The sequence below is a fragment of the Arachis ipaensis genome, chromosome B3 (assembly GCF_059453495.1).
Source record: "Arachis ipaensis isolate K30076 ecotype BB chromosome B3, ASM5945349v1, whole genome shotgun sequence".
Classification (NCBI taxonomy): Eukaryota; Viridiplantae; Streptophyta; class Magnoliopsida; order Fabales; family Fabaceae; genus Arachis; species Arachis ipaensis.
Window position 1 is genome coordinate 987,549 of NC_142438.1, and position 288,358 is coordinate 1,275,906.

Here is a 288,358-nt window from a genome sequence, read left to right on the forward strand (position 1 = left end):
TATAAAAATTATGTGTATAAATATATAGATGTTATATAATAAATAAAAAATATACTTTTGTTATTATAATATAAATTAAAAACCATAAATATAAATTATGTATATTCATTTAATAAGAATATAAATTGATAAGGTATGTATTTATAATATATTATATATTTAATATATATAATTAATGTTTTTATATATAGTAAATATTACAATAAAAACGGTAAGCGCATGAAAGAATACTAATTAAATTTAGTTCATCTAATTAAATAAAGTTAAAAATAAAAAATTTTGGCTGATTTTGTTTCCTTTGGTTGCTAAACTTTTTCCTTCTATTATATTAACAAGCATATGTTCCATTACCACCAATTGATGTATTAATAAAAAAGGCTTAGGTAATTACACATATCTTTAAGTAATGTCTTTGTAGCCAAATGCTGGCAGCGTAATGTTGAATAAGCACTAACATAATTTGGCTAATAAGATGTCTCTCATTGTTAAGCAGAGAATCATTTTCAATTACCTTTGTTTTGATTTGAAAAGGAATATTATTTTTACTTCATGTTATTTTATTTTTTTTAATTCTTTGTTAACCGTCTTTTCATTTATGTTTTGTTTGTTGAAACATGTGAGATGCTTGTACCTCAAAAGTACAATGGAGAGTGTAATCTGCGTATTTTAGATTGTTTAGATGTGGATAATTTGCATTAGCTAAGCTTCATGAGTTGTGGACATATTAGTGGGATGTTATGAAAATTATAGTTATGCTCCCGCTGGACAAGACCCCAACATGTATGAAAGCTATTCAGGATATGCAAATTACCGACCTCCTCAGCAGCAACAGCAACAAAGGGGATATAGTTAAGAAGCTAAACCCGGCTTCTATTTTTTTGTTGTCATTCTGTATTCTTATGATACTTATTTTCAGTTGCTTTTATGCTCATGAAAAATTAGTTAATTCTATTCCTTTTTTATTTTTCCTTTTTTTTTTCTTCTAGTTAGTTATCTATGGTTGCTATATTAATATTTATAGTTGTAAATATTTGTAAAATTTAAGAGAAGAAGACAAGTTAGAATACACAGGAATAGAGAAAAGACTAGTATCTTCACAATTATGTACTCTTCATCGCATTTATTGCTGCATCTTCTCAACCATCTCTCGTAGTTATTTTAGATTTTTAGACTCTAACCATAACTACTACTGATGCTGCAGATTCTGAGACTCTTATTATAACATTTCTTAGATTTTCACAAGTTGTATAAGAAAAAAGTAAAAAAAAAAGTAGAAAAGGTACTGAGAAGAGAGAAATTTTAGAGAAATATGAATCTATTATAGATAGAAAACAAGAATATATAAGTACTTTTACAATTCATTACGTTTTTTGACGTTTAACATTAAAGAGGACTAAATTAAAAAAAAATTATAGTATAAATATCTAATTCGATGAAATTATTGAGACTTACAAAATAATTAAACCTTGTTAGTATTTTGATTTAGTTACGAAGTGATCTATAATACCAATACCCATTTCATTTGTCAGGAAAAATATGCATTTTATAGAATAATACAAGTAAGTAACTAGCATTTATTCAAATATTTGATTTTTATTTTTTATGTTTTTGGGACTGGGGTATTTAATTTTCTGGTTCTTTATTATTATGTTGGTCTGACATATTTTTGTTAATATCCAAAATGTCCATAGCAGCCCAACAAACTATGATGAATTCAACTAGTAACAGCCTCACAGGAGACAGAAAATATTCCCACCAAATAGGAAAGAAACAAAAATTCTGAGGGGCCCAGTATTTTGAAGAAACAACTGAGTCTATTATCTAATATATATTACACTAACGGAAGAGTTTTAAGTATACCGAGAACATCGATATTCTAATTGTTTTAACCGTGGATCTGAATTATAAAAAATATATATAATATATATTAATTGAAATCAACGGTTAAAATAACTGGAACACCGGTGTTTCTCGATACACTTGAAATTTTTCTTACATTATATAAAAGGGCATTGAAAAAGCCCAACCTATTTCAGCCTAATCCAAGCAAAAGCAAGCAATACATGTTCACAGAAGAAAGTTTTCAGTACAAGACCCAAAAACCAAAAAAAAAGATAGATGTGATAAACAATTCAAATCAAGTCCAAAAAAAATCAATATAATCGTCATCACAAAAACCACCGCAACTTAATTGAAACCTGTAACTTTGTTATACGCACGAGACACTATGCTTCTTGAAATGTACGTTCTAATGTCATAAATAATATAAGGCAAGATCAAGATTCTACGATATCTACCATAGTTATCAGAACCGAACCGATAATCAATTCGGTCATATGATCGAATCACTAAATTATTGGTTCAACCGATAAATCACTAATTTATTCGGTTAATCTGATCATAACTAAAATAAAATTATATTAATAAAATTAAAATAATGCCTTAAAACTTAAAATACGAGTCTTACAAACATTAATAATCAAATATCAAGTTTTAAACATAACCAATAATCTAAAAAAAGAGTTAATAAACTAGCTTCTAATATAAAATATGTTCTCAATTTAAATCAACAAGAGCAAGTTAAAGATAACACAATCATTAAATCAAGTCTAAGGGGTGAGCTCAAAGTCGGCATTAACATCTTCATAGGACAAATTAGGAGCTTAATCAACATTTTTCTCATTTTGATTTGCATCCATATCTTCCATAGCATTGTTATTTGGTCCATCATTATCTTGGTCATCTTTCAAATTTAATTGATGTATATTTGTGTATTTTTGACAAATCAATATCAAGAATAATTCGTAATAGCAACTGACAATTAAAATATTTGAAAAATTTATCAAGATCATCCAAAATTGGTTGAATGGACATATTTGCCAAATCATTTCGTAGAGCATCAACCTCTTCAGGAGTTAAAAACGGCGGTGAATCTTCCAATATCCAATCTGAATAGTCATCAAATGTATCAAGACAAATTGGATCATAGCTTTGCTTTCTCATTAGATTCCTATGTTATCAAGTTATGTAATTACTAAACTAAAGATTAAATTTTAATGAACAATACTTTTTAAAATTAGATAAATAATTATAGAAGATACCTTAGTTGTAGCTTCAAAGATTTGCTTAAATCAGTTTTTAAGCAACACAGCAACCACCACTATTTCACCAAAGTTCATTGATTCAACTAACATCAACTCTAAACAAACCAGCAATAAAGTGAATAAACAACAACAGCACTAAAAAACCACAGTAAATACAATAATAGCAACCAGCAACAACTCTATACCGATTACCAAATACCAACACAGCAACCAGCAATAAACAACCCTAAAAAACTAAATACAACAGCAGCAACTACCAAATTCAAGAACAATTTTAACTAAAATTCGCCCAACTTCAACAACTACTCTAAAAAATCAAATTTATCCACCAGATTCCATAACAATAGCAACTAAAATATGCTCAGGTTCAACAAGTCTAAAAATCAAATACAACAGCAACTGACCTGAGGGAGCAGAGGCACTGAGGCAGAAGATGAATGCTTTCTGAGCTTTCTGACAACCACCACTTCCACCCAAATGACCCGAGGGAGCAGAGACTGAGAGTGACAGAGAGGTGAGGCCGCAGAATATGAACGCTTTCTGAGCTTTTTGATGAACACTTTCTGCCGCTGACGAGGTGAGGCCGAGACTGAGAGTGACGACGAAGTGAGGCCGAGACTGGGTGATGACAAAGTGACGAGGGTGAGGTCGTGAGGGTGAGGGTGAGGCCGTGAGGGACTGCCGATTGTATAGCTCGAACAACGGAGAGCCAACGGAGAGACGAGGTTCGCTGGGGCTTGGGGGGTATCGGCGGTTACATTGGCTCAAAGAGTCTCAGCCTCTCAGATGCCATTAGGGATTTGGAGGCAATGGGGGGAAGGGGGGATTAGCCTAGGGTCTTTCACAGTTGCAACGAGGGGGGGATGAATTGGAACGACGCCGTTTTCAACATTTAAAAAAAAAATTTCACCACCCGGATCGGGTCAAATCATCCGGTTGGGTCACCGATTTTCATAAAAACCCGTCGGGTCAAACCGGGTTCATTGTATTGCCGGTTCAACGAGTGGCTCGGTCCGATCAGGTGACCGGGTGATCGGATTTTCGGTCGAACCGGTCGGATCGAGCCGGGTTTGATAACTATGATGAGTAAATTCCCATAATAGTCCCTGAGATTTGCGTGAATACTCAATGTAGTCCTCAAGATCCCAATTTTCTCATTGTAGTCCTCCAGATAGAGCTCCGAGCACTCATAATGGTCCCTGGGCATATTTCTGGTGATGAGTCATCACCGGAGCGCTGACGTGGCCATATTTTGTCACGCTGGATGACTCCAACGGCTAGCTGAGCTGGCTCATTTCTAATTTATACCCATATTGGTCCCTCCTACTAAATTTAACCCTAAATCCCTAAATTTTCATAAAGTTTATCTCTTCTTCTTGTTCATCGCTCTCTTCTAGGCTCTTGCTCATTTCTTCTTCTCACCTTCCAATATGCAGAAAATATGTATTGGCCATTTACAATGTAATATGTATTTGTCTTCTCAGAGTAGTTTAGATCATCAATAGATGATATTATTGTTAACAACAGCAATGACATGAATGACAATTTAGTAACAGTGTTATATATAAAGAGAAATGTTATTAACAAGGAGGAAAGGATATTGCAATAGGCCTCGAGTTCTCAATAAAAAAGAAAAGCATAGCTCAACAATATTAGAAATATCCAAAAACAAATAAAACCAGTTGACAAAAGTTTTCTAGCCTAAAATCAGAATCTTGATGTAATTGAGCATGTCATTTCAGTAACGCCAAAGGTTATTGATAGTGACATGTGAATATTCAATTCTTTCTCCCTATCTTAATTATAATAAATAAATAAATAAATTCTATATGTTCTCAAATTTATTCAGTATACCAATTCTGAATTGCTTTTACAAACTTACTCTTCAAATATTTACTCTCTTTTTCTTTTTCTCTTTTAGCGTTAATATATTAAATATGTACCATTCACATCAAACTATCACGCTTCTTGTTTTAACATCAAAATTCATTGTTAATACATTAAATTCACAAATAGAGCAACTGTGCCGGATCAAGTAGCTACATAAAGTAAATATACCTTAATTTGGTTTAAGGCCGAGAACTTCAGACCAATCATATCCAAACCTTTACATATGTGGTGATAGGTTGCCTATGTTTCTTTGATGAAGAAGGCTATAGACAAATATAGTTAAAAACTCAGAATGAAATGACAGAAGCTAAACTACCAAATTAATCTTAGAAGAATCCAAAGAATAATACTTACAAGACCACACGATCACGATATTCATTGATTTGAATGTGAGATTGAACATAATAATGAACCTGCGGATCATACAAGATCAGGATACATAGTTAGAAGTCAAATAATGCCCCCAATAGACCAATGTTTCTCTTCCTTTCTCTAATAAATTTAACTTATAGATGCTTTGTCAAATGTGCTAAGCTCAACACCAATTGCAAAGACAGGAAGAATAACCAAATAAAAATTCATAGCCATTTGTTAAAGAATAATCCTTCAAGCATTGATTGAAACTTCAAAACTTGAAAATCAGATCTCAATTCATTCCTTTCCTACTAAATCAATACAAATTATAAATCTCACCAAAAAGCATGCAGGAGAATAATAGCATTAATTAGTTAACAACATGAATGAAACATTCAAAATTACTTTAATCATCATGACTCCAAATGGCTACACTAGACACAATCCACCGAAAAGGAACTAATAGAGAATAATTTACACAGTCACACAGTATAAAATGAATAATTCAAAATGTTAAAATCAGATCAGAATAAGTATCTAGAAACAATAGATAAAAAAAGATAAAAAAAATGGATTATCTAAAAGGTTCTCTGCAATGGCTCCTCAATTAAGCATAATTATAAAAAGCGAAAAAAAGCAATTTTTTAACATGAGCATAAAAAAAAGGGGGAAAAAGGTGAGACCCAGATGAGAAAAAAGAGCAAGGATTAAGTGAGAGATGAAAAAGGTGAGACCTTGATCCATGAGAGATTTGAGGTTGTTGAAGGCATTCTGGGAAACATCCCCATCCTGGAAAAATGAGAAAACCTCAACCACACTAACAACTTGCATATCATGAAGAATCAACACTATATTGAAAACCCAAAGTAAAAAGAAAATATTACTTTGAGTCTAATCACAAAGTCGAAACCTCGTGCTTCTAGTAGAGGAGGGGAAGAACGAAAAGAGTTTTCAGTTGGATTACTTCTTCTCTCAACTTTTTCAACCCAACAAATAGAATATTACGGTAGCGCCATTGATGAAGAGATGAAGATGAAATGAGAGGGTAGAAGAAGAAGTGACGAAGATGAAGTGTTTGTATTGGAGACAACTGTTTTTCTAAATAACATCTAAACGGCGTCGTTATTTGTACTCAAGGGCGCCAAACTAAAACAACGACGTTTTGGAGCCCTCCAGCATGGCAAAATGTCGCCACGTCAGCGCTCCGGTGATGAGTCATTACCAGAAATATGCTCAGGGACCATTATGAATACTCGGAGCTCTATCTGAAGGACTACAATAGAAAAATCAGGATCTTGAGAACTATATTGAGTATTCACGCGAATCTCAAAGACTATTATGGAGATTTACTCTAACTATGATATCTACTACCGAATATTTGTGCATGATTACTCAAAGTTAATTAACTAATAAGAATAAGAATAAACTATTAAATAGAGTATAGGGATTAGGGAACATAAAGCTGCATGCATTATATGCTCCCTGCTCCCTTTCCGATCCGATCGCCGCTTACAACACACACATCGTCAATTGAACAGACCAAGGTCCATCTTTCCAGTATTGATTTCTTATTTTATTTTATTTACTTTAAAACAAAGTTATTTGGCTTAAAAAATTGTTAGTCACCCAAGCCTTTTTATAAAGTATTCGAATTCAAAAATTTAGGAGAAAATGATTTTTTTATTTTATTTTTTCACATGATCTAACTACAGAGAACTAATGACAATTGGACGGAAGCAATCAGAGAAAGAAAAGGCATTATTGTTCAGCCGCAATACCGACCTAAGAAATTGTGATCACAATACACACTGTGATTAAAACGTGGCAAATTAAAATGCTCACTGCTGCACCACCCACGTAGCTCGTACCGTACTAGTTACTTTCAACTTTCAATATGAAGCTCGTGCATGATGAAGTGTTCGTACATATAAGGTAAGTTGTGCACTCGATCATATGTTAAAAGGTGCTTGTGTGTGTGTGGTGAATCCCAGTATAGTCCTCTTTAATCTTTATTGTGGCTGAGATCTGAGAATATCAATAACACTATTGACACCACAACTACTATATTATTTTGGCGTAGGTCCTCTCGTACTATTTTGTGATGAGTAGTGGTTTAGTACGAGGAAGAATGATAGGAGTGAGTAGATTTTGTGATTTGTAATTATTATTTAATTATTATTAATTTTTTAATAGTATAAGATTATATTTAATGGTATGAAATTATTTATTTTTTTTTGTTAGTTAAATACTAGCTAAATTTTAATAAAAGTACTGATTTTTAGACTTTTTCTTATTTTGAATATTGATGTTAACTAAATCTAAATGTATTTGTCAAAAATAATAAATTTTACTAGTTTTTAAATATTTTTTATATTAAAATCATGCATGATGCATGGTATGGAGATTTAACGAACGAGGTAGCATGGCTAGGTTAGGTTAGTTCTTTAATAATATTTAGAAGATAATAAAAATCAGTTTAAAATTATCTTATTTAGTATTCATTAATTATTGTTAGAATAATTATGTAATTTTAGATATAATAAATATATAATTATATATGTTATATGTATAAAATTATAGATATTATGTTATATAAGATAGAGAACTTTAAATATTGTCTCTTAATATATTATCGATTTTTTAATATCATTTATGTGGATGTCTAGTCTAATTATATTATGTATATAATAAAATCAGTCATTGAAATTAGTCACTAATATAAAATAATTTTAAAATATAAATTATACGTTAAAAATGAATTAAAAATATATATATTTATACATAAATATATAATATCTAATTTTAATATATAAATAATATTTTTGTGTCTAATTCTGCGACTTTTTTTTGTGGCATATATCTTATTGGATAAATAAGTATAAAAGTCTGATTTTTAATTACTTAATATTAGTTATTTTTAGAATTGAGGCTTATAATTTAAAATTTAAAATTAATTTTTTTTATAATTTAAAATCTAAAATTTAAAATAAATAAAATAATATAAAAAAACTTAGTTGATCTTAATTAAAAAAAATTTCCTAGCCTTACTCTTATCCTATGAAATAAGGACACTTTGTTGAGTTGTGGTGTTCACGTGTCAGACACATTTTAGATACGACACTCGTCCGATACACGTGTCTGCCGTGTCTTAATGCCACAACACAACATGGGCGTTCTTCTTAGCAATAATTATTGCAGTAGGATAATGGCTAGGAGGATTTGAAAGGTATTATGGCCTTAAAATTTTCGATAAAAAATAAAAATATTTTTTTCGGACACATTTAGACACATCTAAATACCATCACGTGTCAGTGTGTTCAGCTTTATTATTTATATGTATTCTTAAAATGAGTTTAGAAATAATATATATTATTATTTATTAAAAATAAATATTTTAAATATTTTATATAATTAAAAATACATTCAAAAATTATTTTATATTTTAATATTAATAAAATATTAAAAAATATATCATTATAATTTATTTAAAAAATATTTTATACTTTGTATATGTCATATACCCATATTGTATAAGATTTTAAAATTTGTGTGTCATATATCTGTATCAGTATCAGTATTCATACATATAGTTGTTATCAGAATCGAAATATTAACCATCAATGAGACTAATATCTTGCTTACTATATATCTTGTTTCTCTCTTTTGATTTTTTTCTTTTTAATCGACTGTATTTACACAAACTCTATATAAATTGAATTAATTTAAAAAATTAATTTACACTAATATAAAAAAATTACTACTATACATATACTACAGAAGTAATAATTCAAATAAACTATATTCGATTTATTACTATTACTCTAATTAAATCGAATTTAATTAATTCAATTTACATGTGTTTAGTATACTAGAATAATAAATTGATTCAATTTATATATAAATAACATAAATTTAATTAAATTAATATATATATATATATATATAGAATTTAAAATATTTGCGTAATTTTAAATCTCATACTATTTGACATGAATTACCCTGATATATATTGGATTATTTTCTTCTAATATCACGGACTAGTAATATATTTGGAACCGTCAAAACATAATTACATATGTGAGAAATGAGAAGATAGTTATTAAAAAAGTAACTATGATTAAATTAACTAAAATTGTGTCCAACTCTACCATGCTTAGGAACCTCTAGCGCCTGGCCTCCTTCTCTTTGAATGGCACCATGCGTGCCCATGCATGTTATCCTATTTTATATTACTTTTTTACTCATCTGTTTCTCCTTCAGTGTTGCTAGTGAATCCTTTGATTTCATTTTGGATTTCGTTGTTGCTGCTATATCCTTCTTCAATATCACAACTCATCATCCGTGACCTCATCTAGCAGTGATGGATCGGAGGCTTTAGCAGTTGGCACCAATATGAGCTATAGTCTTTGAACAATTTTCCATGGTTGGAGAAGAAAGAAAGGGTACAGTAGTTCTGAATTTTGTAGCATCACACTTAAAAACACAACTTATCTCAGACGGAATTAATTGTGTTAATTGTTTTCCCTTTTTTTTTTTTTTGAAAAAAGGACAAATAAGTCCCTGACTTTTTGCTCCGCGGATATTTTTATCCCCGACTATATTAAAAAATACTTTTAAGTCTCTATCCTTCACAAAACTTGGACGGATCAGTCCCTCCGTCCAAATGCTTCCGTCAGGGACTGATCCGTCCAAATGCCTCCGTCAGGGACTGATCCGTCCAAATTTTGTAAAGGCTAGGGACTTAAAAATATTTTTCAATGGTCAAGAACAAAAATGTCCACAGGACAAAAGGTTAGGGACTTATTTGTCTTTTTTTTTTTTTTTTTTTACCTTCAGATGAGTTAATTTGTTGTTGTATAGGGTTTTTTTTTTTAAAAATATACGAAAATAACTTTTCAATCATTCTTTTATACAACACAAGAGAATATGAGGCTTTGAAGTTTGTATAATTAACGCCCCCAGATGCTCACAAGAGGATGAAAAATCTCTGTGTGCCTAGAGACCCCGGCGGTGGTTAAAAGATTTGAGGGAAAGAGATCCAAATAAAAGTAAGGTTTACTAGATATATATTTTGATTTTTATTTGAGTTAGTCGAGTATTAATAAAAAATTATAAAATTTGTTGGTCATGTAATATTTTTTTTTTGAAAAAATTATATGTCGCAAAAACACAATCATCAACTCATGTGCTTACATATTTAGAAATAATTAACAGAAAGGAACATACTACTATGAGTATTTATATAAAGATAATAGTTAAAATATTTGCTTGCATATTAAAAATTAGTGGTTAAAATCGGTTATTATATATTTATATATAAATATATTTACAGTTTATTAATTTATTTTTAGTGTATATTTTTTTATATTTTATATATATTTTATATTAGTAACTGATTTTAATTATTAATTTTAGTATACATCTAATATAATTATAAAAAATGTAACTAAATATCTTTTAAATATTATTTTTTATTTAATTTAAAAAAAAAAAAACAAATTTTTTTTAATTTTTTAAACAATTAATACGTAAAAGTGAATATTCAAATTAATGAAATAATAATAAATTGTTAAAACAAATTGACCAAAAATTAAATTTTAAAAGATAAATCGTATTTTTTAATTTTAAAATATCAAATATTTTCAACTATTAATTTTACATATATAATAAATAAATAAATAAATATAATATTTCTACTAAATTATATAATCTTACAATTATAATCTATAATATAAAAGGTTACACACATAAATTAAACAACATCTTGCCACATAGGACTGCACATGGATCGGATAATATTCGCATATCCGTGTTAATTATCCGCATCCGATCCAAATTTTGCGGATATTATTCGATCCGCAGAGCCATCGGATCGGATCTGCAATATGGTCGGATCGGATTGTGGATTCGGCAGTGATATCCGCGAATCATATCCGCATATCCGCACATCACATATAAATAGTATAGTTTAAGAAAGTAAACCCTAATGTGATATGAATTTTAGTGTGTTATTTTATGAATTTTATGATATTTTGTTTTTAATTTTTTATGTTGTACTTCAACTTAGAATAAGTAAACTTAAATCTTATGTTATTATTTTGTTTTTGTTATTCAAGAGAACTATTATTGATAATATTTTATGAGTAAATAGGATTAAACAAATAAAAAATAAATTTTTTGGATATTTTTTTGTAAAAACAGCCAAATAAAATCTTAAAATAGTTGTTTTTTTAATTATACAGATATACCTGATATCCGATCCGCAAGTATGCAGATCTGCGAATATCGTATCCGATCCGATCCGATCCGATAAGTACAGTGCAGATCGGATAGAATTTTAGACTATATCCGATCTGATCCGATCCGTGTGCAGCCCTATTGCCGCAAATAAACAGATGGCTAATAAGCTAGCCTAACCAGTAGCACCTTGCCACACACCTTATTTATTTATTTATTCTTTTTATATATATTTTCAATAACCTCTAAAGAGGCCTTAAAATAAAATTAACTAATTACGGGATGCAATATATCATTCTCCCAAAGGAAATAAACTAACCCAAAACGGAAACCAGTCAAGTTCAGAAATTAAAAACCTAGTATAATTTATAAGAGTCGATTCAACTACTTTTAGCCATCCACATGCATAAACTGTCCAACACCATTCACAAAAGCCTTTAGGTTCGTATCTGAGGGACCACCTTCTTTGGCTGCTTCTCTACTCAACATCTTCCATCTCTCCGCATTCTTTCTCACTTCTTTTGCTTTCTCTCCACTTCCCATCACAATATCCAAACACCTCCTTATTTCTTCAGCTTCCACTATCCCTTCCTCATTTATCACTTTAGGCTTCACTCTAACCCCTATCTTCCACACATCTTCCATCAGCTTAGCATTTGTGTTTTGATCCGACCACTGTGGAAACGCCACCACTGGAACCCCTGAAATTAGGGTTTCCATGGTGGAGTTCCAACCGCAATGCGTCACAAAACAACCCAGTGAAGTATGGGACAGCACTTGAACCTGTGAACACCACTTCACTATCTTCCCCTTCATTTTCAGTTCCTCCATATAACTCCACTCTTCCTCTTCTTTCCTTCCTTCAACTTTAATTAAATTTTCTCTAACAACCCACAGGAATGGATGTTCACACCCTAATAAAGCACGTGCAATTTCCTCTGTCTGTTTCTTAGGCAGTTCGTGGTAACTACCAAATGACACGTAAACAACGGAAGACTCCGCCTGTGAGTCCAACCATTTGACATAATCATTACTTGCATGCAAAATGTCACCACCAAATGAAGTATCACGGGGGTTGCTGCCGTCCAAGAAAGCGGATGGAATCAACGGTCCGATAGGAATCATGTTGATTCCATCAAGGGCTCTCAGGGCCTCCGGCTCGAGAGCTTCAAAAGTATTGACGAGGACGGTAGGGTTAGTTTCTTTGTGAAGAACTCGAAACTGCTCCTCGAAAAGGGGGAAGATGAAAGACAAGGGGTTTGTGGTTGATACCAACAAGAAAGTTGGAACGTCACATGATGATAGCAACAAGGGCAAACCCGGGATTGTAAATGGCTCATCTTTGCTTTTAATCTTATCGGCGATGTAAGTTTCGCAGCCATGGAAGTATGGATGGACAATACTCATCACCGTGGCGGCTTGAATCCACAGCAGCGCGGTTGGGAGTTGAAAAGCACGCGCCACCTCATGTGCCCAAGGAACAAGCAAAGTGTAAATTAAACAAGTGAAATGTTCGCCTTCCATAGCACGAGAGGTTATGAGGTGGGCAATGAAGTCGGAGCCGCGTTGCTTGAGCTCCGAGGAGTAGAGCCTGTAGTCATCATCCCCTCCGGAAAAGACGCTGAAACCAGCGTCGTAGCCATCGGAGAAAGTGACGAGGGAGAGACCAGGGATGGAGGGTTTGTTGGCCATGCGGCGGTACACGTGGAGGGTGATGAGAAGGGTGACATGTGCGCCCATAGAGATGAGTCGCTTGGCGAGTTGAAGAGCAGGGTTTATGTGGCTTTGTGCGGGGTAGATTGCGAGGAGGAAGCGGTGGTGACGGTGGTTCTGGTTTACCATGGTGGAAGTGAAAGTAGCAAGCCGTGAAGCTGAAAATAGCAAGAGAAGAATAGAATAGATAATGATAATTGAAGGTTTACCCTCTCTTGCTAGTGTCGGGTATTTATAGATCAATTCCGTTAGAGAGGCATGAGAAATCTAAATAATATGAATGATAGATTTTGAATTTGGTCTAATACCACCAAAAAAAAATTTTAATTATTTAAATCAAAAAATATAAATAATTATTTTAAAAATTAATTATTTCGATCTTAATTTATTAAAAAAATTCACTTAAATATCCTTTTCTTCCTCTAAACGGTTTCCAATCTATTCTCGTTAATCATTCTACTTTTCTGGTGTTAGAAATTTTTTTTACTGGATATCCTCGTCCACCTCTGTAGTCCCTCTCTATCACCGTCGTAGAATCGTTATCAAACAATCATCTACGTAGTTATTAAAATAATTATTTAGTTATCTAGTAAAATGATTATCTAACATTTGTTAATTGTATATAATTAAACTGAATCGAACAAAATAATCATCCAATTAAAAATTAAAATAATCATCTACATATCTAGTGAATTGAACATCCCGCATATTTGCGAAGTGGATAGAGAGTCAACGGCAACGCATGGAGGCAGAGAAAGAGATCTGGCAACGGAACAACCACGTAACGACAACTTCAGCTAGGCGAGATTGTGAATCTGCTCCGTGGACTTCGAACCCGAACGCATAGCGGTCAAAGATGGAAGAGAAGGAGGAGTCGAATCGGTGGGAGGAAGGGTGGTGTCGATGAGGAGCCAGCAGCAACAACGGCATAACGGGAAGGATAGATGACAGGAATAACGTGCGTCTCGAACGGTGCAACGTGAGACGACGGCCTGCGGTGGAGCCTGCACGGCCGGCGATGGGCGAGCAGCGGTAACGAGGATGCATGGGGCTGCAGCGGCGCGATCTCTCATTGCTACGGCACGCAAGCGGAACACGGAGAAGCTGAGCATCGTTGGCAAGAGGCTGAGCGGCGGCGGCGGGAAGATGGGCGGCGGCGGATGGGCAGTGTCGGACAGGACAGCGAAAAAGTGCAGTAGCGCTGGAATGACTCTGTGGACTGGAGATCGCAAATAGAGAATGGGAGGTTAGCGTGATATTGGGAGTAACTGTACCAAATCACCTTTCGGTAGTGCTAGGGGGACAAAAGAGGCCAGAACTTACCTTATTTAACATGCATTAAATATCGCAACAATTAATGAATGCTAAATAAGACAAGTTATGGCCAATGAGTTATAACTCAAATAGCATAATCTCCCCATACTCAATTAAGAGGTTGCGAGTTCGAGTCTCATATCTTTGGTAAAAAAAAAAATAAGGCAAGTTATGGTTGTTTTTTGCTAATTTTCTTTGGTTACCAAATATTTTTTCGATAATACTAGAGAGAGAAAAAAAAGCTAAAACTTGTCTTATTTAACATTCATTAATTATCACAATAATTAATGAATACTAAATAAAGTAAATTATAACTGTTTTTACTTAAAAAAACTCAATATTGAATTGAATACAGTTGTGGCTGGTCATTTAAGAACACGTGTAAGGACTACATTGATTTATCTTGGCTTCAGTATGAATTCGGTCCCATATACACTATGTGGTGGTTGTGTATCAATTTCTGTCTATTTTTTTAAGGAATGTGTGATGTTTAATTTTGTAATATTTTTTTATTTCATTTATAAAATATATGATGTGAAAATAAATTTTATTTTTTTAAATAAAAAACGGAAAGAATCTAATTTCGTACGTTTCCTAGATAATTATATCATTAGACAATTTGATTAATTTACATTTTTTAAAATGGCCGATATTATAATATAAGGATTTTTTATATAAAATAAAAAAACTTTATTTTTAAAAATAAATTATTCCAATTTTAATTTTCGAAAATTTTTTTCTTTTCGTCGGGACAAGTTTGTCATTTTTCTTAGTGAACCTTGTCGCCACTCTCGTCAACGAATTTAATATTTTATGTGAAGTTTGCCGTTTTTTTTTTCTTGGCAAACTTTAAGTTGTTTTCTCAATAAAATTCTAACAAGATGGATTGGAACCAAAATCACTACTAATAGCTTATTCTTTTTTTTTTATTTTGATTTTCTGTTTACTCGATCTGTATAATGTTTGAAATTTTATTACTATCCATTTATTATGATAGTAAAATAGTATATGTTGAAGAGGAATTTATCGTGTTCAGTTCTGCTGAACCAATATTTACATAAATGTCACTGAAATCGAAAATCTAACAGTATTAAAGAATTTAATGATATTATATGCCATTAGTCAACAACACACGAAAAGAGTAAAAAAAAATCACTACAGATATTCATCCGAAGTAGATAATACTTTATTTTACAAAAGGTATATTATAGATTATAATTGTTATCATTATTTTGTTATTTTTTTATTTGATGACAGTTTTGATTAGATTTTATGTTTTTGTAAATTAGGTATCGATTACGTGATGACGAGTACACAAGTCTTATTAGGGTCTGGCACAACCGTTGGATAAATATTCATCTGTTGAAATTATTTATTTTTCTAGTTGACTTGGGTGGAGGAATTTCTGCGAATATTGTTGATAATATTCCTTTAAATGGGGGTGGCTAGAAAAGTATTAAAAGAACAATGATTGACCTAAATATGTCACTTGAAAGTAGTTAAGAGGGGTTAAATGTCGAAAATTCTAATGATGGTATGATGCAAGTTAATGTTAAAAGTCATGAGGGTTATGCTCTTAATTAGAGACTCGACGATGGATTACTATCAAGTTAATCCTGATGGCGATGATGATGCAGAGGCTAACCAACTGAAATTTTAAATGAGAAAGAGGAAGAGATTAACTACTACAAGGACACACAAATTGCACTGACACAGTCTGCTATTTCTCAACCATCTGATTGGCCGGATCACTTTTTCTTATAGAATCTCGAGGCAATGACTTCAGATTGTTTATTTAGTCAAGGAGGCCCCGAGGTTGATCCCACCAATGAGTTTGAGATTGAACAACAGTATAAAAACTAGAAGAAAGATATTATGACAGTTAAGATGTATAACATTAGGAGAGGTGTAGAGTATAAAATACTAAAGAATAACCAATTTAAGTATGCTGTAAAGTGTTCCCAATTTAAGATTGGTTGTCAATGAAACATATGCATAGCTTATTGCCGAAAGCAGAAAAAATTGGAGATGAGGAGATATAGTGGTCTTCATACTTGCATGCAAACAGTAATGGGGCAAGACCATGGAAAGTTGGATTCAAAGGTGATTGCTCAACGCATATTCGCAATGGTCAAAGCAAATCCAACCATTAATATAAGAGTTCTGCAAGGAGATGTGGAGAATCACTTTGGTTACAAGACGTCATCGTACAGAAATATTTTGCTTGTAAAGCAGAGAGTCATTGCTTGAAAAGTGTGGGACTCAAGTCACTATCTCTCGATCAAAGTAGAGACCAATGCCCAGTCATAGTTCCACTCCAGCATATATGCCACATACTCAAATCATGCTCGTCTAAAATGTGACCTAATATGTTCGGATAGTCGCCGTATTAAATTCCTTCTTGTACGCAAGACTTGAGGAGCCTACAAAAAAATCCATCAATCAAACAAAACAGAGTCCACAGATAATAAGACAAATTTTAAACATATAAAATAGATAAATTATAAAGTATATCATTCGGTCTAGTGTATTAATAATATATGATCGATCTGATATCGTCTATAAAAAATATCCTCGTATCCTAACATGTTTTGCGACATAAAATTACAATACGATAAAATAAGTTAAAATATCATAATTTTAAATAACTCACTATTTATCAAACATATTTAAACTTAATCTAACTACCAAAACCATAATATATATTAAAAAAAAAATTATGCTATATGTGTACACTAAAATTAGTTACTAAAGTCAGCCATCAGTATAAAATACATGTTAGAATATAAATAGATATTAAAAATAAATTAAATTACATATATATTTATACACAAATATATTAGTAATTGATTTTGGTGTATAAATAACATTTTTAACAGGGGTTAATTTATAGAAACAAACTCAATACTGAATACCACTGTGGCTGGTCATTTTCGAACACGTGTGAGGTTTATCGTGGCTTATTGGCTTCAGTATAATTCGGTCCCTTATACACTCTGGTCGTTATGTATCAATTCCTATGAATTTCTTTTAAGGGAATGTGTGATGTTTAATTTTTTAATATTTTTTATTTTATTTATAAAATGTATAATGTGAAATTATAATTTATTTTTTCAAGTGAAAAAAATTAAGAGAATTTAATTTTTTATGTCTCTTAGATAATCATATCATTAGACATATGACTAATTTAAAATTTTAAAATGATTGTAATATAATATTAAAATTTTTATAACTAAAAAATTTAGATTTTGACAGTTGTTAATTTTTGAAATTTATAAAATAAAAATAAAAAAATTATACAAAATCTACGCACATCTAAAAGTTCTTTTATTACAAGCTGGAGATAAAAATAAAAATAGGCTAAAGCCTACCATGTGATATGTGTTTAGTCTAATGACTCTAATATGATCTGTCACAATTAAATACGTCCAAGTCTAAATTGTTTTACAAGTTTAATTTTTTTAATTTTTATTTGTCAAATCCAAACTCATAAATTAATCTGAATTTGATAAAATATATATAAATGTATAAATATTTTTAAATTTAAAAATGATTAAAATTTTAAATTTATTATAAATACTACTTTTATATATTTTGGTTACTTTAAGAAAATAGATATAATAAATATTGAATTTAATATAGTGTATATAAATCATTTTTATTAAAAAATAATTTTAAACCATATAATAAATTATGTATTTTATCTATATGCATATATCTGTAAATGAATATAATTTTTGTTAGTCAAATACTAACAAAAAATATAATAATATTTGTTGATCATATAATATTATTGGATCATTAAAGAATATATGTAAATATTATACTGATTTATCTTGACTTCAGTATAATTCAATCTCTTAAATTGTGTTTGTTTATAGGTATGAAACACTAAAATAAAAATACAAAAACATAAAATTATATTTAACAAATAAGGTAAAAATATAAATATTATATTCTAAATACAAATTTAATGTATTTTATATCTCTTCTAATAAAAAAAGACACAAAAATACTAACAAAAACTTTAACTATTTTTTATTTTTTATTATTTTTATTAATTTATCATAATTATATTTTTATTATTATATTTTCATAATATGTGTAAAAAAAGGTGAGAGTAAATTAGCTAGACTTTATAATTTATTATTAAATAAAATAAAAAAATAATTATATTTGTATTCTTTATATTTTATTTTAAGTGTCTTATTTTATTTTTAATTTTTTTTACCGAAGACGGAAAGACTCGAATTCGCGACCTCTTATAAGAGTATGAGAATATTATACCATTTAAACTATAACTCATTGGCTTATTTTATTCTATTTTCAAAACCAAATATAACTTTAATTACATTAATTATACTATGTGGTTACGCGTTTCCCTGAATAGTTAAGTGGCTAGACATATAACTCATTTATAGTATTTTTTATCAATTTAAATTTTTAAAATAAAAAATATTATTTATAATATTAAAATTTTTATAATTAAAATTTTAGAATTTGAAAATTATTACTCTTAAAAAAATTATAAAGTAAATAAAAACAGAACAAAGGTTTGTATAAAATTTACACGCATCTAAAAGAAGATTTTTTTTTTTCTAATACAAGTGTGTTGGAGATAGAAATGGAAATAGGCCAAAGCCTACAGGGTAGGGGTGTAAGTTACCGAACCAAACCGAAATTTATCGCAAAACCGAACCGAAATTTACAACAACTGAATAAAAATCGAAAAAAATCGGTTTTTTTGGTTTTTTTTCGAAGTAAACCGATCGGTTCGGTTCGATTTTTGGTTGGTTCAGCAGAAACCAAACTGAACCGAATCGAACCGCATAAATGGTTTAGTAATACATTAAAATGGAAATTTTAGACTTAACAAATGTGTTTGTTTTATGTTTAGTTGTTGAAATGAGTTGAAATTGTGTTGAATTTGAATGTAATGTAATATTATTTCAGTTTATTGATTGTTTTGAACATCATTTTACTAAGATTAATTTTCTATTAATTAGAATTTAAAAACCAAAAAAACCGACCGAACCAAACCGCTTTTGGTTCGATTCGGTTCGGTTTGGTTGTTGCGCAAACAACAAACCGATTGGTTGGTATCATGTAAAAGCCGAATAAATCGGTTCGGTTGGTTTTTGGTCTAAAACCGAACCAAACCGAACCAATAACACCCCTACTACAGGGTGACATGCGTTCGGTCTAGCCTAATAACCCATCACAAATTACTTATGCCCAAATCCAAGTTATTTAAAAAATTTAATTTTGTTGGTTGTTAAATCTAAATTTACAAATAAATTAGTCTATTTTATAATTAAATGTATAAATTTTTTTAGATTAAAACATTATTAAAATTTTTAAATTTATTATACTGTATTATTATAAATACTTTTACATGTTTTAATTACTTTAAAAATTTATATATAATAAACATTGAACAAATTGGTACCTAAAAAATTTTAAGTTAGACGTATTAATTTCCAACAAATTTCAATAGTTTTATGAATTTCTAACAACTAATAACATCTGTTAAAATAGTCTTTCTGTCAACTCGATCTGTTAAACTCTAATAGCATTGTCTCACATGACACGTTAACCAATTAAGTCAGACGTTAATTGACACGTGAAATCAATCAAAGACAAATTAGTTTCTGTCTTACAAAACACAAAAATATATTCATTTTTTAGAGATTAATTTAACTGATAATATTATTTATTGGAGACCAATATCTTTCACTATGTTCATTTTTTGCTATATTCTGTCCTGTTTTATATGATTGATGAGTATAATTGTGTTTTATTCTTGGATATGATAAAAATTGCTGCCTGCACGCTAAAAATTTGTTGTTATTTTTTTTGGTTTTTAGTTTTTAAACTTTATGTTGTGTAATCGCTGTTTATGATGTGATACCAAATATTTATTTTGATTCTCTATTGTTGACAGATAGTTACTATGGTTTTGATGCCAAACACTGGTGTTGGTTTTAATATAGAAGTTATGATTTATTTTTAGTTTACTTTGACATAGTCTTCCTTTAACATTGTTCTTACTTTTTTAAGAGGTTGAATATATACTCATAATGACATTTAATAAGCGCAATGTTTTGCATGTATTAGGATCAACGTTATAACATTCATTTCTGACATCATGTTGTTAATGCACCTTCTAAATACCCAAAAGTCACCTAAATAGCTTATTAAGCAACCTACATCCTAGAGACAAGATAAATCCCAAATCTTATAGGAAGAAAAAAAAAATTTCATGCTTGTACAACCTCTGGACTAACCTCTCTTCATAATTATAGCATCATTCTTATTCTCTAGTGCATCAACGAATTCTCTTAACTTCTTGATTCTGCCTTCAATTGCAGCATTGGGCTCACTAACTAGCACCAACTTGGTAATAAAAAATCTTATCAAATCGTACAAAGAAATTGCAATGTTAGAGCTTTTCTTGCAAATATAAATTAAAACTCTTATTAGAGTAACATTACGAAGAGACCATATTATATATAATAAAATCCTAAATTTACACACCTTAAAATTAGGACAACTAAGAAAAGATCTCTTTGAATTTTTCTCCATGGCAAACTCTACAATTATAGCGTAGGCTTCACAATGACATAAAATTTTGGCCTTCGTTCAGGCCAATTTTTCACCCTGCTTGACACATTGCTAACAGTCCCATTATCACCCAACAAACTCCTGGAGTGCAGGCAATTGTCCTTACCATATATCCAGAAACAAGACACTATCGTATTCATCAATTACATAGAATAAGATAGAATATAATAACAAATAAAAATAGTCAGATATATCAGTCCTTAACAAATTATATTATCAGTTAGATAAATCTTTATAAAATAATTATATTTTTATATTTTGCAAGATAGGAACTAATTTGTCTTTAATTTTACGTGTCAGTTAACTTCTGAATCAACTGATTAATATGCCACATAAGATAATGCTGTTAAGGTTTGACGGATCAAGTAGATAGGAGGATCAATTTGACGAATGTCAATAATTATTGGGAACTCACGAAATTATTAAAATTTATCAAAAATTAATACTATACGTCTAATTTAAAATTTTTTAGAGATTAATTTAAGTAAATATTCTGATTGGTTGTGCAAACCAAAGAGAATCATGACTTTTAATATATTATATATAAAAAAGTATTTTAAAAATATTTTATGTAAAAATATGTTAGATCATACTAACACACTAGTATATCATTCCAGATTAAATAATAAATCAGGTTTATTAATATTTAAAAAATAACTTATAGCAAATTACAAGTTAAATCTCAGTTAATTAACTACATTATAAATCTGTTTTATCAAAAATAAAATATAACTTTATCGAATCTATTTCCACCTCTGATGGTGCTTTTTCCGTTAAACTTAAGCTTTATGAAATAAATAATTTTATATATATTTAATTTAGTTTGGATGATAGAGACCTGACATTTGACATTATTTATATTTAGGTGATTGTTATAATACTTAAAAGATAATATTTAATTTATTAAAAATAATAAAAATTAATATTTAATTTAAAATATAAAAATAAATAATTTTTAAAATTTAAAATTTATTATAAAAAATAAATTAGATAAACATCAATTTATAGATAGATAGAAGTGGCCCTGGCCTTATTTATCAATTTATGTGTCTCTTGGGTGTAATGGATAGACATACAAACATACGCGGCATCAGTGGCGGAGCTTAGTTCAGACAAGGGGGGGCGATGGCCCCCCCAAACTTTTTATAAAAAAATTAGTAGTACTTTTTTAAAAGATAAAAAATAATTCAATTGGTTTAAATACTTTATTATGACTTAAAGTACCCAATAAATTCAATAAGCAACACTCTTTTTACTTTTAAGTTCAAATATAAAAAAATAAATATTTTTTATTTATTTAATTTAATATTATTTTATATTTTATTATTTATTTAATTTAATTTTTTATATGATAAAAAATAATAAAATATTCAATAAGTATTAATATTATTGTATTTGTATAAATTGATAAAAAAATTTTAATAAATATTATAAATTTTAATATTTGTCCTTCTAACTTCTTCTTTACATATTCTACAGGATATATATTCAAATTCTTATATAAAATAATAATAAAAAATCAAAAAATTGATACATTTTTTAAGAGGAAGGCTAATATTTAAGAAGAAGAACATATAACTTTTATAATATTAACACTTTACACTTGTAGTTCTTCTACTTTAATGAATCACGAAAAATGTGAGATACAACTTTCAAAAGTTTAAAAAATTACATCTGATGAGTTTGACCTTAATTTTTTGGAACGAGACCCTAAAAAATGGCTTTAAATTTGGCAATATCACCCAAATTAGAGAGATGAAATTAGACGAACTTATCTTAAATGGGGTCTATATCAAAAATATTTTGACAATTATCTTCTATGTGGCCCCTCCAAAATTTTGTTTCAAGTTCCGCCACTGCGCGGCATACTGAATAATTTAACTTATTATAGATAGATTTTAGATGTTTGATAAAGCACCTTTTATGTATTGCATTTTTTTATATGTTTTTCTTTCTCTGTTACGAAAAAGAATAAATGCAGTCCAGCATTTTTATGGTCCAATTTCTGCTAGGGATAGGTGTGTGGTTTAGAGCCTTAGCTAGGTGAACGAGGGTGGCATATATATATATATATATATATATATATATATATATATATATATATATATATATATATATATATATATATATATATATATATAATAACAGTAACATTAAATTACACATGTGATTAAATATATTATTAAAAATATAATTATTAATTTTTTTATTTTTATTAATTTAAATTTTTAGAATAAATAATTTTATGATATATATATATAAAATTCTTCCATCACAACCCATAAACATAATATTTACAAAAACTTTCAACTACGACGCGAACTCTTTTTAAAAAAGATATAGCCACAATCTTCTCTCACCCAACAAAAGAAAGGAAAGGAATAGAAGGAAGAAAGAACAAATTGGATACATGTTAATTAGAAAAAAGAATATATTTATTTATTTATTAAAAAAATAAATATAACAAATATTTAAAAAATACATCCGAAAGTCATTGAATGAATTTTCTTTGTAAAATTAAGTAAATGAATGAGAGGAGCAGAGGAACACATCTGTTCATATGGAATATATAAGAATTTGGTAAGATTTGGATCTAAGTTTTTATTGTTTAGGATTTTGGATATAAAATTTAAAAAAATTTTATTTTTTTTAATTTGATTCTGATAGTTTTGTAATTTTGAATTTGTTTAAATTATAATTTTGATTCTTAAATTTAGTTTTAAACAAACTGATTTTGAATTTGAATTTAAATATTAGAAAGAGATTTAAATTTTGTTTTTAAATATTATAGACAAAATAAAGTATATAGTAATAAATCTATGTGTTGGAGGCTGTTTTTTATTTAAAATTTTTGTAAAAAATGGCGGTAAAATATTGTTTCGAATAATGATATATGCACTGCAAAAAAATGCTGAGTATTGTCGAATTTATTGTCGGACGTTAGTGGCGAGTTTTTCGTCGAATTTACCATTAGAATTGACAATAAATTTGTCACCTTAAAATAATACCGTCGGAATTGATATTCCGACGGTAACGTCAACGCCTCCACGGTAATACTTAGAGCAAAAAAAAAAAGAAATTTTGGCGCGCTCATTACCGGCGGTAGATACGACGGTAACGTTGTTTAGTAAAACGTTGCATTTTAATTTGGGCACACGGAAAACGTTATCGTCGGATTAATTTGACTGTAAAATTGGGGCTAAATTCAAATGCGAAGTCCTTCTCCCTTACTTGTCCGATGCCGTCCTCTCTCTCTCTCTCTCTCTACTGTAAGGGGTTCAAAGATGGGTATTGGATGTGGACGAGTAGAAAATTAACCGGTCTGCCTCTAATTTGAATAGGTCTGATTGTCAATCAATGAGATTTCAAGTGATGAGAGACCTAAACATGGATGAAATAACTTGGGAGGCTAACCAAGAGAGATACAACGAGATGGTGTGTGATGCAACAGGTGTTATGGAATTGCAAGAGGCTAAAGAAAAGCCTAACCCAGAAGCAAAGAGATTTTATCATCTGTTAATTAGAAGCTGCTGTGAAACCTTTGTACGAGTGGTCCATTCATTCAGAGTTGTCTGCATGTGTTAGAATGATGAGTATTAAGTCAGGGTCAAATCATACCCAATAGTTTTTTGATAAGTGGGCCACCCTTCAACAAACTGGTACTTATAGGGTCATCTGGCGTCCCCCGAGACCACTACGAAACAAAGAAGATAATTTCAAAATTGGGTCTAAAAGTGGTGAAAATTTATTATTATTTGAATAGTTGTATGATGTACTACAACACGGACACAGACCTTAATGAATGTAGATTTTGTAGATCATCGAGGTTCCAAGTCGAGAGAGAATAGATTGGTAAATGTCGATTAAAGAGAATTCTAATAAAATGGATGCACTACTTGTCCTTAATCCTTAGGTTGAAATGATTGTATGCATCAATGAGCTTGACCCCTCACATGACCTAGCATAGTAACAACAAAAGATTTAATGGAATCATGATGCATCGGTCACACAGACAAGCTTGAAAGCATTTTAATCGGGTCCATCCTATATTTGCGAGCGAGCCCAGGAACGTTAGACTAGCTTTGTGCTATAACAGGTTCGCATTGAATTTTAATTTCGGTAACGCGTACTCTTGTTGGTCCGTAGTCATGACACCTTATAACCTGAGTCCCAAAATGTGCATGAAGGACCCATACATGTTCCTAACTTGCATCATACCTGGTCCCAGCAATCTAAAGGCCAAAATAGATGTCTTCTTGCAGCTTTTGGTGGACAGGTTATAGGAGTTATAGATACATGGTGTACAAATGTATGATATCTCGACGAAGACAAATTTTCAACTGCGGACTGCATTAATGTGGACCATTAACGACTTTCCTACATACGGCATTTTGTCAAGTTGGTCCACTTAGGGTAAAATGGCATGTCCCATTTGTACGGAAGATATGATGGCATTTTGGTTGACGATTGCCAGCAAGAATTCGTGGTTTGATTGTCATCGAAGATTTCTCGACATGGATCATGTGTTTCGGCGCAATAAGGATTCATTTAAAAAGAATAAAACTAAACAAGAAGAGGCACCTGTGAAATTGTTTGGTAGGTAAGTTTGGCAGCGTGTCAGAAGAATCCCACAAATCGTCGATAACAGGGCAGGTCTGAGACCTCTGGGTTATGGCAGAGAACATAATTAGACTAAGCAGAGTATATTCTTGGAGTTGTCGTATTGGAAAGACAACTTGGTTCGAAATTGTCTTGATGTGATGCACATTGAAAAAAATGTGTTTGATAACATCATGCACACAGTAATAGACGATAAGTGAACAAAGGACAATGATAAGGCTAGGTTAGACTTGATGAAAATTTACAGGCGGGCAAATCTAAATTTAAAAAGACTTAATACCGAGTGGTGGGTTAAACCAAAGGCAGTGTTCTCTCTAACGAATGAGCAGAGGCAAAATGTTTGTAAGCGGATTAAAGGATTAAGATTTTCTGATAGGTATGCTTCTAACTTAGGCAGGTATGCAAACGTATCACATGGTAGGCTTGCTAAGTTAAAGGGTCATGATTGTCACGTCTTCATGGAGTATTTGTTTCCTGTCGCATTCAGAGATCTTCCAACCAACATCTTGAAACCCCTCACAGAAATAAGTGAGTTCTTTAGGGAGTATGTGCTACGAAACTTAGCGAACATGACCTCACAGTCATGGACAAGATCATTTCCATCATATTTTGTAAGTTAGAAAGGATATTCCCTCCATCCTTTTTTGATGTTATAGAACACTTAGCAGTTCACCTACCGTACGAAGCAATACTATGTGGATCGGTCCAATTTAGGTGGATATACACATTTGAGAGGATGATTGATTCATTCAAGCGCACCGTGAAGAACAAAGCTCAGATTGAGGACAACATCTATGAAGCATTCATAGCAAAAGAAACATCTGCATTTTGTTCATTCTACGTTCAGTCTCATGTTGAGTCACAAAATAAGGATTGCAAGAAACGATGAGAGGGGAGAATCATCATCAAGTGGAACAACATATCCAATCTTTTTGCCTAAAGGAGCTACAATAGGTACGGGCAGTGACTACGGGTTAGAGCAGACAAAATCGATTATGCACATCTACATGTGTTGCTTAACTATGACCAAATTTTACCCTATCATTCCAGATTAAATAATAAATCAGGTTTATTAATATTTAAAAAATAACTTATAGCAAATTACAAGTTAAATCTCAGTTAATTAACTACATTATAAATCTGTTTTATCAAAAATAAAGTATAACCTTATCGAATCTATTTTCACCTCTGATTGTGCTTTTTCCATTAAACTTAAGCTTTATGAAATAAATAATTTTACATATATTTAATTAGTTTGGACGATAGAGACCTGACATTTGACATTATTTATATTCAGTAGGTGGTTGTTATAATATCTAAAAAATAATATTTAATTTATTAAAAATATTAAAATTAATATTTAATTTAAAATATAAAAATAAATAATTTTTAAAATTTAAAATTTATTAGAAAAAATAAATTAGATAAAATTTATAGATAGAAGTGGCCTTATTTATCAATTTATGTGTCTCTTGGGTGTAATGGATAGACATATACAAACATACGCGGCATACTGAATAATTTAACTTATTATAGATAGATTTTCGATGTTTGATAAAACACCTTTTATGTGTATTGCACACGTTTTTTTTATATGTTTTTCTTTCTCTGTTACGAAAAAGAATAAATGCAGTCCAGCATTTTTATGGTCCAATTTCTGCTAGGGATAGGTGTGTGGTTTAGAGCTTTATATATAACAGTAACGTTAAATTACACATGTGATTAAATATATTATTAAAAATATAATTATTAATATTTTTATTTTTATTAGTTTAAATTTTTAAAATAAATAATTTTATGATATATATTTATATATATATAATTCTTCCATCACAACCCATAAACATAATATTTACAAAAGCTTTCAACTACGAACTTTTTTTAAAAAAATATAGCCACAATCTTCTCTCACCTAACAAAAGAAAGGAAAGGAAAAGAAGGAAGAAAGAACAAATTGGATACATGTTAATTAGAAAAAGAATATATTTATTTATTAAATAAATAAATATAACAAATAACAAATATTTTAAAAATACATCCGAAAGTCATTGAATGAATTTTCTTTGTAAAATAAGTAAATGAATGAGAGGATCGAGGAGAGGAACACATCTGTTCATATGGAATAAGAATTTGGTAAGATTTAGATCTAAGTTTTTATTGTTTAACGTTTAGGATATAAAATTTAGAAATTTTTTTTTAAATTTGATTATGATGGTTTGGTAATTTTGAATTTTTTTCAATTATAATTTTGATTCTTAAATTTAGTTTTAAACAAACTAATTTTGAATTTGAATTTAAATATTAGAAAGAGATTTAAATTTTGTTTTTAAATAATATAGAAAAAATAAAGTATATAGCAATAAATCTATGTGTTGGAGGCTGTTTTTTATTTAAAATTTTTGTAAAAAATGGCGGTAAAATATTGTTTCAAATAATGATATATGCACTACAAAAAAATGCTGAATATCGTCGGATTTACTGTCGAACGTTAGCGGTGAATTTTCCGTCGAATCTACTATCAGAATTGACAATAAATTTTGTCACCTTAAAGTATTACTGTCGGAATTGATTTTCCGACGGTAATACTTAGAGGGAAAAAAAAAAGAAATTTTGGCGCGTTTATTACCCGTGGTAGATACAACGGTAGCGTTGTTTAGTAAAACGTTGCATTTTGGGCATACGAAAAACGTTACCGTCGGATTAATTCGACTGTAAATTTGGGGCTAAATCCAAAGGCGAAGTCCTTCCCCCTTACTTGTCCAATGCCTCTCTCTCTCCTGCTTACACCTTCGAGGGCAACAGTCAATGTGACCATTGCTGGAGCTTGCCGTCGACGTCGTCACCGTGCCTGCAGCATCCACTGTCACCGCGCTGTACATGCTCGTCGAATCTGCTGCTGCTGCTATTCCTGTCACATCCTCCGGAGCGGTTGCTGTTTACGTCACCTTCACCACCGCTTCTGTCACCACGATATTAACGAGACTGCAGCCATTATCATTATTGATTTATTAGTATGGTTATTATGTTTTTCTTCATATTATTTTGTGAGTTTAATATTTTGTTAGGGTTGTTGTTAAATTAGTGGTTCAATTTGCTAATGAAATATGTTATTATGAGTTGTTGTGTTAATTTAATGTAAGTAAAAACTAAATTTGTCATGCCTCTTGTTAGTTTGGTTGAATTAAGAATTAGACTTTAATTAATTAGAATAATAAGTTTTACCTATTCTTTTAATAGTTTTCGAATTAGTTTTACCTTGTGAATTTAATAAGTAATCCTTTTTATTAGGACACTGGTATTTTCTCTGAACTCAATTGGAGTTTCATTCTTTTATTGTCTGTGTAGTAATATTCCAGATTGATTTTCTATCTCTGAATATAATGAAATATTTAAATTTTATGTTGGACTTACTTTTCCTAGGATAGAGTTTTAGAATGAAAGTGGAAGAATGTGTGTAGTAGCACCTTCTTGAAACCCTTGTTTGCTGGAAAATTGTGGAGTTATAAGAGGTTGCGCACAAAAACGATTAGGATTTGATGTTTTGTTGAATGCCTGTATGTTAATGATTTATGCCTGCAGCTATTTCATACGTGAAAATTGTTGTTTTTATTTTATGGATGTTGCTGAATTAAGGAGAAGGTCTTTGAATTATCGTTTAAATTGTTTACTATGTGTTTGGTTTGTCAAAAACTGATAATAATATCCGGCGGGAGATTCTAATTATAGGAGACACTCCGTCGAATTTTCTAAGAATTTAAATAATTTCATTTGTTCGTTGAATTCTAGGGTGTGTGGTTTAATATGATTCCAAATCATCGTCTATGGATGTATAAGAGGAATAACGATGGGTGGAGGGGTTTAAAACCTGAATTCTTTGAAGGGGTTGATGCGTTTATCACGCATGTTTTCAACATGGAACCGTTTATATTTGAAGGGGTTTCTAGGTGTCCGTGTCAAAAATATCGGCTACCTAAGTGGTTAAAACCTGCGAAAATAATGCTTCACCTCTACTATAAGGGGTTCAAAGATGGGTATTGGATGTGAACGGAACACGGAGAAGTGGACGAGTAGGGAATTAATTGGTCTGCCTCTAATTTGAATAGGTCTGATTGTCAATCAATGAGGTTTTGAGTGATGAGAGACCTAAACATGGATGAAATAAATTGGGAGGCTAACCAAGAGAGATACAACAGGATGGTGTGTGATGCAACAGCTATTATGGAATTGCAAGAGGCTAAAGAAATGCCTAACCCAGAAGCAAAGAGATTTTATCATCTGTTAGAAGCTGTTGTGAAACCTTTGTACGAGTGGTTCGTTCATTCGGAGTTGTCTGTGTGTGTTAGAATGATGAGTATTAGGTCGGAATCAAACCATATCCAATAGATTTTTTATAAGTGGGCCACCCTTTGCAACAAACTAGTACTTATAGGGTCATCTGGAATCCCCCGAAACCACTACGAAGCAAAGAAGATAGTTTTGAAATTGGGTCTAAAAGTGGTGAAAATTTATTGTTGTTTGAATGGTTGTATGCTGTACTACAACACGGATGCAGACCTTAATGAATGCAGATTTGTAGATCATCGAGGTTCCAAGTCGAGAGAGAATAGATTAGTAAATATCGGTTAAAGATAATTCCAATAAAATGGATGCACTACTTGCCCTTAATCTATAGGTTGAAACGATTGTCTGCATCGATGAGTTTGGCCCTCACATGACCTAGCATATATAGTAACAACAAGAGATTATGGAATCATGACGCATTCGCCACACGGACAAGCTTAGAAGCATTTTAATTGGGTCCATCCTATATTTGCGAGCGGGCCCAGGAATGTTAGACTAGTTTTGTGCTCTAACGGGTTCACATTTAATTTCAATTTCGGTAACGCATACTCTTGTTGGCCCGTAGTCATGACACCTTATAACCTGAGTCTCGAAATGTGCATGAAGGACCCATACATGTTCCTAACTTGCATCATATCTGGTCCCAACAATCCAAATGCCAAAATAGATGTCTTCTTAGGCCTTTAGTGGATGGGTTATAGGAGTTATAGATACATGGTGTATAAATGTATGATATCTCGACAAAGACAAATTTCTAACTACTGACTACATTAATGTTGACCATTAACGACTTTTCTACATACGGCATTTTGTCAGGTTAGTCCATTCAGGGTAGAATGGCATGTCCCATTTATACGGAGGATGCAAATGCATTTTAGTTGATGACTGGCAGCAAGAATTCGTGGTTTGATTGTCATCGAAGATTCCTCGACATGGATCATGTGTTTCAGTGCAATAAGGACTCGTTTAAAAAGTATAAAACTAAACAAGAAGAGGCACCTATGAAGTTGTTTGGTAGGCATGTTTGGCAGCGTGTCAGAAGAATCCCATGAATTATCGATAACAGAGCAAGTCTGAGACCTCTGAGTTATAGCAGAAAGCATAATTGGACTAAGTAGAGTATATTTTAGGAGTTGCTGTATTGGAAAGACAACTTGTTTCGAAATTGTCTTGATGCGATGCACATTGAAAAAATGTGTTTGATAACATCATGCACACAGTAATAGACGATAAGTGAACAAAGGACAACGATAAGGTTAGGTTAGACTTGATGGACATTTGCAGGCGAGTAAATCTAAATTTAAAAAGACTTAATAACGAGTGGTGGGCTAAACCAAAGGCGGTGTTCTCTATAACGAATGAGCAGAGGCAAAATATTTATTGTAAGTGGATTAGAGGATTAAGATTTTCTAATAATTATGCTTCTAACTTAGGCAGGCATGCAAACGTATCACATGATAGACTTGCTGGGTTAAAGGGTCATGATTGTCACGTCTTCATAGAGTCTTTGTTTCCTGTCGCATTCAGAGATCTTCCAACCAACTTCTTGAAATCCCTCACAGAAATAAGTGAGTTTTTTAGGGAGTTATGTGCTACAAAACTTAGCAAACATGACCTCACAGTCATGGATAGAAACATTTTCATCATATACTTTGTAAGCTAGAAAGGATATTTCCTCCATCCTTTTTTAACGTTATAGAACACTTAGCAATCCACCTACCATACGGAGTAATACTATGAGGGTCAGTCCAATTTAGGTGGATATACCCATTTGAGAGGATGATTGATTCATTATATTCAAGCATACCGTGAAGAACAAAGCTTAGATTGAGCACAACATCTACGAAGCATTCATAGCAAAAGAAACATCTACATTCTGTTCATTCTATTTTCAATCTCAAGTTGAGTCACAGCGAACAGGGATTACAAGAAACGATGAGAGGGGAGAATCATCGTCAAGTGAAATAACATATCTAATATTTTTGCCAAAAGGAGCTACAATGGGTATGGGCAGTGACTATGAGTTAGAGCAGGCAAAAATCGATACTGCACATCTGCATGTGTTACTTAACTATGACCAAAATTTACCTTATCTCATGTGAGTTTTTTAAGTCTTGGTAAATACTGCAATAAGATACTGACTTCTTAATATGACTAAAACTTTTTTATCCTACGCTGAATCATATAAGTTATTCCAAGAGGAAAATCTTGATACCTCATTGAACAATTTTTCACGTTAGTTCAGAGAATACGTCAATGTGCAGCTAACTGACGCAATAGATTCAAAACTAGTTTCACTAAGTTGGGGCCCAATGAATAAGGACATTAGCACCCAATGTACACTATTAATGGATATCGGTTTCATACCTTACAATGGTCGATTGGGAAGAAAATAGATAACACTAGAGTTTGGGTTTGTGGAGATTCAGGCAGAGGTCATTCTGATTGGTTTGGTGTGTTGCACAATATAATTGAAGTAAAGTATTTCTAACACACTACGTACAAGGTGCGTTTGTTTGAATGTGAATGGTATGATCCAGTTCGCGACAGGAAACACGAAAGCACAAGGATTATGATATCACTGAAGTTAATGTAACCAGAAAATATAGGCACTATACGGTCCTTTTATTCTACCTCAAAATGCACGGCAGGTATATTATATGCCTTATTCAGGTTCATGAAAGTCTAGTTGGGTGGTTATGGTTAAAACTAAGTCAAGAGGTCGTATCGAGTCTGATAATATATAGGACAGAGGGTCAAGAACCTTACCAGATTGACAACCCAATTCCTATGAAAATAGTGGTTAATACTGGTGAGCCGATCACCCTTAGGTCTACTGTTATGGATGATGGCATCATTAATATTGGAATAGATGCCGATGCACTTCCACCAGAGGACGATGGTCTTCAAGAAGAAGACGGGGTCGATGGTGACGAAGAAGAGGAAGATGAGTTCGATGAAAATTAGAAAACTATACCTTAAAAGATGAAGATGGTGAACCAGAGTCACAAGATGATAAATCTGAATAGAATTAATGTAAATATAGTTTTGTGATATGTATTTCTTTAAGAAAATTTGCAGAGAATGTAATATAGTTAGCTTTGTTTTAGATATTTCATTCAATTCCAAGTCATTCCTTATCTTTAAGTTAAATTTTTTATATTTCACATTAGGTTTCATGCATTATTTCAATTATTAATTATCGGGGGTATACTATAGATGGATGAAAAAAGATTATTTTAGAAAAATAAAACACTATCGTCACAACTATGGTCGAAAAATTCCGACAGTAATAATATAACCATTTTTAAACAAAAATTTAAAAATAATTTCCGTCGAATTAAACCAACGATAAGTTGGCGGATAACGTATGCCTTGGCAGTTGGCACCATTGTTACCATCCAAAAAAATCCGCCAATAACACTCATCGGATTTAGTTTTCGTAGTGACGATATTCCATCGCAGAATCCAAAAGAAAATCCGACATAACCATTTACCAACGAGGTTTATACCATTTGATTTATTCCGACGATAAATCCAACAGTAATTTAGTTACCGTCGAATTTTAATTATTTTTTCAACGGTAAATCCGACGTTACTCAACATTTTTTTTATAGTGTAGTATTCTTGTATGCTAGGATTTAATTTTTTGTGTATGTGATTGTGATCAACTGACTCTGATGCATTGGATAAATAGATAATAGTAACGATGTTGTTTGTTAGTAAAAAAAAAAATATGAGACTTGTTGCTGGCATTTTTTTTTTATTTTCGTGTTTGGGAGAAATTAGAATTAATGAAAGATTTAATCTTTTTGTTTTTGAATGGAGATTCATTATTCTTGATTTAAAATAGACTGTAGTAATTATAAATGTTAACTATTTTCTATAACCACACTATTGTGGAACCTTCTCATCTCTGCCATGTAGGTTTCTCACTTAACTACTGTTCATACCCTGGCCCAATAAATAGGACCCAGGATCCAAGCAAAGAAGCCCAACCCAAAGGGGTTGGCCCTCCCCCAGTACCGGCCTTCATCCCCAGAAGTCGGTACTGAACACGACCTACTCCAAAGAAGTCGGATACGAGGGTTAGCTGGCAGATAACACTTATTCGAATGAGTAACCGCCCCTAGAAACTCTCTAACCACTTCATAGAGCCATATCTTAACCTCCCTAAGATATGGGAACGGTTATCCACCTAAAAAGGTGGCACTACTTCAGCGGTGGTTATTGGTTCACCACTATAAATACCCTGACATCCCTCAGGTATCACTAAGCCCCAATACTTTCTCAACTTGCTCACACTCTTGCTAACTTAGGCATTGGAGTGTCATTGCAGGTACCACCCCCCATTCTTCCAGACGCACAAGTCGAACGGAGGAACACCGAGTTTCAGGTGCACCAGCTGGCCACCTCCCTCACACGTTTGGGTCAACCAACGTCATCCGGCCCACTAATCTCCGGTTACCCACCGTAACATTGGCGCCGTTGCCGGGGACCCGAGAGATTGACCAGTGATGGCGGAAAGATCCCCTGAAGAAGGTCATGTGGAGACAGATTCTGATCAAGAGAATTTGAACACCGGAAACAATGAAGCAGATCAGAACCTCCACCAGGAAGCTAATGATCAAAATAAGGAAGGTACTTCCGGAATCAAAAATCCGAAGGCAAACTCCTCGGAGGGGCGCGAGTCAGAAAAAGAAGGACCCCCTCTCGCTAGTGAGCTTATGGGGCTAATTCATAGCCGCCTCGAGCAGCTAGAGCAGGAGCGGGAACGACAAAGGGAAGCTGAAAAGAACCTAAAAGAGGAGATGGAGCGACGAAAAGAGTTAGAAAGAAAACTCTTAAAGTTAGAATCCTCCCTCAAGGGTCGGAATTCCCAAGGCGATAGAGAAGATTCTCCCTTAGGAGAGAAAGATCCGTTTAGCGAGGACATAATGAGGGCAAAAGTTCCGAGAAACTTTAGAAGCCCCGATATGGACCTCTACGATGGAACCACCGATCCAAAGCATCATCTGAGCAACTTTAAAAGTCGGATGTATCTGACCGACGCTTCAGACGCTACGCGATGCAAAGCTTTCCCGACAACCTTGTCCAAAGCAGCGATGAAGTGGTTCGACAGTCTCCCTCCGAGGTCAATTACCAGTTTTGAAGACCTCTCAAGAAAATTCTTGATGAGGTTCTCCATCCAGAAGGACAAAGTAAAACATGCACCAAGTCTCCTGGGAATAAAACAGGAGGTCGGGGAGTCCTTACGGGCCTATATGGAAAGATTCAACAAAGCATGTTTGGAGATTCAAGACCTGCCCACCGAAGCGATCATCATGGGGCTAGTCAATGGTCTTAGAGAAGGTCCCTTCTCACAGTCCATATCAAAAAGACACCCCGCCTCTCTAAATGATGTACAGGAAAGAGCTGAAAAGTACATCAATATGGAAGAAAACGCTAGGCTAAGAGACCCGAGTTTGCGAATCGGGCCCCCTCCCTCAACGAAAGAAAGGGAGAGGGAAGCGAAGAAGAAGGAAGAGCTCGGCCTTGATAGGCCAAGAAAATATCACTCTTATACTCCATTGAAAGTTCCTGTAGTGGACGTATACAGAGAAATTTGCAATACTGAAAGGCTGCCTCCCCCCAGACCCATCAAGAATAAAAAAGGGGGGAGCCGCAGTGATTACTGCGAGTACCATAAGATATATGGACACTCCACAAACGACTGTTACGACCTTAAAAATGTGATAGAAAAGCTAGCCAGAGAAGGTTGGCTTGACAGATATCTCATAGAAAGGTCGGACGGTCATGGAAAAAGAAAGCGAGAAGATGCGGATAGAAGAGATCCACCACCACAAACTCCGGAGAGACATATCCATATGATCTCAGGAGGATTTGCGGGAGGGGGACTCACAAAATCCTCCCGAAAAAGACATCTCAAGAGAGTCTAACAGGTCGAAGAGGGGTCCCCCGATCTTCCGACCATTTCATTCACAAAGGAAGACGGGCGAGGAGTAATCCCTGGGCACGATGACCCAGTGGTAATTACTATGATCCTGGCAAATGCCCATCTACACAGAACCCTAGTAGACCAAGGAAGCTCAGCAGACATCCTCTTTAAGCCCGCTTTCGACAAGCTAGGTTTAGATGAGAAAGAGTTAAGAGCCTACCCCGACACCTTATACGGATTAGGTGACACGCCGATAAAGCCACTAGGATTTTTACCCCTCCACACCACCTTTGGAAAGGGGGAAAAATTAAAGACTCTGAGTATAGACTTCATAGTCATCGACGTGGGGTCGGCTTATAATGCTTTAATCGGCAGGGCTACCCTTAATCGACTTGGAGCGGTGGTATCGACACCCCACCTATGCATGAAGTTCCCGACCTCGTCGGGAATAGCGACGGTGAGGGGAGATCAGAAGCTGGCAAGGAAGTGCTACAATGAAAGCCTAAACCTGAGAGGAAAAGGCAGAGAAGTCCACACAATAGAACTCGGGGGAGCAAGGGTTAAAGAAGAGCTACGACCACAGCCCGGGGGAAAAACTGAGGAAATTCAGGTCGGCGAAGAGGAAGGAAAAAACACTCACATAGGAGCCAACCTAGGGGAAACCCTAAGACAAGGGTTGACTAGGCTCCTAAGAGATAACTCCGATCTCTTCGCCTGGAAGGCCTCCGACATGCCTGGGATAGATCCCGAGCTCATGTCTCACAAGCTCTCGGTCTACTCAGGGTCTCGACCTGTACAACAAAGAAGACGCAAGCTCGGCCCAGAGCGAGCCCTAGTAGTAGAAGAACAAGTGCAGGCGCTCCTAGAAGCCGGCTTCATCAGAGAAGTCAAATACCCAACATGGCTAGCCAATGTAGTGCTAGTCAAAAAACAAAATGGTAAATGGAGAATGTGCGTCGACTACACCGACTTAAATAAGGCATGTCCCAAGGACCCCTATCCACTACCAAGCATTGACGCCCTAGTGGACTCTAGCTCGGGGTATCAATACCTGTCATTCATGGACGCCTACTCAGGGTATAACCAAATCCCGATGTACGAACCAGACCAGGAAAAAACATCATTCATCACGCCCAGAGCCAACTATTGCTACGTGGTCATGCCATTTGGATTGAAAAATGCAGGGGCCACATATCAGAGGCTGATGAATAAGGTGTTTGCCCCCCACTTAGGGAGCTTAATGGAAGCCTATGTTGACGATATGCTGGTAAAAACCAAGGAAGAAGTGGACCTCCTATCCGACCTCTCACAAGTCTTTGACACCATAAGGTTGCACGGGATGAGACTAAACCCTGCAAAGTGCGCCTTCGCAGTGGAGGCAGGAAAATTTCTAGGATTCATGCTAACACAAAGAGGGATCGAAGCCAATCCCGACAAGTGTAGAGCTATCTTAGAGATGAAAAGCCCGACTTGTTTGAGAGAAGTCCAACAGCTGAATGGCCGACTAGCAGCTCTCTCCAGATTTTTGGCAAGATCAGCATTAAGATCCCTTCCACTATTCTCCCTACTAAAAAAGGGGCACCAGTTTGAGTGGACCCCCGAATGCGAGGAGGCGTTCCAGGAGTTCAAAAAGTTTTTGAGCCAGCCTCCTATCTTGACCCGACCTATAGCCGGAAAAGACCTCATCCTATACCTCTCCGTGGCAGACAGGGCTGTCTCAGCAGCCTTGATAAGAGAAGAGGAGGTCAGGCAACACCCAATCTACTTCATCAGTAAAGTTCTACAGGGCCCTGAGCTAAGGTACCACAAATTAGAAAAGTTTGCCTACTCCTTAGTAATAGCCTCTCGAAGGCTACGGCCTTACTTTCAGGCTCACACAATAAGAGTCCGCACGAACCAACCCATGAAGCAGATCCTCCAAAAAACGGATATTGCAGGAAGAATGGTACAATGGGCAATAGAGCTCTCCGAGTTCGACTTAAAGTATGAAACTCGGACGGCGATTAAAGCCCAGTGCCTCGCCGACTTCGTTGCTGAATATGCAGGGGATCAAGAGGACAAACCGACTACCTGGGAACTCTACGTGGATGGATCCTCCAATAAAACAGGAAGCGGCGCAGGCATAATATTGGTAGATGAAAGGGGAACCCAGATAGAAGTTTCCCTCAAGTTCGAATTCCCAGCTTCAAATAATCAGGCAGAATACGAAGCCTTGATCGCAGGATTGAAGCTGGCTGAAGAAGTCGGTGCCATGAAAGTGATGGTATACAGCGACTCCCAGGTGGCGACCTCTCAAATAAGTGGGGAGTACCAGGCAAAAGACCCAACTATGAAAAGGTACTTGGAGAAAGCCTCGGAGCTCTTGGGGCGCTTTGCAGAAACCGAGGTGAAGCACATAACTCGGGATCTAAACAGCAGAGCAGACGCCCTATTCAAGCTAGCAAGTACCAAGCCAAGAGGAAATAACAGAAGCTTGATTCAAGAGACCCTCCAGGAACCCTCAGTGGTAAAAAAGGAAGACACACTAGAAGTCTTTGAAGTGGTCGGATTAAACCTCGGATGGATGAACCCCTTAGTCGAATACCTAAAATTCGACATCCTCCCTAAGGAGGAAAAAGAAGCCCAGAAAATCCGAAGGGAAGCACAACATTATACTTTGGTGAAAAATGTTCTCTACAGAAGGGGGATATCAACACCATTGTTAAAGTGTGTACCGACCTTAAAAACCACCGAGGTGTTGGAGGAGGTACATAGCGGAATCTGCGGGAACCATCTCGGAGCCAGGTCATTGGCCAGGAAAGTAATCCGAGCTGGATTTTACTGGCCAACCTTACAGAAAGATGCCACAGAATTTGTGAAAAAGTGCCAGCCATGCCAAATGCATGCAAATTTCCACGTGGCTCCCCCAGAAGAGCTCATTAGTATCACTTCTCCATGGCCCTTTGCAAAATGGGGAATGGATTTGTTAGGTCCTTTTCCCCAAGCGCCAGGACAAGTTAAATACCTAATAGTGGGAATAGATTACTTCACAAAGTGGATAGAAGCAGAACCACTGGCCACCATCACTGCACAGAGGAGTCGGAGGTTCCTCTACAAAAATATAATCACAAGGTATGGGATACCTTATTCCATTACCACAGATAACGGAACCTAGTTCACCGACTCCACCTTTAGAAGCCTGGTAGCCAGTATGAAAATTAAACACCAGTTCACCTCGGTGGAACACCCACAAGCCAATGGGCAAGCCGAAGCAGCCAACAAAGTCATTCTGGCAGGGCTGAAGAAAAGGTTACAAGACGCGAAAGGGGCTTGGGCTGAAGAGCTCCAACAAGTACTATGGGCTCACAGAACAACTCCCCAATCCGCCACTGGAGAAACACCCTTCCGACTAGTCTATGGCGTAGAAGCCATGATCCCAATAGAGGTCAATAAGCAAAGCCCAAGAGTGATTTTCCACGATGAGATCAGGAATATACAGGGACATAAAGAAGAACTCGACTTGCTCCCTGAAGTCCGAGAAGAAGCTCAGATAAGAGAAGCAGCATTGAAACAAAGGATGACTACAAGGTACAACAAAAAAGTCATTCGAAGGAGTTTCACCCCAGATGACTTAGTCTTAATCAGAAACGACATTGGGGTCAACAAATCTGGGGAGGGAAAGCTCGCCGCCAATTGGAAAGGACCATACAAAATCAAGGAGGTCTTAGGAAAAGGCTATTATAAGGTGACCGACTTAGGCGGCACCGAGTTACCAAGGTCATGGCATGCTTGTAATATGAAAAGGTACTACAGTTAAAAGCAAACCCTACTCCCTGATGTACTATTTTCCCAGCTTCATGATTTTTTCCCAGAATCAAAGGGTTTTTTCTGAAGAAGGGTTTTTAACGAGGCATCACAGTAGGGGCTAAGGGAAATAAATTAGCAAAAGCCCTTAGTAGCAATAAGGTACCTCCTCAATTAATAAAGAACTCTTTCATTTTAAATATCTCTTTCAAAATTCCCTTTTAAATTTTCTTTCTATGAAACGCGCCGATTTAAGCTCGACAAAACGTAAAAATCCCATGAACCGACCTAGATGGTCGTCAGGATAAAACGACGAGGTACAAGTCGGTGTAAAGAGGCTATAGAAGTCGATCATGATAAACTCGGGAGCAGTCCGACCCACAGGGCGGAATGCGAAACCGAGTAAAATTAAAAATGAATCGCAAAAGTAGCCTAAGTCACGAAAAACTCAATAAAACAAAATTGAGTACTAGGAATAACAAAAAGAGATAAGGAAAAACTAAGAAAAAGGCTGCCTTGAGAATCAAGGAAATTCAGAAAAGCAGGCAAATCCCAAAGAAAAGATTTTTTCCAGAAAAGATCAAAGAGTCAAAGGAACCACGAAAAGCATGCGCGCATAAGGTAACTCAAAACCCTTATCCAAAAAGGGTATTTATCTAACGATAAATTAAACCCTTATTAAAAAGGGGCATTACTGTTTTGTTTACGACCTTAAAAGGCCAAAAAATTGTTCAAAACACCAACAAATAAATATAAAGAGTTTAAAAAGAGGGGCCCACAGGCCGGTCCCCAATAGCCAAAATCACTTTTTTAGAAGATCACCACCAGCAGAGTCAGGGGGAACGCCAGGAGCAGGAGTTGAAGAGGAAGTCGGAGGAACGGTAGAAGAACTCGGGGCGTCCTTAGAGCGAGGAGGGGACTCTACGATCCTCTGCCCCCGAGTCTTTAAATCAGACTCAGATTCCACTATGGGGGCAGGAGGATCCACGATGGCACCATCAATAACAATCTTATCAGGGTCCAAAGGAGAAAGGTCCAAGTCAGGAGCAATAACTCCGACCTGTTCCTTGAAAATCCTCCAGGCCTCATCAGCACCATCCGCAATAGAGTCCTCCAACTCGGTGTAGGCCTTCCGAGCATTCAGTAAGTCGTTCTTTACAGACACAAGATCAGCAAATAAACTATTGTAGCTGGCTTGCGCTGCCTTCCTCAACTCCACCTCCATGTTGCATTGGGCTTGCAACTTCTGCCCCTTCTCTCGGAGGTTGTTCCTCTCCCCCTCCAGTTTGGCGACTTTCCCCTCCAACTCCTTCTCATGCTCTTGATATATACGAAGCCTACCCTCCAGCTCCTCGACCCTCGAGGTCGTCCCTAAAGAGCTGATGGGAGTCTTCTCAAATATATCCAAGAGTTTGCCACAAACCCCCGCCGTCTTGAGACTCTCCTCAACCACAGTAGTGAGGTAGTGCCGAACAGAAACATCATCCATACTCATACGAGCATGAGGATAGATGTTCTTTCGGACGAACGCAAGAGCGTCCGCCTCACCAGAAGCGCCAGACTCTAAGGTCTTGCGCTTCTTTGGCTCTGGTTCGGGAGTAGGTCGGATGGAAGGGGGTGGCAGAGAAGAAGCAGAGGAAGAAATTACAATAGGTTGAGAAGGAGTCCCAACGTTCCGAGGAGGAGGAGGGGGAGAGACAACCGTCCTAACACCTCCAGACCTGGCTCGAGACTTTGCCTTGGCTTCCTGAACCCTCTGGTAAGACTCTTGAGCATTTTTCTTTGCCATCTCTACAAAAAACAAATTGGTAGCCAAAATCAGACAAAGTCGGTAAAAGAAATTGCAAGTCGGAAACAAGCAAGAAACACAAAAAGCTACCTAATTGTGACTGAACAAAGGTCGGCGACCCCTGGAGAAATTTTTTAGTATCCAAGTATGGGGCCCTCCCCCACGCTTCTCGGAGGAACCCCACAATGGCTGCCTCTACCTCATTTAAGTCATCCAGACCATATTTCTCGCAAGGGGAGGCCTCCAGCCAATATAAAGGAAATCGGGGAGAAGAATGATCATCCAGGAAAAAGGGGTGGTGACCCTCTACAGCTTGCACTTTGAAAAAGTAGTTCTTGAAGTCATGAAAGGACTCGTCAAAAAGGGTAAAAAGTCTCCGACCTTGTATGGCTCGGAACGACACCCACTGTTGTTTATTGTTTAGCCCACTGAAGGGTTTTGTCATATGGAAAAGATGGAAGAAAATCTTTAAAGAAGTCGGGAACTCTAAAGCCTGGCTGACAAATTGATAAATTTTCAAAAAACCCCAAGAGTTGGGGTGAAGCTGGGTGGGAGCGACTCGACAGTGACGCAAAACAGATATCTCAAAATTCGAAAAAGGAAGAAAAACACCCAAACGGGTGATCATGCACTCATACATAAAGAAAAAATGAGGGGCCGCCTCATCGACTCTTCCAAAACAAACCCGGTCTTCAGGACCCGGGACTACCAATTCGTATTTTGGTTCGTCATCCTCAGAAGTACAAATTCTGTGATGAGTGCGAAGGTTGGTAATGAACTCAGAATCGACTGAGGGCTCCTCCCCTAAAACCGTGACATCAACCCAGTGAGAGAGAGCATCTACAGAAGCCATTTCTTTTTATAAAAAAGGGGGGTAACAAACCTACAAGGGGAAAAGAAATGTCACCAACACGGTCTCTAAAGGGAGGAGGATGCGAAACTAAAGTCTACAAATCAAATTTATCTACAAAGGCATATTAAAGAACTAACCTTTATCCGGAAATAAGGGTTGGAAGCAAAAAGCCTTTGAAGACGCAAGAACGCAGCACGAACGAAGGCAAGGAAAATTTGAAAGATCGCAGAAACGAAACAACGAAAGAGAGGGAAAATATTTATAAGAACGTTAGGGGCATAACGGTAAAATCGGGGCAATCATTAATGAGGATGCACCGTTACCAAGGCTATTAAATCCCTACGCACACCCCTAACGGACACGACGCTTGATTAGACGTAACTGTCAGAACCAAAAGGTCACAAAAAATCACGTCGGTTCTCAAACCATCACGTCGGTCCTCTCACAAATCGGCTACGACCCCGAGTTGAATACTCGAACCCAACTCTTAAAAATAAATTGGGCTCGAGTAGGGGCACTGTTCATACCCTGGCCCAATAAATAGGACCCAGGATCCAAGCAAAGAAGCCCAACCCAAAGGGGTTGGCCCTCCCCCAGTACCGGCCTTCATCCCCAGAAGTCGGTACTGAACACGACCTACTCCAAAGAAGTCGGATACGAGGGTTAGCTGGCAGATAACACTCATTCGAATGAGTAACCGCCCCTAGAAACTCTCTAACCACTTCATAGAGCCATATCTTAACCTCCCTAAGATATGGGAACGGTTATCCACCTAAAAAGGTGGCACTACTTCAGCGGTGGTTATTGGTTCACCACTATAAATACCCTGACATCCCTCAGGTATCACTAAGCCCCAATACTTTCTCAACTTGCTCACACTCTTGCTAACTTAGGCATTGGAGTGTCATTGCAGGTGCCACCCCCCATTCTTCCAGACGCACAAGTCGAACGGAGGAACACCGAGTTTCAGGTGCACCAGCTGGCCACCTCCTTCACACGTTTGGGTCAACCAACGTCATCCGGCCCACTAATCTCCGATTACCCACCGTAACAACTACCATGTAAATGTGATCTACTTGAGTTTTTGGAAGTTTCACTTTTGCTACTCAACATCCTCTCCAACTCACCAAAAATAACTTTAATTTTGGATATTTGGGGTACAATCTAATTAAGTTTTTGTGTTCAAATTCCTAGAAGTTAAATTAATGTTTATAAGATTTTTGCTACGTCATATAACCGTTAACAGTGCCAAATATTAATTAAAATTGTCACGTCAATTTTTTTTGTGACGAAAATGAATAGAAAAACCAAATTGAATCATAACTCAAAATTTTAGGATACAAATTAAATTAATTAAAAATTTAAAGATTAAATTAAATTAGAAATCAAATTTTAAAGATAATTTTGAGTATTAATTCACACTTCGTGTTTATGAAATCACATTCATGTGTGTTTGGATTTTTTTTTTCTACTATTATTTAACCTTACTATATCTTTAACTCAATACACCAAAGTCAACAGGAAAAAAGAACAGAAGAATAAGACAAAAGATTTCCAAAAACAATCCATTAAACAATTAATCATCAATAACCACAAACATCACCCATAATTTCAAATAAACAAGTATTATCACCATGATCACAAATAATTATGACTAGTCCAAACCTTAACAATTACACACACACAAAAGTGGTTCGGTTCTTTTGCTATATTGGTTGATAATAACTTTATCGGATATAATTTTTGAATGCAGAGAGGTGCATCTTTCTTCTTATGAGATCTAATCAGAATACACAATTATGGGTGAGATGAGAGATTATTCGTGTTCTTTATATATGAATTATCATTTTGTTTTGCAACGGTCGTGGTCAATCATTCATTGTTGATAAAAGCGTAGCGTTGAGGAAAGCCTTTAAGTTGGTGTCGGAAGGACCACCTTCCTTGGAAGCATCCTTGGCCATAATCTTCCATTTCTCTCCATTCGTTCTCACTTCCTTCGCTTTCTCTCCATCACTCTCCATCACCACCTCCACACACCTCTTTATTTCACCACCCGTCACTATCCCTTCTTCCTCATCCTCCACCACCCTCACACCAATCTTCCACACTTGTTCAATTAACTTCGCATTCGTCTTTTGATCCGACCACTGAGGAAACGCCACCACCGGAACCCCACACACCAGGCTTTCCATGGTGGAGTTCCAACCACAGTGTGTCACGAAACAACCCACTGAAGCGTGGGACAACACTTGTACCTGTGAACACCACTTCACTATCTTCCCCTTCTTTCTCAGTTCCTCCATGCAACTCAACTCTTCCTCGTCTCTAATCACCCACAAGAATGGAAGTCTACAATCCAATAACGCACGTGCTATTTCCTCTTTCTGTCTCTTAGATAGCGGAAAGTAGCTACCGAATGAGACATAAACCACTGACATCTCTGCCTTCGAGTCCAACCATTGAATGTAGCCATCATTTGAGTCTTGAATTAGGTCACCTCCGAATGAAGTATCGTTGGGGTTTTTCCCGTCCAGGAACGCCGACGGAATCAACGGCCCGATGGGGATCATGTTGACTCTATCAACGGCTTTCAGGGCCTCTGCTTCAAGAGCTTCAAAGGTGTTCACGAGAACTGTAGGGTTAGTCTCTTTGTCAAGCTCCTGAAACTGCTCTTCAAACGATTCAAGAAGAAAAGACAAGAAACTTGGTCTTCCTACCAGCAAGAAACTGGGTACTTCACGCGCCGAAAACAACAACGGCAAACCAGGCAGTGCTATGGAATAAGATGAAGATGCCTTTTCTTCCTTGCTTTTCTCATTGATGTAGTTATCGTATCCATGGAAGTAGTGATATAAGATTGTGAAAACCGTGGCTGGCTCGATCCACAGAAGCGCCGAAGGGAGGTGAAAGCCACGCGCCACCTCTTGTGCCCATTGAACGAGCAAAGTGTAGGTTACGCAGGTGAAAGGGTGACCTTGTTTTGCACTAGAGCTTATGAGGTCTGCCACGAAATCTGAGCCCCGGCGCTTCAACTCGGAAGCGTAGAGCTTGTAATCTTCGTCTCGGCCGGCTATGGCGTTGAAACCGGTGTCGTGACCGTCGGAGAAGGTTACGATGGATAGGCCGGGGAAGGAGGGTTTATTAACCATGCGACTGTGCAGGTAGATGGTGATAGCGAGGGTGACGTGTGAGTCTAAAGAGACGAGTCGCTTGGCGAATTCGAGTGCAGGGTTTATGTGGCCTTGTGCCGGGTAGATTACGAGGAGAAAGCGGTGGCGGACCATGGTGCCGTAGCTGAATTATTGAGCGTATGTGTGTAAAGATAAGTACTGGGCGGTTGGAGCTATTGCTAATCAAAAATAGAGTAGTGAAGTGCTATGATTTTGTTGCCAGTGTGTCCTCCGCGAAAAAAAAATCTAGTAATCAGTATTTTTATTAAAATTTAATTAATATTTAATTAATAAAAAATAAGTAAATAATTTTATATTATTAAATATAATTTTATATTATTAAAAATATTAATGATGATTAAATAATAATTATAAATTATAAAATTTATTGACCTTCTAAAGCTCTTTTTATAAAGAAAAAGTATAGGTAACTAATAATATTTTTGAACAATGTGTGAATAATATAAATTAATAAAATTAAAAGAATAAATTAATCTTAAATTTAATTAATAGTATTAAATTAAAATGTAGTATATTTTTATTTAATTAATAATTGTTTATATTATTTAAGATAGTCATAACACTCTCTGTTTATAAAAATTCTAAATGATGAGTAATGATTGATGTTTCCTCAAAAGGAAAAAAATATAATAATAAAAGTATAAAACAACTAATATTTGGAAACGTCACTATTTAAGCTATAGCTAATGATGAAACAGCTAATATTTGGAAATTGGAAAAGTTACTATTTAAACTATAGCTAATAATCTTTTTGGTGACTAACTAAGCTAATAAATAGTAAAAATAATATTTATACATTAAAATTAATTATTAATATATTTATATATAAATATATATAATTTAATATATTTTTAATATATATATATATATATATATATATATATTATACTAATAAAAATAATTTTAATGTATACAAAAGCATAATTGAATAAAGAGAATAGTAAAATATTGCTATTTTGTGGTCTGTATATTCAATTTCCAAATGATGAGTTATGACCGAAATTTTGGTGCTCATATGAGCCATGATTGATGGAGAGTGGTTCATTCGATAAAAATAATCAAAATCTACTTAATATACTAAAACTGGATTTTCCCCCGGCTACTAAAGGTGACGTGTCGATCTCTCATGCCTCCGTTTTCCCTCCAAAACGAATAAATTTTTTTTCTATTCTAAATTATTTTATTGTAATTATATTATAATTAATACTAAATGAATAATATATAATTATACTAATTTAGCAACATATCTTCATTATAATTAATACTAAATGCACTATTAAACTACTTATCAATTATCAATTAAAAATACTTTTAATAATTTTAATGATAATAATAATATCAATAATAGTAATAATAATAATAAAAAATCTTTGTTACCCGATTCACGTATATCAAATAATTTTTCTAAATTATTTTATAAAAAATATCTTTAATATAATTATATTGTAATTAATATTTAATAAATAATATATAATTATACTAATTTAGAAACATATCTTCATTATAATTGTATCAAATCAAAATTTAATGCATTATTAAAAAATTACCTTAATAATAGGTAATTTACATATTTATTTTTGTTTTACTAAAGTCTATATATAGTGTTTTCCTGTGATACATGAATCTAAATTTGAGAACATATATTTTATTCGTGGCAAGTTGTTAACCCATTTATATTGATAATAATAATAACTTTATTAGAATAAATATCAAATTTTATTCCTAATATAAAAATATAAAATTTAATTCCTTCCATCTTCATTTTACCACTATAAAAGACCATGTATACTAGAAGAAAATATCATTCGTTTACCAATAAATCTTTCATTTGATAGCTTTTACAACAATTTTTTTTCTTCCTATGAGGCGTCGTTGCAAGAAGGCAACTATCGTGGACACAAACTACCACATTCTCCAACTTTCGTGCTCATCATTCGGAGCTATATAAGATATGTTATCTATGAAGTATTTATAGACCATGGTGTTATCATGTATGCATAAATAAAAAATGTTTCGTATTTAAATTTAAGTCATTTACCTGTTTGTAGTATATTATAGTGTGAAATTACTTTCAATATGTGTTGTGTAACAATATTATTATGTTCTAATTTAAACTTTTACTTTAGAATTGTATTATGATTTTATCTCATCATTTTTTCTTAGATATCAAGTTGACGTATTTTTATTTATTATTATTATTGAAACGGATGTGATATGAAATATACCAAAAAAAAAAAAACTCTCACATTCAATTTATTTTATTGTAGTCTTCTATCTATTCTATTTATTTTTATTTTCTTCTTATTCATTTTATTTTCTTTTTAAATGTTATATAATTTATTATAATTTATACCAATCTATCTACTTAATATACTAAAACTGAATTTTTTCCAACTTATGATGGTGAGGTGTCATTTTCTCGTGAATTTATTTTTCCTCCAAAATGATTGCACTATTTCTCTCTTTCAAATTTATTTTTAAAAATTATCTTTAATTGATATAATTGTACTATAATTAATATTTAATCAATGATACATAATTATACTAATTTAAGATAATCTCTTTATTATAATTATACTAATCTCTTTTAAATTTATTTCAGAAAATTATCTTAATTATAATTATATAACAATATTATACTTAGTATTTAATGAATAATTCATAATTATACTAATTTAGAAAAATATCTCTACTATAATTATATAAAATTAATAATTAATGCATTATTAACCTAATTATCAATCAGAAATATTTTTAATTATTTTAATTATATTGATATAATTCTATTTTTTATTCATTATCCTAAAATTTTATTAGTGACAAGTTATTATCTTAATGGTGACCTATATTATAATAATAATAATAATAATAATAATAATAATAATAATAATAATAATAATAATAATAATAATAATAATAATAATAAAGATAGAAAATAATATTTTAGAAAAATATAAATTGGTTATTAATAATGATAATTATATGATTAATTTTTAGTAATCATTAAATATATTTAATATAAATAACTAAGTTTAATTAGTTAACAAATAAAAAGAAATATTATTGCACGATTGTAGAAGTAACAATATATATATATATATATAACCAATTTAATATTAATAACAATAATTATCGTTATTATTCAATAATAATAATAATAATAATAATAATAATAATAATAATAATAATAATAATAATAATCTTTTCTTTAATTAAAACACTCATCTAATTGAATTAATATAAATATTTAATGAAAATAAAGGATAAATTTTTTAGTTTGAAGGATAATACAATCAAATATTCTTGAAGATTTTAAAGTTGTGAGTATATATTCTTTCTATATTAATATACGCATGCATATTACCTCCTTTTTTCCATAAATGGAAAATAACATTTACCCGTTAAATTTGTTAGTTACTCAATCGATTCATCTTATTTATTGTGATTGAGATTGATATATAAACAAAGATTTTTTTTCTTCCATTAATTTTAGTAAAGAAATCCATGACGTAAAATAAAATAAAATAAAGTTAGTATCTACTTTTTTTCTCAATATTTTTTATATTTACGGTAAATATTAAATATAGAAAAGAAAAAAAATAATATTAATTATTATTACTTTTATTTATTTACATTCATAATTAAATTTAATATAATTATAGCTATGATTATAACAATTTATATCTGTTACATATATAGCAAGTATATTATATATAATTATATATCTCCTCTTTTATATATACGTAGCAAGTATTTCTATTTATATAATCTACTTAATATATTAAAATTAGGTTTTTTCTCAACTAATGAGAGTGAGATATGAATTTCTCATGAATTCATTTTTCCTCCAAAATGAATGCATTTAATGAATAATGCATAATTATACTAATTTAGGAAAATATCCTTATTATAATTATATAAAATCTATATTTAATACATTATTAAACTACTTATCAATTATCAATCGAAAATATTTTTAATAATAATAATAATAATAATAATAATAATATACTTCTACTTAATATACTAAAATTGTATTTTTTCCTAATTAATTGAAGTGATGTGTCAATTTTTCATAAATTCATTTTTCTTCTAAAATGAAAGCATTATTCTCTCTTCTAAATTTATTTTAGAAAAACATCTTTATTATATTTATATTACAATTAACATTTAATGAATAATGTATGATTATATAAAATTAATATTTAATGCATTATCAACTAATGAAAGCGAGGTGTCAATTTTTAATGAATTTATTTTCTCTCCAAAATAAAAGTACTATTCTCTCTTCTAAATTTATTTTAGAAAAATAAAAATTTCATGCTGAATATAGGTGGCAAGTTAAAAAAAATAAGCAAGTTAATGAAATCAAATCATATTTCTATAACATATATAAGAATGTATATTTTTATTATATAAAAATTGAATTTTTGTACTTCATGATGGGCGTGGGATACTTCTTAGCGTGTTTCTTAATTTATTTTTTATAACTCATTGAATACAATTTACTACAGTAAATTAATTATATCAACTAATTGATTTGATTAGGTATTTAAATATCATACGATTTATTATAATTTATATCAATCAAATAATTGTAATTTATTATATCAATTATTTTAATTCATTAATTTATAAGGTACATAATAACATAAGTAATTTGTTACTTATACTGATTAAATACAATAAATACATATTAATTTAGTTAAAAAAATTATTTTCTCCTATGTTTTCTATTTATTTTTTTTAATTCATTAAATCCAATCAATTATAATAAATTAATTATATCAACTAATTAATTCAATCAATTATTTTCTAATTTATTTTTTTGAATTCAATAAATCAAATAAAATTAATTATACTAATTATTTGTATCGACTAATTGATTTGGTTAATTCTTAAAAATATTTTTATTTAATTTATTTTATTTATTTAAATATAGCTAATTAGTTATTTAATTTTATTAGGATAAATATCAAATTCTATTTCTAATATAAAAATACAAAATTTTATTCCTTCTGTTTTTATTTTACCACTATAAAAATACTAGAAGAAAATATTATTCATTTACCAATTACTCTTTCGTTGGGTAGCTTTTACAACAATTTTTTTTCTTCCTATGAGGCGTCGTCACAAGGCAACTATCATGGACACAAATCAGCACACACTCTTCAACTCATGTGCTCATCATTCAGAGCAATATATGATATATTATCCATTAAGCATTTATAGACTATGGTGTTATCATGTATACGTAAATAAAAAAAATCCGTAAAAAATCCGTAATTAAGCTTAAGTTATTTACCTATTTGTGTAGTATATTGTAGTGTGAAATTACTTTTAATTTGTGTTGTGCAATGATATTATGGTTTAATTTAAGCTTTTATTTTAGAATTGTGTTATGATTTTATCTCATCATTTTCTCTTAGATATTAAGTTGATGTATTTTTATTTATTATTATTGAAACGGATGTGATATAAAATTTGTAAAAAGAAAAAAAAAAACTCATATTCAATTTATTTTATTGTAGTCTTCTATTCTTCTATTTCTTTTTTATTTTTTATTCATTTTATTTTTTTAATATCATATAATTTATTATAATTTATACCAATTAATTAATTATAATTCATTATATCAGTTAGTTTAATTAATTAATTTATAATATAAATGATAAAATAGATCATTTAGTTACTTATACGTTTATTTTTCTAAAATCTAAATCTGAATAATTATATTTTCAGTTTTTGTTATGAACAAAATATTATTAATAATGAATAATAATTAACCACTCATACTTTTGATCAAAGTATTTGGATAATTTTTATATTTATTAATATTAATTATTGATTATTTTTTCATAAATAAATTATATTATAATTTTATGTTAAAGTCATTCTTCTATTTGCTTTTACTAATTTATTATCTAACTATTATATAAAATTAAAACCGTATTAATAAATTTAATATTAAAATTAATTTGGCTTTTTATTATTTAGAGTGTTTTTCAATCAATAATTTTATACTCTTTATTTTTTTTTCAGTTTCATTTTGAATTTTAATTTAGTACACAAAGGTAGTGAAATTTCATTGATACTGAAATAAAGTTTCAAAAGGGTCCATAAGGTAGAATAAGTAAAATAATGTGATACCCACATTGCAACATCTAAATAAAACAACTTAGAATCTAAAATATTTATCTTTCTCTTTCTCACCGTCTATTATATTATCTATTCTATCTATTCTATTATATAAAAATCGAATTTTTACCTTTAATGATAGAATCAACATAGCATGCTTCTACTTTATTTTGTTTAACACATTAAAGACAATTCATTATGATGAATTAATTATATCAACTAATTGATTTGAATAGATATTTAAGTATCACACAATTTAAAATTAGGTATATTAATTATTTGATTTAATTTTTATGATATATAAATTTAAGAAATAAATTAAAATAAGATAATTTATTACTTATTTAAATTGAATACAACAAATATAAATTAATTTAGTTAAAAATTTACTATTTTCTAATCTTCACATAAAAATGACAAAACAAAATTATAAAAATAATATTTTTATCACTTTTGCTATTTTAATTTTTTTTTTTGCTTTTTTATGTATAATTTTATTTTATATTAACTTTGTTTATTTAATAATAAAATATACTCATATTAATTCTATCATATAATAATATATTTTTCTCCTATATTAATCGAAGAATTTAAATAGTTATCAACTACATCTAATAGAATAACTAAGAAGTGAGAACTATGAGAAGTTAAACCTAGGTTCAAAATGTTGAAACAAAGAAAAGAAAACGATGGATATATGATTAGAGAAAAATGTATAATAATGACAAAATATACTAAAACTGGATTTTTTCTCCAACTAATAAAAGTGAGGTGTTAATTTCTCATGAATTCATTTTTTTCTCTAAAATGAAATCATTATTTTCTTTTCTAAATTTATTTTAGAAAAATATATTTATTATAATTATATTACAATTAACATTTAACGAATAATGCATGATTATACTAATTTAGAGAAATATTTTTATTATAATTATATAAAATCAATATTTAATACATTATCAACTAATAAAAGTGAGGTACAATTCCTCATGAATTCATTTTTCCTCCAAAATGAAAGCACTATTCTCTCTTCTAAATTATTTTAGAAAAATATCTTTATTATAATTTTATTACAATATTATAATTAGCATTTAATGAATAATACATAATTATAATAATTTAGAAAAATAAAGTCCAGTAATTTATCTTCCGACTGCACACGTGTGTAGAATAACTTTTAAGAAGGAGTCATGTATAGTAAATACGGTCGATGATTGTAAAACTGTATGCTAATATTGATATAATATTATTTTAAGTATATGTTTTGCAGGCATCAAAGAAAAGTGTTGAGTTGTTTTTTAGTAGATTTAAATTATTTATTGTTTATTAGAGAATTTTGTGCATTAGAATTCTCTAATAATTTATTATTTATTTTGAGTTAATTTTGATATGTTCTTACTTGACAATAAAACAACATATAAAAATTTGTTGGTGGGTCTAAGTATTATTAAGTTATTTATGGTCACATTGAGTATATATATTTGATTTATTGATGAAAGTAGATTACTAAAACCAATTAATAACTATTTTAGGATTAATATATTTAACACTAGATTAATAAAAAACAAATAAATCATAACATTATATTTTTATTAATCAAATTATTATAATTTAAATTAATCTTAACAAAATAATTTAAAATTATAATTTTAATCTTATCACATGCATGACACGGGTTAATACAAGTTTAAATAACAACTTTAATCTTATCACGTGCATGGCATGGTACGGATTAATTGTTCTTCATTTTGAGCTGATTTTGATATTTTCTTACTTCACAGTAAACCAACATATAAAACTTTGTTGGTAGATTTAAGTATTACTAGATTATTTATGGTCATATTGAGTATATATGCCTGATTTATTGAAAAAAGTAGATTAAATAACTATTTTATAGTTAATACAATTAACACTATATTAAGAAAAGAAAAACAACGCATACAAGTTATTCTTTTATTAATTAAATTATTATAATTAAAATAAAATTTAACATAACAATTTAAAATTATAATTTCAATCTTATCACGTGCATGGCACGGGTGATTAAACTTGTATTATAATAAAATAGAGATATAGAGATAGTAGAGTATGTAATTTAATATGTTTGATAAAATTATTATTTAATAATTTTTAATTAGTAATTTTCACGCAAACTAATTGCATACGAATTTTTATTTTATAATAATAATATAAAATAACAAATGAATTATATTAAATATATATTAAAATTAATTATTAAAATCAATCTTTAATATATTTGTATATAAATAAATATATAGTTTAATTTATTTTTTTAATTTTTATATTATATTAATAACTGATTTTAATGATTAATTTTATAATATATATAATATAATTATATAAATATATATTATTTAATTTATTTTTAATATATAAATGACATTTTTAAAAAGAAATAGACAAACCAGAACAAAAAGACATTGTCCATTTACATTATTTGAGATGCCGCACGGGGATACATGTGCTGAATATTTTAAGAAAAATGGAAAATCAATAAAAATGAATCGAAATTAATTTAAAATATTTTATTTTATATATTTTAATTATTATTAAAATAAATGAATAACTTTAAATATAATAAATATGTAATCATAAATATTATTGTTCATACCTTAACCCACGTAATGGTCAGGTTCAGTTAGGTCAAAAAGGTCCAATTCAAAGATTTGACTTTCACTGTTCATCTGATCTTTTTAAAGAGGTCAGATTCGACATAAGTTAGCAGATGACACTTATTTAAATAAGTAACAGCCTCCTAAAATCTTTCACTCACTTCTAGAAGAGATATCTCAACAACACTAAGATAAAGGGGCGGTTATCCATCATCAGAAGTGGAACTACACCAACAGTGATTATTGGATCATCACTTATAAATACACGACACGGCTGCTTAACCCCTTGCTGATTTAGACATCGGAGTATCTTTGCAGCTACCAAACCTCATTCCTTCAAACATACACACAACTTGAACGGCGGTCCCAAACGTGAATCAAAATCGGAGACCACTTCTCTCTAACATTTGGGCCTCTCATTCGAGCCCAACCCTCCGATTCTAGGTAAGTCCCGAAACAATTATATATATGAAATTATAAATATTAAATTAAATAAAATTACTTTAAACTATTATCTTTTTAATATTATTTAGTTCTTTTTCTATACTACGTTATATATCGATCTTTTTGAAACAACTATTTTATTTAATATTTTTTCGTATCTAAGTTAATATTAATTAAACTTTAATTTATTATTTGAACAAATAATAAAAAATATCTTAAATTTAATAAATTGCTGAGAAAAAGTTTTCTAATTTTGTGAACAAAAAATCAACAATTAAATATTTTAAAACATTATAAACAAAACAAATATTCTCCTATAATTTTTTATTGATTTCCAATTGGCAAAGAAACCCATGAAGGTTGTAAAACAAACAAAAAAAACCCAAAACATCATATAAAACACAAAGGCATATTTATAACCAAAAAAATCCAAAGGACCAATTATAATATAAATTAATTAAATTAATTTTTTATTTTTAATTTTTAAATTTAAAAAATTAGAATAACAAAAAATTATATTTTTTTCGTATTTAATTTTTTTTTTAACTATTTAGTTAGAGTTAACCTCCTTTCTAGTAGATTCATAGTAGATTTTGACTTATTATAAGACTATTAAAAGAAGGAAAAAGTCAAGAATGAGAAGAAAAATCTGATACAAGATAAGGGTTGATCTCATCTACTTTGAGGCAGTAAGTCATGCACTTGATGAAGAAAAGTCCTGAGATTCTGCTCCGAAGAGCCACCTTCCTTCACAGCTTCCCTCGCCAACCTCTTCCACTTTTCTGCATTCTCTCTCAGTTCCTTCGCCTTCTCTCCACTTCCCATCACCACATCCAGACACCTCTTTATTTCACCAGCTTCCACCACCCCTTCTTCCTCCTCCTCCTCACGATCCACCCTCACCCCTGTCTTCCACACATCTTCTACTAGCTTCGCATTCGTCTTCTGGTCCACCCACTGCGGAAACGCCACCATTGGTACCCCAGATGCTAAGCTTTCCATCGTCGAATTCCAACCACAGTGTGTCACAAAACATCCCAACGATCCATGCGACAAAACCTCCACCTGCGAGCACCACTCCACTATCTTCCCCCTTGCTTCTAATTCCTCTCTGCAGCTTAACTCTTCCTCTTCCTCTTCCTCTTTCTCTTTCTCTTTCTCTTTCTTTACTTTCTCCCTAATAACCCACAAGAATGGATGCCTTGAATCCAACAACGCACGCGCCATTTCCTCCATCTGCTTCTTCGCCAACACACAGAAGCTACCAAACGACACATAAACCACCGATTTCTCCGCCTGTGAGTCCAACCACTCTACATAATCATTCGAGTGTTTGAAAATATTACCGCCATACGAACTATCACCATCGCCATCTTTTTCAACGTCCAAGAACGCCGACGGAATCAACGGCCCGATTGGTATCACGTCCAATTTATCATCAACGGCCCTCAGGGCATCAGGTTCCAACGCTTCAAAGGTGTTGGCTAATATTCTTGGTTTGACTTCTTGATCAAGGTGTCGAAACTGTTTTTCAATCAGCGAAGCAATGAAAGAGTTCCGATACTTACTTGTCGAATTATTTGATTCCAAATAAAACGAAGGTAGGTCACATGAGGGTTTCAACGGCGGCAACCCTGGAAGCTCCAAGGAACACGACGAGGGCTCTTTGGTAATTTTCTCGTTGATGTAGTCACGGTAGCCGTGAAAGTAGAAGTAGTGGATGTCCAAGAGCACCGCTGGTTGAGGCCAGAGCACAACCGAGGGAAGGTGAAACGCACGCGCCGCCTCTGCCACCCAGTTTTGTAGGAAGGTGTAGATTACACAAGTGAAAGGGTGCTGGCCTTCTTCGGCGGCGGAGTTTATGAGATCGGTGACGAACTCTGTGCCGCGGCGCTGGTACTCGGTCATGTAGTGGTCATAGTTGGAGTCATCGGAGGTGGTGAAACCATCGTCGTAGCCATCGGAGAAGGGGACGAAGGAGAGGCCGCGGATGGAGGGTTTGTCGGACATACGGCGGTGCACGTGGACGGTGGTGGAAACGGTAACACGTGCGCCTAAATTAATGAGCCTCTTTGCTAACTGGAGGGAAGGGTTTATGTGGCCTTGTGCGGGGTATGTGATGAGAAGGACGTGGTGATGGTGCATGATGACGGTGGTGGCAGCAGCTGAGTGGTAACTGAAAATAGAATCTGTGTAATAAAGTATGGCACGCACCTTCTTCTTTGGACTAATGAATTAGTAACGAGGTGACAACTGACACGTTGAAATAATATATAGGGGTTTGAAGTTTGAACAATAAAAATCAATCGAGGAAAGTACGAGGAATCAATAAAATATTTGTATAATGTGTACAATAAAGATTTAGGAAATATTAGAGATATAATTATTAGTGTTATTTTTTATCATCAGTTGAAGCTTTTGGAATGAGTGATATCATAACATGGTATTAGAGTTTTAGATCTGAATCCTTGGTGAATCCAAAAATCAATGGTAAACCCGAAAATCAATTTAAACTTTTGGGAAGATGTTTATTATTCCTAGTATTCGGACGATTATTCTAAATAATATAAGAGATGTTCATTTTGTAATTCATATAACCTATTATACATATTGTATAAATAAGTCATTGTCTCCCTAGTAGCACTCATCATTAAATCAATAGTTTGTTAAAAATACGTATTGAAATCAAAACTATATATTCAAATAAGTAAAATAAAATAATATATGTAGCATTTTTAAATTCCAAACCATGTATGTGTCTTTTCTTGTTTTGTACATTACTACTATATTCAATATAAACGTGTTGTTTTTATGTAAAATGGAATTTGAATCCAGAGAGATTACCCTTCTTAACTTAATTAGTTGAGCTAATCTCACTATGCTATATAATATTACACCTTCAGAAATGGATTCATTTAGGCATTTAAAATAATAAAAAAATATAAAAATATTATGTGAACATACAAAATTAATTTTTAAAATAGTTATTATATATTTATATATAAATATATGTATTATTTAATATATTTTTAATATATATACATGTTTATTTTATATAAATAATTAATTTTTTATATATACATGATATAGTTACAAAAAATAAAACAAAAATAAAAAATCAAAATATTACATATGAAAAAATAATATGATTTTTTTAAATATTCCAACTTTATTGTTTAAGTAAAATTGGTTTTATATTTAAAGAACGAGAACGGTAATTAAGTGTATATGTAAATATTTATTTTGGATATAAGATATAATTTTTGGTTGTCTTTGTCCTACCTTGTGACGTTTGAGCTTACGAAATTGTTTGGGACCTAGTGGATCATCTGATCAACTTTGCTTGTGGAAATTCTGATACATATCAACTTTGAAACGGAAGGAAATCTCAGTTTTCGGAAGTAATTCCAAGTGGAATGAATGTATAAGTGTACATTATTAATAGAGGAATGTTAAGGGTAGCAATTTTGTGATTTGTAGCTATCAAATAGCCATCAATGATAGTTTTAATGGTGTGAAATTTCATCCAATTACTCACTTTTCTTTACTGGTTATATGCTGGCCAGAATTTAACAAAATTGCTGGTTTGTAGACTTTTCCTTATTATTATTAGAGCACCAGGTAATAACATCTTTTATACGATGAATAGTTTATTCATTTGTTAATGTATGTTTTCTATGACAGGTTAAGAAATTAGAACAGAACAATTGATATTAAAAAAAATAATTAACGTTTATAGAAAATTCCAAATTTTAAAAAAGAGTTAAACTTTAAAATAATTTCTGAAATTTTGCATTTAAGGTTTAAAGTGGTCTCTGAAATTAATAGTTACTCAATTTTGTTTTCAAAGTTACACTCCAGAATTCATAGTAGTTCTTCAGACAATTTTCGTCCATTACCGGCTGTTCATACTCTGACCCAACGCTAAGACTCAGGTCCAAACGAAAAGCCCAACCCAAAGGATTGAGCCTCATCCTACACCGACCTTCCCCTAGAGAAGTTGGTTCTTGACACGACTTGCTGTAAAGAAGTCGGGAACTAAGATTAGCTGGCAGATAGGCACTCATTCAAACTAGTAACTGTCCCTAAAATCTCTCAACCCACTTCCATGAGCCATTTCTCAACTTCCCTAATATAAAGGGACGGTTATCCTCCTTAAAAGGTGGAACTACTCCAACGGTGGTTATTGGCTCACCATTATAAATACAATGACACTCCTCAGGTATCTCTAAGTCCCAATACTTTCTAAACCTGCTTAACCCCATGCTGACTTAGGCATCGGAGTGTCTTTGCAGGTACCACCCCTCGCTCATTTATATTCACAAGTCGGACGGAGGCCCAGAAGCGTGATCCATTGCGAAGGCTTCCCTCCTCAGACGATCGGGCCAACCTAACGAGTCCAGCCCATTAATCTCCGGTTACCCATTGTAACATTGGCGCCGTTGCCGGGGATCCGAGAGATTGACCAGTGATGGCGGACAAGTCACCAGAAGATGGTCATACCGCGTCCGATTCCGAATAGGGAGACCTGGATACCGGAAACAACGACGCAGACCCAACCCTTCACCAGGGAACCGACGACCAACATAAAGAGGGCACCTCTGGGTTAAAAAACCCAGAGGTAAACTCCTCGGAGGGACGAGAATCAGGAAAGGAAGGGCCACCCCATGCAGCCGAGCTAATGGGGTTGGTCCATGGTCACCAAGGTCGTTTGGAACAGGAATTAGAGCGACAACGAGAGGCGGAACAAAATCTCAGGGAGGAGATAGAGCGACGAAAAGAGTTAGAAGAAAAACTCTTGAGGCTAGAATCTTCCCTTAGAAGCCGGAACTCTCATGGCGACCGAGAGGAGTCTCCCCTGGGAGGAGATGACCCTTTCAGTGAGGACATCATGAGGGCAAAAGTTCTAAGAAACTTCAAAAGCCCTAATATGAACCTCTATGACGGAACCACGGACCCGAAGCATCATCTAAGCAATTTTAAAAGTTGGATGTATATGGCTGATGCTTCTGATGCAACTCGCTGCAAGGCTTTTCCAACCACTCTATCAAAAACGGCGATGAAGTGGTTTGATAGCCTCCCTCCAAGATCGGTTACCAGCTTTGAGGACCTCTCAAGAAAGTTCTTAATGAGGTTCTCCATCCAGAAGGATAAAGTAAAGCATGCACCGAGCCTCCTGGGAATAAAGTGGGAGGTCGGAGAACCTCTACAGGACTATATAAAAAGGTTCAACAAAGCATGCTTGGAGATTCAAGACCTGCCCACTGAAGCGGTCATCATGGAGCTAGTAAATGGACTTAGAGAAGGTCCATTTTCACAGTTGCATTGTGAGGTTGTTAAGGATTCTGATTCTAGTTCTGGTGAAAAAAATTATTGATAGGATGAAGGTTTCCATTGGTGATTTTGGGTTTGTGGATTGAATGTTGAGAGGAATTTCTGAAAGTAAGTTGGAATTGTGGAGGTACTTACAAGTGTTAGTGAGATAGAGATTTAGCTTGAGGCAGCAAAGAAGAAGAAAGTATGATAGCTCGTACACTTGAAATGAACCCAAAGTTATCATTTTTTTTTTTCTCTAAGACTGAAGAAAGGAATTAGATGGCGAAAAAGAAGTTCGAATTCTTAGAGTCGAAGAGCAAAGAGGTGTGTTGGGGTTGCACGCGGCAGACACGATGGAGGAGTAGTGGCGGAGAATCTTGTTTTGCATTTTTTTTCCTTTTTGTTTTGGGTTTTGAGTTGAAAGAGAGAAGGCTTTTTTTATTATTATTAAAAGTTTTATTTTAAAACATTTTTTTAACAGAGTTAATAGTATAATAATATTAGTATACATTTCAAACGTTAGAAATATAAATATAACGATTAAAACGTTAAGTATAAGTTTAGGAGTTATTTTAAATGTTATGAACAAAAATAATACTTTATCTTAAAATATTTTAAAATTTTATAAAATTATTCAACTATAAATATATAAAAAATTATTAATATTAATTTAAATATAAGATAAAAACAAAAATATTCACCTATAATTTCTTATTGATTTCCAATTGGCAAAGAAACCCATGACGGTAAAACAAAGAAAAAGAACAAAACATCATAAACACAAGCCATGTTTGGACAAATATTACGTGATGAATCGAGGGAAAAAATAGCAGGTTTTGACTTATTATAAGACTATTAAAAGAAAGGAAAGAGTCAAGAATGAGAAGAAAAATCTGATATAAGGATTGACCTCAACTTTGGGGCATTAAGTCATGCACGTGATGAAGAAAAGTCTTGAGATTGTTGTCCGAAGAGCCACCTTCCTTCACAGCTTCCCTCGCCAACCTCTTCCACTTGTCTGCATTCTCTCTCAGTTCCTTCGCTTTCTCTCCACTTCCCATTACCATATCCAAACACCTCTTTATTTCACCAGCTTCCACCACCCCTTCTTCCTTCTCTTCCTTACGATCCACCCTCACTCCTGTCTTCCACACATCTTCTACTAGCTTCGCATTCGTATTCTGGTCCAACCATTGTGGAAACGCCACCATTGGTACCCCAGATGCTAAGCTTTCCATCGTCGAATTCCAACCACAGTGTGTCACAAAACATCCCAATGAGCCATGCGACAAAACCTCCACCTGCGAGCACCACTCCACTATCTTCCCCCTAGAAGGGGAAAAACAAAATTCCCGTTTTTGCCCAAAGCAGTAAATTTCAAATATCAGTTTCTCAGTTGTTCACCGTTGGATCGGCTTGAAATTTAAACTGCATGTTCTTATCATCTTGTTCTTCATTCTGGTCGGTGGAGATGTTGATTGGAGATTTGCAGTGAGAGAAATTGGCTTCGCAAGAGAGAAATTAGGTTTCCCGTTTTTACACAGAGCAGCAATTTTGGAACGGCAGTTTCTTATTCTTTCACCGTTGGATCGACGTGAAATTTGAACTGTAGATTCTTCACATCTTGTTCTTCATTCTGGACGGTGGAGATTTTAATTGGAGGTCTACAGAGGGAGAAATTGGCTTCGACAGCAGCTCTGTTTTTTGGGTATATTTCATCTTCTTGCTTTTCATTTGTGAGCTTTGGTGCTTTGATGTTTTGGCTGGTTATATGCACATTTTTGTGCTTTGTTTGAGACTCTCTTGTACCTCATTTGATTATAGTGGAGCTATTTCATTGGTCTGGACGACTCGTGGTTTTTACCTCTTACCTTGAGGGGGTTTTCCACGTTAAAATCTCGGTGTGTTCTTATTATTGCTTTACTTGCTATATTTGCTTGTTATAGTTGCTGCCATATTGTGTTGTGAGTGCTTCCATATTGTTTTTGTGTTGGACATTTGTGTCGTTTCCGCTGCTAGGCTCTTTCATACTGGTATCAGAGCTTGTTGGTATTTTTCTGGGCTTGTGAGTTTGTGAACAATGGAAGCTAATACTAATACTAGTAGGATGATCACTCTTAATGGTCCTAATTATGATTTGTGGAAGTCAAAAATGGAAGATTTGCTTTATGTCAAGAATTTTTATCAACCAGTTTTTGGTACAGAGAAGCCTAATGATAAATCTGATGATGATTGGACTTTGTTGCATAGACAAGTCTGTGGATATATTAGGCAGTGGGTTGACGATAATGTGTTGAACCATATTATTGGAGAGACACATGCTCGGACTCTTTGGATTAAACTTGAACAGTTGTATGCTCGAAAAACTGGGAATAACAAGATGTTTTTGATCAAGCAGTTGTTGGCTTTGAAGTATACAGATGGGACATCAATGACAGATCACTTGAATAATTTCCAAGGAATTATGAATCAGTTATCTTCCATGGGTATCAAGTTTGATGAAGAGGTTCAAGGATTGTTACTTCTTGGCTCCTTACCAGACTCGTGGGAAATTCTCAGAATGTCATTGTCCAATTCTGCTCCTGATGGTGTAATCTCTATGGATCTTGCCAAGAGCAGTGTTTTGAATGAAGAGATGAGAAGAAAGTCACAAGGTACATCGACTACACATTCAGATGTTCTTGTTTCTGAGTCTAGGGGGAGAAGCAAAAGTCGAGGTCCTAAAGGTAGAGATCAAAGTAGAAGCAAGTCTCGAGGAAAGTATAAGAATATTGAGTGTCATCATTGTGGTCAAAAGGGACATGTGAAGAAATTTTGTTGGCAGCTAAAGAAGGAGAAAGCCAAGGCAAGTAAAGATAAGAGCACAAATAAAGATGATGGTAGCAAGGAAGACAAGGTTAATGTAACTCATGATGATTTTCTTGTTGTTGAAGAGTTTGAATCTGTTAACCTTGTTGATAATAGCACTAGTTGGGTGATTGATAGCGGTGCTTCTATTCATGTTACATCTAGGAGGGATTTGTTTACGTCCTATACTCCTGGTGATTTTGGTGATGTAAAAATGGCTCATCAAGGTGTTGCAAAATGTGCCGGTGTTGGACAGGTTTGCTTGGAAACCTCCAACGGTACCAAGTTGACTTTGAAGCGTGTGAAGCATGTTCCAGATATTCGGTTGAACTTACTTTCTGTTGGTAAGTTGTGTGATGAAGACTTGGATAGCTCATTCTCTCGTGATAGTTGGAAGCTCACCAAGGGTTCCATGGTTGTTGCTAGAGGTACTCGACACTCTACTCTTTATTTAACTCAAGCAAAGATTGTGAAAGATGTTGTTAATGCTGCTGAGTTTGTTGACGAAACTGATTTATGGCATAAGAGATTATGTCATATGAGTGAGAAGGGTATGAATATGTTATCCAAGAGAAATCTTTTATCTGGTTGTAAGGTTGCTTTGCAAAAGTGCAACCATTGCTTTGCTGGGAAACAAAACAGGGTTTTTTTTAAGAGCCATCCACCTTCAAGGAAGCCGGAGATACTTGACTTGGTACATTCTGATGTATGTGGGCCGATGAAGACAAGAACACTTGGAGGGTCTATCTATTTTGTAACCTTTATTGATGATCATTCTAGAAAATTATGGGTTTACACTTTGAAGACCAAAGATCAAGTTTTGAATGTGTTCAAGCAATTTCAAGCTTCTGTTGAAAGAGAAACTGGGAAGAAGTTGAAATGCATTCGTACTGACAATGGTGGTGAGTACTCAGGTCCATTTGATGCTTATTGTAAAGAGCATGGTATAAGACATCAGAAGACTCCTCCGAAGACTCCTCAGTTGAATGGCTTGGCTGAAAGAATGAACAGAACACTGGTTGAAAGAGTTAGGTGCTTATTGTCGCAGTCTGGATTGGCAAAATCCTTTTGGGGTGAAGCTTTGAGCACTGTTGTTCATGTCTTGAACCGGACACCATGTGTTCCTTTGCAATTTGAAGTGCCAGAGAAGGTATGGTCAGGTAAAGATGTTTTTTATGATCATTTAAGAGTCTTTGGATGTAAAGCTTTTGTTCATATTCCTAAAGATGAGAGATCTAAGCTTGATGTAAAGACTAGGCAATGTATTTTTATTGGCTATGGCATGGATGAGTTTGGTTACAGGTTTTATGATCCTGTTAACAAGAAGGTGATTCGGAGTAGAGATGTTGTCTTTGTTGAAGACCAAACATTGAAGGATGTTGATAATGCGGAAAAGCCAATGGTTCAGCCTAGTGATGATTTTTCTGACTTGGATATTACTCCCTCTATGCCTATGGTAGAAGATGGTAGAGTTGAAGCTCAAAATAATGAGCATGATACAAGTGCAGGTGAAGATGGAACAGTTGATCCAATACTTGATGAAGTTGGTGATGATGATCAAGATGAAGAACCAGCTTTAGAAATTCCTGCAAATGCACTTAGAAGGTCTACAAGAGAGAGAAAGCCTTCGTCAAGGTATTCTCCACATGAGTTTGTTTTGTTGACTGATGGGGGAGAACCTGAATGCTTTGGAGAGGCTGTTGAAGATGAAAGCAAAGCTCAATGGCTTGAAGCTATGCAAGAAGAAATGAAGTCCTTGCTTGAGAATGATACCTATGAGTTGGTGAAGCTATCGAAGGGTATGCGAGTTTTGAAGAACAAATGGGTATTCAGAATCAAGAATGAAGAACACAATTCTAAGCCTCGGTATAAGGCTAGATTGGTTGTTAGAGGCTTTAGCCAGAGAAAAGGTGTTGATTATGAGGAGATCTTTTCTCCTGTTGTGAGGATGTCATCCATTCGTGCTGTGCTTGGATTAGCAGCGTCTCTTGATTTGGAGATTGAGCAAATGGATGTGAAGACAGTTTTTCTTCATGGTGATTTAGACAAGGAGATCTACATGGAGCAACCGGAGGGCTTTGTTGTTAAAGGAAAGGAAGATTTTGTGTGCAAGCTTAAGAAGAGTCTTTATGGGTTGAAGCAAGCTCCAAGACAGTGGTACAAGAAGTTTGAATCTGTTATGGGGAAGCATGGTTACCGTAAGACAACTTCAGATCATTGTGTATTTGTGCAAAAATTTTCTGATGATGATTTTATCATTCTTTTGCTTTATGTGGATGATATTTTGATTGTGGGCAAGAATGCTTTGAGGATTAATGAGTTGAAGAAACAGTTGAGTAAGTTCTTTGCTATGAAGGACTTGGGTCCTGCCAAACAAATTTTGGGCATGACTATTACTCGTTATAGAGATTCCAAGAAGCTTTATTTGTCACAGGAGAAGTACATAAAGAAGGTGCTTCAAAGGTTTGGCATGAATGATGCCAAATGTGTTGCTAGTTCTTTTGCTCCTCATTTTAAGTTAAGTACCAAGCAGTGTCCAACCACTGATGAGGAGAAACAAGCAATGGATGAAATTCCTTATGCCTCAGCTGTTGGAAGCTTGATGTATGCTATGGTGTGTACTAGACCAGACATTGCTCATGCAGTTGGTACTGTGAGTCGTTTTCTCTCTAATCCAGGTAAAGAACATTGGAATGCTGTTAAATGGATTATGAGATATCTCAAAGGTACAACTAACTTGAGTTTGAGTTTTGGTGGTGAGAAACCTTTGCTAGTTGGCTTTACTGATGCAGACATGGCAGGAGATATTGATTCTCGAAAGTCTACTTCAGGTTATTTGGTCAAGTTTGCAGGGGGAGCTATTTCATGGCAGTCAAGGCTACAAAAGTGTGTTGCACTTTCTACCACAGAGGCAGAGTTTATTGCAGCAACTGAAGCATGTAAAGAGTTGTTGTGGATGAAGAAGTTTCTTGCAGCACTTGGTTTCAAGCAAGACCGTTATGTGTTGTTGTGTGATAGCCAAAGTGCTATTCATCTTGCCAAGAATTCTACTTTTCATCCAAGATCTAAACACATTGATGTTAGGTATCACTGGATACGGGATGTGTTAGATTCAAAGTTGTTGGAACTTGAGAAAGTTCACACTGATGACAATGGTGCTGATATGATGACAAAAGCATTGTCAAGAGAAAAGTTTGAAACATGTTGTTTGATCGCCGGAATGGCGAGAGCCTCCACCTAGTCGAGAAGGGGGAGATTTGTTGGGTTTTTCTCTCCTTTGTGAGGCCCAAGCCCAACATTTTGAGGGTGTCTCTTGCACCCATTGTGCCACAACCCTAGTTCAGATTTTTGGGGTCATTGAGAGTGAGTGAGAGTAGCCACCAAGTGAGAGAGAAGGGGAAAAACAAAATTCCCGTTTTTGCCCAAAGCAGTAAATTTCAAATATCAGTTTCTCAGTTGTTCACCGTTGGATCGGCTTGAAATTTAAACTGCATGTTCTTATCATCTTGTTCTTCATTCTGGTCGGTGGAGATGTTGATTGGAGATTTGCAGTGAGAGAAATTGGCTTCGCAAGAGAGAAATTAGGTTTCCCGTTTTTACACAGAGCAGCAATTTTGGAACGGCAGTTTCTTATTCTTTCACCGTTGGATCGACGTGAAATTTGAACTGTAGATTCTTCACATCTTGTTCTTCATTCTGGACGGTGGAGATTTTAATTGGAGGTCTACAGAGGGAGAAATTGGCTTCGACAGCAGCTCTGTTTTTTGGGTATATTTCATCTTCTTGCTTTTCATTTGTGAGCTTTGGTGCTTTGATGTTTTGGCTGGTTATATGCACATTTTTGTGCTTTGTTTGAGACTCTCTTGTACCTCATTTGATTATAGTGGAGCTATTTCATTGGTCTGGACGACTCGTGGTTTTTACCTCTTACCTTGAGGGGGTTTTCCACGTTAAAATCTCGGTGTGTTCTTATTATTGCTTTACTTGCTATATTTGCTTGTTATAGTTGCTGCCATATTGTGTTGTGAGTGCTTCCATATTGTTTTTGTGTTGGACATTTGTGTCGTTTCCGCTGCTAGGCTCTTTCACCCCTCGCTTCTAATTCCTCTCTGCAGCTTAATTCTTCCTCTTCCTCTTCCTCTCTCTCTTTCTCTTTCTTTACTTTCTCCCTAATAACCCACAAGAATGGATGTCCTAAATCCAACAACGCACGCGCCATTTCCTCCATCTGCTTCTTCGCCAACACACAGAAGCTACCAAACGACACATAAACCACCGATTTCTCTGCCTGCGAATCCAACCACTCTACGTAATCATCTGATCGTTTGAAGATATTACCGCCATACGAACTATCACCACCTCCATCTTTATCATCGTCCAAGAACGCCGAAGGAATCAACGGCCCGATTGGTATCACGTCCAACTTATCATCAACGGCCCTCAGGGCATCAGGTTCCAACGCTTCAACGGTGTTGGCTAATATTCTTGGTTTGACTTCTTTGTCAAGATCTCGAAACTGTTTTTCAATGCGTGAAACAATGAAAGAGTTCCGAAACTTAGTCGAACTATTCGATTCCAAGTAAAATGAAGGTAGGTCACGTGAGGGTTGCAACGGCGGCAACCCTGGAAGCTCCAAGGAACACGACGAAGGCTCTTGGGTAATTTTCTCGTTGACGTAGTCACGGTAGCCGTGAAAGTAGAAGTAGTGGATGTCCAAGAGCACCGCTGGTTGAGTCCAGAGGACAACCGCAGGAAGGTGAAACGCACGCGCCACCTCTGCCACCCAGTTTTGTAGGAAGGTGTAGACTACACAACTGAAAGGGTGCTGGCCTTCTTCGGCGGCGGAGTTTATGAGATCGGTGACGAACTCGGTTCCGCGGCGCTTGTACTCAGCGGCGTAGTGGTCGTAGTTGGAGTCATCGGAGGGGGTGAAACCGTCGTCGTAGCCGTCGGAGAAGGGGGCGAAGGAGAGGCCGGGGATGGAGGGTTTGTCGGACATGCGGCGGTGCACGTGGACGGTGGTGGAAACAGTGACGCGTGCGCCTAAATTAATGAGCCGCTTTGCTAACTGGAGGGAAGGGTTTATGTGGCCCTGTGCGGGGTATGTGATGAGGAGGAAGTGGTGGTGGTGCATGATGGCGGTGGTGACAGTGGCGGAGCGGTAACTAAAACTATAATCTCCGTGTGAAATAAGTATAGCGTGCAATGCACCTTATCTGGACTAATGAATGAGTAATGAGACAAGTTGAAACAATATATATACATAGGGGTTTGAACAATTTGGTGGTGCTAAAATTCACAACATTACAGTATTTTTTGGTGACTACAACATTACAGTATGAGAAAGTTTAGGCGGACTTAATTATTAAAAGGAAAATGATTAATTTTATATTATTAAAAATATAGTGGATATTTTTATATAAAGACGCGTAAAACGTCTTTTTATAAAGACGCTTATCTGTTACATTATTATTTGAGGCATTAATGAACTGATTATTTTTAAAATTTTTAGCAAATTAGAATAAAATCGATTTTTTTATAACAATATTAATAAATTCTTTTTTTTTCAAAAATCTAGTTGTATTTTTAAATTTTTAAAAATTTAAATGTCTACAAAACAAAAAGTTAGAGATATATTTGTCTTTTTATCAAAAAATTTAAAGATATTCGATTTAGATTGTGTAATTCGATCGGATCAAATCGGGTTTAATAATTATAATGCAGACAATTGGGTTTATTATCGTTGCTATAATAAATCGATTTTATTCTAGTTTATTAAAAAATAAATTATTAATCAATTTAATAAAAATGTCCAATAATAACATAACACATATAAATATCTTTAAAAAAATATTTTTAATATATTTATTAAAATAATCTCTTAAAAATATTAATGATGATTAATTAATGATTAAACATCACAAATTATGCTGCCGCTACCACTTCTCTTACTTTATTTAACACAAACATTTTTTCTCATGTACAATGGAATTTGAATACACGATCTAGAAAAAGAAAAAAGATTAAACTTTTTAACTTAATTAATTGAGCTAATCTCACTAAGCCATGTAAAACTAAATAAAAATGTTATTCGTATATTAAAATTAATTACTAAAATTAATTAGTAATTTATTTATGTATAAATACATATGTGATTTATTTTATTTTTAATATATATTTGTATTTTAATATTTATTTTAAACTGATGATTAATTTTGATAACAAATTTTAGTATACACATAATATAGTCGAATACTAAACATTAAAAGAGAATTGATTTAAACATTTAAAATAATAAAAAAAATAGGTGTCAAGAATAAAAATATAATATTAAAAAGTATTAAAATATATTTTTAATAAATATCTATCTTTTTTAAAATTTTATTAATTTTTTCTTTTAAAATAAATTTTTGTCTTTTTTTTTATCCACTATTTTTCTTAGTAAAATTGATTTTATATTTAAGAATGGGAATGGTAATTAAGTGTAGATGTAGAGATTTATTTTGGACATAAAATATATGGAGGCCACTCACATAAAGACGCCTAAAACGTCTTTTTTTAAAGATGTTTCTATGTTGTGTTTTAATTGGTTTCTGTATAATTTATTCGGTGTTCCTTATCACATATTATTAAATTCCTCAAAAGATTTTCTTTCCAAAAACAATAAAAAATATTTAATTTGGACTAAAACAAAAAAGGTAATAAATTAACTATTAAATTTTTTTTAAAAGATTATTTACATAAAAAAATATATCACATTCATCAATATATATATATATATATATATAACAAGCTTAAGCCTTTTAAAATTTTTATAAATAAAAAAATAATTAATTTATATTCGTACAATATATAAAATAATTACTATATTATTATTATATTATAGATTAAGATTCACTAATTTAAATTTTCTTTTTATTTTTAATATAAGTATTAGAAATAAATAAAATTAGTTCTTAAAAAATTCTAAAAAAATAGTTTCTTTCATTTTAGTAAAATAACTATTTATTAAAATAAACAAATTAATTATTTTTTTTCATATACAGTTTTTTTAAGAAATAAAAGTAATTAATTAGGACATTGGTTAAGATAATTAAAGTCACTATTTCATTAAATTTTTAATTTAAAGACAAATTCTAGTTAATTTTTGTATAGAAATTTCGAATTTGAAAACATTGATAAAAATTATGTTGAATTTTGATTTATTTGATTCTCATTTAAATTAATCACTACATAAGTTAAAGTTCTGTTTTGAAATTATATTCGAACTTTAATCTGATTTTTAAAGTTTCAATTTACTTAGTTTGATTTTTTAACTTAGGTATCCGTGACTCATATTAGGGTTTTAAGTGTTTAGTTGAAAAAAAAATAAAGTAAAAAAAATTTCAATTGTCACATCAAATAGTCGCTAGAATGTATAATGTAGCATTAGTCCATCTCAGCATGTCGTTAACAATTTTGTGAGACAGTGACAAAAATAAGATTAGGAACCAATGTGAGTCATAACTATTAAGTTGGGAGACTAAATTAAGTAAATCGAAATTTTTGAAATTAGATTGAAACATAGTTGTTAGAACCGAACCAGTGATCGAACCGGTCAAGTTACTGGTTCACTGGTTTATTGGTTCAACCGATAAATCACTAATTGAACTGATAAAACCGATCTCACGTAAATATAAAATATAAAATAGTTAAAAACTTAAAATTAAAATTTGAAATACATATCTTCACTAACATTTTATGAAGAATCAAGTCTCAACTTCTAAAAATAACTAATATAAAAAAATCATAAAATTTTAATACTACAATAGTATCTTATTTTGACACAATAAAAAAATAATTAATTCACAAAGCCTATCATCTAACTATAATATCAGTAGATTTTAACACTAACACCAAAACAAATAACTTTAATCACAATACTAGCAATAAAATAGATCAAGTAAATTAATAAATTTTTAGTGAAATTTATATTTATATTAATAATGGTATATAATTAAAATATAATTAATTTTAAAAATAGAAAAAACAAAAATTAAATTAAATTAGATATTTATGTATACTATATAATTAGTATTTGTCAAATATAATACTTAGAAGTGCAATGGCTAAGTGGCAAGTAGAGGTTGTTTTTGCTCCAAGGTTCTTTGTTCGAGACTTTGTGGAGACATTTTAAAAAATTTTTCAAACAGACCAGTTTGGTTAGACCGGTTTGCACCAATTTTTATCGGTTCACACCGATTTTATTCCTTAAACGGTCCAAAGAGTAAACCTAGTCTGGTTCCAATTCTAGTACGGTTCACTAGTTTTTCGGTCGAACCAGCCGATCCAGTTCAGTTTTTACAACTATGGATTGAAATATAAACATAATTTCAGAAACCAATAAGTATTATAAGATGATCAGATTGGATCGAATCGGATCCACACTCTAATCAGATAGAAGTAAATATGTTTAAAAAAGTAAACAAAAAAATTATTGACTTTTTTTATAAAAATAAAATTTTTTAATATTTTTTATTTTATGGATATATTTGATATCTGATCCAAACATAAAAAGTGTGAATATCGAATTTGATCTAATAAGTTTAGTGCGGATTGGATCGAAATTTCAGCCATATCCCACTATAAACACCCCTAGCAATAATAACTAAAAAATTATAATGATTATATTTTTAACTAAGAGAAAGTGCAAAAAAAAAAGTACTAAATACAAGAACATTTAATTAAATATTAAAAAAAAATTTACTTTAAAACAGTTGGACTTTTTTTGCTTATATATATATAATGTAATAATAATAATAATAATATGATAATTGTTTTATATATCACACAAATATAAACATTTTTTTCTATAATCTTAAGAAAGGTTTTGTAAATCCCTAACCTTGTTATCGATTTTTGTAGTGTTAGCCCTCATATTATCAATTTGATTCATGTATAATTCGGATGATAAATTATTTGGTGACATACTTCCTTTTCTACTGTGATATACTTGTTTTTATTATTATTATTATTATTATTATTATTATTATTATTATTATTATTATTATGTACATTAAAAAATAACAGGCCAAATTATTGCCATAACATAATAGAAGTATGGAAGTTTATCATTCTTCTCTAATAGAGAAAACAAAATTCTTTTCAATAGTTTATTTAACGTTTAGTAGAATAAAAATAAATTTTATTAGAATAAATTTTAGTACGAGTTTAATATTTTTATTCATCATAAAATATTTATAGAATTACTCGTAGATAAATTTTAGAAAAAAGAAAAAAAACCTGATTTTTAATTTTATTTTAAATAAACTTTATTTTTAATTTTAAAATAAATTTTATTTTTATTTTTTAATAATATTAATTTTTTATCGAATATATTTATTTAATTATTTTTTAATCATATATAATTAAAAATAAACGGTGTTTTCATGGTTTAAAATAATTATATATGATTAAAATAATTTTCATGGTGTTTACCGTATATAATTATTTATAGAATTACCATATATAATGAATGTGATATTTTTTTTATGTAAATAATCTTTTAAAAAAAATCTAATAGTTAATCTATTACCTTTTTTGTTTTAGTCTAAATTAAATATTTTTTATTGTTTTTGGAAAGAAAATCTTTTGAGGAATTTAATAATATGTGATGAGGAACACCGAATAAATTATACAGAAACCAATTAAAACACAACATAAAAACATCTTTAAAAAAAGACGTTTTACGCGTCTTTATCTGAGTGGCCTCCAAAATATATTTGTCTTGTCTTGCCTTGTGACGTTTGAGCTTACGAAACTGTTTGGAGCCTAGCCGATGATGATCCGATCAACTTTGCTTGTGGAAATTGTGATAAAGTCACCTATGAAACGAGAGGAAATCTCAGTTTTCAGAAGTAACTAGTGTATGCTTTGGTACCCTTTGCGTGGGATAATACATAAAATTAAGGACGGATATATCAAGGACGAGTGGAGATTTTTTTTTTAAAGTTAATAGTAATAAGTTATTAAATATGATTTAAATTTTTTTAATTTATTTAATATTTAATTTAATATAAATAAAAATTTAGTCTAATCTAAATATTAATGATTTCTAATATCTAAAAATTAAATAATAATATTAAAAAAATTTGAAAAATATATTATTACTAATACTTTTTATTTAAATAAAAAATTTTAAATCTCATAAAGTGAATTTTTTTCTTCTTGTAACCGTGCTTATTCTTGATTTATTTGGTATTAATTTTTTCTGTTTTAACAACTACAACGGAGAGATTTAGAGATTTTTTCAGTTATGAATATTGTGAATAATAACTCAGAGACAAAATGAATGATGAATTTCTAACTAATTATCTTTTAATTATATTTAAAAAATTACTAAAAAATTTGACAAAGATTCTATTATCGATGAATTTTATGATACAAAGAATCAATCAATTCGTTAGTAAAAAGTACACACATATTTTTTATACTTTAAAATATATTATCTATTGGTATATTTTTGTAATAATACATTTTACATTATATAATTTTTTGTATAATTTTTAATATTATATATGTTATTGGTCCATAATAATATTTTTGGATCCGTCCTACATAAAATTATATAAAAAAATTTATTAAAAAATTAAATAAAATATATATAGTAATTATTATTATAAATATTTTACAAAATTATAATTAAACTCAAACGCTCAGAATTTTTAATATTAAAATATTAAAAATAATTAGTATTTATCTTAATCAATTTGAGTTTGTTGAGTGATCATCTCATTGGTCCGCTTAAACAACTATTAGGAGTTAGAATATCGTCTTGTGTGTGTAGCAATTCATTGGCTAGCAGTAAACCTTTAATAAATAGAGTATCATTACATAGTTAGACTTGGTAGGAGTACCAGAATACGCGGGTACCCGATCCGTCCATACCTGGTTGGGAAGGGTAATAACTTCACCCGAGTCGGGGCAGATTTTGCTCAGGACAGGACATGATCGGGTTTAGGGTGTACTCGCCCCGAATATATACATATAAACACTTTTTAGGAAGAGTAAAGTATCGATTTTGTCCCACTATAACATTTTGGGTCTATGGCCACGGTTTTTTTGGTCACGGCAAAAAAACGTGACCATAGAGGGTCTATGGTCACGGTTTTTTGCCGTGACAAAAAAAAAAAGCTATGGTCACGGTTTTTACAAAAAGGGTGACCATAGGGTACCTATTATCACGGTTTTCTAAAAAAGGGTGGCCTAAAAGGGTCTATAGTCACAGTTTTTTACAATGACCAAAAAGGGTCTATGGTCACGGTTTTCACAAAAAGGGTGACCATAGAGTACCTATGGTCACGGTTTTGGGGGGTGACCTAAAGTGGTCTATGGTCACGGTTTTGGGGGGTGGCCTAAAAGAGTCTATGGTCACGGTTTTAAGAGTGACCTAAAAAGGTCTATGGTCACGATTTTTTACAGTGACAAAAAAGAATCTATGGTCACAGTTTTTCGAAAGGGTGACCTAAAAGAATCTATCGTCACGGTTTTAAAAAGTGACCTAAAGATATCTATGGTCACGGTTTTTGAAAGTGACCATAAATACTTTATGATCACGGTTATTAGAGGTGGCCTAAGGTGATCTATGGTCACAGTTTTTTTTAATTTATTTTTAATTTTTTTAACTATTCCCCCCTCCCTCTCCCAATCCCAAAATTCCCCCTCCCTCCCAACAAAATTCCCATTCCCTCTTAATTAATAAGTTAGAAAAAAAAACCCTATCACTTCGTCACAGCCCCCATTCTCACCGTGTTCCTTCGAGCCAGCCCCCACCATCGCCGAGCTCCTCCCAACCCCTCCATCGTACGTCGTTTCCCTTCCTCCCAGCCCCTACCATTGTCCCATTGTCGTTCACCTTCTTCCCAACCCCTACTTTGTCACAGCCCCCAAGATTGACGAAGGCAGAAACCCTAGCGTCGCACTCCTCCGCTATCCAGCCACCGTCGAACTTCGAAGAGAGAGAAAGAAAGCGCATGAAGATGAGAGAGAGAGGGGTCAAAAGCTGAGCTGGTGTCTGTCACCGCCTCCACTGCCTTCACGCCGCTGTTGAAGCTCTGCTGCGGCTGTTGCTGCCGTCTGAGCCGCCGCCAGGGGAAGCCGCTGCCGCCGTTTCCATTATCTGAAAGGGAATGAAGTGTAAGTTTATAATTTAAAAGGAAAAAAGAAACAACTAGAGTTTCCATTATTCTAATTTTGCAATATATTACAAGAACTATATATGTAATTATATAACTTCTTAAGTAAAATTATATTATTTTTCTTCTCTTTGGATTCAATCTGATTATCTGTAACACTCAACCTAAAATACAGTACTTAGCATATGTAAGTAGGGATATACATGTTATACATGGTTAAGGTTAATCGAAAAACAAAACTTAATTTTAGTTAACTCAAAATTTGGTTTAAACTCCATGTTAGTGTTAGTTGATTAGGTTGCTGTTTGATTAGGTTAGCTTAGTTGAATTTGGTGGTTAGGTAGTCAATTGATTTTGTAGTGGATTTAGGTTTGAACTCTGATGTTTATTCTATCTGAAATTGGTTTCCTGGGCTGGTAATAACTTGTCCTATTCTAATTTAGTTTCCTGCTGCTGCTTCATTGATCTGCCTGTGCTAAATTAGTTTGCTTGGTGCTGTTGATTAGGTTTAAACTGATATTGATCCTTTGTTGCTGTCTCATTGATTTACTTTTGTGCTAAACTGGTTTATATGATGCTGCTGCATAGTATTATTGCTGCCTTATTCTTGTGTTGGCTGCTATTGGAATAAACAAATTCTGAATTATTTGTGCAGTAGTGATAACTTATTGCTGTCTTTTCATGCTCTGTCTTTTCCATGCCTAGAACAACTGATGGGTATGCAACAGTGACAAATAAATGAGTTTAAAAAAAAAAAGAAGCTACAACTTTTAGCCCTTCTAAAAATAGCAGTAACTATAGTATTTATTTATTCTACAGTGAAAGTGAAAAGAATTGTAATTCCATGTTTTTAATGTTTTGTCTCAGGAGTAACATCATTCAGTATAGATGTAGAGAGCAAAAGGGTGGCAGTGATGGGCTACATTTCTCCATTGAAAGTCCTTGAGAGCATTTCAAAGGTGAAAAGAGCAGAGTTCTGGAATTGTTAAATGTTAATTAGCACTGTGAATAAGCACATAGCAAAAATTACTCTTTTAATTAATCTGCATTGGGTTAATTAGCTACATGGGAAGAAGGATCAATTCTGAGGCTTTAGAAGAAATTTCAAAATGTGAACACAAAAGAAAAAAGTTGAAGTAGCTTGACTCTACAGTTTACTTTACTAAGGAGGTGTTAGAGTGGAGACAGAAAGGTGGGCTAAGTCATATAGTTGAAAGTTGATTTTATTTTGTGGTGGCATGAGCCTTAATCTTTCATGTATGTACAACCCTCACATGCTCATGGTGTGGCATCTTTTAGTGGCATCATAAACAAGTAAGCACAAGCATTGAATTTTCTTGTGCCTTTTTCCAATTTTCCACAAAATTCTTAGATTGTTGCTTTTTTTTTTTACCCCTGATAGCATGAACAAACTTGGTAATTTGGAGCAAGTAATGTTGAAAGCTACGCTGAGTGGCTGATATAATGATCTCAAAACAATGTTCCTCAACTCAAGGAAGAAATGAATTCTGAGGCATGTCTTTGAGTAAGTTTTAAGTTTTGACTAGTATTACTATTATTTTATTATTTGTTGTTGTTTAAACCCATAATTATGCATGAAGCAGTCCTGAACATGTGGCATTGCTTATAAGCAGAAACAAATGGCCATCTATTTTTTTTTTTTTTAATTTTTTTTTGTCAAAGTGAGAGATTAGAGATTTTGGCCATAATATTATATATAAACTACATACAGCATAGACGTGCTTTGTTCTAATTCTAAGTGCAAATGCAATGTTTATTAGAAGGTTACAATTTTGTTAATTCAAATATAATGCCTCATTAGTTTTGGTATTCCATTTATTATCTTAGTATTAGTTTTTGTTGAATAAAGAAACTAACTGTGATGGCGAAAACATTTATGGTTTAGAGTTATCTTAATTCAGATTATTTATTATTTTAGTATTATCTTAATTCATATTGTTTATTTCTATTTGACAACTCTTCCATCTCTCTGGTTTGCCTGTAATCCACATAGAAAAGGATTAACATGATCAAGCCAAAGAACAGATCAAGTAAGTCACTTTGGCTCAAAATATGACATTGATTAATCAATCCAATTTTTATTTTCCTAGTTTGATGAACATATAAATCTTGACTAAATAAATAATCTGAATTCTTATTTATGTAATGCTGAAAAGGTAGAAAAATCTCATTGCTTTACTAATATTTCATGAATTTGAGTTAAAGTTAAGGTTTTAGGATTGTGAATCATTTATAATTATGCATGGATATTGGCTGTATATATGTTGCTCTCTATTCTATGTTAATGAAAGAATATGTTAAGAAAAACAAAGTTCATATTATGTTGTATCTTTACTTTTTTACCCATGATGTCTCAATTGCTTGTCACTTGGTATTTTTTTTTTGAGAACTTAATTGTCGGTTATTATAACAATTGTCTATATATGAATATTTGTCAAGGTTTACTTGTTGGTGATTTGTAACATTATTTAAAAATGAATCCCACCTTTTATGTGCCAATTAATTATTAAAATAATAGTATTTAGTGAATAATGGTTGTGAATAATTCTTGAGTGTTGCTGTGGATAAATGTTTTCCTTCTTTTGTTGCATATGTATTGCATCATCAAAAGCATTTTTGCAAGATATCTAATATGTTTATTTCTTTTACGTGCAGGAAGACATGATGTGATGAAGAAAATATGTTCCATACAAATATCACATGGGATAGTCTTACAATGGCTTTAGTTATGAAAATGTATTTGATGTATGTGTTATGTACTTTTTGAGGTATTACATGTAATTGGAAAAAATTCCACTCTATTTGGATTTGTGTTGTTTAGACTAAAGATTAAACATATCTATCTTATAATGAAACTTTTATGATTTAGATTTCTTGAATTTTTTATTTTTAGATTTATTTTGTGATTATTATCATTTTGGGATGTGATTATAATTTAAAAAAATTGAATCTCATAAACAACAACAGGCTATAGTCACCGTTTTAAAAAAACCATGACCATAGAAGTTATGGCCATGGTGAAAAACCGTGACCATAGATAGGACTATGGTCACGGTTTTAAGGAGGGGTGACCATAGAGGCTATGGCCACGGTGAAAAACCGTGATCATAGATAGGATTATGGTCACGGTTTTAAGGAGGGTGGCCATAGAGTTTATGGCCATGGTGAAAAATCGTGACCATAGATAGGGCTATGGTCACGGTTTTAAGGAGGGTGGCTATAGAGTCTATGGCCACGGTGAAAAACCGTGACCATAGATAGGCTATGGTCACGGTTTTAGGTGGGGTGACCATAGAGTCTATGGCCACGGTGAAAACCGTGACCATAGATAGGGTTATGGTCACGGTTTTAAGGAGGGGTGACCATAGCCTTATCTATGGTCACGGTTTTAAGGTGGGGTGACCATAGAGGCTATGGTCACGGTTTTAGATAAGGCTATACCGTGACCATAGATTAACCTATGGTCACGGTAAAAAAACGTGGCCTAAAGTGTCAGATTTTGAAAATTGAAACCGTGACCATAGACCTATGGCCACGAGAGAATAGGCCACGGTAAAAAACCGTGACCATAGGTCCAAAACCGTGACCATAGATCTATGGTCACCCTTTTTACTATCTATGGTCACGGTTTTTTACCGTGACCATAGGCTTTTTTTTTTGTAGTGTCCCCAACGTTTGGGGTAAATCCTATTTGTGTCCCTAACGTTTAAATCGTCCTATTTGTACCCCTAACGTTTGTAAAAGTGATTCAATATTATCCTGCCGTCAATTACACATCATGAGTGCTTTAGTTTGAGTTTTAAAAATCTCTAATTGAAGTTAGAATACAAATGTCTAAGATAGAATCGATGATCTACTCCGAAAAATAGCTCATCAAATGTTGAAACTAATTCCTACAACATTTACATAATTCACTTTTCTATGGATATAATTGAATCTAAACATAAATAGTGGGTATAATATTAAAATCGACCACATCCAAGTAAGACCTAATTGAGAATGAATACATCCAAGTGAGAATAATTGAAAAATATAATCTGATTTGTTAGTATACTTGATAGTAGGATAACATTGAATCACTTTTATAAACATTAAGGATACAAATAGGACGATTTAAACGTTAGGGACACAAATAAGACTTACCCCAAACGTTGAGACAAAAACAATACTTTACTCCTTTTTAGGAATTAGGATTTGCCTCACATCACAGATTCAGTGATTCACAATATCAGTTCATACTCTGTAGCCATACAAGAGAAACCCAATCATCCTCATCCAGAGTCTTCTTTTTCTTCTCAACTTCTTCACAAAAAACATCATAACTCCCGTCATTGTTGTTGTTGAGCCCATTGCCGCCAACCCCTTCACAGCTCCCATCTTCCTTCACAGCTCATGTCGCCATCGTTGCTTATCCAGTTATTGTCACTGTTGAGCCCGTCGCCACCTTTCTCCTGTCGAGTCCATTCTCTCTCGCTGTCACTATTGAGCTCATAGAATTTTTATTCAAATTGGACCAGTTGAAAATAGGCATGCATGAGATCATTTTTGCATGTAATTTCTGAATTTTCTTATTCAAATTTGATCTATGTGGTTGAGTATTTTAGTATGGCGATCATCGTGATTTCGTTGCGACACTATAATGTGATAAAAGTTGTGGTAATTTTCTAACTAATATATGAGACAAACCAGATTATTAAAGTAATCAGGGAAATAACATTCAGATGTGCGCATAAAATTTATAAAATGTGATTATTTCAGGAAAATATATACGTATAGCCCAAGTGAAAGATTGTTAGGAAATTATTATTTCTTAATATATTTATGGGCAATACATATATTAATTATAATCACAAATTAAGTAATTTCACATTAAATGACTTATATAACGGTGATTTCATTTATTGTCATAAATGTTAAATTAAATAAGTTATTATTACTTTTAATTTGGATAAATTGGATTAAAACCATAGATACTATTTTATTTGAGTTTTAGGGTTTAATGAGTGTCACACTCAAATATAAATAATGACTTTAGGATTTTGGTCTCCAACACATCAAACTCGTCTCCGTAGCTCTTTTCCCATAGTGGAGTTATAATTCTGTCCTATCAGAGATATAGAAGGTTTTGGTTGACGAAGATTAAAGAACTACAAGAGCCAAACTATCTGATCTCAATCATACTCTCGAATGAAGGAACGCTTCCACGCTCTCAGACATGGATGATCTTGAGGTTGAGAAATCCTAAAATTTTCAAATAAAATAAAATTTTTATTCAATCAAATGATAATAAATAATTTTATTGAATTAAAATATATTAATGTGATCATTGGATGATAAAAAATGCTAGAAAAATAAATAAATAATATTTTAAGAGTATAAAAATATTAAATTATCATTTTAATTTACTTTTTTAATCAACAACAATAAATATATTGAATTAATTAAATTTTTACAAAAATTTATATACCTAAAATTATGTGATACTTAAATATCTAATCAAATCAATTAACTGATATAATTAATTTATCGTAATGAATTGTATTTAATGAGTTAAAAAAAATAAATCAGAAAACACTCTAAAAAACATGCCACGTCAGCTTTATCATTAAGTGTAAAAACTCGATTTTTATATAATAAAATAGATAGAATAGATATAATAGAATAGATTCGAAGTGGAATGAGTATAAAAGTGTACATTATTACTTTTTTAATGCATCATGAAACATTTTAGTTTCTATTTTGGTACCATAATAAATTCATAAATATTAATAAGATAAAATATGAATAAATTAAAATATAAATATGTAAATTATATTTTGTACGTTAGTATTTAATTTTTTTAAAATATATATCATATTATTACTTTTATTAAAATATTTTATCATTTAATTTTATAAAAAACTTAAAATTTTTTTATATTAGACAAAAATTACTCTTTTAAATTATTCAAATTTAAAATTCAATTAACTTTAATTTTATAGTTTTAAATTTTAAATAATTTAAAAAATAAAATAAAAACAAATCTAAAAAATAAAAAAAATGTTCATCTTCTTTAGGATTTTAGTGTTTTTCGTCTCCTCTATTCTCTTTCTTCTTTTTTTTTCTGTCAATTCTTACCACAACCGGAATGTTTGCTGTTGAAGAGTTGAAATCTGGAAAAGATCGAAACCTCGCCAAAAGTGGTTATTTTCTAGATGTAATTTTTCGTGGAGTTTGTTACGAAGGCATTACCCTTGTAGTTGATAGCAACGTCGTTTGCGATAGTGAGGGACGTGTCTTCAGAGGAAGAAAGGAGCAATGAGAGGAATATTCGGTGGCAGGAGCAAGCGTCGTAGGCCGCGAGGGCGTTGAATGAAGGTTAATTGTTGTTGTGATTCTGGTGAAAGAAAGAAGAATAAAAAGAAGGAAAAAATGCAGATAGATCTTTTTGTATTTTTGTAGCAAAATTTTGATGTTAAAATTTATAAATCTATGTGTTATTGTTAGGAAATTTTGATTTTTTTATTCTGATAAATTCTGTATAATTAAAAACTTTTTCTCTTCCTTCTCCATATCTTCTGTTGCTTTTTCTTCTTCTTCTTCTTCATCTTTTTTTTTTCTTTATCTTCTTTTTTTTATTTTATTTTCTTATAATTTTTCTTATTTTCGTTTCTTAAAAGGAATAAAACAAACAAAAAATTAAACAAAAAAGAATAAATAACTTAAATATCAGATAAAATAGAGAAAAAAAAAAATAAAATGTAACAATAATAGTATCAATAAATAAGGAAAAAAAGGCGCACAAAAAATGGTATTGTATGAGTGAGTTTTTTTAGTTCGAACTAATTTGATTGTCAACAAAATTTAAATATGTAACAAGAGTATAGGACTGTTAATGCATTATTTAATTTGGTTAACTAGAGATAATTTTCATAAAAAAACTCCAATAACTTTATTTACAATTTTTTATTAAATTTTTTTAATAAATTTAATTTTAATACATTAATTATATAAATAATTTTATATTGTTATTTATTAAAATTTATATGTTTAGATAATTTTGTAAATAATTAATTTAAAAATTAGTTATTCTCGCTGGCTAACAATATACAATTGTTAATTGTTCTCTCTAAACAAGTTTTACATTAACGTACATAAAAGAAGTTTGTTTCTATTAATTTTATTTTAACTACAGCTCTGTACATAAAATGATGGATTATCTTTTTAGATATTTAATAAGAATTGGTGTAATCTTTTAATGTTAGAAGCTATGGTATTTTATAAAATTTTGGAACCAGTAGAATTTATCCAAGACAGATTGTTAAATCAGATTTTTTTTAAATTTATAAAGATAATACATAAATTATGTATTGTATTATTTTAATATTAAATTATAATATACAAATTACGTATTATATTATTTTAATATTATATTATAATATATAAACTGCATATTGTACAAATTACATATTATCAGTGCAATATATTTTTTGTGTATTGTGTTTACATAGAACAATATTTACAGAATATTGTAAAATTTTATTTTTTATAATATTAACGTAAAATTTTATTTACTCTTTAATATTAAAATAAAAAATCCAAAATGATGACAAGGCATTACAAATATTTCAATGAAATAATATGAGATATTTTATCTATCTAGATTCTAGGCTACTCATTGATTGACAAGTCGTACATTGCAAAAAAATTAAAGATAATTTTCATCAACAAAGACACCAATCAGATTCGACTGAACGTCACCGAACAAGAAGAAACACTCCAATGAAGAAAGCAAAATATCAGACACAAGTCCCATTCATCTTGCACTTAAGCATGGGGTTTTACTTTGGTGATGTTTTTGGTGGCATGAAAAATGATGACTAAGAGTGAATAGAAGTTGACATAGTGTTAAATACTTGGCATTTGATAAAAAGATATGAAGGAAGGATACCGTAATTTACATAATGTTACTGTGAGAATATAAATTGAATTACACCAAAATGTTAGACCTGTACAGGCCTTGGATTTGGACAAAAAAAATGAATAAGCCAACATCAACAGGCCGAAAAAATTTGTAGAATCCATAAATTTTGATAGTAAGTTGTTTTTTTTTACTCCAAATACTAAAATAAGTAATATTAGTCCGTAAAAAGAGAAAGCAAGCTTATAATTCATGAGTCGAAAAAAGAAAAGAAAATTAAAGAATAAAATTATTCGAGTAAACTGTAAAAACAAATTTGTTAAATAGATGTTTGAGATGAATTTTTTTTTTAAATGAAGTGGTTTATATTGAGATATAAATTTAGAATAACTTTTTATCAATTATATATTAATATTGGGGTTTAGATTTTAGGTTTTACTTGTATAATTTGTTTATTCTAAAAATTATAAAAAAAATAACAAACAAAATTATACTTTACAATTTTTAAAATAAACAAAAAATAAGACAATAAATAATTATACGTTGCAATTTTAATTCTTAAATTAAAAAATTCGGATATCATTCTGATTATATCTACAGTATAATAATTTTATTTCTCCAACTTATCAAGGGGTTACAAACTAACGCAAATTATTTAAATTAAATTCATGTCATTTGATAATAAAAAATGTTAGGCAAAAAAAATCATTTTTTAGAAAAAAAGTTGTTTTAAGCAAATAAATCTAAAATAATTTTATTGTGAATTCATATTATATTATTTAATTTTTAACAATTCAATTTTAGTACATTAGGAAAAAAAACTTTCAATTGACACTATTGAAAAAATAAATTTAATCAAAATTGGAACTAAATCCAAATAATTGAGGTCTGCTAAACTCAAATTAAATTTTAAATTATAAACTCAAATTTTTTATATGATAATAAAAAAAATCATACAAGTAAAACCTAAAATCTAAACCCCAATATTAATATATAATTAATAAAAAGTTATTCAAAGTTTATGTCTCAGTATAAACTACATTTTAAAAAAATTTATCTCAAACATCTATTTAACATTTTTTTATTTTTACTATTTATTCGAATAAATTTGTTTTAGTTTTTTTTTCACTCAAAAATTGTAAACTTATTATCTTATTTTCACTAATTGATGTTATTTATTTAATATTTGGGATAAAAAAAATTATCATCAATATTTATGAATTTTATGAAATTTTTAGGTCTATTAATATTGTTTTATTTATTTATTTATTTTTTACCTAAGTCCAGGTTCCATAACTGTAGCCAAAAAAGATTCTACCCGACTCGGATCTATTTATTTAGCCATGAGCTAGGATAAAAAATATTTTTGGTGTCTAAATTTCATTTATATCTTTACAGTAATACTCTAATGAATTTTCATACTTTACTCGATTTTTACGCTAATTAACTATTCTTTTATCATAATTCTCTTATCAAACGTCAAGTATCCAATAAGTATTAATAAATCAATCTCTATCTACCCTAAGGCACTCTTTTCTATGCCGCTACAGACCTCACCTTTTACTTTTATTAAGTAAGAAGTTTATTTCATCGATCTACATCGGGGCCAAAAGCCAATCGTATCTTTATTATTAATAAACGGCAATAATTAAATATAATTTATTAAAAAAAATAACATTTGTTGATAGAATAACTTTTTGAGGAATGTCAAAGGATTAATAATTTTTGTGATTTATAGTCATTAAATAGTCATTAATAATAGTTTTAATAGTGTGAGATTGGTATAAAATTTCATCTAATAGTTCACTTTTCTTTGCTAATTACATGCTGACCAAAATTTAACAAAGTTGTTTGCCTAAACTTTTCCTAACTTTTTTATAAGGTATTTGCTACGGTACGATGATAAATTTATACGTATCGATACGTTTAAAATATGGACAAGTAGTAACAAGCTACGTGAAATTTATTTTCCACATCAGCATTTAATTTTTTTTTAAATATATATTATATCACCACTTTTACTAATATACCCTTTTAATTAAATAAAAATAAAATTATATTTTTTATTTAATTTTATAAAAAGTCTTAAACATATTTACTTTATTTAATTAGACAAAAATACCCTTTTAAATCAATCAAATTTTAGAATTCAATTAATCCTAATTTTATAGTTTCAATTAATTTAAACAACAAAACAAAAACATATTAAAAAAAAAAAAATCAATCATTCTTCGTCTTCTCCAGTTCTCCTAATCATTCATCCCCCTCTGAAGCAAAGGAAAACATATCAAAAAAAGAAAAAATCAATATGTTCTTCATCTTCTCCTAATATCATTCGTGCCCCCTCCCCTCTGAAGCACACCAAAACGTCAAAATTCTAACAATAATTGACTGCATTGATTTCGGTTGCTAGCCACCCACAAAATTTAAAGAACCTAAAGGAGAAGGAAGGCTAAACCATTCAACTGGGTAAACGCTGCGTCTTTCTCCTCTATGGAACCTATAGAAGATTCAAGCAAGGACCTATTCTTATGGTGTCTCTCCTCTTTGATGACTCTGATTTTATCAATCTTAGGAATGGCCTTAAACACATTTTCAATAAGGTTCCTGTCATATCTCTCCAATTTGTTCCGCATCCTCTCGAATTCAAACGTTGAATCCTGAAACAATAGCACAATAACTCTAAAACCCTAAGCATACCACAATAAATAAAATTACAAGATATATAAAAAAAAATAAATCAAAGATAAATTTTGATAATAAATAGTAATAATTGACCTGAGTCATATCCTTTCTATGCACTCTTCGATATGCCTTGGTCCATTTGACCTTACGAGGGTTCCTCTTCATTTTAAAGTTCTTATGGCATTTAGACCTACAAAATCGAAAATTTTGCGCAACAAAAACGAGGAGTTAACTTATGATTTTTCTAGTGAATTGATTGTATAAGAAATTCATAGAATTGAAACTTTGACTTGCACCTTGGCATCATTATGAACGAACTGGATTCCATGACCAAGATATAAGGTTGAGGAACAAAATCAACACTTTTCCAACAACTTCTATAGAGGAGAAAGACGTAGCGTTTACTCACTTGAGTGGTTTAGTCTTCCTTCTCTTTAGGTTCTTTAAATTTCGTGGGTGGCTAGCTATCGAGATCAATGCAGTCAATTATTATTAGGGTTTTGCCGTTTTGGCGTGCTTCAGAGGGGAGGGGAACACGAATGATATTAGGAGAAGATGAAGAACAGATTGATTTTTTATTTTTTTAATATGTTTTCCTTTGCTTCGATGAATAATTAGGGGAATTAAAGAAGACAAAAAACGATTGATTTTTATTTTTTTTAATATGTTTTTGTTTTGTTGTTTAAATTAATTGAAACTATAAAATTAGGATTAATTGAATTTTAAAATTTGATTGATTTAAAAAGGTATTTTTGTCTAATCAAATAAAGTAAGGATGTTTAAGACTTTTTATAAAATTAAATAAAAAATATAATTTTATTTTTATTTAATTAAAGGGGTATATTAATAAAAGTGGTGATATAATATATATTTAAAAAAGAAAAAAATTAAATGCTGACGTGGAAAATAAATTTCACTAACTTGTTATTACTGATTCATATTTTAAACGTATCGGTACGTATAAATTTATCATCGTATCGTAGCAAACATCTTTTTATAAAAAAACACCCTCATTCAGAAGACATTCTTCTCCCACATCATCAAGAAAATTCCTCAGATTCTTTTCCGAAGATCCACCTTCCTTAACAGCTTCTCTACCCAAACACTTCCATTTCTTTGCGTTCTTTCTCAGTTCATTTCCTTTCTCTCCATTCCCCATCACAATATCCAAACACCTCCCAATTTCATCAGCTTCCACCATCCCTTCCTCATTCACACGATGATCCACTCTCACCCCCGTCTTCCACACATCTTCTATTAGCTTCGCATTCGTCCTCTGCTCTACACCCTGTGGAAACGCCACCATTGGTACCCCTGAAACCAAGCTTTCCATCACGGAATTCCAGCCAGAGTGTGTCACAAAACAACCCAACGATCGATGCGACAAAACTTCAACCTGTGAACACCACTTCACTATCTTCCCCTTCATTTTCACCTCCTCCATGCAACTCAACTCTTCCTCTTCCGCTTCTTCTCTTCCTTCAACTTTAACCTTTTCTCTGATCACCCACAAGAATGGACCCCCACAATCTAATAGCGCACGTGCAATTTCCTCCATCTGCTTCTTGGGCACAACACACACGCTCCCAAACGACACGTAAACCACTGACATCTCTGCCTTTGACTCCAACCATTCAATGTAGTCGTCATCATCGGAGGAATGAAACACATCACCGCCAAATGAAGCGTCATTGAGATCTCTGCCGTCCAAATAAGCTGAAGAAATCAACGGTCCAATTGGCATCATGTTCAAATTCAACTTATCATCAACGGCCTTCAAAGCCTTTGCCTCCAATTCTTCAAAGGTGTTGAGAAGAACCATTGCTGGTTTCGTTTCCATGTCAAGGTAACGAAACTGTTCTTCAAACAACGTAAACATCACGGGGGTAAATTTGGAACTCAACGGCAATAAAAACGCCGGCATGTCACGGGGTGCTAGCACTAGCGACGGTGCCAACCCTGGTAGTTCTATGATGGCTTCGTTGTAACTCGAAGGGTCACTTGTTTTGCCGTCGATGTAACCGCCGTACCCGTGAAAGTAATGGTAGAAGATGTCGAACACTGTGGCCGGTTGAATCCAGAGAAGCGCCGTGGGCAGGTGGAACCCACGCGCCACCTCTGCGGCCCATGTTTGTAGGAGTGTGTAGACTACGCATGTGAAAGGATGACCTTGTTGGGCGTTTGAGAGAATGAGATCGGTTACGAAGTCGGTGCCGCGGCGCCTGAGTTCCGATAAGTAGAGGGAGTATTCGGAGCTGGCGGAGGCAGTGAAGCCAGCGTCGTGGCCGTCGGAGAAGGGAAGAATGGAGAGGCCGAGGGTGGAGGAGTTGGTGCTTGACATGCGGCGGTGCATGTAGAGGGTTGTTAAGAGAGTGACATCGCCGAAAGAGAGTAAGCGCTTTGAGAATTGGAGAGCGGGGTTTATGTGACCCTGTATAGGGTAAGGCACCACCAGGAAATGGTGGTGGCGATGGCGGCGTACCATGTTCATGTGGTAGTGGTAGATTTATGTGGACAAACAATAATGATTCACTTGTATTCACTCCTTGAATGGGATTAGATGCAATCATTCTTGTGAAAAAGTGGTCCAAGATGCACAATCATGATGATGGGTCGGCCACCAGGCCATGCCTAGACAAAGTCTAGTCGGGTAAATTTTTACTTTTTAAAAATATAATCTTTATATTTGATAAATTAAATTAAACACAAGTTTTAATAACCACGATCAATGATAATTATATTTAAAAAAAATAAATTTTAAAATTTAAATAATATATAAATATATAGATATAATAATTAAATTTAAAACTATAATTAATATATAAAATTATATTAAAATTTTTAAATAATTATTTTGTTTTTAGCACAAATAATTAGAATAAAACTGTTTTATAATTTTTGCTCTTCTAAACTTTTTCAATAATGATTTATTCAAAAGTATTACATGACATATAAGTGATTTTCTTCCACAAGTCCTCTAATTTATGTTACGCTCAAACGCGTCTACTATGTACGTATGTTTCACGCGCTTCTAATAAATTTTAACTCAATCAACGCGCAAATATATAACTTCCTTTTTTGAAAGGATTTCGTTTTTTTTTTTTTTTCAAATTTTTTGTCTTCTCTCTTCGATCTCTTTCGTACGTTTCTCTTTGCCTTCTCCTTCATCTTTTACGTCCGTTTCTCTCTACTTTCTCCTTCTTCATTTACGTACTTCAGATTTTTCATTATGCGTTTATTCATTTTTTTTACATCAAGCTGTGAAATCGTTTTTGAAGATAATTGATGATTCAACTTCAGATTGTCAACTAAACTAGAGTAAAGTGGATTTTGAAACTGAATCCAATGAAGTTCCTGAGGTGTGATTTAGTTTTAGTTAGTAATTGAATCTGAATTTGAATCCAATTAGTAGTTTTTGATTGTGTAGCTGAATAATGCGTGAACCTTGCCTGTGATATTTGCTGTTTATTCTTCCTTGTTTGAATTGAATCTAGTGTACTAGTTGTCATTAGAATTAAAATAATTTTGTCCATTTCAGACATTCGCGTGTAGATCAGTAATAATTGAGTGCATTTCAGGAATGTTTGGGTGTATTTACAGTTTATGACTTTTCATCTGATGGAGGGTGAATTGTCTTATTATTTTAGTTGAATTGTTTTAGTTTCTGTTTAGTTGTGATTCATGAATCTGGTTTTCTTATTTTTGATGATAGTTTTATAGTTGTATTTGCATTCTATAGTTTATGCTTGTTTTAATATGGTGTATTTTGAGTGTATTTTACAGACCTTCTGTAGTGTTGATGACCAGTTTATTCCCAAGGACGGGATGACTTTTAACACCCTTGAAGATGCTGCAAAATTCTACAAGGATTATTCGAAGGTTGCAGGTTTTTCTACAAGAGTTTGGAGCACAAATAAGAAGAGAAACAAAATTAAGAATCAATTGATTACATGTAACAGAGAGAGAAAATGGAAATAAAAAATATCTCTGACCGAGAAGACAAATCCCTCAGCTGGTTTAAATTGTCCTACAAGAATTTATATATACGTGTTGAATGATATTGGTGTTTGGATCATTTCAAAGGTCGTGTTGCGTCATTCACATCCTTGCTGTTCAGATCAAGCACAGATGCTCAAACAATACAGGAAACTAAGCATGTCCATGCGTCGTACAATAGAGAATAACGAGGAAGCCGGTATCAGACCTAGCAAAACTTTCCAATCATTTGTTGCAGCAGCCGGGGTCACCGCGAGTTAAATTTTATCGAAAAAGACGTGAGGAATTACATCACTAGAGAAGTGTGGAATGTTTCGAAACAAGAGGATGCAAAAGAATTAGGGAAATGCTTATTAAGAATGAAAGAGAAGAATCATAATTTCTTTTTCGAGCTTGAACTCGAGGACGATCAGTCCATTAAGCTTGCTTTTTGGGCGAATGCAAGGAGCAGAGCTGCCTGTGAGTATTTCAGATATGTTATTTCATTTGACACCACCTACAATACAAAAAGGTAACATGCTGTTCTGGTTTATGATGTTGAATTAATGTTGTTTTATGAATCTGCTGCAGAGGTGTATATTGGAAGTTTTTTGGTGTATAAGATCATTATTTGGGTGTATTTGTTGATTTTAATTCTATTTTGTCGTAATCTGTTTCAGGTATAATCTGGTTTGTAGTTCTTTTGTCGGGGTGAATCACCACGGTCAGTCAACACTTCTTGGATGCGCTTTGATGAAAAACGAAGATATTAAATCATTCAAAAGGTTATTTCAATGTTGGCTTCGTTGCATGGGAGGAAATGCTCTAAAAGGGATTCTCATCGATCAATGTGCATCGATGCAAAGGGATATCGAGGCTTGTATGCCCACAACAATTCACCGTAGGTGTATTTGGCACATCATAAAGAAGATTCCAAGCAAATTAAATGGATACAAGGGACACACAAAAATCGAACAAGAAATGAGCCAAGTTATTTGGAACTCTCATACCAAATAATCATTTGATAGGAATTGGGATGATTTTATGCTGAAGTATGGTATTGTGGACAACAAATGCCTTTTAGGTAATGACGTTTAAAATTAGCAGGGGTGTAAATTGTATATTTTTGGGTGTATTATAGTCTAATTTTGGTGTATTTTGCAGATCTTTATGAATACCGTTATATATGGGTTCCAATTTATCTGGATCACCACTTATGGGCCGGGATGAGAAGCACCCAAAGGAGCGAGAGCATGCATTCATTTTTTAATAAGTTCATTACCCAGAACAGCTCACTTATCCAATTTGTCAAACAATACGATAATTGCCTCGGAAGTAGGGAGCAAACAGAAAGAGAATCGGATGCTGCAGAGATTTTCACACAATCATACCGTATGCAACAAAATCCTCCATAAAAGTTCAGTTTCAACATGTGTACACTCACCAAAAGTTTAGGGAAGTCCAAGCACAATTCAGAGGGAAAATGAATTGCATCACAAGATTAATGAGCTCCGCTTTAGGCTATTTAGTATACGAAGTTGGAGAACAAGTTTCCAACTCAATATTCAACAAGTTTGCGGTTACTTACGACTCAGTAGCAGCCAAGTGAAATGCCAGTGCTTATTATTTGAGTCAAAAATTTTGTTAAACTAACAATATAAAATTTTAAATAAATAGATAGTTTTCAATAAGTGATGGTGAGAAGTATACCCAGATTCAGAAAAATTTTTTTTTTTCCGAAGACGAATGCAGGATGACAAATTTCTTTTTTTCTTTCTTTCTTCTTTTTCTTCGTTTTCTCCTTCTTTTCTTCTTTCTCTCTCCCCTCAATTCTGCTCTTTTCACAATTCCCTAAAATAGAAATTTATTTAGTTAGCAGAATAATTTAGAAACACTTGAACCGAAATTTCAAGAAAAATAATTTTTTTTATTTACTATTTTATTATTTGTCTTAAATGCAATCTGGTCGACCAGTCTCTTCCGTGTCCAGTACGCCACCTATGATGGTCCGGAAGCATCATCTACTTTTGGATCAGGGAACTTCGTTTCATGGAAATATATTATCATTAAGAGAAAGACGCAGCCATCAATTGAAAATTTGTCTCCTGTTCTCTGGAGTTTGATCTCTTTGATCAGGAAGCTCAGCACATGAGATGTCTAATTACATTGTCGGACTGCCTCCACATGAAGGAGAAGTGGCTTATAGACTCGAGATTGTGCTTATTATGTCAGCAACAAGAAGCATTTTTGGACGAAGAGGACGGCGGTCGTCTTGAATTTTAGCAAGTTCTCATCCCCTCCAACACTCATATCCGTCACAGATTTTGTCAAAGACACCAAAGTAGCACATTTGAAGCTGTCAATAATCTTCTTCTGTTGCTCATTCAGTTTTCTGTACACAACTTTTTAAGAAAAATTATACCCTACAATATTTTAATATAAATAAATCAGTTCAGATTTAAACAAGTAGTAAAAAAGGCTCAATTATCAACAAAAATACATCGAATTCATTTTCTGTATCCAAATAAATTTCAAATAAACTAAGGAATGAAATAAAATTAAAATGTCTATTTTATAAATAAAATTAAAAAGTAACAACCTAAACAAAAAATAATTTATAATTTTTTAAAATTTCTAATAACAACACCTAAACAAATAATTAGTTCAACAATATTAAAAACTAAATACCTAACAATTTAAGAAAATTTATTTAAAAATAAAAAAAATAACAACCTAAGTAAATAATAATTTATAAATAAAATTTAAAATTTTTTTAATAACAATACCTAAATAAATAAATTTTCAAACTCAATTTATGAGCGCTATGTCAATATACCTATTTGTATTACTATAAAGATAACTAATTATTATGTATATAAATACTAAAATTATACATATATTCATATATAATCAACCTCTATCTTTTCCTTTTTGTCTTCCCACCCAAATCCACATCAAGATTCGGTCAAAAAAAGGAAGTGCAAAATTTGGAAGAAAAACAAAAACAAAAAGAGGAAAAGAAAATTTCCCGCCAAAAGAGAGCCCTCGTTTCCCGCCATGTAGCTCCGCCTATATATACACTAAACTCAGAAAATGGCGCCATTTTTCTCCCACGCTGCAAGCTCGTCTTCCACCATGAAGGCGATCCCTGCAACTCGCAAGCGTAACCATCCATCTCCTTCCTCACGTTCTGATACATTCACCCGCAGCAGATCCCAGCTCTTCCTTCACCGCAGCCGCTCCGGTTTCCTCCGCCCTGATCCCCAAAGCACCCGATCCCGTTTCCTCTGCCCTGATCCCCAAAGCACCCACTTCCGTTACCAGGCCACACTTCCTCCTTCCCAGTGCCCTACTTCAAGGATTCGACTATCGGAGAGCGTCGATGACAACAACGGCGGCGACGACATGGTTTTCCTTAAGGATCTTAAGAAAAAAACGAAACTAAGACACGAAGCTTCTTCCACAGGTGGCGACAGTGAGCTGTCTCGGGTTCTGATGAAGGACCTTCGAACAAGACGAGTTTATTCTCCGCAATCGAGCGTTGGCGCCTGCTCCAGTCTGGTGGCGGCGGATATGTTTGCCAACGGGAGTGGTGTTGATTCCGACAGCAGTCGTGGGGGAATGGCTGATTTAGGGTCTGGGGCGAAACCGAGTTTGGAGAAAAGCTGTTCTGAGAGAGAGGGTTCGAAGTTGGTGGGAGAGAATGGTAATTTGGAGAAGGCGTTTTGGTCCGAGGGTCAGAAGAAGGATGAGGTGAACTCAATTTTAAGTTTAGTCTTAAACGAGTATAGATCTGATAAGGATAGTAACATGTATGTCGACGACGCGAGCGAGAGTTCTGATTTGGGGAAAACTGAATCGCAAGATGAGAAGCGAAGTGAAGGAATTTCTTCGGAGAAAATTGAAGAATCCAAGGAAGAATTGCTACAAATGATTCCACCCGAAACTGAGATACGCGCCAGCACAGAGGTTAAAGGAAAGCAACGGAAACAAGTCGAGGATATGCCTTTAGCTGGAAATGCTTTGAAAAATGCAGGCGAGGGTTCTTGCGAAAACGATAGCCGGAGGAATGGTTCTGTTCTCAAGAGCAAATCAGTAAGGACCTACCATGTTTTACATTTTCATTTTAAATGTATCTTGTGTGTTGGGCATTTTGTTGTTGGTGTAAATTATTGTGAGATTACTGTTCAAAACTATACTTTTGTTAATTTTAATTTGTAGCTAAACCTATGTCACCGTGGAATTGATTTATGATTTATGCAGGCGCTTAGACCACGCTTCCAGGGGAGGTTGTTCAAAGCCCCTGGTTCGGTCAGTTTCAAAAGATTGTTTCCATATCTAATGGACATAATGAAAGATGATTCTGGTAACTCCTTTGTGCCAATGTTTTACGAGTCATTTTAACTGAATTAGATCATGATTTAGTTGATGACTAATTTGGCTAAAAAATTTTGTAGCTAAGGAAGAATTGGGTCATTGCCCGAAAGATGAGAGGGCTATGGATGGAAACAATTCAAGACTTTCTTTGTCATATCAAAGTCAAGGACCGTCTAAACTTGAACGTATGATCGATAGTTGCTCCGTGCTTGGATCTACGCCATCTATTGTTTCTGAAGATGATGCTGTGGTAGCTCCTGTTAATGAGTTATCTCATGGTAATGGGTCAGAATTAACATCATCACCAGACTCACTTGAATTGGATATGCAATTCCATAGCAAAGGCTTGACTAGCGAGTGTTTATTTGTGCCGTCCGTAAAAGAAGTTGGAAATGCTCCGTGCAATGATAAGGAAGACTCAAAGCAGCAGGGCAGTAAACCTGATTATGTCATCGCTGCTAATGATGGTAGTTGTACCGTGGAGCAGTTTGCCGTGTTTGATGAAGAATGTGTACTAACAACTCCACCTGATGCAGATACATTTGACAAGCAAGAGATCAATAAATTAGGCCAATTAGAGAGCAATGCTCAGAATATGTATAATGTCGAAGCTATGGATATGAGCAAAAGTAATCAGGAAAATGCTGTTGAAGGTTTTTCTCAGAAGGCCGACATGAGAAAAGATTCTATTATTAAGAGTAAATCTGTAAGAATCTATCTTGCTTTCAATTTTCAAATATTGTTACAGCTTTTTACTAAATTCAAATTCTGCTGTTCAATTGAATTAGATCAGAACCTTAGCTGTTGAAATACTTTGACGATTTTGTGTATCGAGATGTTTAGAAATTTTATTTTGGTAGTTGGTTGGGTTTGTAGCACCTCCTACGCATGTTTTTCCTTTTTTCCCTATCTGTGTCATTTTAATAACTAAGCTTGGGATGTCTATGCAGGTACCTAGATCAAATTTGCACAGGAAACTTTTCATAAACCCACGTTCATTTGGCTACAAAAGGTTGCTTCCTTTTCTAATGGATTTCACTAAAGACGAACGTGGTAATTGTTGTGTTTTCGACTACTCGTATCATTTAATTTATAATGCATTAAATAAATCAATTACAGATTATGAGTGCTAATTGAGCTATTGATTTTATGTTGCACATAAATATTAGATCACCAGACGCATCCTAAAGAAGATGAGGTGGATACTGCCAGGAAAATACAATTTCCTCTCTTATCTCAAAATCAAGGAGCATCTATCAGCAAACACAATATAGACGATAGCTCCAGGCATGATACAATTGAATCTAACAAAGTGGTGAGCAATATATTAGTAGATTCTACCAATGAGTTATGTCATGGTAACCAGCCGAAGTTGACATCTTCCCAAGAGTTGCCTGAATTGCCGATGCAGCTCGATGCAAGAGAAATGGTTCATGAATGTTTATCTTTTCCCTCTGCAAATGAACATATTGAAAAAGTTGAGATAGTTCCTAAAGACGAATGCTTGAGTGTCTCAAAGTTTGATCCGCATTCAGTAATGGGCTTACACTGTGAAGGTGTTAATCACGTGCAAAATATATCCTGCGAACAACACAATAGTGAGTCACCACCCAAAGCTCAAAATGTGCTTGGTATTGACTGTAATGTCTCTAATCTTACATTTGAGCATCATTCTAGTAAAGAAAAAGGACCATCTGTTGCTTATGATGAAGGTAAACCGTCTGAAAGTCTGGAGAATTGCAAGACTGTTTGTGGATATTTTCTTGAAGGTCAGAGTGTAAAAAAATTGGATCGTAATAAGCCAGATGTGCAAGATAAAGAAAAAACAAATCACAAAATTTGCAGTAGTGACAACGCTGTAGTTTTGAATCATGTCAGTCTTTTAGGTGAAGGGCCCAGATCGTCACCGGAGAAAGTTATATTAGGAAAATCAGACATGGAGGGGCATGGTGCTGGGAGCCAGAAAGCAGGAAGTGTTCTGAAAGGCATAGTTTATGGTGCAAGGATGCCTTCAAAAGGAAAAAACGATAAACATGCTAATCAAGTTCATGAAGCCAGAAATAGCTCTGAAATTAAGACGAGATTGGTGAGTGTCATTTCATTTGTATTTGTTTTTCCCTGCAGAGTGTTAGTCCCTAGACTATATGAAACTGATTACAAAACCTTTTCCCCTATCCCATGTGTGAATATAAATTTTATTTTTCAATTACGTGGTTTCAAAAACAGGTTATAAATCGTTGCTCACATATGGAGTTGTTGAAGCAAACAGCAAGTTACAGCTACAAAAGATTGCTTCCTTATCTCTCGAATACCATGAAAGATAGTTCATGTAAGTGTTGGGTCTAATTCTTTATACTCAGTCAGCTGATATGAAAATATCTCTCTTGGCAAAATTGGCTACTGCATTATGAGTTAGAAACTAACTTTTTGATGATCTTAATATTTTAGGTGCTACTGAGAGTGATCATTGCCCAAAAGTTCAGAAGCTCTTGGATCAAACAAGCTCATATTCAAACATGCAAGCAACTCCGGTATGTGATCCAACTGGTTGTGCTCCATTAAAACGTTGCAGGGGCAGTCCTTGTGAATTAAATAATGATAGTTCAAGCCCAATACTTGAAGTTCCTGAATATAAGCCATCACGCAATTCATGCAAAGTGATTCAACTGCACGATGAACAGGTTGTATCAAATGGACACTGCAAGCCGGAAAGCTCTCCTTGTCCACGGATTTCTGATAACAACATAGATTCACCAATCATACCCTATGGCCCTATGGCTATCACCAGAGATGAAGAGGCTGCGTCTGTGTTACCTGCACCATCGGTTTACTCTGAAGTTAAAGGAAATAGTTCTTTCCCGACATCTCTTAATGAGGAGGAGAAGCCTTTGGAAACATGTAGATGTCAGAGTTTGTCTCAAGCAACGTTCTTGGATCAACCTAGAGTCTCTACCACTAGCTTCAAAAGGGGAATTTTGAAAAGAAGTCCAAGAGGATGCAGAGGGCTTTGCTCATGCTTGAATTGTGCCTCTTTTCACCTTCATGCAGAAAGAGCATTTGAATTCTCTAGAAATCAGTTTCTAGATGCCGAAGAGGTTGCCCATGACCTTATAAAGGAACTATCTCATTTAAGAAAGATATTAGAAAGATCCACGGAGAGTGTCAACGGCAATCCTATCCTTGACAGAAGCCAGGTGAGTGCTACAATATTGATATCTTATATCTCTACTTTACTCACTTGATCACTATCTTCCCCATGACATGCAGTTTCTGATGCCTTTACATATTTATCCATCTACATATTTCAGGTGAAAGAAGCCTGCAGGGAAGCATTAGTTGCAGAGCAACTTGCAAAAGACAGGTTTAGCCAGATGAATGATGATCTTAACATTCATTGTAGAATCTCGGTATGTGCATATTTATAACCAAATCCCAAATTGGATACTCCAGTTGAACATCTCGTTTATATCAGCTATATTTGTGCAGAACTTGCAGCGCCCAAGGGTTAGATTTTCAGATCATGTTGAGCAAAAGGTAATTGAGGCACGCAGATAAACAGGTGTCTCATTACATCTGAGCTTGGAACTCTGTTTCTGCATGTGTGAGGCTAATCTTGGAAAATCAAACTGCAGGGGAAGTGTTCTGTTGGTATGCAGTAGAGAAATTAGTTAGTATCGTCGTGTAATTTTTTTATTTAGTCCTATTGTTCTTTTTTATTGTTTGAAGTTGTGAATATATTTTGATTTGCAACTTGGAACTTTTCAATCTTACTGGTTCTGTTATATAGCGATTTTGACAAGAAGACACTGGCCAAGTTTCAAATGTTAATCTTTAGAGGTTAGAAAGACGTTTAGGTTTGACGTGTAGATAAATATTGTACGTGATACTACCAAATTATGCTTATAATTAATGGGTTACCTATAATTAATTATATGGATATGGGTTGTATTGTTTGAGCTTAATTTTTTGGATTTAATCTTTTAAATTTTAAATTTTATTTTAGAAAATAAAGCGTAATTTCTCATTATTTATTTTATAGATGGAATCAAGAAAAAATATAAGAAAAATAACATTCAAAAATGAGAGATCACACTTTATTCTCTAAAATAATTCTCTAAAATAAAAATTGAAAATTTAGAGGATCAAAATCCTAATTTTTCATATATCAATTATAGTATAATATATATTACGTAAAATGAGTTGATCATACGTGTATGTAGGCTAATTTTTTTTGTTATGGAAGTAGAAGTGGTGATATACCTTAACATTGTAATTTTTGGTGTTTTTTAAAACTGTGTAAGTACTAAGTACTGAAATCGGAGGGTTCGATTTCTGTACCTAAATTTTTTTTTTACCACAAATCGGACGGTCCGATTTGTGTACCTCGAGAAATTGGACGGTCTGATTTCTGTACCTCTAATAAATCGGATGGTTCGATTTTTGCTTCTCTAATTAAACGATCTCACATTTGAGTATAATACCCCAACAATCCATATTTTAAAAAAACACCACTACCACTCCAATATTAAAAATAAAAAATTCGTGTATGTATTGATAAGTCTTGAGAGAGGTATAACCCGATTTGTCTAAAGTTGATGGATGATGTATATGTGGACTTTAAGAGAAATAGTAGTGACGGGCACTTGCAAAGGCGTTTCAACGCTCAAGTTAGTCCGAGTAAGAGATGGGTATAATGTTATTCAAAGTGAATAGCGTATATTTTTTACGTTGTTAGGGTTTTATATTTATAGAGTGTTGTCTTTTCGGAGTGGTTGAGCTATTTTCCTGATATTTTGGTAACCGACCTTAATTTGTTTCGGAGTGGTTCTATTAAGGACAAGATCATCTCTAATTGAAAAATAAATCACGTTTTATTTCACTTGGATTCTGATTTATAGGTATAATTGGGTGGAGTTATAATTAACGGATCACAATTCTTAAATTTGACCTGTGTATTTTTTAATAAGACAAGTTGAGTTTTTGAGCTATAAATTGGAATCGTAGTAATAGTAGTAGCTCCCAAATTCAATTTGATACGTTTAGAAAATAATAACCATGTTAGAGAGGAAAGCTTGAGGTAAATAAATAATAAATAAGGTAAAAAAAATTTGAGAGTTATAATAAATAATAGAATCGTGAAAATTAGGCTCCAATATGTAATATTCGGAAAAAAAGTTTGATAGTAAAAATCTTTAGAGTAATGGTTAGAAGTAAAATAAAGTAGAAAATAAAATAAAATAAAAATAAAAATAGTAAATGATGGATATGTAATGAATATCTTTTTCTTTCAAACATTATAGTTACCAAGGTCATAATGGCTGGTTGTAACGGCTGAGTTATAGATATAATAACTGAGTTGTGTGTAGGTAAGTTATGAGTCATGAAAACCTAACATTTTTTTTACGTAATCTCTGAATTATAACTTGTAGTCGCCTTAGTTATAGTGACTATATCACAATCTTAAACTTGACTTGTTTATTTTTAAAAGAAGCAGGTTGAGATTTTATGAAAATCGAGTTATAACTCGACAAGATATAGAATAGATGGGGTTGTGTTATAATTCAGGGATACGAGGATTAGTTCCCAAGATCAACTTGATAATCTTAAAAATATAATTGGACAAGCTTGTCATTGAAAAATGTGTTGCTTATACCTATATCTTTTTTAATGAGTTTATAGTTGATTGTTTGTTGGACTGATGCCGACTTATAGGTGTAGTTCGCTTTGACTGACTCCGACTTATAATTATCGGTTTGTTTGAAGTGCTTCCGATTTATAAGTGTCGGTTTGTTGAATTGATACTGTAATGACTCAATTTCTAGTATGTCATTATCACACTAGAAGTTAAGTGTTACTAACTTACTTCCCTATTTATTAGCTAATATTTATTATATGAGCCTGCTTTGTTGTTAAAACGTAGTCGTTTCCGCGGGATATCTCTTTTTTTTTTCGCGTTCGATTTAATAAGCAGAAACATTTATAGATACCATCACAGGTAATAATAGATAAAGCAGTTCAAAACTATTCCACATATATATATATATATATGTATGTTGCACGTCGGTTAATACCATTTAGGGTTGACATCCCTAGGAGTAGATAGTTATTAACTATCTACACACACATATATCCCAGGCCTTGATGTAAATCTCGTAAAATTAACGAATAATTAGTCAATAAATTAATTTTTAATAAAAGAAGTTAGAACTGTAAATTTTATAGTTTAATAAGGTAGAGCTAATTAAAATAAGAATTTTGACACTAATTTTAAAGAATTTGGCTCAAGATTAGGTCGAACGGACCGAACCGATGGAACAGAGTACGAACCGGACCCGTGGGCCCAACCAATCCATCAAATTTAATGAGCTTAAACTCATTCTTTCTCCCCATTCATGCAAACACGGTGAGGTTCAACAAGAGAGGGCGAAAAACACTTTCCATTTGCAAATCCTCACTTAAACCTTTGATTCTACATAACTTCTCGCTCTGAGTTCCGATCGCCACATCGTTTGCAGCCATGCGTCCACAGTGACGAGCTCTACAAAGCCCAGTATATTGTAAGGTAAAGTTCAGTTTCAATTCTCTCTTCTCAAATCCAAAAATTTCATGATTTGGGGGGTGTTGAGATTTTAGTTAATTTGATATTTTAGGATCAAATTGACTTGAGGAATTAGTGGGCTTTTGCTAAATTGAGGCATATACACGTACACGTGGCTCACGTGTACACGTGATAAATTAGGAATAGTGATAAATGAAACTAATGAAAAAAAATTGGAGTAAAAGAGTAAAGATATTTTATTAATGAAGGAGAGTACATCACCGTATTTCGACTTATGAACTTAGTTGTAATACACTTTTAAGGAAAAGATATTCTCTATCCTTGTTATAGTGTTGTCGCAAAATGTATGCATCTCGTCTGATGAGCTTTGGGGTGACTATCACCGCAGTTTTAGCTTTCGAGGTAGGTTGTCATCATTACCAGGATTTTTTTGCTCTCCTCATTATCTCGGTTGTTCTGTTTCTGATTTAATAATTTGGCTATCCGCTGAACTTCTGTTCGCAACGACTCATTAATAGCTGACAGCTTGGCTTCGGTGTAAGGGGGAGGAGGAGGATTGTTTTACTCTTCTGCCATTGATTATGACATGTAAAAAAGGGTAAAATCAAAGCAAAAGAGATAATGGTGGGATTAAGTAAAATCATCCTGTCCAAGGTTGAGCTTATCTTCGTTTGGAACGGATGAGGTATACGTCAGTTTTTTTTTGTCTAGGATGAATGAGGTATACGTCGGCTCCAAAAGAAACAGCGGCGGCGGACACCTGTAAAGACATTCTGACACTTAAGTTAATAAGAGTAAGATATGGGTATAATATTAGGGCAGGATAGGGTACGCGTTTAGGGTGTACCCTACCCTACCATATCCGCACCCTATATATAACACACATTTTATATAAGAAAAAGTCTAGGGGCCAGCAACTTTTTTCAAATTCTGGTCAGCATGTAACCAGCAAGGAAAAGTGAGCTATTGGATGAAATCTCACACCATTAAAATCATCATTAATGGCTATTTGATGGCTACAAATCACAAAAATTGCTGGCCCCCTAGCACTCCTCTTTTATAAAAATTAAGTATATAATGAAAAAGGTGAGAGTTGAACCCACAACTTCTCTCATGTAGTAATTTGTAATAAATGAGTAACCACTAAACTAATTAGTAGGGATGGCAAAAATTTCCGACAGGGCGGGTATCCGCGGGGATTTATCCGCCGGGGAGCAGGTTTGGGGGGAATTTTTTCCCCATGGGGGGCGGGGACGGGTACCCGTATAATAAACGGGGTGGGGGCAGGGGGAGAGGTCTCCGCCCTGTGGGTATCCGTTTATTACCCGTGATTGTAAAATTACAAAAATGCCTTCGTATATATATATATAAGTTTCTTGAAACCCTATCCCTCAAACCACACACTTTGTGCCTCTCTCTCACCCACTTCACTCTCACTGTCTCACACACGAGCCTCTCTCTCACAGTCGTCTCACTCAATCTCTAATCTCCAACACCTCCCACCTCCTCCTTCTTCCTTCGAACTGCGTCGCCGGCGTCTTCACTCTCAGTCCCTCACCTTCTTCTGTCTCTGCCGCCGCTCACCTTCCTCCGTCGCTGCCGTCGCTCACCTTCTTCCATCACTGCCGCCGCTCATCACTCTTCCTCCGTTGCTGCCGTCGCTCACCTTCTTCCATCACTACTGCCGCTCACTCTTCCTCTCACTACTTTGCTCATTGCTTGCTGCTAGCTTCACCGCCGCCTCCACCTCTGCTTCGCAACGAAGCCTCAGATCTGCGACGATGATGACAAGCTTCCTCCAACAACGCCTCTGCTCCACGATGCCGATGACGCTTCTCCCACCACGACTCTAGGTCGCTCTACTCAACGACGATGACGACGACTATGCTCTGTCGCTGTGGCCGGCCACCTTACAATAAGTTGGATGTTTCTGTTAATTGATTAAATTGGTTTTAATGTATGTTTTGATTTTTGATTGATGAAATTGCTATGAAATTGGGACATTGGAGTTAGGGTTTAAATTCTGTTTATGTGATCTGATTTTAGATTTAGGGTTTTGATTCTGTTAATGTGAAATTAGGTTTATGTTTAGGGTTTGGATTTTGTTGATTGATAAATTTGGATTAGAGTTAGATTCTATTGCTATAAAATTGGAATTAGAGTTTGGATTCTTAACTTTTTACTGTAAAATTGGATCATAATACTGAGATTTTTGTGAAATTGTTGTTATTTACTGGATTTTGTTCTTTTTAAATTTTTTCTTATTTGTTTCCTCAATTTCTCCAAACCCCGCGGATATCCGCAGATATCCTAATATCCAGCGAGGACGGGGCCCCCGGTACCGTCACGGGGACGGGGCGGGGACGGGGAGGGTTTCTGGAGGCGGGGGACATGTCTTCGCCCCATGGGACCCGTTGCCATCCCTACTAATTAGTTAATTTAGTTATTTAAAACATTTGTATATTTATAATATGTATGTTTGTAATTTTATGTTGGATTTTTTTAAGGTTTTATTATTTTTAATTGTAATTTTAATTTTGTTTTTTATTTTTATTTTATTAATATGTATGAAATATGAAATGATTGAATTTTATATTTACTTTGAAAAAATTTGATATTTCTGCGAGCAAGGTAGGGTAAGGTAGGATTTAGAACTTTAGGATACGGATAGAGTTAGAATTGAGAGATTCTCAACTCAGATAAAATAGGATAGTGTTTTAATAAAATTTTCAACCCATAAATAGGCTTAAATTAAAATAGAATTCATACCCTACTAGTTACCAACTCTAGTCATTAAACGTTCTGGTGTTGTGTTATCTAGTACTTAAAAGTTTTACTTTAAACTTATATGTCTAAACGCTCGTGAATAATGAATTCATGATAGATGTTCTACTATTTTAAAATCTCCCCAATACTTTAAATTAGATTTTAATCTCTCAACTACATACGGAGTCTACTGTATTAAGGTTTTTCTTTTTCTTTCTTTTTTTTTAAGGTGATGTTACTATTGAAGTCCAACCGATGAATCAAATGATCAAGTAAAGAAGATTAGTTTCTATGAACAACTACTTTTATAAGTATACAACACAAATGACAACGCAACCAGTACTAACCTGTTAAAAAATATACATATTTTCTATGGCTTTAAAATTTTATAGTGATAATACTTTTGGAATTTTTAATACAAGAGATTTTTAAACCATTTATATAAGGCTATATACTAATATCAATTCATTCAAAACTAAAACGTTTGTCCTTCGATGAAAACTTCCTAATTCCCTTAATAGACAGTTGTATTTTGGTGAATTTAGCGTCATTTTGGATTGATTTTAAAAAGATATATTTAAATAGACTTTTTAAAAATATTTTTTGTTTTTACTTTTTTAAAGTTAAAGTATTATTAATTTTTTTAAAATAACTTTTTTTTAAAAAATATATTTAAGTATATAAAAATATTTTTCTTACTCAAATAAGTTTAGACACTAGCTACTTGTGTTAATAAAATGCAATTTATAAAAATACGGATTTTAGTTAAAAGATATTTTAAGAGCGTTGATTAAAAGAAAATAAAATATAAAAAATTGATCTTTCAAATACTCTTTAACAAGTATTTTACTTAGCAAAATTCTAAAATTATTTTATTGAAAACCCATAGGCTTTTTTATGACAACTTTAGAAACAATGATGTCACGTAAATCAAATTTGAGGCACGGACAACTTTGGTCGGAGTGCTTCTTTCCATAATTGTCTTTTCCCCCTTTTTCGCCGCTTGATTTTTTGTCTGTTTTGAATATTATCAAAGACATAGTAAAAAGTAAAAAATTTAATTTGTTAATAATTGGTCTATCAGAGAATTTTTTATTTTTAATATTGGAGTAGTAATGGTGTTTTTCTTAAATGTAGATTGTTGGGGTGTTATATTTAAATGTGGGATCGTTTAACTAGAGGTACAGAAATCGGACCGACCGATTTGTGAGAGATACACAAATCGGTCCCAGGAATTTCTTAGAGGTACACAAATCGATTCCAGGGATTTATGTTTAAAAAAATTAAAAAATTTTAAGTACAGAAATCAGTCCCAAGAATTTGTATACTTCCACAGATTTAAAAAACACCAAAAATTACCATGTTAAAGTATATTATCACTTTTACTTCCATAACAAAAAAAAATTAGCCTCTATCAAAAACCTGAATTCTTCGTAGTAATTCAGTATATTTTTTTAAATAAATTAGATATTTTTAATTTTAGACATTACAAATTTATTCATACTATATTTACATATACAATACTTAAAGATTTTATTTACTATTTCACCTAACTAAATTTGGACAATTTATATAAGTAAAACATTAGAGATTAAATTTACATAAATATAATTTTTTAAAATAGATTACATTCGTGTCCTGATTTAATTTTATGTAAACTGTGACAACTTCTCACAATTTACAATTTTCATGTAATTCGCTACATTCTATCGCGAATTACGAGTAACAGCCGCTTTCTAATCCGTTATATCCTGCCGCAATTTACGTTGAAACTCACACAAAACATAAATCTACATCCCTACCATAGTTTATGTTCAACAAAATTGAAGCATAAATTATTACAAAATGTAACGGTTTATAAACAAACAGAATAAAATTGTCGTTTTTTATTTTTCGTGTGGGAGAGAAAAACGTGTATGACAATATGGTGTGAGGAGAGAAGTGTTTTATTTGGCTATGGGATGACACAAATCGGAGGTACCGATTTATTTACATTGTTTTGTCTTTTAAAAAATACAAATCGGACCATCCGATTTGGAGTTTAATTTTTTCTTTAAGCAAATCGGACCCTCCGATTTGTAATTTATTTTTTTCATCAAACAAATCGGACCGTTTGATTTAAATAAAATACCATGTAAAAAAAACACCTAATTTTTCAATAACAATGCATTACACATATATTTAATCAATATAAAAAAAATTAGCCTAAAATTATAAACAGTGTCAAGAAACAGAAATTTATAAAAAAATAAATAAATAATTTACAATTAAAATATCATTGATAAGACCTTTTTAAACATTGTGGGACCATTACCTCTTAGCCTGCCTCTTCTTTCACTCTTAATTTAAAAAAAAATATATTTATATATATATATGCAAGAGGTATAAAACTTTTGAAAAATTAGCGCCAATGGTATATTTGGTGCAAATCGAAAACTTTTAGGACAAAATTAAAACAAAATAAAACTTAAGAGTATTTTTGAAACTTTTGTTAAACTTCAAGAACAAAAAGTATATTTTATCTATATTTTAATTATAAATTTCTGTTTTCTGATGCGGTTTATTATTTTATTCTACTTATTCATAATTCACTATATTCCATAGCAATTTATGCTTCGATTTCGTTGAGCATAAACCGTAATAAGAGTGTAACGGTTTATATTTTATGTGATTTTGAACATAAACTAAGTAGAATATAGCAGATTAAATTTAAGTGGGTGTTTGCTCATAATTCGCAATAGAGTACATCGAATTATATAAAAATTATAAATCATGGTAGGCGATAATAATTTACATAAGAGTTAAAATGTAACTTGTTTTCGAAAATTATATTTTGTGTAAATTTGACCCGCAAAGATTTTATTTATGTAAATTATCCAATAAATTTTGAACCGAAATGCACTTATTACAAAGTATATATAATGACTACTAAACTAAGATTTTGCGTGTATAATAATAACTTCAACACGATTTTTGCATGAAGAATATGAGTACAATAATTAAGACAATAATAGACCCAAAAAACAGAGAGTCACAAATTATATAGCTGAAAAGACATCACTTATCACTATGTTCAAAAAATGATAAATGAATCACTTCACCCGAAGATAACATTATGTTGTCCTTCTTATTTACGAAATTTCAATAATTAAGAAGTTAAAACTACTAAAGTCCTGATAGATTTCACAGTGAGCGTAATTAAATTAAACAAAAATCTAATAACCTTAGTTACAATGATAATTATAGTTTGCTTGAATTTGAGGGGTAAAATTCTCTCTGGAGAATCAATATGTATGATTGATCAATAACATACAAATAGAGGACATAATTTTGATTTTGATTTTTAAATGGCCCACATTTGAAAATTGGAATCCTCTCATAGGAACCACACCTTATGGCCAATCGCATTGGCATTATAAACTGTTGGCATTCAATTATTCTATGACTTGGGAATTGGGATAGTAAAGAATTTTTATTTTCACTTAGCTGGATATACATTAACAAACTAGTATATAGTACAAAAAAACAAAGAAAAGTGGCAGGGAATCATAAAAGAATCTAAAATGAAACATAGTAAACATAGTACAAAGAGCATTTGGCATTTGACTTGATGAAATTCATAATCATCAGAACCTTGATCTACATTCAGCAGGAAGGCCCTGTGGGAATCGCTTGAAATCATTGCAGTAGTTATAGATCATGAAATACTTCTGAACCCACCTCAGCCTTCTCCTTCCAACTGCGTCAATGTCACTTGTTTCCCACTCAGAGGAGCGCGTGTTGGGCCTCAGAGAGGCTGATGAGAGCTGCGTGGCCCTAAAGTTTCTGTAGTATGCAGTGAACGGTGCTTTGGCCCAATCAGTCTTCACAAGCCCACCTCTCGTGGCCCAATCATCTGCGTTCCACAGACTCGAATAGATTCTCATTGGTTGTTTCTTTGGGAAAGGAACACCCATAGATTCTGCGTTCTTGAAAACCCTTATTGGGATGTTATCAACCAAGAATCTGCATCATTATTATTATTATTAATAAGTTGATTAAACCCCAATTTTATATATATATATATATATATTAGGAAGAGTTTCAAGTGTACTGGAAATATCGGTGTCCCAATTATTTTAACCGTTGATTTGAATTATAAAAAATATATATAATATATATTAATTAAAATCAACGATTAAAACAATTGAAATAACAACCGGTGTTACTGGTACATTTGAAATTTTTCCAATATATTATTCAATGTTGTTACAAAATTAAAATAAGTATAACTTATAGTATTGAAGAACTTACATGATATGTTGGGGCTTCCAAATGACAGAGTAAGTGTGGAAGTTCTTGGTGGGATCAAACCAAAGGTGGAACTGTTGCTCTCTGTCACCTTTGCCTTGGGTGAAGATGTTTGTGTGCAGTGTGTAAGGGTCACCGCTTAAGTTTCCCAAGAACTCGAAATCAATTTCATCGTGTGTTGGACCTTGTGATGATAACTGCACCAACACGTACAAGCACTCTTGTTATGCATGCTAATTACTAGTTAATTAATTAATATATGCTTTTATTAATTCGAAGCCACAAAAACAACTATGGTTTTGTATGTCACGAGCATTTTAAGCACCGCTTAGTAGAGTTACCAAATCGGTTAATACTTTAAGGTTATTTTTTGAACTTTGAAAGCAACACATATACATGGGAATGAGAAAAACAAACGAATAAAGCAATAGTTGTTGAGAAATTAAAGCAAAATTCTGTAGCCCATGATAATAGAATAGCACTTCTCGTGAATGTACAGTTAGAGTTGGAAAACGATTGATGTGTCAAGTGTTCTAAAAAAGCTGGTCAATCATATATGCTCTTATTCAACACAAACAGAATAAATCATTTTACTTCACCAAGAATCAATACTTTAACAATTAAGTAGCTTCTTTCAAAACAATATGTACGAAAAAAAGGGTTCAAAATTTATGTCATGTATGTAGTTTTGGTATTAATTAATTAAGGAAATTAAAATTGAAGAGGTAATTGATTATTATTAGTAGTAACATACGTAGTAAGCAGTGACAGTGCCAGCAGAGTTGCCAGCAACAAGCTTGAGCTGCATATCAATTCTACCAAAGAGGTATTCTCTCTTTGATTGAAAGCCAGAGCCAGAGACTCTGTCTAGGGAAAGAGATAGAAGCTGGCCACCGCCAAATATCTTGGCACGGTTACCACCCCATGTTAGATCAAACTCTTGGTTGAAGTTACCTTCACATGAACCCACCATGGTGCTGACCACCACTAACCCAATCACCATAATACCCACATAGAACCCATTATGATTAGTACAAGTAGAACCCATTTTGGAAACAGAGAGAGAAAAGAAAGATACAGAGAGGGAAATCTTGCTTCTTGTGACGAAATAATGTGTTACAAAGAGGTGTATTTATATGTGTGGGCAAAGGAAGTTTTGCATTGGCTGTGTATTTTTTTTTATTTTATATAGAAAAGTTTAGACAAGGGGAAAAAACTTGGCTAAAAAATTTTGATATGAAAATAAAATAAGTGATATACTTTAACATGGTAATTTTTGGTGTTTTTTAAAATTGTGGGAGTACACAAATCGGACCATCCGATTTGTGTTTAAAAAAAGTAGAAAAAATTCAGAGTACACAAATCGAACCATACGAGTTGTTTGATTTTAAAATTTTGCTTAAGAAATCGCATGGTCCGATTTGTGGTTGGGCAAATATAAATTTCGAAAGCCAGAAAACGGACCCTCCGAGTTGTTTGTTGTTGTCAAGTTTTCATCGCTGTGAAGCACCTGTATTCCCCATGTTCGAGTCTAACACCACTTTTACTTCCATATTCAAATTAAAAAGTGAAAAAACTTTCATAGGTTTAATATTCATCATTTTAAAAATAAAAAATCTATTTTATTTCTATATTTTTAAATAAAAATCAATGGTTAATAATCGATTTTGTAAAAATTACTTTTTTTTTGTAAATTAATAATCATCTAATAAAGTAGTGAATGGACAAAATTTTTATAGAAAATAATAAAAATATAAATATTAATTAATTATTTCTTGAAAAAAAATAATATTTTATAAAATTTGAGTTTATCTTTTAATAACTATGTCAATTATCTCCGACTTAAATATGATATATGGTATGGGAGGGGTCAGTGAGCATTAACTGGGGACCTTGAAGTTGTAGGGGCCTAAAGCTGGTGCCAGCTTTGCAATCCATGAAAACTGGTAGCTTTTGTTTGGACATTGGTTACACTTAAAATTCAATTTTTTTTGGGTTAGGGTTTGTGCAGAGAATGCTAAGTAAGTAACTAGGTACGTGAACAATGATTGTGTCCTTCACATATGTGTGTAGACCCCATTTTAGTATGATTTGGAACCAAATAATTCTCTTAAGAAAAAAAGAAATTTTCATGGTGGATGCCAACTGGGTTGTGATATTGGAGAATAAAGCCACGAAGGTATTTTACTACTTCACGGGACCACCAATCATGAATTATGGATCCACTAAGATAATGCCATCTGGCAAGGTTCATATCTGACTCATTATAATATAATATAATATGTTATATTATTATTGCCCTTGTATTTTCATTTTTCAAGAAGTCAATTTTCATGTCGATATTATTATTTTTTCAGAAAAAAATTTCTCATTTTCTAATTTTGTACATTGCTTATGTTAAGACTGATTTTATGAAATTTTCATATTCTACTTAACAATTAAAAGAATATGTTCCAATTTAGTGTATACAAAATAAGAAATTTTTTTTTGGTGACTTAAAAGAAAATAAACAAAAACTAAGAAAGAAAAAAAAACAAGAAACTGCTTAAGAAAGGCAGTCCCACTGAATACTACTCTCAAACTCCTTCCAAGGCAATGGAAGCTCTACTTGGGGAGAAATAGTCCTCATTGCAGTCTTTGTCATGATGTCTGCTACTGTATTTGCATCTCTCAAGATCAACCAAAGATCAGCACGCCATTTCCAAGACATGATATCTCGGATTTTTAACACCAAAGGATCAATAAACCCAGAGCAATCTTGTAAATTATTGACAATAGTAAAAGCCTCCACACAGTCTGTCTCACATATAATGTCTCTTTGTCCCGAGTCCCATGCTAAAAGAAAGCTTCTCCAAATAGCAAACAACTCTCCTTGCAAAATGCTACGACTCTCAATTGTTCCCAGACAGCCTCGTTGCCACCTTCCCTTCCAATCTCTGCTAACACAAGCAAAACCAACTCGAGCACCACTGCCAGGATAGCTAGCATCACAATTAATCTTAAAGGTACCCACTGAGGGGGGAATCCAAGAGCCACTAATGGTTGAGGGGATAGATAGTCGTTGCAACTCAAAAATATTTCGGAGCTCCTTTTCTAAGGACAAAGCCATACCAATCACCTTGTCTGTGGTCCAATGCTCGTGAGGATGAAAGATCTCGTTATTTCTCGAACACCAAATCCACCAGAGACCAGAGAAGAATCTAAAGGGGCGCTGTTTGCTATTATGTAAGAACCAACTCATCAAATCCACTGGTTGATCGGAGATCCCTAAAGCTTGCCAAACAAGTTGGGCTTTTGGACAATCCCGAATACAATGTAAAACCGACTCCTGACTTGAGAAACATCGTGGACAGCTATCCGTGTGCGAAATGCCCCTTCTAAAACGAAATGCAGCAGTAGGAAGAGCCTCCCGAAGACATAGCCAGGCCAAAAATTTGTGCTTTTCCGGAACATGTTGACGCCAAAGCCAAAGCCAATTACCCCTATCCTCTCAACTAAACATCTTCTTACCGAGTCATAAATAACCACTATGAGCATCATAAACCTTTGAGGCCGCACCAGTCCAACCCCAACCGACCTCTGAACCAGCTTGAACATCTGGGTTGTAAGAGTTAATGTTGCTCTGCAGAGACTGATTCAGAGGAGAATAGATATTCTCAAGGTTCCACTGTCCAGATGACCAAAGGTCCAAGATCCTGAGATCCGAATCAGAAATGTGAACATAATCCATCTCCTGACACAGTCGCCCCTCTCTTCTCCATTTACAAAACCAAAAGTTCTGTTCCAAATCCCCAATGCACCAACTAAAACCTTCCTTTAGGATATCCCAAGCTCGACATATACTCTTCCAAACATAAGATCCCCTTCCTCGAGACTGACTAAAACAATCATCCTTAGAAGAATGGTATTTTTCCGTCAACAGTTGAACCCATAGCTTGTTGGGATGGTGAACAAGTTGCCAAACTAGTTTTCCAAGAAGAGCAATATTGACACAAAAAGGATCTCTAATTCCTAGACCTCCAAACTTCTTAGGAGTGACCAACACTTTCCAGTTAACTAGATTCAGGCCTCTACCATCAGCTTGACCCTTCCATAGAAAGTTTCGCATCATGGATTCTATCTTATTAGTTACCCCTTTAGGGAAGAGAGATACTTGCATGCGATAAGTAGGAATCGCAGTCACTACCGAGTTGAGCAAACAGAGTCTGCCTGCCTTATTAAGCAATCTTCATTTCCAGCTGGCTAGCCTTCCCCGAATCTTGTCCAAAACATCGTTGAAAGTTGCGCGTGTCACCCGAGAGTGATTAAGGTTCACCCCTAAATACTTGTCCAAGTTCTGAACGAATCTGATGGAGGAGACTCCAGTGAAAATATCTTTTATTTTGATACAAAATAAGAATTAATACGGAATAAAAAGCACATTAATTGAGTTAATATTTTTTTTATTTTGTTGTCTGTATTAAAATAATTTTTAAAATTTTAACTTCATCAATTATGTTTCTAAAATTACAGTGTAATAAATTACTTAATAAAAAAGAATTAAAATCATACTAATATGATATATTTTTTAGATAAAAATTCAGATGCAGTTAACTTTATGCGAAGTTAAAATATAAAAGTCGGTTAAATAATTTAAGGTCCAGTTTGGAGAAACAACTTAATTAAGCTTCTTTTGAAAAAATAACTTAAATAATAAATAATTATATTAAAAATAGCTTATAAAGAAGTTATTTTGTATTTGGATTTTTAGTTCTAAAAGTACTTATTTTATAGAAATATGATAAAAAATAGAAGTATTATGAGAAAAATTATTTTTTTTAACTTTTGTATAAGCTCCTAAATAGCTTCTTAAAAAGCCACAATTTGATTTTAAAAATTATACCAGATATTAATACTACTATTTTTTATAAGTCAAAAACTAAAAAAAAATTACTTTTGAAGTTCCCCAACAATTAACAGATTTGATTATATTATCATCTAACAACTTTTAATTATCAAATTTACATAAAGTTAACTGTATTTAAATTTTTACCATATTTTTATCTGATTTCAACAATGCAATTAGTATGATTAAACTATTTTATTACACAATAATCTCAGAAATTAAACATAATTCCATACTAATTGGTTTGAATGTTCAATTTCATCCAATGTAGAGTTCCAAAAATGTTACATTTATTGACACACAAGAGAATAGTCACGAGACCGCCAATGACATGGCATTGGCATGGTTATCCATTACTGCGATGGTGATAACCCTATTTTCTGCGTGCTTGCGCTGTCTCTGGTTGTTGCTGCATAGTTCAGTTTTAATTTGTCTTTTTTAATGCTGACAACGGATTTGGTCACTTGGATGTGAGTGACATCGAAAATAATAAAATAAAAAAAGAAGTAGCAAACAAAAATTCAAACCCATATGCATTTATTTCTCACGAGTACGGCGCTCATTTATCTACTTTGTGTGGCAGTTTATTAATGAGAAATTTACTGCTCCATGAACTACAATTCCTACCACTATAATAATGTTGTTTATGGAAATGAGGGTCTCCATATTGGTACATTGTATAGAATAAGATTATAGCAATCATAGCAAAGTACAACTCTAACAAGGGCTAACAATTATTGTTGTTGTTTCTATTCAATTGGAAATTACGATTAGCCCTTTAAAGTTTTGAATTCAATGAAAATCTAAACAATCCCGTTACGTTACCAACAACATTTTTGTCAACTTCTGCCAACTATTATTTATAATTATGTTTAATAGAAATGTCTTTGTAGATGTGTCTAATAAAAATGTCTTTTTTATGACTGTGTTTAATAAAAATGTCTTTATAGATATATTTTTTGAATGTGTCTCTTTATATATGTATTTAAAATATAATAATTAATTATTATTGACAATAAATTGGCAGATAATATGTTGGTACCTATACTTTTCCAAATTTAAAATACATACACATGCATTATCTATCTAAGTTTAATACCTTAGCTTGTAGGTTTTTATTATTGCACGTGATAACTTTTATTACCATTCAAGACAAATGAATAAACTACTATATGTTGATCAATCATATTCTGAATGAATTAGCGTTAAGCGTCACCTTCCACCTCATGTTAATTATATGCTTCCCTAATTAATGACTGATTATTGTAGATAAATGAAGATTAAGTAGAGGCACATGGAGATTTTCAGTGGGAATTGGGAATCAACTTATGGCAACCAGCTAGCAGAATCCACAACCTTTAATTTCTATTCAAAAAGCCACTAGAATGATGATGATACCTTATTTGAAAAGCAAGTTTATTTTGTATATGTGATTGTTAGAAGAAGTAGGCACTTCTAATGGACCTGAATTTTATGTGAATGTATATGTATAATGGGTTGTTGGGAACTTAATTAATCTTCACCTTTTCCTTTGATTTATTATGTCTTATTAAAAAGAAAAGGAAAACATGTTTTCTTTTGCTAATAGATTAAGAAGCATACTAGTGCAAATCAATCCCATAAAATTGATGCTTCAACCATCCATCCACTTTTTGTTTTATTTCCTCTTTTTAAAAAGAAACTTTGGGGAATTTAGGAAGGAGCCTATAAAATGGTACACTTGAGAAAGCCAATATATGAATTAATGCATTCAAGTTATGGGGTGTATTGAAAGTGACTTTTTACAAAATTAAAGAGTAAATGAAACCAAAGACTAACCAACGAGATGAATGTGAGTACAGAATTAATAGATAGTTAAATTTGCTGGATGCAACTATATTGGTTGGTCACAATGATCTTTATGATCGAGATTAATTAGATTAATGTCACACATATAAATATAGGTCCATTAAGTAGTCAAAACTACTTATTCCCTACCAATACCAAATCACAGGTTTTTAATGAAAAAGCAAAAGGAAAGATCGTAAAAATATGAGTTCTTATCCCTGGCTTAAATCAATCATGAAACGCGCTCTCTGAATCTTTTGTGGCATATATAATATATGCTTTTGGCAAAGATTAAAGTAGGTGCATGTCATTAATTATTGACAATAATTGTGTAGTAGTTAAGTATATATCATGGATGCATCTTATACTTTTCACTTGTAACCATAATATTCTCTTCTAAGATGGAGGAAACATACACTAGAGATATAAAAATTAAGGTATATATAATATCTATATCTATATTTTAAAATTTTAATGTCCGTGATTTAGAAACCATCCATATATAGCAACCATAAATTGTAGCTGAATTTGAATTTTGAGATTACAACAGTCTCCTTTAACATAGGACAGCTAGGATTGTGCTGGCACATACACAGGGTGATGAGTTGAAGAAACCAAAAAAATGGGTGGGAATGGAATTTGAAATATGTATGCATGGAAGGGTTAGAATAATCCTAGTACCTTCTAATCATAATGAAGTTTAATTTCAATTTAGAGAATTAATAAACATAAAAGATAAAATCATCGTGTACGTGTTCTTTTTTGTAGTAAGATTTAAAAAAAAAAAGAAACAAATTATTACAAATTACTTTAACACTTTATTTTTTCTGCATATACGTACGAGTGAATCTAATTATTAGTGGATGTCCCTGCACCTAACTTTCAATATTCTTAGCTTGTCAACATGACTTTCTTCCTCGAGTTGTTTCGCCAAACAAGCATACCGATCCAAAAATTTTCCAAAGTAATGGAGGCATTAAGATTTGTTTACATCAACCAATGACTTGGTCATTATAAATATGTTTAAAGCATGATTTGCTTTCGAACTTCAAAAAAATTTTGGATGACATTTTAAAAAGGATTTACAAAGCAACCGTATTTAATTTAGAGTACTTACGAACTTCAATTTTTTTTTTACCAAAATAGCAATGTATTAAAAAAAAAACTTGAGAATAATTGAACGTGACAATATAGTAAATAATTTTAGATGTTCGAACATTTCTATCGTTATCATAATTTTGAGACGTTAAGTCACTCAATTAAAAAGACCATGCATGCATTTAGTTTACTTTTATTATTATGGTATCATGCATGCATCTTTTCAGTATTTTAGAGGTTGATGAGTAAATGTTTGTTGGTTTCCATAGATGAATTTCATAGTTACGGACAAATCAACAGAAAGAGACCTAGCAAAAGTGGGTCCATGACCATTTGAATGAATGTTTCATTGTTTTGTGAAATTTCTGAAGGAGCTAGTAAGAGTGAGAATATTTCATGTATCAAAACAAAATACTGTAGTAGTTGGCAAGTGAAGAGTGATATTCCTTGGGGTTTGAGAAATTCCTTTGGGATAGGGACTCAATATCCACCTCCCCAACAATAATTAAACTCGTGATTTAGAACAAGTCCATGTCCATCTGCTCGATTGAACAGAGATTGTCCTTTCCAAATCCCAATAATGCATTTCATAAGGGCAATAAAAGTTAGGAAACATTTCAAGTGCACCAAGAATACCGGTACTCCAGTTATTTTAACCGTTGATCTGAATTATAAAAAATATATATAATATATATTAATTGAAATCAACGGTTAAAACAACTGATGTACCGATACTCTCCGGTGCACTTAAAATGTTTCCTAAAAGTTAAAACTCTATTTATAGAACAAATCAACAGAAATTCAAAATTCCAAGTAAGAAAGTATGATGAATAGTTATCAAATCATAGGAGGTAGTTATTTGAAAGATCAAAATGAAATATCATTGGCAACAACAAAAAAAGTCAGTTATTCATCACCGAAATCTGCATCCCATCACTACTTTAAATTTGATATGGATTTTTTTAGGCTATAAAACTTGAGATTGGGTAGGCCATTAGAGCCAGACTGTTTTTCTGACTTTTTACTCTAAGTCTCTAACCCATTGCGTAAGGCAATTGTCACAAACACAATGAAGCTGTCTTTACGATATTGACAAAATTTTGAAAGAGAAAATAAAAATATATGTTTAATATTATTCTTTTCTTTTTTCAGTGGCAAGCCAGTCCAACTTCCATGACAACAATACAAGATAAGGGAATACAATGGCTTCATTGAAATTTGCAGTCTCATATGCTAGGAAATATAACATCCACCGAAATTTGAAAATATCAAGGTTCAGAAAATAAAGTTTGCTAGCCCAAAATATTGGTTCTTTCTTAACTTACCTCCTGAATTGTTCTTTAGCAAATGCTATTGTCATGAATTACCATGTAAGAACTTACCATTAAAAATTCAGCCTGATAGCATTGTCTCCATCAATTGATGCATCTCCTAGTATTACATGAAATTTCAGTTGGAGTACCTATGCATGACTATGTGCTAAATATCCACAATTAAAGTGAGCTGACAGTGATTCTGAACTATGAAGTCCACCCCAACCTAGTTGATGATTGATAACTAAAAAACACAGGAGAAAAATGAGGAAATCCAAACTCCAATGACAGATTTTGCTTTATAGTCCAGAGTTGGTTATATGCACAAAGCCCTAATAACTGTGTGTACCAGAAGTATGAAAGGTCGGACGAATGAGCAAATTTCACTTGCGGATCACGGTGTCCTCTGCTTTCTGGGATCAGTTGAGACATCAAACCCAGGAGGTATAAAAACAACATCTTCCCATTTCGATGTTGAATTTTCCTGCAAAATTATAGCAAGTGTGTTTACATTAACGTAACAGATAAGACCACAGTAATGTGTAAGTGAATCAAGGTCCTTGTGAGTTTTCTTCTTCTTCTTCCATTACACACACTCACCTTCATTTGCTTTATTACATCTTCTAGAGTGGCAACCTGGAACATAAATCGCAGTAAGTCAACCAAAACAACAGGTTAGTGCATCGAAATTAGAAGGGACTGTTGTGAACACTTGCACTCTATACCTGAATATCCCCTTGCCTTAAAGTGGGGTTTAATTGATTCTGATCACTGGATGCCCTGTGAAGTGATTTTTCTAGGTCCTCCTGTGAGAATTTCACATGCAAGAGAAAAATTCCTCAGCTTCATTAACAACTACCTAAATTGTTACAGAAAGGTACATCAACTACACCTTTCTGAAGAAAAGTGGACGATATCTTTTATCCTGGCTCTTCAATATCAGACTTTTAGACTGAAACACAAGGATGAAACAATTCAAAAGATCAGCTCAGAGATTTAAGCAAGAAAATAAATGGAAGAGGCCTTGATTGAAATGAAGCACAAACTATGCTAACAATCTTATATGCATCATCATTCTAAGTACATTTCTAAAAGAGTTGAACAAATCCAGTTCAAAAGGTCTCTAACTCTATATATGATTATCAACCCTTTTTTCCCGCTTCATAAATCATAAACAGAAAAGATAAATCAACATTATTACATATTTAAATATTTAGATCTAGCTTCTAAGACTTTTAAACTTTCAACACTGATGAGTATTACCAATTTACCACCACTCTCACTATAGACGCATACAACACTACTCATCTCTAATTATTGTATCATGTAATCAAACTCACACTTAAATGAAAATCGCATCTATCTTAAGTCTTAACCCAGCATCAGCTGTTCATTGATGCTTCACAAGTGTAGAGTATAACATGTCAACTAAAATAGTTCAAATTCCACATTTTCATTATTGTAATTGTGTTCTTCACTTCTTCTAAGACACTACAATTTTTTTATTTCTGGGTCTAAAAACAATGTCCTTAAGCTTTGTCAATCCTGAAAGAATGGCTGTAGGCATCAATAATTGTTCTTTCATCAATTTTTTTGAGAATAATTTCCACTTTTCCATAGCAACAAATAAGCAGCTTATCTGGAAAAGAGCTATTGAGGCTGTCATTGCTGAGAAACCAATCTGAACTTCGAATAACATTTTCTATTTTTTTCTATATGCACTTCTCTATTCCGCAATCTTTTCCTAAAATTCATATAGTGAATTGTTGTTGCAACTTTCAAAATCAAACATATCACAGCACCGAAAACAAAAACTCAAATGAGATATACTAAAGCAGCTGAGAGAAGAACCTGGAAAACAGGAACACCAGGAAAGCTATTGGCAGCAAAGCCAGATTTCTCCCTCACCTGTGTAATGCACAAAGCACAAATCATTACTTTCTAACTTGAACCACAAGTAACAGCCCAAACAGGGCTATTAAAAAGTTATATCAATGTAAGAAAATTGAACATCAATACACAATATTCAGAACTCACTCGCAGGGCATTCTTTACTTGAGATTGCTCAGGTATCAATCTAAATGCCACGCCATTCACCTTCAGCTGGAAAACCTATCAGAAACAATAGTTTTTGTTTTTAATACCAAAACGGATGAAATTGAAATTGAACGACGGAAACGAGAATGCAATGAAGAAATTAGGGAACCTTGTTGAGCGCAACGGGAACAACTTTGGAGCCGTCACGCATGCGAGGGTCTACGGTTGAAACCTGGCGGAGCAGAGCTTGGGCGTCGTCTTCGTTGAAGCAGAAGAGGCCAAGATTCTTGCCGGTGGAGGCTCCGGCAACCAGCAAGAACTCCTCCGACGCGTTGCTGAGCGCGTACACGGGCACGCCCTCAAGCCGCTCCTCGATTGCCTCCCATGACATGGGTTGCCTCGGCATCGGCATGATGCTCTGACCGACCCGGGCCCACGGTGGGCTCAATGTTGGGCCCTGGAAGGCCCGGTGGAGAGCGGACAGTGCGTTGTGAAAGGGAGGGCGCGCGTGAGGGTTGTTATGGGCGAGTGCAGAAAGGTTTGTTTGGATATCGGAGAGTGCATTTTGGAAATTGGAGAAGCACTTATCCAAGTTCATAGCTTTCTGCTTCGGATTAAGGGTTTAGCTCAGAACTCAGTTCGGTGACTTTAATTTCAGAGCAAATCCTAAACCCTCTATGAAGGAGAAAGGAAGAAAGGAGACAACGACATATGTTTTTTTTTTTATGGTAGTGCTTGAAACAATGATGGGCCTAAAATAATGGGCCTCTATTTATAGACCTATAGTCCCTCTGAGCTCCTTTCATAATATTGGGCCTATACATATAAAAGCCCTCTAGCCCAAAAGTTTTGGGCCGTGTGTCTGAGGTTCTTGAGGATAGCAGAGTGGGTTTTTCTTTGCATCATGTAGTTTTCTTTTATCGATTCAATGAACATAGAATTTTTTTTTCTGAAATAAAATAAAAGAATTATTATTTTCTCAAATCTAATATTCCAACTTTAATTTTAGGAATGCGCTTGTTACGATGGGTAACCGGAGATGGTGGGCTGGACTCGCTAGGTTGGCCCAATCGTCTGAGGAAGGAAGCCTTCGAGCGGGTCTACGCCTTGGGGGCCTCCGTCCGACTTGTGAGTATGAGCGAGTGGGGGTGGTACCTGCAAAGACACTCCGATGCCTAAGTCAGCAAGGGTGTGAGCAGGTCTAGAGAGTATTGGGACTTAGAGATACCTGAGAGATGTCAGTGTATTTATAGTGGTGAACCAATAACCACCGTTGAAGTAGTGCCACTTTTTTAGGGTGATAACCGTCCCTTTATCTTAGGGAGGTTAAGATATGGCTCCTGGAAGTGGTTAGAGAGATTCTAGGGGCAGTTACTCATTTAAACGAGTGATTATCTGCTAGCTAACCCTCGTCCCCGACTTCTTTAGGGTAAGTCGTGATAAGAACCGACTTCGCAGGAGGAAGGTCGGTGCTAGGCGAGGCTCAACCCTTCGGATTGGGCCTTTTATTTGGACCTGGGCCTTATCATTGGGTCAGGGTATGAACAGTGCCCCTACTCGAGCCCAATTTCTTTTAAGATTTGGGTTCGAGTATTCTACTCGGGAACGTAGCCGACTTGGGAGGGAACCGATGTGTTTGTTTGGAACCGACGTGACTTTCGTGACTTTTGATTTTCACAGTTATGTCTAATCAAACGTCGCGTCTGTTAGAGGTTCGCGTAGGTATTAATTACCTTGGTAACGGTGCACCCATTAATGACTGCCCCGTTTTTACCATTATGCCCCTAACGTGTTTACAAATACTTTCCCTCTCTTTCATTGTTTCGTTTCTGCGATTTTTCAAATTTTCTCTTCACCCGTTTGTGCAGAATTCTTGCGTTTGAAGGCTTTCATTTCCTCCAACCTTTTTCAGATAAAGGTTAGATTTTTCTTCTTCTCCTTTTGCAACATGCTTTCTGTTTGCATGCTTTTATTTTTCGGATGGATAGGTTGATTCGTAGGTTTCTGTTTGATTCCATACTTCCCCCTTAGAGACCATGTTTTTTGATTTTCTTTTCTTTTTTCCCTTTGTAGGTTTTACCAACCCCTTTTTTTAAAAGAAAGAAAATGTCTTCTGTTGAAAGTCTTGCTCAGTGGGTTGATGTTATGGTCCTAGGGGAGGAACCTTTGGTTGACACCGAATTCATCACCAACCTTCGCACTCATCACCGAATTTGTACTTCCGACTTGTTTCTACCGACTTGAAGTTTACCGACTTGTTTTACTAATTGTTTTCTTTTACAGAGATGGCGAGGAAGAATTCCAATGAGTCTTACCAGAGAGTCCAGGAGGCCAAGGCGAGGTCTCGCGCCAGAATCGGTGGTGCCAGGGTAACTAGCTCTCCTCTTCCTCTTCCTCCCCCTTCTTCCCAAAATTTGGGGACTCCTTCTCAACCCATTGTTATTCCTGCTTCGGCTTCTTCTTAGCCGTCCCCTCCTCCCCGACCTTCTCCTGAGCCAGAGAAGAAGAAGCGCAAGGCTTTAGAGTCTGGCTCTTCTTTTGAAGGTGAGGCTAAGGTGGATGCTCCTGCATTTATCCGAAAGTTCATCTATCCCCATACCCGTATAGGTATGGATGATGTTTCTATTCGAAACCACCTCACTATTCTGGCTAAGGAGAGCATCAGGGCGGCGGGGATTTGTGCCAAGTTCCTTGATATTTTTGAGAAGACTCCTCTTAGTTCTCTGGGTTCAACCTCTAAGGTTGAAGAGTTGGAGGGAAGGCTTCTCATATATCAGGAACATGAGAAGGAGTTGAAGAAGGAGGTTGCCAAATTGAAGGAGGAGAGGGATGGCCTCTGAGAGAATGAGAGCAAGTTACAAGCCCTATGTAACATGGAGGAGGGCTCGAGAAAGAAGGCGCAGGAGAGTTATCAGAGTTTATTTGAGGATCTTGTGGCTGTAAGGAGAGATTTGTTGAACTCTCGGACTGCCTATGCCGAGTTGGAGGACTCTATTGCTGAGGGGGCAGAGGAGGCCTGGAGGATTTTTAAGGAGCAGGTCGGAGCCTTTGCTCCCGACCTGGATCTCTCTCCTTTGGATCCTGACAAGGTCGTTATTGATGGTGCCATAGTTTATCCCTCTGCTCCCGAGGTCGTCACCGAGTCAGATTTGAAGACTCGGGGGCAGAGAATCATTGAGTCCCCTCCTCGTCAAAAGGATGTTCCGAGTTCCTCCCGACCTCTCGGCACCTCTTCTCCAACTCCTATGGACACTTCTCTCCCTGGTCCTGATGGCGCTTCGACTTCTCTTTCCGACTCTGGTGGTGATCCGACTACTCCCTTTGGTCCTGGTGGTGATGCTCTTTAAAATTTTGTTGGCTATATGGGGGCCCGGCCTGTGGGTCCCCTCTTTTTTAAACTCTTTATATTTGTGGTGGTGGTATGTTGACATTTGCCTTCGCCTTTTATGGCCGTAAAAAAAATATTTATAATTGCCCTTTTTTGGATAAGGGTTTTATTTAACAAAAATACCCTTTTTGGTATAAGGGTTTCAGCTACCTTTTTGTGTGCATGCTTTCTGATTTTGATTTTTCGAAGTCCCTTTAATCTTTTCTGAAAACCTTTTGCTTGTCTGTCCTTCTAAGCCTTTTTACTTTAAGGACTTTAGGACATTCTTTAAGCTTTTTCCTAGGTTTTTCGATCTCTTTTTTGTTATTCCTTATACTCAACTTTGTTTTATTGAGTTCTATGACTTAGGTTATTTTTGCAATGCGTTTTCTTTTCTACTCGGTTTTTCATTTCGACTTATGAGTCGGAATGTCTCCGAGTTTCTCACGATCAACTTTTATAACCTCTTTACACCGACTTGTACCTCGTCGTTTTATCCTGACGACCATCTAGGTCGGTTCATGGGATTTTCACGTTTTGTCGAGCTTAAGTCGGCGCGTTTCGTAGGAAGAAAAATAAACGTGAAGGAATTTATAAGAGATATTGTAAAAGATCTTTATTAATTTGGGAAGGTACTTTACTGCTACTAAGGGTATTTAATAATCTTTTCCCCCTTAGCCTCTACTATGATACCTCATTAAAAACCCTTCTTCAGAAAAAACCCTTTAATGTTTGGGAAAAAATCGTGAAGTTGGGAAAAGAGTACATTAGGGAGTAGAGTTCGCTTTTAACTATAATACCTTTTCATATTACAAGCATGCCACAATCTTGGTAACTCGGCGCCGCTTAGGTCGGTCACCTTATAATAACCTTTTCCTAAGACCTCGCTAACTTTGTAGGGTCCTTTCCAATTAGCAGCGAGTTTTCCTTCCCCCGATTTGTTGACTCCTATGTCATTTCTGATTAAGACCAGATCGCTTAGTGCGAAACTTCTTTGAATGACTTTCTTGTTGTATCTGGTAGCCATCCTTTGCTTCAGCGCTGCTTCTCTTATCTAGGCTTGTTCTCGGACTTCGGGGAGCAACTCTTGCTCCTCTTTGTGCCCCTGTATGTTTCCGATTTCATCATGGAGAATCACTCTTGGGCTTTGCTCACTGATTTCTACTGGTATCATAGCTTCTACCCATAGACAAGTCGGAAGGGTGTTTCTCCAGTAGCAGATTGTGGCGTTGTCCGATAAGCCCACAACACTTGTGGGAGCTCTTCTGTCCAGGCTCCCTTTGCTTCCTGTAGTCTTTTCTTTAGCCCTGCTAGTATGACTTTGTTGGCTGCCTCGGCTTGTCCATTGGCTTGTGGATGTTCCACCGAGGTGAACTGGTGTTTGATTTTCATACTGGCCACTAGGCTTCTGAAGGTAGAGTCGGTGAACTGGGTTCCACTATCTGTAGTGATGGAATAAGGTATTCCATACCTTGTGATGATATTTTTGTAGAGGAACCTCTGACTTCTTTGAGCTGTGATGGTAGCCAGTGGTTCTGCTTCTATCCACTTTGTGAAGTAGTCTATCCCCACGATCAAATATTTGACTTGTCCTGGCGCCTAGGAAAAAGGACCTAGCAAATCCATTCCCCATTTTGCGAAAGGACCATGGAGAAGTTATACTGATGAGTTCTTCAGAGGGAGCTAGTGGAAATTTGCATGCATCTGGCATGGCTGGCACTTTTTCACAAACTCAGTGGCATCTTTTTGCAAGGTCGGCCAGTAGAATCCAACTCGGATGACCTTCCTGGCTAGCGACCTTGCTCCGAAATGATTTTCGCAAATCCCATTGTGAACCTCCTCTAGCACTTCAGTGGTCCTTGAGGTCGGTACGCACTTCAACAATGGTGTCGATATTCCCCTTTTATAAAGCATATTTTTTACCAAAGTGTAATGTTGTGCTTCCCTCCAGATTTTCTTGGCCTCTTTTTCCTCCTTAGGGAGGACGTCGAATTTTAGGTATTCGACTAGAGGATTCATCCATCCGAGGTTTAGCCCGGATACCTCAAGGACATCTTGTTTGCCCTCTGCTTTCACTACCGAGGGTTCTTGGAGAGTTTCCTGGATCAGGCTTCTATTGTTCCCTCCTGGTTTGGTACTTGCTAATTTGGAGAGGGCGTCTGCTCTGCTATTGAGATCCCGAGTTATGTGTTTGACCTCGGTTTCCGCAAAGCGCCCGAGGTACTCCAAAGTTTTTTCCAAGTATCTCTTCATATTTGGATCTTTTGCCTGATACTCTCCATTTATCTGGGAGGTCACCACTTGGGAGTCGCTGTATATCATCACTTTTGTTGCACCGACTTCTTCTGCCAGCTTTAATCCAGCGATCAGGGCTTCGTATTCTGCCTGATTATTTGAAGCTGAGAATTCAAATTTGAGGGAAACCTCTATTTGGGTTCCCCTTTCGTCAACCAATATTATTCTTGCGCCGCTTCCTGTCTTGTTTGAGGATCCATCTACATAGAGTTCCCATGTGGTTGGCTTTTCCTCTTGGTCTCCTGCGTATTCCGCTATGAAATCGGTAAGGCATTGAGCTTTGATTGCCGTCCGAGTTTCATATCTCACGTCGAACTCGGAGAGCTCTATTGCCCATTGAATCATTCTCCCAGCAACATTCATCTTTTGGAGGATTTGCTTCATGGGTTAGTTCGTGTGGACTCTTATTATATGAGCTTGAAAGTAAGGTCGTAGCCTTCGTGAGGCTATTACTAAGGAGTAAGCAAACTTCTCTAGTTTGTGATACCTTAGCTCGGGGCCCTGTAGAACTTTGGTGATGAAGTAAACTGGATGCTGCCCGGTCTCGTCCTCCCTTATCAGGGCTGATGCAACAGCTTTGTCTGCTACGGACAAATAAAGGACGAGACCTTTCCCGAATAGAGGTCGGGTTAGGATTGGTGGTTGACTCAAGAACCTTTTGAACTCCTGGAACGCTCCTTCGCATTCTGGAATCCATTCAAACTGGCATCCCTTTTTTAATAAAGAAAATAGTGGAAGGGATTTGAGTGCTGATCCTGCCAAGAACCTGGAGAGGGCTGCGAGTCGGCCATTCAATTGTTGAACCTCTCTTAAGCAAGTCGGGCTTTTCATTTCTATGATAGCTTTACACTTATCGGGATTTGCTTCAATCCCTCTCTGTGTCAGCATAAAACCCAGGAATTTTCCAACTTCCATCGCGAAGGCACATTTTGCGGGATTTAGTCTCATCCCGTGTAACCTTATGGTGTTGAAGACTTGCGAGAGGTCTGACAAGAGGTCGACTTCTTCCTTGGTTTTCACCAGCATGTCGTCGACGTAGACTTCCATTAGGCTCCCAAGGTGAGAAGCGAACACCTTGTTCATCAGCCTCTGATATGTGGCCCCTGCATTTTTCAATCCAAATGGCATGACCACGTAACAGAAATTAGCTCTGGGCGTGATGAATGATGTTTTCTCCTGGTCTGGCTCATACATTGGGATTTGGTTATACCCCGAGTAGGCATCCATGAACGACAAGTATTGATATCCCGAGCTAGAGTCTACTAGGATATCAATACTTGGTAGTGGATAAGGGTCCTTGGGACATGCCTTATTTAAGTCGGTGTAGTCGACACACATTCTCCATTTGCCATTTTGTTTTTTGACTAGCACTACATTGGCTAGCCATGTTGGATATTTGACTTCTCTGATGAAGTCGGCTTCTAAGAGTGCCTGTACTTGTTCTTCTACTACTAGGGCTCATTCCGGGCCGAGCTTGCGTCTTCTTTGTTGTACAGGTCAGGACCCTGGGTATACCGAGAGCTTGTGGGACATGAGCTTGGGATCTATCCCGGGCATGTCGGAGGCTTTCCAGGAAAAGAGGTCGGAATTGTCTCTTAAGAGTTTTGTCAACCCTTGTTTTAGGGTTTCCCTTAGGTTGGCTCCTATGTTGGTATTTTTTCCTTCCTCTTGGTCGACCTGTATTTCTTCGGTTTTTCCTCCCGGCTGTGGTCGCAGCTCTTCTCTGGCCCTTGCACCACCGAGCTCTATGGTGTGAACTTCTTTGCCTTTTCCCCTTAGGTTCAGCCTTTCGTTGTAGCATTTCCTTGCCAATTTCTGATCTCCCCTCACCGTTGCTATTCCCGCTGAGGTCGGGAATTTCATGCAAAGGTGGAGAGTGGACACCACTGCTCTGAGTCGATTAAGGGTAGCTCTGCCAATTAAAGCATTATATGCTGACCCTACGTTGATGACTATGAAGTCTATACTCAGAGTTTTGGATTTTTCCCCTTTTCCAAAAGTGGTGTGAAGGGGTAGAAATCCCAGTGGTCTTATTGGCGTGTCGCCTAATCCGTACAAGGTGTCGGGGTAGGCTCTTAATTCTTTCTCATCTAACCCTAGTTTGTCAAAAGCGGGCTTGAAAAGGATGTCCGCTGAGCTTCCTTGATCTACTAGGGTTCTGTGGAGATGGACATTTGCTAGGATCATGGTTATTACCACTGGATCGTCGTGTTCAGGGATTACTCCTTGCCCATCCTCCTTTGTGAATGATATGGTTGGAAGGTCGGGTGACTCGCTTCCGACTTGGTAGACTCGCTTGAGATGCCTTTTGTGAGAGGACTTGGTGAGTCCCCCTCCCGCAAATCCTCCTGAGATCATATGGATATGTCTCTCCGGAGTCTGCGGTGGTGGGTCTCTTCTATCCTCATCATCTCGCTTTCTCTTCCCATGGCTGTCCGACCTTTCTATGAGATATCTGTCAAGCTGGCCTTCTCTAGTCAGCTTTTCTATCACATTTTTAAGGTCGTAACAGTCATTTGTTGAGTGACCATATATTTTATGGTACTCACAGTAGTCGCTACGACTCTCCCCTTTTTTATTTTTAATAGGCCTGGGAGGTGGCAGCCTTTCAGTATTGCAAATCACTCTGTATACATCCACTATAGAAACTTTTAGAGGAGTATAAGAGTGATATTTCTTTGGTCTATCGAGACCGAGTTCTTCCTTCTTCTTGGGCTCCCAATTCCTCTCTTTTGTTGAGGGAAGATGCCCGGGTCGCCAACTCGAATCTCTCAGTCTGACATTCTCCTCCATGTTGATGTACTTTTCAGCTCTTTCCTGTACATCACTTAAGGAGGCGGGGTGCCTTTTTGATATGGACTGTGAGAAAGGACCTTCTCTAAGCCCATTGACTAACCCCATAATAACTGCCTCGGTGGGCAGGTCTTGGATTTCTAAACATGCTTTGTTGAACCTTTCCATATAGGCTCGTAAGGATTTTCCGACCTCCTGCTTTATTCCCAGGAGGCTTGGCACATGTTTTACTTTGTCCTTCTGGATAGAGAACCTCATCAAGAATTTCCTTGAGAGATCTTCAAAACTGGTGATTGACCTCGGGGGGAGGCTGTCGAACCACTTCATCGCTGCTTTCGACAGAGTGGTCGGGAAGGCTTTGCATCGCGTAGCGTCAGAAGCGTCAGCCAGATACATCCGACTTTTGAAATTTCTTAAGTGATGCTTCGGATCCGTGGTTCCGTCGTAGAGGTCCATATCGGGGCTTTTGAAGTTCCTCGGAACTTTTGCCCTCATTATGTCCTCGCTGAAGGGGTCCTCCTCTCCTGGGGGCGACTCTTCTCGATTGTCGCGGGAGTTCCGACTTTTGAGGGAGGATTCCAACTTCAAGAGTTTTCTTTCTAACTCTTTTCGTCACTCCATCTCCTCTTTTAGATTCTTTTCTATTTCCCTTTGTCGCTCCCGTTCCTATTCCAGTTGTTCCAGGCGGCTTTGGTGGACATGGACTAATCCCATAAGTTCAGTTGCATGGGGTGGTCCATCCTTTTCCGATTCGCGCCCTTCTGAGGAATTTGCCTTCGGATTTTTGACTCCGGAAGTACCCTCTCTATGCTGATCGTTAGTTCCTTGGTGGAGGGTTAGGTTTGCGTCATTGTCTCCAGTGTCCAGATTCTCTTGTTCGGAATCTGACTCCACATGACCCTCCTCAGGGGATCTGTCCGCCATCACTGGTTGATCTCTCGGGTCCCCGGCAACAGCGCCAATGTTACGATGGGTAACCGGAGATGGTGGGCTGGACTCGCTAGGTTGGCCCAATCGTTTGAGGAAGGAAGCCTTCGAGCGGGTCTGCGCCTTGGGGGCCTCCGTCCGACTTGTGAGTATGAGCGAGTGGGGGGTGGTACCTGCAAAGACACTCCGATGCCTAAGTCAGCAAGGGTGTGAGCAGGTCTAGAGAGTATTAGGACTTAGAGATACCTGAGAGATGTCAGTGTATTTATAGTGGTGAACCAATAACCACCGTTGAAGTAGTGCCACTTTTTTAGGGTGATAACCGTCCCTTTATCTTAGGGAGGTTAAGATATGGCTCCTGGAAGTGGTTAAAGAGATTCTAGGGGCAATTACTCATTTAAACGAGTGATTATCTGCCAGCTAACCCTCGTCCCCGACTTCTTTAGGGTAAGTCGTGATAAGAACCGACTTCGCAGGAGGAAAGTCGGTGCTAGGCGAGGCTCAACCCTTCGGATTGGGCCTTTTATTTATACTTGGGCCTTATCATTGGGCCAGGGTTTGAACAGCGTTTTTTTTTAGATTAGAGTGAGTTTGCCGCACTCTCGCCGGACTGTATAAATTTGAAGTGAAGTTCGCCGGGATTAAATGAACTCTATCAAAATTATAGAGTTCGCCAGGGGTGCGGCGAACTTGTTCTAAATAAAAAAAAATCGTATTTAAAAAAATTAAAATTGAAAAATGGGGTTTTGGAAAATAATTATTTTTTTATTTTATTTTAGAAAAAAAAAACCAATGAACATATAATGACCAAATAAAATAAAATCAACGCAACATAAAGGAGCATAAAAATTATCCCTTTAGTAAAATTTAATCCAATTTTAACATCTGAAATATACAAATACATTTCTTAACCACCTAATTAGGCGCTAGTACTATTATAATTTATTAAATCCAAGATATAGCAAGCGATTTATGATATGAACCTTCGCTTTATGTCTTTTTTTAGATTTATAGATTGGACGTATAAATGACTTTAATTTGTGTCTTTATCAACCAACAAAACAAACAACCTATATTCGTGACAGTACGCACCTCTCACAGGGTCAGTCTCTAGAAAATAGAAAATTCATTAACATTATTATCAACCAAAAAGATTATCATTTCAACAAATGATTATAATCCATGATTCTAATCCGGAATGAACACGTTATAATAAGACATATGTCTCTAAATAATTCGGCCTTTTCATGTTATTAAAATACCTATATTTGTTGGTTTACGATATAATACTAGTTTATTATCTTCTAAGGCACGCTCCAACACTAACAAACTTAGATAAAATGAATAAAATTTCTCTGATGAGCCAGTGAAGCAAAGATGGTTCTAGCCACAAGATTCCGAGCAACAATAACACAAAACAATTGGTGGTGGGGTCCTGTCACCTATGGCACCACTTTTATATAAATTCACCACCAAATTATTGCTGTGACCGTCACCACCCCCCATTCCAAGGTTGGAATCACTTTAAGTATACACAACTTTTGGTGAACCGGAATATCACCTTAACTATAATAAATACAATACTCGATGGTTTTAAAATACATTTTGTGTTGTGTTGTTATATGATTTTGTTATTTACTGGTGTTGTCGTTATTGTTAGAAGTGATGAAAACTTGATAGTGAATTATTAGTATGATAATGATTTGTGAGCTGCACATCGTGATGCGGATATTTCTACAGTACTAGTGAACATTATATTTCGTAACAAGACGAGTTTTGGTCAACAACAGAAATGTACGATACACCGAAGCCCAACATTGAACATTATTGATTAATGTTCCACGACAAGAATCACATGCTTGAGAGATGATGAAGCCACAAGTCCCTACTAATAATAACAATAAATACAAAAAATGTTACGCTCCCACCCTAACCATAAATCACTCATGAGAATTAATTACTGAATTTATGTACTTGAATTACTATGAAATGACAGAGTCAACGAAAATAGTAATAACGTAACCAATGCGGTGATTAGTTAGTGGCAGGTGAGTATTGTATTTCACGTTGTTGCAATTGATGGGTACAACTATACTATAGTTATTATTTATGACGAAATAAATAAAATAAAAGAGTAGTAACAAACAAAGGCAGTGATCTTAATGGTTGCAGCATAAACAGGGGACAAATTATTAGACCGTAGGCGAAGGCGACAGATTCAACGTTGGTTAGCATTAACGATTTTTTCACCGACCGTCAAATAAAGTCACTGCGCTGTGACTCTTTGATTATCCCTCTCCCACATCGGTGCTAAGTTGTCACGGGCTCCAGACACGTGCTCCTCATGTTGTCACGTGCGGAGTACAAGCATAGGAAGCGAAGCGTTTTGGATGAACAGTGTCTTACGTTGTTCACATGTGCGGGCCCTTCAAAACCAGTATAGTGTACCACTCCACTACACCACTGCTACTACTGCTTCTACTTCTTCTACTACCACCACCTTCTTACTTCTTACTTCTCTTTCACTCTGGTCCCTTATCAAACTCTAACTAGCTCCACCAAAACCTCTCTCTCTCTCTCTCTCTCTAGATTTTGGTTTTTCTACTTCTTGTTCTTGCTGTAGCTGAACCTTCCCTTTCTTCTTGTTCTGTTTCATTTGTTGTTTCTTGTGTTGGCAATGATGGATACTGAAGATCAAAGAAAAACTCACACTCCAGGTGCTTGCTTTTAGTTCTTGTCTCCTTAAGTTTTACTTCTTTTGCATTTTCTCCTTGACTGCTCACTCTGCTCTTCAACCTTTTACCTTTTTTCTTCTAAAATATATATATATTTTTTATTCTTTCCTTTTTCCCCCTTATGAAAAGTGCCAGTCTTTTTGAGATTTTGGGTTGTTGGGTTATGGAAATTATATCTGGGGTCATTTGAAAGATTAAATTTGCTAAACTGTTATGTTGGGATGTTTTTAAGCTGTTCTTTTTCCTTGGTGTTTGTAGGGCATGAGAGTCATGGAGTTCATCTCTGTCACAAATGTGGATGGCCTTTCCCGAATCCACATCCAAGTGCCAAGCACAGGCGTGCTCACAAGAAGATCTGTGGAACCATTGAAGGTTACAAGCTGTGTTCCTCCGAGGAACAATCTCGCTCAAACGGCTCAGATGATGGACATGGTTCTGATGATGATAAAAAATCCCCAGGTGATTTTTTCTTCTTTTTCCAGAGTGTAAATATGCAGTGTCTAATGTAGTGTGTTGACTTGGTGAGAATATTTGGTTTTTTATGTATAAATGGTCTTTGATATTAGTGCTATGTTCTAAAATGGCTAGGTTGTTTTATGTTTGTGCTGATATTCTGTTTATTTGGTTATGTCAGGTCCAGAGGTCTTGAATATAGGCAACAAGGAGAAGGATGATAGTGGAATTGGAGACAAAATAAATAGATCAGAAGATGAGGTGTTTTCAGATGCAGTTGCAGACTTTTCAGATAGTCAAGGAGTTAAGGAATCTTTGCAGGAAGGTAGTTTGGACTCAAGTACCAGTGTGGAACGGGATGGCAAAGATGATCCAAAATTTTCAGGGTCTTCCAAGGACAGTGATTTCAATGGTAAGAACTAAGATGATAGGTTTAAATCACATGTTCTCTTAGTTTTACGGCTCAGTAAAATACTTGTGCCTGAAAATTTGAAAATTAGAGGAAACTTATTCTTTAGGGTGTGAATGATTATATAGATTGTGAGATTAGTTGAATGAATTTTATTCACTTCATCCATGCACATTGAATTGGATTTGTTCAACTTAGTACTAGTCATTAGAACTTTTATAAAAAGGTTTCAGACTTTCAGCCCTACAATTTTGTCTTATTTTCATTCTGTGGCTCAATAGTGTGTGATAATTCATTTCACAGATGCGGTTGAGAGTCAGTTAACTTTTGAGTCAAAGGATGGCTGTCAAAATCAGCACACTAAAATTTTGCAAGGTGAAAGGGTTGAAGAGGAAAACTTACCAGAATTGCAAGATCAATTGTCAGGATCCACTGCGACACCATTATCTGATCCCATTGCAGATTTAGGAGCTGAAGAATCAGCTGTTGTCCATAGTAAAGATATCTTTGGCTTGTCAATTGAATCACATCCCAGCAAACCTGAAGCCGTGCCGGATTTGTTGCCTGAAAATACAGTCAATGCCGGTGAAAATGTGACAGATTGCAATATGAGATCTGCTGTATTGGATACTATTTCGGAAGGAAAGGATGAGGTTAACCTCATAGTTAGTGATTCTACTACCTTTGGTTTGTCATCTGAATCACGTCCTGAAAAAGCTGAAGCCATGCCAGATGTATTGCCTGAAAATGATATCCAAGCTGGAGAAAATGTGACAGATTTCAGTCTGACATCTGCTGCATTGGATACTAATTCGAAAGGGAAGGACAAGATTAGGTCTGATCAGGATGAAGTTGAAACATGTGAAGGGGAGTCTAAAATGGCAGTTAAGGATGCAATGAATGTTGGCTCGTCACCTGTATCAGATCCCCACAAAGCTGAAGTGATGCCAGATGTATTGCCTAAAAATAAGATATATGCTGATGAAAATGTGAGAGATTGCGTTTTTACATCTGAATTGGGGACTAGTTTGAAGGGAAAGGATGAGATCAAAACAGATGTTGAAGGAGTTGAAATTACAGTCCCTTCTGATACTGGTGTTGGTGCAAATGAAGACAACTCTGCAATATCAGTTAGAGATGCAGTTAAATTGGATCCTCAAGTGGCTGGTGGAGCTGTTAATCTGAAGGAAAAAGACAGTGCCGAGTTCCCTTCTGTGCTTGGCCAAGATGATTCCCCACTTGGTTCAAATTCTGTTGTAATAACAAATGCTTCAATAAGTGATGTACAGGTAGAGTCTGCTCGTGTTCAGTTTTCTAATTCTAGTGATGCTCAGACTTTGCTTGAAAAGGAAGAAGAAAATACTAATTCTAATATCCTTCCTACAAGTGATGATAGAACTGAAGTATCACCATCACAAGGTGAGTATGAAGATCTTGAAAGGGTGCTATCTCGAGATCTTTCAGGCCTAGATTTGTCTGACCAAAACAATGAAGTTACTGAGGAAAATAGTTTTACTTTTAACCCAAGCCAATTGACTGGGAAAAACTATGCCTCTCCAGATGTGCATGTTATTGATAGCTTGGATATCATGAACAAGGAACTGGTCAAAAGTGAGCCTGTGGCTGAAGAAATGCCCATTGAGGAGCACACTGAAGTTTCTCCAGACAAACTTACCGTTGAAGGTTCTCAAATGTCAGAAGAAATTGATTTGTCTTTGAATGAGAGGAATGAGAGCCATATGGTTCACTTTTCTGTAGAGCAAGGACCCGTTGATGTTGAAAATTCGCAGCAGATAAGCTTAGAAAGTATCTCAGTGCCCTCATTAAATGAAAGTCTGGGTAACAAATCCTTCGGTGCTGAGACCAGTGAAACTAGTGTAATCAGCATAGACAACACAAGTCATCATGAGATAAAAGAAACTGAAATAATTGGTGTAGCTGTAAATGGAATGGATGAAGGAGCTAACTTGGAAGATGATCTCCACCAGACTGACATGTTATTGGAAGCCAACCAATCAAGTAACTTATCCAAGAATGAGCATGCTGGTGAAATTGATAAAACTACTCGTGATCTATGTGGGGAACCTGCTAGCAATCAGGAGAAAAGACCGGTTATTTCAGATTATGTAATTGATGAGCCCACAGGAAAGTCAATGGTCATAGAGTGCAAAGATATAGATCCTAAATCAGAAACCCGGGAAGATGTCAGAGAACATGAGGAATGTAATAGATCTGTTGGTACTTCTTCTGAATCACATCAAGCACAGGATGAAGGACTATTACTGAAGGCCACAGAAGATGTTGGGAAGCATTCATCACTGCCTTGTATAAATTCTGAGCCATCTGCTCAGAATGATTCTGCTGTTAAACATGATCAAGGTGGTCAGCCTGGCAAGGAAATTTCTGGTGTTTCTGCGACGCCTGTTCAAGATCAAAGTGGTAATGACATGGTTAAACATATTTCATCTGGAATCGATGCTTCGGTTTACTCCAGTAGCCGGTGTGACAGTTTGGAAGCCAATTGGGGATCTGTTTCAGGTATATACACCTTTATTTTCGTAAAGGAAAACAATTTAGTCACATAGAAACATTATTTTTATCTAGAAAAACATTGTGTAGATCTTGTCTCTTTTGCATCAATAATAATGACCCATTGTTATACCTGTGTTGTGATCCATGGAAGTCATTTTCCTTCATCCTTATGTGATTTGATGATGAGTTTTACCTTAGTGTACAACATTTTGGCTATGATACAGTTTATTGATATTTTGGAGTGATAATGTGATTGATTTACTCATTATCCGCTCAACAGTTCTCTCAATGCAATCTGATGCACATGCTATTATTGATACTGAAACTTCACCATCAACAGAAGTGGGGAAATCCAACTTGATCAATTCAAAAGCTATGTCTGAGAAACAGCCATCTGGAAAATCAGAAATGTTTGAAGCACCATCTTTCATGACATTGGTAGAACCTAGGGATGCTGCTAGCCATAAAGCACCTGCATCTGAAGACCAAAAGGGGAAGAATTCGAGTTCCACTTTGCAGGCTGGTTGGTTTACCTCTCAAACTCAGGCCATGAATGAGTCTCAAGGGAGAAACAAGAATGAAGAGATAATAGCAAAGGTGACAAACTGGAGCACCCCTAAGGAGCACACCCCTCTGAAGAGCCTCTTAGGTGAGGCTGTTCACAGCCACAGCCCAAGTTCTCCAAAATTGGAAGAAAACTTGGCAAGCAGAAAGAATGGTAAACTTCCACAAAACAATGGTTCTGGATTGACAACTGTTAACTCCATTCTAGGTCCTGAATCGCCTTCAGCTCAAGCTCTGATAAACGACGCTGCAAAAGAATGGAACTCACCGGCAAGATATCCTGCAGAAATGAAGAGGGAAAAGAGGAAAGCCAAGAGCAGACCATATTGGATACAATTAGTATGTTGCTCATCAGTGGATCTTCAGAGAAGGCAAAAAACTGCCATATGATGGTTATGGTTATAGTTATAGTTATTCTCATGCTATTTGGGGTCTTGTCTGCTTCTAGAGTTGAGATACATATTTTGATCATGCGTCTCATTCTATTGAACTGGATAGCCTCCTAGAAGTTTGGTTGTATATTTGAAGCATGTTCAGTTGTCATTACTGTTTATGTTATTTTAATGTATCATTATCATGGCTTTGGTGCCTTGTTATATATTGAAAATTAAGAAAACGTTGTGATCTTGTGAGCTTTACAAGTAGAGAGGATTTTAGTCCAATATGTAAGGACTCAACCTTTTATTATTGTTGTGTTTTGAACTTCCATCCAAAAACTGTTAGACGATTTGAAGTACATAAATAAATACTGTCGACAATAAGCTCGCTATTTGGTCCATAAAAATACATGTGAGTGTGATCCTTAAAAGTGTCACTGTCAAATGTCAATTATGCAAAATTGGAACATTCTCCTTCCTAATTCAGATGCAAACCCTGAAATTTCATTATGCAGTTTTCAGTCGATTGTCTTCATACCCTAGATCCTTTCTCTCCCTATTCTCCACAAATTCCGCTTCTCAGCCATCCCAATGCTCAAAGCAAAGAACTTTCGTACTTGGTTACGTCAATTCAAGCTTCAAATTCTCGAAATCCCAGTCCATCTACATTTCCAAACATGTTTCACAGGTAAGATCACAGCTTTTGATGCTGCTCAACAGACAACCAAGGCTTTCCGCTGCACCTGAGGCTTCTCTTAGAAACCATGTCCCAAGGGCTGTGAGCATCGGTTTTCATAAGAATTCAAGAATGTTTGTTCATGCACTGCATACAGTTAGTTGCTTGAGCCACAAGACTTTTAGCAGAAAGCTTGAGTTCATTCAGCGTTGCGGGTTTTTCGAAAGATGAGACCCTGCAAATGTTCAGAAGGAATTGAAGACTGCCATCAGAGAAGAAATTGAAGGCTGCCATTCAGTTCTTGCTGCATACCTTAATAATTCCAAAGGCAGTCATGGTTCATTGCCCTACTGTTCTTATGTACAGCATCCAGGATCGGTTGGTTCCTCGCAAGAGTTTTGCAGCTCTTGATATCAATGAAGCTATTGATATTGCTTATATACTGAGGATGTCTAAGGAGTTATTTGACAGGTATATACTACGGTTCAGAGGAAATGTTGAGACATTGTTGGTAGCTTACAAGGGTCATTATCTACAAGTGTAATCATAAATTTGAGTTCTGCTTTTTAATCTGATCAGCTTTTGGTTATTTGAATCTAGTCTCAAAATGGTAACTATATACTGCACTGGTAACAATTTTCTTCTGGTAAACGGTGACGCTGAGATTTTAGTATTTATCAATGCATATATTTTATAATTTAAACTTTGAATAGCCGTCATAGTTATAAAATTCAATTTTTTTTAAATATCAAATTATGAAGTATTTTGAAAAGATGGCTTAGGAACATTACAAAAGAGCTTAAAGCTTTATAACCAATTAATATCGAGCTTATAGAATCATACTAAGCCAATTACCCCAATACTGAGTGGGTATGCATACCCCAAAAGGAATGACGAGGCTAAAAAATGGGACGAAAAGCAGTAGACACTGACCACCAAAAAGTATTTTTCATTTCACCAAGATATGTTGGGTCCTATAAGGCTAACATCATATACAATACAAGATTGTAAATAGGGTACCAAACCAAACTCCAACTTGACAAAATGACTTCCATTACCTTGCAACCTAAGGACAACATAAAAGAGCTATATAAATTAATCCAAAAAAGGAACCCAAAATCCATATCTGGGCCAAAACAAATAGGAAAATAAATGTGATAAAACTATCTCCCTCAATTGCTTTTGCTGCTGTTGCAAAAGTAGCTACCTCTTTAACTTACATTCTCATTATCCTTTCTTTCCGCAACACCCAAACTCAACATACTTTCCAGAGCTGGAACCTTATTTTGTCCATGAACAAAATCAGACCAGAGCCCTAAAGAATCACGTTTGATAACTTCCCTTATTCTTCAATTGGTACGGACTATGGCCTGCTTTCCTTTACTAAAAGAAAAGAAAGGAAAATAACCGAATGGAACAGCAAAATGGAGAACACATCATTGGTGAAATTTCCAAACCCAAGTTCAAAACCCACAATCTGTCAGTCACTATTATCAGGATTGGACAGCCAGCCTCTGCAAATGCTCAAAGAAAACTTGAAGGCTCACATCGTCTGTGAAGATTACGTCTGAACCAGCAGCCATCTCATTTGCATTATTATACGTTGCTGAAGGATTCAGCTTTGCTAATAAGAATCTAGCCTGTTTAGCATGGATGAAACCAAGGTAAGGTTCCCCATCAATAGATATCCAAATTTACCAAACAGGATGGATCAATGAATGAATATCCCACTAAAACATTGTGGAAGAAGATGTATTTCACACATCAGGAATACTCCAGTACAAGTCAATTTCAGAAAAAGATTTTGGCTCAACTATTTTACCTGGGAACCATGTTGATCACACACTACCAATCTAGGAACAGGGAAACGATCTCTAATTATAATTTGGGCATCGTCTTGTGGAGCTTGTAATAGTTGCGCAAAAGCCTGTGCATATTTAAAGCTATAAGCTATTAGCAAACAAGGACAATGACCAACGTTAAAATGAAACATTGGGCTGCCAAAAAGATATTGATGCTCTCAATCAGAAGATTAATATTTGTATCGAACAATCAAATTAATTAAAGATTGATTGTGAGCAGCATTTGAACATGGAGATAATTTGTTTAACTGGGCATATCTTAGTAGTTAATCACAAACCTGGTGTTCTGGCCGGTCCTGGTATCCCAAGTTGCGCCATTGAGCTATTGTCATTCCATGAAAAACAACCACACTAAAATATGAATCAAGCAACAGAATCCGGTCTGCAGCAATAGAAGCTACGTCTAACAATGCCGGTGTAGGCAACGAATTAAATGAATATGATATCAGAGATGGCTGAATCATGACAGCAGCATTGGTAATATTTTCCCTGTTTAACAACATGCGGAAGTACGCAGTTTCATCTGGACTGTTATTAAAAACCTGCAAATAAATTTCACCACTCAAATACATCAAAGATAAGAAGTTTGCGAAGAAATACACTGAACATATTGAGACAAGGTACCTGTACAAACTGTGACCTTCGCAAATTGAACATAAACTGTGGGAACAAAGAAAATGATGGGTTTAATGTGAAAGAAGATGGATCATCCTTGCGGTAGTCACCAAATTTAGAACAGAGACGAATGAGCAGTCTGTCCAACCACCGTGTGGCATCAAACGCATCCTGATCAATGAGAAATTGATACTCAACTTGGTTAGATAGGTTTGGAAGCTAATATAAAACAATTTTCCATAGGTGACAACAAAATGGTCACTTGCATGATGTTATCACAAAGATTAAATTTACAGCAACTTGCGCAAACAAATCCAATGGTGGAAAAATTTATTTTATGAAATGGAAGAGAAATAGAGAATAATACATAATAACACAACTTGTCGATTTATCATATACCTCTGTCTCCATTTTCAGAGAAGCAATTCTAGCCATTACCACTGCGGCAGTTTCTTGGTCAAATCCTTGAACCAATTCCTGAAGATAAAATTTTCTGAATATTAGCAGGTTCATTCTTCTTAAATGTTGATAAATACAGCAGCTCACCAATGAAAAAATGAAGAAAAGGCCAACCTTCTATGAACAAATTATAACAATTATCAATTGTGAGCTTATATTGTTTGTATTGGGCTCAAACAAGGAGATACCGAATCACAGGGTTTAGATAGTTTACAACTTGGCTACTCTACACATTATAATTTTTTTTAAAAATTTTACACTTGTATTATCTATTCTGTGATATTATTCAATGAATTCATTCATGATTAAACAAAAGGGTAAAAAGATGACATTTCATGTGCATATTCTCTACACTCCTTACTTCATCATCAGAAATTGTCACTAATCTTCATTGCAGAGAAAAAAATAGTCTTAGACAGTTTGACTCCAAATAATGTGGGGGCTACGCTGGCATCATCATAAGATAACAAAATTCAGTCACAAGTATTAAATTTTACCTCAGAGCCAACAGCTACATCTACCCATCTTCTAGTTACTGTTGTGACACGAAGGACCAATTGACCATCTGGACTTTGGTAACTGCAATAAGAACACCACTAGTAATATTCAATTCCCAGCAACAATGGTGACGGCAACATAACACAGTATAATATGAGGTCCAATTGATAGAAATTCTCCAGCACAACCTTGTAAGGAACTGCAGGTACAACTGTGGGTAGGCACCACCTGGATTATTTGAACGATCACCTGATGAAAGATCAAACAGCACAGTCAAGCAAGTACTCTTGTCAAGGCCGCACATTTTCCAAGCTGTTGTATTCCCCTCTCCTATCACAGTATCAGCAACAGAAGGCCCTTTCTGCAGTATGTGGTTGTAACCATCAAACCTCACATAAACTCCAATTTGAGCGTTAACAAGCAATGTAAACTGAGGTTTGAAACATAAAAGATACAAATCGAACCTTTTCCAATGATGTGCAAGGTCCAATTATTCCCTGGATTTTGATTTCCTTGGAGCAATTTATCTCAAGTGTTCCACTGGTACATAATTTAAGTTGACAGTTAGCTTGTTTGAATTCATATAGGATACAAGGAAGATATCATAGATAGAACAAATGAACACATCTATAGCCCAAAAAAGCAACTAAAAGATCAAGTCATTGCTGATACTTCGGGATACAAAAACTTCAAGAAATCTTAAAATAATAAGCATATATCTCAGGCAATTGATATTCAAACAGAAAAATACCAAAACATTTGTAATTTTTGCACTAGAACACATTTATCTAAATTAAAACATTTCCAAATATGCACCATATCCTTACATGGATAACTAGACAACACTAAAATTTATAGATAGAGTATTTAAAAAATAGTTAGTCCTCTTCTAGTCATCAATTATATAATAAGCCTATTCTTCTAATTTTTCCACCTCTCGATGTTCCTCTTTCACAAGTTCTTCCTCTGAGACATGTAAAGGAAATACATTGATCACTCCATATCCATAGTACTCATTATTTTACAATGCTACAAGCTTATTAAAAAGTTAAAAGGGAATAAATAGGAGTACTTGAAAAAATTTATCGAATAATAAATAAATAATTTTTAATAACTTAGAGATTTATGCTAAATAAGTGAGAGCTAAAACCTAACACTCCAGCATTTCCCAACAAAATTTCTTGATCAAGTCGTGAGGTTAAATTGAGTGATGACTTGTGAGGCAGGGTAGAGGGAGCAGTAAGCAATATGAAATTCATGAGAATGCAAAAAACAGGGGACAAATAATATCACAGGGCAATGGAATTCAATAATACTATCAAGTACCAGGAAAGGAAAATTGAAATAGAGGATTTTATCCAAAATAGAAATGGCGGATACCCACTTGAAACAAAGACCAAGAGATTGCTCCCCTTCCTCAAAAATGCGCTTAAAAGAGTCCTTGAAGACAGAGTGGCCAAAGCTTTCAGACAAGACAACAAGGCCACCAGTTCTTTCAACTACAACTTTCATTTCTGCAACTCCAACCTATATATTTAAAACACGTGAATCAGCACAAGAAAGACGACAAGCTCTCACAATTATATCCAATACTATTTGACAGATTCTGACAGTATATAACCACAAATCTTGTTGTAGAAGAGTTTGATCAGATGACAATAAGGAAATTAATACATTTTATTCCAAAAAAAAAAAGGAAAGGAAATTGAAGTTCCAGCAATCAACGATGAAGAAAATATAAGGACCAGTAAAAGAATTGTATGGAAAAAAAAAATGTCTTCTGACAAACCTGATCAAGTGCTGATGCAAAAAGATCTAAAACATGTCCCTGGCTAACCAGCTGCTTTGCAAGACCCTCATAATATTTGACTGCTTTCTTGAAGTACGGTGCAGCATCTTTGTCAAGATCTTTATGAGAACGCACTGGATCAGATAGATCTTTTGACACAATCTGCAAAGAAATCTGAAGATCAATATCTCCAACATAAAAATAAATTTGTAGAAGAGCAAATGGGTTCATGAGATATCTATATTGAATATAAGGCAAGAACAAGCCTAGCATTGTTTACTCCAAGCTTACTACATGGCCTTCTGCACTTCAACTCTCAATTAAAAGTTAAAATAAAGAGTATCTCTTAAAAATCTGAATTGCACAGACAACTTGCAGAATGTCAATGTAGTATGAGTTATATTACTTGCCAGTCTCTATCAAATAACTAATAGAATACCAGACAGTTTCTTATCCTTTATATTGCTGTTCACTATAGCAACTGATCGTAAATATTTAAGCTTCTTTCCCAAAAATCTAGTTTCAAATGCAATGTCAACATAAACAACTGACCACTTTTCATTCTCCTATGGCTAGGTATGCATATGCGTATAATAAGAGGATATGATGAAAAATCTTTCCAACACCAACTCATCCTTCACCTTTTATCCAAATAAAAGTGATCACTACTCAGAAATATTCTAGCAATCAACCAAATTACTCATCAAGGATCATAGACCAAATTACCGTGCCCGGCCCTTCCGTGCAAGGCCCCCCAACCAAAGCTATGATTCTAGCACCAGTCCCAGGATTACAAGCAGCAAGCAACCCTGCCGCAACGCTCAAAGCCACTCCGGTGCACCTAGCAGCACGGCTTCCTGGCGGAACAGGCCACTGATCGGTCTGCAACTCATCCAACAGCTGCAAAACAGTTACAAAAGCACACTTGGTCAGAAACATTCATTCAAAAGTCAATGCCGCATCGCCAGTGAACAAAAGCACCCTCAAACTCACGGAATTGAGTGTGTATTCGCAATCAGAAGCAGGCAGCAAGAACCGAGTCACACCCGAAGCAGCGAACCCACCAGCAGAAATACCCTTCTGGTACCCTCCGGCGGTTCTCCTGGCGGCACCGCCAAGTCCCAGCTGCTCCATAATCTGATCTTTGGAAATCTCCTTGCTCCCTCTAAAGACATAAACCTTAGACATCTCAGCGAAGCCCAATTCGTGGACCTGAACCTGAGTCCCATAAGAAATAAGGCCAACAAGAGCATTGTCGGGGAGAAGACCGATCGCCCGACGAAGGGCGGATTTGACGAATTCGATCTCCTCTTCGATCATGCAGGTGTCGAGAACGAAGAGGAAGACGGGGGAAGGAGGAGAATGAGGTTGAAGGTTAGGATCGAAATTAGGGTTGGCAGAGGGGTGGTTAGGGAGGGTGTACTGGATGGTGGTGTATTGAGGGTAGAGCTCGCCGGGAAGGTTAGTCTCTGAGATTTGGGAGTAGTGAGGGGGGAAATGGTTGCGCTGGAAGCAGAAGGGGCAGATCCAGATCTTGGCGGTGAAGTCGACGCGGGAGAAGGGGTTGAGGGCGGAGGAGCAGGTTTTGCATCGGAGTGGGGCGTAAGGGAGGGTGGGGATGTCAGGGTGTGGCCGGATTGGGGAGATTGTGGCGGCGAGTGGGATCACGCACTTGCTGGCGTCCACCTTCGTGCGTGGCCATAGGTTCCACGTCATGCGGACTCCGTCGACCCCCTCGGGATCTGTGTTCGCCATCTCCGACATGGTATTCTGAAAGAGAGAGAGAGGGGGTGATGACCCCTTGAGACTTGAGAGAGAGGTGAGAGAGAAAGGGGTCACCGTAGACGGATAGAGAATGATATGAATGGAATAAACGTGGTTCTTGATTTGATTTGGTTTGGTTTGGTCTGGGTTTGGTGGGTTTTTTTTTTTTTTTTTGAGCTGCCACAGCACCACCGTCACCACGCTAGTTCCAGCCAAGTAAGGGGCCACTACTCTACGACCTTTCTTCCCCCAACCCACCTCTTATTTATTTTCCTCGGGTTATTTATGTTTTAACGTTTGACCGTTTGACTAATTTCGTGGGGTTTTTTCCCCCTCAAATGGATTTTTTCTTCTTAACATGTCCTAAATCTTTATCACTTGTCAACTTTCTTTAATCAGAGGATGATGAAGAGTTAAATTCCAAAGTAGATAATTAAATTAGATTGGTTAAGTGATAAATTTATTTTTTTGTTTAAATAAATATCAAAAGTTTGAATTTATTTTGTGTATATTGTAATTTATTGGTTAGCGACAGTTCTTTAAATAAAATTCAGATCCACGATGAATTAATCATTATTCTGTCAAACTGAAAATACTTTGGACAACAAAAAAAATTCTACTCGATTGCATTGTTAATATTATTAAAATTAAAAAACTATACTATATTAGTGCCACAAAATATTTTATTTTAAATATATATATTATATATTTATATTCTGGTCTAAAAATATAGCCAAACCCAACATAAATAGAAATCTCATAGAGGTCAGGCGCCAGGTTCAGTTCTACTTATGTGAATAAGTAACTAACTCTTAAAGATATCTCCCACTTATTTAGAAGAGAGATCTCAACAACTTATCTAAAAAAGGGAACAGTTATCCACCATTAAAGGTACAACTACTCTAGAAGGTAGTTATCTTTTCTACTACAAATATATTAACATTTTTAGGTATATTTAGAACGCAATCTACTATTAACCTGCTTAAACCCTTGCTAACTTAAGTATCGGAGTCTCTTTCAGGTACCACCCCCACCTCCTCACAAGGAACTCGGACGGCAGCACCTCGACACAAGTAGAAGTTGGACGCTACCCTAAAAGGAATACGGATCTCACATTCAAGCCCAAAAGCAATCCATATTCACGTAACCCTTGGAACATTGGCGCCGTTGTCAGAGACTTAGAAGTTTACACCCAATCATGGCGGACAATCAGTTCGAAGATGGTCACACGAGATCTGAATTAGAACCATAACTTCGTAATGATGACCGAGCACTCATGATATCTCCACGACATGATAGAACGAGTGAAATCCATTCACAGATACATCCACCAAAGAATGAAGAGCTCCGGCATCCAACTGAGATCATGGGACTCGTACACAACACTATGGCATATTAGAACAACTTGAACAAGAAACCGAGTGACAAAAAGAAGCGGAAAGAGATTTGCGAAAGGAGATACGACGATGAAGAGAGCTAGAAAAAAAAGCTCTCAAAACTAGAGGCCGACCTTTGAAGTCGGATAATCGTGCGGATTAAGAAGAAATCCCTTTTGAAGGATAAGATCCGTTCATTTAAGAAATCATACAGGCTAAGGTTTCTAGGAACTTCAAAAGCCCTGACATGGACCTCTATGACGGAACGACCGACTTGAGACATCACCTCAACAATTTTAAAAGTATGATGTATTTTGTAAAATCCCGTAAGTTAATAATAATTAATCAATAAATTAATTATGATTTAAGAAAATTAGGAAATTAAATTTGATAAGTTAGAAGGATAAAAATATTTAAAATATAAATTTAACACTAATTTTAAAGATTTTATCATAGAGCCAAGCCAACGAGGCGAACCGATTGGACCAGATCCAAACTGAACCCAAGGTCCAATACATGAGGCCATAAACTCAGCCTTCTCTTCCGCCAAATCACTTGAAACACGCTGCCTTGAGGGAAGGAAGCCATGAACCCTGACCCCCTTTTCTCTTCAATCTTCAATCTTCCATAACTTTTAATCTGGAACTCCGATTGACAAGTCATTTGTGGCCACGCGTTTGTCTCATGATTCTCTTCACTTCTATTTGATTGATTTGGTAAGAAAATTCGAATTTTGTGCCTAATTCTTCCTTTTTTACATTTTCGTGAATTTGGATTTTAGTATTGAGAGATTTTGTGATTTTGATGGTTTAAGGGTACTCTAGCATAGATTATAAGTGGCTTTCACCCCAATATTTGAGTGGACAAGTTAAGGAACTTGTAACTCTTTTGGTTCCTTCGATTTTATGATGTTGGGTACATAGTTTTTTTATTACGGATGGCAGCTATAGGGGTGAGCCGAAAATCCACCATAAAATTATAGTGAATGGCATTGCGAAAAATGGTGGAAATGACATATTACCTAAAAAATACATATATATGTACAAAAAAAAATATGCAAAAAAAAATTACAAATATAATAAACTATAAAATCTATCTATATAAGCAGCTTTCTAGTCATAAAGCATTCAGTTAATGTAGCAAATTTAGCAAATAAACATAACATCAAGTTCAAATCATAACTCAAAAGTCATAAAAAAGCCATAAAACAAAAGACATAAAACATAAAAACTATAAACCATCTAAATTCTAGCTCTCATCAACTTTATCCAAATTAGCACGATTATTATCGTGTACCTCTGCTCCCTCATCATCCTCTGATTCAGTATCATTAAATTGAATCTCCTTTTCTTGTTCTTCATTTTCGAAATCCTCTTCATCTTCAAATTCTAGTTCTTCTTCCTCTTCCACAATTATTGTCTTTCTTTTTTCTTTTTTCTTTTTTTGAAGCCTTAAACCCACTTGGTCTACTCTTTGCACCACCTCTTACAGTTACAGGTTCTTTTCTTTTTCTATTTTGTTGTCTTCTCCTAGTATTTATCGTAGGCTCATGTCTCCCTATTGCTTCAAATACAAGGTTCTAACTCAAAGTGTTGTCATCTTGATGAACCAAATCAGTACCATCATCCACATTATCATCATCCTGAAAGGTGGCAATCTCAAATTCTCCAACTAGTCACTCATTACACTCATTAATGTCATTGAGTGTAATAGGGTCAACTTCATCTTTAAGGTTCTACCTCTAAATGAGTTGTTAGTTATACTTTACGAGGACCAAACTCTCCATCCTTTTATGATCAAGCCTATTTCTTTTTTTAGTTTGAATATGCTCAAATATACTCCAATTGTACTCACATCTTAAAGCACTACAAGTCAAGCTCAATATCTTGATAGCAAGGTCTCGCATGTTTAGAGTTTCATGCCCATATGTCCGTCACCAAAATGCTATAAAATTAAAATAAATTTATCTAAGATTTTAATAGAATTAAATTTATAAAGCTTTGTAAAATTTATAACAATCTTCTCAGGTGAAATCTTTTTCCTTTGAGATTTTGCAAAATCTAATCCAAAAAGTTCATAGCTGGCCTTGTATAGTACTTGCTCCTCCAATATCTTCTGTTGCACAACTTGACTTGGCACCAATTTAGTAATGCACTTAAACCACCCCTTTGTAACTTCTAAATCCAGCTCAATGCGAGGGTTGTCATAAAATAACTCGGGATTTAGAAAATGACCAGCTGCATGCAACAGACAATACAGTTGGCACTTCCATCTGTTGTCAATGATTTTAAAAACATCATTGTACTTGTTCTCATTATTAAAAAATGTTTTCATGATGCATTCATTTGCTTCATAAATATATGATTTAATTACTCAATTGGTCCCAATAGTTTCGCAAAATTTTTAATTAGGTCCCTATACTTTTTTTTCCTTTTAATTGGGTCCTTGCACTAATTTTTTTTTTCAATTAGGTCCCTCTTAGTAGTAATTGGCTTAATTGTATATATAGGGATCCAACTAAAAAAAATTGGTACAGGGACTCAAATAAAAGGAAAAAAAGTGTAGGAATTCAATTAAAAAAAATTTGGTGTAAGGACTCAATTAAAAGGAAAAAAGTATAGGGACCTAATTAAAAATTTTGCGAAACTATAGGGACCAAAAGAGTAATTAAACCTAAATATATTTCATTGGTGGCTTCTTCTCCTCATCAACAAGTCTAAGCACCCGAACAAGAGGGCCTATAATCTTAAGGATGTACTTGACATAATTCCAAAAGGAGGGCATAATATCAATCTTTGTTGCCTCCCTCCCATTTGCTTCCTTTGACAACTTATTCTTTACCCATTCATCCGAGGTAAACATTCTTCTCATATTTCCTTTCTCCTCATAAAGCCTTTCCAAAGATAAAAATGAAGTGGCAAATCGAGTGACTGCATGCCTTACCAACTCTTTGCCATTTGTGAAGTGTCTTAACATAGATAACGTGCTACAATGATTATAAGTGAATCTAACCAAATAAATGGTCCTTTTATGGTTTTTTGAATTAATAATAGCTTCCCAATGTCCTCAAGCATCAAATCCAAATAGTGGACAGCACAAGGAGTCCAAAACAAATTAGGTATTTTCTCTATTAGCAACTTACCGACAAGAACATAATTGCTTCTATTGTCGGTTACAACTTGAACAACGTTTTGCATACCAATTTCCTCCACAACATCATCAAGAAGCTCAAATAATTTTTCACCAGTCTTCACATAATCAGAAGCATCAATAGACTTCAAAAACATTTTTCCAACTGGAGAGTTGACAAAAAAATTGATAATGCTCCTTTACTTCTTATCTGTCCAAGCATCTGACATAATAAAACAGCCATACTTTTTTCGTTGTTTTTTATGACCCTTCAACAATTTTTTGGTGTATTTCAACTCCTCATTAAGCAGCAGAATACTTAGAGCATGATAACTAGAAGCAGATAAATTAGGACCAAAGCTTCCAACAACCCACAATATATCGTGAAAACTCTTCAACTTTACTGGGTTTAATGGAATTCTAGCTTGGTAGAACCACCATGCTATGTATCGATGAACTCTACGAACTGCTTCCTTATTACATGTTTCTTTGATGTTCTGCTGCCTCAAACATGACGCAGAACCATCAAACAAACAATGCACCATAATCAAATTAAAGTAACAAAGCATAAAATTGAAGCAAAAGCACATCACCTAGAATAAAAAAATAGAGAAAGAAGTTCAAACTTCAAAGGATTAGAACGCCAACCTTGATGAAATGTGAAGTAGAAAAAGAATACTTGAACAGCAAGGCACGAACGATCCAAGAACTCCCAACAAATAAAGAAATGGTCCCCAAATAGGAATTCAAAAAGGAAAATCTTGAAGCATAAAAGAAGTGATGAAGGAATTTTAGAGAAAATGAAGAGTGCAAACATTTCAGAAACGAGCAAAAAAGAGGAAAGAGAAAGGAATGGGGGTATTTATAAGGTACTTGGGACAAAAAAGTAATTTCACACCCCCTCATTTATGACACATGGTTACTAAGATAATCGTAGGGTAATGTGTCAGAACTACGAAAAGACGTAATGTCTCAAATTTAAAACACATCAAGTACCCAACCTAGCCCCAAAGAAGGCGGGTTGCCCGAGTTGATGTTTTAATCCGCAAGAAAGTGATGCGTGAGCATCTTTCTTATCTTTTCCTAATGAAATTGCATTCAATTTGTTGAGTTTAATCAAGAATTAAGTATCTTTTAGCCACTATGGATGCTACTTTGAGTTGTATGTAATTCTATTTATTTCAGGTAGCATTCGGATGAATTTGATGGAGTTTCCACAGAAAAAGAGAAGAAGGCGAATGATGCTGTCAATCCTGACCTCTCTGCACTCAAACCTGAATAACTCGAGCTATAGAGATTCAATAGACATGATTCTAGTGGCGTTGGAAAACTAACTTTCAGAGCTTTCTAATAATATATAATAGTCCATACTTTTTCTCCAACCATGCTGCCAAGGCTGCGCCTAACTTGAGATTCTCAAGTTAGGTGTAAGACATTAATAAGCATGCATAAGGATTAGGCCACACTCCAAGTTAGGCACCCAACTTGTCAAGTTAGGCGCAAGTTTCACTAACAACACTCCCTGGAAACTGCCAAGGCTGCGTTAGGCGCAATGCACAACAACAACACACTAATAATGTCATTCACTCCAAGTAAGGCGTATGATTTCTCCAAGTAAGGCGCAGCATCACTCAAGTGAACTCCAATCCATGCGGCCATGCTCAAGTTAGGTGCACTCCCCCTCAAGTTAGGCATCACTCCTACGAAGCAAAGTTGTCCCCATTCATCAATTAAAATTTCACGAAGATTATATTTTATTCCGATTAAACTTTATTTCTTTTATAATTAGGAAAAGATATTATTTAGTTTTTAGAAAATATATTTTACATTAATTAGGATTAGATATAAAAGGAAAAAGAATCAGCCCTTCGGGCTCTGCTCTTCTCTTACCTGATTCCGCAATTTACAGTTTTACGAATCTTAGTTTTTCTCTCGGAACATGAGCAACTAAACATCCACTGTTAAGGTTAGGAGCTCTGTCTATTGTATGGATTGATACTATTATTTTTCTATTTTAATTCATGTACTTATTTATATTTCAAGAATTATTTTCGTTCTTTATCTTATGAATTTGGGTGGAACGGAAGTATGACTCTTGTTCTAATTGAGTTTCTGTATAACTTGGAAAAGCTCTTTACTTGAACAACAGCTTGAAAGCAATTTCTCCTAAACTTCTAATTATCTGGACTTAACGGGATATGTGACATATAATCCTTTTATTTGGGTAATTAGAGTTTCTGTGGCACATAAACTAGAATTGAACTTCATCCTCTAATTGGAATTAAGTGACCAAAGAATTGACGGTTGATGAAAGTTAGAGTATATTAAGAAGGTCTAAGGAATTAGGGCTTAGTCATATATAGTTTGCCATGAATTAAATCTTGCATGATTAAAATAGTTAGTAAGAAAAGTCAATCCAGAAAATAGATAACTCTGAAGCCTTAACTGTTTCTCCATATATTGTTCACAACTCCATTACTGCTTGCTTTTTGATATTCTGAATTTACTGTTTACTGCATTTGAACTCAAAACACCATTTTCTGTTTGTCTGACTAAGCCAATCAATCAATCATTATTGCTTGATCCATCAATCCTCGTGGGATCGATCCTCATTCACCTGAGGTACTACTTGGTACGATCCGGTGCACTTGCCGGTTAGTTTGTGGTTGTAAATTCCGCACCAGAAAGCAGTCCGATCTATAAATGCTCGAGTCTGACCTCGAAAAAGCTCGGACTCCAACAAGAGCACTTTTCATACCATGGCCCAAAGATATAGTCATACCCAACATGAATAGAAGCCCACTCAAGAAATCTAACTACTATGTGAATAAGTAACTAACTACTAAGATATCTCTCACTTATCTAGAAGGAAGATCTCAACAACTTTCTTATAAAAAGGGAATTGTTATCTACCATTAAAGGTAGAACTACTCTAAAATATGGTTATCTTTTCTACTATAAATATACTAACATCTTGAGGTAGGGGTGTTCGCAGTACAGTTTGGATCGGTTTTAAGTCAAAAACTCATCATATCCGACACTAATTTTTCTTGTGGTACGGTTTGGATTGGATGAATTTTTTAAAAATGTCCAATCCAATTTCAAGCGGTTTGGATTTGATTGGATTTGATTTGTAATTTTGTAAATTAAAAAAATTAAATATACATAACAAGTTTCAACATCAAATTTTAAATACCAATAATGACATAACAAGTTTCGACAATATCTTGAAAAACCAATAATAACATAACAATGAAAATAAAATTATAGATTAGTTAAAATAAATAAATAAATAATATTTTGAACATAAAATATTTATTAAATAATAATACATGAATAATATAAAAAGTATAACAAATTGTACATATTATAAGTAAAATTATAAATATAATAATAAAATAATAATATTATATCACATTATGCAGTTTGGATTGTATTAGATTGGTTTTGAGAAGTAGATCTGAAATCTGATCCATGTAGTTTACAAAAAATAGAATCCAATTAAATCCAAATTAGTGCGATTTTAGTCGGTTTTCGGTTTGGATTGGATTGGATGAGCGGTTTAATTTGGATCGGTTTGGATTTAAACACCCCTATCTTTAGGTATATTCAGAATCCAATATACTATTAACCTGCTTAAATCCTTGTTAACTTAAGTATCAGAGTCCCATGCAGGTACCACTCCCCACCTACTCCCAAGAAACTCGAACGGCGGCACCTCGACTCCAGTAGAAGTAGGGCGCTATCCTAAATGGAGTTTGGACCTTACGTTCAAGTCCAAGTCCAAAAGCAACCCAATTTCAGGTAACTCTCGAAAATATATATATATATATATATAAGGTTAAATAGTATCATTCCATCAAGCATTCAAGGTTAAAATTAAAACTATGTAGTTTCGTCTGATCTATCGTGGAAGAGATATTATAACACTCACAGTGTGAAGAATAATTCGATAAAAAAAAAAGTGAGAGACTAATGTGGTGTAATTTTTTAATCTCCAAAATGTTATGGTGCAATTGAAATTTTGGTGACATTTTCGATAAAGCGATCAATCTTAAATACCATTTTGAGACTTAACTCTCATCCATTTACGTTGTTATTATTATTACAATTTATTGTATGAATTTTGATGCCAAAATAATATAGGACTAAATAATATAAGGATTTAAAAAGAAAAAGAAATAGTGAGTATTTATAATTTGAAATGAGTAGTATTGAATTCCCAATTTAGAAAATGACAAAAATTTACGTATAGTTATTTTCATATAAAGTTGATAGTTGATAATCATTAGACATACAATTGTTTTCATATGAGTCTTAACCTTAGAAAAAACTATCATTTCTATCAATAAATATTCAAAATGCTATGATTTTAAATGCAGGTACTCATGATAGAATTGTTCGGAGATATTATGAAGATGGGAGTTTTTCGGTCAAATTTTATTCAGATGCAATAGTGGGAGAAGCTTTGAACACGCTAGAGACAAGACACACATTTGACAACATCTGGAGAGGTACCATCCCACATAGAGTAAAGCTTATGGGTTAGTTTGTGATCGTAGGCAAGTTGAATACACTAAAGAGACTTGCTAGAATAAAGGTTATACCAGAAAATGAGGTAACGTATATTTTGTGTCGGATTGATATTGAAGATGAGAACCACCTATTCTTGCAATGTAATTTTGTATTTAGGATGTGGTCTAATGCTTTGGTGTGTGGGGGTGTTAAGTGGGTTAGACCAAGGAAGATTGGTGAGTGTTTTAAGTTGTGGTGTGCTCAGGAGGGAGTAAAAGGGGCGGAGAAAATGACTGAATTTATGATTTGCTATAGTCTGGATTACATAAAGAGTTAGAAATTTGAAAATTTTTTAAAACAAGAAAACTAATGAGAAGGATACTTGGGAGATGGTGGTTATGCATTGAGATCAGTGGAAGTTAATAAATAAAAAAGATGCAATGAAGTATAGAATGAGGGCTAATAATATCATATCAGGTATCCGATTGCAGCGTCAACAAGTCAAAGTAGGTGATGGTTGTGTGTGAAGTTTATTGTGCCCAAACAATATATTATAGTAGGAGGTATCTAGTAAATGAGGAGAATAAAGTGATAGTGTTCCTTTGTAAAATTTTGAAGGTAGGCTCTAGAATGGAGGCGTTGATGAAAGGTGTGAAAGTAGTGATTCAATTTTTTATGGAAGAGGTATCAATCATATTTGAACATTGCAAAATTATGACTAGTGACCCTTACTTGTTGAACTGGTCTAATGATAATGGATATTTCTCCTAGAGGTTAAACAAATTAAAGGGTAAATACCCTTTCCGGCCCCTGAACATTTTAATGTGGGACATATCGCACCTTTATCATTCAGAAACCTCAAGCGGGTCCTCAACCAACGACATAAGTGGACAAATCGACCCCTGTGACCGGTTGCTAACAGGTTGCCTGGATGACGTGTCAGGTGAAGGCTGAGTTGTCAACTCCAGGTGCCACGTGTAAGTAGAAGTTGTTGCAGGGACTCAAAACCCCTCCCTACAACTGAAACGGCGTCGTTGCATTGGGTTAACTCAAATGCAACCTACTCCCTGACCCAATCTCTCTCTCTCTCTGAAAAAACAAAAATCAGCCTTCATGAGCTCCTCCGACCTCTCCTCTCTCTGGCTCCCTCCGCCACAATCCGCCGCCTCCACCTCCACCTCCGCAGCACCACCACCACAGCAACAACAACCACCTCCTCCGCCGCCGTTCAACCAGGAAACCCTTCAGCACTGACTCCAAGCCCTAATCGAAGGCGCAAGAGAGAGCTGGACCTATGCAATCTTCTGGCAGTGCTCCTACGACTACTCCAACGGCCTCACACTCTTAGGTTGGGGCGAGGGTTACTACAAAGGCGAAGCAGATAAAGGCAAAGCCATAAAAACGACGTCGTTTGAGCAGCAGAAACACCGTAAGAAGGTCCTTAGAGAATTAAACTCTTTAATTTCAGGTCCTTCAGCTTCTGGATCCTGGCCCTTGAGTTCTGCAGATCAAGGAGAGAACGATCCTTCTTCGTTGTGGCTCAATGACCCTTCTTCTTCGGCTGGTGGGATCGAAATGGTTGCCAACAACAAAACGGTGCCGGTTGTATCCAATCCTGGCTCCTCCAGTGTGGTAACCAAAGCTCCAAAGAATCTGCAACAGAATCAGGGATTTGTGCTGAAGGAATTGAATTTCTCGAGCTCGTTGAAGCTGGAATCTGGTGAGATTCTGAGTTTCGGAGAGAATAAGAAGGGTTCTTATGGTGTAAACAGTAATAACAGTGGAAACAATTTGTTCTCTGTTCAGTCTCAGTCGCAGTTTGTCTCCGATGAGAACAAGAAGAGAAGATCCCCTACTTCGCGGAGCAGCATTGAGGATGGAATACTGTCTTTTACTTCCGGCGTGATCTTGCCGGCTTCCAATGTGAAGTCCGGTGGTGGCGAAGGCGGAGATTCGGATCATTCGGATTTGGAAGCTTCTGTGGTGAAGGAGGCCGTTGAGCCGGAGAAGAGGCCGCGAAAGAGAGGGAAGAAGCCGGCAAAACGGAAGGGAGGAGCCGCCCAATGCAACGACGCCGTTTCAGTTGCAGGGAGGGGGTTTTGAGTCCCTGCAACAACTTCTACTTACACGTGGTACCTGGAGTTGACAACTCAGCCTTCACCTGACACGTCATCGTGGCAACCTGTTAGCAACCGGTCACAGGGGTCGATTTGTCCACTTATGTCGTTGGTTGAGGACCCACTTGAGGTTTCTGAATGATAAAGGTGCGATATGTCCCACTTTAAAATGTTCAGGGGCCGGAAAGGATATTTACCCCAAATTAAAAAATCTTTTGCAACAAGTGAGCAGTCTTAAATTTCAACTTACAATACAAAAAGATTTTGTACATATCAACAAATGGAGACAACTAACTTATAAAAAAAATTACACAATTCTTGTGGTGTTAAATAAAGTATCTTTGATTGTTTGTGAAACCATAATCGACACCACCAGATGGCAATGCCGAAGGGGATTTAGATTTGGTGTTAGTGATATGTCGTCTTGTAGAGTTATGATGATAAAGATGCTATAATCTTTTTCTTGTTTACATTATTATTGATCTTGGAACTGTATTCTCCCACTTTTTGTAGTCAAGTGATTGCTTAAACAATAAAAAAAAAGTGTTGCAAAAATATTTATGAAATAATGAAACTAACTTTGTATTCATAAAATGATGAATTATGTTTGACAAAAATACCCAAACGTTAAATTTGTATTTACTTTGATAAAAGCTTATTTAAAATGCTAAAATTACCCTTATCCTCTCCATTATCATTGATCTCTATTCTTCACCATCCTTTCTTTTTCAAACTTTAAACCTTCATAACCTCCACATTCACCACCTTAAACCCAACAACAACCACACTTCACCACCACCACGACCAAAACTACCAATACCACTATCAACACAACAAATTAAAAGTTTGTAGAGAAAGATATTCTGTCATTCCATCATCGAAACATTGCAAAATGTTGCCAGAATTTTCATGACGCTAGACAACAGAAGTAGACCAAAGGGTATTCTAGTAGAATTTGGCATTAATGCAGGTAAGGTGGTTGACGTTGATATATTTAGATTTGGATGGCTTCTTATTCTCCCTTTCCATGAATTTCTTCAACATGTTGCTTGAAATTTGAGTTGGAAAATTCTAATCCTATGGATTTCAATTCATCATTATGTGAAGTGGAATATCAATAAATCGAACGGTCAGATTTTAGAATATACAAATTTGACTCTTAAATTTATAGTTTTGAATTTTCAATTTCTTTTAAATATACAAATCTAACCTTTATATTTATGTGTCTCTAAATTTTAACACAAATAATTTCTGCCTTTATGAAATCTGAGAATTAGATTTCTTTAACAATTTTGTTACCCTCAAATTTAAGGAAATTTGTTAATTAAAATTAAAAAAAAAATATTCGTATTAAAAAACACATCAAATTATCATTCCAGTGTATTATTCACAATATTTCTCCATTAAAAAAAAGAGCTCAGTTTATATTGCAACCATGATTTCCATATAATGAATTGTTGCTACTGATTTATATTTAAAAAATATAAAATTTATATAAAAACAAATTGTTCGCCATGGTTTCCATTTTCAAAAAAAATTTAAAAATAATTGTTCATACCCTGGCCCAGTAATAAAGGTCCAGAATCCAAGCAAAGAAACCCAACCCAAAGGGTTGACCCTCCCCCAGTACCAGCCTTCATTCCCAGAACCAGCCTTCATCCCCAGAAGTCGGTACTGAACACGACCTGTTCCTGGGAAGTCGGATACGAGGGTCAGCTGGCAGATAACATTCATTTAAATGAGTAACTGCCCCTAGAAACTCTCTAACCACTTCATAGAGCCATATCTTAACTTCCCTAAGATATGGGAACGGTTATCCACCTAAAAAGGTGGCACTACTCCAGCGGTGGTTATTGGTTCACCACTATAAATACCCTGACACCCCTCAGGTATCACTAAGTTCCAATATATGTTCTAACCTGCTCCCACTCTTGCTAACTTAAGCATCGGAGTGTCTTTGCAGGTACCACCCCCCATTCTTTCTCACGCGCAAGTCGGACGGAGGAACACCGAGTTTCAGGTTCACTCGATAGTCACCTCCCTCACACGTTTGGGCCAACCAACGCCATCCGGCCCACTAATCTCCGGTTACCCACCGAAACATTGGCGCCGTTGCCGGGGACCCGAGAGATCAACCAGTGATGGCGGATAGATCCCCTGAAGAGGGTCATGTGGAGACTGATTTTGAACAAGAGAATCTGAACATTGGAAACAATGAGGCAGACCAGACCCTTCACCAGGAAGCCAATGATCAACACAGGGAAGGCACCTCAAGAATCAAAAACCCGAAGGTGAATTCCTCGGAGGGGCGCGAATCAGAAAAAGAAGGACCATCCCACGCAATTGAGCTTATGGGATTAATCCACAGTCGCCTCGAGCAGCTAGAACAGGAACGGAAACGACAAAAGGAAACTGAAAAGAACCTAAAAGAGGAGATGGAGCGACGAAAAGAGTTAGAAAGAAAACTCTTAAAGTTAGAATCCTCCCTCAAAGGCCAGAACTCCCACGACGGTAGAGAAGATTCTCCCTTAGGGGAGAAAGATCCTTTCAGCGAGGACATAATGAGGGCAAAAGTTCCGAGAAACTTTAGAAGCCCCGATATGGACCTCTACGACGGAACCACCGATCCAAAGCATCATCTGAGCAACTTTAAAAGTCGGATGTATCTGGCTGACGCTTCTGACGCTACGCGATGCAAAGCTTTTCCGACAACCTTGTCGAAAACAGCGATGAAGTGGTTCGACGGCCTCCCTCCGAGGTCAATTACCAGTTTTGAAGACCTCTCCAGAAAGTTCTTGATGAGGTTCTCCATCCAGAAAGACAAAGTAAAACATGCACCAAGTCTCCTGGGAATAAAACAGGAGGTCGAGGAGTCCTTACGGGCCTATATGGAAAGGTTTAACAAAGCATGTTTGGAGATTCAAGACCTGCCCACCGAAGCAGTCATCATGGGGCTAGTCAATGGTCTTAGAGAAGGTCCCTTCTCACAGTCCATATCAAAAAGACACCCCACCTCTCTAAGTGATGTACAGGAAAGAGCGGAAAAGTACATCAATATGGAAGAGAACGCTAGGCTAAGAGACCCGAGTTTGCGACCCGGTCACCCTCCCTCAACGAAAGAGAGGGAGAGGGAAGCTAAGAAGAAGGAAGAACTCGGCCTCGATAGGCCAAGAAAATACCACTCTTATATTCCACTGAAAATTCCTGTAGTGGATGTATACAGAGAAATTTGCAATACCGAAAGGCTGCCTCCCCCCAGACCCATTAAAAATAAAAAAGGGGGGAGCCGCGGTGATTACTGTGAGTACCATAAGATATATGGGCACTCCACAAACGACTATTACGACCTTAAAAATGTGATAGAAAAGCTGGCCAGAGAAGGTCGGCTTGACAGATATCTCATAGAAAGGTCGGACGGTCATGGAAAAAGAAAGCGAGAAGATACGGATAGAAGAGACCCACCACCACAAACTCCGGAGAGACATATCCATATGATCTCAGGAGGGTTTGCGGGAGGGGGACTCACAAAATCCTCTCGTAAAAGACATCTCAAGAGAGTTTACCAGGTCGAAGAGGGGTCCTCCGACCTTCCGACCATTTCATTCACAAAGGAAGATGGGCGAGGAGTAATCCCTGGGCACGATGACCCAGTGGTAATTACCATGATCCTGGCAAATGCCCATCTACACAGAACACTAGTAGACCAAGGAAGCTCAGCAGACATCCTCTTTAAGCCCGCTTTCGACAAACTAGGTTTAGATGAGAAAGAGTTAAGAGCCTACCCCGACACCTTGTACGGATTAGGTGACACGCCAATAAAGCCACTAGGATTTTTGCCCCTCCACACCACCTTTGGAAAGGGGAAAAAATCAAAGACTCTGAGTATAGACTTCATAGTCATCGACGTGGGATCTGCCTATAATGCTTTAATCGGCAGAGCTACCCTTAATCGACTCGGAGCGGTGGTATCGACACCCCACCTCTGCATGAAGTTCCCGACCTCGTCGGGGATAGCAACGGTGAGGGGAGATCAGAAGCTGGCAAGGAAGTGCTACAATGAAAGCCTAAACCTGAGAGGAAAAGGCAAAGAAGTTCACACAATAGAACTCGGGGGAGCAAGGGTTAAAGAAGAGCTGCGACCACAGCCCGGGGGAAAAACTGAGGAGATTCAGGTCGGCGAAAAGGAAGGAAAAAACACTCACATAGGAGCCAACCTAGGGGAAACCCTAAGACAAGGGTTGACTAAGCTCCTAAGAGATAACTCAGATCTCTTCGCCTGGAAGGCCTCCGACATGCTTGGGATAGATCCCGAGCTCATGTCTCACAAGCTCTCGGTCTACTCAGGGTCCCGACCTGTGCAACAAAGAAGACGCAAGCTCGGCCCAGAGCGAGCCCTAGTAGTAGAAGAGCAAGTGCAGGCGCTCCTAGAAGCCGGTTTCATCAGAGAAGTCAAATATCCAACATGGCTAGCCAATGTAGTGCTAGTCAAAAAACAAAATGGTAAATGGAGAATGTGCGTCGACTACACCGACTTAAATAAGGCATGTCCCAAGGACCCTTATCCACTACCAAGTATTGACGCCCTAGTGGACTCTAGCTCGGGGTATCAATACCTGTCATTCATGGACGCCTACTCAGGATATAACCAAATCCCGATGTATGAACCAGACCAGGAAAAAACATCATTCATCACGCCCAAAGCCAACTATTGCTACGTGGTCATGCCATTTGGATTGAAAAATGCAGGGGCCACATATCAGAGGTTGATGAATAAGGTGTTTGCCCCCCCACTTAGGGAGCTTAATGGAAGCATATGTCGACGATATGTTGGTAAAAACCAAGGAGGAAGTCGACCTCCTATCCGACCTCTCACAAGTCTTTGACACCATAAGGTTGCACGGGATGAGACTAAATCCTGCAAAGTGCGCCTTCGCAGTGGAGGCAGGAAAATTTCTAGGATTCATGCTAACACAAAGAGGGATCGAAGCCAATCCCGACAAGTGTAGAGCTATCCTAGAGATGAAAAGCCTGACTTTTTTGAGAGAGGTCCAACAGCTGAATGGCCGACTAGCAGCTCTCTCCAGATTTTTGGCAGGATCAGCATTAAGATCCCTTCCACTGTTCTCCCTACTGAAAAAGGGGCACCAGTTTGAGTGGACTCCCGAATGCGAGGAGGCGTTCCAGGAGTTCAAAAAGTTTTTGAGCCAACCTCCTATCTTGACCCGACCTATAGCCGGAAAAGACCTCGTCCTATACCTATCCGTGGCAGACAAGGCTGTCTCAGCAGCCTTGATAAGAGAAGACGAGGTCAGTCAACACCCAATCTATTTCATCAGTAAAGTTCTACAGGGCCCTGAGCTAAGGTATCATAAATTAGAAAAGTTTGCCTACTCCTTAGTAATAGCCTCTCGAAGGCTACGGCCTTACTTTCAGGCTCACACAATAAGAGTCCGCACGAACCAACCCATGAAGCAAATCCTCCAAAAGACGGATATTGCAGGAAGAATGGTCCAATGGGCAATAGAGCTCTCCGAGTTCGACTTGAAGTACGAAACTCGGACGGCGATTAAAGCCCAGTGCCTCGCCGACTTCATTGCAGAATATGCAGGGGATCAAGAGGACAAACCAACTACCTGGGAACTCTACGTGGATGGATCCTCCAATAAAACAGGAAGCGGCGCAGGCATAATATTGGTAGATGAAAGGGGAACCCAGATAGAGGTTTCCCTCAAGTTTGAATTCCCAGCTTCAAATAATCAGGCAGAATACGAAGCCTTGATCGCAGGATTGAAGCTGGCAGAAGAAGTCGGTGCTATGAAGGTGATGGTATACAGCGACTCCCAAGTGGTGACCTCCCAAATAAGTGGGGAATATCAGGCAAAGGACCCAAATATGAAAAGGTACTTGGAAAAAGCTTCGGAGCTCCTGGGGCGCTTTGCAGAAACCGAGGTGAAACACATAACTCGGGATCTAAACAGCAGAGCAGACGCCCTATCCAAGCTAGCAAGTACCAAACCAGGAGGAAATAACAGAAGCCTGATTCAAGAGACTCTCCAGGAACCTTCAGTGGTAAAAATGGAAGACACACTAGAAGTCTTTGAAGTGGTCGGATTAAACCTCGGATGGATGAACCCCTTAGTCGAATACCTAAAATTCGACATCCTCCCTAAGGAGGAAAAAGAAGCCCAGAAAATCCGAAGGGAAGCACAACACTATACCTTGGTGAAAAATGTTCTCTATAGAAGGGGGATATCAACACCATTGTTAAAGTGTGTACCGACCTCAAGAGCCACCGAGGTGTTGGAGGAGGTACATAGTGGAATCTGCGGGAATCATCTCGGAGCCAGGTCATTGGCCAGGAAAGTGATCCGAGCTGGATTCTACTGGCCAACCTTACAGAAAGATGCCACAGAATTTGTGAAAAAGTGCCAGCCATGTCAGATGCATGCAAATTTCCACGTGGCTCCCCCAGAAGAGCTCATTAGTATCACTTCTCCATGGCCCTTTGCAAAATGGGGAATGGATTTGTTAGGTCCTTTTCCCCAGGCGCCAGGACAAGTTAAATACCTAATAGTGGGAATAGATTATTTCACAAAGTGGATAGAAGCAGAACCACTGGCCACCATCACTGCACAAAGAAGTCGGAGGTTCCTCTACAAAAATATAATCACAAGGTATGGGATACCTTATTCCATTACCACAGATAACGGAACCCAGTTCACCGACTCCACCTTTAGAAGCCTAGTAGCCAGTATGAACATCAAACACCAGTTCACCTCAGTGGAACACCCACAAGCCAATGGGCAAGCCGAAGCAGCCAACAAAGTCATACTGGCAGGGCTGAAGAAAAGGTTACAAGATGCGAAAGGAGCTTGGGCTGAAGAGCTCCAACAAGTACTATGGGCTTACAGAACAACCCCCCAATCCGCCACTGGAGAAACACCCTTCCGACTAGTCTATGGCGTAGAAGCCATGATCCCAATAGAGGTCAATGAGCAAAGCCCAAGAGTGATTTTCCACGACGAGATCAGGAATATACAGGGGCACAAAGAAGAGCTCGACTTGCTCCCTGAAGTCTGAGAAGAAGCTCAGATAAGAGAAGCAGCGTTGAAACAAAGGATGACTACAAGGTACAACAAAAAAGTCATTCGAAGGAGTTTCACCCCTGACGACTTAGTCTTAATCAGAAACGACATTGGAGTCAACAAATCGGGGGAGGAAAAGCTCGCTGCTAATTGGAAAGGACCATACAAGGTCAAGGAGGTCTTAGGAAAGGGCTATTATAAGGTGACCGACTTAGGCGGCACCGAGTTACCAAGGTCATGGCATGCTTGTAATATGAAAAGGTACTACACTTAAAAGCGAACTCTACTCCCTGATGTACTCTTTTCCCAGCTTCATGATTTTTTCCCAGAATCAAAGGGTTTTTTCTGGAGAAGGGTTTTTAACGAGGCATCATAGTAGGGACTAAGGGAAATAAATTATCAAAAGCCCTTAGTAGCAATAAGGTACCTCCTCAATTAATAAAGATCTCTTTCATCTTAAATATCTCTTTTAAATTCCCTTTTTATTCTCTTTCTACGAAACGCGTCGATTTAAGCTCGACAAAACGTGAAAATCCCATGAACCGACCAAGATGGTCGTCAGGATAAAACGACGAGGTACAAGTCGGCGTAAAGAGGCTATAGAAGTCGATCATGATAAACTCGGAAGCAATCTGACTCATAAGTCGGAAAACGAAGCCGAGTAAAGTTAAAATGAATCGCAAAAGTAGCCTAAGTCACGAAAAACTCAATAAAACAAAATTGAGTACTAAGAATAACAAAAAGAGATAAGGAAAAACTAAGAAAAAATAGTAAGGCTGCCTTGAGAATCAAGGAAATTCAGAAAAGCAGGCAAGCCCCAAAGAAAAGGTTTTTTCTAGAAAAGATCAAAGAGTCAAAAGAACCACGAACAGAAAAAGGATGCGCGCATAAGGTAACTCAAAACCCTTATCCAAAAAGGGCATTTATTTAACGCTAAATTAAACCCTTATTAAGAAAGGGCATCATAAATTGTTTTGTTTACGGCCTTAAAAGGCCAAAAATTGTTCAAACACCAACAAATAAATATAAAGAGTTTAAAAAGAGGGGCCCACAGGCCGGGCCCCAATAGCCAAAATCACTTTTTAAGAGGATCACCACCAGCAGAGTCAAGGGGAACGCCAGGAGCAGGAGTCGAAGAGGAAGTCGGAAGAATGGTAGAGGAACTCGGAGCGTCCTTAGAGCGAGGAGGGGACTCTATGATCCTCTGCCCCCGAGTCTTTAAATCAGACTCAGACTCCACCACGGGGACAGGAGGATCCACGATGGCACCATCAATAACAATCTTATCAGGGTCCAAAGGAGAAAGGTCCAAGTCAGGAGCAATAACTCCGACCTGTTCCTTGAAAATCCTCCAAGCCTCATCAGCACCATCCGCAATAGAGTCCTCCAACTCGGTATAGGCCTTCCGAGCATTCAGCAAGTCATTCTTTACAGACACAAGATCAGCAAATAAATTGTTGTAGCTGGCTTGCGCTGCTTTCCTCAAATCCATCTCCATGTTACATTGGGCTTGCAACTTCTTCCCCTTCTCCCGGAGGCTGTCTCTCTCCTCCTTCAGCTTGGTAACTTCCCCCTCCAACTCCCTCTCATGATCCTGATATATGCGAAGCCTACCTTCCAGCTCCTCGACCCTCGAGGTCGTCCCTAAAGAGCTGATAGGAGTCTTCTCAAATATATCTAAGAGTTTGCCACAAACCCCCGCCGTCTTAAGACTCTCCTCAACCACAGTGGTGAGGTAGTGCCGAACAGAAACATCATCCATACTCATACGAGCATGAGGATAAATGTTCTTTCGGACGAACGCAAGAGCGTCTGCCTCACCAGAAACGCCAGACTCTAAGGTCTTGCGCTTCTTTGGCTCTGGTTCGGGAGTAGGTCGGACGGGAGGGGGTGGCAGAGAGGGAGCAGAGGAAGAAATTACAATAGGTTGAGAGGGAGTCCCAACGTTCCGAGGAGGAGGAGGAGAGACAACCGTCCTAACACCACCAGATCTGGCTCGAGACTTTGCCTTGGCTTCCTGAACCCTCTGGTAAGACTCTTGAGCGTTTTTCTTTGCCATCTCTGCAAAAACAAATTGGTAGCTAAAAGTCAGACAAGTCGGTAAAAGAAATTGCAAGTCGGAAATAAGTGAGAAACGCAAAAAGCTACCTAGTTGTGACTGGACAAAGGCCGGCGACCCCTGGAGAAATTTTTTAGTATCCAAGTATGGGGCCCTCCCCCACACTTCTCGGAGGAACCCCACAATGGCTGCTTCCACCTCATTTAGGTCATCCAGACCATATTTCTCGCAGGGGGAGGCCTCCAGCCAATATAAAGGAAATCGGGGAGAAGAATGATCATCCAGGAAAAAGGGGTGGTGACCCTCTACAGCTTGCACTTTGAAAAAGTAGTTCTTGAAGTCGTGAAAGGACTCGTCAAAAAGGGTAAAAAGCCTCCGACCTTGTATGGCTCGGAAGGACACCCACTGTTGCTTATTATTTAGCCCACTGAAGGGCTTGGTCATATGGAAGAGGTAAAAGAAAATCCTCAGAGAAGTCGGAAACTCTAGGGCCTGGCTGATAAATTGATAAATTTTCAAAAAACCCCAAGAGTTGGGGTGAAGCTGGGTGGGAGCAACCCGGCAATGACGCAACACAGACATTTCAAACTCTGAAAAAGGGAGAAAAACGCCCAAACGAGTGACCATACTCTCATACATAAAAAAGAAATGAGGGGCCGTCTCGTCGGCCCTCCCGAAGCAAACCCGGTCTTCTGGACCCAGGACTACCAACTCGTACTTCGGCTCATCTTCTTCAGAAGTACAAATTCTATAGTGAGTACGAAGGTGGGTAATAAATTCAGTATCAACTGAGGGCTCCTCCCCTAAGACCGTAACATCAACCCACTGGGAGAGAGCATCTATGGAAGCCATTTTCTTTTTCTTAAAAAGGGTGACAAGAAACCTACAAAAGAAAAGAAAAATCAACACAAGGTCTCTAAGGGAAGGGGTACGGAACTAAAGCCTACAAACCAATCTACCTACAAGATAAAGGCACGCAAATAGAAAGCATGTTACAGAAGGGGAAAAAAGCTAACCTTTAAGTCTGAAATCAAGACTGGAGGAAGTAAAAGCCTTCGAAACGCAAGAATGCAGCACGAACGAATGCAAGGGAAATTTGAAAGATCGCAGAAACGAAACAACGAAAGAGAGGGAAAGTATTTATAAGAACGTTAGGGGCATAATGGTAAAATGGGGGCAGTCATTAATGAAGATGCACCGTTACCAAGGCCATTAAATCCCTACACACACCCCTAACGGACACGACGCTTGATTAGACGTAACTGTCAGAACCGAAAGGTCAAGAAAAAATCACGTCGGTTCTTAAACCATCACGTCGGTCCTCTCGCAAATCGGCTACGACCCCGAGTTGAATACTCGAACCCAAATCCTAAAAAGAAATTGGGCTCGAGTAGGGGCACTGTTCATACCCTGGCCCAGTAATAAAGGTCCAGAATCCAAGCAAAGAAACCCAACCCAAAGGGTTGACCCTCCCCCAGTACCAGCCTTCATCCCCAGAAGTCGGTACTGAACACGACCTGTTCCTGGGAAGTCGGATACGAGGGTCAGCTGGCAGATAACATTCATTTAAATGAGTAACTGCCCCTAGAAACTCTCTAACCACTTCATAGAGCCATATCTTAACTTCCCTAAGATATGGGAACGGTTATCCACCTAAAAAGGTGGCACTACTCCAGCGGTGGTTATTGGTTCACCACTATAAATACCCTGACACCCCTCAGGTATCACTAAGTTCCAATATATGTTCTAACCTGCTCCCACTCTTGCTAACTTAAGCATCGGAGTGTCTTTGCAGGTACCACCCCCCATTCTTTCTCACGCGCAAGTCGGACGGAGGAACACCGAGTTTCAGGTTCACTCGATAGTCACCTCCCTCACACGTTTGGGCCAACCAACGCCATCCGGCCCACTAATCTCCGGTTACCCACCGTAACAATAATATTAAAAGAAATCATTTGTAAAATTTATACTATATCATCTTTGCTGTGCCATTTTGATGGTTATCACCTTTATCAACATCATATAAAAAATAAAAAGTGACTTAAGTGAAGTATATTTAAAAAATTGCTTTTAAAATTAATAAAATAAAATAAAATAATATGTCATAAATTTTATATTTTAAATAATGTATATAATTTATTTAAAAGTTTTAGAAATATAATTTTAATTATTTTTTAAAAATTTTAATTATTTATATTAGTGTATAATAAACTTTAATATATATATATGAATTTATTATTTTATTTATTAGATATATGTAAAAAAATTAATTAAGATATTAAATAATTTATAATTTAACTAAGAGTTTGAATTTAAGTATGGAAAATAAAAAAATCATATGCAGTTATCTTTTAGTAAATTTGATAATCGCTGATAATATTTTTTTAATTTTGTTATCGACAAAAATATTTTTAAATTATTTAAAAATGTGATAAAAAATATAAATTGATGAAGTGAAACGCTTTACATTAACAAAAAAAAAGATGTGACGAACGAAATTTTCTATAACAAGTGAGATTTTAACATTAGTATGTAAGTCATGGCAAATTTTTTAATTAACAGAGCAGTTTTTTTTATTATGATAAGATACTTTTAGCACGTTTTTAAAATTATTTAAAAATATTTTTGTCGGTAATAAAATTTAGAATATTTTTATTAGAACAAAAATAATTCAAGTGTATTTTTAAGAGTTTACCTGTGTGAAATATATTTGAAAAATTAAAATTGCATACCAACCCATTTTGTATTATAAATAGTTTTATTTAAAATATAATAAACTAATAAAAAGTCTAAGGAATCAGTAATTTTGTTAAATTTTGGCCAACATATAATCAGTAAAAAAAAGTAAGCTATGGGATAAAATTTCACATCAATTTTACACCAATAAAATCATTATTAATAACTATTTAATGACTACAAATCACAAAAACTGTTGGCCTAGCATTCCTCACAAACTAAAACAGTTAAATTTATTAATTAACAAAAAATGTTTAAAGATCAATTCCACTTGATGATAGAAAAAGAGAAAAATATATTATATTATATTATTATTATTATAAAACCAAAAATAGTATATATGGTTGAAATGTGTAACTGTAAACGGCAACTGAGGAGAGACGAGGTGATTCCAGAACAATCCGGGGGGCAGCTTTAGTTTTCAAGTGTTTGGAATGGAACTCTCTAGACACACTCCTTCCTCTAATTTCGTATTTCTTCCTCACTATATAACTCATTCTTTCCATCTCCCTCATCAACACCATTCAATACGCATCATCACTGACACACCCTGCGTTCACTCTCATCCACTTAATTAGCCATGGAAGACGATTTCGAGTTCCCAGCTGCCGGCGGCAACAACTTCGACGATGACATGGAGATTCCCAACGAGGAGGAGGAGGTCGACTCTACGCTCAAGGTTGGGGACGAAAAGGAGATCGGAAAAACCGGCCTCAAGAAGAAGCTCGTTAAGGAAGGTGAAGGCTGGGAAACACCTTCAAAAGGAGACGAAGTTGAAGGTAAAATCTATTCCTTTTACGCGATAGTATCATTTTTCTCTTTCTTTGTTCTGCGTGATTCGTATAAAAATGGTGTTGGTTTGTTGCAGTGCATTACACGGGAACGTTGCTCGATGGAACCAAATTTGATTCGAGTCGTGACAGGGGTACACCTTTCAAGTTCAAGCTTGGCCATGGTAACGTGAATTCGAATATGCAGTCGTTAATTAATCTTTAGTGCAGGATCTTATGGAAATCTAGATTTTATATTTTGTGTTCATTACTTGTTTGTTTTATTGACTGTAGTTGTTTTTGTTGATTGTTTATTTGATACAGGTCAAGTGATCAAGGGTTGGGACGAGGGAATCAAAACCATGAAGAAGGGTGAGAATGCCGTCTTCACGATTCCCCCAGAATTGGCCTATGGTGAATCTGGATCTCCTCCTACCATTCCTCCCAATGCAACTCTGCAGTTTGATGTGGAGTTGCTGTCTTGGACGAGCGTCAAGGACATTTGCAAAGATGGAGGAATACTCAAGAAGATTGTCACTGAAGGAGAGAAATGGGAAAATCCTAAGGATCTTGATGAAGTGCTTGGTAACGTTTCATAATAACAATACATTGTCATCCATGTTATTCATTCACCTGTTTGAGCACTTTTTTGTTCATTGTTGGCTTAATTTTTTTGTTCCTTCTTCTGTTCTCTGCAGTTAAATATGTGGCTAAGCTTGAAGATGGCATGGTTGTTTCGAAATCTGATAGGGTGGAGTTCACCGTGGAAGAAGGTCAGTCATCGAGTTTGTGCTGAACTTAAAACTCTTTTAAGTGGTGCTTTTAATTGGTTTCTGATTCGTTTTGCATGTAGTAATAATATGTGGCTTTTTCTTGTTGTGCAGGTTATTTCTGTCCTGCATTGGCCAAGGCTGTAAAGACAATGAAGAAGGGAGAGAAAGTCATCTTGACCGTGAAGCCGGAATGTGAGTTAGATTCATTTGTTAATATAATCATAAGTACACCATGTGCAAGTTCGTTGACATGTATAGTTTTGCAGATGCGTTTGGTGAGAATGGAAGGCCAGCATCAGGTGATGAAGGCGCTGTACCTCCGAATGCTTCGCTCCAAATTGATCTTGAGTTGATATCTTGGAAGGCTGTATCTGACATAACCAAGGATAAGAAGGTTCTAAAGAAGACCTTGAAGGAGGGAGAGGGGTATGAACGTCCCAATGAGGGAGCTGTGGTTCAAGGTAAAGCTATTGGTCAGCATTATGCTTCTCTTTGTTCCATTTACTATTTTATTGGTTGCTGTTGTTGAATTCGTTATTTTTGTTGTTGCAGTGAAACTTATTGGTAAGCTGCAAGATGGGACTGTTTTTGTGAAGAAGGGTCATGATGATGAGCAGCCATTTGAGTTCAAAATTGACGAGGAGCAAGTAATTTATGGACTTGATAAAGCTGTGATGAACATGAAGAAAGGGGAAGTTGCATTGGTGACCATACATCCTGAGTATGCTTTTGGCTCATCTGGGTCAACTCAGGATTTGGCCACCGTTCCTCCCAACTCCAACGTGTACTATGAAGTTGAGCTGGTTTCCTTTGTAAAGGTGAGAGAGAATTGTCTTATGTTCCTAATGTTTTATAGTTCTGACAATATTAAAAACAACACTAATTTAATAAAAATGGAATGCAGGAAAAGGAATCGTGGGATCTGAATACACCAGAGAAGATAGAGGCAGCTGGAAAGAAGAAGGAAGAAGGGAATGCATTGTTCAAGGCCGGCAAATATGAAAGAGCATCAAAGAGATATGAAAAGGTATCGTACTCCCTGCGAAAATCTTAGCGAAATTTGTTGTGATGTGAGGAAATCGAATTAACAATAGCCGCCGTGTTGTATGGGTGACAGGCCATAAAGTACATTGAGTATGATTCCTCCTTCAGCGATGAGGAGAAACAGAAGACAAAGGTGCTAAAGGTCACATGCAATCTCAATAATGCAGCTTGTAAGCTGAAGCTCAAGGACTACAAACAAGCAGAGAAGTTGTGCACTAAGGTTCGTTCATCGAAATTCTAATTCCTCTTATTATTATTTGTCCTTCTTACATAGTTGCACATCTGTAATCTTGTGGAGTTTTGTTTGATAATGTTAGGTATTGGAGTTGGATAGTAGAAATGTGAAGGCACTATACCGGAGGGCACAAGCATATATTCAACTTGTGGATTTGGATCTGGCTGAAATGGACATTAAGAAAGCTCTTGAGATTGAACCAGACAACAGGTAATGGCAATGGTTTCCTTGTGTGAATCTTCAGCTTGGACTTGTATTTTTCTAAGTTTCAGCAGTTCGGTATTTAACCAAACCTTCTCTGGATGGATGAATGTTATCAGGGATGTGAAGATTGAGTACAAAATTTTGAAAGATAAAGTGAGAGAATACAACAAGAAGGATGCACAGTTCTATGGCAGCATATTTGCAAAGATGAACAAAATGGAACAAGCTAGAAGTGCTTCAGCAAAGCAGGAACCTGTGCCAATGGTTGTTGATAGCAAAGCTTAGACTTAGGGCTCTGTCTGTGTTGGCCTCTGCCTACTCTTATCATCCAAGTGTCGTGTCATAAGTAGTTTGTTCATGTGGTTGTATTATTTTCATGTGAAAAAATGCTTATGGTCTTGGTTGTCACTTGTCACTCAAATCATCTATCTATACACTGATAGTTAATAAGGAATGAAGCAATTTAGTTTTGGCTAATATAACAATTTCTGAGTTTACGTTCCTTTGGCCTTCGGTTGGTGGTTTGGTCGTGAAGAGAAATTAGAAATAAAATGAAAATGAATATTTTATTATAGAAGTAAATCTTTCATAGTAATTATGATTAAAAATTTGAAAGTACTTTTTAAATTTTAATTTTTTTATCGTTTCATTTGTAAATTCATTTCGAAACATTTTGTAAAACAATGGTAAAATAATGGTGTTCGAAAGTTTTTTTTTTTTAAATATAAAAAAATATATGTAATTTATCAATGAAGGAATATTATTGTCATCACTCCTCATTCGGTAGTTTTCTTCTAATGAAGAGAAAACTTTCAGATATATAGTTATATACATATACAAGTGTCTCAACGTTGCTGACTACATCAAGTGAGGTGAAATAACGAGATTGACAACTAGAAATATCTTGCATACATAAATTTTTTGAAACACGGACATCACCATTCACCAATCTTGCAACAAAGCCCATCCTCTCAAGTTAGCAGAACACTCCTCTAAAACCGACGAGATTTCATTTGATTATGTCAATGCAATCAATATCCATCAGAGTATGGTCCTTCCAAAACATAGTGTCTGAACAGGAAAAACCAACCAATAAAATGGTCTAAAATTCAATCATAATAGCCTCCACGAAATTTGACGCTAAGCAGGAGCAAAAGGAACAAGATATGGGAAACAAAAAATCAATTTTATTCCTGTAGTTGAATTCATCTATTATTCCAAGAATACATCATTTACAACAAACCTACATTTCCAACATGGAGAGAAAAATCATGTACCGTTCACATTCCAACCTCACCATAATCTGCGACCAAACAGTAGGTACCCTCGTGCTGCAGTCAAACAGTCTGTGACTCGAGCTGCTTTGACAATTGAGCAGTCATGTCCTTGTTTCAAAATCTGCTAGCCAAGTAGTATACATATTTTGGTTAGATATACCGCAGCAAAACCCAGATCTGATCCTCATCATCGCCAGAAGCACTCTGACCTGAACTGGAGTCTTTTTATCACCACCATCAACTATATAGGCAGCAATCATCAGGCTTCCACCATCAGCATAATACGGCCAATTAGATTTCTATGCATGCGCTATTAGTCACAAGTCATAGGCTCATAGCTGACCGTTCTTCACCATCAGCACATTGCTCCTCAAGCACACAAATGCATCAATTTATATGTCATCATGATGTTTTTACTTTCACTCTTGATCCAAATTCAAGTTTCCTTAAGAATGGGATTCCCATCTTGTTCATCAAACACAACAGTTCTTCAGTTTTCCTTTTCATTCCTGCAGCTTCATAAAAATGCACACCTGCACTCATGATGAATGTGTCTCCTTTTATTGACGTGCTTATACTTTCAAATAAACTGATACCTTCCTCCACGCATCCATTTTCCATGTAACCTTTCACCATTGTCCGGTGACATATGAGATCAGGAATCAAACCAAAAGTTGGAAGTTCTTCATAAACCCTCTTGGCTTCATTGATCATCCCTGCTTTCATGAATGCGGATATCAAAATATTAAAATGTGCACAAGATGGTAGAATGCCTTTGCTTTTCATAGTACATATGGTCTCCTCAGCTTCAGAGTATTTCAGACTCTGGGTATATGCTTGAACAAGGGAGAGATATGTGAAAGAGTCAGGTGAACAACCCTGTCTCTGCATGGCCTGGAAAAGCTTCTCTGCTTCATGGCAAGCTCCAGCATTAGCATATACATTGATAATAATGTTGTAGCTAACCTGCATTTAAAGGCAAAGAATTAGAAAACATTCATACCCATTATGACAAGATTACAAAGTATAATTGCTTTCCAATGCTGGAAGTCTTCACACAATAACACATAATATTCACTGCATTTGATTGCAACATTACTATTTAATTCCTGTTTCTTTAACATGGGTAATTTCTTAAGCAAAGTCATCATAAGCAAGCAAAAAGTGAGAGCAGTTCATTGCTAGGGAAATATGGAGCCGATAGTACAGACAGCATAAGCTTTTAAATCAATTCTTATAAGTACCAACAGGAATTGCCAACTATATACTTGAACCTTGAGAACCTAGAAAAAGAAATTAGTTTCAAAATTAGTTTCATCTATACCTTTCCAGGTTTTATCCCTTCTTCCTGCATTTTGGTGAACAACTGTGAAGCTTCATGTACCTTACCTGCACAAAATGAAATAAATAGTTAAGTCCTGAGAGCAAAGAGGTAAAGAATAGCAATCATAATAAAGTAATGAACTAGTCAGCAAACAGCATATAGATTTAAAATATCAAACAGCCACGTGCCATAAATATTAAAGAATGAAAGAATTATCAATAATTCAATATAGTATTGCATCAATAATGATCAGAATTCTATATTAACATAAGTTTATAGCTTAGTACCAGCCTTCCCGTAGTAGCCAATCAAATTCATGTATGTTTTCTCATCCAAAGGCACACCTAAAGAGGGAGCCTTCCTGAACATCTCCACAGCTCTATCCAACTTTTGGGATCTCCCATAGACACTGCATTGGCAGTTTAACATTTAGTCTAAAAATTGAAACTGAAAAATATAGGTATAAGCACTCACTATCAGTGAAAGAACTCCTTATTGAACGGTGACCTTATCATCATGTTAAATGTTTGGATTGATGGAGCAACACCAGAGGAACACATGTGCTCAAAAATACTGGATGCCAAATGCAATTTACCTACAAAACAGAACAACCAATATTGGTAAAGGTTCTGTTTCATGTTATATTTTATATGCAGGCTTGACATCAACCTGATTCGAGCATGGCCTTGATAAAGGTATTGTAAGCCACAGTATCAAGCTCCAAGTTATTTTCAAGACTTGTGCAGATGATATTCTCAGCCTCCTGATGTTTTCCTGGGGGTGAGAGACAGAGAGAGAAAAAAATCATGGCTAAAATTATCAACTAAATGTTAAATATATGCATGCTGAAATAGAAGCAACAAGGAATACAGAATGCTCCAGGCTAAAATTATCAACTTATGATTTTCAGAAACTAACAGAAGTATTAATTTTCCGGACAATTATATTTATATGATATCAATTCACACTTGTATACTAGCATTCGTGATTTTGATACAATAGCAGGTTAGATTATCCTTTACCTTTTTTCAAAAGAGTTATAGCACAGAAGGGATGTCCAAAAACAGAGGAAAGCAGTGGGTATGGAAAACATACATTATGAGATTCAATAACAAAATGCAGTTAAAAACCAAAGAAACATAAGAGACAACAGACAAGACATAATCAATTAATTAACACTAAAGATAAAACATTCACATATTTGGGGAGAAAAGATCCATATACAGATGTATTGTCATCTCTTTCGAATCCAATAAGTTATAGATTTTCAAAAACAAGAACTCATGCATTGTTCTATACTTCTATTGTTCTATTGTATTCACCATAATGGTAGAAATATACAAGACAAGGCATTGCACGTGTAAAATAAAATATAAGGATTGCACACTAGTAGTCCAGTTTACTTTACTCTTCTCATAGTCTCAGTTCCAAGATATACCTCCATTAGTTAAAGCATTTACAATGATGCTAATTCCAACAGCACCAAGATCACATCCTTCCTTGGTTACTTGCTTGTATAGCAAATATGCCTTCTCTTGCTCACCACATTTTGCATATACATCAATCATAGAGTTATAAAGTAGTTTACTAGGTGTATGAGAATGCACATATTCTGCAAAGATGTCTTCAGCTTGTTTCAGCATATGTTGTTTGCCACAATGGCTAATCAAAGAAGCAATGGTGGCTTCTTCCATTTTGCTGTCAATTTCAGTTAACTGTCTGTTGAGAGATTCTACTTTACTCAATTCTCCTGAAAAATGAGATAAAAATGCCCATGTTAAAAATAGAAATTTGCTTAATAAGATATGACTTTTTTCAAGGTAGAGACAATAAGACACGAGTTGTATTCATACCATCTTTGGCCAAGCTGATGGTGAGTTGACTAACAATTTTTGATCCCCCAGGATATTCCTGTAATAGCTTCAGTAACGTTCCTATCTTGCTGAAGTTGCCATTTGACAAATATAAATTGAGCACCAGCCCTAGAGCCGTGACATCATGTTTGTCAATGGGCCCAGAAGCGACAAGTTTATCATCAGATTGCTCATCCCCTTTTTGTTGAAAAAGAATACAATAAATTGTCTGGACGAAACTACTGTATTTAAATAAGTCATTCTTAAACATCTGATTTGTTAACTGCTCTGCTTCTAGCATCATTCCATCCTTACAATAAATCTTCATAACTGTTCTATAAAGATCCTCATCAAAATTTGTCTTATCCTCCATTAATTGGACAATGAACTCCTTTGCCTTTTCCATCAAATTAAGTCCCACATACAAATTGAGCATATCATTACAAGAACCAGCATCAGGCAGTCCAGTCTTGCGGAGAGCCAACAATGTTTCTTCAGCAGATACTACATCTTCTTTCATCACATAACACTGCAGCAGGACAATATAAGCAAATCGAGAAAACCATATGTTGCTAGACTTCATGAGTTCAATCACTTCCAAGGCTTTGTCTACCTTCCCCGAAGTAAGATAGACTTGTGTCATTGCCAAATATGTCTTTTCATTGGTAAGCAAACCTCGATGCTTCATCTCTTCAAATGTTTTATGAGCATCCTCATATAAACCAAGCCTTCCATAAATTCTAATAAGCAAACCATAGATGACTTCATCAGCTGGAATTTTGTTGTTTATCATTTCTGAAAAGAGTGAGAGGGCTTTCGGGTAGTCCTCATATCTGTAATATAACGATAGAAGTGACGAACAAGTGTATTTACTAGGAATTACTCCTTGAAACCTCATATCCTCATACAATCTTTGAACTACATCCCTATTGCCATTTTTAGCACTTAAATTAATAAGCATGTTATAAGTCACCTCCTCAGGAACAAATCCATTATTTTTCATCTCCTCAAAAGTCTTGAAAGCATCTTCATGTAGCCCTTCTTTGACAAGAGAGCTGATGACTACAGTATAGGTAAAATCATTAGGTGTCACCCCTTCTCTTACCATATCCCTCCATACTAACACAACCTCTCTATGGAGTGATTTCTTTTGCAAAGAAGACAGCATAAAGTTGTAGACAGCAACAGAAAGCATGATACCCCTTTCCTTTACAGCTGAATAGAAAGAAAACATAGCCTTATGTCGCCCCCATCTAGCATATGAACATAGCATGGTACCACAAGCAACTTCATCTGGTTCACAACCTGCATCAAGCATCTCCAAGAAGGTCTCTTCAGCTAGCTTAAGCTTTCCAACTTGCCCATACAAGCGCAATACTATAGTGTAGACAATCACACTCGGATGGTAGCTCAGCTGTTGAAGCACCAGACTATCAATTCACAGTATCAACCTCTATACTTTGGAGCAAAAACATCAAGCATAACCACATTTACATCCACTGAGTCTTGTTCAGCTATTTTGAATATAATAATTGACATGAAAATGACCAATAAAGAAGAGAGGAACCTGCAATTTCATCCAAGCAAAGAAGTCTCTGACTTGGCGCCACCCTTTCTGTTCCTTGAGGACGACGCACATCTCCCTGAAGGTAAGCTTGCCAACGAAGGAACCCATGACCATCCTCATGTCGTAGTCAGCATCCACCCTCTGAGAGAGAGCGCGAACCTTCTTGATGGCGGCGACCACGTGCTTCCCGTAGAGGTGTCCGTTGCGGTCATCCTGAAGGTACTGAACCATCTGCTCCGGCGACCGCTTTATCCAGCGGGGCGTCTGGGCCTGTGGGCCCTGGTTCCTGCGGAGGACGCTGAGGTAGCGGGCCTTGGCCTTTATGATGCGGCGGGCGTTGTCGTCGGAGAGAGGGTTCTTAGGGTTTCGGGAACGGGGCTTGGGGCTCGCGGGATCCCCGTCTGGGAGGGACCAGGGGTCTCTGTGCAGTGAGGAGGAGCGGATTCGAGTAATTGGTTTGTTGTTGGTAGTTGTGAGAGAAGGTGGAGGGAGGAGTGGAGTGGAGAAGAGGAAAGGGGATTTCAGAGACTCCATTGACTCACTCTGACTTCACTAAGGACCTACCACAGTTTTCATAGTCATATATATACTAGCAACGCTGAAATGGATAATGAATGCTGTGTGCTCCCATAAACCCTTCGGACATTAACAGAATACAAGGCGTGTATCGTCTGTATCCCGTCAGGCCAAAGCCACCCACAGTTGGTGTACGAAGGCGTTGGGGAGGTTTACTCCATCATCTCCGCCGTCATTTCTCTCTCTCCCGGTGACTGGGTTTAGGGTTCTCCACCCCCCTTCGGTGCCATCTTTTCTTTCTCCTTTCCTCAATTACTTCACTTGATGAATAAATTCTGTTGCACTTTTTCTGTTTTGAAAATTCACGAGTTTTTTTTTTGGTTAATTTTCAGTTTTATGATGTCTTGGATAATTTTTGAGAAGTTTGTTTCATTTACATTATGCTTTCCAAACCAACACCTCTTTAACCCTTGGATAATATGGTTGGATATATTAATGCTGAAAAAAGCTGTGCAGTTAGTCAATGGAAATTTTGAGATTGAGGTATCCATGATTAACTTTGTTTTTAGTTCAATTGTGCCATCTTTTTTGAATTATTGTACAACTAAATGGTTTAAAATATTTGCTACTGGTTTGATATTGTATATGTCAATACTACTATTTCTTATTTTGATTTTGAAGTAGTTTATTCTTAATGATGAATGCTGAGAGGACTTTGCTGAAAAAGGTATTCTCTGATGGAAAATAAGATAACCATCATTATTCCATCAATACTACTATTTCTTATTTCATTTTGCACGAAAAAAGTTGTTAGGGCCAATTAAATGATTTCTTTAAAGGAAAAGTCTAGGGCCAGCAACTTTTGTGTTTTTTGGCCAGCACTTAACCATCAAAATAAAAGTGGGTGATTTTTCACTCTCACACCATTAAAAACACTATTGATGGCCAATTGATGGTTACAAAACACCAAAATTACTGGCCCCCTAGCATTCCTCTTCTTTAAATAACAGATGTGGTTTTTGACCTGGGTGCCATGAACGTTATGATCTTATGGTGTTTTTGGTTCTTTTTTGTTTTAAACAAAAATTCAGCTTTCTTTTTTTAACATAAAAATCAGTTTAGTAGTTGATTAAAATCAGTTTTTTCGATTCATATATTCATGTTATGTGGAGATTAGTTATAGTTGTTAAAATGATTCTTGAATGTTAATTCAAGTTGTTAAAAAGAAGAACCTTTTGAATGCTTTGTTATTGTGGTCATTTAAAAAATCCACTGGTTTAATTCATGATTTCTTCAATGTTTTATGTTTCCTTTTATGTATGGTTTCTGTCCTCTGGAGCTGCTGATTCTTGGGTGGTAGTTTGGCTTGAGATTCACTGTTGATTTTCTCGAGCTATTCTACACGGTATGACCCTTTCTACCTGCTCTCTTTGAAATATAAATTGTGAATTTTTTTTTATATTGATTTCTAACAATTCAAGGGTAAAGACCACAATTTTTTAGTTTGCATTAATTCAAAGGGAAAAAAAACTATCTATTTGGATTTTGACAATGATACTATTTATATATGATGAACGAACATAACTAGTGATCATATGTCCATTTGAGGAATAGAACATTGCATCATAAGATCAGTTGCAGCAAATTTCAGATGGATGGCTCTCAATTTCATAACTCAACACATAATAATAATAATGAGGGCAACATTTAATAATACGAACTTGGGTCCAATATATTTAACTTAGCCATATGACTTAAAATCAGTTAATAATTCACTCCTTCATGTCATAAAGCTATTTACAGATCCAAGGCCAACTGGTGGTGTGCTTATGTGTGTTAGAAAGGCCTTTTGGAAGCAAATTCTGCAGCTTTCCATAAAGTTAATACAAACTTTTTTATACAACAGTGGCAGAAACACAACAAAAGAATAACACAAGTGAAGAGCATATGCAAAGCACTTAAGTCTATAAATCTTTCGAGATGAAGTCTATAAATTCATTGAAATTGGGAGGAAAAATTCAGATATTTACATCCTTGCCATCTCAATGAGATGATGTTATGCTACAAAGAAACACATACTATAGTACCTGTTATACAAAATTGTCCCTCAATTCTTGTTACAAAAAAGGAAAAGTTTCACTCTCAATTAATCTGTCTCCTTTGGCATGACTTATGCTAACTCAGTTTAAGCGAGACGTGAGGTTCAAGAAAGCATCTTCGCTGCACGGAATAGTGAGACCTCCCATTGGATGATCATATCCAAATTCTTCTTCTGCTTGACTTAGTAATTCTTGAAATAACGGCTGACTCAAATAAGAAATGGGAACCACAAACCGCTTCATCTTCTCGCCAACATACATGGTAAGATAGCCTTTTGGGACTTCCACAACTTTGGAAGTTGCTTGGTTTGAGTTAAATGAGGCCTTTCTTCTGATACCAGGCAAAAGAAAACCCATTGTTGTATGTATGTGTTGATGAAATATTAGTCTTAGATATGACTTGTGATTAAGATGAAATATTGAGTTTTTGGTGAATTAGTATGTGAATGACTTGTGCAGTTGTGTTGGTGCTAAATGCTTGCAACCATGAACATATATATAGATAAAAGGATATGTTATAAAAATATACAGATATTAGAATGATTGGTGGAGGAAGGCTATCAGATAGGATCTATTCGGAGATAAAGGCATGTAAGAGGTCACATGGTATTGTCTTGGCGGACTTTCATATGTATCAGCTTGTTAAACTACATAATTCAAGGTCCACCTTGTAGAGGGTAGGCCAACAGATTGCAATGTTTTGCAAATTTCATGGTTGTGTTGTTTATAATCTGGTGTACTTGAAGAGTTGAGGTTCATATTAGTTCTCATCTGGCCTCATATCAACAGATTTCATTATCAGTTGTATTGTCGATTTGAAGAAGCATGTGAGATGTCTAAAGCATGTCTCATGGAGTACCTTTAGAACAACTACAATGTTTGAAGAAGCATGCTTCACCTATGAATTTATGTATATTTATATTATTTCAAGTGGATACCATATATTAGCTACCTAGCAATTACCTCAGAAGGTGGGATATGTACTCTCACTTAACTTCCTATGTCCTAACCTTTGAAAGAGACCTCCAAGACAATACCATGTGATCTCTTATGATCATTTCACTTTGTAGACCCCATTTTACAGCTTCATCAGAATTATTTCTTCAGGATGGCAACTATATATACACTTGTTCTTGTGTTCTCAACCAAAACAAATCAGTTGCATCTCCCAAGTATCAGAACTCAAATATTTCTCTCATACAAATCCTTCAAGAACAATGGCTTTCCGCATTCCAGGTATTAGAAAGGCATCACTTTCTGCATCTAAAGGGACTAATATTCCAAAAGGCTATCTTGCAGTCTATGTTGGAGATAAGATGAGTCGGTTTGTGATTCCTGTATGTTACTTGAACCAGCCTTCGTTTCAAGAATTATTAAGCCAAGCAGAAGAAGAATTCGGATATGAACATCCAACCGGTGGTCTTACAATTCCATGCAGTGAGGATGAATTCCTAAACCTCACTTCTCAATTGGTTGGCCAGTAGATTGTTCTAATAGACACTGACATAGCTTAGCTGAGACAAATTTTGTAGTACAGAAGGCTCTTTCTTTTATTATAAACATTGTCCATTTTGGTCTATTCCTTGTATCATGCATTTGAAAGTGTAAAAATGTTGAATGAGAAAGTTACAGCAGGACATTATCAAAATTTGTTTGCTTTTGTCTGATATGAATGATCTCTAATATATACAACAACATCATAATAAAATTAAACATGTTCAGATTACTCAGAACTTTTAAAGAACAATAAAAGAGAATTGCAAATTTGTAATCCACGTAGATTCAATGACAATTTAACTAACTTTATATGAAATTGGAATCCATTAAAACATGGCCCTACAAATGAGCAAATCTATTTCTTTCATAAAAATAAAAATTAAAAGTACAATTATGCAATGGTTTCAAATATACTAGTTGCAGTTATATATATCAGAAAGATGTACATCATTGTAAAAAATTAGAGAAGACAAGCTTCAGAGGGATGCCAATTTCAAGTGAAACAGTCAAAGTTGGTGAGCTTCTGATCTGGGAGAGAGTACACTGTGAATATGTGGTAATAGTATAAACTATGAAGACTATAGAGACATAAGATCCAACAACCTTTAGCATAGAAGAAACTAATACAAAGGAAATATCAGAAGAGATTGGTTGAATAACTTATAGATCCTCTCAATTAGCTTTAAGTAATCAAGAGTTATGGATTTGTTTCAACAAATTAGCTAGCTCACTGGAATAGCAAAACTGAAGACGTAGAGAAGGAACTATATCGATTTCAACAATGACAGTTCTTTCTCTAGTACCTAATAACTACTACCTAGAGAAATAATTTAGTCTTATATCTTCTACATGGCTAAAATCAATGACTAAAATTTGACTGCATTTACTATATCTAGAGAAGTAAAGCTGTTCATCATAAGCAGGAGATTCATTTGCTAGCAGTAAAGCATTTACTATTTAGATGCATTCATGTTCACATGGATGCATTCAAAAGTGAAGATCATATGCAAAGAAATCGAGTATACAAGTCCTTAGGGATTAGGTGTTTAAAATCATTGAACTTGGGAAAAATATTCTGATATTACATCTTTGACATCTCAATGAGATGGTAGTTAATATCCTCCAATAAAAAGGAAGTAAAAAAGAAAAATTCAAAGTGCCTTGTCACGGCCTTGGACACACTCCAACGCTACCGTGCCGGCACTCGGACTTACTCAACCTCTTGAGCTAAGACCAAGTCAGCCTAACCCTCAATACTTAGCAAGAAAGTTAAGAACACAAGAGAACACAAGAGAAAGGAAGCTTTGGTGGAAAGAACACTTTATTACTCAAGTGTTGGTTACAAATGATTTTACACCCAAACTCTAACTCTCATCCCTATTTATAGCCATCCACCTCCTCAATGGATGGTTAGGATTAAATCTAATCAACGGTCCAGATTAATCATCCAGAACCTTCTTTACAAATATCTATCCTACCACAACTCTCTAAATGTTTCTAGATTATTCCATATCACTCTTTATACTTCTATATACATCTACACTCTTCTAGAATACTCTATGACCTTCCAGAGTCTTCTAGAACCTTCTAGGGTATTCCGGGACCTTCTAGGACATTCTAGAACGTTCCGGAACCATCTAGAGTATTCTCAAACACTCCAGAAAACTATTCAAACACTGTTAAATCTAACCTTCTAAAATTTTCCGTGACATTCTCCCCCACCTAATGCGCAGACGTCCTCGTCGCGTTCTGTTCATGATAGCGCTCTAGGTGTTCTTGAAATTGCTACAGATCTTCGCGAGTTTCCCAGCTAGCTTCAGTTATCGGGAGCCCTTTCCACTTGATCAAGTATTGGATACTTGGTGGTACTCCTCTTCGTCGCACGACGCGATTAGCTAGGATCTCTTCGATTTCTTTGTCAAAAGATCTAATCACCACAGGCGGAGCACGACTCGAGTTACCTCTACTCGGTTCGTCTTGGTCCTCATGATATGGTTTAAGCATACTCACATGGAAGACCGGGTGGATCTTCATAGAGGGAGGGAGTTGTACTTTATAAGCAACCTCCCCAACACGTCCAATGATCTCAAATGGTCCTTCGTATTTGCGGATTAAACCCTTATGAACCTTGCGAAAGGCTTTGAATTGTTGTGGAAGAAGTTTGATCATTACCTTGTCTCCCACTTGATAGCTTGCATGCCTCCTCTTTTTATCTGCCCATTTCTTCATCCTCTTGGCAGCTTTGTCGAGGTAAGAACGAGTGACATCTGCTTGTTCTTCCCATGACTTAATCATATGATAAGCTCCAGGGCTCTTCCCTGAGTAAGAGGAAGAAAGAGAGTGAGGCGTAAGCGGCTGTTGTCCAGTCACAATCTCGAACGGACTCTTCCCTGTAGACTCACTCCTTTGCAAATTGTATGAGAACTGAGCAATGTCGAGGAGTTTTGTCCAATCCTTCTGATTAGCGCTCACAAAATGCCTTAAGTAACACTCGAGTAAGGCATTCACTCTCTCAGTCTGCCCATCGGTTTGAGGATGGAAGCTTGTTGAGAAATGAAGCTCCGACCCAAGGAGTTTGAACAACTCTGTCCATAGTCGTCCTGTGAAGCGTGGATCTCGATCACTAATGATGCTCTTAGGCAATCCCCAGTACTTCACCACATTCTTGAAGAATAGTCGTGCTGCTTCCTCTGCAGTGCAGTCAGTAGGGGCAGGTATAAAGGTAGCATACTTCGAAAATCGATCCACTACCACGAGAATAGATCCAAACCCCTCGGACTTCGGTAAGGCAGAGATGAAATCTAGAGAGACACTTTCCCACGGTCGCTCTGATGGAGGCAGAGGTTCCAACAACCCACTTGGTGTCTTGTTTTCAATCTTATCTTGTTGGCACACAAGACAGGTCTTCACATAGCTCTCCACTTCATCTCTCATTTGAGGCCAATAATAAGGAGATTCAATGAGTGCTAAGGTCCTTCGCTGACCTTGGTGACCAGCCCACTTGGTGTCGTGGCATTCCCTCACTAATTTTCTTCTTAGATTTTTCCATTTAGGGACGTATAGTCTTCTCCCTTTAGTGTAGAGAAGGTCATTTTCTAACCAAAATCTTTTGGTCTTACCTTCTCTAGCCAACTCCACCAACTTCTTGGCTAGTGGGTCGTGATGCAACCCTTCCTTGATGGTATGCACAATATCTCCTTCAACCATAGAAATGGCCGACATCCTGTATGGTTTTGAGATAGGCGGTTTCGCTCCTAACTCCAATTCAATGTTGTCATCCCTCTTTCTTCTAGGTGGTAACTGCTTTGACAACTCGAGAGGTATCACATCCTTATTTTCTTCAAGGACTTCCTTGATTTTAGGGGGAACATCTTCTCCTTTGGCTGTTGACACACTCCAACGCTACCGTGCCGGCACTCGGACTTACTCAACCTCTTGAGCTAAGACCAAGTCAGCCTAACCCTCAATACTTAGCAAGAAAGTTAAGAACACAAGAGAACACAAGAGAAAGGAAGCTTTGGTGGAAAGAACACTTTATTACTCAAGTGTTGGTTACAAATGATTTTACACCCAAACTCTAACTCTCATCCCTATTTATAGCCATCCACCTCCTCAATGGATGGTTAGGATTAAATCTAATCAACGGTCCAGATTAATCATCCAGAACCTTCTTTACAAATATCTATCCTACCACAACTCTCTAAATGTTTCTAGATTATTCCATATCACTCTTTATACTTCTATATACATCTACACTCTTCTAGAATACTCTATGACCTTCCAGAGTCTTCTAGAACCTTCTAGGGTATTCCGGGACCTTCTAAGACATTCTAGAACGTTCCGGAACCATCTAGAGTATTCTCAAACACTCCAGAAAACTATTCAAACACTGTTAAATCTAACCTTCTAAAATTTTCCGTGACAGCCTGCTGTACAAATTTCTCTCTCAATTAATCTAAGTCAGTCTTGTTTTCCTTGGACTATACTATAGTCCATTAAAGCGAGACGTGAGATCCACGAAAGCATTCTCCTTGCAAGGAATAGTGAGACCACCCATTGGATGACCATATCCGAATTTTTCTTCTGCTTGGCTTAGTAACTCTTGAAATGAAGGTTGACTCAAACAGGAAATAGGAATCACAAACCGCCTCATTTTCTCTCCAACATAGACTGCAAGATAGCCTTTTGGGACAGAGGCTGCTTGGGTTACAGCAGATGATGCCCTTCTATAGCAGGTAAGCGAAATCCCATTGTTTTCTTTTTCTTCAAACTAATAAAAATGCAAATGATCTCAAAGGGTGTAAAGAAGAATTGTTGTTGCTACTGATTTGTGTTGTTTTAGAGTGCAAGGGTAACCGTCTATATATAGATATACCATCTATAAGTTTTTGAATAATTAGCCATTCGATAAGGTCTACTTTGAGACAAGGGCGAAACAAAGATCACATGGTAGTGTCTTCATTGTGTTTATGAAAGATTACTTTAGATTTGAGAGTTCTTGCCAAACAATGTTACCACCTTTTGAAAGAGACGACTGAGAAGCTAATAAATAGTTAAATACAAAGCTGATTTAATGGATTACTACGTATGTTGTAGACATGCTCAAGACATATCACATAAGTTGGCTCTTTATACTGATGAGTAACCTACTAAATCAGTGGAAATTGTCTAATAATGATGCAGAGTGGATATGAATACATTTATTGCAATAGAATAGAGATCACAGGGTACGTGAAAGGATTCATATGAGATGCCTTAAAACATGTCCATAGATCAATATATATATATATATATATATATATAGCCATCAAGTACCTCATAATTGTTTTCATTGCCAAGATTAGTTCAACGGTTGGTAGCTATATATTAGCATTTAGTCAATTTCTCAACCCGAAGAAGAAAATGTGACATGTCTAAAGCATGTTTACAAAATATGGAATACCAATTAAGAAATGAAACAGACATAAGGTTTCAGTTTGATCTTATCTCATTTGATTGCAGTGGCTTCAGTCTTGACTATTCTTTGAGAAGGTAGGAGCATTCACTCTTAACCACTTCTAAGACAACACCATGTGATCTCTCGTGTGTATGCCCCGCAATCCTATAGAGACTTCAGCAATAATTTTATCTTGGAAATAATAATATTCCAAAGAATCTTAAAATCTATAAATACATTTCCTCCTGTATTTAGAAACAACACAATTCATTGCAATTCTTAAGCATCAACACTTCTTATCTTAAACTTGAAACCTTTTCCTTGCTCTAGTTCTTACATACATACAGAAAAATGGGTTTCCGTTTACCTGTTATTCGAAGGGTATCATCATTCTCAGCTAGCCAAGTAGCTTCAAAATCTGTGGAACTCCCAAAAGGGTATCTTGCAGTGTATGTTGGAGAGAATCAAAAGCGTTTTGTGATCCCCATATCATACTTGAACCAACCTTCATTCCAAGACTTGTTGAGTCAAGCTGAAGAAGAATTTGGATATGATCATCCCATGGGAGGTCTCACTATTCCTTGTAGTGAACATGTCTTCCAACGAATCACTTCTCACTTGAATGGGCTATAAATCTCAGACTGTAGAAGATTGACATAGATTAGCATATACATGTTGTATACAATAGATTAGTATAGAGAATCGGATGACAAACTCAAAGAGTATGTCTACTTTTGTTGTATAGTGGCAAATTGACAATGAATTCAGTTATTCAATTTTGTGTTTAGCATATAGCATTGTTCACTTGTTCCTGAAATTAGGAGCTTACATAAGCGAAGTTACGCGCTGAAAGAAAAACTTGATTTTTTGCCTGTTTTAATAAATTTCAAAGTAGGAGCTGAACACCTTCTTATTAAAATATTAATGAGTGCACATTGTGTACTTGGATAAAGTTACATTGCATATCACAAATTTGTTTGATTTTGCATTACAATGGTGAAGTAAAATAACTGCCAACTGATACACACATGCATCAAACAATTCTTTATTTATATTAACACAGAATAGTTGTTGGACTGCAACTTCTGTGATTTTTAAAGCAGAATATTCTCCTATAAAACTATCTGAAGCTGCATAATTTGAATTTTACATCCATCAATTGCCAGAAAATCATATCTTGATGACAACTTTGACACAATTTGGCTCTTTGAATAGATCAAATGCTTTGCTTATATCTGTCAATGGGAACTCATGGGTGAATAGCTTTTGAAGAGGGAACTCCTGTGATAATGTAAATAAATAGTCCAAATACATTAAATAATTGTGAGACTTTTTCATCAATGTATTAAGCATATTCCAGAAACGATAATGTAATGTATCTATTGAACTTAAGTGTCTTTCAAGTTTAAAGTACCTCCTTTTGGCATTTGTCAGCTACAATTGAAAGGTCTGACATGGCTTTTAGACCTCCAAAAACAGAACCCTTCTGAGTTCTGTCAGCCAGAATTGCTGTATGATTGAAAGGCACAATAGGTTCATTTGGCGCGCCAATCGTTATTGCTTTACCGGTTCCCTACATAATCCGAAGCAATAATTAGAAGAAGCAAGAATCATATAATTTGATGAAATCAAACAGCTGAATTACTTGACAGAAGTGAAACTAACCATCTTTGTGGCTGCTAAGGATTCACTAATCAAAGAAGCAACTCCAGTGCACTCAAAAGAATAATCCACACCAAATCCATCACTCAGTTCCTTCCCCAATTCCAATGGAGGTTTATCAGAATCGAGTATTTATAAAATCAGTCATTCCAAAAGCTTTCCCTTTTTCTCTCTTTATCTCATTTGTGTCTGTAACATCCCAACTTTTTGAATCAAATCATTATTTAATAACTAATTAATTAATTAAAATGGTAATGATTTAATATTTGAATTTAAAATTTAAACATATGAAAGCACTAGTGGTAGTAAATCTCTAACCGACAATAAAACAACCTTTTAAAATATAGTCATAATTAATTCTACATTTATTAGATTTGAATGATATTTAGTTATATGAAAAGATAAGAATACTAGCTCTATTCCTTAAGTTCAGTATAAAATTAAATTCAAATTAAATTAGATAGATAAATCGGTTACGAGTTCAGAGTAGAAAATCGCGCTCTTATCAGCCAACCTGATATACTAACAGTATTTTGGGAATATCTCAAGCTGTGGTTATCCGATTTACTTCATTTAAGATTCGTTTTAAAGCTCATTCAATTCTCTATAAATCTGTCTCTAATAGCTAATTCTAAATTCCAAACGTAGAAAAAGTTATAGGGCTCACAAAGTGACGATCCAGATTGAAGATTTCACCTAAATGCCTCCTAACATAATCTGCACATACCTGAGAGCTATCTGATCCTTCCCTTCTCATTCTATTCCTTTTTTCTATACAAAATATTCTAGTATACACAAAGTCTAGCCATGAAACAAGTCTCTCTTCACTAACAAACTGCATCTATTTGCATCAGAATACCTAGCGGAACTTCACTCGAGGTAGGGGGTTTTTGTGCTAATTTTTATATGTCATGTTTTAAATGTTTTCGAACATAGATGTTAGCTTTATTTGCATGTCATGGTAGAATGTCTCTTTCCTTCATATGCATTATGTATTATAATAACAATCTTATGTGCATTAAAGAACTGAGGGAATGATCCTTCGGTAAGGGAAGGTGACCCCCAAAGACAAGATAATCGAGATGATCCTTCGGTAAGGGAAGGTGATCGGCAAACTTTTGGGAACCTTCGGTAAGGGAAGGGGACTCCCATCAATTTTATATAATAAGATATATTTGTTGATGTAACTCTTTTCTTGTGTATGTCTAAATAATATTGATTGTAAATTGAACTGAGGGAATGATCCTTCGGTAAGGGAAGGTGACCCCCAAAGACAAGATATCGATATGATCCTTCGGTAAGGGAAGGTGATCGATCGAGATGATCCTTCGGTAAGGGAAGGTGATCGCCAAAACGTTTGGGATAAGAACCTTCGGTAAGGGAAGGGGATTCCCACTTTTTATACCGGTTTGAGCTCAATACCTTCCATAAAAGCTACGAGAAAAAGTAATGAAAAGTACAATGAAAAGTGTGATCATGATTGTTCTTCTTTTATCTTTTTTGATTTATGATTATGTTTATTATTGCTTTCAAAGATCATTCTTTTATCCAAAGTTCCTTTTTGAAATCTATGATATTCGTTAATGTCTTTATTTTATTAAGATCTATTCTATTTGACTTTTCTATGCCAATGTTACTATTGTTCTCTTGTTTATTATTTATTTTGCCTTGCTTTATGGCCTATGAGAACATCATACCAAGGTTTGTGAGTTTACATTTATATGTTTTAACGCTATAGGCATTTTGTATGCATTACACATGTCATAACATAAGTAAATGAGAAGCATCTAAAAATCACCCCACTCCGACTAATCAAGACTTTTGAAAATAATAATTGAACAACATTGTATCATCACTGTTTTTATTTTAAAAACTCGGAGTGGCTGGGGATGGATACGATGACACCATATAGATAAAAACTACTGAGAAACTTTTGTTTCTCACCCCTCTATCCGTACCATCTTCAGGAACGATGCAGTACGAAGCAATACAGTTGAGGTGAAAAGACAGGTGCACTAGTAGGAGTAAGCTACCGAGGATGTAGATACAAAACATTAAACGTTTACTTTAAGAAGGAAGAATATGCGATTGTTTTAGCCATAGTTAAACAAAATAAGAGAATTAGGATTTCCTATGTGTTTTGTTTTATCCTTTTTGACTGATTGCAATTGTAACTATGATGTTTTCTTTTTTATTTGGTATGAGTAAAGCTTGTCATTGTTGTGCCTTCATAGTTTAGCACACTGGTTTTTTATGTTAGTATTCTTAGATTCACGTATATTTTTCAACTAGTAACTCTTCTAATAAAGACTAGTTATTCAAACTTTTTTATATAAATTATTTCATATTTGTTTTAAAAAGAAACAAAATTTCACATAGATTTCAGAATATCACCTACTAAATATAAATCTAAATAAAGTTAATCTCAGTTTAAAAGTATTAGGGTGTTACATTTTGGTATCAGAGCCATTTGATCCCATAGGACACTTACAAGATTAATTTGTTATCATTTAGTTATAAATAGTATTATATCGTGAAATCTTTTCTATGTGATGAATTTAGGTTAGAAATATTTGATAATCTAATAGTAAAAGTTATTGTGCTCTTGAATGTTTTGTTTGAAATTTATTGCCGTAATTTTATGATCAAAATGTGTATGTGTTAATGTCAAAACATAGATCATCTAGGAACACCCCGCTCATAGTTAAAGATATATCAAAATACACATGAGACGTTAAAAAAAAAAAATTAGAAAATTATGTTTTTGTCGCTTTATATGCTTAGCATGTGTTTTATTTATCCTCTCGTTTTCATATTGTTGTATGATGTCTTTGTTATCATGATTATTGTTTTATACTTTATTCTTTTTTTTCTTATTTTATACTCATACATTTTAATCATTCAAATTCTTCCATGTGCAAAATCTATCATCTTTAAGTCTTTATAATCGAGAGTACATGCATATTCTTATGTTTTTTTTATAAATTCTATTTTTATAATTATTACTACTATCTCGCAAGCCATTTAAGTTAAGAGTACATGCATTTTTATGAATTCTATGTGATTATTTAGTATGTCCTATTATTATGAAATTCTCTTATTATGCATTTTTTTTATTATGTGATTTTTTTATGTGAAGCAATTGATTTGCATGAGACTAATTACCTTTACTTTTTCGAACCCTGTTTATCATGTTTTGTTTAACTTGAATTGACATTAACTTCTTTGATTAGTTTTTTTTCTTTTCTTCCTCTTTGGTGTTTGAAAAAAAAAATGTATAAAATTATCTATCATGTGAATCTATTTTATATAATCATATTGAACTTAAACGTTTAATTCACATTTAGTGCACTTAGTTAGTTCATGATGAGGATAGAGAATAGAACTGTTTTGTAACTTTACTTGATTTGATTGAATGTATGGATTCATTGAACTTATGTATGTTAGGAACTATCATATATTCCTATAAAAAAAAAAAAAAAAAAGGTAGATAAAAGGTAGATAAAACCTACTAGGATAAGATGAGATTGATTAGTATGTTCTTAGAAGACGCGAATTTTGAGGACAAAATTCTTTTTTAAGGGGGTGAGAATGTAACATCCCAACTTTTTGAATCAAATCATTATTTAATAACTAATTAATTAATTAAAATGGTAATGATTTAAGATTTGAATTTAAAATTTAAACATATGAAAGCACTAGTGGTAGTAAATCTCTAACCGACAATAAAACAACCTTTTAAAATATAGTCATAATTAATTCTACATTTATTAGATTTGAATGATATTTAGTTATATGAAAAGATAAGAATACTAGCTCTATTCCTTAAGTTCAGTATAAAATTAAATTCAAATTAAATTAGATAGATAAATCGGTTACGAGTTCAGAGTAGAAAATCGCGCTCTTATCAGCCAACCTGATATACTAACAGTATTTTGGGAATATCTCAAGCTGTGGTTATCCGATTTACTTCATTTAAGATTCGTTTTAAAGCTCATTCAATTCTCTATAAATCTGTCTCTAATAGCTAATTCTAAATTCCAAACGTAGAAAAAGTTATAGGGCTCACAAAGTGACGATCCAGATTGAAGATTTCACCTAAATGCCTCCTAACATAATCTGCACATACCTGAGAGCTATCTGATCCTTCCCTTCTCATTCTATTCCTTTTTTCTATACAAAATATTCTAGTATACACAAAGTCTAGCCATGAAACAAGTCTCTCTTCACTAACAAACTGCATCTATTTGCATCAGAATACCTAGCGGAACTTCACTCGAGGTAGGGGGTTTTTGTGCTAATTTTTATATGTCATGTTTTAAATGTTTTCGAACATAGATGTTAGCTTTATTTGCATGTCATGGTAGAATGTCTCTTTCCTTCATATGCATTATGTATTATAATAACAATCTTATGTGCATTAAAGAACTGAGGGAATGATCCTTCGGTAAGGGAAGGTGACCCCCAAAGACAAGATAATCGAGATGATCCTTCGGTAAGGGAAGGTGATCGGCAAACTTTTGGGAACCTTCGGTAAGGGAAGGGGACTCCCATCAATTTTATATAATAAGATATATTTGTTGATGTAACTCTTTTCTTGTGTATGTCTAAATAATATTGATTGTAAATTGAACTGAGGGAATGATCCTTCGGTAAGGGAAGGTGACCCCCAAAGACAAGATATCGATATGATCCTTCGGTAAGGGAAGGTGATCGATCGAGATGATCCTTCGGTAAGGGAAGGTGATCGCCAAAACGTTTGGGATAAGAACCTTCGGTAAGGGAAGGGGATTCCCACTTTTTATACCGGTTTGAGCTCAATACCTTCCATAAAAGCTACGAGAAAAAGTAATGAAAAGTACAATGAAAAGTGTGATCATGATTGTTCTTCTTTTATCTTTTTTGATTTATGATTATGTTTATTATTGCGTTCAAAGATCATTCTTTTATCCAAAGTTCCTTTTTGAAATCTATGATATTCGTTAATGTCTTTATTTTATTAAGATCTATTCTATTTGACTTTTCTATGCCAATGTTACTATTGTTCTCTTGTTTATTATTTATTTTGCCTTGCTTTATGGCCTATGAGAACATCATACCAAGGTTTGTGAGTTTACATTTATATGTTTTAACGCTATAGGCATTTTGTATGCATTACACATGTCATAACATAAGTAAATGAGAAGCATCTAAAAATCACCCCACTCCGACTAATCAAGACTTTTGAAAATAATAATTGAACAACATTGTATCATCACTGTTTTTATTTTAAAAACTCGGAGTGGCTGGGGATGGATACGATGACACCATATAGATAAAAACTACTGAGAAACTTTTGTTTCTCACCCCTCTATCCGTACCATCTTCAGGAACGATGCAGTACGAAGCAATACAGTTGAGGTGAAAAGACAGGTGCACTAGTAGGAGTAAGCTACCGAGGATGTAGATACAAAACATTAAACGTTTACTTTAAGAAGGAAGAATATGCGATTGTTTTAGCCATAGTTAAACAAAATAAGAGAATTAGGATTTCCTATGTGTTTTGTTTTATCCTTTTTGACTGATTGCAATTGTAACTATGATGTTTTCTTTTTTATTTGGTATGAGTAAAGCTTGTCATTGTTGTGCCTTCATAGTTTAGCACACTGGTTTTTCATGTTAGTATTCTTAGATTCACGTATATTTTTCAACTAGCAACTCTTCTAATAAAGACTAGTTATTCAAACTTTTTTATATAAATTATTTCATATTTGTTTTAAAAAGAAACAAAATTTCACATAGATTTCAGAATATCACCTACTAAATATAAATCTAAATAAAGTTAATCTCAGTTTAAAAGTATTAGGATGTTACAGTGTCAATCCCTATATCTTAGTAGCCTCCAGCATTTTCACTCCGCTTATAGCCCGCATCACAACTTCATTATCAAAACTCATCAAGGCTCAAAACTAGAAGCAAACTACTCCCTCCATCCATTGATAACTGTTGGATATGTACGAAATTTTTCTCACTTCGACAGTTATTGATGGATGGATTGAGTAACTTCCAAACAAATCTATTTGAAGCGTACCCCTAATCCTACAGCACCAAGACTGAAAAGAGCAATACTTGATCCACTTTCAACTTGGGCTTCCTTCCAGCAGCTCCATAGCCAGTTGAAAACCCACATGAGATGAAGCTAGCATGGGCTAGATTGATGCCTGGATCAACCTTGAGAAGGTAATTGGCATTGACAACCGTGTACTCCGACCACGTTGCACAAGTCCAAGTGGGTTGTAACTTCTTGCCTCTGCAGGACATTCTTGAAGTGTTATCTGGCATCAAGCCAGTAACTCTGAAAGCGTATGTCAGGCAAAGGTTGGTCTTTCCGGAAACACAACTCCGGCAATGTCCACACTCTCCTATATATGTTGGAATCACCATATCCCTTTCTTTAAGATTTTTTACTTCATCTCCAACTGTCTCAACAAATTGCAATTATAATTAGAATTTAAAACCAATTCATCATGTTCATGGACTATCATTGATACAATCCAATGCAGTATTTGGATATGCAATCTATGTTACCCAACTCCTTCATGTCCAGGTACTAGAGGGAAACCATTAACATATGGAGATCCTTGAATGCCTAAAACATCAGTGTGGCAGATGCTAGCACAAAGCATCTTAACTCTAACTTCGCCTGATTTCCGCGGATCAACTTGAATCTCTTCAAGCTTTACTGTCATTCCTAATCCCCAGCACACTGCAGCTGCAAAAAGCAAATAACTTTGCATAATATCATGTTTGAAAGTAACATGAAAATTAATTGATTTCTACATGCATGCTTAACGTTGATATAATGAATTAATGATAAATATTATACCTTTGCATGTAATAACACCCTGTGAAGTGCACATCTTTGTAAGAATTTTCTCAATTTAGAAACCTGCTATGTTTTTTTTTCTAAAGCAAAAGTTTTGGCTGAAAAGAATGGGAAGGTGCAGTACTAGCAAATCTATATCTATCTATATCTATACTTCTATATTTCTATCTTAAAAGCTGGTGGTATGACTGCTGATGTGGCACTCTCTCCTTTATTCTTGCATTTTTTTGCCCCTTTTTCGTTTATATGTTTATATGTCTATATGTTATATTTTTTTTATGCATGCTCCTCATAGATTCAATGCATGTGTTGTTGACTACTGTTACTTTGAATTTCATTCCTGCTGTTCAACACATCCGGATAATTTTAATGATCATATATCTTTGGTATACTAATATAATAATAATAATAATAATATATTATTATTATTATTATTATTATTATTATTATTATTATTATTATTATCACATATGAGATTTCATCGCAGTTGTTAGTTCGAAAGTCTTGCCACCCCATGTTCTTGTGTGGCTATTTTCAAATAGCTAATTAATAAATCACCTGTTAGTTTAATGTAAATAAATTTAAATCCAAAATAACAAGCTCCTAACTCATTCTGCGAAGTTAGGGTTGGCCGAAAAATATTTACATACATATATACATATCTCAAATTCAAAATATATAGATAAAATCGTAGTTCTCCATAATCCTCTAGAAAGAGCAAAAAAAACAAGTATATAAGAGGATATATATATATATCAAAAGAGCCAAAGGAAACCCCAAAATGAAAATCACTTCGCTGCAGAAGCTCCAGACTCTTATCGAGGTGTCTTTCGACTTGTATCTGAAAAATGAGAATCAGAAGTTCTCAACATGGTAAAGGTGCCACGCATATAAGATATAAAATCCTGTGAATGCCAAAGGCAATCCTAAAACGCCGACACTCGAATTATAAAGCTTAAAGTACTAAACAGAAACCATAAAAAGGGTGGTCATCTAGGGAATTTTGAACTTAGCTTAAACTTAATCTCAATACTAAATGTTTCCACCTTTCTTTCATTCCTCTATCTCCAAAGACATTTCACAGACAGGCAAGCAGATAAAGACAAGCACAAGTAGAGTTGTGCTTAGTATTGATTTGAATACTAAACATAACTCATTTCCTCAAATTCGTTTAAAATCTTTAAAACTTAGTTTTTTTATTTGAATAAATAAAACAGAATTCAAGCCAAACCAAATCAGGTAATCGATTACTCCAAACAATTTTCAAAATCATTTCTTTTACTTAAACCAAAAACCACTTTCAGTTGCCTGATAAAGTCGGAGGTGTTCCCAACGTGATACGTGCTTCAAATGTTCGTGATATGAAGAGTTCAAGTGTTATTTAGAAGATATTAGTTTACATTTTTAGAATATTTTAATTTAATGTATTTTGATTTTGTTTATTTAATTACTGGATTGGGCCTTATGTTTATGGGTTTTAGGATTTTTCTTTGTTTTAACCTAATAAGAGGTTATAAATACCTCCTTAGCTATTGTAGTCGTAGAATAGAATTTTTAGAGGTTTAAAAATCCCTTTTTTGGTTTCGTGATGAAACCATGGTGTGGACAATTGAGGTTGAGGAGTCCCTCTCTTGTTACATCGGGAAATTGAGTAGAAGGTTGAGGAGTCCCTTCGATTCAATTTCCAAACTATGGCGTTGACAAGTTAGGTTGAGGAGTCCCTTTCTTGTTACATCAAGAAATTGGGTAGAAAGTAAAGTGATTCTCTTTGTATTCAATTTCAATTTATTCTTTTTGTTTTTATTTCGATTACAATTTATCTTTTTATTCTGTTTGTCTTATCTTTATGTTTATCTTTTATTTTGTATCACGTTGTGCTGTCATCGGAGGTGAAATCCCATCCTCTTCCACTGGTGCCCCCCTCATTCCGGCGTTTAACGATGTGCAAAATAATACAACAAAAATATCTTATCTAACAAAATTTTATCAATTCTAAATTAATTTAAATATTTGATTTTTTTAAATTTTTTGATATAATACCACAAAATATTTTAAATTTAACAATAATAACCATCATAAACTTAATATTTATAAAGTTACCCCACTGACACAAAAGTAGACTAAAGTATTACTAGCCAATTGTATGAAAGTAGATTCAGATAAATTTCTACCGTTAGATCAAAAAATATATATAATCTAATGACTCTTTATCAACAGGCACATCGATCAGCCAAAATTAAATGTATTACACATTAGTAAGCCAAACACACACGACACATGGAATCCGTGCCCCTATAAGCATGTTAGCTACTTCTCAAAAGGGTTTTGGTGGGTTTTTCTGGTCACTTTTGAGCCAATTTATTGGAATTTGTGTTGAGAAGTGATGTGGAACATGAAGCTTTATGGGAGTCTTCTTAATTTGCTAGTGGTTGGTGCTTTTTGAAATCCATAACCAAAAAATGAAAATCTTGATCCCTTAACGGTGAACCCCCTCTGTTTTTTTTTAAATAATCTTCATATTCTTTGGGATGGAATTGCCTCTAGCTGTGAAGAAGTCTTTACTCTTTAGAGATCTTTGATTTATTTATTCTTTTCTATTCTCAATTTCTCGGATAGCGAGCTTCAAAATTTTGCATTGCAGGGTTATGGAAATACTCCGTACTAATTAATGCTTCGCAGATGCCCATGCATTCGAGTTTTCACATTCAATTTTAGTTTGAATTATTTCGTTCAATTAGACAATTAGTTTCCTCCATGGCTTTGTAACATCCTTCTCACCTTGTTAGTAATATTACTTCTTCTATCTGGTTGGAGCATAATGCGCGTACCTTCAATGACAAATTGACAAGCAAGTTTTATAGGATAGGATGAGACCCCTAGAATCTATTTTTTAAGCTCATGATCTTTATAGAGGACTTTCCCTTTCAAACATTACGAGAGATTGAAAAGCTATGCTTTATAAATAAATCTTTTTTCTTCATGCTTTTTCTTTGTGCGGGGAGCTCTTATCCACAATCATCTAATATCCAATCTTCTATTGTCCTTCTCCTTCATCAATAAAAGAAAAAAAAAGGAAAAGTATAAGAACAAAAGCTTATCAGCCAAAAATTAAATAAAATTACATTAATTTATATTAATAATTAATTAATTTTAATTTTTTTAAATTCAAAATTTAAAAAATTTTAAATTGATTAAGTAAACCTAATTAAAATCTATAAAAATTTTCCTCTTTTCTCTCACATTAATCTATCAATTTCCAATAATCACAAATTCAAAAAATATATAAAAGAACATCCATTTAATATGAAAAAGAAACATTCTGATACTTAGTAGAAAAAACATCCATATATATTAACTCGTAGAGATTTTGAATTCATCTAAAGTATTTAGCTGGGTTTTGGCTGATATGCTTTTGGTTCCTAGTTTTACTCAAAAAAAAATAATTCAAAGAAAATAGAAGATAATTTAGCCTCATCCCTCTTCGTTAATATTTGTTAATCATTCTTTTTTGTTAATTTATCCAATCTTTTTTTTTCTCTCATAAAATTTAAAAATTTGTACTTTTCATCTCATTTAAAGTTACAAATATGAACTCTCTTTTTATGTTTTCTGTAATTTAATCTTTTATTCTGTGTTTTGATTTAAATAGATAAGATAATTCATATCTACTTTAAGATGTTGGTTTCTTGATCTAAATCACTTTGTAACAAACTTGCAAATTATTTGAATTGTTTCATTTGTTCAATCACATTACTTATATTTTTGTGTATCTTTGTGCAAATTAATTACTTTATATATGGTCAGGTTTATGTCGAGCTTCAAGGTTTGTTAATTCATGTCCTAAACATGAACATGGTACTAGAATTTGGTCGTTGTGTTCTAAGATTAGCGGGGCTTGGATTCAAATTATCCAAATTAAAGATTTTTTTAAAATTTATCTAATCATTCCTGTCCTGTTTTTATCTAAGTATAAATTTGACCAATTACAGTGTGCACAGCTATTATTTAGAAAAGGGCATAATTGATACTAAGTCAGAATCAAATCGTGAATCTTATATATTACGAGGTGAGAATGCCATTACATTTTTACTCATTTTTATTATTTGGTTTCCCAATATTTTTAGTGATTTTAGCTTTATGTTACTGACCGAGGCCATATATTTGTTTTGATTTTGTTCCTCCTTTTCTATCGTAAGTTTTAAAATTATTCTTTCTTTTATTCACATTTTGTCTATTGTTTCTGATTGATAAATTAATAAATACTTGTGTTAAATAGTTCCAAACTTATTTCTCAGTATTTAAAGTGTTGACAGAGCATGATATTGTTGTTGATTGCTTCATAAGTACAAATTAATATATTGTATTATAATTATGATGTTATATTTTTTTTCTCAGTTACTGGTTTATTTATATGTTGAATGGTAATATATTTCGTACAATTTTATTCGATTGTTAATCTCAAAGGGGGAAAAATGGTTGGAATTTACCAGTTCTATTATCAAATAGAATTGACACATTTAAAGTGATGAATGTTTTGAGAAACAAAAACAGAAAGAATGAGCATCAACTTGGGTCCAATTAAAAAGGTTTTTGTAAATTGTGGAGAATTAGAAAAGGATATTTATGTACTGTGAGTATTGTATCTGTTGATAAACAATTAATAGATGTTTTTATTAAAGTTTTTATTGTTGTCATAGTTAAGGTGAAAGAGTAATTTAATATTAAGAAACAATAAAAGTGATTAATAAAATTTCTATTAATATAATTAGTGTTAATATATTAAGTTAATCTAGATACTTTTTATCTTAAAGGATGAATAGACAGAATAGTTGTTGTGAACGATGTGACTCTTTGATTAATTTTTTTTCTAAATATTAATTAGAGTGAGATTTGCATAATGCATTGGGTAATAAATTAATGATAGTATATAATATATTTTAACAAAGTATTATATTGTTTAAAAATTAATTAAAATATATACAAACTAATATTAAATTTGATATATTCTTATTTAAAATATTTTGTAATACAAAATTTTTTTATATCAAAGATATATAAAACTACAACTTCATTTGTTGATTTTATTTTCACATTTATTTTAGTTTATAGACTTAGTTTTTTTATGTGGTGTTTGTTTGTTTTTTTATTTTTGGTTGTTGTTAGAGTTGATTTTTTTTTTCTATCATATGTTTTTGTGAAAACATATTCTTTTTGAACTGTTGACTTGTATGCATTTTTTATTATCTTTTTTATTCCATCTTTGTATCTATATTTTTTATCGGAATATGTAGATCTTGGATTCATTTACTTATTTTTTTTCTCCTTAATCTCTTGATTGGTATGTCATTTAGGTTTGATAATATTAATGTTGGTGAAGTCGGTTCCTATAATCAATGAAAAATATAAATGAGTAATATAAATGATGTTTTGAATAAATAAAATTTTTGTAGTATTACCTGTTTTATTTGTTGTAATGTGAGTTGAGTTTTGGTATTTTTTGTTGGGATAAATGTCTTAATGATAATGTATTGTTAAGAACCTTCTTTAAAGTTAAAATAATTTATTTTGACTTCAAATATAAGGATAAGATTGTATAAATTTTTCAATTGGAATGATATTTCAGTGCCATTGCTGTCTTGGAGTAGATTTAAGGTAGTTGTGTCCAATAATTTTTTTGTTTTTCTATCAAATAGCACAAAAATTAGGAAAAGTATGAGTAACCAATGCTATTATTATACAATGTATACAATGGGGTTTAATTGAAATTAAAATTAAATTTTGGGTACCGGAGGTTTAATTGAAATTAATACTGAATTATAATCATTAATTATGAAGATTTGTTAGTTTGAATGGTTCAAAAAATTAGGATTCAGTAAAACCAAAACACAAACCATGACCTATTCTCTTTGAACGGCGTCGCCGACACAACCAACAACGCAACCCCTCTCACCGACGTTACTATCTCTTTTTCTCACTGGCTCGTGTTCACCGGAAGTCGCTCCCGGAGACGTTGAGGTCCTCATTGGTGAACGCCCTTCTCCCAGCGTGTGGCTCCTTCTAGCGACACCGCATCATAAGGTGAGAATGGTTCCATTGAAACCACCGGAAGAAGCTCCCGAACATTTTGTTGCCGACGGTCAGCAGCCTAATAAGGTGAGAATAGTTCGATGAATTGTTCACCATGGATGCTTATTTATATAAGAGTTAGATGTTTATAAATTGCTACTTGCAAATTTAAAGTGAACATCCAAAATACTATTAAAGTGACCATCCAACATACTGTTAAAGTAACCATCCAACAAATATCAACCCATTTTCAACAATGGTCAACTAGAATACGTCACGTTTCATACACATGTTCTTTGAGGTTCCGGTGATCTGTACGTTGACGAGCAGGTGGGGGTTTCTTCCGATGGTAGGAGATGAAAGCGCCCACGCGAGAAGAAGTTGGCTGCTGTACGTTTCGTGGGTGACGGCTCCTTGAGGGCGTTCCCGATGGCCGGCGTCGCGCCCAGCTGCTCCGTTGAAGAGACGGCGGGATGATCAGGACTTAGACGGCGCCGTTATTGATACCAATTGTGAGGATTGATGGGTTGATGGATGACCTTCCTTTGTTGCAACAGGGATTGTGTGTGATCAAGGATTGAGAGGGTTTGGGTTTTGTCACGTTACTGCAATGTTCAGAAATAGCAAGGGTTTGGGTGTGGGGGGAGGGAAAACGGCAAAACAAAGGGGTTGATTGATTTGGGGAAAAACTGTGAATATAAGAAATTAGGTGGTATGTTAAAATAAACAGCTAAAATATGATTAGGGTTATTAATTGATTAATTCTTTCTATTAATATTAATTGGGCCTAACAAACAGCCCATTGTATACATTGTATACATATCTCATTGTCTCCTTAGCGGTGCTCCAAAAATTATTGTAATACTTTGATATGAAACCTTTAATTTAATTTTGGATCTGTAATAATTATTAAGTTAGTAATCTATATTTTGATAGATTTTTTTATGATAAGTATAATTTGATGAAATTTGATGGAATTTTTTATAATTTGAATTTGTAATAATTTTTATATTGTAGCATAAAATCTTTATTTTTCGTATTTTTTTTTGTGGATTTTTCTTTGACATTTACTTATTCTTTTCTTCTCCTAATGCATATAGTTTTTCAATAAAATCTACAATAGTAAGAATAAAATTTTTTAGAATATTTATGTTGTGTGTATGTATATACATATTGAATAAGTTATTTTTAATAAAAATAATTTAAATAATATAAAGTAAAAATATCTGTTAATATTTTTTTAATTTATTCTATTAGACAATATCTCAAGTGATACAAATTTAAAATAATGTTAGAAATATAGTATCTTCAAATATAATTATACGAAAAGTATTACAAAATAATAAAAAATCATAAATAGTAAAAATAATAAGAGTATTCTTTTGTTGTAAATTTGTTTAAAAATATAATAAATATTTTTATTTTGTACCTAATTATTTCTAAGTAGATAGGCTTCTCTTCATTTGTTGGTGTAAATAATATTTTTCATAGGCAAACTATAAATTGTGAAATGAAGTAATAGCGGTAAGAGACTTATATATGATATATAAGTAGGTCAAATAATATAAAAATTTGAATATTTTATAACTTAAAATTGTTAAAATAATATTATTATTATTATGACATTTTTAATGTAATGTTTATTATATTTAATTAATAATTTATATTTTTGTTAAATAATAATATGTAATAAATTATTTAATTATGGGAATTATGGTTTTAATTTTTATTTTTTTTAAATATTTTATTAAAAGTTGATTGGTTAATTTTTAAATTTTGTTAAGTAATAAAAATTAATGATATGGCATTATTAAAGAAAAAAACATGGTTTAAATTCATTATACAAAAAATTAGAATTAATTTTTATATAATAAAAATAGATAGGTAAAAAATAAAATCAGTGTACTGTTTGTTAAGTTATAATGTTAATTTACATGTTGATAATTTTATTGACCAATTATTGTTAAATTTGATGTTTTGTTTATGTAGCATATATTTCGTTATGATGATGTACAATTTTATTTAAATTACATGAAGCATATAATTAACTTGTCCAATTAAATTGATGATTAGCTTATTATGAATACAAATTATAGAAGGAAGAAATTGAGAAAAAATAAATAAATAAAAATATGATCTCTAATTTTAAATAAATATTCCAGGTTCATCAAGTTAAACTTTAAGATTAAATATTTTTTATTTTATTTTTATATATATGCAGTATTAAAAATTTGTATTACCATTATTGTAAAATTCGTAACTTCTTTTATAAATAAATGGTAAAATCATATAATTCTACTTCAGTTAGTACAAAATTATAAAAAAAAAAAAAATTGTTAATATTTGTGAATAGACAAAGTCTCTATTAATCCGTACGTGCAATGGCACATATCCTCTGTTAGGTTTAACATAAATTTTGAACTCAGTCACACAAATGAGAGCCATTTTTATTTTATAATAATGTATTTTAAAATTAATCATCTTAATATTATTTTGTGTTTTTCGCTTATTATCATTCTGAGCTTGTGAATGCACCCATTAATAAGTTTGAGTTAACTAAAATAAGGTTGCTATACTTATAGTTATCAATAATATAATCATATATTGGGATAAAAATATTTTTGTACTGAATGTCTGGGCCCTCACAACCTTAGAGAGATATATATGGTGATTATTAAGTTGGTTGTTCTACTAGTTAGTTTACTAGTCTGTTCAAATAAATGTTGGGAGTTTAAATTCTGCCTTATGCATATAGTAATCTATGGCTAGTGACAGATTAGTCCTTAATTTATCGTGTTGAAGGATACCATAAAAAATTAAATAATAATAATAATAATAATAATAATAATAATAATAATAATAATAATAATAATAATAATAAGAAGGTAGTAGTGTCAAGTATATATGTTGTCGGTCCGTTTTATTAGTAATATATTAAAATAAAATTAAAAATAGTATTTTAATATATTTTTAACATTTTAGTTTATGTTGTAAGAATCGGGCTGAAGTGGTCGATTTGTCTAAAAATCGATAAATCAAATTTCTAATTAATTTAGTTCAGTTTTTGAATCGTTTAAGGAATAGAATCGGTCAAAATTGATATGAACCGATTAAAACTAGTTCAACCGAATTGTTCGAAAGAAAATTTTAAAATGGATGAAGATGTAGTTTGAATTTAGGTCTTCTTTGTGCCTTTATGCTCCCCTTGCCACTAAGTTATATTGTTTCCTCTTATTTTAAATGCTAATTATTAATTATATAATAAAAACGTACAATAAGTTTTTAGATAATATTTTAATTTTATACTCACTTATATTAAATTAATTATATTTTTTATTATTCATAATTATTAATATAAATGTAATTAAATATGTATAAATAAAAAATATTAAATATTTTTATTAATTACAATATAATTTTTTATGATTATATGATATTTATTAATATTATTTTTCAATAAATACATATAGTATATAACAATATAATAAATATAAACTAATTAATTAGTTATTAAATTAAAAAATATTTACTTTAATATAAAAATAAAATTAAAAAAAATTATTATAAAAAAATACTAGAATTTTATATACTTATTTAATAATAATTAAATTATAACTTGTTGATTATAATTTGTTTAAAAATTTGATTGTTTTTTAAATATTAGTGAAGATATATATACTTACTCATTTTTATGTTTCTACATAAATCAACATTCACTTCACACTTCTTTATCTCCTCTTTTTGCATAATATCATGTCTCTTATTTATTTTTCTCCATTTTTACTAATATTTTGCATAAATATTTGAAAAATTCGGTTGATAACCACAACTCTTTTTTTTTCTTTTTAATTTGCTAAACATATATATTAAATAATAAATTTCTAAAATATTAGATCTTTATATTTTTTTGTTAGTTTTTTTTGTGATATTATATTCATTAGTTATATCATTCATATATCATTTTTTTTTCTTTCAACAATTTATATTTTTTAATATTATTTAGTTGTAATACGTTAAAAATATATGGTACTATAGTAAGCCATGAAAAATAAAATTAAAATATTAAATATTAATTTTAATTATATATCATCTCTTTTACAATTTTTTTTTAGTTTTTTTCTATTTTTATTTTTAGTCTAATTGTATTCATTAATTATATCATTTTTAGACATTTAATTTCATTATATATTACCACATAAGATTTTTTTTCCAAAGTGACATAACCTTTCATGTTTATATTATACCGTAGAATTTTTATTATATTTTCATTTTCTCATAATAACTTATCTTTATATAATATTATAAAATTATTTTTAAATATAATTTCTTTTTAGTAGTTATAATTGAGTTATAAAATTTATTTTATTTTTTCGTATCAAATTTATTACTTTTCATTCTTCATTATTCATCATTATAAAATTAGTATTTAATCATAATTTTTTATATTTTATCTTTTAAATTTTTTTCTTCATTTATATTTATTATTTCTTATATTTATTATATAAATTAACATTTTATTTCATACATTTTCTTTTATTCTTTTTTACATAATTTTATGCCTCTTTTTTTTATTCTTATTAATTTTTATATAACTAAAATAGTTTGATGAACATAGTTTTTATTTTTATTATTTCTTAATTTGCTAAATATGTACGGGACAATAATATGAATGTATTCATTAGTTTTTTTTTGTGCAAATGTATTTATTAATTATATAATATTTTTGTCATTTATATATTATTTTTTTAATAATTTATATTTTTAATATTATTTAACTGTAATAATATTAGTCAAAATATATATTATCATAATTTATAATATTTTTTTTTGTTGTATAATAATAATAACTCATATATAAATTATTAAATAAATATATTGTACAATATTTTTATAAATTAAGTTTTAAATTTAATATTTATTTACATATTATTTAATTTATTTTTAAATAATATAATATTTTAAATATATATTATATAGTATCATTAATTTAGTTGGCACTGTGCAAGAGCAAGCAACAATACTATAAGAGAGCCAATAAATAATAGTTCAAATGACATAATCTCCCTGTACTCATTTAAGAAATTATGGGTTCAAGTCTTCATATATTTGATAAAAAAAAAAAAAAAAAAAAAACAATACTACAAGAGAGCATGCAATATGTAACGTGTCAATCCTCAAGAATGGGGTGAGCTTATCTGTCAGTTTCTCACCGCCACACTGTTACCTCACTCATCCCCATGACCAACGCAAACGGCATCGGGTAACCACAATAACATATTAAAAAGGAAAAATCTAGTGGCAGCAACTTTGTTAAATTCTGGCCAGCATATAACCAGTAAAAAAAAAGTGAGTCATTAGATGAAAGTTTACACCAATCTCACACCATTAAAATCATCATTGATAGCTATTTAATGGCTACAAATAAAAAAAATTGCTGGCCTCCTAACATTCTTCTATTAAAAAATACGAAAACTATAGATATCAATATATTATCTGTTAATTTATTGTTAACAATAATTAATTATTATATTTTAATTACATGTATAAAGAAATACATCTAAAAAATACATATAAAAACATTTTTATTAGACATAATTATAAAAAAATATTTTTATTAGACACATTCACAAAAACACTTCTATTAAATAAGAATTGACAGAAATTAGTAAAAATGTTGTTAATAACATAATAGAATTGTAAAAAATATTAGAAAATTATTTAAAAAAATACTAGAAGACCAATAAATTTATAATTTATAACTATTAATTATTATTAATTTTTTAATAATATAAAATTATTTATTTTTCTTTTATTAGTTAAATATTGACAAAATTTTAATAAAAGTATTGTCTTTTATATTTTTTCTTATTAAAATTTATTATTTTTAATTATTAATATTTAAAAATATAAAATAAAATATATTATTAAATTGTTAAACTAAATAAATTATATCAAAAAAATTAATTAAAAATTAAATAATAATAAAAAACAATTAATTTAAGTGGTCCTAACATTTTCTCCAACAAATTACAAACATATCATGCCTTCTTTCCCATCCCTTTAATAATTATTATTCTCATGCTCATCCAAAAATCACACAAATACCCATACTCCATCTTCCTCATAAGAATGACACAGATCGTGTCTATAAGCAAGTCAAAAAAAGAGAGATCTATCATCTATCACTGGACATGGGAGCACTGCTGATAAGATCACCGGCGATGACGTTGACGATACTCCTGGTCACCGTGACTTCCTTATCCATCGGTGCGGAATCGTACAGGGGAATGGTTGGGGGGAGGAAGGAGATCGAGAACGTGAAGGGGAACGAGGAGGTTCAGGAGCTTGGGAAGTTCTCGGTGGATGAGTACAACCAGAGGCTGAAGTTGAAGAAGGAAGAGGAGGAAGGGTTAGAATTCGTGGAGGTGGTGGGGGCGGAGTCGCAGGTCGTTGCTGGGATCAAGTACTACCTCAAGATCTCTGCCACTCAGAATGGATCTCCAAGGATGTTCGATTCAGAAGTGGTGGTCAAGCCATGGCTCCGTTGCAAGAAGCTTCTCAATTTCGCTCCTACTTCTCAGTGAGATCACTAGCTTTTTAGCTAGTAGAGCGCATGCATGTATGTGCTTATTATTAGGTTAATTAATTAGAATTAACTCATATAATAGTAGTGCTAACACATGCATGCTTACTAATTAATCACGAGTCGTACTTGTCATGTGTGGCCGCTGTGGATCGGAGTATGTGGATCAATGTTCATAAATAAATGGTATTATAAACTAATAACATGTTATATATTTGTATTACTGAAATCTAATGTACTCACCCATCTGTAGTGAGCTTTTTTTGTTGTATTTATTTTGTTGTGTGTGGACCAACCAGAATATAGTTTGCTATTTTTTTCTTCGTCACCGGTATAAGGCTGATTTTTTCGGATATGAAAATATAGTGTGAGTTGTGCCTGGTTATGGAGGTTTGTTGTGTTAGACACGGATGTGGCTGGCTGGGGTTTTAAATTTTATGCAGAGGACCGTCCGATTTATATGTTGATGAAGATGGGGCACAAATTTGGACGGTACGATTTTTGTGTGTGGCGGAAAAAATGAATTTGGGATGAATGAAATCGGATCGTCTGATTACAAGGGAGCTATTTTTTTTTTAACCGTTGATCAACCAAATCGGATCGGAGGGTTCGAGCGAATTGCCTTTTAAAAAAAAAAATTTAATTTCTGGAGTGAAATCCAGAAATCGGACCAACCGATTTCTTAACCTTTATATATATGTATTCATTCAGCCCGTAACCTAGTTGCAGATCTCTCTTCTCTTCTTCCTCTTCACTAAACCTTCTTTCTTCAGCAGCCGAGAGCTCCAACCGATTTCTTTACCTTATACATATATGTATACATTCAGTCCGTTACCTAGTTGCAGATCTCTCTTCTCTTCTTCCTCTTCACTAAACCTTCTTTCTTCAGCAGATTCCTCTTCACTAAACCTTCTTTCATCAGCAGCCGAGACCTCGTTCTCTCCTCCTCGCTGGAGAGTCATTTCTGAGCTTTAGATTTTTTGTAAGTGAAAAATAAAATGGATGATAGAGTTATGTTGAAAGTGTATTATTTTGGTCAGATTTTATTACAAACAGTTGAAGGAGTGAAATTTGTATGTGAGAATCCGTTAGATATTGTTATTCCATTTACAGTCTCATTTGAAGAATTAAAAGGTGTGATTTCGGAGAAGATAGATTTTCAAATGTTAAGAAAAGTGTCATGTATTTTATATAGGTATCCTATATTGGTATTTGGTAAATTTGTTCAATTTCAAATCAAATATATAACTGATGAAGCAAGCATGCAAGAGATGTTTTCAATGTATATTAAAAGTCGTTCTCAGATGTTGTTTATTAAGTTGTACATTGAGTTCGAACAATCTGAAGCGGATCGAAATATTGAACAAGAAGATTATGATAGTGATAGTGAGGAAGAGTTTGAAAGCAACTCCGAAGCCGTTGGTGTAGATGGAGACGAAGATCAACTTGATGGCACTGTGGAGGCAGAAGTGGCAAATGCAATAACAAACCAACGTCAGTTTAAGGAACCATCTTTCATGCGTGCGTTGGATTTGGAGGCTATGCATGCACCAGAATTTCCTGAATATATGAATCCAGGTTCGTAATTTGAATATTTTTACGAAACATTAAAATTATGTTGTTCATTATATTATTGATGGATTAAGTAATTATATTATTGATGGAAATAATTACGTGACATGTGAAAATATAATTAGTTAACATTTGTATATGTCTTTGTTTAGTTAAATTTAAGAGAAGGTTGTGTTTTATTATTTATTTGGTTAATATTAATTAGCATTTATTTATGTATTTACGTATTTCTTTAGATGATTTAGTAAACATTTATTCAGGATGTGTATAAATTTAAGATAATTTAAGAATGATTTATAATTTATTGACAGATTTGTTCGTGGCGGATGGTGAATTTGCCATGGGAATGGAATTTAGTTCTAGAGAAGCAGTTATTGTGGCGATAAAAAATTATACCATTCGCAGAGGTGTAGACTATCGGGTGTATGAGTCGGAACCGTTGACATTTTATGCCAAGTGTACACAATATGGGTCAGGTTGTGATTGGCTGATCAGGGTTAGCATGATCCGCAGAAAGTACTGTTGGGTTATAAGGAGGTATAATGGTAGTCACACTTGTACCAGAGCCACCATTTCTCAAGACCAATCGAAGCTGGATTCTAACACAATTGCAGAAGCAATAAAGCTGTTGGTAGAGAGTGACCCCTCTTTAAAGGTGAAATCAGTTATTGCGGAAGTACAATCGAAGTTCAACTACACAGTCAGTTATCGCAAAGCATGGTTGGCAAAACAAAAAGCGGTAGAGAAAATATTTGGAGGTTGGGAAGCATCGTACGAAGCTTTGCCGATATGGTTTGAGGCCATGTGTCACAAGGAGCCATCAGCTCTTGTTCACTTTGAAACTATGCCTGTATATCAGGGTGATGACTTGGTTACTGATATTCGAGTATTACATCGAGTCTTCTGGAGTTATTACCCTTGTATTAGAGCATTCAGACATTGCAAACCAGTTGTCCAGATAGATGGGACACATTTATATGGAAAATATAAGGGTTGTCTGTTAGTTGCAGTTTCACAGGACGGTAACAACAACATCGTGCCTATTGCATTTGCGATCGTGGAGGGAGAGACTTCTGACGCGTGGCACTTTTTTCTCAGTAACTTGCGACAACATGTGGTGACTCGGGATGGTGTCGGACTTATTTCTAACAGACACGATTCCATCGGTTCAGCTATTTCCCGTAGTAACGGAGCTTGGTCCCCTCCTAGAGCCTTTCACATGTTCTGCATCAAACATATAAAGTCGAACTTCTTGAGGAAGTTCAAGGCACCATACTTGCAAAAGCTCATCATCAACATAGGTAAATATGCATAGACTAAAGTTGTTGTTAGAATTGTAATTGTGATGAATCTCATTTCCACTTGGTATTTCTGCATATCTGTATTATATCGCAGGATATTCGAGGACGGTACGCGAATACGAGTTACGTTACCAGCATTTACAAGAAAGGGGTGAGGCTTACACCCAATGGTTAAACTGTATTCCACGTGAACAGTATGTGTTGGCATTCGATGGTGGTTACCGATGGGGTCATATGACCACGAACCTAGTGGAGTTCATCAATTCAGTCTTGAAAGGTGCTCGCAATCTCCCTGTGACTACACTAGTAAAGGAAACCTTTTACAAGCTTAATGAGTTGTTTACCAGGAAAAGAGCTGAGGCTGAGGATCGCATTAATGCTGGTCATATTTTTTCTGAGCATGTGACCTCAAAATTGCATGCAAACCAACGTGCATCAGGGAATATCCAGGTTAATTGTTTTGACAGGCAGAGCCAGGTATTTGAAGTGCGTGAGATGCCTAGTGGGGTGGAGTACAATGTTGACTTAGGTCGTCAACTGTGTGACTGCGGCGAATTTCAAGTGGACCGGATTCCATGTCGACATGTATTTGCTTGTTGTGAGAACCAACGGCTAGATTGGCAAGTGTATGTTCATGAAGTTTATAAGATGGACCAAGTTCGAAGAGTATACAGAGCTAGGTTTAGGTCTCTAGGGGATCCCGCAACATGGCCTGCTTACCATGGACCTCGATTTGTACCAAATCCATTCCTCAGACGAGTTACGAAAGGTCGCCCAAGAATGACACGCTTCTTGAATGAAATGGACACTCGAATGTTGCATGCTCCTAAGCGTTGTAGACAATGTGGTGGTGAGGGTCACAGTCGTAGTAGATGCCGCCAACGCGAAGGTGCCAGTGCCGGTCCTGCTGGGTAGTAGACTTATGTTATATTTGCATTGTCATTTGTATTTTTATATTTGCATATTTCATTTGGCAACTACTCTACTACATTTGTATCCTTATATTTGCATAAGCAAGTACTATATCACAAATCCATTATCATAATACATTAGCAAGTAAAGTATTACATTTGAAATTTTAAATCCGAATAAACAAGTACTCTACTACAATCTCATTGTCCACTTAACATAATTAGAAGAACTAAAGCTAAAGACATATTATTTTTTCATTGTCCACGTTACATCTTTTACAAAATTTTTGCACTTCTTGGCTACCTTGTTGAACGCAGACGGGGTATATCGACTTGCACTACAACGTGGAGGATTAGTTCTAAGATCGTAACCCTTGCCTTTATCCAAATAACTCTAATGTCACATTAATATTTAGAATTAAATTAATATACCAACTTTAATGAACATAATTATTAATTAACTCAATAAATTTATCCTTATTCCTTAACAATCTTTCCTTAAACCACTATACCAAATTAGATATATTGCCACACTTTTTTTGTGATTCTTATTTTAAGTGTCTCCATTCAATAATATTGCGACCCTTATGCATCTAATTTTTTAACCGTCAGTAGAAAAGTCTATATCTCTCACCCTTTTTCGTTTATTTCCTATTTGTTCGGTTTGAAGATAAGAAGAGAAGAGAGGAGAAAGTAGCGCCACATCTTTTACCGGTTCACATTCACCGTTCACCCATTGTTCGCCATTCACCGTTACCGCCGTTCGCCGTTCGTTGTTATCGCCATTCGCCATTCGCCGTTACCGCCGTTACCGCCGTTCTCCGGTCGCCGGTCGCCATTCACTTCTCTGTTCCTCGTACATCCCGTCTCTTCCCCTCTTTTATGAGTAGAAACCCTAATCATCCTTCCAGCGACTTTTTCTTCTCTTTAAACCCAACACCGATATTGAGTGAATGTTCTACTATAGTTTTTTCCCTCCAATTTCTATGTTTTTCTTAACGTTTGTTGTGATGAAGTTGTGGCAATTGGTTGTTCTTGGTGATCTATTTTGCTGCAATTTATCATAATGATATATGTTCATATTGATATTTACAGTTTTTACTTTAAAATCTCTTATTTCTTTTTAATTTTATTAGCATTCAACATGTTTGATGAAATGTTTTAACTAAATTTCTTTGAATGCTCTATTTCTTATTTCTTCTCTTGATTTCTTTGATGCTTTTGTCCGACATCATATACTGGTTAGTGCTCTTGTTGAATTATGTAAATTGCTACTTTAGAGATGGAAGAGCTAATTAGTTGAACTTTAGTTTGGGATTTCACCTTCTATCTTATGTCCATTCAACTCTTACACTATATACATACCCAAGCATAGTTTAGTTGTTGATGAAGCCCTCAAATATTTTTACAGGTTACAAATAAAAAGATTAGATACATCAAACATGAGAAACAATAAAAAATTGTTCCTCTGTATCAATTCAAATGCCATTCAGATAGTTTCATCTATTAAGGTTGGCATAAAACTCAATTTGAACATTACAGTAAAACTACATAGTTTCACTAAAATATTAGCCATATAGCATACATGTTCAATATGTTTAGCAATTTTTTCACTCAATGTTTCTTTAGAAATCAAATTCTCAAAGGCTTTTCTTATTAATTTTACATTATCATCCACATAGCAGAACCCATCATGTAAATATGTCTCTGCCATGTCTTTCAATTGTATATTTATATATGGCTCCAATGTTTGGCTATGGAAGATTGCCAAAGCCCTTATTCTTTCACATGACTCCAGCTATCACCAACTCATTAGTCATGGGTATCTTCCTACTAACATCACTTTGTTATGTTGATTATTAATTAGTCTTTGTGGAATTGTGGCTAGTGTTATTTACAATTAACTAACTGGTTATGATCTCTTTTCTTTTCTTTTTTAGGTTAAGAACTAATTGTATGAATGAGCCTTATATAGGTTGTCACACCCTCATTGTTTAATTTCTTTTCACTGATGCGAATTTTAGATGAGAGCTTGCACTTTTCTTCTTCCTCTTTTTTCTTTTTGACTTTATGTTTTTATATTTTCACAAGATGAAGACAGACTTAAATGGATTGAAGGATAAAGAAATTACTCTTATCAATCTTAAATCCGTTTGGATTTGCATAAAGCCACGGATACTGTTTCTTATTTGTTTTTCTTTTGGACAATATATCAATATAGGGTATTAATCAATCAAGCTTAAGAAAGCCATGCACATACATATATACCAGACCATCCAAAGGTCATCATCTTTTTCCTTTATTTCATATGATTTTTTTAATCTTTCTTACGGCTAAGTATGGCACCCCTAAAAAGACCAAAAATTTTCATATCCAATGTATTAATTTTTTTTATCTTGTGTTGACAAATGAATAATATATTTGAGGGGCATTGCTATTGTAGTTACAATTGGATATCATAGAGGTCCCTTTTTATGTTAGAATGTATCTCATCTTAGGTTAAGAGCTTTCCAGAAAGCAGGCTATTCAAGAATCGACAATTAGAAAATTAAGAGCTCAGGTATGCAGCATACTTGTTGCATTATTTTTTTTTAATTTATATTTTGTTGTTCTTACATCTACTAATCAATGTTTCATTTATTTTCTTATTTTAAAAAATAGATTAGAGAACTTAAGAAGGAGAAGAAAGATTTGGCTACTAAACTTCAGGTAATTGAATGATGAAATATTTTCTTAAAATTTTTATTACCTTTGTAATGATTCAATAAGCAAGAAATTCTAGAGATACAAATTTCATGCATTATATCTATAGTATAGAACTGATTCCTTAAACTTTACAATTTGAGCTTAGTTCTTCTAGTTGTTCGTCCCCTTGCCAAATGTTTCCTCTATGATATAATTAATCTAAATGAAGTCCTGTCTTATTCCATGTAGTTTTTGAACAGCCATAACTTTTAAGATATTTATGATTTATGGAGTGCTACCAGTTTAACTTTTTTTAGCAAAAATTGTGAAAGTATCAAAAGGGACAAGATGGCTATTGAGTAGTTGTTACAAGAAACAATGAGAAACATCAAGCAGAGCTATTTTTATGGATTATCTCTATGTAAAACTTGTAGAATTCAATTTTTGAATTATATTGTTGCTATTTTTGTACAACTTATGGAATTGAGTTTAGATTTGTTGAAATATAATGGCATCTATTATTTTGTTGGTAGACACATAAATTATTATCTATAATAGGCATAATTTTTGTAATAATTAATAAAAGAAAGCTTTAATGTTAAAGAGATTATGACATTTTAAAATAGTCAGTAAATATAGGAAAAACTGTTACAAGAATTAGTAATTTAGTGACGGTTTCAAATTAAAAAATCGTCACTAAAAATATTATAACGGTTTAAATAGTCACTAAATATACTTAAAAGCTTTCTTAGTGGTAATATAGTGATGGTTTTTAATCGTCACTAAAAATTTCATGATGGTTTAAAAAATCCTGAAATATAAGAAAAAATTGTCACAAGAGTTAGTAATTTAACGACAGTTTCAAAACGTCGCAAAATACAATATAAAAACACCTTGGCAAGTGTTGCAAATTATTGACGGTTTTATACTTTAAAAACCGTCACTTTGTCAACTGGCATCGTTCAAATCCATGACGCTTTTTTAACCGTCGTAAAAATAATTAGTGACGATTAAAACCGTCACCGAACATTAAAAAAAACGTCGCAAAAATGCTGTTTTGTTGTAGTGAACCGTAACAAACAAACAACTTATCTACTATTATTATATTAATAACAATAACTAATTATTATATGCAAATATTTAAAACATAATTATAATTACAATATTTATTAATCAACTATCTAATAACCATTTATTACTAATTAATCAAATATCTAACAACAATTATTAAAACACCTAACTATATCTATATTTAATAAAACAATTAACATATTAAATGTTCTAAAATATTCAAAAAATGTTAACCAAAAATCCATATAATACGGATTATAATATAATAATATCTAACAATATTGGAAATAAATCATTAATAAAACAAATAAACATTTTAAGTACGATTTAATTATTGTTAATAATTTTAATCTCTAATATTATTTCTACTATATTTATTAACATAAAAAATTAATAATAGTAACTTACATAATTAGGATGACTGAGATAATTAACAATGTGTAAGTCTTGACGATCAACTTCTCTAATTCTCGGTCTTGTTCTTGGCATATTGATGTTTTTTTAATGCTGGAGATGGTAGCTTCAGTTCTTCAAGTTTAAAGAGCTTCAAAGAGAATTTGGGAGTGGGATGTGGGGCAATGAAAGGGATTGAAGAATGAGAGAGAAAGAGAGTGTGTGGCTGGGGAGTATATCCATCAACGGTGGAGGGACCACATGCATGGATGCCACATTGATTGACGGTACACAAATCGGACAGTCCAATTTGTGTACCCTAATTGGACCGTCCGATCCCCACCCCCATAAATCGGACCAGCCGATTCCAACCCCCCAAAATCGGACCATCCAATTTCTTGCACACGGACACCACCCTTCGGTCAAGTACCCTGATCCCCCATAATGGTGCAATGCACCAACCTGGCTCCAATATGTAAATTAAAAAGTGGTATAAAGATACACCAATAAGACAAATTAAAGTATGGGCATTTGCGGTGCGATTTTGATCGGTTTTAAGTAAAAAATTTATCTAATTCAAACACTAATTTTACTTGCAGTGCGGTTTAGATTGGATGATTTTTTTAAGAAAATTCAAGCCAATCCGATCTAATTTCAAGCGGTTTGGTTTGGAATGGATTGGATTTGTGATTTTATAAATTAAAAAAATTAAATATATAACAAGTCTCAATATCAAATTTTAAATAATTAACAATGACATAACAAGTCTTAACAATATCTTAAAAACTAACGATAACACAACAATAGAAATAAAATTATATGTTAGTTAAAATAAATAAATAAATACATTATATTTTGAATATAAAACATTTATTAAATAATAATAATACATAAATAATATAAAAATATATAAATTGAATATGTTATAAGTATAATTATAAATATAATAATAAATAATAATATTATAGCACATTGTACAGTTTGAATTGGATTTGACCAGTTATAAAAAGTAGATTCGAAATTTGATCCGATTTAGCGGTTTGCAAAAAAAAAATCCAATCAAATTTAAATTAGTATAATTTTAATTGATTTTTAATTTGAATTTAATTATATGAACAGTTTAATTTAAATTGATTTGAATGTAAACATCTTTAATCTGTAGCCAGCTTTTTTTGTTTTATTTATTTTGTTGTGTATGAACCGACAAAAATATAGTTTGCTCTTTTTTTCTTGGTCACTGATATAAAAATATATCAATAAGTTCAAATTGAAGTATGCATGAACTATTATAATTTATGCAGCATTTGTTTTGTGATACATAAGCATCAAGACATAGATACGGTGGTACATGTCTGTCGTTTGATTTATAAGACACAAATTTTCGATAGACACAGTGCTACATAAGGTTCTGTTTGGTTTGTGTATGTACTAAAACATAGACACTTGAGACATAGACATAAAATATTTATGTTTATGTATGATGTTTAGATATAATAGACATGACATTAGTATAGTGTTTAATATTATGTTTGGTTAATAAAACACAAGAACACTACATAATAAAAATGACTATTTTACCCTCTTAAATTGAAAATTCAATAATAAAAAAAAAGACCAGAAAGGCAATGACCCCAAATTGATTCGACGGTTTCTCCCCCTTACCTCAAGCCCAAAAAAAATCTCCCTTCTCCCTAGTTGGCCTCCTCCTTCTTCGTTATTCTGTGGGGTTCTTTTTCTTCTTCTTCTTCTTCTGCAGTCCCCTTCTTGTGCAGTCTTAATTGTTGGGAGTGTGTTTGCAGGTTCAGTTAACCAGAGGGTGTTCACAGAGTATTGCTCATCGATGGAAAGCACTGTGTGTTGAATTAGCGTCGAAGAAGAAGCCATTGCCAAGAAACGTCTCCTCCACGTTTGGCAGGTATCTACCATACCCATTCCTAATATTTGCGGCTTAAACTATATCTTTAAGAGTTAGGATTTTTCAATTTAGGGTTTAAGGTTTATCGCATTTTGAGAATATGGTGCTTAATATGTGTAACGGCTGCAAACCAAGTTCATAACTTTAACGGCATAGTGTTGTTATATCCCCGATTTCATAACTTTAATGGTTTAACTAAATATTGATGAATGAAACTGGAAACTACATGTGCTATAGAAGTGTGGATTAAGAATTAAAAGAGTAGTAATTGGAAAGATGAAAATAAGCCATGCTCTTTCATCGATTTGGGATTAAGAAGACCATATATATTCATATCAATATTTCTTGGTTACTTTGTATAGAGCATATGATGATTTCTTAGTGCCATGGAAGTGAATTAGTTACAAAGGAAATAATTTCACATTAGTTCTCATAGATGATTCATTATAATTGTATGTTCTTGGAACTTGTTCTATATTATTTTAGCCATTTTACATATATGCATTCAATGTGTTTGATGACTTGTTTGTGTATGGATAATGAATATGCTAACTTTGGATCTATTTCAACGACTTTTGTTACAGTGTATGTTTCAATCTAGATCTTTTTTGTATTCTTTTTCAATATTTTTAAATAAATGGAACTTTTTTGAAATATACAATGATCAAATATGATGGTAAAAACTAGAAATCAAAGACTAATAAAACTTCAATAATCTTTTTAAAAGTGAATTCATAATCTTTGTAGTAAAAATACAAGAGGAGAGGATGAAGTGGTATACTTTGCTAAAAGAATTAAAATTTGTATTTTTCTAGAAGAGGAAGCTTATAAGCTGAGGTTCTTTGTGGATCAACCTGCCTTTACGGATTTTCATTGGGTATACTTCAGTTTCTTCTTGTGCTTGCATTGTTAGAAAATTTACTTATGAGTAGTACTAGTGTGTAGTGCTGAAGTTATGGATTTCAAAGGAATACAGTGTGTGTTGTAATATCAAAGCATATTGTGCTTCTACTAAAATTTTGTTATTGAAATTCTTTTTGCAGGGAATGTTTGTGCCTGATATCAAAGGATCAGACAGTGATGAACAGCAACAGAAATGGTTGCCTTTGGTTCATAAGAAGCAAATAATTGGTTGCTATGCACAAAAGGTTCTTGGTCATGGATCCAATGTTTAATGGCTTGAGACAACTGCAACTTTTGACCAAATATTACTTTTCAAAGTTATATTTTTTTATGTGTTTGCACAATGAATCATGACAAACAATAGCATAAGAGTTCTATTGGTATACTTTTAGGGAATACACAATTGTATGAATTGAAAATTGAATGGAAAGTGGTTTCTTTGAGATTTATTTTGGTTTGCTGTTTGTTTTCAGCAATAAGTATTCAGAGATTATTTTGTTTGCTTTGAACAACTATGTAAGTGCAGGAATTAAGAAATCAAACTGTAAACATCATGTATGAAATCAACACATGAAGTGTATTATTTTAGAAAGCAAAATTTGATTCAAATTTCGCAGAAGTACACAATTTTGTTGTACAAAATTACACTGCACAATTAAAATTCAACTGTACACAAGTGCAGAAAATTAACATAGATTATGCAGAATTCAATAGAATTTTGCAGGAATGCACAATTTTAAGTGCAAAATTGCACAATACAATTAAACTTCATCTGATGGATAACTTAGTTGCATAATAGCAGAAAATCAACAGAAAAAAGAGTTGCAATGTAGCAAGTGCACTTTAATTGTATAGCATAACAAAAAAACAACATAACACTGAAAAGTCTAATAAGTTTATCAAAATACCCTACTAAGTTTACCAATATACCCTAATAAGTTAACAACTAAGACCAACTACACCAACAACAGCTAAAAGTTCTCCATAATATCTCGTGCGAGTGCTGCCTTTTCCTCGTCCAAATTCCAAAAGGTTGCCTTCAAATCTGGATTCTGCACAATTTTTTTTGCAACTTGCACGATCTCCATTATGTCGAAACCAAAACTTTTCAATGTTCGACCAAGATTCACTTGCTCATTAACCCCAGACATTGCATTGGCTAGTACTTGCACATGCTTTCCTTGATTCTGAATCGCAGCCTTAAAAGTTTTAGCCAAGTTTGATAGGATTGCAACATCGTTGCTTTTTTTAGTTACAGTTTGACGCCCTTGATTTCTCTCACTTGATGAAGCAAAAGAAGTCGAAAAGGTATTGGATAATTTGCTCTTAGCAGCTGCTAAATCCTCCATGTCAACATCCTCTCCGTCTAAACCGAAGCCACCAGCTGTAGCTGCAGCAAATGTAGAGCCCGGAGTAACATCTTCTTCATCATCTTTTTCGCTGCATGCTTCAAGACCGCTAGCTCTATCCTTGCCAAAAATATTTCCAAGACATTCAAACAACGGAAATGGCTTGCCTGGAGTGTAGAGCGTCACATTGCGACCCTATACCATATAACAGAATATACATTAACAAATGCATATGCATACACTTACATGAAAATTAAAATGCACTTGTAAGAACAATGATTAAAAGTGCAAAAAAACACACCTTTCCCCATGCTTCTAATACTTGTTTACTATCTACTTCAACACACATCTTTTGAGAATTCCATCTAAAGCCTCTACAACCCAACATCTCAGTCACATACATATATTTTTCTTTTAGGCACTTGTGTTTATTTCTGATGTGCTTCACAGTGAGACCACATCCAGGAAATTTTTCATTCATCTTGTCTGCTAGCTTTTGAAATGCCCATGGTTTAAATTGACCGGCATCGGCCCTCTTGCCTTCAACAACCAATTCCTCCATGAGGACCACAAATTGTTCAGTTTCTTGTTCATCCCACTGGCGTGGTGTGGAGGCCATTTGCTGCTGGATAATATATATGAACAATAACGAAAAAGAGCACCATATATATAGTAGAATTATTTTCATGATTACACAAGAATTGCTATGACAATGACAACAAATTTACTAGCACAATTATAGCAGAATTGTCATTAAATTACTAGCAGATTTATGGCAAATTATCACTCACAACAAACTAATACCTACTAACACATTTACAGCAGAAAAGTACCACTTACATAATGGGATGGGTTAGGACTATTAAAATAAATAATAGCAATTACAATATCAATATACTTCAACATCTTCAATAAAATTATAGACGTTTAACATCTTTTGAAACAATTAAAACAAACTCTTGTCTAGTTGTATCTTTAATTAGAATACAAGGCATCAGACTGAATTGGCAAATACATATGCCACAAGGGAAAAAACTCAAATGAATTCAAATATAATAACAGTCGACGACAATTGCATACATAGTAAAACTAGCGAAAATAAAAATTCTACACGCCATGTTCTCCTCTCCATATTTCTCACATTTCGGTTGCTAGGTCCTCACGCCATTGAGTCCACTCGTGGCTACTTTTTACAACATCAATTGTGTCAGCTTCATCAACTATAGTATCATCTCCTATGGGTATGTGCTCTGGTAAAAGAGTTGCATCTTCTTCGGGATCAACATCCATGTTAATACGAATAAAATTTTGTAACAAACAACAAGCGATAATAATGTTGTTTTGAATCCTAATAGGGTAGAACGACGGACTTCGTAGAATTGCCCATCTTTTCTTAAGCAATCCAAAGCACTGCTCAATCACATTCCTAGTGAAGAGTGATTCTTATTAAATAACTCTAGAAGATTTTGTGGTGCACGGTGACCTTGAACCCGCTCATTCACATGATAGCGAACATTTCTATAAGGAGATAAAAATCCTCTACCATTGGTATAGCCAGCATCCACTAAATAATAAGACCCTAAAACGGAAGGCTGAAAAATATATAAGAAATACATTGTAATTCTTTAATAAATAGTTAATGCTCATATCAAAAGATTAATTTAGACATACCAACAGGTATTTTTAAGCCATTACGTCGAGTAATTGCATCCTTAAGTACCATTGAATCAGATGCCGATCCTTCCCAACCGCTAAGGACATAGATGAAATTCATATTTCGATTGCAAACTCCTAAGACATAGGTGGATATTCTAGATTTCCTTATCCGATATCTAGATTTATCATTCTTCAGGATCGTGACATCTATGTAAGTTCCATTTAATGCTCCTAGACAACCCTATCAAATGTTAAAAAAATAGTTATTACACACCAGATAAACTTGACCAGCAAGAATTTGAGCTATATACAAGACCTATCTTAAACCATTTCCATCTGGGATCTACACGATCTTCCGGTACAGGATCTATCGTTGCAAATAATATACTTTGAACACGCAAAATCGAACACAATACTTTGTGAAAATACCTACTTATAGTTTCACCAGACCTATAGAACCTAACTTGTACGCTGTAATTTTTGGTATGGTGAGCTAATATGATTAAGAAAGTAGCTACTTGCTTGCCTATGCCAACATGACTATCTTCGTCCAACCCACCCTGAACTTTTAGCAATTCACACAAATTGGCAAATGCATTCAAACTCATTCTTAACTCTCATATGCAATTTCTATCTCCACATGCCCCAATGATACTATCTAATGCGTCTCACCTTAATGGCAATGTGTTTACTCTTCGACTAATCGAAGAATGACTCCGCCTTCTATTCCTAATATACATATATAAAGTAATTAAAAAAATAACATTAACATGTAAAATTGCATTCTCATAATCCAGTAATATCCAACACATAGCTTAATTTGCTCGGAACGATCCATCATCACTTCCTAACAAACAATAAAAAGTAAATGTATAAAAATATATACATAACAAATATCCAGCACCAAAACATTCAAATAAGCTTTATATAGTGACCATAACAAATCCAAAAGAAGTAAAGCTAGCAACACTAGAGCGGGATGGGATCGAACTAACATCCAAGAAATTTAATATCTATTACCCTACAGTTACCATCAAAGACTTTTTTCACAAACAAATGATCTAAATAATGAAAAACAAAATCAAAAACTTATATTCAATAATTTAAACTCCTAACTCCACAAAATAAAAGATCCATGACCCACACCGAATTTCATACTTATATAAAAGCCTCTGAATTTTCTCATTAATATCTCAAAACTTTCAAATTTAGAAAAGACAACAACTTAAAATTCAAATCTAATGTAGTTTTAAGTCCAAGCTCATAAATTCTTTTGGTAAAGATGAAAGAAACCTAAACTATGTGCTTTTCATAAAACAATACATTCCAAAAATTGCTTGCCCCTTTATACAACATAAATAGTTTCCTTGCTGTTTGAAAATACAAGAAATGTAACCAGACCATGACAAATATTATTGAGTTATTGGTTGAATCTTTATAGGCATTCCTCATACCAACCCTTACAATAGTCAGATAATAGCTCCAAATAACAAGAATAAAGCTCACGATACTTCTAATTTTCTCATCATCCATTTAATCCCCAAAACAAAATTCAACATTCACAATACTTCACAGCCTAGTAGTATTATTTATTCCTATATTCACACACCACTATTTTTTTCAAAATAAAATGTATTAAAGTTCATGGTAACAGAGCAAGGGAAGACAAAAGTTAAAAACTTGAGATAATAATAGAGAGGGATAGCATAATCTCAAACCTTTAGTGGAGTTTTCAAGAACAGAGAAAGGATAAAGAAGCTCCACAGAAGTAGCCCTCAATGAAGAAGCTCCACAAAATATTTTGAGACTTGTTAGGGTTTGTCAAAGGTAGAAGAAGAAGTCTGGAAGTTAAAATTTTAATAAGGGTAAAATAGTAAAAAGAATAATTCAGATCAGTGTTCATCAATCTTCGTTCGTGTTTCATCATTTCATTAAGACATGAAATACGTGTATTATGTGCTCTCCTGTGTGTAAGCGTGTCTTTTATTTTTTGTGTCGCACAAACCAAACAAGAGACACGTTCCACTGTGTCTATGTCTTGGCCTGACTTACACACAAACCAAATGGAGTGTAAGTGCACACAAAATACATGTCTTTAGTGTTTCTCCTTTATCCTGAGACACTGAGACATAACTCTTAAGAGTTAAGACACAAAATTTTCACTTTTGTCCTTTCATTTTTTATTAAATTCTAATTTTATCCTTGTGGTAACCTTAACCCTAATCTTTTTATTCTTTCTCACCCTTTCCTTTCTCTGATCTATTCTATCGTCACCTTCCTTCTTCCCTCATCTGCCTTACCCACTGTCTCCCTCCTTTTCACATTATGACGGCACCCTCCTCCCTTCTTCTTCCTCTTCTCCAGTTCTTCCTTCCTTCCCTTCTCCTCCTGTCATTCCTCTTATTTCATTCCCTCCCAGTTCCTCATATTTAGAGCATCATCTCCTTCGTCTCTCCTTCTTCCAAATAAAGATCCTCTATCGCAGCCACTGTCAACGTCATCGCCAGTGACGGACCCAGAAAAATTTTACAGTGGGGCAAACATATAATAAAATTTAGGTATAGATATATTTTTTTTGACTTCCCACAATACCCAACAAGTTAAGGACTAATCCATCATAAATTTGAGTTTTATTTAAGAGTCTACAATTGGCCAATGAGTTGTTACACATATGAGACGAAATTCAAACTCCCAACACTTGCTTAAGCGGACGACTAAGCTGTTTACTCGATCTACCCAAATTGATTTAGATATATTTAAAATTTTAAATTAGAACTATTTATACACATCGATAAAAACTAGAAATATACACATAATCACTTATAGTATTTAAAATAATAAAAAAATAATTTCACACATACAGTATAATATTCAAAATAATAAAAACAATAATTTATAATGGCTTTCTTTTTATTTTTAACATGACAATATTATTTTTCTATATATATTTTTTTAAATAATTATTTTATTTTTTATTATCTCATATTAACTGTTAAGTCTATTTATTACAGTTTTTATGGTATAAAATAAAATTTGTAACCAAAGTAATTACTATAATCAAGCCATTTTAAAAATAAATATTAATATGTAGATAATATATTTTTATCTTAAATATTTTTTAAAAAATTACTGATAATTTAATTAAAAAACTAAGTTTCAATTTAAGTATTAACTAAGAACTAATATAATAAAAATTATCACGATTCTTTGAGGTTATTTATTTATATATTTTTTGTTATTATACTAACTCAAATTTAATAATATAATTATTATATGCAATATTCTAAAAATCGGTTCGAACCGGCCAGTCGAATTGGTCGAACCGTAAATCGTTGGCAAACACGGTTTGGACAGATAGTAAAACTGACAAATTCAGAAATCGAAATTGAACCGCCAAATCAGCTGAGAACCGGTCATTCGAACCGAACCATTATCCCGCCGGTTTTTGAAATTGGTTAGCATTAGCAAAACGCTGCATTTTGCATGCTGAAGAAAGGGCCAAAGGGAAATGAACCCTAGTCTCACCTACAGACCCACTCACACCTCTCCTCTCGAGCCTCCACAGTCCACACTCACCTCTCGCTCTCAGTTTTCACGTCTTCGGTCTCCACCTCGAGCTTCCGGCGTAACTTCCGTCTAGCCCCGCCATCGCAACGTCTGTGGAGCCACCACCACTGTTCACGTAGCCATGCTCCATCGCTGAGTCAGTCCTCAAAAATCGCAGCCACTGCCAATGCCACTTTCCGTTGCATAGTTAGGGACCGCTGGCGCTAGCTCTGTTCAACCTTGCCACCCCTTCAGCCACCTCTTGCCTGCCACTGTCCCTGTCCCCGCCAGCTCTGTATTTTTCCAGACTTCCAGCTTCTAACCCTAGGTATGAATTTAGATTTTTGTAATAATAATTGTTGAAGCATTGATTAATTGTTGAAGGATGATTAATTGAATAATTTTTTATAATTATTGTTAGTTCAGTTCTGTTCAAGCACTACACCAAATTAGATGAATAGCTACACTTATTTTATGACTCTTATCTAAACAGTCGTTATTAAATAAAATAGTGACACTTATTTATATAATTTTTTCAACGTCACTAGCAATTTATTCCTTTCTCACTTTTTTTTCTTTTTTTATTTTCTATTTCTGATAACCATTTCTATTTTTTAAAATGAAATTGGATCGGTGCTTGTTAAACGGCACCGTTTTGGTTTTTTTCCCTAACATTCAGCCCTCACTCACCCCCTTCCCCTAACACCCCCTGTTCATGAATCGCTATCTCTGAACTCAAGCAAAGTTCAAAATCACCCAGCCAAAACCCTAGGTTCTCCCTGCAACGATTCTAAGACAGTGTCGCCGCCGTCCGTACTTTCGGCGCCTCCGCGTCCTCTCTTGTAGCCCAGGCCCTCTCTTGTAGCTCGGCGTCCTCCTTCCCGCTGTCCCCGTCCTCCTTCCCGCTGTCCGCGTCCTCACTGACTTCTCTGTTCGAGGTTGGAGTAGCTCGCCGCCGTGTCGCCGCCGGTCTCCGTTCGTGTCTCCACCGAAGGTTAGTCGCACTACTTTCACTTCTTCGGTTCTTATCTTCCTTTTATGCTCTGTTTGCTCATTTTTTAATGTGAAATTGTGAATGGATTAATGTAAATCAAATAACCTGTACATGATTGTTATTCTTTGGAACTGTTACTTGTGATTTTAAATTTTTCATTGATTATTCGTCTGAGAGATCATGCTTTGTATCTTATTATATGGAGGATTGTTTCGTTGGAAGCTTTAAATTTTGTTTATTTTAAAATTCATTTTGATTTTACTTGCACACAACTTGTTCGATGAAATTTTTCAACTAAAATTATGGATGACTTTATGCATTTTTAATTAGAAGGATAGATAATAGTAAAATTGATGCACTGATATGGTAGACCTCTCCTCGTCATCTCTCTGTTTCAAGGCTTCAAGCTCTCTCTTCGACAAGTAGCACTCCTCCACTGTAATAATATCCCCATTTTAGAGTGATTTTAATTTCATTTCTATTGTGTTTCGCAGTGGATTACAAGATTTTTACTCACTTTAATTCCTCACTTCAGAAAGGTATGTGTGCTTTATCCTTATTGAGTTATGGTAATGCTTCTATATGCCTTTTTTATAATAATTTCTTCTCTTCCAACGACAATATTGAATAAAGGTAGTGAGTAATTGATTGTTCTTCTTCTATTTTTCTCTCCTGCAATTTCTTTGTTGTTGTTTAGTGTTTGTTGTACTAAACTTGTTGCAATTGTTTGTTGTTAGTGCTATATTTTGCTACAATTTATCATAATGATAAATTGTAAGTGATGCAATTTGGTTTGATTGATGTAAGTGATGCTATGGCAATGAGGCCTGATGGACATCCTGGTAAATATGGCCATTTATATTACAACAATGTTAAGGTTACTGATTGTGCTCATTGGTGTTTGCCGGGTCCTGTTGACACATGGAACCAGTTTTTGCTCTATATGATGAAGGGAATAAGCACTTCAATTTATCTTCAAAAAGTATATTCTACATGTATATATAATTATTTTATGTTTTTGATTCATGTGGTATAAGGAAAAATCTTCTACTATCCCATGATTTTCCACTTTGCTTAATTACTTAAGGTGTAAAGGGTTACATGAGAGAATTTGTGAAATGATTGATTCTACAATCCCTTTCTCAAGAATGGATTAGTTTGGATTTAGTTGGTTAGAAAGCCCTGTTTTTCGATAAAGGTTTTAAGCCATTAAGTTAACCCAAGTGGCAAGCAAGATTAAAATTTTATTGTTACTTTCTTTTTCTAAATGCTGCCAGCTTCTATTCTTTTGGTTGCACTGTCAAGCAAATTAATGTTTATGTTTATATATGTTGCAGTTAAAGTATTCACAAGCCTCCAAGAAAATGCACCAAAAAGCGGTATCCTTGCTTCCTTTATTTTTTTTCTCACTAATCAATTTTTCTGTTATTCTTATTGTTACTTCCATCAAAGCCATTTTTATACTGTTCATGTTTTTTATAATAATAACACTCATTTGCTTAAATAAGTGTTGAAAAATTTAAATTCTCTCTTGTATATATATTGATCCGATCCGATATATAAATTAAATATCAATGTGGGACTCAGACCAAAAGATTAAAAGAAGGAACAATTTGGAAGCAGTGTAGTAGTGTTCCTTTTTGTACTTGCATGCATATAATTCATGATTTGTTAATGTTTATGTCTGCGTCATGAAATCTATATTCTTTTCCCATTGAACCAAAGTAGATGCCACTTTCCAACTCACTTTGATTGTGTAACAGAGTAACACTTCACACCAGGTTTTGTTTATTTATTTAGTTATTTATTTATTGTATATTGTCAAAAGAAAGAATTTGTATTGCGTCCCAAGGGTGAATTATTTATTTATTTATTTATTTCTATATTTTTTGTGAGTAATAATTATAACGGCTTTTATTAATACAAGTTTATTTGATGTATCCTCACTTGACAAGGGTGAATTTTACCTTTTTTAATTTATTTCTTTTTCTACGGTAACCAATAATATATAAGAGTAAATATTTTGTCTATAATCATGTAAGTATATATAAAAATCAGTCATTAATATAAAAATATATTAAAAATTTAAAATACAATACATATTAAAAATAAATTAATAATGTATATCGAATATGATTGACGTAGATAATAACAAGTATTGTCAATTATTGTGTGTACTTATTGTTAATGTATGTGGTCTTGCCTCGTGCACATCATGCTTTGACTTGTATTTGCTTGCTTTCGTTGATAATAATCTCTGGCCCACGGGGTGGAATTTTGAGGTCAAGTGAAAATGAAGGTTTATATTTATTAAGTCCTTGAAGTCAATCTGGAATTTTCTCATTAGAATTTTCTATATGAATGCAGAGAGAAGATTCATATAAGTATTGCTGGAAGTGAGAGAGTTAGAAGGTGGAGCTTCCTTGCGGCATCGCCACATTCAGTTAGTTTTTTTCTTAGTTTATATTTATTTTTACTACTGCACAAACTATATTTTTATTGCATGGTAGTTTTTATAGTTTAGTATTTATTGCATTGTAGATAGAATTAAGGATATACTCTTGTTTGAAATTTGAAGGAATATTCTTATATTGGTTCAATGGATAAGTCATGGATCACAAAGCCACGAAACTCAATAGAGTATGAGCGAGGGGTTAGGAGGTTTATTGATTTTGCCTTCGAAAATAGTTTAGCTGAAGCAACTGTATGCCCTTGTTTGAAGTGCGGTTTTAGAAAAAAAGTGACAAAGGGTGAGATGTACGATCACTTGATATGTACCCAATTCCCGAAAGAATATACACTTTGGTTTTATCACGGAGAGATTGAGGTAGGGGATCCCAGTAGTAACGTCTCAAATAGTGATGCTTCAAATGCTTTTGATGATTTTAATCAAGATTCTATTCATGACATGCTTGGAGATGCTTTTGGGACTGATATGCACTGGACAAATGAAGTCTCAATAGAGTCAGATGAAGACATTGATGGAGTTGAAAGAGTGATGCCAGATGTAGCTGATGCAGCGGAGTTTGAAGAATTGGCAAGTCATGCAGAACTACCTTTGTATGAAGGGTGTACAAGATATTCAAGATTGTCCTTTTTGGTGAAGATGTATCATATTAAGTGTATATGTGGGATGACTGACAAGGCAATGTCGATGATATTTGAACTCTTACATGATGCATTTGAACATGCAGAGATTCCGAGTTCATTTTATGAAGCAAAGAAAACTATCTTGAAGCTTGGTATGAATTATGAGAAGATACATGCATGCCCGAACAATTGCATGCTGTATTGGGGTGAAGACAAGGAGAAAGAAATGTGTAAAGTTTGTAACAGGTCTAGATGGAAACTAGATACAAAGGGTGGTGAGATTCAAGAATCAAATCATGGGAATATTAGGAAGAAGGTGCCTGCTAAAGTTCTTCGTTACTTTCCACTAAAACCTCGTTTGCAAAGGTTATTTTTGTCTTCAAAGACAGCCGAGGCCATGAGATGGCATGATGTTGCTCCTAAGGAAGATGGTGTAATGACGCATCCTAGAGATTCAGAAGCTTGGAAGATGTTTGATTTAAAAAACACTTCATTCGCAGAGGATCCACGAAATATACGTTTGGCATTAGCTACTGATGGTATTAATCCCTATCGTAGTATGAATGCAAATTCTAGTACCTGGCCAGTTATTCTCATTCCTTACAACACTCCTCCTTGGATTTGTATGAAGCGGACGTCTTTTATTCTTTCAATGATAATTCCTGGAAAAAAGATGCCAGGAAACAATATAGATGTCTACTTACAACCGTTGATCAAAGAGCTAAAAGAGTTATGGAATGAGGGCGTGGATGCATATGATTCTTTTGAGAAAAAGGCGTTCAAATTGCACGCGGCGTTGATGTGGACTATAAGTGACTTTCCTGGGTTAGGAATTCTCTCCGGGTGGAACACGTACACTGGACTTGCTTGTCCATCTTGTAACTTCGACTCTGTTCCTTTTCAACTTCCTCATAGTAGAAAATCATGTTTCATAGGACATCGTCGTTTTCTTAATCAAAGGCATCGGTTTAGATTGAATAGGGTTCGATTTAATGGAGAGCAAGAATTCCGCAATCCACCGAAGAGGTTATCTGGTCTTGATATACTTGAGCAAGTCAAGGACATCAATGTCACATTTGGTAGAAAAGAAGAGGCAAAAGTTAGGGGGAAAAGAAGACGTGGTGAGCGTGCTGCAGAAGGTGCTAAGCAGTGGAGGAAGAAAAGCATTTTTTTTGAACTTCCCTATTGGAAGTATAACCTATTGCGTCACAATCTTGATGTGATGCATATAGAAAAAAATGTATGTGATAATGTGATATACACGTTGCTAAATGACAGCACCAAGTCAAAAGACCACCTCAATGCTCGAAAAGATCTTAAAGCTTTAGGCTGTAAACAAGATCTTTGGCCAGATGAGAATGGAAAGTACGCTCCAGCTATCTTTACACTGACTAATAAAGGCAAGAAGGCTTTTCTGTCAACTTTAAAAAATATTAGTGTGCCAGACGGGTATTCAAGTAACATATCTAGGTGCATTGATGTTGACAACCTTAAGATCAATGGGATGCTAAAAAGCCATGATAATCACATATTAATGCAACAATTGCTACCATTAGCCATGCGAACGAGTTTGCCTAGTGAAGTTTCAGCAATCTTGATTGAATTGTGCTCGTTCTTTAGGAAGTTATGTGAAAAAAGATTGATTATTAAGGATTTAGACAAGTTGCAAGATCAAATTGTGCTCACTCTATGCCATATGGAGATGTTATTTCCTCCATCCTTTTTTACAGTTATGATTCATTTGGTGGTTCACCTTGTTGAAGAAGTTAAGCTTGGAGGTCCTGTACACTACCGGTGGATGTATCCGATAGAAAGGTAACAAAGAATAAATTTCTTTACCTTAATTTTAAAATAGTGTATAAGTTTCCTATTAATATTAATAGTTTTGGCTTAATTAATAGGTACTTGGGACAACTAAAATCTTATGTGCGTAATAAAGCACAACCAGAGGGCTCTATTGCTGAAGGTTATCTTATGCAAGAGATCCTTACATTTTGTTCAAGATACCTGGACAATATTGAGACAATATGGAATCGACGTAAGCGTGTTGGTAATGAGCCTACCCAGATAGATCCCAATTCACGAATATCTAAGCTGTTTCCTCAAGTTGGAGAATCAAATACTGGTTTCACATATTTTACTTTATCACCAATTGAGAAGAGGCAGGCTCATAGGCATGTTTTGACAAATTGTCGTGCAGTTGATAACTATCTTAGGGATTATAGAGATATTGTGAAGAAAAGATTAAGAAGCCGAACAAGGGATACTACTGAGATAGACAAAAAGGTTCATAGAGAATTTATTGATTGGTTCTCTAATCATGTAAGAGAAATTTCACTTATTTCATTTTCTATTTTTGCAATATGTCTATGACTAACACAAACATGTTAATGTACTTTTAGATTTGTACTAATCTCAACAAACTTTCTGATGTGGATAAAGACATTCTTATCAGTCTTTCTCAAGGACCATATGACCAAGCAAGAAAGTTCTCTTCATATGATGTTAATGGATATAGATTTCGAACTTTGGCAAGGGATAATGGATTAAAAACTCAGAATAGCGGAGTCTTTGGTACATTTGGAACAAGAAGTTACTCAAGTAGTAAAGATACCCGAATGAACTTTGGTGCTGTACCTTATTATGGAAAGTTGGTAGACATCATTGAGCTTTTCTACAATGGCTTTACAGTTCTCTTGTTTAAATGTTAATGGGCAAACACAACTAGTCCTAGAGGAATCAAAAAGGACAATTTGGGTTTTTTATCTGTGAACTTTACAAGGCTCATACATACTGGTGAACATGAAGATGACGAGCCATATATTAAAGCTTCTGAAGCCCAGATGGTATATTATGTGGATGATGAGAAAGAAAAAGGATGGTGCATACCAATTCACTTGAAGCCAAGAGATTTGTATAACATGGGTGGAGATAATATGGGTGAAGATGACGAAATTACAGTATCCAATGATAATTATCCACCACAAGACTTAGAGTCTCTTTTTCCAGATGAAAATACAAATATAAAATTGGCGAGAATAGTTGTAGATGATGATCTTCCAATAATCAATGAAAACTATGATGAGAATGAGGATATGCTTGTGTAAAAGACATTGAAGTTTTTCAGAAGTTACTAAATACATTTTCAGAGCATTCAAATATTTTTCCTTGTTTGGCAATTATGAGGACTGTTGGGAGAATTCCTTAGGAGGATCTAGAATTATTCTTGTATTTTAGATGACATTGCTTCATTTGAATGCCTAGATTCCTCCTTTGTTTGGATTAAATTGCCTTTATCTTGTAAGGAAGAGAAAGAGCTTTCAAAGTGCTCCTTGTTCTTCTCTGTTTAGTTTATAATATAGTGGACAACTGGGCCTGCACTTTTACAGAATTTATTCTAGATTGCAGGTGATTCCGAGAAGTTGATAAAGGTGTTATTTGAGCTTGCAAGACACCATGCCCCCTCAACCATATTTATTGATGAAATTGATGCAATCATTAGTCAATGCGGTGAAGCACACAGTGAACATGAAGCAAGTAGACGACTAAAAATTGAACTACTCATACAGGTGATGCTTTCTTCTTAAACTAAATATATTTCATAATCACCAGCTTAATGATAGTAACATGATTTGTATTGAAAACACTTTATATGTTGGCTGTCCTTGGATAAAAATCAACTATGATAGAATTCAAAGTTATCGCATATATTGGACTTGTTTCTTGCCTCCTATATCTGGTCAGCGATTACTTGATTTGTGACAGCTATTTTAAGGGTCTCTATTAATCAACATTATGACACTTATACTCTTAATTTTTAAACCGTCAGTACTAACTCTATATCTCTCTCATTCTTTTTCTTTCTTTTTTTTTTTAAAACTGTATTCAGTGATGCAAAAATTTTAGGTGAAGGAAACTTGTTTAGTTAACCAACTTGTTGACCATAGTGATGCATGTACATTGAATTGTTGCTCTGGTTTTGTGGAGCAAGCTGCTTGCCAAGAGTTATTATAGTTATCAGTTTATCAGTTTGCATGTACATTCTTCCACCCCACTTCATCAGTTTGGATTTGTGTGTCACTAGTGTAGTTAGTGCAAAACTGGGTCATGAAGCTAGTTTTCTTTGCCATCATTGTTGGCATGTTGGATGAACGAAACTAGAATATGTGATCTGTATCATTGGTAGTGGTGGTTGGTGTTTCAGGTAAGGTAGAAACCCAAGAGTGAGAGAGTGCTCTTTGAGCTGTAGCATTCGTTTTCTTGAATATTCTGCAGATTGCCTAAGAGTCCTGCATGTTGAAATTGAAGTTAGCTAGAAAGTGTGAGATCGATCTTGTAGAAGACCAAAGATTTCTTGAGTCCAATGGACTTTGAACCCTCTGAGGAGTATATAGGCCTGTCAGTCCCTATGGCTTTCCAGAACCCAGCTCCAGTTACCCTATTTGGCCTTGCAACTGTTCCTGTATTTTCTGTCTCTTGGGCTATATTTGGCCTTGCACTGTAGTTACCCAGCTCCAGTACCATACGTGAGGGCCATGACATGATTAATTTGAAGGGGACTAAGTTGGAATTGGTTGTGTGGAACTTAAATGTAATTTCTTATTAGTTTTTAAGAGTATTTCTTAAATGTAATTAACATGGAACTCTTTAATTATATTTTTTACTATGTTTTTACAGGTATGAAGAGAAGAAGGCTAATAAAGAAGTATCAAAGTCCTAAAAAATTCTTCAAAGATGTTGAAGATGTTAAATTAGTGTCATCCCCTAATGCAAGAGGAAATGATCATATCTCAATTTTTAATTTTATTCAATTCTTAAAGTGTCATCCCCTAATATTGTATATATGGATTATGACTATGTAATTAAAACTTGTAGAATTCAACTTTTGAAATACATTGTTGCTATTTTTGTAAAATTTGTGGGATTGAATTTAGATTTGTTAAAATACAATATCATTTCTAGAGAATTTAACTTTTGATAATAGAAATCTTTGATGTTGGAGAGATTATGACAGTTTAAAACAGTCACTAAATACAGGAAAAAACTGTCATAGGAATAAGTAACTTAGTAACGGTTTTAAATAGAAAAACTGTCACTAGAAATATTGTGACGATTTAAATAGTCACTAAATATGCCTAAAAACTGTCATAAGAACTAGTAACTTAGTGACGGTTTAAAATAGTCATGAAACATAAGAAAAAAACGGTCACAGAATTTAGTAATTTAACGACAGTTTCAAAACGTCGCGAAATACAGTATAAAAAACACTTTTACAAGTGTTACAAATTAGCGACGGTTTTATACTTTAAAAACCGTCACAAACAATTTAGCGACACTCCTTACCAACGGTGGTCCAAAACCGTCACTATGTTAGCTGGCGACCCTCAAATCTATGACGCTTTTTTTAACTGTCGCAAAACCATTTAGTGACGGCTAAAACCGTCACCAAGCATTAAAAAAAACCGTCGCCAAAATGCTATTTTGTTGTAGTGAAGCCTGTTCGAAGGTTACTTTGAAGTTTTGTGATGTGTGAAGTGTGAACTGTGAACTGTGCTTTTTTATTTTTCTCCCCTAAATTCGGTTTTTTTATGCTCTGTTCAGAAATTATTGAATGATTATTGAATATTTTGTGTTTTTATTGAATGATTATTTGATTCTTGATTAGCACTGGATGCTCTACTTTGTTTGTGTACTATTTCTATACTATGTTTGTGATTTTTTTTGGGTAATTCAACAGGTTAAACATAAACTTGCTGTTTAATACTATTTTCTTCCATTGTTAATCTCAGTAATTCAATAGGAAGCAGATATAAAAGTAGAGCTTTCAAGTCTGTGCGAGTTGCTGTCCATGTCCTGGTAAATGGATTGTAAGTTAATGTTATTTCCTTTAGTTTTAATGTTGGATTTTGAAACTAACCCTAATTTCTTGCTTCTCAGGAATCAAAAATAAAAAATCAAAGAAATAAAAAAGAAGCAGGCATTATCAGTTAAATTCAATTATGAGTATTATTGGTTGGACAATTATGAGAACATTATTACTGCTTGTGAGCTGATAACTTTAGATTTAATTGATTTTTGTCTGGTAATTATTGGTTGGACAATTATGGTGTTGTTCTGTTTGGAATATGAAGGATGAGCTTAAGAGAAGCTTGCTAGAATCTATGATGTTAAGGACCCCAACACTGCATTCATGTTCAAGTTTCGCACCCATTTCGGAGGGGGCAAATCCACTGATTTTGGTTTGATTTATGATACTGTTGAGAATGCTAAGAAGTATGAGCCTAAGTATAGAATTATTAGGGTAAGATAACTCCATTTTGTGTTCTTCTGATGTGGTTTTTGTTAATGAGTGTAATTGCTATAGAATGAGAAACATTTTTTGTTCTTTTGATGTATGTTTATCTATAATTTATTTATTATTTTATTATAAAACGAATTTTTTGGTTGGACCACAGTTGAACCGGTTAGATCAGTAAATCAGTGAACTAGTAATTAGAGCGGTTCGATGATCGGTTCGATTTTCAGAACCTTGATTATATGTTAAGTTTCACAAAAAAATTTAACATAAAATACAAGAAAATCATTTATATTTTATTTTAGGACAAATATAATATAATAAGGATCAAATATATAAGTATTAGTATTTTTTTAAAAATTTTGTCGGAACAAATGCCCCCTCTTTGTTATATGTGGGTCCGTCCCTGGTCATCGCTATTCACCATTATGTTTGCCCTTGTTTCTAGATCTGTCATTGCCTCTGCTTCAAGTTGCGATTGTTATCATTTTTGGCGTTGCTAGTTTTCGGATCGATTTTTTTTCCTTTCTTTTTCTGAATCTGCCTCTTTTCCATGCAATCACCTTTTTCTACTTTTAGATTCATTTTCGCTATGTCTATTGCATTTAGGTTCTCTACTTTTTTTTAATTGTTTATTTAATTTTTTATTTATTTAAATTTTAATTAATATTTGTTAGATCTTATGATGAATTTTGTCTAATTGAATTTGTTGATTAGTTTAAGGGTTATAAATGATGGTAGGAAAATGGTGCTGGTAGTGATAGAGAAGAAGTTGTGATAATGATGATGATTTCACGATACTGAGGACAATACTAACATTATATTTTATTGTTTTGTTTGTGTATATAGTTATCAAACAAATTGAAAAAATTGTGTTTTATTATATTTATGTCTTTAGTATCTATATTTTTATGTCTTTGTCTCAATCCATATATCAATCAAACATAGCCTTTAGACAAAAAATGCTAGACTATAATAAGAAATAATAAAAAATGCGGCAAATACAAGAAAAAGTATCAATCATTTAATATTTGTAAATACTAACCGAGTAACATTTATTAATATAAATAATTAATATTTTTTTAATAGTTTTGAATATTTAAGATTAATCACCAAAAACACTTTAAAATAGTCTGATACTAACAAAATAACCTATTTTTATTACTATAAAAATACTTTTATCAAAACAATTTATGTGGTAGGTAAACAAAAATGACATTGTCTCATCTATTTTATTTTTGTTTCAATTTAAAAATTTTCAATTTTTAATTTTTTCTCACATTTTTTTCGAGTAATACCCTAAATAGGTCTCAAAGATTTAGCAGTCCGATAAATTTGTCCCCTAAAAAAAATTAATTTGGTCCTGCGTCCCCAAGATTACTAGATATATGCCATATAGGTCCCCAAGCCAGGTTGAATTGGTTAAGACAACACTCTCTCATCTACGTAGAGGTTGTAGGTGTGACATGTGAGGTAAAGAAACACGTGTCACGCTCAGAACAGATTAGTCCCTGGACACGTGGCTAAAACGACATCGTTTTGGGACAACGCCAAACAACGTTGTTTTGAGGGGACAGATTTGTCCTCACCTTTATTTTTCAGTTCTCGAAATTTCGACATTCTAAAGTCAAATAGGTCCCCTAAAATTTTTGTTATAAGTCAAAAAGGTCCCTGAATTTATAGTATATACGTCAAATTGGTCCCCTCGAATTAAGCAACTAGAACCATAATTAAAATCAAATCATGATGAAATTATCTAAAGTATGTCAAAATATGCAATCCCAAGCACATGAAATGACATATCTCAAGTATAATTACAGTCAAACAATTAGAATTCGTCAATATCCTCATTTAGCATCTTGTTCTTTTGCAGAACTTTGATCTCTTTATCTTTATTAATTGGGTGAATACGATATTCCAAGTTAGCAGAAATAGGATCATACTAATACATTGCCTTGTGGTCATGGTAACCAAGTCCAAGAAAAATGTCCATAGGTCAAAGAAACAGATCAAGTCAATGTCCATTGGGAGAAATTTTTTTACTTCTCCATTAATGTACACAAGTACCCCTTTATTGTTTCTAACAAAACTTTCACTACGGTGAAATATAGGTACTATGTCTTTACTCATTTAAATACCAAAAAATAAAACTCTGTCACAAGTTAACCAAACAACCAACACAATACAACAACATCATAATAGAATAAAAAATTCAAATACCTACATTGTTTTTGTTATTATCAAATATCTTTCTGTAACCACTTCACAACTCTCACTTAAGCTACACCTACAACAAACTGTCTTTGATCTACCCTAAACATACATCACATGCATGTTCATCATACTACACTCTTTACTGCCAATTTAATACAGTAAAAACTAACTTAACTTATCTCGAACAATGACAATATGCACGAGACACCACCACCAAGCAGTCCCTATATACACTGTTAAAGCACCATTAAGAACTTGGATAAATGTTAATGGGGTGAAGAATATGGAGGGTTAGGTCGTAAAATTTAGGTGAGGGTTTGGGATACTTGTAATTTTACAAAGAGAAAGGAAAATGATACGTTTGACTTTAGAATGTCAAAATTTCGAGAACTGGGGAATAAAGGTGGGGACGAATTTGTCCCCTCAAAACGGCGTCATTTGGCGTTGTCCCAAAACGACTTCGTTTTAGCCACGTGTCCAAGAACTAATTTGTCCTGAGCATGACACGTGTTGCTTTACCTAACACGTTACACCTACAACCTCCACGTAGAAGAGAGAATGTCATATTAACCGGTTCAACTTAGCTTGGAGACCTATATGACATATATCTAATAATCTTAGAGACCTAAAACCTAGTTAATTTTTCTGAAAGACAAATCTATAAGACCGTCAAATTTTTAAAGACTTATTTAAAATATTACTCTTTTTTTTTCATGTTTTCTCTTTTGCTCACTCTTTAACTCACTCACCATCGTTTTACTTTTGTCTGTTCTATCAAAGTTGTTGGCCAACCACCACTGCGTAGCTCTATCTCCTTTTATTTCTTCTTTTTTTCTTCTCTTTTACTTTCTCTCATTCACTCTCTTTCTCTCTCATCTCCTCACCATATAACATAGGCATTGTCCTCCTCTTCTATATCATGACAAAATCGTCATCTGATCTCGGGTTAATTTTTGCATTAGCAATGGAATCATAGCCCCAACTTTTTATAAAATTATTAGTACTAGGTATGTATTTGCTGTGATTAGTTTATCAATTGATGGCTAGAGTTTTTCTTATAAACTCAGGCATCCTATATTTAATTCTCACTTTTTTCATTCAACATATACTATAATTGCGAAAGAGTAACTATCACTTATACTTATATACACTCGTTACATTTTCTACCAATCTTTTATTCGATGATCTCATATGTTACATCACTGTTTTTTTATATACTGAATATATTTTTTTTATTTCAAATAAATAATAATAACTATTTAATTGAATACTAACAAAACTTTTACACACACTCAATATCATTTCCTAGAGAACAAAAAAACAAATGACCTCCATAGAAAATAATAACAATAAATTAAGTATTTAAAAGCTATTGTAGAAAACTAACTAATTAAAATTTTTTTAATGATAATTTAGTTATTTATTTTAAAAAAATGGTTAAAACTTTTTATTTTGATTTAATTATTGAAAATCTGAAGTCACTCAATATTCAAAGAGTATTATTTTAAAATTATTTATAAATAATTAGGGTTTAGCTAGCACACATGATAAGTTTTTAATTAGTAAAAAAATTTAAATTTTTTATTTAATAAATACAAAATAAATACATTAAAATTTTAATTTTTTGTATTTTTAATAAAAACTTTCTCTTGTAATCTTAGCATATGCCCTTAGGGCACAAAATAGATAAACTCAAAATTTTATTTATAAATTTTATTTAAATATGAATGTCATTATATAGTTTTTATGTTAAATTTTTTGTTGCCCCCTAATTTTTTTTCAAACTTTGCCACCGGCCGTCATCTCTGCCAACTCCATGGAAACCACATCTGGCGCCACCCAGTACTGTCGGAGCCACCTCCTTCTCCCTACCTTACTTATCCTTAGCTTCCTTCCAAGCTTATTACCATTGCACCTCCATGTTGTTACCCCTGTCTGAGCATGTCTTCCGACATTGATGGAGGAGCCAACGACTCCCATTCTGACATGTCTTCCGTGATTGGAAGCTTGGTCACTCATCCCAATCTCAGGCCCAACGTTTTCAATCTAATCCCTTGCGGTTTTGGCTGTAGTTTTTGTTGTATTGTAGTTTTTGGTTATTGTACTGTAGTTTCTGACATTGAGAAGAGAAGAAGACACTAAAAAAAAATGCTAAATACTATTGGATTTACCGGTGGGTTTATCACAAAAATTCATCGGTAATGTTTACTGTCGAAATAAATTCGACGGTATAAATCTCGCTGGTAATTATTTATCAGCGAATTTTTTTATCTGCCGCTAATTATTGTCAAAAAATTTTCGTTGGTAATTTTTACCGTCAATTTTTCTCCTAGTAAATTCGACAGTAATATATTATCAATTAATAATTAAATTAATAATTACTGGTAGATTTATCCAACAATAAACTTAGATTTCAAATTTTTTAAAAAATTTGTTAATCCTCATGTATTAAAATATGCTTATCAGCTAAGAGCATAACTTCTAGTAAAACATAAGACGATAACAATATAAATAACAATAATCTTAGATTCCTAGTTATCCCGATATGCGTAGAAAAGTACAGATACTAACAGATAACAATAATTAGCAGCATATATTTCAACATATATTTTTGTAGTCTCAACAAAGTAGAAATACACTTAATTTTCATGAACGAGAAATAGGTAGTTACTTAATGAACACTCTTATCAGCAAGGTCCTTATCTTAAAGTCGGTATTCATGTAAAACCCAATCAGTTCGATCTCCGATCTCCCTTAGGTGTTTTACCCTTGAAACACTAGAGTCTTTATCGTACCCATAACAAGCTTCTTGTCTCGACGGATCTATACAAAAAAACGACTACATAAAGGTAATTGAATCAGTTACAAAAGGTAATTGATTATACCAAATACTTTATACATAAAGGTTTTATGTATAATCAAATAAGAGTGTAATCTAATCACTGAATAGAATCTATACTAAAATTTCAAATATAGAAAAGATAGAACAATTTTTTCAAAGCAGAAATTTAATTTCACTTGCAATTGTTTTTCTTTAGAAACAATTTAAAAGAAACATGTAAAACAAGAGGTCATAGCATCTATATTAGCTTATTTTTCATTCAAATTCGATTGTAATACAAAAAAGATTTTAATTTTACCCCAAAATTGAAACTAAACTTAGATGACTGTTTAAAGTCTCATACATGACCATGAAAGACAAAGCATAAAGTTATACCATAATTATGAAAATAATAGCAAAAATCAATCATCAATTATAAAACAGTTAAAATCAAGTAATTAATTTTTACCTGCCACCACCAGCCTTGCTAACCTAATTGTTTTGAGTTCGCAACAACAAAAGAAGTTAAAATTCAAACAAGTTAAAAATAATTTGAAAAATAATTTAAAATTTTTAAAACAACTACTGAACAATATTCTATATAAATAAACACTCACAGCTGCAACAAATTTGTTATTTGGGTGCTCTTTTTTGTATTGTTCTCTAAACTCAAATTTGCAAAATGAAAACGTAACAAAATATCTCAACCAAAAATCAAAGATCAAACTAAAAATCATAACAAAAATAAAAAACAGAAAAAATTAAGAATAAATCAGAAAAAAATCACAAAGAAAATAATGAATTCAAAAATTACAAATTTTAAAATTAAAATAAAATAATGAACCCAGAATAAATCCTAAAATTGAAATCAGAATAAACAAAAAAAAAAGAACAAAATCAAAACAAATCCTAAAATCTAATAAAAATAGAACAAAATCAAAATAAAACGGAAATATAGGCATACACCATAAATTAGGGTTTAGGGTTAGGGTTCAAAAAAGAGTTAGGAACTTTTTATTTAAAATGAAGTAAAAATGGGGATGGAATAGAAAGAGAGATAAGGGCAACCTACCTAGAGGAGGGAGGAGAGACACAAGTCAGCGATTAAGGGAGCAACGACGTCGACAGCAGCAGCCGGAGGACGAAAATGACGACAGAACAACCAACGCATCACAAGGAGCACCTAACCAAGTTCACGCAATCTTTGGACGCAGTTGGTGGTGGCCGATGTTACCGGAGCGGCTGCCAGATGCTGTTTTGAGTGTGTGTGTGTGTGTGTGAGAGAGAGAGAGAGAGAGAGAGAGAGAGAGAGAGAGAGAGAGAGAGAGAGAGAGAGAGAGAGAGAGAGAGAGAGAGAGAGAGAGAGAGAGAGAGAGAGAGAGAGAGAGAGAGGGTTCGCGGTTCAAATTTAAGGCAAGATTACTGTCGGATTTACCGACAAAAAAATCCAATAATAACGCTTTGAAAGTGACCAAAATACAGCGTTACATAGGGGTGTCCATGGATCGGATCGTATCCGCAGATCCGCGGTAAATATCCGCATCCGATCCGAAAATTGCGGATACGATCCGATCCGCGGATCCGCACTATAATAATTAAAAAATAAATAAATATATATTTTTGGTATTGTATTTACTTGTTTGTATGTTTTAGTTAGTAATTATTATTCATATATTGTATTATTTTATTTTTGCTATTTAGAGAGAGTTTGATTAAAAATATTTTAGGAATAAATAAGTTTAAAAGTATGAAAGAAATATTTTTATCGAATTCTTTTACATAGAAATATGATTAAAAAGAGAAGGTTTAATTATGCGGATATATCCGATATCCGATCCGATCCGCAAATGTGCGGATCGGATCGGATCGGATCCGGCACTAAAAAGTGCGGATATCATATTCGATCCGATCCGATGGAAATTGTGCGGATCGGATCGAATTTTTGGCCATATCCGATCCAATCCGATCCGCGGACACCCCTAGCGTTACACTAATAATGAATTACCGATAGATAAATCTAAAATTATCCAAAAATAAAAAGGTTGAGGATTCAAGTCTCCCTTTTTTTAGACAAAAATCGCTTTATCCTTCGTAAAAATGGACAAGTATCGGGTTGGGTTACTCATATATTAATTTTCTTTATTGATATATGGCTATTTCATTAACTAAAAAATCTTTCTTCTTTAGCCTCTCTCTCTCTCTCGTCAATCGTCACGCAATTCACACGTGCCAGCCAACATTCAAATCCCAACGGCTAGTTGCGTTCGTCTCGGTCTCCCTCTCTTTCCTTTCTTTCTCTGTTGTCTTCTTACCCCAATCTAATCCAAACCCTAACCCTATACTCTCTCTCTCTACTTTCTCTCTCTAGAATCCATTACAGTGCAGCGATGAAGCACTTCATGCTGCCAAGAAATGCAATCTTGCGGGAGACACACACTCCTACTCCCGCAGAGTTCCCTTCTCCTTCACCTTCACCTTCCTCAACCGCCAAAAAACCCAGGCCATCTCGCAGGAACAGATCCACCAAGGAGAATGATCCTCCTCCCGAACACCACAATGCCCGATTCAAAAGCCTCTTGCCTCCGAGGCCTCCCTCTTCAAACCCTCTCAAGCGCAAGCTCGCCCTTGATGTCCCTCTTACTGACAACTCAGTCCCCGCCAATTTCGATTCTGGGGTCAAGGTATCACGTTTTCTCTCTCAAACGACATTGAATAGAAAGTAGGGGGGCTGAAGTGTTGCTGGAGAAATGAAGATCTTCTTTTTTTTTTTTTTTAATTTACTTCCTATTTTTCGTTTTGTAGGTGGTTGTGAGGATGAGACCTCTGCGCCACGACAAGGAGGAAGTGGATTCTTCTGCGGTTAAGAAGATTTCCAATGATTCATTGTTCATCAACGGTCAGAATTTCACATTTGATTCTGTTGCTGACACTAACGCTACTCAGGTATGACCTTCCATTTATAGAATTGAACTAATGATATGTGTGTTTAGTCATCACAAGTTATCCTCAGCTGTTTAATTCCAATTTATCATTTCATTTTCCAGCTAGACATTTTTGAGCTTGTCGGGGCGCCTCTTGTGGAGAATTGCTTGGCAGGATTCAATAGTTCTGTATTCGCATATGGGCAGGTTCATTTCCATTCTCCCAATAACATTTTTCTTTTCCCCTTATGTTGTAAATTGTTATTATTATCATTACTAGTGATTAAGTTAATTTCATGTGTTTTTAGACGGGAAGTGGAAAGACGTATACAATCTGGGGACCTCCCAATTCTTTGTCAGAAGACAATATAACAAATGATCAGAGAGGCCTTACGCCACGTGTATTTGAGAGACTTTTTGCCCGCATAGACAAAGTGAGCTTTAAGTTTTGCTTGCTATTAAGAATCCTGTGTTGAATGTATGACTCTGTCTGATGTTTGTTGTTGTGTTTCCTTCACAGGAGCAAACTAAGCATTCTGACCAGCAACTCAAGTATCAGTGCCGCTGTTCTTTTATTGAGGTAGAATTGGATGACTGGATATTATTTTTTCTATCTTCCTTCCTGCTAAACCTTGTGATGTAGTCAATTTGACACACAAATTTGCTTTGCAGATATACAATGAACAAATAACAGATCTATTAGATCCAAATCAAAGAAACCTACAGGTAAAGTTTATATCTTATATTTCTAGTTCCACTACTTCATGTTAGAATTGTTTATACTAGAATGGGTCATGTCTTTTTTGTCCAGATCAGAGAAGATGTCAAATCTGGCGTCTATGTTGAAAATCTTACAGAAGAGCCTGCCTGTTCTATGAAGGATGTGACTCAGCTTTTAATTAAGGTGCACTTTGCCATACTTCTTGGATTCATAGGAAATGAAGATAAATCTTTTTACCTTGTGTTACCTCATTTTGAGTATCATAATGTTTGATTTTAAAACTAAAATTCTTCATGAGGTTAACTTTTGACGCTCTGAAGCATGAATAACTGAATGGAAAACAACATTCATTTATTCCATAATTCATGGAAAATTAAATTATTTTCTTCAGTGCCTTTATAAAAAAAAAACTCTATTTAATAAACTCTACTCAGAAGTTTCAACCAGCTATATATATTTTGTAGTTTTCAGAGTCTTTATCCTTGCTTCCTTTCTTTACCTCCCTATCTAAAGCCCATAACCTCGAGAATTTGCATTTCATCATGCAGGGACTGTCAAACAGAAGAGTAGGTGCAACTAGTATAAATTCTGAGAGTTCTCGCTCTCACACTGTTTTTACTTGTGTTGTTGAGTCTCGATGTAAGGTGATGCTCTCTTTCCTCTATTTGTCCATAGCTACAAGATTCAGATTCTAAGATAGATTAGTTTTTCAAAGAAAAGATGTCACATATTAGAAACTTGGAATGAAATATAGTAATGTTGATTTTTTCTTTTTGTTGAAATATGGGAAGCTTTCCTCTTTTAGAAGAGAACCGTCGATAAATGAGCTATTAAAGTAAATTCATATTTGCACTTTGCAGAGCTCTGCAGATGGTATAAGCAGATTTAAAACAAGTAGAATCAACCTTGTTGATTTAGCTGGGTCTGAGCGACAAAAATTAACGGGTGCTGCCGGAGAGCGTTTGAAGGAAGCTGGCAATATTAATAGATCACTTTCACAGCTTGGGTATGGTTTAATAAGTATTTGTTTGACATAGACTTTATACAGGAATTGAAGCAGAATCACAAATGGTTTAATAAGTATTCATAGAAAATACCTCTTGCCATCACAACATTAAAGATTTTCATAGAAGGCAAAGTGAATTTAGCCATATCATATGCGTAGGCTTTTCCCCAATAGAGCCATTTAGAGTAAAATCTTCTATTCTACTTTTGCAATTGGACTTCCATTTGATTCCTTTTTCTCACAGGAGACTTTGTGCTCTTCTCCTCCCATAACAAGCCAAGTTGCACAATTCCTTTTGCTCACCTTCTCACAATCCGTGCTACCCTTTCTTCTTGATTTTTTCACTCATCTCAACATTTTGCATCACTGCTACTTGTTCTCTTTCACTTGTTCGCGTTTGCAATCTACCATTTACTACCTTAATGATTGCGGCTCATATAGTTGACATAATAGAATTTCCTTTCACTACCTTCAATGTTAGCATTGTTAGAGCAAAGATGTGGGAACCATTAGGAATCAAGGATTTCCTTGTATATACTAGAGTAGATTCTGCTGGAAATACATAGTATTCATCTTATTAGTACTTTCCTGACTACACAATTACAGTTTTTTTTTCTCAACATTCAAAATAGTTACTGATGTTAAGTTGTACTTCAGGAATTTGATAAACATTCTAGCTGAAGTTTCTCAGACAGGAAAGCAGCGACATATACCATATAGAGATTCCAAGTTGACATTTTTATTGCAGGATTCCCTTGGAGGAAATGCAAAATTAACAATGGTTTGTGCTATTTCCCCAGCACAAAGGTAGATGTAAACCACTGCTGATTTGAATTCTTTTTGTGTTTGATCTTTATGAAATCTTTATATCTTGACATGACTCAGGATTTCAGTTGTAGGAATGAAACTTTCAGTACTCTGAGATTTGCACAACGTGCCAAAGCTATCAAGAATAAAGCAGTTGTTAATGAAGTTATGCATGATGATGTGAACCACTTACGGAAAGTGATACGCCAACTCAGGGTATATATCTCTTCCACTGTACTCAATCATTTTGTTTTTCTCAGAACATGAAATTTTTTTGAACAATTTAATAAGTGTAAGAAATCAAAAGGATGAGCTGCATCAAATTAAAGCAAATGGTTACAGTCCAAGTGATGGAAGTAGAGGCCATTCAACAGCTTGGATCCAAAGAAGTTTGAATTTATTGCAGTCTAGCCTTAGCCGCCCACAATCACTACGTCATGTTGATGATGATGGTGATGAGGTGATGGAGATTGTTGAGCATGGAGTTGATGACCATTTGGTAACTCTCCACAATACTGATGGAGGTTCTGCTGCCCTGTCAGCCCCCAATGCATCTGTTGATTCTCCTAATCCTAGGGCTTCAATGAATTGTGAGTCCCTATCTAACCCTGGTGTAGCCCAATGCAATTCACCCCCTAACCTCAAATCCCCAACTCCCAGTGTTTCACCAACAATTACCAGTAGCAGGAAAAGTCTGAAGACTTCGTTAAGGCTGTCTCCTTCTAATAATATTCTTCAAGGTGAAAGTGAGTTAGACACACAAATTGTTGATCAGAAATTGTGTACGGGCTTTTCTGGCCAGGAAGCTCCAAATTTCCTTACTAAAAATGAAAATTTAGCTGCAAGCATTGGTCTTGATGTTATTGGTAGCCAGCATCATAGTTCAGCTTTGAGGCAGTCATCGTTGCAGCTCTCATTCAAACACAGGGGATCCAAGCTAATATGTCAAGCTAACAAAGTTGACGTGGGAGTGCAGACTTTTCTCGACAATAATGCTAGAGAAGAAGATTCTGTTGTGTTTGACTGCAATAACTGTAAAAGCATAGTGCAGCATGATGTCACTGAGATAGATGAAGGTTCAAACATGCAGCTGGTGCCTGTTGGTTGCCCTGAGTCAGCAGATAAGCCGAAGAAGAAGAAAATTCTAAAAGTGAGTATAAGAGCTGCAGCTTAATTTTGCCCAATTAGCTTGAATTCACTCTATTGATTATAATTTCTTACTGTGATGATACAGGCAATAGAGAAGGTTTTGGCTGGATCTATAAGGAGAGAAATGGCGCTGGAAGAGTTTTGTGCGAAGCAGACTTCTGAGATAATGCAGCTCAATCATTTAGTAGGTTACAGCTTGTTTATTAAGGACCATCTGTAGCCATTGTTTTGCCATCTTATTGTGAAATTTTTTCATTTATACTTGTAGTTGCAACAATACAAGCATGAGAGGGAATGCAACGCCATAATTGCACAGACAAAGGAAGAAAAGATTCTTCGCCTTGAGAGTCTTATTGATGGTGTTTTACCCGCTGAGGAGTTTTTGGATGAAGAGCTGATTTCCCTCAGGCATGAACACAAGGTAGAAATATGTTCTTTTACGGTTTCTGTTTTATGGTGGCACGTTTTGATGCTTATATTCAGGACTTACCCTACTTTAAACATTCGACAGCTTTTAAAGGAGAATTATGAACATCATCCAGAAGTTTTGGAGATGAAGATAGAATTAAAAAGAGTACAAGATGAGATAGAAGAGTACCAGAATTTCTACAAATTGGGGGAGAAGGAAGTGTTGATGGAGGAGATACAAAGTCTAAGAAACCAGCTTCAATTTTATGTAGACTCCTCAGCCACATCAGCAAGAAAGCAATATCTGCCATTGCAATTGACTCATTCATCTGAACCTAGTTTGGCAGCAAATCTCACTGCCATTCCAGATTCAACAGAGGGTGGTGACTGGGAAAGTGAAAATCCAGTATTTACTAAGGACAGTGCCAAAGAAAAACTTGAACATGAAAGAAGTCAATGGGCCGATGCCGAGAGAAAGTGGATTTCACTTACCAAAGAACTGAGTGCTGAGCTTGAAGCTAACAGGTCACTGGCTGTAAAGAGGAAGCAGGAACTAGATGCTGAGAGGAAGTGTGTTAGGGAACTGAATCAAGCAATGCAAACAGCTATAGAAGGCCATGCACGACTTCTAGAGCAATATGCAGATCTGGAAGAGCAACATGTAGAATTGCTTGAAAGGCATAGAAAGATCCAGGATGGAATAGACGATGTCAAGAAAGCAGCTTCCAGAGCAGGGGTAAGAGGTCCAGAGTCTAAGTTCATAAATGCCCTAGCTGCTGAAATTACAGCATTAAAAGCTGAAAAAGAAAAGGAAATGAAAATCTTAAGGGATGAAAATAGAGGCCTTCGAGCCCAATTGAAGGATACCAGTGAAGCAGTTCAAGCTGCAAGTGAAGTGCTTGTGCAGCTTAAAGAAGCAGAGGAAGGTGTCATTACTGCACAGGTGAGTAAAGAATCAAATATGTATGTATGTTTAATAACAAAATATGCATTGCATTGATGACGTTTAATATAGAACTTCAATATGAGTCACAATTTTTTTTGTTCTTTTGAACCAAACTCTGGTAATTTCCAGAAGCGGGCTATGGATGCTGAGCAGGAAGCTGCAAAGGCCTACAAACAAGTTGATAAATTGAAGAATAAACATGAGAAGGAGATAACCGCACTCCAAGAACTGCTTGCCGAAGCACGTTTGCCTAAGAAAGAAAGAGAACCAACTGGTAATCATGGTGTAATTCAACAATTTGAGCCATTCTGTAATGAAGAGGACAGCGACCTTGCAAAACTAGCAGAACAATCTTGGTTCTCTGGTTATGACAGATGTAACATATAGATTAATAAGTTTGCTTATAACTGTAATCTTTTACTAGGTTTGTATTTAATTGTTAATATGATTTTTACTCAGTACAAATGAGTGTAACTCCCTATGTCCCCCTACCTTGCACCAAAGCCTAATATACAATCTTAGTTATCCACCACAAGATATTTAGTTGTGAAACTCAATATGATATAAAAAATAGTGGATTATATATATATATACACACGTCAGATACTATAAAGACAATAAAACTAGAATGAGTCAAGAGAACAAACACTGGCTGTCAGAATCCTGTCGGGAGAGCGTTGACTTTTCTTTCGTGAAGGCTGCAATTGCAAATTCTCCGGGGGGAAATGCTACCAACTACCTCTACCGAGCAGGGCTTCTCAATTGAGGAGGCAACTGTGCGTGATCTCCAACTTGCTTTCCAAAGAAACCAGTTAAGTTCTAAGGAACTCGTGGAGTTCTACTTAGAGCGAATCCAAACACTTAACACAGACCTCAAAGCTGTGCTGGAGGTGAATCCCGATGCAGTAGCCCAGGCTAACATAGCTGACCAAGAGAGAAAGGATAAGCCACATGGGTCTTTCTCTGCTTTGCATGGAATACCCATTTTATTGAAGGATAACATTGCAACTAAGGATAAGTTGAACACCACCGCAGGGTCTTATGCATTGTTGGGGTCTGTGGTGCCTAGAGATGCTGGTGTAGTCACCAGGTTAAGGAAAGCTGGGGCTATCATATTAGGAAAAGCCACCCTTAGCGAGTGGTCAAATTTCAGGTCCAATAATGCACCCAGTGGTTGGTGTGCCAGAGGTGGACAAGGAAAGGTAATTTAAACTTATCATAATCTTGTATCATTTATTAATGTTCTTATTGTGTATCAAATGTTCTGGTGTCAGTAGGTTTTGTACAGTTTGTTTGTATTGGAGTGAACTTGATGCTGTAAGTGCTAATTTATGTGATTGCAAGTAGTTATCTAACTGAAATTAATGACTAGTGAGATTGGCTGAATGGCCATGTTCTGTATGTTGTAGAATCCATACAGCAAGGGTGATCCCTGTGGGTCTAGTAGCGGATCAGCAATATCAGTAGCGGCGAATATGGTGACAGTGTCCCTTGGCACTGAGACTAATGGCTCCATTTTATGCCCTTCAGGTTATAACTCAGTGGTGGGGATCAAGCCAACAGTTGGTCTCACTAGTAGAGCTGGGGTTATCCCAATCAGCCCCAGACAAGACACAGTTGGGTAAGTATATCACAGTCACAGTGCCTCCATTTCTCTTATATCAAAAGCCTGTTGCAGGTTCTCATTCCCTAGTTATAACTTTGTGTTTGGCAAGTGTTGTAGGATAGGAAAAGTAGAGGCTTTTCATCTTTGTTCATGTCCCTCTGACCCAAGTTTCTGGATGCAAATTGTTTCCAGCCTAATAGATTTTGTTTGTTTCTGTCTTTGTTGTCTTCTCCAAATAGGTTTGTATCTACCAGTATCCTTATATTTCTGTCTTGAGACATTACCCTAACATTGTGTTGGCTAGAGCAGACCAATTTGCAGGACTGTATCGGATGCTGCCTGTGTTCTTGAAACCGTTGTAGGCATTGACACTAACGATGAGGCAACAATTGAAGCATCAAAGTATGTCCCAGAAGGTGGCTATTCTCAATTTCTGAGGGAAGATGGACTAAGCGGGAAGAGACTAGGAGTAGTGAGATCATATTACAATTTTGGAAATGGTACTTTTATGCACAAAACTTTTCAGCTACACCTAGAAACCTTAAGGTATTGGAAACTATCATCTACTTCAAAGCCTTAGTTACTTGAACTGTAACAAGTCTCTTGTACTTGCATAAAACTCAGGCAAAGAGGTGCCCTTTTGGTTGACAATTTGAAGATAGATAACATCGTCGAAATCAATATGGATCAAAGTGAAGATATTGCTCTGGAGATTGAATTCAAACTAGCCTTGAATGCATACCTCAATGACTTAGTTGCTTCCCCGGTGAGAAGCTTGGCCGATGTGATAGAATACAACAAGAATCACTCAGAACAGGTTAGCATTTTTGGAGGTCACCCTTTTTATTTTCTGTTTTTTGCCATCTTACCAACTTAACAATCTTGTGGAAATGGCAGGAGAATCTTGATGAGTATGATCAGGATCTCATGTTGGAATCTGAGAAGACAAATGGCTTTGGAGAAACACTCAATCAAGCATTACTGAATCTAAAAAAATTATCCCAAGATGGATTTGAGAAATTAATGATAGCAAATAAACTTGATGCTGTGGTGATACCTTTTTCAAGATTTAGCAAAATACTTGCTATTGGAGGTTACCCAGGAATAATTGTTCCAGCAGGATATGAAGAGGGTGTGCCATTTGGAATATGCTTTGGAGGGCTGAAAGGATCAGAGCCAAAGCTTATTGAAATTGCTTATTCCTTTGAGCAATCAACTAAGATTAGGAAGCCTCCTCCAATTCATAAGTAAAAGGTTTAACATTAAACAATGATCTGTATTGTGTGACCATTAATAAAATCAATACAATGATATGGTTTGTGACATGTAACATAATCCAATAACTGAAAAGATAATCAGGGGTTTACTTCAACTACATTTAGACCCAAACAAAGCACTTCGAAAGTAATTAAAGAATTAAAGGCTGAAAGCTGAATGGATGATGATCATATATATAGTGAAACATAATTGCAAATCACTTGAATAATTGAATTGGATCACAAAATTACATGGATCCCCTAAAGTGAATAACGTTACGTGCATATCCTGAGATACATTTTTATGTAATCGAATTAAGCTAGGTCGATTTAGACATTTTAGTAGTAAATCGAATTAATCAAATTCAAACTACTATGAATTGATATAAATCGAATGGAATGGGTTCAATTTACTACTATTTTGGCTCTATCTATTGTAAATCGAAACCAATAATTTCGAATTGTAGCCATGATTTTCACTTTTAGTAATTCGAATTCATCAACCAAGCTTATAGAAGGTCTGATAAAGACGTTCAACGGATCTTTATCAGTAAACTTAATTTTTGATTGTATTTTTTTTAATTGTGCCTTTGTAGTGCACAAAAACTAGAAAGTTATCTCCTGTAGCCATTTTGAGTGTCACTCTTATGTGGATTCAACATCTTATTTGTATACAGAGGTCAGAGGTAATTCGATTTAATAATGTTGTTGGTTAAGGGTAAATCAAATTAAGTGGAGTTAATTTACCCTATAATATTTCCATGCTTAAATTGAAGTCATTCCATTTGATTTACTTTAGTGCATTCTCATACCTAGTAAATCGATTCTAGTAAGGTTGAATTACTAGCATCATCACTAAATAGAGTTTTTTTAATTCGATTTACTATCAAATCCCTAAATCAAATGTATTAAATTCGATTTACATATACATGGCTAAATTGACGTAAGTGAATTCAATTTACATTAAAATAGGCTAAGTATGTAACTCTTCTCATTTCAGAAGATTCATGTAAATTTGATTTCAATTCAATTATTTAAGTGATTTATCCGAAACATAAGGATTTGTTTGGGCGCCATTCTCGAAAAAAAAATTTTAATGATATTTTTTGAAAAGATCTTTTGTAAAATTAAAAGTAATTTTATATTTGGATATTTCATGTAAAAAAATTTTTTCATCTATCAATTATATTTGAATAAAATAAGATAAAAGTATTTTTTTTGTTTATTTATTATTTAAAAATATTTTTAAAAAAAAGATGTATATGATAGTTTTTTTTTAAAAAATAGTATTTTTATTTTTATTATTAAAAATTTGTTAAATATATTATAAAAAAAATCTTTTTTAATGACACTGAAAACAAGTACTAAGTTCATTAAAATAATAAGGTTTATGTGGACTGAGTCTTTCTAGTTTCTAGTACCGGTGTTAGCACAGAATGTTAATAGCGACTTTATATATAATATCCACTTCATATGTGGGACCAACACATGTTGCACATACTGTCGGCAAAAGAATGTATGCGATGAAAGTGTAGATGATCTGGAAGACTATTAGTTTTTGGATTCAACATCGCAGCCTGTGACCCACCTTTTAATTGCTCTTTGTCCTCCACTCTTCCACAGTTATAATGCAACTCATCCCAAGCATACTGATACAATAGTGCAGTCACCTGAAGATATTTTCTTGTCTTAATGGCTTCCACATCAGTGTATGCATCCTCTTTCTTGCAATTCATTTTTCTTATCCTTTTGGTAACACTGTCTTCTGTGCTACCAGTAGCTACCTTTAGCAAGGAGCAGTTCTCAATTGAGGAAGCAACCGTGCATGATCTCCAACTTGCTTTCCAAAGAAACCAGTTAAGCTCTAGGAAACTGGTTGAGTTCTACCTCAAACGAATCCAAAGCCTGAATCCGGTTCTCAGAGGGGTATTGGAGGTGAATCCAGATGCACTAACCCAAGCTGACAATGCTGACCAAGAGAGAAAGACTAAGCCACAAGGCCCTTTTTCTGCTTTGCATGGAATACCCATTTTGGTTAAGGATAACATTGCAACTAAGGATAAACTGAACACTACTGCAGGGTCTTATGCACTTCTGGGGTCTGTGGTGCCTAGAGATGCTGGTGTAGTTACTAGGTTAAGGAAAGCCGGGGCTGTCATATTAGGAAAAGCCAGTCTCAGTGAGTGGTCACATTACAGGTCAAGTAATGCACCTAGTGGTTGGAGTGCAAGAGGTGGGCAAGGAAAGGTGATTTATGTTACATTTTTCTGCATCATAATATGCTAGTGACTTAATTTTCATGTACATGTAGCCCCAAACTATGTAGTATAAACATGGGAATGCATAGACCAAAGATTGATTGCTTATTATTTTGGTGTATTATGAAAACATAAGAATATGCTATTTTCTGTGATTGCAAGTTATCATCCAACTGAAAGGCTAGTGAACTTAGCTTAGTGAGTATATTTTTAATGGCATTTGTGAATTGCAGAATCCATACACAGGGGATGATCCCTGTGGATCAAGTAGCGGATCAGCAATATCGGTGGCAACAAATATGGTGACAGTGTCCATTGGTACTGAGACTGATGGCTCCATTTTATGCCCTTCAAGTTATAACTCAGTGGTGGGGATCAAGCCAACAGTTGGTCTCACTAGTAGAGCTGGAGTTGTCCCAATTAGCCCAAGACAAGACACAGTTGGGTAAGTACATCACAGTGCTCCTCTCCATTTTCTCTTGGATAAAAGAATTAATGTGCAAAATTTTGTGGGCTGGTGCAGGCCAATTTGTAGGACTGTATCAGATGCTGCCTATGTTCTTGAAACCATTGCAGGCATCGATATTAATGATAAGGCAACAATTGAAGCATCAAAATTTGTCCCCAAAGGTGGTTATGCTCAATTTCTAAGGAAAGATGGACTAAGAGGAAAGAGACTAGGAGTGGTGAGAGTATTCTTTAATTCTGGGGATGATGCTTTTCTGCAAGAAACTTTTCAGCTTCACATGAGCACCTTAAGGTAATCAAATTGCTATTTATATTTGTCCCAACTATTGCTTCTAATGAATGTTAGTATTTCTAATATAATTCATTGAAACTCAGGCAAAGAGGTGCAGTTTTAGTTGATAATTTGAATATGGATAACATAAATGAACTCAGTTACGACCAAAGTGAATCCATTGCACTGGATATTGAATTCAAACTAGCCTTGAATGCATACCTCAAAGACTTGGTTGCTTCACCGGTAAGAAGCTTGGCCAATGTGATAGCTTTCAACAAGAAACACTCAAAACTGGTGAGTAATTTGAGAAGTCCTTTTTTCCTTTGTATTTTGCACAGTGGGAACAATGAATACCAACTTAACAAACAATGGTATGGAAATGGCAGGAGAAGATTGATGAGTATGGCCAAGATCTCATGCTGGAAGCTCAGAAGACAAGTGGAATTGGGAAACAACTAAATGGAGCATTATTAAATATGACAAGATTATCCAAGAATGGGTTTGAGAAACTAATGAAAAGAAATAAACTAGATGCCGTGGTGGCACCATTTTCAAGCTTTAGTAGCATACTTGCTATTGGAGGTTACCCAGGAGTAATGGTTCCAGCAGGATATGAAAAGGGTGCACCATTTGGAATATGTTTTGGAGGGTTGAAAGGATCAGAGCCTAAGCTCATTGAAATTGCTTATTCCTTTGAACAAGCAACCAAGCTTAGGAAGCCTCCTCCTCCAATTCACAAATTAAAATTTTAATGTCTTGTTTGACTCTATGACTTGTTAAATATTTAGATTCTCAATGTATAGTAATGATTTGCATATGCCTAACCCAAAATAAGTAGAGTAGCATAAATAAAAGAAGAAAAGGTTATCATAAAAGAAGAAAAAAATTAAATTAGTCCTTAGAAGATTACTTGTTCTTTAAATTAGTTTTCGAAAATTTTTTTTAATCAAATTCATCTTTTAAAGATTTTAAATTAGTCATGTTAGTTTTTTTGTCATTTTTTTTTTATTGATAGGTGTCAAAATTTACTAATGTGGCATGTTAAGTGACATCATAACACTCTCTTATGAGTTTTAATTGACTATTAACATAATAAATTTATGAAATTAGATTAAATCAAAATCTAATTGAAGCAAGAACTTAGAGATTCCAAATGCTAAGGTTGTGATTTTGGAAATTAATCTTAGCTCCTTTGCTTCTATACACTCATTTTGCTCCCACTTTATAGCTTTGGACCTTCCCCTTAATATTCTCATGTAAGTCTTTAATTTAATTTAGAGTAAAATGACAAATAAATCTCTGAGAATTTATTATTCCGACAGATTAATTTTTTTTTAAAAATACCAATAAAATCCTTTATAATAATAGATATGGACATATTATCTTAAAATTAGCCTCTATAATTAGGATAAAAACTTTTAATTTAAACTAATTTATATAGATTTGTTATTTTGAAGAACTTTTTTGATTATTTTTTTCTTTAGTAACTAATCTGTTCGAAATATAAATTATTAAAAATTTATTTGTTATTTTATTTTTTAATTTAATATATATATATATATTCACTTTGAAAGAAAATGGAAATGAAACAATCATTGTTATAATGAATTAATTTAGCAGAAATAATGCTGGAGTATTCTCTCAAAATCTTGAATTCTCTCAAGAGAAGATTGAAATGACATTTGCCACAAATTACATAGGCACCTTTATTTATTTATTTAGTTAACCCGTTCCCTTTTTCAAAAATCACTCTTAAATCTATGTAAACATTTGTCTGGTAATATTTTTCATCATATGTAGCTTTAATTTAATAGTTCTGAATTGGCTTTAATAATGTATTAAATAATAAATATAGGTATTTTTCATATTTTTAATAGTAATTAATTATATTTAATTATGTTACTAAAATTGAAGATCTATTTTGTTTAATTTTCAGGACATTTTTTGTTGACCGAAATTCTATTAGAGAAAATGATAGAAACAGCAGAGAAGAGTGGCATTGAAGGAAGAATCATAAACGTTTCTTCTGTGATCCATAGCTGGGTGAAGAATAGAGATGCCTTTCATTTCAATGACATAATCAAAGGAACAAAGTACATACAGAAACCACTTACTTAATTATTAATTAAATTAATTCTCTCCAAAAACTATAATAAAATAAAAATTTAATTAAGTTTAATTTTTATACTTATCATTTTTTTTTTAATTTTTTTTGGTTATACAATTGCAGCTATAATGGCACAAGGGCATATGCTCGGTCAAAATTGGCCAATATTCTACATGCAAAGGAAATAGCTAGGCAACTCAAGGTTAATTATTTAGATAGCCCAAAACTTTATTATATAAAATAATGCTCTAATCTTATATATGTATATAATATAATTATTACGTTGGTTACTATAATTAGACTAAATTTTTAATTAGGTCTTTATATTTTTTTTAATTAGGTTTTTATACTGTTTTTAATTTTGTAATTAAGTCATTTTTAGTATAAAAAATATTAGAATTAACTGAATATTTCTTCGTAAATTGAAAGTATCCACAATTAAGAATCTAACTAGATATTTAATCACATATTTCTTTAGAAAAAAATTCGGTTAATTTTAACGTTTTTTTGACATGAAAATGACCTAATTATAAAATTAAAAGTAATATAGGGACCTAATTGAAAAAAAAAGTATAATGATCTAATTAAAAATTTGATGAAATTATAGAAACCAATAGAGTAATTAAACCTATAATATAATAATTAACTATACTACGTATGTATCAAAAATCAACTATTAAATTAATCCGTCATATAAAATATATGTTAAAATATAAAATATAAATTTTTTATTTTTTACCAAAGATAGGAGACTCGAACCCGTAACCTCTTAATTCAGTATGGGGAGACTATGACATTTGAGCTATTACTCATTGGCTATAAAATACAAATTAAAAGTGTATAAAATAACATATATATTTATAGTTTTATACATAAAGAAATAATAACTAATTTAGTAGTTAATTTTTTATATATATCTACCTTTTTTAACGATAAAAATTTAACGGAAATTGTAATATACTTTCAGGCAAGGAATGCAAGAGTAACTATTAATGCAGTGCATCCAGGTTGTTAAGACAGGAATTATTAGAGGTCATCAAGGCTTATTAACGGGTGAATCCAAAGTCTCATTAGGTTAATAATTAATTAACTTTCTTTTATTAGTTAAAGGCTGAAATAATTACTAATTAAGAGTATGTTCAACTTTCATATGCAGATTCAATATTTTTCATTGCATCAAAGTTACTTAAATCGACATCACAGGTTTGTATTTGTAATAAGCAAAACATCTTGTTCTTAACAATTCTTATGTTTAAATAATAAACGTGATGTTTATTTTTTTATTTTCATCTTCCATGAAATAGCAAGCACAATAAACAATATAACTATTTTTGAGAAAATATTAAGTAAAAATATAAATGCATTCAATGTCATCATAAGAATATATAGAGCATTATTTCCTAATATAATTTTTTTATTTTATTTTAGGTGGAAACTCAGGTACAGTCGACTTCACGTGAAGTTGATAGCTGAGAGCCGTTAGATAATTTAACTGATTTGACTAAATTTTTATCTAACGGCTCTTAGCTATCAACTTCACGTGAAGTCGACTGCACCTGAGTTTTTACCTTTATTTTTACTTATTTTGAATGGTTTTATGGGCAGGGTGCATCAACTACTTGTTATGTTGCTCTGAGCCAAAAAAACAGAAGGTATAAGTGGAAAATACTTTGTAGATTGCAATGAGAGAAAGTGCTCAAGACTTGCAAATGATGAATTAGAAGCTCAAAAACTATGGAACCAAACCCATGCCTTGTTACATAATTATTTTTGAATTATTATTATTACACATTAATTAATTATTATTCCTGCACATAGTAATGTATTCCATGTATATTAGACTATTATTCACTTGTGTTAAATAAATAAAGAAGGTCCAAAAAAATTACCAGAAAGGGCTTTAATTTGATTAAGCCATTTTCCATGTAGCTCTACTTTAATTTATTGTATGTTATCAAATAAGAGAGAATATATAACCAATTTATGATGATTGAGTAATCAGGTCACGTAAATATCGATAATTCGATTTTTGCCCCGTATAAGATGAACCAACCTAATAGTTAATAACAAATCTTTAAATAGAGCTCAGATGTACAAAAAAAATAAAAATAATTCTTTTTTCTGTCGAATTAAGGGCATAGAAGAAAAAAAAAGAATATATACAAAGCTAGAATATCCAATTCTCCATTACATATAAAGTATATGAAACTGAATACTGCTTTGGACTCTACCGAACATGAACATGAACTTGATCTTCAATACACTGAACATCAATTTATCCTATGTGGGAGGAGAAATTATAGTAAATATAAAATCCCATTATATGCTTATGTCTCTATGATACTCATTCCCCATTCTCCATAAAAAATTCAATACTGAGGATCTATTCTTATTCTCTAATAATGTGATAAGATCATACAAGTCACCTATTTGTTCATGTATTCAAGATTATATATATACATACATACATAGATATATCATTTGGTATTTGACTATGTTATTAATCTTAGCTCTATCTCCTTCAACATTAAACAGAAAAGTTGGCCCTCTCAACAAAACCAAAAACTATATGAAATAGTATATATAGCATTTAACCATATAGATCATCATCTCCTTCAGCTGTAGCAGATGAGAAAGGGTCAGAGGCACCAGCAGCAGAAGTGGTATCAGTAGTCCGATCTGCGAACCGGAACTCCAATCCGAACCCGCGAGACTGTTGCAATGTCTGAGCAAACAGTTGGTATTTTCTGATGTCGGCGTCGCTGACACTCCTCCGAGCAAACTTCATGGACTCCTCAAAGTGTGATGGTTTTATCTCAGCCACTACATCAGTGTCTTCATTATCTTCTTCCATGGCTTCAGGGCTCTCTATTTTTCTTCTCTCCATCTCAATGTCCTATTGATTTCATCAACCATTCAAATAAATGATCAATCTTTGGAGCTTCTACCAAGGGCTAAAGAGTAATAAAGAAGAGATAACTGCCACTTTTTTTTTTCACCTGCAAAAGATCTCTTCGCTCGCAACATAGTACATCGCATATTCATAATTATTCCATAATATTTAAAAGGGTGGAAACTCATATACAGTTGTCCTCGTGTGAAACAGATCATTGAGAACAATTAGATGATAATTTAATCAAACAAGTCAAATCATCTAACGATTTTCAACTATCAACTTCACATAAAAGACGTCCCCATCATTTAAAAGATTTGTTTCACTAGATATATGACTTGGACTTCAGAAAACTTATTGACATATCTAAGATCAAGAGCTTAGAACTTAGTATTTAAAAAAAGCAGCTAAATTAGTCATACCTTCTCAATATCTTCTCTAATGGCATACTTGCAAGCTCTTTGACAAATCTCAGTAATGTCTGCACCACTAAATCCATGTGTATAACGAGCAAGAGCCGAAAGATCGACGTCCTTCGAGATTGGTGACTTCCTCAAGCACGCCTTGAAGATCTGGAGACGTGAACTCTCATCCGGTAAAGGAATGTATATCAATTGGTCAAGACGTCTTGGTCGAAGCAATGCAGGGTCTATAATGTCAGGTCTGTTTGTTGCTCCAATGATGAACACTGTTTTCTTAACAGACATTCCATCCATCTCTGTTAGTAGTTGGTTCAACACTCTATCAGCACCGCCGGAATCCCCTCTTGAACCTCCTCGCTGCAGATCCGAAATGTCAAAGCCTTAGAAAAATAATTAGTGGCAATTTGTGTTTAGTTTAAGAGTATATTCCCAATCTCGTTCCACCAAAACCGGTAATCCCTCAGTATTCGAAAGTAACCAATTCGTTCCTTTCCTTAGTAGACAAGTTTGTTCCTACCATTAAAAAACGACATATTAATCCTTGTCCATACATGTACTAGAGGACTCATACATCACAATCTTTTGAATGGAAAGGGACGAATTTGTCATTCTTGAATCACACGGGACAATGTAATCCTCTGGTGTTTTTGGTCAGGTGTGAGACTGTGGGTTTACCCTCAATTTGATTTATCAATTGATGTGTAGAATCTTTAGAACCTGGGTTGCAATAGAGTCGAGTTCATCAAAGAAAAGCACACATGGTGCAGACTGCCGGGCCTTGTCGAATATCTCGCGAACATTTGCCTCACTTTCACCAAACCACATAGTAAGCAACTCAGGTCCCTTGACACTTATGAAGTTAGCCTGGCATTCATTTGCAATAGCTTTTGCAAGCAGGGTTTTGCCGCAGCCCGGAGGGCCATAGAAAAGAACACCTTTGGAAGGCGACATGCCGAATTTCTCAAACTTCTCAGGATGTTCCACCGGGTATTGAACCGTCTACAAGCAGCAAAAGAAATCTCTTATATCAATAAATTGTTGAAAAAATACCTAATATACAACACATTTAAGATTTAGAATATGAATCAAGTTTCAACTTTCAAGTTTTTGCACCTCTTGAAGCTCCCTTTTAACATTCTCTAGACCTCCAATGTCATCCCAGGAAACATTTGGAACCTCCACAACCTACCACATAACAACAATTCATGTCATGGTTCATGTAAATAATTGCCACATTAAAGGTTAACATAATAATAACACAACATTTTCATTCAAATTTGCAACTGAAATAATCACAGAACTTCCTCAATACAAGGAATTGCAAGGAATAAAACCTTAATATGCTAAATGTATTGAAGTATATATTTGCAAGAGTAGTGTTCTTCCTTTTCCAAAGTTTATGCAACCAAGAAAGATAAATCATGCTTAGAAGTTAGAATCATTCCTGTTAAGAATTCAGCGGGGGGAACTCACTGTTTCACGCAACGCAGACGGGTTCGAAGAAGTCAAAGCAGTTTGGAAGTGCTCATTGGTAACAGCCATGGAATTCAGAATCTCAGCATCTATTGATTCATCTTCCAAGTCAATCACATCCATCTTCTCTCTTATACACTGCAGCGCAGCCTCTGTGCATAGAGCAGCAAGATCTGCTCCTACATAACCATGAGTGTCCCTTGCAACTCTTTCAAGATCAACCTGAAAAAACAAAATAATTTAGAATTGTGAAGCATAACATATACCAGAGAAATTCTTGCATGCTCTGGATCATATTTAATGCATGATCTAGAAATAAACACAACCACTAATTTTTAATTGTAATGTTTGAAAGTCATATGGGAAAATAAAGAATTATTGGTTGTGAATCTCACATTATCAGAAAGCTTCATGTTTTTAGTATGAATTCTAAGAACCTCCAACCTTCCAACTTCATCTGGTACACCGATATCAATTTCGCGATCAAACATTCCAAACCTTCTCAAAGCAGGATCAATACTGTTGGGCCTATTTGTTGCTCCGATCACGATAACATGCGAACGGGTCTTGAGGCCATCCATTAGAGTCAAAAGTTGCGATACTATACGCCTCTCTACCTCACCATGTGTCTTTTCTCTTTTTGGAGCAATTGAATCCAATTCATCAATAAAAATGATAGAAGGGGAATTCTTTTCGGCTTCTTCAAATGCCTTCCTCAGATTGCTTTCACTTTCACCAGCCAGCTTCGACATGATTTCCGGTCCATTGATCAAAAAGAAGAACGCACCTGTCTCATTAGCAACTGCTTTTGCAATCAGAGTCTTCCCGGAACCTGGCGGTCCATAAAGCAAGATTCCTTTCGGGGGCTTAACACCGATCGATTTGAAGAGTTGCGGATGCCTGAGTGGAAGTTCTACGAGCTCACGAATTTGAGCCATTTGCTTCCTAACACCCCCAACATCATCATAGCCAACTTCATTTAGTCTCTCTTCATCCTCGCGTTTAATCGGCTCTCCCTCGCAGAAGATTTCAGTATCCGGTGCCACGACACAATATTCACCAGGATCAGTTTCTATCACCTTGAATTCAACACTTCGCATTCCGCCTCTAACAAGAAACAAGTCCCCTTTCCTCACAGGTCGGTACGACTCCATAAAATATGCTACAGAGTACAGAAACACAATATAAGTCAATTCATTCGAAATTCATTATAAGTGAAAAAAGTTTTGCATCCACACAAATCTAACCTATCTTGTAGTACAAACCCTAAGACACATGTTTCTAAGTTCCCCCAATTTCATAAAATCGACGGTTTCAAGCATTGGACTTACGCTTGAGATATGCATCAAACAAGTTGCCAGTGACACCCTCGATAGTATCATCAATGGGAAGGATGTGAACTCGCTTCCCATACTTGACATCAGAACATTGATGAACAGAGACAACATCTCCAAGCCTAACCCTAAGATTAGACCTTACAACTTTGTTCATCCGAATTCTCGGCTCTTCGCACTGATCATCAGCAAGAACAATGCAAACAGTGTCCTTTCTCTTCTTCCCCTAAATATATTTCATCAAAACACATTCTTAGCGTCTAACTTCCTTCCATTACCATAACCTAAAAATGCTAGGTTCCTACGTACCTTAACCAGAACAGTATCCCCTCGGAAAAAAATTGAGCTTTTCCATGGTATCAGGATGCAAAGTAACAACAGAATTATCATCATTGATTGATTTACAAGTTCAAGTTCCTCACTTCAAATCATAACTTTAACATCTATATATTATGCATGTCAATTTTCCTCTTTATTATCTTAATTTCTAGTATCCTATTATCAACGCCATAATATTTCAGAGCTAGATCAAAGAATTATTGCTATCAGAAGTTCATTTTGCTATTCTATAAAATAAAGCTAGCAATAGAAACATAACTAAACCTGATTATCACATTGAATTAATAATAACAGTAGTATAGAAAGAGAGAGAGATAAACTCACTGATCAGAAGATGAGGATTGACCCTTAGCCATGAGGTTTATGAGAGATTATTCTTGGCATTTCAAAATCATACTCCAAGCTTACACTGTTTAGCAGCTTAGCTATATGCATATTTTTGTGCTGCGTGTTAATAGTTAATACATAATCTTCTTATCAGAGACTTTGATAAACAATTATTTAAGTAAAGTTGACAGAGGAATGTTATATTACCAGTAAATGGTCAAATTTCTTTCAAAAAAATCAATTCTCTTTGCTAATAAATTATAACTCAAATGGGATAACTTTTTTATATTTAAAATCGTAAATTTGAATTTCTTTATCTTCAACTAAAAAAAATCAATCGTTCTTCGATTAGTCTAATTACATTCATTTTTAAAAAATTTTAAATTAATTATATTATTTTTTATTATTTTTATTATTAATATCAAATTTTATTAATATGACATATTAGATAATACTATATTAATTAAGTTAGACTATAGTATATATGTAGTGATCTTAGTTAGTGAATAATATAATAAATTTATATAATTAAATTAATCTTAAATTAAAAAAAAATCTGAGATATTAAAATTTTTTAATTTAAAATTAATTTGATATAATTTCATTAATTTATCATATTAACAATTCATTAAAACGGTCAAGTGTTTGACGTCATGAGCAATAAAAATAATGAAATGATTAATATGATGAATTTAAAATCATTGAAAAATAAATTCGATTAAAAAAGTATTTCGAAAATCAATTTAAAAAATAAGTGATTATTCAAGAACGAATTTGTTGATATAAAATTTTAAATTTTTAAATTTTAATAATATAAAAATAAGATATTGATATAAAATATTAATTAATATTAATAAAAATACTAGTCACTTAATATTTTATTTTAGTTTTTTTTAATTATTTAATATAATACATGTTAATATTTTAATAATTATATTTATATAAAATATTTTATGTGAGTAGTCTTATTTTGTTAACTCAAATTTCATATAAGATAATATAAATTAAATTTAAGTAATTTTGCAAATAATATATAACAATTTTGTTGAGTGGCAAGTGTCCCATTAGAATAATTGAGAGCATGCACACGTAGAAGGAGAAGCTATATTAATATTCCTATTATTTATTTCTGCTTCGTGTAACACTTTGGTAGTGAACAGCTCACAACACATTCTAGTTTCTCTCAAAATGACACAAACTGTTAAATGCTATTTGCTTAATGTGGAAAATTTGTCGAGTAAATAGTCAAAATCGTCTCTGAAAGATACTCCGATCTTTATTTTGGTTTTCGAAAGATAAAGTTGTTGGAATAAATTAATTATATTAACCCAAATCATCCATATTGAATCATCAAAATATATATCATACTCGAATGCGGAAGCGTACCTGAATTTATAAACATGAATCATACGATCAGAAGAGTTTGGATCTTGTGATTCTTTTGATCTTCCTCAACCAAAGCCCCTTCTGTATTTCTAGGAGGCTGAACTGCAACTCTTTTGATGGGGAAAGAGTAACAAAGGCGGCTTTGGCATATTGGGGATCGAAACCCTGTAGGCCTATTTATATTTGAGCATGGCACCCATTAAACCCTTAAACCCAAATAAAATAGTATCTAAAATCCAAAAGATAATATATCTAAAATTCAAAAGGATAATTATTTAAGGAACAAAAGATAATATTTGGTTTTATTCTCATTTAATTCCAAATCAAAAGTAATAATGACTTATTCAATTTAGCATTTCTAACAATAAATGAAATCACCATTATATAAGTCATTTAATTTGAAATAGCATAATTTGTGATTATAATTAACATATGTATTGCCCACAAATAAGTTAGGAAATCAAATAATTTCCTAACAATCTCCCACTTGGGCTATACATATATTATTTCTTGACATAATCACATCTTTATAAACTTTATGCGCGCATCTGAATGCTATTTCTCTCATTACTTTAACAATCTGGTCCGTCTCATACATTAGATATGGAACTATCGCAGCTTTTATCACATTAATTGCCGTGACTAAACCACGCCAATCACCATCCTAATATACTTAACGACATAGATCAAATTTGGATGAGTAATATGGAAATTACATGCCAAGTGATCTCATGCATGTCTACTTCCAGCTGGCCCAACTTTATTAAGATCAAACATAATACAAATATTACAAAATGAACATTTCACATAACATGAAATAAACCATCAACTTAATTCTGCAGAAAAATAATTCAATATCTGTCATAGGACATATAGCATAAGATAAACTCCCACTAAACTAATGCATCACAAATATTGACACCCATCCGAGTAGTATGCTAATGAAAGACTTTAGGGATCAATCCCTTGGTAATGGGTCTGCTAGCATATACCCTGTTCCTATATGTTCTATGGAAATCTGTTTTTCTTAAACTTTCTCCTTGACAACTGAGAACTTGATGTCTGTATGCTTCGATTTTGTCAAGCTCTTATTGTTATTGGAGTATAGTACTGCTGACTTATTGTCACAAAATATCTTTAATGGCCTTTCAATGTCATCTACTATATGAAGCTTTAGTGACAAAGTTTCACAACCATATGCCATGAAATCGAAATCAGAGTACCTAATGATCTCCAAATTTTCTGATCTCCGATAAATAAGCATGTAATCCTTTGTTCTCTTTAAACAACGCATTACGCGTTTAACAGCTATCCAATGATCCATGTCCGGATTGCTCAAGTATCTACCCAACACTCCCACTATAAATAATATATAGGGACGTGTGCAGACTTGAGCATACATTAAACTCCCTAGTGCTGATGCATAAGGCTTATCATGCATTACTGTCCTCTCAAGATCATTTTTAGGGCATTGTTTGAGACTGAACTTGTCTCCTTTAGCTACGGGTGTGTCTATTGGTCTACAATTTTCCATGCCATATCTACTTAAAATCTTTTCGATATAGTTCTTTTGTGATAATCCAAGAATACCTTGAGAACGATCTCTTAGTATCTTGATTCCTAATACAAAAGAGGCATCACCAAGATCTTTCATTTCGAATTTGTTCGATAGAAATTTCTTAATTTCATGCAATAAGCCTATATCGTTGCTGGCAAGTAGAATGTCATCAACATATAAGACAAAAAAGATGTATTTACTCCCACTGAACTTGCAGTATACACACTCATCTATGATATTTACCTCAAAATCATGAGGTAATGACTTTATGAACATGTGATACCATTGACGGGAAGCTTGCTTGAGACTATAGATGGATTTTCTCCTTTCTCTATTGGATCTCCTTAATGACACTTCTTGAGGTTGTTGAGCTTGCTGTATGGATTGGGATTGAGGAGGATTCTCATTATTTTCCTGTACTGTAGCAGTATCTTGAGCAACAATAATATTCTCATTGTTCTCTTGTACTGTAACTGGATCTACAGTAAGATTTCATTTTGCTCTTGTACTATAACTGTATCTTGAACAACAATAGGCACAAGGACCTGATCATTGTCAGTTATAGAATCATCATCAAAAGCAATATTCCTAATATTTCCTTCCCCCCAAACTCAACATCCTCAAGAAATCTCGCATTTTCCGTTTCAAAAATAGACATTGATGCAGGATTGTAAAACTTGTACCTCCCGTGAGCGCTCAGCGTAACCAACAAAGTAGCAACTAATTGTCCTTGAGTCCAATTTTCTTTCATGCGGCCTATAAGGTCGCGCCTCAACTGGACATCCCCAAATATGCAAATGCTTTATACTGGGTCTTTTTCCACTCCAAATTTCATATGAAATTTTGTTAACTGCTTTGCTTGGCACCCTATTAAGGATGTACACTGCGGTCTTTAAGGCTTCTCCCTAGAGTGATTCAGGCAAGAAAAAATGACTAATCATACTTCTCACCATGTCCTTAAGAGTTCGGTTCCTTCGCTCTGCAACACCATTCATGCTAGGTTTTCCTGGCATGGTGTATTGCAGAACAATACCACACTCCTCTAGGAAAAGAGCAAAAGGCCCAGGACGTTGCTCACCTGAACCGTCATATCTTCCGTAGTATTCACCACCACGATCAGATTTGACAACTTTAATTTTCTTTCCAAGTTGAAGTTCAACTTCAGCTTTGAAAGACTTGAAAACATCTAAGGCTTGGGACTTTTCATGAATTAAATATAGATACCCATAACGAGAGTAATCATCTATGAACATAATAAAGTACCGTTGTCCATTCTAAGAGACAGTAGGGAATGAGCCACATATATCGGTATGTATTACTTCTAAGACATCTTTAGCTCTCTCGGTACCTAATTTCCTTTCGTTTGTCTTTTTCCCCTTTATGCACTCAATGCAGACTTCAAAGTCCGCCAAATTTAAGGGTCCAAGAATTCTATCTGACACGAGCCTCTGAATTCTCTGTTTAGAGATGTGACCTAGGCGTTTGTGCCATAATGATGCCGAATTCTCATTTAGTTTTCGTTTTGTACCTGGTTGCAGTATTTCATTATTATAGGAATTTAAGTCAAGTCTATATAGATTATCCACCAAATGACCAGAGCAAATATTATTCGAATTATAGAAGAGACTAACTTTATTGTCTCTGAACGAACAAAAATAACCTGATTTGTCTAAACGAGAAACAGAAATCAAATTCCGTCTAAATGACGGTACATAAAATGTCTTTAATAAATCCAAATAAAATCCACTCGTGGAACATAATCTAAAGGTTCCTATAGTTTCGACTGCAACTATATTGCCGTCTGCCACATAAATGTATCTTTCAGCATCACTTGGCAGTCGGGTCCACAGGCAACCCTGCATAGTAACACTTACATGAGTAGTAGCAGCAGAATCTACCCACCAAGTATCAACAGGTGCATAACTTAAACTAGCCTCAGAACAAACGAAAGTAAGAATTATACCCTTCTTTACACGCTAGGTGGCATATTTGGTACAATCCTTCTTCATGTGTCCCACCTTCTTACAGAAGAAACAGGTTAAAACTTGATCCTGTTTCTTAGTCTTTTTCTGCTGAGAAGGCACATCCGCAGTAGTATCATGCTTTCTTTTATACTGAGAAGATGAAGCCATGTGAGCACTTTCAGTCTTATCTTGCTAGAGCCTCTCTTCTTCTTGCACACAGTGAGATATAAGCTAATTTAAGGACCAAGTATCCTTCAGAGTGTTATAACTCACTTTGAATTGCCCAAAGTGTGCAGGAAGAGAAATCAAAATGAAATACACGAGTAAATCTTCAGACAACTTTAACTTTGGTGCTTTCAATTTTGAAGCAAGATGAGACATTTTCATAATGTACTCCCTTATGTTCCCTTTACCTTTATACCTCATGGAGACAAGTTTTATCAAAAGGCTACTTGCCTCCGCCTTTTCATTCTTAGTAAAGAATTTTTCAACATCTTTCAAGAACTGTTTAGCATCTTTATCCTCAGTAATTGAGCCCCGAAACGCCTCAGGAATTGAGCGTTTCATGATCATAATGCTCATTCGATTGGATCTCTCCCACTTCTCTATTTTAACCTCATTGAGATTTTCCAGAGTGGAAGTGGGTTTCTCTTCTCGAAGAGCTATATCTAAATCCATACAACCGAGGACAATCTCCACGGTATCCTTCCAAACTTTAAAGTTTGAACCATTCAGCATAGGAATACTACTAATTTGTGTAGAAATATTGGCAGCTAAAGCCATAGTTTCTACTTTTCTGGATTAGAACAAAAAGAACATGCAGTAAACATTAGTTAAATAATGGGAAAAATCCATATTGAGATATCTAGAACAACATTAATTTTCAATCTTTGGATAGAAAAATTAATTGTAAGTGATACTCTCATTGCAGTAATCAAATATTGTCAAAATTCCTGTCACACATTAAGCCTTTCTTTGGACCGACTTAATGCGCACATGGAAACTTAAACTTCGCAACCTATTTATTACTGCATATATTTTCTATTAATTGGCCAAACAATAACCTTCCTTTAGGCCGATTATTGACCGCATAATTAATAGAAAATAAACAAAAGTGTGCAATGCTTATTATTTGGCCAAACAATAAACTTCCTTTGGGCCGATTATTGTTTGCATAAATAATAAACATTACTTTATTCTTATTAGTTGCCCAAATATTTATTTAACAATAATATGTGTATGTAATTCGGCCAAATATAGACATTCCTTTGGACCGACCAATATTCGCATGAATTACATATCACCACATTCCTAATGTTTTAAATAAATCAATTTTCACAAAAGAAACTACTTTGGCAGCATAATGTTCAATCAATTTATTCCAAAACTAAATCTTTATAAAATAGATGGTATACTAATCCAAATTGTTACTAGTTTCTTTATGTAACAATTAAATAATATTTTCTATTATTCAAATATTATTAATATGTATACATAACTTTGGCCAAATATAAATCTTCTTTTGGATCGATTAATATTCGCATAAGTTACATATACATAATAATCTTTATATTCTAAAAGGATAATCAATTAACTTTACACCAAATTAATAGCACACATAATTAAATCTAAAATAATCATAATAATATTCTTTAGAATAAAACATCTGTTTATTATGTAAATTAATTGTCAAATCGCTCTCATGTAATATATATATATATATGTGTGTAAGTGTATTATCATTATGAATATTTATATATATATTATTGTTTGGATAATAATGATATATATATATATATATATATATATATATATATATATATAAAGATTGCAATCACAGCATTAGAATAAAAAAAATGTTAACCTTTAAAGTGATTATATATCCTATACTGTGAAAGGTTATATATACAGTGCCGTTTGCATTGTTTTATATATATATATATACAGTGCCGTTTGCATTGTTTTATATATATATATATATATATATGCACATACAAAAGGGGAACAATTAGCATGCAACAATTTCGGATGCAAGGTAAACAACGCATATATATATATATATATATATATATATATATATATATATATATATATATATATATATATATATATATATATATATATTTTGATCTAATAAAATAAAATCGAATATTTTCGATGATTAAATTATGGATGGTTCTGATACCATTTGTTAGAATAAATTAATTTTATTAATCTAAATCATCCATATTGAATCATCAAAATATATATCATACTCGAATGCGGAAACGTACCTGAATTCATAAACATGAATCATATGATCGGAAGAGTTTGGATCTTGTGGTTCTTTCGATCTTCCTCAACCAAAGCCTTCTGTATTTCTAGAGGCTGCAACTCTTTTGATGGGAAAAGAGTAACAAAGGCGGCTTTGGCATATTGGGGACCGAAACCTTGTAGGCCTATTTATATTTGAGCATGGCACCCATTAAACTCTTAAACCCAAATAAAATAGTATCTAAAGCCCAAAAGATAATATATCTAAAATCCAAAATGATAATTATTTAAGGAACAAAAGATAATATCTGGTTTTATTCTCATTTAATTCCAAATCAAAAGTAATAATAACTTATTCAATTTAGTATTTCTAACAATAAATAAGATCACCATTATATAAGTCATTTAATTTGAAATAGCATAATTTGTGATTATAATTAATATATGTATTGCCCACAAATAAGTTAGGAAATCAAATAATTTCCTAACAAAAGTTAATCGAAATCGTCTCCGAAAGATACACGATTAGTCACGTTAGTCCTTCTGTCAGTTGGATGATGACGTGTCACGTTAAGTGCCACGTGGCATATGATGACGTGAGGCTAATGCCATGTGTCACAAGATGATTGGTTGACGTGTCAACTTAGTGACACGTGGCACTTGATATGTAAAAAAGTTATTTATAATTAAAATTGTTCTTGAAAGTTCAGACGTAAGTCATTTTCATCCTTGAAATTTTAAAAATTAATCAAATTAGTCCTTATATAATTTTTTTTATTTTTTCTTGATAATATTAAATTTAAAATATTTTTTGATACTACTAATTTTAATAGAAATATAATTAACAATAAAAAAATTAGTAATTATATCTTTTTTTCTTAAAAATTTTTTCAATAAAATTATCTCTTTTCTTTAAAAACTATTGTTGTTTAATGCAAATGGACTTGGATTCGAAGTGAATGGGTATTGACTAACGTATAATAAAAGTTCTCCTTGAAATATAGAAAGGAACCGGTATTAACTTCTTCGTACAATAAAAATTTAGTATAATGATGCTAGGTTTAAACCATATATAATAATATAATATAAATAATATTATACATCTAAATTTTTTTATAAACTAATTTAATTAAGTTAAATAATAAAATTTAAAATAATATTATTTATAATAAAAAAAGACTTAAAGTTACATTACAATTGTAAATTTTAATTACACTACTTCATAATCATGACTTATCAACTTATTAACTATTTTTCAGACCCTGTTAATTTGACTTCATTAGTTCATTAACATAATACTCTCCGCGCAACTTTCCTCCTCTTTTACCATAATGTCCTCGTTCCATGTAGATCCTATTTTTCATTTTTATTTTTTTATTCATATAAGTATAATTCATACCTAATGCCCTTTCCTTATGCTATCTCATTCTACTCTATAAAACACAATCTTCTTTAATTATTTTTTTTGTTGCCCATGGTATCTCCTAATTCGATAGATCAAAAACTAATCCGTCACAAATTTAAACTCCAATTAAGAGTCTGTTACTGATAAATGAATTGTTATATGCACAAGACGGGATTCGAACCCCAACACTTGGCCTCAGCGAACCATTAGTTTTATGAGAGACTCTTTGGGTCCTTGAAAAGAACCTATTTCAAAATTGGTTAGTTGGGAGCCACCAAAAGCGGGTTTTGAGGCCGGAAACAAAAGAATGCTAATTCTCAATCAAACTTGGTAGCGTTTTTGCTTATATCTATTTTTTAGTGTTATCCCACATCTTTATTCCAAATCAATTCATTCTTCATAGTGAAATAATGATGGGCCAAAAGTTTTGGATCCTTTTATACGGAAGAATATATCATATTCCTTTTGTGGGTAATTTTCAGTTGTCAAAACTTTCAACTTTCTATCACTTTGAAAGAACGCCTGATTTCTCAATTTCCATATAAAAGTGATTGTTAGCTATAATATAATCAAAGCAAAGTGTATGGGATAGAACTTTTAAAACAGCCAAACAGAGCAGACAACATACTCAAGCAGCAACAGCGTCACTAAGATCAACAATTGCGTAAGAAGAGGCCTCCTTTATGAAATGGTCTAAAAGCTAATGTGGTTGCCTCCTTTTAGAATCAGAATTGCTGCTATACCAACCACAAGAGATTAGAACAATCCTGCAAAGGGAGGCATTCTGGCAGCAAAGGAGGCAAACTGAGAACAGCTGGGGACTTATCTATTCTGTGTGGTCTTAACAACATATTCTAACTAAATCGAAGCCAGAGTCTATCAGTCTATAAAAAAAAAAATACAAAAAAACAAGGACCCACATTAATGATAATAAAGTTATGGATTCAAGAGACAAGGTAGGAAATTCTTCACCAAATGAATAGGCCTGGCTTAAATAACCGCATTTGAGATGAGCAAGTTGGAAGACCAAAGTGCGAGGGTGAAACTAAGCTTTCATGATAGATGTGAAAGGTCCTTCCGCCTGCACCCCGAGACAAAGGACGGAGTTGGGTCATGCCATCACCGGAGCTGTCAATATTAGGAAAATCTATGGTGCCATCATTTAAGTTACACAAAACAAACTTGCCACTAGGAGACATCACCAGTAGAACATCATTTTTCAACATGTACATAGGCTCTAATGCATAATTTCTAGGAGGATTAACGAGTAGTGGGTGGTGGGGGATTATGGCCAGTTTAGTCCAAGATTGAGGAACTCCATACTCCTTCATCATCCAGAGAGTCGAATGAGTTTTCTTAGTCTCATAAGAAACAGCAAGACAACCCCTCAAGGTAGCCAGTTGGGGAAACACACTGAGAGCATCATCTGAATCCCTACTGGGAAGGGAAATCTGACTATAAGTCTCTTTCACCAAGTCAAGGGAAAGAACTGCGACAAAACTAGTACGACTGCTGCAAAGAAGCCAATTAAGGGTGCCAGTGCCACTTACAAAAAGCCCTACCGGAGCCAACAGAATAGCCTTGTTATTGGGGTCATGTGGTCTATATGGGAAATCCTGAATTGTTCTCCAGGTACATTTTGGGCCGAGTGTGAAAATTCTGGTGAAAGATTCACCTAATTTCTTTTCCACAATGATGAAAAGCTTATACTTGTCGTTCACATGATCATAACCGAATCCACAGACGTGGAATAAACCTCCAATTTCAAGCGGCTGAGATGTGAATCCGGTGCAGGGGTTCCACAGCATGGCACGCTCTTTATCGTGCAAGCACAGCAATCCATTACAAGAGCCAAAGGTGGCGTCGTCCCACATAGGCAACTACTTTGGTGGGTTCATGGGGACGGTTCTCGAAGACAGATCGGACGGAGAAAACTCCGATTGTGAGGTAGTATTTGTGCCAGGAGCTATAATAGGCAATACGCGGGTGGGTCAAGGCTAGATCCACCGCCATTGAACGTCGAAGGTGGTCCTTGGCAAATTGGGAGCTGGAAATTAGGGTTCTGAATGAACTGCAGACGCTGTTCCTTAATCGAACAAGAGACCTTGCCGGAATCCTCAGCAGGATTTCCTCTATGAGCTCGTCCAGAAGGATAGGCGGTGGTTTTGTGGTGGTACAGCAGAGCAGTTCCGGCCACCCCTCGGTGGTTGTGACAGCCTTGTCCTTCCTCGCAACACTATCATCATCATCATCAGGAATGGGACCCCCCTTCATTCTCTACAACAGCAGGAATAAGAAATCAAAAACAATATAATTCTAACAATTCTGCTCTGAACATAAAACATACATTGGGATGAGATAGAGGAGGAGGAAGACGGCGGTCAGCAGGGAACGAGGGAAGGAGGCACGGGGCTGCCGCAGCTTCTTCGATGAAATTTTGGATCTCCCGAATCCGGATCTATCCAATGTTATTTAACTAGTAACCAGTTATCTGATCTCCTTCTAATATATATATATATATTGAAAATATTTTTCTTTCTTCTTTTCAAAAAAGAATTTTAAATAATTTTTTTTTTTTAAACCAAAATTAGGAAAAATTGAAACCGCTATCTCTTAGATGAATATGGGAAGATTTTATAACTCTTTGCCTAAATAATTTATGAGGAGTGCTAGGAGACAATGGCCATCAATAGTGTTTTTAATGGTGTGAGATTACATTTAATAATGAGAGATTATTCACTTTTTTTTAATGATTAAGTGCTCGCCACAAAACACAAAACACAAAAATTACTGATCTCTAGACTTTCTCATAATTTATTTCTTAATTAGTTAATTTTCATAATATCTTATTACAATTATATTCGTTATTCTGTTTTGATTTTATTTAACTATGGTCAAGTGACCATCAAAGATTTTATCTTTGAATTAAACATAAAAAATATTAACTTCATCAAATTGTTAAAATCTATAAAAAAATATTTTCTCAATAAAAAAAGATTTGTTTTTATTTATTTAGTGTATTTGTTAACTTTTAATAATAAAAATAAAATATATTCAAATTCTGCATTGCCATGTAGAACGGTACTTTGTCTTTTAGGACCAGCCAACCGGAGATATATTCAAACTTTGATGGTTCTGACTCAAGAATGGAAATCTGATGGATTCTTACCATCATCACATAGAACAGGCTTCTAAAAAAGGTATAACATCTAATTTTACTATGGCCATCAATGATTTTATCTTTGAATCTAAATATAGACAATATCAACCTGATGAAATTGTTAAAAGTATATAAAGGAAAGTAATATCATGTACAAGGTGAATCTGCTACTAAATACTTACATTATTGGTCTCTTGCACAGAATCTTCTAGTGAGAAAATTCAGATGTCAAAAACACACAAGTGGCAGCAATAATAGTTGCCATTGTTTTCCCTTCAACATTGATATGCTTAGTGATGTTATATTTAATGTTGAGAATCTGATGTAATTGGAGAAAAGTAGCTATTGTTTTAAGTGAAGAAGTTGATGAGAGTCATAAGAGGGAAGGGGGCATCAGATTCTGCTTTTCTGATCTTAACACACAAAATGGAGAGTATTTGAATATGAATTCCATTGATGCTACCTCTCATTCATTTTAGCGTCTCAAAGAATAGAGATTTAATTTAATTAGTTCATCCCTTTTTGTTTCTTTGTTTTTAGTTCTGTTTATGTAAATTTTGGTCACTCTAAATAGTCCAAAATATATTTATATAAATATCAAAAAACAAATATTTTAGGTTTGTGGACATTTTTTTTATTTTGTATAATAATATTTGTTAATTGATAAATTCAAAAATTTTAAGGATATAATGTGATAGTAGTTTCTATCCTGCCTATTTAATTGTAATCTGTTAATGTCATATTATAATTTTGTTTTAAAAAAATTAAATTAATAAAAAATATATTAATAATTATATTTTTAATATTTTAATTCTTCTAAGACTTGGTGTGATAAAATTTTTCAAAGAGGTGTTTGTACTTTTTAAAAGCTCAAGCTCCTTATTTTGTGTTAGATAAATCAAAAAAAGCATGTCTTTATTATGTTTACAGTTTTTAAAAAATGGAAATATTTTAAAAACACCTAAAATAGAGCTTTTCAAAATTGACTTGAGCTTTCGAATTTTAGGATTATGGAAATCGACGGTATAGCAAAGACAACTCATGCTACTGCCTTATATGATAGAATCTCTTATCAATTTGATGCTTCTTGTTTTGTTGAGAACGTGTGCAAAATTTACATGGATGGTGGTGCTATGGCCATACAAAAACAAATTCTTCGTCAAGCTCTGGACGAAAAAAATTTAGATACTTACAGTCCTTCCGAGATATCTGGGATTATAACAAATAGGCTACACAGTATAAAGGTGCTTGTTGTGTTGGACAATGTTGATCACCTAAAACAATTAGAAGAATTGGCTATCAAACCTAAATTACTCTGTGAAGGGAGTAGAATAATCATAACCACGAGGGATGAGCATATTTTATGTTCGGTAGGTCGTGTATCGGACGGGTCGGGTTGAGACCTTGATGAGTGGTGGGGTCACGTCTGATCCTGGACTGCCGGGCAGGTGTACGCGAGGCCCCGAGTACTTCGTGTGGAAAAAAGGGGGGTGTCACCTGCAAAGACACTCCGACGCTCTTGTCAGTGAATGTGCAGGCGAAAAAGGGTGGTGTGATATGTGACGTACCTCGGGGGAAGGGTAAAACCTTCCCCTTATATACTGTGTCAGAGGTGGGCCCAGCAAGGACAGACCCACTTTCTTTGGGGCGTCCTACTCACAGCGGTGGATGAGCTGTCAGAGACGCGTGTCCGGGTCGGTTGCGGGGCGTCTCACTCGACCGTTTGGGTCGGGTGATACTCGGGCCGGGCCAGCCCGTAAGGGGTTTGGGCCAGGCCGTAACAGTGCCCCCACGCGCCAGTAATAGTCGTGAGAGCTATCAGTGGCGTGTTGCTTCTTGTTCCATGCGTCGTCGTCAGGTCGGCCGCCCGTGGGAGGGACGTGCCTTCTGCGCGCGTGTCTCTTGGTTGTTGAAGCGACCGTTCGTCGCTTCGTTCTTCGCGTCGGGCATTAAATGCTCATAATGGGTTGTAAAACTCCATGAGCAAAGACCATTATGCCCCTGGTCCTTTCGCGCTTTGTGTAGCGGTTTTTTAAACAGTTCCTTCTTTCTCTCTCTCCCATTCTTGCTACTTTCATCTTCACTCCCTGATATCCAAAACTCCGTTCGAGCGTTCCTGTGTTTCTTCCTTCTCTCCCAAGTTCCTGCAACCAATCCAGGTAATTCTCGATCCTTGTCTTCCTGCCCTTTACTGTTGTATGTTTGCTGCTTGTGTCTGCTTGATTTTCGTTGATGCATAGCTTTTTAGTGTCAAGTAGGTGCGCTAGGAGAGGGGTACCATTCCAGGGTAGGCTTCTAGGTGGTTTGTATGATGGTAGTTTCTAGCCGTATTTGATTTTACCTGTTGAGTAGGATGGGCATAGTTTGTGAAATTTTCTGGACTCCCGACCTCATAGACTAACGAAGTGGTACCCCCCACTGTAGGTATGCCTCGCATTGTTTCCCGGGCTTCTTCTTCCGCGCATTACGACCCCTACGCCTGGGTGACCTCTGATGTTAAGGACTCGCCAAATCAGATGGACGAGAGGGAGTTGATGGAATTCCGACAAGTCGAGTATCTCTGTGGCGGGACAGACGAGGAGGTCAATTATGACGTTTTCGTTCCTGCTCCCCACGAGCGGCTGTACGAGATCAATTTCCACTCCCCCCGGGTTGCCGACTGGTGCTGGTTTTATAAAGCCATGTTCACCCAGGTGGGTGTTCGTATACCATTTTTCGACTTCCAGATGTCGCTTCTTAATCAGATCTCCGTGTCGCCGTCGCAGCTTCATCCAAACAGCTGGGCTTTCATCCGCTGTTTCGAGATGGTTTGTGAATATCTCGAGCTGCCGGCGTCAGTGGATGTCTTCCTCTTCTTCTTCAACCTTACCAACCCCTCCAAACAAGGGAAGGCGAGAAAAGGGTTCCTATCTTTCCGGTCTGCTCAAGGTCGGAGGATATTTGGCCTATTCGAGGACTCTTATCATGGGTTCAAGGACAAGTATTTCAAAGTTCGTCCCGTCAAAGGCCGTCATCCTTTTTGGTTGTCGCTAGAGGGAGAACGTCTCATCCCGACGTATTGGAGCTTTGGGGCGGGGTCCAATACTTTCATCAAGGTGACCTACAAGGGGATGTCCCCCGAGGATAAGAGGATTGCCGACGTGTTATTCGCAATTTTCGGAAAAAATCACGTGAATCCCCACCTTCTTATGGGTGATCGGGAGGTCACCCGAAGTTATATTTGTGAACTGTTTTGCCTTTGTGATTCTGTGTTGGTTGTCTTTTAATCTGTTTTTACCGGCTTCCCGACTGACACACTTATTTCTTTGTCGCAGTGGAGATGTCTGCCTCAGTGACAGGGCTGGAAGATTTGGTGAAGACCTTTTTGGAAGACAGCGACGAGGAGAAGGCGGATGAGAATGTCGACGGGAAGTCGGAAGGTCCTGCCGAGGAGGGGAAGGACCAGGCCATGTCCTCTCCTCATGACGCCGCAATGTCCGGTAAGAATTCGGCCAGTGCGCAGGCTTCTCCTGTTCCCGAGGAGACGGCCGGTGTTGGGCAGTCGTTCTCCACCCCGCAAGAAAATGATGACTTCCAACTCGTTCGCACTCCCAAGAGGCAGAGGGCTTCTTCCAGCCCGAAAGGGGCTCTTACCGTCATGGAGAGGAACTTTGATGCCGGTGCCTTCATCGATAGTCAGCTAATTCCTGGCACGGAGGACCACTTTCTCGGTGGCGAGCTTGCGAGCCAAGCGAGATGGATGTATCGTACCCTTCTTCGCGGAGCGGTGATAGCCCGGAAGGCAGAGTTCGAGTTGTCGGGCATGCAGGCATTGCGAAGGAAACTTGAGACTGCTGCTAAGGCCAACAACGAGTTTAAAGTCCAGGTTGAGAAACTTCAAGAACAGATGTCTTTGGCGGAGAAGGGGCGCAAGGACGCCGAGGAGAGGGCCATGTCCTTTGAGGAAAAAATGAAGGCCTCCGATGCCACCGTCACCCGTTTGACCGAGCGGGAGATGACACTGGAGAGTCAGCTTAATGCCGCACAAGGTCGGGTGGTTGCTGCAGAGAAGGAGCGTGACCAGGCCATTTCCTCGGCCAAAGCTGCTCAGGACAAAATCGAAGTTCTGAAGAGGAATCATAAGGCGGCCAAAGACCAAGGAAAGAACGTGATCTTCATGACTAAGGAGGCCCTCAAAGCTCAGGTGAAGATCGTGGCTCCCGATTTCGATACGTCCGCGATTGGGGTCTTTAAGACGATCAAAGATGGCAAGATCCTTGACCTGCCGAAGAAATGACTTGTTTTACTTTTCTGTCTTTGCCTAGGTTTTGTGATTTTGTTGTGAATACTTGTGAAAACTTATCTTATGGGTCGCCTAGTCGGCTAGTTTTTATCGCTTCGTCTCGTTTTGTTTAGTAGCATCTTATGTTTTGTTACCGTTTTTCTAGTTTGGACTTATCGTTTGTGTCTGTTTCACCGTTTTATGTTGGTAACAGTTTGGACCATTTTGGTCATGTTATCGCGGCCGCTAGTCATGGCTATGATCCATCTGGCTCCCGGGGTGATCAGTCCCGGGTTGCCATTGAAGAACGCGACCGTGTGGAATACGTGTTGGGGAGTAGTAGATAGAATTTAGACAAATGAAAATTAGTCGTTAGCCAAACAAATTTGTTAACATGGCAAGTACTTGATAAAGACGAATAGCAAAAACGAATAGCTAAAAATTTACATGCGGATAGAGTAAGCATCTATTGGCCCGTTAGGCCGCTTGGTCGGTGTGCCCAAGTTACGAATAGAACCTCCTTAGGTTACCTGCATTCCATGTTCTTGGGATTTCCTTGCCGTCGAGTCTTTCAAGCTTGTAGGCGCCTTTGCCGAGCACTTCTTTGATCCTGTAAGGACCTTCCCAGTTCGCCGACAGCTTTCCTTCTCCCGGGGTCGGTAAACCAATGTCATTGCGTCGCAGGACGAGGTCTCTTTCCTCAAATTCCCTCCTGAGGACTTTAGTGTTGTAGCGCAGAGCTATTCTTTGTTTCAGTGCTGTTTCTGACAAGTGGGCCATTTCTCTGGTCTCTTCAACCAGGTCCTTTTCCACCGCTTCGTCTACTCCTGCGAGAAGTAGTCGTGGACTCGGTTCGCCGATTTTGACGGGTATCACCGCGTCGACCCCGTACGTTAGGCGAAAAGGGGTTTCCCCCGTGGAGCTTTGCTCGGTTGTTCGGTAGGACCAGAGGACCGAAGCGAGCTCGTCGGCCCATGCGCCTTTCTTGTTGTCTAAGCGCTTCTTGAGGCCAAGTAGGATGACTTTGTTTGCGGACTCCACTTGTCCGTTTGTCTGCGGATGTTCCACTGAGGAAAACTTTTGTTTTATCCCCAGGTCGGTGAGGAATTCCGTGAACTTCTTGTCAGTGAATTGCGTCCCATTATCCGAAATGACAACCTCCGGGATACCGAAACGGGTTATCACCTGTCTCCACATGAACTTTCTGCAATTGGAGGAGGATATGCTGGCTAGTGGCTCAGCCTCTATCCATTTGGTGTAGTAGTCGATGGCGACTATGAGATATTTGAGTTGTCCCGGGCCAACCGGGAAAGGTCCTAAGAGGTCTACTCCCCACTCAGCAAAAGGTCGTGTAGACGTCAGTAGACTCAACTCGGAAGCCGGCGCTTTGTGGAAGTTGGCGTTTTCTTGACACTTTACGCATTTTCTAACGAATTCTTTGGAGTCTCTCATCATTGACGGCCAGTAATACCCAGCTCGGATGAGCTTCCTCGCTAGGGCTTTGCCCCCGATATGGTGGCCGCAGCATCCCTCGTGGACTTCTCTAAGTACATAGTCCGTCTGGTCGGGGTGCAAGCACTTCAATAGGGGTTGGCTGAGCCCCTTTCTGAACAGTTGCCCTTGTATGATTGCATATCTGGCTGCCTCCCTTCTCAGCGTTTTGGTTGCTCTCTCGTCATCAGGTAACTTGCCATGTTCCAGGAAGTTCGTGATGGGGTCCAACCAGGAGACTTGAAAACGGCAGTCGCTTGCGACCACGCCAGCCTCTCTCTCAGGAAAAAGTCCAAAGAAGCATCGGGGGTTTTCCTTGCCGACCTGGATGCCAGAATAGATGACAAGCCCAGACCCGAGCCAGAAGGGGACTTGGAAAAAATTAGGGTCGGTAATGGGGAGGAGAAGTTCACGTTCATAAACAGAAATCTCCCCCATGAGTTAAAAGAACCTTTGATGGAGATGATCAGAGCCAATGCCGACCTCTTCGCTGGGACGCCAGCCGACATGCCAGGGATAGATCCCCAACTCATGTCACACTATTTGGCCGTCAAGGCGGAAGCTAAGCCAGTGGCCCAGAGAAGAAGGAAGATGTCACAGGAAAGGGCAGAGGAGGTGGCCAGGCAGACGGCCAGCCTCCTTGAAGCAGGGTTCATCCGAGAACTGGACTACTCGACTTGGCTGTCGAACGTGGTCTTGGTGAAAAAGCACAATGGGAGGTGGAGAATGTGTGTAGACTATTCCGACCTCAACAAGACATGTCCCAAGGACTGCTATCCCCTTCCCAACATTGACGCACTCGTCGACGCGGCCGCGGGGTACCGGTATCTGAGCTTCATGGACGCCTACTCCGGGTACAATCAGATACCGATGCACCGACCCGACGAGGACAAAACGGCTTTCATAACGCCAGGAGGGATCTATTGCTACAAGGTGATGCCATTTGGTCTGAAAAACGCTGGCGCCACGTACCAGAGACTGATGAACAAGATATTCAGCGAGCTCATAGGCAAGACAGTAGAAGTCTACGTGGATGACATCCTCGCGAAAACCACACGGCCCGACGATCTCCTAAGCGACCTAGGGGGCGTGTTCGTGTCCCTCCGGCAACACGGCATGAGGCTTAACCCACTCAAATGCGCCTTTGCCATAGAGGCTGGGAAGTTTTTGGGATTCATGATCACCCAAAGAGGAGTAGAAGCCAACCCTGAGAAGTGTCAAGCGATTCTCCAGATGAAGAGCCCGGGTTGTATCAAAGACGTCCAACGATTGGCGGGAAGGCTGACGGCATTATCCCGTTTTCTCGGCGCATCGGTGATGCGTGAGCATCTTGTCTATCTTTTCCTAGTGAATTTGCATCTAATTTATTGAGTTTAATTAAGAATTAATTATATTTTAGCCACTATGGATGCTATTTTGAGTTTTGTACAATACTGTTTATTTTAGGTAGCATTTGGCGGAATTTGATGGAGTTTCTGCAGAGAAAGAGAAGAAGCCAAGGAGATGACCAGCGAATACCGACGCGGACGCATGGCTCACGCGACCGCGCGGAATGGAGAAAATCGCAATGACGCGATCGCGTGCCTGACGCGATCGCGTGGACTGGAATCTGCACAAATGACGTGAATGTGTCACATGCGCCACGTGCAGAAAATATAGAAAAACGCTGGGGTCGATTTCTGGGCCGTTTTAACCTAGTTCTTAGCCCAGAAATCACAGATTAGAAGCTGCAGAATGGACAAATCAAGTGGTCCCCACCCATCAGTTGAATACTTGTTAATTAATTCGAATTTAAATTCAAATCTTAAATTAGGAAAAGATATTATTTTAAGTTTAATTTTAAATATTAGATTTTAAAATTTATTAGGATTAGTTATAAAAAGGGATCTAATGCCATCAGAAAAAAGGACCCCCGGTACATTTTTACCTGAATCCTTGTTTTCTCTTTTCCATGAGCAACTAAACCTCCACTGTTAAGGTTAGGAGCTCTGTCTATTGTATGGATTAATAATATCATTTTTCTATTTTAATTCATGTTTTGATTTATATTTCAATAATTGTTTTCGTTCTTTATTTTATAAATTTGGGTGGAACGGAAGTATGACCCATGTTCTATTTGAATTCTTGTAAAACTTGGAAAAGCTCTTTACTTGAACAATAGCTTGAAAACATATTATCCTGAATTTCTAATTGTTTGTATTTAACGGAATACGTGACATATAATCCCTTTATCTTTGAATAATTAGGATTTTTGTGGCATATAAACTAGGATTCGATCATCACCCTCTATCTTCAATATCTTTTTATATTGTTTAATCTCTTTTATGCTGCATCTCAAACATCAATTTTTGTTTGTCTAACTAAGCCTATCAAACACTATTGTTGCTTAGTCCATCAATCATCGTGGGATCGACCCTTACTCACGTAAGGTATTACTTGGTACGACCCGGTGCACTTGTCGGTTAGTAAGTGTGGTTGTAAAATACCGCATCAAGTTTTTGGCGCCGTTGCCGGGGATTGATTGTAATTAACAACTATTAGTTGTTTGATTGCTTAGATTAGGATTTTAGTTTTAATTTTATTTAAAAATTTTGTTTTAAATATTTTCAAAAAAAAAATTATTTTTAATTTTATAAAAAAAATTTGCTTTAAATTTTCGAAAGAAAAAAAAAATTTTTACGATAATTTTTATTTTTACTTTACGTCAATTTTTTTTTCTTTTCCTTTACGTTATTTATTTTTTTTCTTTTTCGTTTAACCCCCTGTGGCCCTTCCCCTGTTTCGTTTTAATTTTTTTTTTCTTTCTCTTTTATTACTTATTTTAAAAAAAAATAATAATAATAAAAAAATATAATTTTTTTTAAATTTTAATTTTCGAAAAAAAAATTAAAAAACAAATTTGTTTTATTATTTTTCAAAAAAAAAATTTTTTTTTTCTTGTTTCTCGTAACCCCCTTGCGTTTTCATTCTCGTTTCCCATTCCCCTGTCCCCCTTTGCGTTTATTTTTTTTCTTTTGATTTTTCTAAAAACTTAACGGTTTTCTTTTTCGTTTTTGTTTTCTTCAATTTTTTTCTTTTTCTATATTATATTAGTTTTGTTTTATTTTTATTTTTAATTTAAAAAATATATATATATATATATATATTCTAGTATTAATAATTTTTAATTTCTGAAATTAAGTTTGGTGTTTTCTAGTTAGGTTTATTTTAATTCTCTTATTTTAATTTTTAGAATTCTATTCTTTCTTCTTTGATTTCCTATTTACCACATGGTGCGTTTAATTCTTTTTGGTGTTTTGTGTTAAGGAAAAATAATGGAGAGAGATCATATGGGTTACTACTCACACCCGAGTAGTGATTCATATCCTTATGAATGGGGAAACTACCCAAATTTTGGTTGGCAAAGCCAAAACCAAAGAAACTTCAGTGCTCCAAGTTTTTCCAACTACCAAGAACCATCATCTTTCTACCCATATCAAGAGCCACCATCAGATATTGAGGCTTCTCAGAAGGAGGGTGTTATGGAAGTAGAAACTCTGAATGCTATTCTTACCCAGAACAAGCTTATGACTCAGCAATTAAATCTACTTACTCAACAGATGGGTGGCATGCAAGTCCCAGCTATCAACACCCAAAATCTTCTTCAAGAGGCAAACTCTAAATCCCAAGAAGATCCTAATTGGGAGATGATGATGAGTTTTATGCAGGAAACCAGAGCCTCCATTAGAAACTTGGAGGTGCAAATGGGCCAAATAAGCAAGCAATTAGAAGAAGAGGAAGATGCACAACCTCCAATGTCCTTGGTAAGTAATGAAAAAGAGATTGAATTAGAAGAAAGCTACCAAGAGGAAGAGGTTGAAATTGAGGAAGCTTGCAAAGAGGTGGTAGAATTCAAAGAAGAACACAAGGGAGTGGAGCTTGCAAGACCTCTCCCAAAGCCATCACCATCCAATACAACATTCAAGTGGGTAAAATTTCTACCCTTAACCTTTACTTTCTTACTTGAATATGGACTACTGGAGACGGATGATCAACTTAGAGCTCTTTGTGGCATTAAGAGCAAGAGGAAGATGGTTAGTGGTAAGAGTTGTCAAGCAAGGTTCAACATGGTTGCATGCTCCGAATTGAAGTGTAAGGATTGGTGTAGAGCTCAATTGAATGGGTCTAGAAGGTTGTTTGGATGTCTATGTGAGAATTCAGATTGCTTGCCACCCGGTGGGAACAATGGTGATACACAAGAAGACGGGTGTAAAAGCAAGGTTTGGGACCCTGAAATTCATTCTCACAATCAACACTCTTGGGGCCCTGTCACTTGCTTAAAGGCGTTATGCGCCTAGTTTGGGATCCCAGTGGCCATTGGATTAACAAACAGTGGTGGAGATTCCTGGATCAGTACAAGCACAAGCCACCATGACAAGAAGCTCACAACATGTCCAACTTAAGAACTTTAACTAAAAGTGCTTGGTGGGAGACAACCCACCGTGGTATGATCGTTCTTTTTCATTCTTAGTTATTTTTCGTAGTAGTAGTTTTTACTTAGTTGATTTTTATTAAGTTCTTACTAATTTTCTGATCATGCAGCTATTTTATCACATGAACCGAACACCTCAGGCTAAAAAAAAAAAAAAAAAAGCTACGCAACGCGACCGCATCAGCGACGCGTCCGCGTCGCAAGGGGAGAAGAGAAAAATAAAAATGAACAGAGAGTCACGCTGGAGCGTGGCTAGAGGCGTGCTAATGGCACAATTCGTCCCACGCGACCGCGTCGCCGATGCGTCCGCGTCGTATGGGCGTAATGGCCTTCCACGCGACCGCGTGACCCATGCGGCCGCGTGCCCTGATTTTCGACGTAAAACAGGTGCACAGCTGAAAGTTGTGCTAGAGTGGTGCTGGACTGGCGCTGAACACGCAATTCCCTCCACGCGACCGCATGCCCCACGCGGCCGTGTCGTTGACAAACCCTATTTTGACGGTTTATCTTGTATTGATTTTAAGGGATTTTATCACCTTTTACCCAAATGTATTCAATGAAATAGCATGGTTTTGTGGTTGTCTCCTTATTTGTACCTAGATGTGAAAACATGCTTTTAGACCCTTAATTTGATGGTTTTCATTCACCTTTGATTCCATAAGATGTCTTGATATATTTGTTAGTGATTTCAGATTGAAAAGGCTAGGAATGGATCAAAGGAGTGAAGAGGAAAGCATGCAAAGTGAAGAAATCATGGAAAGTCAAACAAGTTGAACTCGCCCATGGACGCGCGCGCGCACCTGGCGCTTGCACACCTTGCGAATTACCCCATGGACGCGTACGCGTGATGTGCGCGTACGCGTCGGTGTTGGTTTATGATTTTTTTAAAAGAAAACGTGGCCAATGAATTCTCAAGGGTTGTGGGGCCCAATCCCAACCAACTTTGGCGCCAAAGATGCTATTTAAAGCCAAGGATTGAAGAGCAAAGGGACAATTAGTTCATTTTCACTCATTAGGATTAGTTTAGAAGTAGTTTCTAGAGAGAGAAGCTCTCACTTCTCTCTAGAATTAGGATTAGGTTTAGTTCAATAATCTTAGATCTAGATTTTAATTCATGCTTTCATCTCCTTCTATCTCTCAATTCTTTGTTGCTACATTCATCTTCTTCTATTCTTTTATTGTAATTTCCTTTATGTTGTTCTTATATTTTATTGTAGATCTAGTATTGTTCCTTCTACTTTCTTCCAATTCAATAAGAGGTAATTCATAATAATTGTTCTTCTTTGCTTTTCTATTGTTGATCTCTTGCCTTTGTAGTTGTAGATTCCTTTAATTCTTGCAATTAATAATGTTTACTTCTATTGCACTCTATGTGTTTGTTGAAATGCCTCTTTTAGTTTTAGTGTAGATTTTGTTCCTCTTGGCCTAGGTAGAGTAATTAGTGACACTTGAGTTATTTAATTCCTTTGTTGATTGATAATTGGAGAGATTGCTAATTGGTTTGGAGTGCACTAAAGCTAGTCTTTCCTTGGGAGTTGGCTAGGACTTGTGGCTCAAGTCAATTCATCCACTTGACTTTCCTTTAATTAGTAAGGGTTAACTAAGTGGTAGCAATGAACAATTCTCATCACAATTGAGAAGGATAACTAGGATAGGACTTCTAATTTTCATACCTTGCCAAGAGCCTTTTATAGTTGTTAGTTTATTTTCATTGCCATTTACTTTTCATGCTTCTTATCCAAAACCCCAAAATAACTCATAACCAATAACAAGACACTTTATTGTAATTCTTAGGGAGAACGACCCGAGGTTTGAATACTTCGGTTATTAATTTTAGGGGTTTGTTTTAGTGACAAACAACTGTTTGTATGAAAGGATTAGTGATTGGTTTAGAAACTATACTTGCAACGAGAATTCATTTGTGAAATTCTATACCATCAAAAATCCAATCATCAAAATGGCGCCGTTGCCGGGGAATTGCAATGGTGTTATGTTATTGGTTATTGTATATATGTGAATATTGTGAATATGTTTGCTTTTGTTAGCTCTTGCTAGTTTTAGGATTTAATTTTCTTGCTTCTTATTTGATTTTGTTTTCATTTTCTTCTTGCTATCATGAATTCTCACCTTGGCTATGAGTTTGGTTATCAACATGTTGTAGGAAATGAGGACTATAATAAAGATGTGTATCAAGAATGGGATGACCAAAGGTGGGAGGAGCCATATGCATATGATCAATCCTCATGGCAACAACCCCCACCAATGCACTATGAAGAAGAGCCATTCTATGATGCATATCAATCCAATGGTTATGGTGAATCACCTTGTGACTTTCAAGAACCACCACCATATGCCTATGATTCATACCCTCAACATAACTCCCAACCATACTCACAAGCCCCTTCTTACCAACCATCTTCATATGACCCTAATCCATATCCATCCTACCAACAACCATATGAGCCATATGAACCACATATAGAGCCACCACCACGCCAACATCAACATTTTCAAGAGCCACCTCCTCCACATTATTACCAAGATGAACCACCTCCAATATATGAAAATTTTCAACCACAAGATGAATACTACTTTCCACCACAACCTCCCATGGAAGAATACTCATATCCATTGATCCAAGAGTCACATGATCCTAATCATATTATCCAAGAGGAACAAGAGTCAAGGGATCATCTCAAGGAAGCATTGGATCAATTTCAAGCAACCATGGAGTGTGTTGTGCAACAAGTGGAAAGAATAGAAAACATAGAACCACCACAATTCTACCAAGAAGAACCACCTTCCTATTATGAACCCTTTCCCCAAAATGATGAACCCTTCCACCCACCCCAATCTCTAATGGATGAAACCCTTGGTGTTCTTGTTCAATGGCAAGAAGAGATGAAGAGGGATGTGCAAAATTTCATGACCGCCTTGGATACGGTAACAAATCAATTAGCCTCCCAATGCTTGAACACTCAAGGAACTCCCATGGCTACATGTGGAGAATCAAATGAAGAACATAGCATGAAGGAGAGATTGGAAACTCCGGTGAGAAATGAGGGAAGTTGCTTTGTATTGGAACAATTGGAGGAAGCTTTAATTGTTGAAGACAAGGAAGAAGTGGTAGAGGACTTAGGAGATGCGGAGCTTCCATGGGAACATAGCGTTGAAGAAAATCCCTCCAAGATGATTGAAATTGATGCTAGGGAGGAAATTGCACACCTTCCAAGGCATATTCCATATGAAGACTTGGATGGGATAGAGCAAGAATTGAGTTCCCATGGCAATGAAGATCAAGCATCAAACCTTAGTGGTGAAGAATCCTTTGAGCATGAAGAACCTTCTCCCAACAAGATGGAAAGCAATGTGGAGGTAAATTTTTCTTACCCTCCCATTTATGACTTGAGTAGGAGAAAATGTTTATATAAAATTGTTAAACAAAGGATTATAATTGAGAAGTCTTGTGAAGAGGTGGAAATCCTTAGAAAAAGGAGGATGGGAATTGAATACGCTTTATCAAAACTCTTGGAGTTGTCTTTGCCTAGGTTGCCATCTACTCCTTCATTTGAGTGGGTGAAATTTATTTCTATTAGCTTTATTATCCCACTTGAATATGGTTTGCTTGAAACGGATGGCCAACTTAGGGAGCTTTGTGGGATGAAGCGTAAACGAAAAAGGTTTTGTGGTTGGCGTTGCAAATCAAGGCTCATTATGGTTGATGCATCAAACATGAGATATAAAGGTTGGAGTAGTGCTCAAATAGATGGGTCTAGGAGGATTGTTGGGCATTTCATAGAGAATTCATCTTATTCACCACCCGGATGGATTAATAATGATGATCAACTTCAAGATGGGTGTGAAAATAAAGTGTGGGATCCCGGATTACAAGAAGAGGATCAACTTTGGGAGCCCCAAGCTTGTGAAGAACTCCATCAAGACTTGGCTCAATCCATGAAGAATCTTGGGGCACAATGGAGAACCAAGCATTGGTGGGAGTTCCAAGATGAATACAAGCACAAGCCACCTTGATGAGGAGCTCCCCATAAGTCCAACTTAAGGACAATAAACAAAAGTGCTAGGTGGGAGACAACCCACCATGGTAAAATCCTTTCATTTTCTCTTTTGTACATATTGATAGAATTAGTTTAATTTCATGTTTTGTTTAGTTAGTTGAGTATGTTTGGTAGTTTAAGTATGTTAAATAAAGTTTTATGGTGTTTTGGTAGCTGTTTGGAGGTTTGGAATGCTTGGATTGGTGCAAAAACATAGAAAAATTTTTTTGAAAAACAGAGCACCATCCACGCGTACGCGTACATAGCGCGTACGCGCACTTCCAGCATTTTCGACCATCCACACGCGCGTGCCATGCATGCGTACGCGTGGATTGAGAAGTTCCAACCTCCATACATTTTCTAGAGAGTTGTTCCTGCGCCGCGCCAACGTTGTGCCTCTGGCACAAACCCCACTTGCGCACACGCGCACATGACGCGTACGCGCCACTCTCGAAATAAGCCAACGACGCGCGCGCGCCATGCGTGCGTACGCGTGGATGCCCTTTCTTCCATCCACTTCTTTTCTTTTCCTCTTTCCATTTCTTTCCTTCTCCTTTCTTCTTCCCTCCTTCTACCACTCATCCAACACCTCCAAACACCATTGATAACCATTTATTTTAGTTACCTAATTAGTTAGTCATTTAGTTGATAGTTAGTTTTAGTTAGTTTCCATTTCATTTTTTTTTCATTGTAAGTGTTGGATTGTTATTCTTGCTTACCATTAATTGCTGCTGAGTAGTAAAATGGGATGTTTTCTTAACATCATTATGTTTATAACCTTTGTTGGATTCTATGATTGAGGTTATATTTTGTTACTTGGTTTGAGTTCTTCATGCTTACCTTTTGAAAAATACCAAGTGATGAGAATTGTCTTCGAGCTTATAACTCTTTTGAATTGCATGTTGTAGCTAGCCACCATGTGATTTGGATCCTTTTCCCTCGATTAGGCAACCTCTTGATGGATGATGTTGTGCATTTACCTTAATGCATTGTGTTCATGATTATATCCATCCATATGTTTGACTTGAATGCTTTCATGCTTCTCTAATGCTTGTCTTACCTTACAAGCTTACTTAAAGCATCTCAAGCACACTAGGATAAGTGAAGTGCATGCTTCTTTTGTGACATAGCTTTTATGCTAATGTGTATTCTAAACCGCGCAATTTAGAATTCACACACCTAATATTTCTTAATGTCACACTAATTCACTCACCTCATTCTAGTGATTTACCTCATTCCAACAATGTATGCTTCCTTGCTTTTATATCTTCTCATCTTATGGTGTTATATTTTTGTTTTTCATAACGAATGTACCACAAGCAACCATGGAAGCGGAAGAAAGAATACATAGCAATCCGGAGAGTCGCCGTACCCCCTTGCTCATCTTTGAGTGCACCGAGGACGGTGCAAACTTTTAAGTGTGGGGAGGTCGTCCGACCGGTCGGCGATTTTGGGTGACAAATTTCTAATCCCAACACTTTTGCA

The 288,358-nt window shown here is 34.7% G+C and overlaps 22 protein-coding genes, 2 long non-coding RNA genes and 10 pseudogenes across 35 annotated transcripts; 16 read left to right on the top strand and 18 right to left on the bottom strand.

Annotated features, from left to right (window-relative positions):
* Window positions 1–11,506: 11,506 nt before the first annotated feature.
* On the bottom strand, window positions 11,507–13,496 carry LOC107629418 (phloretin 4'-O-glucosyltransferase pseudogene; annotated as a pseudogene).
* A 27,224-nt stretch (window positions 13,497–40,720) lies between these two features.
* Window positions 40,721–41,707, bottom strand: LOC148569635 (uncharacterized). The gene has a single exon (XM_088509331.1). It carries the CDS (start codon window positions 41,705–41,707, stop codon window positions 40,721–40,723), a length of 987 nt encoding a protein of 328 aa, XP_088365457.1.
* A 2,404-nt stretch (window positions 41,708–44,111) lies between these two features.
* LOC107629417 (phloretin 4'-O-glucosyltransferase) lies at window positions 44,112–45,973 on the bottom strand. Its single transcript, XM_016332206.3, has one exon. It carries the CDS (start codon window positions 45,842–45,844, stop codon window positions 44,429–44,431), a length of 1,416 nt encoding a protein of 471 aa, XP_016187692.1. The 5' UTR covers window positions 45,845–45,973; the 3' UTR covers window positions 44,112–44,428.
* Window positions 45,974–55,546: 9,573 nt separating this feature from the next.
* On the bottom strand, window positions 55,547–57,548 carry LOC107629416 (phloretin 4'-O-glucosyltransferase). Its single transcript, XM_016332204.3, has one exon. It carries the CDS (start codon window positions 57,109–57,111, stop codon window positions 55,639–55,641), a length of 1,473 nt encoding a protein of 490 aa, XP_016187690.1. The 5' UTR covers window positions 57,112–57,548; the 3' UTR covers window positions 55,547–55,638.
* Window positions 57,549–61,098: 3,550 nt separating this feature from the next.
* LOC107629415 (phloretin 4'-O-glucosyltransferase-like) lies at window positions 61,099–68,402 on the bottom strand. Its single transcript, XM_088509070.1, has 2 exons — window positions 67,211–68,402; window positions 61,099–61,604 (listed from the first exon to the last, which is right to left on the bottom strand). Exons 1-2 carry the CDS (start codon window positions 68,261–68,263, stop codon window positions 61,194–61,196), a joined length of 1,464 nt encoding a protein of 487 aa, XP_088365196.1. The 5' UTR covers window positions 68,264–68,402; the 3' UTR covers window positions 61,099–61,193.
* Window positions 68,403–74,872: 6,470 nt separating this feature from the next.
* LOC107629414 (uncharacterized) lies at window positions 74,873–78,202 on the top strand. Its single transcript, XR_002358631.2, has 6 exons — window positions 74,873–75,303; window positions 76,170–76,261; window positions 76,364–76,616; window positions 76,705–76,827; window positions 77,317–77,353; window positions 77,979–78,202. It is a non-coding gene; the product is annotated as an uncharacterized LOC107629414 (long non-coding RNA).
* An 8,547-nt stretch (window positions 78,203–86,749) lies between these two features.
* On the bottom strand, window positions 86,750–88,541 carry LOC107634146 (phloretin 4'-O-glucosyltransferase pseudogene; annotated as a pseudogene). The gene has a single exon (XR_015907013.1). The product of XR_015907013.1 is annotated as a phloretin 4'-O-glucosyltransferase pseudogene (transcript).
* Window positions 88,542–89,450: 909 nt separating this feature from the next.
* On the top strand, window positions 89,451–92,301 carry LOC148569636 (uncharacterized). Its single transcript, XR_015907014.1, has 3 exons — window positions 89,451–90,415; window positions 90,564–90,967; window positions 91,048–92,301. It is a non-coding gene; the product is annotated as an uncharacterized LOC148569636 (long non-coding RNA).
* Window positions 92,302–92,844: 543 nt separating this feature from the next.
* LOC107629413 (uncharacterized) lies at window positions 92,845–98,197 on the top strand. 2 transcript variants are annotated; one of them, XM_016332202.3, is made up of 10 exons: window positions 92,845–93,978; window positions 94,147–94,249; window positions 94,341–94,966; window positions 95,211–95,313; window positions 95,430–96,346; window positions 96,487–96,589; window positions 96,709–96,791; window positions 96,942–97,454; window positions 97,569–97,667; window positions 97,747–98,197. In XM_016332202.3, the coding sequence occupies exons 1-10, from the start codon at window positions 92,977–92,979 to the stop codon at window positions 97,813–97,815; spliced, it is 3,618 nt and encodes a 1,205-aa protein (XP_016187688.2). In that variant the 5' UTR covers window positions 92,845–92,976; the 3' UTR covers window positions 97,816–98,197. The 2 variants fall into 2 exon arrangements, with proteins under 2 accessions (XP_016187688.2, XP_016187687.2); XM_016332201.3 differs by having other exon boundaries at window positions 96,709–97,454; window positions 97,747–98,053.
* Window positions 98,198–107,038: 8,841 nt separating this feature from the next.
* LOC107629412 (xyloglucan endotransglucosylase/hydrolase 2) lies at window positions 107,039–109,021 on the bottom strand. The gene is made up of 3 exons (XM_088508518.1): window positions 108,630–109,021; window positions 107,879–108,072; window positions 107,039–107,590 (listed from the first exon to the last, which is right to left on the bottom strand). The coding sequence occupies exons 1-3, from the start codon at window positions 108,921–108,923 to the stop codon at window positions 107,212–107,214; spliced, it is 867 nt and encodes a 288-aa protein (XP_088364644.1). The 5' UTR covers window positions 108,924–109,021; the 3' UTR covers window positions 107,039–107,211.
* An 8,017-nt stretch (window positions 109,022–117,038) lies between these two features.
* On the bottom strand, window positions 117,039–119,760 carry TIC22-III (Tic22-like family protein). Of its 2 annotated transcripts, XM_016332199.3 has the most exons (8): window positions 119,205–119,760; window positions 119,036–119,110; window positions 118,850–118,906; window positions 117,891–117,950; window positions 117,724–117,804; window positions 117,599–117,634; window positions 117,348–117,482; window positions 117,039–117,242 (listed from the first exon to the last, which is right to left on the bottom strand). In XM_016332199.3, exons 1-7 carry the CDS (start codon window positions 119,631–119,633, stop codon window positions 117,393–117,395), a joined length of 828 nt encoding a protein of 275 aa, XP_016187685.1. In that variant the 5' UTR covers window positions 119,634–119,760; the 3' UTR covers window positions 117,039–117,242; window positions 117,348–117,392. The 2 variants fall into 2 exon arrangements, with proteins under 2 accessions (XP_016187685.1, XP_016187683.1); XM_016332197.3 differs by having other exon boundaries at window positions 117,039–117,482.
* Window positions 119,761–130,861: 11,101 nt separating this feature from the next.
* Window positions 130,862–135,726, top strand: LOC107629408 (uncharacterized). Of its 2 annotated transcripts, none has more exons than XM_016332194.3 (5): window positions 130,862–131,134; window positions 131,411–131,611; window positions 131,787–132,017; window positions 132,318–134,552; window positions 134,827–135,726. In XM_016332194.3, the coding sequence occupies exons 1-5, from the start codon at window positions 131,095–131,097 to the stop codon at window positions 135,498–135,500; spliced, it is 3,381 nt and encodes a 1,126-aa protein (XP_016187680.1). In that variant the 5' UTR covers window positions 130,862–131,094; the 3' UTR covers window positions 135,501–135,726. The 2 variants fall into 2 exon arrangements, with proteins under 2 accessions (XP_016187680.1, XP_016187681.1); XM_016332195.3 differs by having other exon boundaries at window positions 134,887–135,726.
* A 248-nt stretch (window positions 135,727–135,974) lies between these two features.
* On the top strand, window positions 135,975–136,837 carry LOC110270495 (uncharacterized; annotated as a pseudogene).
* A 255-nt stretch (window positions 136,838–137,092) lies between these two features.
* Window positions 137,093–143,536, bottom strand: LOC107629407 (protein transport protein SEC23 E). The gene is made up of 12 exons (XM_016332193.3): window positions 142,380–143,536; window positions 142,113–142,286; window positions 141,387–141,548; window positions 140,982–141,124; window positions 140,062–140,137; window positions 139,786–139,958; window positions 139,597–139,678; window positions 139,040–139,117; window positions 138,650–138,811; window positions 138,304–138,567; window positions 137,986–138,090; window positions 137,093–137,803 (listed from the first exon to the last, which is right to left on the bottom strand). Exons 1-12 carry the CDS (start codon window positions 143,148–143,150, stop codon window positions 137,657–137,659), a joined length of 2,337 nt encoding a protein of 778 aa, XP_016187679.1. The 5' UTR covers window positions 143,151–143,536; the 3' UTR covers window positions 137,093–137,656.
* A 2,934-nt stretch (window positions 143,537–146,470) lies between these two features.
* On the bottom strand, window positions 146,471–148,146 carry LOC148569637 (uncharacterized). The gene is made up of 2 exons (XM_088509353.1): window positions 147,212–148,146; window positions 146,471–146,890 (listed from the first exon to the last, which is right to left on the bottom strand). Exons 1-2 carry the CDS (start codon window positions 147,500–147,502, stop codon window positions 146,471–146,473), a joined length of 711 nt encoding a protein of 236 aa, XP_088365479.1. The 5' UTR covers window positions 147,503–148,146.
* A 5,137-nt stretch (window positions 148,147–153,283) lies between these two features.
* On the top strand, window positions 153,284–154,316 carry LOC107632423 (transcription factor MYC2 pseudogene; annotated as a pseudogene).
* A 12,193-nt stretch (window positions 154,317–166,509) lies between these two features.
* On the top strand, window positions 166,510–169,670 carry LOC107629406 (peptidyl-prolyl cis-trans isomerase FKBP62). Its single transcript, XM_016332191.3, has 11 exons — window positions 166,510–166,946; window positions 167,036–167,122; window positions 167,262–167,522; window positions 167,636–167,710; window positions 167,822–167,902; window positions 167,977–168,171; window positions 168,263–168,528; window positions 168,615–168,737; window positions 168,828–168,974; window positions 169,072–169,199; window positions 169,310–169,670. The coding sequence occupies exons 1-11, from the start codon at window positions 166,748–166,750 to the stop codon at window positions 169,476–169,478; spliced, it is 1,731 nt and encodes a 576-aa protein (XP_016187677.1). The 5' UTR covers window positions 166,510–166,747; the 3' UTR covers window positions 169,479–169,670.
* Window positions 169,671–170,360: 690 nt separating this feature from the next.
* Window positions 170,361–176,190, bottom strand: EMB976 (Tetratricopeptide repeat (TPR)-like superfamily protein). 3 transcript variants are annotated; one of them, XM_016336105.3, is made up of 8 exons: window positions 175,215–176,190; window positions 173,648–175,061; window positions 173,233–173,544; window positions 172,464–172,568; window positions 172,302–172,389; window positions 172,082–172,203; window positions 171,795–171,859; window positions 170,361–171,436 (listed from the first exon to the last, which is right to left on the bottom strand). In XM_016336105.3, exons 1-8 carry the CDS (start codon window positions 175,746–175,748, stop codon window positions 170,873–170,875), a joined length of 3,204 nt encoding a protein of 1,067 aa, XP_016191591.2. In that variant the 5' UTR covers window positions 175,749–176,190; the 3' UTR covers window positions 170,361–170,872. The 3 variants fall into 3 exon arrangements, with proteins under 3 accessions (XP_016191591.2, XP_088362633.1, XP_088362634.1); XM_088506507.1 differs by having other exon boundaries at window positions 173,648–175,077; window positions 175,215–176,160; XM_088506508.1 differs by having other exon boundaries at window positions 173,648–175,100; window positions 175,215–175,329.
* A 1,720-nt stretch (window positions 176,191–177,910) lies between these two features.
* Window positions 177,911–178,186, bottom strand: LOC148569638 (auxin-induced protein X10A-like). The gene has a single exon (XM_088506509.1). It carries the CDS (start codon window positions 178,184–178,186, stop codon window positions 177,911–177,913), a length of 276 nt encoding a protein of 91 aa, XP_088362635.1.
* A 52-nt stretch (window positions 178,187–178,238) lies between these two features.
* Window positions 178,239–179,502, top strand: LOC148569639 (auxin-induced protein X10A-like). Its single transcript, XM_088506510.1, has one exon. It carries the CDS (start codon window positions 179,047–179,049, stop codon window positions 179,311–179,313), a length of 267 nt encoding a protein of 88 aa, XP_088362636.1. The 5' UTR covers window positions 178,239–179,046; the 3' UTR covers window positions 179,314–179,502.
* Window positions 179,503–184,186: 4,684 nt separating this feature from the next.
* LOC107634145 (auxin-induced protein 15A-like) lies at window positions 184,187–185,049 on the top strand. Its single transcript, XM_016337719.3, has one exon. The coding sequence runs from the start codon at window positions 184,614–184,616 to the stop codon at window positions 184,893–184,895; it is 282 nt and encodes a 93-aa protein (XP_016193205.1). The 5' UTR covers window positions 184,187–184,613; the 3' UTR covers window positions 184,896–185,049.
* A 64-nt stretch (window positions 185,050–185,113) lies between these two features.
* On the bottom strand, window positions 185,114–186,681 carry LOC107632421 (alcohol dehydrogenase 1-like; annotated as a pseudogene). The gene is made up of 4 exons (XR_015907488.1): window positions 186,621–186,681; window positions 185,928–186,113; window positions 185,677–185,835; window positions 185,114–185,543 (listed from the first exon to the last, which is right to left on the bottom strand). The product of XR_015907488.1 is annotated as an alcohol dehydrogenase 1-like (transcript).
* A 5,093-nt stretch (window positions 186,682–191,774) lies between these two features.
* On the bottom strand, window positions 191,775–192,908 carry LOC148569640 (alcohol dehydrogenase 1 pseudogene; annotated as a pseudogene). Its single transcript, XR_015907489.1, has 3 exons — window positions 192,790–192,908; window positions 192,497–192,675; window positions 191,775–192,386 (listed from the first exon to the last, which is right to left on the bottom strand). The product of XR_015907489.1 is annotated as an alcohol dehydrogenase 1 pseudogene (transcript).
* Window positions 192,909–205,046: 12,138 nt separating this feature from the next.
* LOC107629405 (cysteine proteinase inhibitor B) lies at window positions 205,047–205,667 on the top strand. Its single transcript, XM_016332190.3, has one exon. The coding sequence runs from the start codon at window positions 205,047–205,049 to the stop codon at window positions 205,437–205,439; it is 393 nt and encodes a 130-aa protein (XP_016187676.1). The 3' UTR covers window positions 205,440–205,667.
* Window positions 205,668–206,163: 496 nt separating this feature from the next.
* On the top strand, window positions 206,164–209,282 carry LOC107629404 (uncharacterized). The gene is made up of 3 exons (XM_016332188.3): window positions 206,164–207,016; window positions 207,322–208,311; window positions 208,406–209,282. Exons 1-3 carry the CDS (start codon window positions 206,437–206,439, stop codon window positions 209,224–209,226), a joined length of 2,391 nt encoding a protein of 796 aa, XP_016187674.1. The 5' UTR covers window positions 206,164–206,436; the 3' UTR covers window positions 209,227–209,282.
* A 7,878-nt stretch (window positions 209,283–217,160) lies between these two features.
* LOC148569641 (uncharacterized) lies at window positions 217,161–217,941 on the bottom strand. The gene is made up of 2 exons (XM_088509368.1): window positions 217,840–217,941; window positions 217,161–217,733 (listed from the first exon to the last, which is right to left on the bottom strand). The coding sequence occupies exons 1-2, from the start codon at window positions 217,939–217,941 to the stop codon at window positions 217,161–217,163; spliced, it is 675 nt and encodes a 224-aa protein (XP_088365494.1).
* A 734-nt stretch (window positions 217,942–218,675) lies between these two features.
* LOC148569642 (uncharacterized) lies at window positions 218,676–222,891 on the bottom strand (annotated as a pseudogene).
* A 3,439-nt stretch (window positions 222,892–226,330) lies between these two features.
* LOC148569643 (uncharacterized) lies at window positions 226,331–229,931 on the top strand (annotated as a pseudogene).
* A 10,397-nt stretch (window positions 229,932–240,328) lies between these two features.
* On the top strand, window positions 240,329–246,643 carry LOC107629403 (kinesin-like protein KIN-12A). Of its 2 annotated transcripts, XM_016332187.3 has the most exons (16): window positions 240,329–240,835; window positions 240,957–241,097; window positions 241,199–241,282; window positions 241,384–241,509; window positions 241,596–241,655; window positions 241,748–241,801; window positions 241,887–241,979; window positions 242,345–242,440; window positions 242,657–242,802; window positions 243,460–243,609; window positions 243,696–243,825; window positions 243,917–244,759; window positions 244,844–244,942; window positions 245,027–245,179; window positions 245,270–246,109; window positions 246,242–246,643. In XM_016332187.3, exons 1-16 carry the CDS (start codon window positions 240,542–240,544, stop codon window positions 246,497–246,499), a joined length of 3,567 nt encoding a protein of 1,188 aa, XP_016187673.1. In that variant the 5' UTR covers window positions 240,329–240,541; the 3' UTR covers window positions 246,500–246,643. The 2 variants fall into 2 exon arrangements, with proteins under 2 accessions (XP_016187673.1, XP_088365596.1); XM_088509470.1 differs by having other exon boundaries at window positions 240,428–240,835; window positions 245,027–246,109.
* Window positions 246,644–246,727: 84 nt separating this feature from the next.
* Window positions 246,728–249,043, top strand: LOC107629402 (putative amidase At4g34880). The gene is made up of 5 exons (XM_016332186.3): window positions 246,728–247,314; window positions 247,522–247,733; window positions 248,028–248,264; window positions 248,343–248,535; window positions 248,616–249,043. Exons 1-5 carry the CDS (start codon window positions 246,838–246,840, stop codon window positions 248,967–248,969), a joined length of 1,473 nt encoding a protein of 490 aa, XP_016187672.1. The 5' UTR covers window positions 246,728–246,837; the 3' UTR covers window positions 248,970–249,043.
* Window positions 249,044–250,373: 1,330 nt separating this feature from the next.
* LOC107629400 (putative amidase At4g34880) lies at window positions 250,374–252,743 on the top strand. The gene is made up of 5 exons (XM_016332185.3): window positions 250,374–251,221; window positions 251,466–251,677; window positions 251,756–251,992; window positions 252,076–252,268; window positions 252,361–252,743. The coding sequence occupies exons 1-5, from the start codon at window positions 250,667–250,669 to the stop codon at window positions 252,724–252,726; spliced, it is 1,563 nt and encodes a 520-aa protein (XP_016187671.1). The 5' UTR covers window positions 250,374–250,666; the 3' UTR covers window positions 252,727–252,743.
* A 262-nt stretch (window positions 252,744–253,005) lies between these two features.
* On the top strand, window positions 253,006–261,252 carry LOC107634144 (short-chain dehydrogenase TIC 32 B, chloroplastic-like; annotated as a pseudogene).
* On the bottom strand, window positions 256,436–261,037 carry LOC107629399 (cell division cycle protein 48 homolog). Of its 3 annotated transcripts, XM_016332183.3 has the most exons (9): window positions 260,867–260,992; window positions 260,513–260,549; window positions 260,201–260,429; window positions 259,265–260,031; window positions 258,870–259,091; window positions 258,510–258,581; window positions 258,114–258,395; window positions 257,397–257,753; window positions 256,436–256,977 (listed from the first exon to the last, which is right to left on the bottom strand). In XM_016332183.3, the coding sequence occupies exons 1-9, from the start codon at window positions 260,896–260,898 to the stop codon at window positions 256,672–256,674; spliced, it is 2,304 nt and encodes a 767-aa protein (XP_016187669.1). In that variant the 5' UTR covers window positions 260,899–260,992; the 3' UTR covers window positions 256,436–256,671. The 3 variants fall into 3 exon arrangements, with proteins under 3 accessions (XP_016187669.1, XP_088365674.1, XP_016187670.1); XM_088509548.1 differs by lacking the exon at window positions 260,513–260,549 and having other exon boundaries at window positions 260,867–261,018; XM_016332184.3 differs by lacking the exons at window positions 260,201–260,429; window positions 260,513–260,549 and having other exon boundaries at window positions 260,867–261,037.
* Window positions 261,253–270,347: 9,095 nt separating the features above from the next.
* LOC107632419 (F-box/kelch-repeat protein At3g23880-like) lies at window positions 270,348–271,755 on the bottom strand (annotated as a pseudogene).
* Window positions 271,756–288,358: the final 16,603 nt, after the last annotated feature.

Bases quoted from the DNA above. Each gene is read 5' to 3' on its own strand.
- LOC107629408 (XM_016332194.3), top strand. From the start codon at position 131,095: ATGATGGATACTGAAGATCAAAGAAAAACTCACACTCCAG. The intron at 132,018-132,317 runs GTAAGAACTAAG...TTCATTTCACAG, and splicing joins CAAGGACAGTGATTTCAATG to ATGCGGTTGAGAGTCAGTTA. The intron at 134,553-134,826 runs GTATATACACCT...TCCGCTCAACAG, and splicing joins CAATTGGGGATCTGTTTCAG to TTCTCTCAATGCAATCTGAT.
- LOC148569639 (XM_088506510.1), top strand. From the start codon at position 179,047: ATGGCTTTCCGCATTCCAGGTATTAGAAAGGCATCACTTTCTGCATCT.
- LOC107629403 (XM_088509470.1), top strand. From the start codon at position 240,542: ATGAAGCACTTCATGCTGCCAAGAAATGCAATCTTGCGGGAGACACAC. The intron at 244,760-244,843 runs GTGAGTATAAGA...GTGATGATACAG, and splicing joins AGAAGAAGAAAATTCTAAAA to GCAATAGAGAAGGTTTTGGC. The intron at 246,110-246,241 runs GTGAGTAAAGAA...GGTAATTTCCAG, and splicing joins AAGGTGTCATTACTGCACAG to AAGCGGGCTATGGATGCTGA.
- LOC107629417 (XM_016332206.3), bottom strand. From the start codon at position 45,844: ATGGTCCGCCACCGCTTTCTCCTCGTAATCTACCCGGCACAAGGCCAC.
- LOC107634145 (XM_016337719.3), top strand. From the start codon at position 184,614: ATGGGTTTCCGTTTACCTGTTATTCGAAGGGTATCATCATTCTCAGCT.
- LOC107629416 (XM_016332204.3), bottom strand. From the start codon at position 57,111: ATGCACCATCACCACGTCCTTCTCATCACATACCCCGCACAAGGCCAC.
- LOC107629407 (XM_016332193.3), bottom strand. From the start codon at position 143,150: ATGTCGGAGATGGCGAACACAGATCCCGAGGGGGTCGACGGAGTCCGC. The intron at 141,125-141,386 runs GTTTGTCAGAAG...TTAAATATATAG, and splicing joins TTGCATCAGCACTTGATCAG to GTTGGAGTTGCAGAAATGAA. The intron at 138,091-138,303 runs GTTTGTGATTAA...AAATATGCACAG, and splicing joins AGGACCGGCCAGAACACCAG to GCTTTTGCGCAACTATTACA.
- LOC148569635 (XM_088509331.1), bottom strand. From the start codon at position 41,707: ATGGCAAAGAAAAATGCTCAAGAGTCTTACCAGAGGGTTCAGGAAGCC.
- TIC22-III (XM_016332199.3), bottom strand. From the start codon at position 119,633: ATGAACTTGGATAAGTGCTTCTCCAATTTCCAAAATGCACTCTCCGAT. The intron at 117,635-117,723 runs GTATAGAGTGCA...TTTATGTTCCAG, and splicing joins TAAGGCAAGGGGATATTCAG to GTTGCCACTCTAGAAGATGT. The intron at 117,483-117,598 runs GTGAGTGTGTGT...ATAATTTTGCAG, and splicing joins ATGTAATAAAGCAAATGAAG to GAAAATTCAACATCGAAATG.
- LOC107629413 (XM_016332201.3), top strand. From the start codon at position 92,977: ATGGCGCCATTTTTCTCCCACGCTGCAAGCTCGTCTTCCACCATGAAG. The intron at 94,967-95,210 runs GTAAGAATCTAT...ATGTCTATGCAG, and splicing joins CTATTATTAAGAGTAAATCT to GTACCTAGATCAAATTTGCA. The intron at 97,455-97,568 runs GTGAGTGCTACA...TACATATTTCAG, and splicing joins CTATCCTTGACAGAAGCCAG to GTGAAAGAAGCCTGCAGGGA.
- LOC148569641 (XM_088509368.1), bottom strand. From the start codon at position 217,941: ATGTATGTGACTGAGATGTTGGGTTGTAGAGGCTTTAGATGGAATTCT. The intron at 217,734-217,839 runs GTGTGTTTTTTT...TATATGGTATAG, and splicing joins TATTAGAAGCATGGGGAAAG to GGTCGCAATGTGACGCTCTA.
- LOC107629415 (XM_088509070.1), bottom strand. From the start codon at position 68,263: ATGCACCACCACCACTTCCTCCTCATCACATACCCCGCACAGGGCCAC. The intron at 61,605-67,210 runs GCCTAGCAGCGG...TCTAGGGGGAAG, and splicing joins TAGAAGCGAGGGGTGAAAGA to ATAGTGGAGTGGTGCTCGCA.
- EMB976 (XM_016336105.3), bottom strand. From the start codon at position 175,748: ATGGAGTCTCTGAAATCCCCTTTCCTCTTCTCCACTCCACTCCTCCCT. The intron at 172,390-172,463 runs GTTGATGTCAAG...TCTGTTTTGTAG, and splicing joins CAAGGCCATGCTCGAATCAG to GTAAATTGCATTTGGCATCC. The intron at 171,437-171,794 runs GTATAGATGAAA...CTTTAAATGCAG, and splicing joins AAGGGATAAAACCTGGAAAG to GTTAGCTACAACATTATTAT.
- LOC107629406 (XM_016332191.3), top strand. From the start codon at position 166,748: ATGGAAGACGATTTCGAGTTCCCAGCTGCCGGCGGCAACAACTTCGAC. The intron at 167,523-167,635 runs GTAACGTTTCAT...TGTTCTCTGCAG, and splicing joins GGATCTTGATGAAGTGCTTG to TTAAATATGTGGCTAAGCTT. The intron at 168,738-168,827 runs GTATCGTACTCC...TATGGGTGACAG, and splicing joins CATCAAAGAGATATGAAAAG to GCCATAAAGTACATTGAGTA.
- LOC107629405 (XM_016332190.3), top strand. From the start codon at position 205,047: ATGGGAGCACTGCTGATAAGATCACCGGCGATGACGTTGACGATACTC.
- LOC107629402 (XM_016332186.3), top strand. From the start codon at position 246,838: ATGCTACCAACTACCTCTACCGAGCAGGGCTTCTCAATTGAGGAGGCA. The intron at 247,315-247,521 runs GTAATTTAAACT...TGTATGTTGTAG, and splicing joins CCAGAGGTGGACAAGGAAAG to AATCCATACAGCAAGGGTGA. The intron at 248,536-248,615 runs GTTAGCATTTTT...TGGAAATGGCAG, and splicing joins ACAAGAATCACTCAGAACAG to GAGAATCTTGATGAGTATGA.
- LOC107629404 (XM_016332188.3), top strand. From the start codon at position 206,437: ATGGATGATAGAGTTATGTTGAAAGTGTATTATTTTGGTCAGATTTTA. The intron at 207,017-207,321 runs GTTCGTAATTTG...ATTTATTGACAG, and splicing joins TCCTGAATATATGAATCCAG to ATTTGTTCGTGGCGGATGGT. The intron at 208,312-208,405 runs GTAAATATGCAT...ATTATATCGCAG, and splicing joins AAAGCTCATCATCAACATAG to GATATTCGAGGACGGTACGC.
- LOC107629399 (XM_016332183.3), bottom strand. From the start codon at position 260,898: ATGGCTAAGGGTCAATCCTCATCTTCTGATCA. The intron at 259,092-259,264 runs GTGAGATTCACA...TTGTTTTTTCAG, and splicing joins ACATGAAGCTTTCTGATAAT to GTTGATCTTGAAAGAGTTGC. The intron at 258,582-258,869 runs GTGAGTTCCCCC...GTTATGTGGTAG, and splicing joins CGTCTGCGTTGCGTGAAACA to GTTGTGGAGGTTCCAAATGT.
- LOC148569638 (XM_088506509.1), bottom strand. From the start codon at position 178,186: ATGGGTTTTCTTTTGCCTGGTATCAGAAGAAAGGCCTCATTTAACTCA.
- LOC148569637 (XM_088509353.1), bottom strand. From the start codon at position 147,502: ATGTTAAGACACTTCACAAATGGCAAAGAGTTGGTAAGGCATGCAGTC. The intron at 146,891-147,211 runs AAATATATTTAG...TGAGTAATTAAA, and splicing joins AGGAGAAGAAGCCACCAATG to TCATATATTTATGAAGCAAA.
- LOC107629400 (XM_016332185.3), top strand. From the start codon at position 250,667: ATGGCTTCCACATCAGTGTATGCATCCTCTTTCTTGCAATTCATTTTT. The intron at 251,678-251,755 runs GTAAGTACATCA...GGGCTGGTGCAG, and splicing joins CCAAGACAAGACACAGTTGG to GCCAATTTGTAGGACTGTAT. The intron at 252,269-252,360 runs GTGAGTAATTTG...TGGAAATGGCAG, and splicing joins ACAAGAAACACTCAAAACTG to GAGAAGATTGATGAGTATGG.
- LOC107629412 (XM_088508518.1), bottom strand. From the start codon at position 108,923: ATGGGTTCTACTTGTACTAATCATAATGGGTTCTATGTGGGTATTATG. The intron at 108,073-108,629 runs GTATGTTACTAC...GTGTTGGTGCAG, and splicing joins GCACTGTCACTGCTTACTAC to TTATCATCACAAGGTCCAAC. The intron at 107,591-107,878 runs GTAAGTTCTTCA...ATAATGATGCAG, and splicing joins TGGAAGCCCCAACATATCAT to ATTCTTGGTTGATAACATCC.